Genomic DNA, 203,639 nt, shown 5'->3' with positions numbered 1-203,639 from the left:
GAATCGTTGAGCAACACGTTTATGTGTTTTTGTTGGTCCTTCAGTTTTGTTGTGAGCCAGAATTTGAACCAGAAACCTTCAAAAATGAAAACACAGACAGGAAAACGCAATGCTCCGGTGTCTCCATGGCAACAATAACTCCCAGACTGCCCACCTTTGTTGTCATGGATACCCTGCGCAGTCGCCATCTTGGCCCACCTGGCTGACACACTGAAGCCCAACCTTACAGGTCGTGTCCTTCTTAGATATCACAGTCTTCATCGCCATGGTTACTGTAATAGTAGATGACAGATGTTGTCATGGTTACAAAATAATTTAAACAAATCAACGAAACAACATTCCCTGTTATTTTGTGTGTGTGTGTTTGTATGTGAGCGACAAATTGTCCTTTTAAAGCTTCCAGTCTGTAATGTGACTGTCGGCCATCTTATTGTTTTTATTTATTTACTTTTTTTTAACCATATTCGGAGGAGAAGGTGGAGTCGACCTGCTCTGCTCTCTTTCCTGATTGGGTGATAAAGTCTGAGACAATACAACAAAGTAGAAGGAGTCACGTTTTCACATAGACTTCAATACAGCCAGTGTAGTCTAATCTCCAGATTAATTTTATAAAAAAAACAACAAAGTCAACTGTTATAAAGTTTAATTAGCAAAGCTGCTGATCATGAAATGAATTAAAGCAGTTTTCAGATCAGTTTATTATTTTGTTTATTCAAACTTTAAGAACTTTAAGAGGTTTCCACCATTTCATATAAAAAACCATCAAAGATGTTTTCCGGACATCGATCCATCGATTCAGACGCTGCAGGTCGGCATCTGTCCTGCAGCTTCTCCACCTTCAGCCCAAAGTTTTTGTCGAGAGCAGCCGAAGCCTCCGAGTCAAAGACTGAAGCTGGTCTCTGATGTCTCCGAAGCTATTAAACTGAAATACCTCTGAATGTACGCGTGACCGTCGTGTTCTTTGTGTCGCCAAATTTGTGACACCAAAGTCTCATCGAAGCTGTAAAGACCTGTTTGTTCCTGCTGTTCAGTCTCATTTTATTTTACTGGCCGAGCTCATCAAAGAGTGACCCAACTCAACCAAATACTGAGACACCGAGTTCACCCAGTTTACAAAACGAAAACCGATTTTATTTTTACTTCTGCGGGAGGAGAAATCGCAGCATGTTAAATGTTTTAAAGGCAGGAGGACCTTTTATTAGAGTCCAAGGCTGCCGCTGATGCTTTCTTTGACCTCTTCTGCTCTTTTGTCGTTAAATGATGATAAATCGAAATATTCTCATTTCCAAAAGCATGAATGTTGGTTTCATTCAATGCTTTTGTTTTATGATTCATTATAGAGCGACAGGCCATAACTGAGTCTACTAATTTATTACAACTCAAGTAAAAACAGCAAATTCTCACGTTTACGAAGCTGAAACCATGAAAAGTTCAAATTTGTCAATCAAACAGCGCAAAACCTGAAAACATTCAACAGATAAACTTTGGAATAGTTGAATCTGAAACTAAACCAGATTTCTGGGATCAGAGTCTGCTCTGAACTGTCGGGGTCAGAGGTCACAAAGGGGGACGTCTCTCTTTGTTTTGTTTAGTGTTTTTTCATATCAAAATGTAAATATCCAACACTCTGGTGTTTCACTTTTAGTTTTATAGCCAGCTGGTTTATAAAAAAACTCTTCTGATCCTGAAGCATCCTGAAATCGTAGTTAGCATCATTTAGCATCAGTTAGCATCATGGGGTTACAAAAATATCTGGTTTGACGGTAAAATTATTATTGTGTTGTCATTTCCATTTCAATATAAGGATTAAACTGTGTGAGTCTGTTAGGTTGTTGCATTTCAATGAAATTAAACTTTTTAAATTAATTTTTAACCAAGCCTCAATTTTTTTAATCTTCCACCCGCTGATGGGCCGATCCTCCTCTTTGTCAGTTTCCCACCTGGACGTTGAATTTATGACGATTTATATCTAACAACATAAACAACGACAAACTTCTCCATGTTAGTTTTCAGGTGACGTCAGCGTCCAGCTCCTCAGTGATGAACTCAGAAAGGACGTTTGTCTAAAAGATGATTTCACAGCATAGTGAGCTTGTGAACGGAAAATTAGTCAGTTTCACTCCCACACCTCTTTATTTTTTATTTTTCATTGTTGTTTTTATTTCAAAGTCTGATGAGCTTCCAGCAATTTTTAACCCTTTTAGTGTTTTTTGAGTTTTTTTATAAAGTCTGAATTTTTTTAAGTCTCCTCATATTCAGAGTCAGCTAATTGTTTGCTGTGATAGAAGCTCAGAAACTCTCCTGCTTTAAAGAATCATATCTTCTTTTTTTTTACACTCTTTGACCTTCTGACCTTCAGAAACTTCACTTCCACATCAGCAACTTTCAGTCTTTTAGCAGAGAAGATGAGATTTTTTTTTTGTTCCTTCTCTTAAGCGACTGATTTTTAGTCTGAGGTGATAAAATCAGACAATCAACCTCATGATTCATGGATTCAATTTAGTCTTCGTGCCGTCAACACCGAAGAACCAAACACGCCAAATGGCCCATTTAGTTTGACCACGAACGTCCTGTTCTCTGGAAGATGATGAGTGTGGATCATTTCGGAGGTGTCAGGTGGAGACGAGGATCCTGCCGAGTTTCATTTCAGGGCGATTCAACAGCAGTTGGATGAAATGAGCTGTAATTGGCTGATGGGATGGAGAGCCGTTTGCATTAACTGCCTGAGAACCAGATATTTAAAGCTCCTATGAACAGGCCTAAACTTCATCATCAAACGTCATCTCTTCTGTTTTTATTCTCCATCCACTTTCTCCTGATGATCAATAAGATCCAGCTGGTTCTTTTCAGCCTTCAGTTGTTCTTTCTTCTGATTTAAATAGATTTCCTTTAGCCCTGATTATTTCTGTTGTATAAGTTACAGAAGGTGTGATTTTAGAAGTGTGTAGGAACTGTCACCGTTATTGTCGACGTCACCGCCGCTGAGAAGATTGTTGGAGCCAAAATAATTAAAGGCACTGATTCTGCTGCAGTGTCACCAGAATCTGGTCTGAAGGTCGCGTTAATCACCCTGCTGCTCACCATGAGCTGTGGCTGAAGCTTCTTTACATTGGAAAAACTTATAAACTTATAACTGTTTTGGGGTGAAAATAAGAAAAATGATGTTTGGTTAGAGTCTGAAATCTGCTCGGTGTGAAGAAAGCCACAACAGAACATCAAGTTTGTTTTATACTGATGAAAGTTCATGAAAAACCTCCTTTTGTGATTCTGTACTTTATTGTGTTTGTGGAGAAAAGAGAAGCTGCTGGATGTTTGTAGTGGACGTCAACACAAAGACCTGCACTGTTTGTACAGTATTCATGAGTGTGTGTGCGTGTGTGTCACTTCAAGATCCGGCGTCACAAAGTCACACTTTCTCTGGCCCACACACACATTTGTCACCGTTGTGTCGCAGTGACGTGGTTTCTCCTTTTTCTCCTCAGGTCGGTTTCCCACGCTCAGATCCTCGATCCAGCTGCTGAAACCTGCGATCTGCTGGTCCAGACTGACTGCAGATCATGTGATACTGCCACACTGAATCAGAAAACACTGTGATATTTCATCAATTACAAAATGCCCGTGAGATAAACCACAAAAACAAAAGCCTGTGGAAAGAAATGAGCAGAACAAATGCACTTTTTAGGATTTTATAAACTACACTTTGTAACACAATGTAACACAACTGTATATAACCTCAGTAAGTTGTGTTTCGCGGCTCCAGATGAAGTAGAGTTGTCGGGCTGTGAACTCCTACAGGAGGCGCAGAGTCTCATCACGTCAGCTCAGAGAGCTTTCTGAGGAGTTTCCAGCCACAAATAGTTCAGAAACAACTCCATTTTTAGCTCTCGGGTCAGTCCAGACTCAGAAGTGTTACTACACCGCTTTCTAAACACCAACAGACACACAAATTACTGCTGGAAGACAAACTATTCCCACCAGAGCTCCGACACTGGATGTAGTCCAACGTGTGATTTGTGTGTTTTTAAAAAATGATATTGGTTGTAGTTGGTATAGTTATTGTGTGACAGCGAAGCCTCGAGGCAGCCGTGAAGATCCAGGAGGGCATCGTGACTCAGACTGTCCTCAGAGGAATTTCAACAGAAACTGCAGCTGACGTTCTGTTGATCAGCAGCGTTTAGTAAAACACCCCGACCCACTGACTGGACGGTTCGATTCCCAGCTCCTCTCACCAAGAGTTGGTTCAGAATGAACTCCATCCATCTCTGATCTGATTCTGAAGCCAATCCCAGCTCACTCTGGACAGACAGGAGTCCCCAGTGAACCCAAACATGACGTCTTTGGAGGCCCCGGGCCGGGAACCGGACCAGGACCTTCATAAAAAACCACTGTGGGACACAAATACACACTCCAACGACGAGTCAATGACAACGAGAGGCTTTTAATTTCCTCACATTAAACTGTTCTCAGCTCTTCTCATGTAATAGCTTTTTGTCTGTCCCTCGCTCCCGCAGCGAGCTGTTGTCATGGCGATGCCACCGTCGTGCCGCAGCAGGACGGATCACTGAAGTGTCCTCATCATCCAAAAACACTGATGGGCTCCCACTGAGGCCTGAGACGGAACAAAAACAACCTTTCCAGTACAACACACACACAGACAGACACACAACTGTCTCCTGCGAAAAGCATTATTGACACGAAAAACTGTGAAAGCTCAAACTGGCTTCATCCCTGTAAAGCCCCTTCACCTGGTCCAAGACTCCGGGTCAGGCATCGGACCTCCCGGACCACCGACAGAAAAACCAAGATGGCCGATGAACAAATCATCTTAGTTGCTTAATATTTGGTTTTTAATTTTAGTCTGCTAAAAAAACAAGAAAAACAATAAAATCCTCAGATTTGTGTCTGAATGAGCTGCATGTTGGTGAAAAAGGAGATTTGATGAGATGCACCGAAGAAACAGACGTCAGACAGACGACGGAGGCGTCACACTCAGGTGGTGCTGCAGAGGAAGGTTCCCTCTCCTCTCCCACTGATTTGAATTCAGCCTGCGACGGCGTTTGGAAGTCAAATCAGCTGGACTGAGGTGGGTGGAGTTTATGGAAAACAGATATCTGCTGCAGGAAAACAAACTGTGACTCAGACCAGTAGACCAATCCAAGATGGCCGCCGTCCCTGAAGGCCTCAGGTTGATCTTTACCTGACAGGATGTGAATATTTCATGTGCTGATCTGGTCTTCAGTAAAAACTGTTGTGGTCAGAAGGAAAACACAACAAAGACCAGACAGAAGCTTTGTTTTACTTCGGGAGCTTCATCCTGGTCCACAGAAATCTGCTCCTTTGCACCTTTTAGCTGAAGCATGTTCAAATCCAGTTTTTCATTCCAAAGATCCTCAGCTGTCTCTTCTGCTTTTCTTGAGTTTCTTCATGAAACATGAAATCAGTGTTTGTTTTTTTATTCACTCACTTTAATCTAAAATTGGAATATCCGGATTGTGCTTATGAGTCTGAATTCATCCTCAGTGATTCATAAAATCCAAATCCTCTGTCAGAATCGTCTGCTGCTGTTTTCAGGGATTATTTGACACAGCAGACTTCAGGTGAAGGCAGCAGGACTGAAATCCTCAGAGACCCGGGAAGGATCTGGGTTTTATTCACATATCAAATGTCTGTGGATATAATTAACAGGCAGGTTTTTAAAAAGCCTTTAAATCAGCAGAGACTCGGCTCTTTGGATCCGACCCATCGACGCAGCAGGACTTGGTGGGGAAGTTTGTTATCAACCAACTCTGCTTTTCCTGCAACACAACATGATGTCAGTTCTAAGAAACTGGACGCACACTGACATCCCCATCAGCCCCAGCTCCATGTGTTAGCATGTTTCTGTTAGCATTAAGCTAAAACTTCGCTGATGTAGATTCAAACAAACAACAAAACAAAATTCACAGTAAATATCATTTGTGTGCGTTTGTTGGATTTCTTTGTGTGAAATAAATTCAGCCCATCTATTAAAGGTTAGAGTTTGTGTTGTGATGACATGCAAAGACAATAAATGCATATTAATAATATATTTTTTATAGTATAAATATTTGGTTATCTATAATAACTTCATCATATACAAGCAGAAACACACACACACACACACACACACACACACATTATATAGCACATTTAATAGTTGCTGAGTATTTCTATGAATTTATTGAAGCTTCTGTTCATATAAAGGTAAATATATCCTTAATGCCCCCCCATCTGTAGTCCCATGGGGCGGGGCGGGGGGGCAGGGGGCGGAGCCTGACGTCAAGGTGAACCATAAACCTCCTTCAGTGTCTGAGACGAGACGCGGAAAGCAGCAGCAGAGACCCGGTCAGCGGGGACCGGACTCAGACGGGACTCAGACGGGACTCAGACGGGACTCGGACCGGATTCGGACCGGACTCGGACGGGAAGTGTTCCTGCCGTCATGTTTTTGTTTTTGTTGTTGTTGTTGATGATGGTTTTCTGGAGCTGAGTGCGTCATCTGAAGAATGAAAGGTGAGTTTCTGTCTGAACGTGTTGATGCTGCAGAGTCCGGCTCATTATCAGACCAGACACGAACCCCCGGGGCCCCTGATGGGGCTCCCAGACCGGGACTTTATTTTAAGGAGGAAACACGTGGCTGATAAATAATCAGGTTATTTTATCAGCTGCTGCTCCATCAGTCCAGGGCCGGAGCCACGTCAGGGGGGCCCAGGGGCCCCTTACCTGAACGTCCTCAGTCTTTTATTTTGAAGGGTTGAGCCCAGTGTCATTCTGCTGAGGAGACTCAATCTCCAGTTTGATGTGAGGCTGAAAACGTTTTTCATGCTAAATGGCTGATTAACATCAGCTCGTTGGAATTGCACTCAGTCTGTGTCGACTGGGCTGTCAGACCCTCTGTGATGTCTGTCAATTACACAGTAGCTCCTCCCTTAACCCCGCCCCTTTCCCTCTAAATGGAGCTTCATTTAAAAAAGGAACATCATGTTGTATTTCAGACTGAGACCATAAACTGAGGAGGAGGAGGGACGTTTTCCCATAGACTTCAGTACAGTCTGACTTCTCTCTACACAGTGGCCAGTGGCGTCGCCCCCTGATGGTCAGGAGATAGAATGAAGGTTTAAACACAGAAAAACCTAAATTTTAAAATGTTAATGCTAACAAGATGGCCGACTGCACCTGACGATTTCAGTCGTGACCTCAGAGGTCATGTGACCACGGGGCCGTTTGGTCATGCAGACGCTTTAATCTCAGTTTGACTGTCATTTCCACGTGAAAATGAAAGAAACATGAGTTTATGAATCATCTGGATCTGTCATAGATCGGTCCTGACTGAACCCCCACACGCACCCGATTTAGGAAACACGATGACTCGCTTCATCAATGAGGCTCATTGTTTCAACTCTCTGAATGAAAACTGGAGGAAGATCCGGAGTCACGTTCTTCTTCATGGTCATCATAACAGCGGTGGTGGTTTCTGATTGGCCGGTATCTTATCTGCACGCTTTTTATCCGGCGCTGACACCACCATCTGAGGTCCTGTATCTGAGCCTGGACCTGAACCTGAACCTGGACCTGAACCTGGACCTGAACCTGGACCTGAACCTGGACCTGAACCTGGACCTGAACCTGGACCTGAACCTGGACTTGAATGGGTGCATGCTTCCCATTTTGAGTTTTGTTTCCTGAGGAAATAATAATTTCTCCAGCAGCAGGACTTTTCAGAGTAAGGGCTGATTTCACCGGCCTTTCAGAATAAACCTGGCCGTTTCTGCTGAGCTCCTTTTTTCTTTTTTCTTTTTTTTATTGTGGCTGCTTTCATAATTTGCCCTCTCAGACTTTCTTGATGCCCTTCAGTCCTAATTCAGATCAACTATTGTTCAAGATAAAAGCGTAAAGATGAAAGAGCGGCGTGAATATGCGCGGTTGCTCACGCGTGGGTGTGGAGGTCCTGAACGCTCCTCTGTCGGAAGCTTGGGGCATCAACAAAAAGCTCTGTTTCACATGCACGCCTGTGCAACCTGATGAAGACCCTCCGCTGATGAATCACCGCTGCTGAACAATTTCAAATTACAGGGGTGTGATTCCCAAAAGGTGATGTGGAGGTGGAAGATGGAAAAAAATGACATGACACGAACACAGCAGCTATAAATGTAACTGTAATTCAGCGCAAGTGCCGATTCAGACACACAAACACGCCTGTCATCGCTCATCAGGCCTTTCATTTGAGAAATTACAGAGTTTGAGCTCAGCTCTGAAAGTCGGCGTCACCTCCCTCGGAGGATGAGCAGATTATTTCTGAGCCGTTGAAAAAGCTTGAAAAGTGTTTTCAGTTTGATCTCATGAGAAGCTGCTGATGAGTAACGACACAACACAGAAAATCTCCTCAGCGTTCGGCGGCAGGATCACTCCCTCCAAAAAAAACAAAACACGACCGCTGATGGAGAATTCAGACTGTTGGAGTCAAGGTGACGAAGAAATGAGCAGATCTGGAGGAAGTTTATACTGAAAGAGCCACAAGAAGTCGATCTCAAAACCTGTTTACAAAGGAAATGACTATCAACTTCCAGTTTGTCAAACAGGAAGTTGATAGTTATCTCTTTTCCAAAAAGAGATGCTGGCTTGTTAACTTCCTGGATTCAGAGAGAGTTTATTTGTTGTTTATTGTTTTTGTCTCACTGTGTCTCTCACTCCATCACTATCTCTGAAGCGGGAAACTGATCCTCGCCCTCCAGACGTCAGCTTCGTCTTCCTGCCTGATCTGATCTGTCTTCTCCCTGTGTGTCTTTGTAGAGCAGTGCAAGGCCGAGGAGTCCCGCCGGCATCTGAGAGGGAGGAATTCGGCGTCCTGGCAGCGTAGACGGACCCCCGACTCCGCCCCCCTTTCTCCTCGTCTCCTGGACCAAACTTCTGTCCTCAGAGTTCAGATGGCGATGGTGCCGCTGTAGTTTCCATCAGAAAGCAGCGTCAGCGCCGGAGCAGGTGGATTACTGCGGCGTCTGAGAAGGTGCAGCGTTCATCTGCACACTCCCATCGAAACGAGGAACATTTCGTTCCAACAGCATCACGATCGGATCTGTTAGATTTTATTGCAGGTTTCCTGATTTATTTTTTTTTAAACGTACAGAAATACAAAGACTGTGAATTTGTGAAACCTGTGGTGATTCACTGTCACTAATCTGTGAACCAGATGGCCAGAGCGAGCTGCTGCTGTTTCCACGGCAACAAACTGCATCATCAGCTGTCTGCATCCACGTCCTTCAGAAAAACATTCATTAATTTTTGTTCGATGAGTTTAATTGAGGATGTTTCTACAGCTCAGCGCTCAGTTTTACTGGATTTCCTGAACTCAGCAACTGTCCATGTGAGCTGCCTTTGAGTCAGTCGTGGTTTTTTTAAATTCCACCAGCTGCTCACAAGTCAGTCGAGCAGGAAAACTCTTGAATGTCTGCTTAAATCGGTGTGTTCTGACAGAGCTCTGACTGTTCGGATTATTTTCATAAATCTTCCTTTTTGTGAGACGAATCATCAGCTTGACACGTTTCACAGCATCACCCACAACCCACCTCTTCGAACCTCGAAGGGGGACAACTCGCCGCCCATCCCATCACTGGTTATGATGATGTCACAGACCTACACCTTCCTGGCCTGTTTCGCCGGCTTCTGGTTGGTCTGGGCGCTCATCGTCATGCTGTGCTGCTTCTGCAGCTTCCTGCAGCGCCGGCTGAAGCGCCGCCGCGAGGAGCGGCTCAGGGAACAGTGTCTACGGGCCGTCGAGATGGAGCCGCTCAGCTGTCACTCCGCAGGATACCCAGCTCCGCCTCCTCCGCCCCCGCCGCCTCCACAGCTGCCCAGGGAGCCGCCGCAGTTCAGCCCGCCTCACACGCTGTCACCGCCACTTCCTCTGCCGGTTCCTCATCCTCTGCCGCAGGCCACCTGGGTCACCATGCCAGGTAACAAAAAAGGTTCCGTCTGGTTTCTTTTCTCTTGTTTTAGTTGTAGATTTGTCTCTTCTTCGTTGTTCGCACTTTACCGTCTAACCGTCCCACAAACAGAGACAAAAAACCAAACAGGTTCATCATTTAAACGCTCCTCCTCCTCCTCATCATCATCATCATCGCCATCGTCGTCATCATCATCATCATTATCATCGTCATCATCATCATCATCATCATCATCATCATCATCGCCATCATCGCCATCGTCGTCATCATCATCATCATCATCATCGCCATCGTCGTCATCATCATCATCATTATCATCGTCATCATCGTCACATTCACCATCATCATCACCATCATCACCATCATCATCGCCATCATCATCATCATCACCATCATCATCATCATCATCATCGCCATCGTCATCATCATCGTCATCGTCATCATCATCACCGTCATCATCATCATCAACATCATCATCATCGCCATCATCATCATCATCATCATCATCATCATCATCATCATTATCATCATCATCATCATCATCTCTCCTCACTCTCCAGAATCTCAGACTTCACATCTGCAGGCCTTCGAGGAGAAAAACACTTTCTGTGGAAATAAATTCATGAGTTTAGTTTTTTAGCTGCCCTTCTCAGGAATTCAAGCTTCAACCTCCAAAAAAAAACAAACTCCTCCACAAACCTCTTGAATTTTAATGTGTTGTCTGAAATGAATTGAAGCTGCAATGAAAACCATTCTTGGCAGCATTAACTCAGATTAAAAGCATTTACTGCAGATCAAATCCAAACTTTGGGGATTTTCACATCCGTCCGTCTCCACTTTGTGTCGTTGAGGTTGTTGTGTCGACCATAAAGTGAAGACAGAACCTTTAAATGTGAAGGAAAACAGGGAATATTGGAGAGTTCAGGAGAAACCGGGGCGACGAAAAGAGCATCAGCTGCTGTCACAGAAGTTTAACGAGCAGAGACGGTAAAGGATGAAACAAAAGGTCGCTGGAGCCGCCGTCACAAAGCAGACTGATGAAGAGCCTCCGTCTCCAGGCAGCCGCAGAGCCAAACACAGGCAGGAGGGGAGCAGCTGAGCCCACACAGGACCAGGACCAGGACCAGGAGCAGGACCAGGACCAGGAGCAGGAGCAGGACCAGGAACAGGAACAGGACCAGGAGCAGGACCAGGAGCAGGAACAGGACCAAGAACAGGAGCAGGGCCAGGAGCAGGACCAGGACCAGGAGCAGGACCAGGAGCAGGAACAGGAGCAGGACGAGGAGCAGGACCAGGAGCAGGACCAGGAACAGGAACAGGAGCAGGACGAGGAGCAGGACCAGGAGAAGGACCAGGAGCAGGAACAGGACCAAGAACAGGAGCAGGACCAGGAGCAGGAGCAGGACCAGGAGCAGGAACAGGACCAAGAACAGGAGCAGGACCAGGAGCAGGAGCAGGACCAGGAGCAGGAGCAGGACCAGGAACAGGAACAGGAAGAACAAGAACAGGAGCAGGACCAGGACCAGGACCAGGAGCAGGACCAGGAGCAGGACCAGGACCAGGAGCAGGAACAGGAACGGGAACAGGACCAGGACCAGGAGCAGGACCAGGAACAGGAACAGGAGCAGGAAGAGGAGCAGGACCAGGACCAGGAGCAGGAGCAGGAACAGGACCAAGAACAGGAGCAGGACCAGGAGCAGGAACAGGACCAGGAGCAGGAGCAGGACCAGGAACAGGACCAGGAGCAGGAACAGGACCAAGAACAGGAGCAGGACCAGGAGCAGGAACAGGACCAGGAGCAGGAGCAGGACCAGGAACAGGAACAGGAACAAGAACAGGACCAGGACCAGGAGCAGGACCAGGAGCAGGAGCAGGACCAGGACCAGGAGCAGGACCAGGAGCAGGACCAGGACCAGGACCAGGAGCAGGACCAGGAGCAGGACCAGGAGCAGGAACAGGACCAGGACCAGGAGCAGGAGCAGGAACAGGACCATGGGCAGGGGCAGGACCAGGACCAGGAACAGGACCAGGACCAGGAGCAGGACCAGGCCCAGGAGCAGGAACAGGACCAGGACCAGGAGCAGGAGCAGGAGCAGGAGCAGGACCAGGACCAGGACCAGGAGAAGGAGCAGGACCAGGAGTTCGGAGCTTTTTGAAATAATCTCAACAGGTTATTTTTTGAAGTCAGAAAAAAGAAACTGAAGTGAAGATCAGATTTTTATTTTAATTTTCTCAGGTGTCAGATTTCAGATTTTCTGCAGAGAAAATGTGGCGCATAAAATTCATCAATATTCACACAAATCTGTTTTTGAAAAAGATATTTTCTTTGTTTGCAAACTTTCTTTTTCTTTGTTTCTGACCTGAAACTGTTTTCATCTCTGAAAAAAAAGTCAGCTGGAAGTTTGAGCTGGCCAGAAATTAATTTGTACTGACAACACAGTGAAATCTGTAGCTGACAGCAGAACAAATATAAGCTGAGACAGGAAGTGAGAGGTCAAGACACAGGAAATGATTTCTTCACAATAAGACTAATGCTTTTACTGTGAAGCTGCAGCATCAGGAAGTGCTTGAATAAATACTGAAGCATAAACCTATTTAAATGACTTTTATTTGACCTTTAACCTTTGTCTTTAACCCTTTAGACCTTCAGACCTTTAATGTGCTGGATCTAACTCCAGGTCTCCGTATTTGTTCCCAGATCCAGATTTATTTGGGAAGCCTCCCTGCTATGAGGAGGCGGTCCTGATGGAGGATCCTCCTCCGCCCTACAGCGAGGTCTTGGCCGACCCCCGGGGGGGCACCTATCTGAAACCTGCACCTCTCCGGGCAGCGCTGCCGCCTCTCAGGGAACATCACGATCCAGCTCCGGAGTTCACATCCGAGACAGGCAAGCCTCCTGCGGCGTTCCCAGATCGGGGCTACTCCTCCCTGATCCGCCTGCCTTCGTCCCAGCGCTGGGACTCCCTGGGCCACCTCCTGTCCAACACGGACATGAACCATAACAACGTCACCCCGCCGCAAGGCCAGCCCCTCCAGGCTGCCACCGCCATGGCGACCATGCCCCGGCAGGAGGCCAGGACTCACCACGAGGGACTCGGACTTAGAGGGGGAATACAGGGACTCCCGGGGGAGATACGAGGATTTCAAGGAGGGTTAAGAGGACTTCCTGTGGTTCACGGACTGAGGGGGCTGGAGCCTAGCTGTGGCCTACCAACAGCGTTCCCCCTGTTGGGGCGGAGCACCGCCGTCTAGATCTGGATGCTGTGAGGATCCTTGAGCCGGAGCAGCCCTTTAAAGGCATCCTTTCCTGCAGCAGACAAAGAGATTTTATTCCCCGGAGAGCTAAAAGTGGCTGAAAGTGCTGCGTTGGCGTCTACAGTTCAGTCCCCCCCCCACGGTGCAGCTCTGTGGGTGAAAAGGTGGCACTTTATTGAAAGAGGAAATCACACAGGTCTCTACGGAGCGTCGCGGAGCCGCTCAAGTGTCCCGGAGTCATATCGGAGTTAATCGAGTTACAGCAGAGGAGGAAAGACAGATGAAAGACAGAGGGAGCGAAGACGAAGAAGAAGAAGCTGCTTCTGGAGCTTTCACCCAAACTGCCTCTGCCTTCATTCCTCCTCTCCTCCCCATTGTACCAGTCTCCTGTTGCCATGGCTCCCAGGAGATGTCTGTTGCCCACGACGACCTCCCCTCTTCTAACTGCTCTGATTTCTGAAGACTCCATTCGCAGCTCGCCTCTTCATGAGGACTCGGCGCTCACAAAAGGACATGTGGCGTCCGCGACATCAGAGCCAGCAGTAGTGGCGGCTGCTCTGTCGCTGTCGGCGTCACTTTACCCGTCCGAGGTTTGGCTGCAGGAAAAACACATTTTTTACATAAAAGCTTTTCTCTCGTGAAATGAAAACGTCTTCAGCTGCCTAAAAAAATATAATAAAACAAACGAAACTCTGTTTTCTGTGTTCAAATTAATTCAAGTGTTTTAATAATCACCACAAATCCAACACGAGCAGTCAGACTGTATTGAGGTCGATGGGAAAATGTCCTGCCTGTCTCCTGCCTGATGAAACCAGTACATTTAAGGCAGGATGACATTACTGATCACCAGCAGGAAAATCTTTGTTGATATTTATGACAATTGTCTTTTGCAAAGATGGAGAAAGAGATTATCAGCAGGTTCCATCTCCCACCAGCTCCGTCACTGCATCTTGTGAATTTTTGTGATAATTAATTGATTAGAATGAATGTGGCCTCAGTTTGTTCCCGGCTTCCTTTTTCTTTTATTTCTAACCTCCATCTTTCTGCTCTTCTGACCCCTGAAGGGCTCAGATACATTATTCATCTGGTTACCTCTTCTCGTCTTTTTTCAGCCATTGATCTGAATCCAAGGCCTCCAAAGAAACTTTGGACTTTAGACTTTTTATTTGAATCAGTCTCAAACTTTTAGACTGCCATGGCTGCTTTGAGTGACGGGAATTGGAATCGTTTCCTTCCTCTGCGTGTCGAAGAAAACAAAATCTACCAACCTCTGTTACCATGGTTACCGTAATACGCATCGTGTCCCCAGAGCAGCAAACAGTGATATCTATTTGAAATTACTGAAATCAGTTTACAACCGAACTGATGGTTTAAATATAAAAAGAAAAAGAAATGTATGGAAGTAAATTATCTTAAAGATATTTGTCTGTTCAGAGCACGTCGACATTCACACCGGCTCTCAAAATGGACCAATGGGAGACGTTGTTTTGGTAAAATGCCAGACTCTCTTCTGCTACATCAAACCAATCCTTGATTTTTAAAATTGTACATTTCAGTTAAAGGACAAATGTAAATCTGAAAAAAGGCAGTTAGAGACAAAAACAAACACCTTCAGGGGAGGATTTCTGAAAGATATCCAGAATCTGAGCGTTGAAGAGGAAGAGATGATTCAGGTTCAGCGGTTACATAAAGACATCGGTCTCTGAAATAAGTTACGACTACTTCACTGCAAAGTTTGACTGTTTTAGTTCTTCGTGTGATCATCCAGCCAAACCTCCAATTTGAAGGCTGAGCGTTTTATATCTGAGGATATTTAACTGCTGTCTTTATATTCTGCATTTATACCAGTTTTGTGTCTGCTGAACATTTATTCAGGTTATTGTCTGCCTTCCAGACAACTCGGAAATTTCCGAGTTTGGACGTCAAAGCGTTCCAGGCAGGTTACGACTTCCGTTTGAGCGCAAGGAATTCTGGTATGTAGAGAAACCAACATGGCGGACACGGCGTCATTCCACGCGGTTCCTGCAGCTTAGCTTAGCAGAAGCTTTCACTTCACACTTTACGTGCATTGATTAATGACCACACACGATCAGTTTAATTGATTCATTCATATTTGATGCCTAATTTCGCCATGCTGAGTAATTGTACATCGTTGTAATTAGCACGATCGACTTTTTAACGTTAGCTAGCATTAGCTCTTTGTGGTCGGCGACATATTCGGGCTCCGTTTCGGACACACAACAGGTTAGAGTACGCAACCGTGTGAGTAATATTGTGAATTTCCTTCACATTGTTCTAACGTCTGTGTGCGGCACCACCATCCATGGAGGCTGCCATTTTGGTTCGGCAGCGGTGTGACGTCACAAGTCGTGAACTCGGAGCGATAGATCACTAAAGATGAGTCAGAGCGGTTTAATCAGACAGGTCGGAGGTGACACGCTGATCAGGACTGAAGCACAAACATGAACATTCAGATGGTCCAAACAGATCAGACCAGCTCAGCTGGTCCTGGTCCCGCTGGATCCTGCTGCGATCCAAACAGAACTAAGTAAGAGTGGACTCGGCAGCAGTGAGGGGACGTGTTGCCAGGCAACCTGCTCAGCCTTGTTTACATGTGATGAAGGGAGGGAGAACATCAGCCCGCCCCCCCCCCCCCCAATGCTTTGTCGCATCACCACGGCAACACCATTACATCACAGCTGGGAGTGAGTATTTATTTATTTATTTATTTTTCCCCACAAACCAACAGTGGAGGTTGTACGCCATCAGGAAACGTTTCCCGCCATGTCTTTTCTTTAGTGTGAATAACTTAACTGAGCTCTACTAAACAAATATAATAAACCATAAATACATCTTAACCATTCATTTGGAATAATTTCTAATGACAAATTTTCAAATGTGATATGTTTATGGGTAGATTTTGTTTTAATCACAATTGTTTTTAGCAATTCTTCTAATGAAGAATAAACTAATTTTGTTAAATTCGTTTTTTATTACAATCAAAACTATAAAAAATTAGGTTTTATATAAAAGTATATTATACATATGTTTGTGTAAATGAGAGCTGAGCTTAACCAATCAGGGTGTAAAATACATGATGTACTTAAGAATCTGACTAAAATTGTTTGAATAGAAACTGAGGAATGAGGACTCACTGTTGGGGTCCTCTGAATAATAAAGTTATTAAAGACAGCTCAGTTTTCAGATTTAAACAATGAGCCCATCTAGTGGTGGAGATGTGAACTCCAGGTAAACCAGCAGAGCCTCATTCAGCTGTAGATACCAAAGTCCTGATCCGGTCCTCTGAGAAGATGCAGAGTTATAATTCACAGCAGCTCCAAATAAAAACAAACAAATGCCGCTGACACTAAAAAAGTTCCTTCATCAGAAACAGCCGTTTGACTTTTACTCACCAGTTTAGGAGAAAAGTTGTTGCTGTTTCCAGTTGTTTCCTCCTCTTCAGCTAATGATGCTAACCAGCTAGCCTGAGTTGGCTCTTCTTTCTGATACCGAGTCACTGCATAGCCATTGTTTTGCCAACAATAGCTTTTTACATGAACACAAATAATCGGATTGAAGTCCTGACCAGAATAAAAAGGCTTCATGTAAACACGCCAATCGGAAGATTCTGACCCGATCACACACATTCAGATCTAAATTTCCTTCCGATCGAGATGGGTGGTTTATGCCAGTTATTGATCTGATAGGCCTGCATACAAACACTTATTCTGAAATTTGGGCAGAAATGATTTTACCTGCGTACGTCTGTTAGGTCAGCAGGAAGTCAATGTGACGTATTCCCACCTTTCCTACAGCTTGCTGGAGACATGACGGGAGTCAAACAGAACTGGCCTGTATCGGAAATATTGTGAAGACTTAAAATTGTTGAAGCAGCATCAAAAGTAAGCACAGCCTGACTTAGAACAGGAAGCGGTGTTTATCAGAAGTAGCTTCTTCTTCTACTCCTGCTTCCTAAATGTCAGACAATTCTGCAGATATCATTTACTCCCTTCAAACATGAGATGAAGGTAAACGGATGAGCTTTTTAGGGTCCATGTAAACAGCGAAGCTCCAATCCGGACTGTAATCAGACTGAAGACATTTTGTGTTTGTAAACAAAACTAGTGATGCCTGAAGTTTATTCTCATATTAGCTTAGTAACAATTACAGAAACCTCAAAACAAAAACTTCTGTTGGGATTCAATTTAGTGCTGCCAACAATTCTCCATTTTTTTTATTATTATATGGAAATGAAGTCAAAAATAGTGTTGCGTTGTGTTTTTATCTCGTTGGGACGGTCCGGACCAGCAGCCATTCAAATGATTATTAGTGGAAAGGAAGTGTGGGTGCCGCTTTTGGCAAATTAAGAGCATTTCAAAGCAGTCGTGGTGTGTGTTTTTTTTTTTTTTTGCCACCATCCTCTGCTGAAATATAAATATCTACTGTAATGTGACAGGAAGTAAAGAACTGCAGATGGAGAAAGAAATAATGCAAAAAAAAAAAAAAAAAAACAGATTTACAAGCCATTTAATCTTGAATTCAGTCTTAAAATCATACAAAAGGAGTGAAAAAGGTCAGAAGGAGCCACAGTTTGACTTGTTTCAGGGGTTTAGTCGAGAACAGATCATCTTAGTCGACGTCTTCTTTTTTTTTTCTTTTTCTTTTTTTTTTTTAAGAAGTTCAGATACATCAGAATAAATAAAACATTTCACCTTCTCTCCAGTGATGTGAGGGCTAAATACAAGATTAACTGACTTGCAGAGAGGTGAGTGTTTCTGGGAGGAAGGCAGAAGAAGGGAGGGATGTGAAAAAAGAGGTAAGAAAAGAATGAGAGTGAAGACAAACGTGAGCTGTAATGATCAGTGGTATTAGTTTTATAGGGTGTTATTAAAGCACTACAGACTACGTGTGGGCTTCCCGCCGCACACTCGGCTTCATTGTCTCTAATATGCAGCGGCGCGCTACGTTTATAACGTGTAATAAACCTTGTACATGAACAGAAGTCCCCCCCCACAGCTCCCAGCTATTACATCTGCATAGCAAAAAACAAGAAAAAAAAAATAAATAAAATAACAAACACAGAAGAAAAAGCCTCCAAACCGACACCTCAAACCCCATTTTTTTCCTTTTCTGTGGCTACTGTTCTCCTAAAAGATTATACAGAAGTAGTTTTGATGCAAGACTCATTATTACTTTTTTTTTTTTCCTTCATTTTGTGTTTTTGTTTTTTAGAAAAAAAAAAAAAGTCAGTTTCTTCATGAAGCGCACTTCCTACTCCGTGTTGGTCCGGTCGTGGGGGTCTCGGTTGCGGGTGTGGTGGTGGTGTCGCCCAATTGGCTGGTTAGTCGTCGTCCTCGTCGACCACGGGATCCGTGTCCCAGCACGTGATGTCAATCTCTGCAAACAGACAAGTTTATTAGATGTACGTGCAGCTGAGTTTGTTTGTAGGAGTCATATTGACTCATTTATTTGACATGGCTTCACAAACATTGAATATTGTTTAGAAATAAACAAAAATCATTTTGATTTTCAGGAATATGTCCTTCTCTGGTTGGATGTTTACAGTTCTGACTTACAGGCCTGGGGTCCGTTTCACAAAGCAGGTTCAACAAACTGAGTCTAACCCTGACCTCTGAGTTGATCTACTCCTGAGTTTTGAAACTCGTAACAACCCTACACAACTCCAAAAAGACATCGATCGAGCCCCGATTTGACAAGTCACCATGGCAATGGGGAAGAGATTTTCACGATAGAACTGGACATCTTAATGCGCTCATAAGGCGAGTTTGAACATGATTGAAAGAGAGGGAGACGGTTGCTGCTCGGGTCGATGCGTAAGTTTAAACTGTCCTTTGCAGTCACAATAATTTTACAGGGGAAAACTGCTTGAATGGTATCCTATTCATTTCGTTTAGGTACAATCCCGCAGAGGAGAGGCGCCCTTGGCAGTTCAAACAGGTAAAACCTCAGCATAATCTCATGGGGTACCTCATTTTGATCATCTGCCAGGTGGAGCCCCCTCACACAACAGACCTAACTGTAAGTAGGCAATTCTAAATATACTGAAACATATCACTCAGAGGATGAAGAGCTTGAAGGAAACGGTCAGCTGCCTTTACAGAGGGGGATCCACAAAGGCCTACAGAGGGAACATCTGGATATGTTCTGAGAGTGCTCTTCACATTCTTAACATTGGGTGACATTTAGCCGACACTGAAGTATTAACGCATTCTCATCCTCTCTAACAGGGAATGGCTGAGCAGCAGCAGGAGGGTCCTTCAACTTCCAGTGAGATGGATGTTCAAGTAAACATCAGAAGGTCATTCTGTGGAATTCATGTGCAACTCTATCGTGTAATGTCCTCCTTATGTGTTAGCAGTGAAAGAGATTAAAAAAAATCCAAAGAAATGCAGTACTGGGACAGCCAGATTGGGAGGGCAGATCTAGAAATTGAAATACTGGAGCATAAGTTAGAGGTGGGTGCAGGTCACCGGTGAATTGTGTTAACTACAGGAACATTAACTAAACTAGCTCTTGTATTTGTAGGAAATAAAGACGACCAAATGAAATGTGTATTATGTCTTTGACTGCTTTGGTGGTGGTGATGATGGTGACTTAACCTCTGAATTGATTATGGTCCTTAATCAAGTGCTTCTCAGAGAGAAACTCGAGGTTTCTTGAGAAAACCTGATCCCGACCAGGTCAGTTTCAGAATGAGTTTGTGAAACAGGCTCGAGTTACCTCCCTTTGCAAAACAGAAAAATCGGAGTTTCCACTAAACCTGCTTTGTGAAATGGACCTCTGATGACATTTAGGGAACTGCAGTTGAAATCATGCTGCCGTTTCTGACAGAAGTCAGATTGTATTGAAGTCTATGGGAAAGCATCCCTACATTTCACCTCATTGATTAGCTCAGTGAAAACAACAGCGGCGTAAACCAGTAGAGGGTTTAAAGAAAGACGTTATTTACCTGGTGGCTTGTTATAAAAGACCGGCGCTGGTTTAGCTGAGGACTCCTCTGATTGGCCGAATTCTTCCTCCTGTGATTGGCTGAAGTAGCCCTCGCTCGCCTGTGAAAAACAACAGGAAGGAGGAGATTGAACAATATCCAATGGAAAGGTGGGAAACCTGCATGAGAATGTGCAGTGTTACCGTCTCACCTGCGTCCCTTCCTTCAGCAGCGTCTCCCCATTGGTCATCAGCAGCTGTCCGTCATCCAGTTCCTGCCCCTCCCCAGATGCGTGCTGCAGTGCATGCTGATAACTGAGGGTCATCTGCTCAGAGCCTGTCACGTCCACAAGACTGGACGGGTCATCCTCGACGCCGGTGGCTGAGCAGAAAGTACCATCCATCATCTCGTCAAAGCTGAGGAGGGGCTGAGGCCGGCTGGCCGCGGTGGCAGCAGCGGCGGCGGCAGTAGCGCTACTGGGCCGGACATCAGTGTTGTCCTCCCAGTCCACCAGGTTGGAGGACTGGGAGGTCTGGGCAGGTTCTACTGGAGGGGCGGAGCTGCTGTCCCACAGGTTCACCAGGTTGTCTGTCCCAGAATCCCACGCAGAGAAGCCGGAGGAGTCTCGGGCCTGCGGGGCGACGCTCTGAACTGGTTTAGTGGATGTGGACTCCTGGGCCGGAGCTGTCTGCTCCAGCTTTGGCACCGAATCTGGTGTCAACGATACACACAGCACCTTAAATGGCAGCACAGTGCGGTTACTTATCTGATGTGGTCCCGTCCTCTTTTCTTTCTTACCCCACTCGTCTCTGACGTCTTCGTCCTCCCGGCTGAGGTCCTCTTTGATGGGCGTGGTGACTATTTTAGGGATGGGCGACACGGCGGCCATGTTGCGCTCTATGCTTGCTTCTTCAGCATCATCATCATCATCGTCGTCCCCTGGAGGGACAGAAGGACACAATGACCAAACACTCACCTCAGATGTGTCGAAGTGAGATAGAATGTGATGACCCTGTCTCACTTCAAACATCCGGTCCAGTCTGGTTCCAGACCTCTGAACCAGATCAGCATTCAAAGATCTGGGGATCTTCAAAGAACCAGCAGAGCCAATCAGGCGCTACAAGGTCGGCAAAGTCAAAACTGTTCATGAGGATCAGGATCATGAACTTCAGTCCCAGACAGTAACTCCAAATGAGTTTGACTTTTGGCCCGTGCACTTCCACATCTGAGTTGACAGTCGGGACATTTTCATCCAGATCTGAGTCTAGGACCAGGAATTTTTTCTTCGGCCCAAATCAGAATTGGATTTATTGTGTTCTCTGAACGACAATTCTACGAACCATCAGCACATGAGCCTCATGCCAACACGGTGGTCAAAGTGGCTCCCACTCTTCATGGGCCAGCGTTGTCTTCAAACTTTCTGCATAAACACTGTAAACCACTTTAAATTAGTCAATATATCATAACGTGCACTTATGGCGTTCGCTATCATCACTGCAGCAACTAGATGTCACCGATCAGCAAAACCCAAAGAATCCTGGTTATCTGCTGACAGACAACCTGTGGACTTTAGGCTGAGACAGAATTGAGTTTGCAAATTGAAACGCAGCGTTTGCCTTAAAAAGGTTACGTGCAACACATTTTAGCCACGTTGAGGAAGCGTCGCAAAATGTGACAAGTGAAACAACAGACTGTTCATACAAACAGCACACCACGTTTTAGTTCATTCGTTTGTTACACCGACACATTCAGAAAAACAGAAAACGTCACTTCTTTGCAGACGATGGATGAGTTCATGCTTGTTGGGTGACAGATGTCCCCTTTCGGAGGATTTCCCGGAGGACACAGACAGGAAACGGCACAAGATGGACGGACAAAGGCGTCACTTTAAATGGAGACAAACGTGGGTGGGTCGTCCTCCTCGTCTCAGGGTCAAAGGACGTCCGTCAGAGGAGGACGACGGCGTTAAGAAGCAACATTACTGATGATGGAAACCAAATTTTAATATAGTCAACACCCTTTCACGATAAAAGGCCCATTTAGAGAAGGGTCTTTATCAATAGAGACTTTCTCCACCCAGCCTGATGTTTGCATGATTCTGCCCATCAACTACACGTCTGCTGACCATTTTCCAGAAGCAACATCTGTTTTTAAAGAGAACTTGAACCCGATTTCTGCAGCTGACCCCTGATGGAACGGACCAGAGGACAGAATGTTCTACCGGCTCTTTGCAGCCTTCGATGCTTCATAAGTAAATAAGATGCAAGTTACTGATGCAGCAAGACTCTTAAAACTAAAACAATGAGCAAATAGAATACATGTATTTGAAAATGGAACTATTTGTTTGTCGTTGTGATCTGTGGAAACTGGCCAGCACTTATTTCAGCTGTGTGATGTAGTTTATGAGCCAAAAACGTAGAAAACCACCACGAGTGACGGCGACAGACGCCAAACAGCCAACGACCATATTCAGTCAAAAACAGGCCAACAAGCAGCGGTGACTACCGACCGGCGGCTCGACGGCGTCACCTTCAGACACTCACAGGGAGGTCAGCAGGTCAGAGGTCAACGGAACCCACAGTGTGTGTGTGTGTGTCCAGAAGCATGAGATTGAGGATCAGAAGTGAAAGAAAACCAGTCAGATTCTAGTTTCATCTCTTCATCCCTGAGAGAATGACAGTCATTATTTACTGCAAATTCAAGCCAATCAGAAAAGCAAAAACCAGAAACAAGACATTGACAAAAATAAGCGGACGTCAGCAGCTGACTGGACGACATCTAAAGGATGAAAACCACAAACTCGACACCAATGACACAAACCGACAAACAGCCTCGTAGTTTAGTTGGTTAGCAGGGAAGTGATGGTGTTAGTGAGAAATCAGCTCATTTAATCCTGCAAAATGTGTTTTAAAGCTTCGATATTGCACAATTCCCAGGGTTTGAGGTCAGTGAGCCAATCAGAAGAGAGAGTCTGAACAAACAGGAGAAATTTGTGCGTTTGTTGGGAGAAGAGTTGAATATTTAAGTGTTCAGATCTGAATTTGAAAAATATTATCACAGAATATTTTCATTTCCAGTGCTGTAAATGGTGAAATGAATCGGGGGGGTTGTGATTCAGTGTTGGGGGGCGGGGCTTAGAAGGGCGGGTGTGTGTTTGTGTGAGCTTCAGGGACTGGATGATGAAGATGAACCAATAGGAAGTGAGATGGTGAAAACAGACGTGGATGAGTCATTTGGACGTCACTACTTTTATTTTGGAGTCACATGCAGTTTCCTCCTCTGAATGTAATTTCCTGTGTCGACATGTGGGTGGGGGGTGGGGGGGGTGACAGGCAGGGGAGGGGCTCTGATGTCCGTCTGTCTTTCTTCTCGGTTTCTTCTTCTGCTGTTTATCGGTTCTGTGCTGTACCTACCCACTGCAGCGGCGGGCTGCGTCCGTGCATGTGGCGAGGTGCGGAGGGGGGACACGCCCCTGGGTAGGGGCGGTGGACTGGGGCTGCTGGGACTGTGCTGCTGCCTCAAGAACGGGCTGTCCAAACGGCCTGGCGGTCAGGACGACAAAGACGGCACACACAAACACACACGTACGACAGGACGGACAGGAAGCGGTGACCCAGGACAGACAGAAAGGGAGGGAGGGAGGACAGGAGAGGTCAAAAGGTCAGAGGTTTGGCCCAAGAGGAAACGAGGAAGACGTCAAAGATGAAGAGTGAACAAGGAGAAGAACAAAGATGGTGGACACAAGAGAATCCCAGAAAAAGAGAGAGAGAAAGAAAGAGAGAGAGAGAGAGTTAGTGTGTCTGTAGAAGGTCACAGAGAGACCTGGTCTTTGGAGTCCAGGTTCACACTGAACCGACTCTGCTGGTCCTGGATCCACGGCCCGAGTCTGACCCATACAAGAGTCCAGATCTCCTGCCGTATGTGGGCCAGACTGGGGCCGTGGGACCTTCAGAGTCCAGAGAACGTTTCCCATCGCTTTACTCCATCCACCAGATTTTTCGGACCGATCGTGCGGTCCAAAAGTAGAACTCGATCCAGCTTTTAACACCTAAAGCCACAACCTGCCAACTAGAAACTCATCCGACGACAAACCTCAAAACTCCGACAGATAAAGACGAGCTGTCTGCTGTTGGTTTGTTGTGAACTCAGTCTGGACTGAGTGTCTTCGCTCAAACTGACACCGACACACCGTACACAAACGACGCACAACAATTTAAACACAATCGCTGGTTTCTCTGGCTTGACTCATTCTTGGTTCTGCAGGATCATGTCGACCCCCCCAGTCTAAACCCAGCCACCCCCGCGAAGCTAAAACTGAGCTGAGAAGAAACAGGATGAACCAAGACTGTACTTTCACAATAAGACTTCCTGTGAAGCATTCAAACATTTTCTGTCCCTTTTTCAAACCTCTCTGAAAATCCCTGACAGGAAGATGAACTCCGTTGACGAGCACGAGGTCTCAGATGAAACCAGATATCTGAGACATCGGACAAATGAAGATGGACAAAAGAAAATTTTTAAGATCAGAAAAGAGAAAACAGGATTAGATAAAGTAAGAAATTCAAATTAGACGTAAAATGACAGGAAAGGATAAATAAAGGATAATAAATTAGGAGCTAAACTTCTGATCTGTGATCCGATCCTTTCTCGGACTGGACTTCTGGTTTCCCGGCTCCATGTGAACCGAGCCCAGAGTCTGTGTGAAGGTTTTTACCGGTCCTGTGGACGGAGACGGGCGAAGTGTCCACGCTGATGGTCATGGCTCTCTCCTTCTGTTTGAAGAACTCCCGCGGATTTCCTGACCGCTGCGCGATGATGGCCTTGGCCTCCTGGGAACACAAACACACAAAATGAGCCAGGACCGAACGACAACTGGAATCCAGTCAAGCTGCTTCCGGACTCACCTCCACCTCAGACTCCTTCTTGTCCAGGCTCAGGTCTTCGATGCTCGGCTCTGTTGCCTGTAGAGAAGATGACGAGTGAGTGAACCAGGAGGGGAAGAAACACCTCCAGAGTCCAGGACCATTCCACATCTTCACCAGCAGGAGGCGACAGAACCAGAGAGAACCTCTTTGGGTTTGAGCTTCAGGTTTCAGCTCCAGAACAACCCAAACACATTTGTCTTTATTCTGCTTTACAGTTTTTATCTACAAAATAAGGAAACATTGAATTTCTGTTTTTTTCTTTGGGCGGGTGGGGCCGAAGCTGCTCCTTCTCTCCTGGGAGGTTTTGGTTGTTCAGAGTGTTTGAGGTTATAATTCGTCCTACCAGGCAGCCAAGCTGTTGACAGCCTGCTGCTTTAAGCCTCATCTTTGTTCCTGCATTGGAAGAATCACCCAGAGTTCTTAGGGGGGCGAAACAAATGAGGGGCTTGAACGTGTTTAAGAAAATTAGCCAAATTATCGCAGCTGTGACTCGACTCGGCAGGAAGCCGATTACAAGACGTCCAAATGGTTTTATGTCTGCTCGTAAAAATACACAAACACACACACACATGGAATATGTGCCCACTGCCAGACTGGAAGTTCCACTCAAACCCACCGGCAGACAAATCGGTTTCATGTTGCAGCGTGACGAGAACCAATGGCGTCTTCATGCTTTTTGGGGGGGGGGGGTAAATCAAAGCTAAAGAAAACACAGAAACCCAAAGAGCACAAAAAGATGAAAGTGTGGAAAGACGTGGCTCCAACATTCAGCTGCCCCCAATAATGAAAAGGACTTTAATTACTCTTATCGATCTTTTCTACAGAGCCACCAGCAGGACATCAAGGGACGAGACAAGTAACAAGAAAATGACCTGACGAGGTGAAATACTGAGGACAAAACGTTCGATGAGTGACTTCCCCCCCTAATCACTGCAGCAGGAACGAGACACTTACGATGGTCATCTGGCTCCGCAACCGCTCTTTGGCCTCTTCCTCCTCCTGCAGCTTCTTCCTGTTTCACACACAAACACACAGAAATGAAACCCTAAAGAGGTCCTGAGTCCTCGCTAAGACCAGACCAGGGACCGGATCACATCACAGTCTACAGGTTTAAAGGTCCATGTGGTAAGACTACACTGAGATGGACAACCCTTCAAAATAAAAGTCAAAATATGGACCTTTGAAATACACTCGTGCACTTACAGCTTTCCTTCTTCATGATCTTTAAAGTTTAGAAGTCAGGTCTGTTGTTCTAACTTTCCAACACGAGATCTGTTATTTTAGTTTACTCTAAAATGCAGCACCTGTGTGTGTGTGTGTGTGTGTGTGTGTGTGTGTGTGTGTCTGTCAGATGAGCGCCACCAGCTGCATCTCATCCTGTAATCAAGACTTCTACAAATAACCAGCTCCTCCTCTTCCTCCTCCTTCCTGCAGCCTGAATGAGCTTCCAGCTGCTACAGTCCAAGTCCATTCCCGGTCCAGGTCCATTCCCGGTCCATGTCCATGTCCATGTCCAAGTCCAAGTCCATTCCAGGCCTGGTCCAGGTCCGGTCCAGTCCAGGTTCGAGGTCCAAGTCCGTTCCAGGTCGGGTCCGGTGCAGACCAGGTGCAATCTAGGTTCAGTCCAGTCCAGTCCAGTCCCAGTCAAGGTCTAGTCCCAGTCCAGTCTTCCTCCTCACCTGTGCTCCTCGATCTGCTGCTCCCTCTCGCGGTATCTCTTCTCGCGGTTCTCCTGCTCTTTCCTCTCCAGCTCCATTCGCTCCTCCTCGAAGCGCTGCCGCTCCTCCGCCGCCTTCCTCTTCTCCTCCTCCTTCCTCAGCTCCTCATCACGCTGGAGAACAAACGCACGGGATGATTTCAAATTGTTTTACTTTATGAAGCCCTCATTAAAAAAATCCACATATATAGTCTTACAGGTTTAGTTTAAAAGCACTGACAACACAAAAATACAACAACAACACAACACAACACAACCGTGTCCTTCATGAACTTAAAATTTATCCAGAGCTTTAGTTTTATTGTGGAGAGTCGGACTTCCTGGTTAGTTTAGCTGAAAACGGAGACTGAAAGCAGGAGGAAGCAGCTCTCCTCACCCCCTCCTCTCCCTCCCCCTCCTACCCTCTCCTTTCTCCTCCTCACCCCCTCCTCTCCCTCCTCACCCTCCTCCCCCATCCTCACCTTTATCCTCCTCCTCACCCCCCCCTCTCCTTTCTCCTTCTCCCCCCCTCCTCTCCCTTCTCCTTCTCCTCCTCACCTCCTCCTCCCCCTCCCTCCTCACCCCCTCCTCTACCTCCTCTCCTTTCTCCTCCACCCAGACTCTTCTTCTTGTTTTCCACATGTACCTTTGCCTGTTCCCAGAACTCCTCTCTGTTGATTTTCTTCATCTCCACCTCTGCGTTGGTTTTCTGGTAAACTGTTCCCTGAACCAGAGAGACAAACATGTTTCAGTGTTTCTACCAGAGTTCACTTCCTGTAATCTCCCGGATCTGCGACCTGGACCGGACGCTGGGACTACTTTCAGCGGTGGATGAATCCACATCTTGTACTTGGTGGTGTGACTCTCTTCGTACCACGTCTCCATGCTCCTCGTCTCGGGTTCTCAGGCGGCTCAGGACCGGACTCGCCACCGCCGCCGTCCCATTGGTCAGCCGCTGCCCGATGGCGGAAGGGTCGATGTCATCCAGACTGCTGGCGTTGATGGTGACCTCCACCCCCTGCAGAGACGGAGGGAAACCCCATCAATCACCTATTATTCAATCCGTACAGTCATTTTCTGAAGGATTTAATATGATCTGTTTGTGTGTTCAGGGTTGTGTGGGAGACACAACTGCCACTTAGAATAATGACACTTCAACACAAAACCACGTCATATCGGATTTAATCTCAAATCTTTTTATCTACTCGACAAATCCAAAAATACACAATGAGCCAGGTGTGGAGGTGTGAAAACAGACACACACAGGCAGAGCCGGTCGTCATTCAGCTCAGAGAGATTACTTTAAAAGTGTCGGTATTAGTCACGCTGTGTTACTGTAACACACACACACACTTTGATCCTCCTCCAGTTTTAATGTTTTATTCTGCAGACGAATATTCAAACATCCTGAATTTGTTTTACAAAACTGACGCACAGCCGACGTGGCTGTCCGCCATTTTGGTTTTACACTGGGGTCATGGCCCCCCAATGCAAACCCTAAAAAATGTTTAGAGCTAATACATTTTCCCATACACTTCAATACAATCTAATGGTTTCTACTGGGTTAAGAAAAGCCCAAGATGGCCGACGTGCTGATGTGATACATATACGAAACCCTGTGAGTTTGAGTCTGATTCTTCTTGGATCTATTTTTTTGGATTTTAATTTTAGATTTTTTTTTTTTTTTGGGGGGGGGGGGGGGTGATTGAAATGCCTTTTTTTAAAATGAATTCATTCATTTATTTTTGGAATTGGCCGACATTCTGACCTGGAAGAAGTCTGCGATGGTGGCGACGTGGCTGGCACATGCACACTTCCTGGCGTCTGGCACGTCCTCCCCGACCTGAGAGAGAGAGAGTTTGGGCCATTTTAATAAAAACTAAACACAACAAAAAAGGCAGAGAGTCCGGGGAGAGTTTCCCCCTCGTCTCGGCCTCATTAGGGCCTTTGTGTGGAGTTATGTGGTCATGAGGCGGTTGTGTTACGACGGGCTGGAAGTGATTCAGTAATCAGTGCACATTCAAACCAACACAATGCAAACACAGTGAGCAGCTATTTCACAGAAAGAGGCGGGAAAATGGGCCCAGCTCATCTGAATTCACAGCAATTTATCTCTCAATAACAAAATTTAACCACTTTGTCTGAATGCGTGTCCGCCGGAGAACGGCAGACACTGTGAATGTTTTCCCATTTATCCAGAGAAGATGTGGTTCGTTTGGAGAGTGTGTTTCTCTTTGTGCGCACACTTGGCACAGCCCGCCCTGGTTGGATCCGGTCCACCAGAGTCGGGTCTTTGGCGGCTGTGTAGTTACGTGATGGACTCGTGTTTATGTGGGGAATAAAAATCCACCTGACACGGTCACAACATGCAGAATGAAGTCTGATCCGACAGAAGAGCAGCTGGAGCTCAAACTGCTGAACAAGTTGATGTTTTTCTGTCATTGGAGAAATTCAACCAAAAACTGCTGACCCCCCCACAGAAGTTGCTCTGTGATTGGACGATGGAGGATGAACCTGGTCTAACACAGTTTGTCTTTGTGAAACAGTTTTCTAACGTCTCCACTCTCTGTTCATAACCTTGAGGACATTTCGGTGTGTGTGTGTTGCATCACTTCCTGCCCCCCCGCCCGGCGACTCACCCAGTTGATGAGGATGTATCGTGGCAGTGTGGCGGTCGGCTCCTTCAGGCTGCAGAAGCCGTACATCACCCTGCCGTTGTCAAAGGTCAGCGTGATCTCTGCCAGGCCGCCTCCTGCACAACAACACACTTTATTACTCCTGAAGCTCAGAACCAGCTACGTCTGCAGGGCCCGTCCTCTGCAGGGGACATCCTCTGCAGAGCCCGTCCTCTGCTGAGGACATCCTCTGCTGAGGACATCCTCTGCTGGGGACATCCTCTGCTGAGGACATCCTCTGCTGGGGACATCCTCTGCTGGGGACATCCTCTGCAGGGCCCGTCCTCTGCAGGGCCTGTCCTCTGCTGGGCCCGTCCTCTGCTGGGGACGTCCTCTGCTGGGGACGTCCTCTGCTGGGCCCGTCCTCTGCTGGGCCCTTCCTCTGCTGGGCCCGTCCTCTGCTGGGCCCGTCCTCTGCTGGGCCCTTCCTCTGCTGGGCCCGTCCTCTGCCCGTTCTCTGATTTTTAAAATCAACCTCATCTTCATCTTCCTCAGTTTAAATACAGACTCCAGCTATCCAGCAGTGGACAGTAACAAAGTATTTTTGGGGGTACTTTTACTTCACTACATTTTTATTGATGCTCTCGTTCGTCTCTACTTTTGCGCTGATCTAACATTTCTGTTGTTGTTTTTGTAACACTCCTCTGTGTGTGTTCCAGGTAAGAATACAGCCACGATGTATAATCCTCATCCTACCTGGATTATCTCTCCATAACGATCATCATACATTGTGGCCGTATTATTACCTGGAACGCACATTAGCTTGGATGTCTTCTATGGACATCACTTACAACTCACTAATTCTCATCTCCATTCTTGCCGTCATCCTGAATCTATGACAAGAAGTCCTATCATAAAAGGAGGCAGAGGAGGAACCAGACATGGAGCACAAAGGACAGTCTGTTAATCAAGGTGACTAGTAGAGACAGCAACACGAGGTAACACAGCACAACCAGCAGAGACTGGACCCCCCCAGTCCCCCCGGAGTTTGAGACTGTGCTTATTGTGTCCATAGAAAATATGTTTAGTACAGACGAGAGGCCGGACCGGACCCCTCCAGAGACCGGTTCTTGTGGGGCCTCTTTAACTGAAGGGATTTCTGAGCTATCAACGTGTCTGTAGCAGAATCACATCGCTGTGTTGTCACGACAATAAAGCTACTTTTACTTGTATTGGAGTAATATTTGACAGGGAGTGAAGTTGTGTACTCTGTCCAGCTCTGCCTGCTCAGTAGGAACCTCAGAGACGGGAAGTCAGACCGTATTAAGGGACGGACATGCTGTAAACAACAAGGAGAAAAACTGCTGGACGTCTCATTTTGGTTTGTGCTTGATGAGCCTGAGGAGCTGCTCTGTGAGTGTAATGTAATCATCAGAAACACTGAAGTGTCTCCATATCTGATGAAGAGTTCTCTCTCCTGACAAACGCCTGAATATTTCAGCAGCAACAGAAGAAGAAACACAGTTTGTTCATCTGCACCGTAAACCTCCAAGGACCCCCCCTCCCCGAATCACAACCAGGAAGCCTCCTCCCATTATTATCACATGATTCTGACATGAAACCACAAAGATGCAAACATCATGTTGTATTGAAGAGTCGATACAATCTGACTTCTATTAAAGCCGGTGGAGTCACGTAAACGTAAACTTTCCAAAGATCTTGTCCTCTTTAGAGCCTTATTTCTCAAAGATGGTTCAGTGATGCCACGGGGCCCCAGAAGATCAGGGGCCCCAGACCAATCAGTTAAACTCTGCTTTACACAGTTTTTATCAGGAAAATCAGGAAACTTTCACTGCGTGTTTTCAGTTTTCGTGGCCTCTATCCCTGATTACAGAGGACAGAGTGTTTATTCAGTCACAAATTAAAAGAACGTCAAATCTTTAATGTGAGTCTAAAGGGGATAAAACTTTGAGCAGCAGCTTCACTTTTATAGACAGTCTTCGATTTTTCACTGGAATTTCCTCAATGAAGCAAAATGTCTCTCATGTTTCACACTAATGGAACAAGTTTCTGGTAAGAATCTCTTCCCGCTCCAAAGCTGATGGGTCAGTCAGGACCGGGTCATGTGCTTCAACAGATCTGCTAATTCATCTGTTTAAAAACCATAAAACTGCGATGTGATTATTCTAAAGAAGAAGATGCTGCGGGTGAGTTCATGAGAGTGGAGGAGTCTCATTAGACTCTAATGATCATGCGGTGCGTCATTAGTCGGATTGTAATGAATGCGGCTCAGGAAAAACAGGTTGGGGTGCGCTGGGTTTTTATTTCCCAGCAGAACCTGCAGAGCTCATCAGTTCCAGCTGCAGGTTAAACTGACAATGAGTGTGATGTTGGTGTGTTGATGGGCAGCAGTGTTCATTAAAATGGGGGGGGGGGGGGGGGGTTATTAACAGGGGTAGAAAAGAAGGAACTCACCTCCTGATGCTGCCAGTGTCAGGTCATTAGTTTCATCTTCATATGTGTACAACGCCCTGAGAGAGAGAGAGAGTGTTACCATCAGCAACTTTAAACAGGGCCATGCTAACATTAGCATTTAGCTTCAGCCTAGTCCACGTGAGCAGGACTGAAGTGTTTTAAATCCAGAGCCAAATCTTCAGTTCATCCACAGACATCACACACCTTTACCCAAATGTTACCTGACCAGACCCGCTAAGGACTGAAAACCACTGGACCACAGAAATGCATTATGGGAAGGAGACCAGCTGGTTGTGCCTGCAGCACTGTGAAACTTTAACACTCCATCAAATCAGGAAAATCTGTGGAAGCTGAAGCAGCACGAGGAGACCACGATCAAGATGGATTTTCCTTCATATTAAATGCACGCTGGGATTGAGGTTAGAAGAAATTACCATTTAATCTATCAGGATTTAAACAGGAGATTATAAAACACTGTAGATTATTGAAGATTATTATTATTACAAAAAAAAACACAAACTCTCCACCAACACACACAGGAAACAGTCTGTCAATCACCCAGTAACCACGCCCCTAACCCCTCCCCTTTCACATTGTATTTCAGACTGAGACCAGAAACAAGAGGAGGAGGGACGTTTTCCCATAGACTTCAGTACAGACGCTGCTTCTAAAGATGGATGGTGGTGTCTTTAAAGGGCTCAGACCTTTAATATGAATTTCACTAATAAATTAGCTTTAGGATGTGGAGACCGCAAACAGCTGTTAGCCTGTTAGCCTGTTAGCCTCCATGTTGCTCCTCATTCCTGTGGAGACGCGTCGAAACGATTAAATCGTGTTGTTACTGATTTTTCTGTGTTTTGTTGAAATCACCTTCTCTCTGCTCCGCTTCATATCATAAATATATTGATGCACTTTGAGTTAATTGAAATATCATTTTATATTAAAGCTGCATGAGCTGGGGATTATGAGCTACGTTCAGTCTGGTTTCAGTCCGGCCTGTGTTTGACTCTCTGCTGACCTCACCTCCTCCCCCCCTCCCTCCTCTGTATTTCTGCAGAGTCACGCTCTGTTTCCAAAACGTCTCACCAGATGTCCGTCTTTGGTTTCATTCATCTAGATTTATCAGAGTTTGATGGAATTTGGATAAATAAAAGTTTTCAGTAAACGAAAATTCGCTGAGATCCTTTTCCTTCACTAAACCATAAAACAGACATGAAATCTGTGATTAAAGGTCCCCGTGGTGTAAAGGTAGAAGGATCAGAGCCTCCTCTCTCCTGACTGGCTGCTGTTAGATGAGTGAGACTACGCTGGGATGGATTTCGGTTCTTAAAACCACAAAAATGCTTTTATGAATCTCAGCCCTTCAAAATAAAAGCATGCAGAGGGATAAGCCACATCAACAAATTCCTCAAAAAAACATTTTCTGCTGGAAATAAATCATAAATAAATATAAGGTGATTGAGTCATCAGTGATATTGATTGCTATTACTACTGTGGTGACAGTATCAGCGTCACAACCGACCAATAGGAGAGCTGGATCCTGGAGGCGACATGCCTGTGTGTGGGGGGGTTAGAAGAAACGAAAACAAAAGTCAGGAAATAAAAGGATGAGAGATAATAAAAATGAGACAGCGTAAAGAGGATGGAAGGAAACGGAGGAAATGTTCGGGATAAAGAGGGAGAGCGAGAGCACGACTGAACCTCACTCGCTCACTCCAGGCGCTATAAATAATTCTCTTTAAAGCAGACAGCTGTTTATTATTCATATGAGGCCTTCATGACCCAGAAACAGCTGTGTGTGTGTGAGGGCGATGATGATGATGGTGATAGATGAAGACTCCGTCCAATCAGGATAGTTTACATTCATGATGTCCGTTCATCCGATCGATCAGTAAAAATAAATTCATCTTCATCCAGTTTTAAACTAAAAATAAACGATAAACTGAATTAAACACACACAATTATAACTTTATACTGTCTATAAAGATGGACGAAGACAAGAAAAGTGGAGTTTGTATTGAAGTCTATGGGAAAAAGTCCCTACTTCTGCCTTTATTTATTATCTCAGTAACCGAAGTCCACGCCGGCTCTGACCAAACTTCACCGCAGCTCCTGTTGTCGATACTTTGAAGCGTCAGATTAGATTACAGTTTAATGAGTCACATCTATAATTAGCTGAGGTTGAGCTGAGACATTTTTTATAAATACTGACTCCACAGAAGCTGATCAGACCACAGTCACAGATTCCCAGAAGCTTCTGGCCGACCTTTTATAGCAGATTAATAAACCGGATGTGGAAGGAGGAGCAGTTTAAGGCTGATTTTAAAATGTGAGCTCAGGAGAGCCAAACCTGCAGCTCTGAGCAGAAAATGATTCCAGAATAACAAAACACGCAGAGAGACCCTTTTCTGCTGTTTCAGTTATTTTGTCCGGCTCCTGTATGAGCGTGGCGCTGGCTTCGGCGCTGTTTCCAGGATAAGCCTCCTCCCCACACACACACACGCCCCATGGGGAAAGTCACCATGGCAACGGGCAGCATCCCCCACCGTTATCTCAGTAACAGCAGTTTGCGACCTGAGGGGAGCGACAGCATCGAGATAGTGGGAAGGAAGGAAGGAAGGAGGGGGGTGAAGGAGAGCTGAAGGATAAAACACACACAGACACACAATGAACAGTGTGTGTGTGCTTTGGGATAATCCATCTGGACTCACTTCACAACTTCAAAGTGACGTACAGCTCTGATGAGCTGAGGTGCAGCAAACAGCAGGAGAGGACGACAACAGCAATGGTGTCCTGTTTGACACACACACAAACGCACTAACACAACCTTCACAGCATCAACTGAACCTCGAGAAGCAGCGTTAAAACCTGCACGAACCACGTGACCCAACAGGAAGCTGGGTGGTGTCACATGACCTTTTATCCAAATAATCAAAAACCAGAGCTACCAAAACACAACGCTGTCCTCCTGCAACAGGATCCGACAGGTGGACCCAGACCGATGCATCCCATGATTCATTGCACACTGGTGATGAAATTTTACCGAATGGTCCGAATGTGACATGCTGGCAGCAGATAAACTGATTAGTGTGTTATTGCTCAGCAATTTGTGTGCTTTATTAAATTAGTTTTACATTCTGAGGATCAGAATGTGTACAAATTGCATCAGTTGCCGTGACAACCCCATTAAAATTGGTTTCGTTTACGAACATTGAGTGAGGACGCCGATGCGATGTGTCGAATCCGGCCAATTGTCTGCACCTTTGGCAGCTTATTCAGCTACTGCACGTGACGGCACTCTTTCTTTCAACTAAAATCCAACATTCATCCTGAAAGTCTGGGATTCTCAACGTCCACAGGGATGAAAGAAACGTGGTCAGACAGAGAGTGACTGTACATACAGACAAAGAGCGTGAAGGCAGAAACAGACAGAGAGCATTGTGGGACGGGACGGGGGGAACCGTGGGGGGATAATTAAGTACGTTGGCAACGGCTGTGATTCCCGTGGTCGGATAACATGGTGTGATTTAGTGAACACGAAACCGTCGTGGTGACTTAATGCCAGAGAAATGAGACGGCCGGGAAGATGGAGGATTATGGGAAATGAGAGGGAGCAAAGGTTTAGGAATGTACCAGTGAGCGGCGTGAACGATGAATAATCCACAGACGTTACACACACTCAGTGGAAACTGCTTCAACTGACAACAGACAATTCTTTCACACTGCTGTGCTTTCGTTTTTAAAAATATAGTCAGCAAACTCTGTTCGTTTCCTTCTTCTCCACAGAAAAGTTGCTCTCATGTGTTTGTGTTGTTTCTGCTCATTAATGATGAAATATCAGCTCCAAATATCTCATTGTCTTTATTCTGTCAGAATACAGGACTGATCCACAGACTCTCTGATTGGCTGTGACATCACCCAGCGGAGCCAATAGGAGCGTCCGATGTAGAGACGTGACCCTGGAGGTCACTATGAAAGATGGAGGATGAGAATGGACGGATAAAGCAGCAGAGCTCCAGTCAGAGTCAGACTTGGTGATAAATATTATAATGTTATATTGTCAAATTAAATATGGCGACTTCATAAAAGATGAAAAAGCAGAAAATGTGGCTGTAAAAGGATTACAAAAGTAACATGGACTGTGTCTGTGTGAGCTTCTGCTAAACTGTAATGATGTGGGTACTAATGGCCTCCCAGGAGAATCACATGGCTGCAGTGCAGAAGGAGCTGCTGATTTAGAGGCCGAAGGGGGAAACAATTCAGCAATAATCCAGAAGAGTGCGTGTCTGCAGAGGCGTCCAGACAAAATAACATCAAACACGCATCTATTCTGGGCAGCAGAAACACAAAGAAAACAACTAACTGGTCTCGTATTTGCTTGTAAATGGGTTTCTGTTGTTGTTAGAATATTTCATCAATAAAACTTCTCATTCATCATTTAACCAAAGAGGACAAACTTTCCCTCAAAACAAGCTAAAGATCGAATTATGATTTCAATCATGACGACGATATCATAAATAAAAAAATCCAAAAAATATTCACCAGCGATACAAAGGAAGGAGACACGATTATCCAAGGAGGAACACGTGAAGACACACAAACACAAAGCGACAAAACACAGAGACACAGAGAGGTTACACAACGATCAGATATCAAACACAATCAGTGTTAACAGTCTGACACACACAGACGGAGGCTCAGAGCAGGCCATTATACAGAACTAGGTTCTGCTCTGAAACCAGATGTGGTCCAGATGCTGAACCTTCCAGAGCGAACATGCATCATGAGGTTGTCCTGTTTTTGTGTGTCTGACTGTGTGTGCGTCTGTGTTGTATCCAGGGTTAGCTAACGGCTAACAGCTAATAATGGATTGACCAGATGGAAAACAAAATGATTTCTCCAAACCAGTTGCTGCTGATTCAGCAGATTTATGGAGGGAGAATTTTCCATCAATACTAAAGAATCGGATGAAGAAACTGAAGAAAGCAGCTCGTCCGACCGCCGGCGGTGGCGGCATTTGGCAGCCGCCTCTTTGTAGTGTGGCGTTTGGAGAAAAAGGCTGACTTGCATTTGATGTTTGGGGGGAAAACTGCTGGATCAGAAGCTGTTTTTGAAGAACGGCAGAGAAGTGTGTTTGTTATTAAAAGATTTAGATTTCTGAAAACAACCAGCTGAACCTGAAGATGTTCAGATGATGGCGATGATCTGAAACAGCACAAAGGAACAAAGGGAACTGGTTTCTAAACAAGACCAAAGCAGGAACCAGAACCCAGAGCTGAGCTAGACCCCATCAGGCCCATCAGGAGGACGGAGGGCGGAGGTCAGGACGACAGGAGGTCAGGAGGTCAGGAGGTCAGGAGGACGGGAGGACGGACGACAGGAGGTCAGGAGGACGGGAGGACGGGAGGACGGACGAATGGAGGACAGGAGGACAGGAGGATAGTCCAAACAGTCTCAGCTGTAGGTCACTCTGTCAGTGTGCCTTAGTCAGGATTTTTATTTTTAGGAAAGAGACACACACACACACACACACACACACACACACACACACACACACACCAGCTCCTTGTTCGTCCTCTCAGACTCCGTCTAATCAGTTTTCTGGAGACGAGACGAAGAGACTCCGGTTCAGTATTTTGGATTTGTGTCTGGTTGAATGCTGACTCAGCATCGAGGACTGACAGACTCGCACAACTACACAAAACACACACAGCTGACAGTCGCTGTGGCGATGTGACTTTATCTCGGAGTGTTCGTCCTCCACTGTCTCAGAATGTCCTGCAGGGCTGAGCGGGTACCGACGACCCGTTCAGAGGAAGAACCACGCAGCAGGGGAGGGGTTAGGGGGTGGGGCTACTGTGTGACTGACAGACTGTACCAGCCAATCAGGACAGAGTACAGAACTGGTCAGATCCACCTTGAGTCCTGGGAGGTCTCTGTCTGAATCCGTCACAATGAACTTCCTGTTTCTGCTCTGCACCAATCAGATCGGAGCGCCGACCAGCGCGGCGTCCAGGAGGGATGTTGCCATGTCGGCGGCAGACAAGTGTAAACAGGACAAACCTGGAAAATAGTGGACCAACATTTCCACTCATGGAAAACGAGGTCACATGCAGGGTTCTAAACGAACAACCGCCAAATGTGGGTTAAAGCTCATTTAGGCGGCGTTGATGAAAACTAGCCAGTTTGGCCGGCGACGCTGTTTGTTTTGGTCATTTGTACCCCTGGCAGTGAGTCCAACATTTCCAATCAATAACGTGCTGATGCTACGTAATGACGTTCAATACGCCATAATAATAATAATAATAATAATAATAATAATAATAATTGGTATTTCACGCTACAGTCTAGAGTGCAACCAGCGTGAGAAACAAACAGAGATAGATATTCTGAGGGAGGCAGATAAAAACAGTGGAGCTAAAGTTTAACGTCTAAAGGAAAACTAAATGTGGCGGTGGTTGAACTTTGGACTGAAGTTTGGGCGAGAAGAGAAAGAATGGATACCGATATCGGCGACAGAGAACACGAAAAAAACAAAATTTAACGTCAAATGGCTCGTGGAAATTCTGATTGGCTGGTAACTTTAGAGAGTCACCAGCCACACATGACCTGCTGCAGGTTGGATGGTTTCAATTCAGTTTTATCTTCATTGTCTGTCTGTTTTGCAACCGGTTTCCAAGTCACAGACATTTTCCCATTGACTTCAATACAAAAACAATGACGGTCAGTACAGAGGATCTTCGGCTCTGGCTTCACCTCTCTCATTTTGAAAAGTCTGCAGTCTGATTGGTCGGTCTGCTCTGTGTGAACAGAGACGACTGTGTGGTGCAGACTGGACCGAAAACAAAACCAGAGCATCGCACACAGACACACACAGACCCCTTGTGAGTCTCTGATGGTGAGTTGTGTGTGGGCTGTCAGCCAGCAAGGCCTTTCATCCTGAATCACTCCCTCCCATCGCTCTCTCGCTCTCTCTCTCTCTAATACACACCCAATGTCGCTCTACCTCCTTTTCTTTGTCTCTCTCTGTTTCAAACACACACTCCATTTTATTTTCCTGCCTCTCCACCTCCCGCTCCGTCCACCACCTCCACCCTCAGCCTCTCACTCTCCTCATCTAATTTCCGGTGTGAATGTGAGGACGGACGACAACATGCCAAACACACACACACACGCACGCACACACACACCACACACACAGTGTGTTGATGCTGGATGTGAAGTAGGTCAGATGACATGTGGCTGAGCATTCATACTCCGCAGCAGAAAAGCCAAATTAACATACATGTGAATTAACATTTAACGTTCCACAACTTTAACTCGAGCGAAAGGCTGCACACACACACACACACACACACACACACACACACATAAGGAAACACACTTTTTCTTCTTTTTCTGCTGCTGCTCAAAAACATGATTCTGCCGTGTGAATCCGGGGAGGATCACATGATCAGCAAAGAAGCAGAGCTAAACAGGAACTGTTCTCTCCTCCTCAGCGCCAAAGTTTTGTTCATATTCTTCATGTCCTTTGAAGGGGCGGAGCTAACTCTGGACTTCCTGTCCAGTTTGTTTTTTTATGTTTGTTCAGCAGTTTGTATCAGAGCCGAGTCATGACAGCTGCCATATTGGATCCAGTTGTGGTCGTCAGATGTTTGACATGATGCTTCAACACCCGGCGTCCTCCCACTGCCCCCCCCCCCCCCCACCCAGCCAGCTAAACCTCCCAGAGAAATGATGTCATGCTCCAGGGAGCCATTGAAACACACACACTATCAGATAATAGGGATTTGCAGAGTGCAAACACACACTTTCACACACTGTCTCTCTTTATTGCAGTGCTGATCTCACCCCCCCCCCCACCCACATCCCCCCCAGTCCACAGATTCACAGTCTAAATACGACTTTCTGGCCTCTTGTTCGCTGTGTCAGAGACTTTATTTTCTAAAAGTTGATCCTCTTGGCTGCCTGACAATTTCTGAAGGGCTATTACTATTATAAAAGCTGTGTGTGTGTGTGTGTGCCTGTGTGCGTGTGTGTGTGCATGTGTGCGTGTGTGTGTGCATGTGTGCGTGTGTGTGTGCATTCCTGCTGGACTGTTTGAGTTGTGTGATTTGTCCTATTTGCCGGAGTGAAATGTCTGGTATCCTGTGGGAAAACCTCCCCCCACGTTCACGGACTGACTGAGTGATTCATCCAGACAAACAGGCCTCACAAACACAAATGTCATAAATCTGCATATCTACAACTTCTATACATTCAATATATTTACAGTTCAAATGAAAGAGTGAGCTTAAAACTAAATAAAACTAAATAAAAAATCATAAAGCAGGAAAGCTTCGTGGAGAAGTAGGGACATTTTCCAATAAACTTCAATACAATCTGACTTCTTTAACAGCCATCTAGAGTCAAACAGTAAAGCCCACAAAAAAGATGTTACAGCATCTTTTTTATTCCACCTCTTCGTTTTATATTTGTAGCTACCTCCCACACACACACACACAGAGCAGCTGTATTTGTGCTGCAGACACACATGTGCAGTTTGATCTCTGAGCAACTTACACCAGAACAATGCTGTTTTATTAGCGTCCAGCTGCTGATGGTTTTTTTTAGAATGATGTCATGGTGATCATGTGATCTGCCTCGTGAGCTGAATGACTGATCATCTTTAAACTTCCCATTTTGGAACCTGGTTTAAATCAAATCAACAACTATTACACGAGCTTCACATCTACGTCAAGGCATCCTTCCACTTTATGACAGATGTCTCGTATAATTTGGTTTTAATATGTACGTACATAAATGGGTTCAAACCGCAGCCACAGGAAGTGCTTGTGGACAGATCAACCATACGAGTCTCAGAGCTGAGTCGCTGTGTTGACCTCGAACGGGGAAAAGCCGAAAGAGGACACAACATTTTTATTGTCATATACAGAACTTAACGCTGATCGAAGCTGTTCTTCTCCAGCAGTGACCAAAATGGCCGCCGTTAATCAACACTTCAACAACATCTCTGAGATGATCTGTTTATCTGCCTCTGCTCAGATCGGCACGTCGTGCCTCGGGGTTGTCGTCCCGCAGAGCTGTAATTAACGGCTGGAGGCCAACGGAGACCTGCCGACTTCCCGCCCACTCACACCGTCCGAGAGGTGGGAGGAGCTTCACTCCCTTTTCCAATTACCGAGCTCAGCTGGAGGCTCGGCAGCTCCAGGCATGAGTCCGACTTTGTGTGACTGAAGTTTTATAAAAAGAAAACCACAGAAGTGTGAGAGCTGGATTAGAACCTCCTCACTGTGTTCAAATACAATCAACAACTCTGATAAGAAACGTTTAAAAGTGTTCCAGCATGTGGGGCTATTTTCCCATAGACTTCAATACAGCCTGACTCCTATCAAATAGATACGTGTCTCATCAGAGCCAGCTGATGAACTGAAATTCTACGCGTTGATACGCGTGTGAAAGCAGCTAATGTGATAAAATAACAGTGTTCAGTCATAAAAACAGAAGCAGGATCATTCAGGAAGATCCAGGCCTGAAATAGACGCATCACTCTGCTGCTGACGGCGTCCTGGCAGCGCAGAGTCCGCTTCAGTAATGAGCCTGACATGAAAGCCATCGCTCACGAGGAGGAGTGACAGGCAGGCAGAGCTAAAAATGCCTTTTTCAAAAAGACATCATTCATGTTACATAAGTTTGGGAATAATTCATCGAGGGTTTCCTGCTGCATCAAAAAAAAAAAACAAAACCTGATGGTTTCAGGAGAACTCAGCTGGAAGATGGCCGACTGACCCCTCCAGGATCAGCTCATATTAAGACCTGCCTCACTTATCTCACTTATCTGTGTTCAACTGGAGGTCATCAGAAGGAGACGCCTGCTGGACACCAACCAGGTTAAAGTCTCACACATCTGTCAGGACGCTACTGCAGGAAATGGACGCCTTTGTTTCAGGGATTATGGGAAGAATGTAAGACAGCCATGAACAGGAACTGAGCCGAGCTGGCAGCATCATCAATCTCCTGGATTCAGGAAGATCTCAGACTGGAATGAGCTCATCTGATTAACCCTTCAGAGCCACATCAAGACTTTTCTGATTAAAAAACTCTCCTCATCTTCAGACTCTGTTCTCTGGAATCAGAAAACAAGAACTGACTGAAAACACTCTGATTGTTTCCTTCCTCTCATGTGTTTGGGTCGTTTCTGTCTTTCTGATCAGGAGTTCTGCTCATTCATGATGAAAAATCAGCTCCAGATATCTGATTGTCTTTTTTCTGTCAACACAATAAACTCACACCAACTTCTCCTCAGTCTAAACTAACTTGGTTCATCAGTTTAGATTGGACAGATCAGCTGATTCTGCAGTTTGAGGAGGAGAGCAGCTGGTGGAGGAGGCGTTTAACGGGGTTAACAACGTCCTGGGTCCGTTTATTTTGGTCTTTGAGTAGAAGTCAAATCATTATTTTGACAGCGGTTGAGTTTTGGTGCCTCCAGCTGCACTTTGCTGTGACTTTCAGCCTCTCATCGTCTTTGTCTGATCCTTTTTTTTATGTGTCTGCTGGGTGTTTTCCTGCAGACTGGACCATAAAGCTCCTCGTGACGTCTGCCTCCGGGTCGATGTGATGACCCGGCCGGTGTTAACGAACGGAGTGGAGACGGAGCTCAGGTGTGAAGGAAAGCAAACTGTGTCAAGGGAAACGCAGAGTTCAGAGGTCACTTGTGGCTCGCAGACATCCGAAAACCAATCGATCGCATCACAGAGAGAATGAGTTGAGAGTCCAACCTGGTGATGTCACCACGGCGACAGGAAGTACAAACACAGACTGAAGGACGAGCGCACTGAAGGAACAATAACAACTTCACTGTTGACTTCTGACTTTGTTTGACTGGTGTGCAAACTGAGAAGAACAGAAACAACAATTTTACTATTCAAGCTTCAGCATTTTTAGGTGAATAAAAACTGGAGTCAACATGTTCGTTTTAATTATCTGAGGCCCCCCAGGGTCAATGTCTGATACTAACCAAGAAGGTCAACCGCCGCCGGAGTCCGGTAACATCACCACAAACACCCATCAGCTGAGCTGTCGTCATGCTCTACCACGGCCCCAGAGGTCAAAGTTCACGCTGCTCTGAACCAGATATGGAGGCCTCGCTGGGCTCACAATGAGCTGAAGTTGTGTTTTAATGTTTTGTGTCACAGATCATCTCTGAACAATAACTGAAGTGGTAGATCGGTGGATGTTCTTCCTGATGAGTTATTCTCAGCAGGTTTGAGCAATTTCTCTGGGAAATCATTTTGAAATCTAAAAGTTTGTGTCGAAACATTTCAGTTATGTAACATCTGTCCACCTGAAAGCAGCCAGCTTCAAAGTACCGGAGATGTTTATCATGAGCCTCATCATCCCCGCTGACAGGAAATGAGCTTACCTGATTCAAGGAGAGCATCACAGGAAGGCAGCAGAGAGAAAAGGAAAAGGAAGTAGTCTCATTCTTCTGTCCCCAGCCTGGATCTCAGGGAGAAGCCAGTTCAGGATCAGTCAGCTGGATTAAGAGTGAAGGTCAGACCACTGATCCGCCATTAAAGCTGGACTTTAAGGCCGATTCATTCTCAGCAGCTCAACGAGGCGCCTTCAAATACAGCAGAGAAACACGTCTTTGTTTTTCTTGGCAATAGAAGCTCAAACAGGCGGTTCCATTCACGGCCCAACCTGTCCCACAAATCATTGCACACCAGAAACAAAACCAAAACACAAAACTCAAACAGAGCACCTGAGATTCGTGCTCTTAAATGTCAGAATCTCTTTCAGCTAAAGCTAGCTGTAAAAAGCAACGTTGGCACTGAAGGCCTCCTCGCCACCGCCTGCTCACTGAAGCATCTGGGCCTGAGTTCAGTCCGTCGATGAGCTTCAGTCCACAAAAACATGTTGTCTGGTCTTCATCAGTTCAGACAGATGAAGCAGCGACGGCTCGATGTCAGACCGAATCAATACGGCAGCGAGAGTCCATCTTTTTCAAAGCTTCATAAACTCAGCAGAGAAGCTTCTGCTGCCTCGTCACTCAGACGTTACACAGTTCCAGACAAATAATTCAGCCTCTACGGGTCACGATCCAAATCCCGTCTGTTAAAGACTCCGTCCACAAAATTTATAAGAATGAAATGTCAAGGGAGACGTGGGGACATTTTCCCATAGACGTCAATACAATGTGACAATACAGTGCAGTCATCCCCTGATGCACATTTAAGGCTCTCCACGTTCATGAGTACATGCTCAGACTGTCAGCTTGCACTGAAGTCTACAGGAAAATGACGCAACATCTCACCTGATTTATTGCAACCGCATTTCATTTCCCGTCAGTGTAATCAGAAAAATCTAGACAAACGCTGTTCGAGCACGAGAACCAGAAACCAGTCAGGAGCCCAAAGCTCGGGAGGGGACAACTGTGCCGGACACCGTCATCACAGAGACTAATTTTATTCTGACTTTGCTTTGTGCAGCAGCCAAGAAGCATTAGTGAGCACTTTAGAAATGAAGCAGCAGCTCACTGCTGAAGGAAAACTGGAAATAAGCTGCAGTGAATGTGGGTGGATCATTTAGCTCGAGAGCGGCCTGCTGAGGGGGAGGGACGCTCCAACATTACAATATCTGTCTTAAGTCAGCTTTTCTTCTGCTTATTCATCCGCCGTAAAAAGACATAGTGGGAGACCGTTAACCTGTTTTATCTCACAAACATCGACTTCTTACTCTGCGCACACAACAGAGCCTGAAGCAGATGTCGGTGTCACATCTGCTGAAGCATTCACTTCTGAAAAAATAAGTCATGAGAGTAAAAGAGTTTTAGTGTTCGCTTTGTGTTTCACATAAACTAAGGCCTAATGTTAATTTGGTAAATTGAATTTCCACAGCTGAGTCAGTAGGAATCATCCTCTGGGGACGACGAATATTTGGACTAACACGGTGAACTGTCTGACCCTAAACATCTTAAATATTACCATGTGAGCTGCAGCTGTATTAAACCACTTTTGGACCAACAGCATGTTAGCATCGTCAGTGTGAGCATGCTAGTGCATTGCTAGCTTGGCTGAACCAAACTGCAGTGGTTGGATACACCAAAGAGCTGGACTGAAATCAAATCAAATGTATTTATCAGAACAGACCAAAGTCTGCATGGAGCCGTTCAAGAGACAACAGATTTACATCCGAGATACAAACAGAACATCCAGAACACAACCTGCAGCCTCTAAATGCAGTGGAACTGTTGGAGCAGAGATGATTCACAGCCTGGACGACGGAGACAGGAAAGACAACGTTAGAGACAGGTGAGGGTGGGACGGACAGAGAGACAGAGAGAGGACAAAAGGCTCCATATCCCCGTTTAACTCCATTTTAGTGTGTTGACTTCCGTAATCTGCATCAAGTCTGGACCTTTGTGTTACTGTTGGGTCAGATGTGGAAGCAGCATCTGACAACTGACCTGAGGAACAAACAGAGGCCAGATCTATTTTCTGTTTTTATACAAATCAGCCGAAACGATCAGCTTTCCCAGCGTTCAGCCGGGCTGTGAAATATTAACAGCTGTGTGTGACAACAGTCCTCCTACATGTATGAACACACAGACCTGAGAGCTCCAGCTGTAATCCACCAGACTGTTTCCATTCACTCCTCCGAGCTGCCATATGAAGAGCGAACGCACCAAAACGGACGGACGCGAGCACCTGTCAGATCGTTGTGACATCACAATGCGTCAGAGACAAACATACAGCCGCCATTTTAGAATCCATCCCATCAAGCCAGGAGCTACCAGGTCAACAACGATGCGAGGAGCATGTTAGCGCTGTCGCTGTGAGCATGCTTTGCTCCTAGCTTAATTTTATCAGGCAGTTACTGTACTGATTTCAATCGAAGGCTGATGAATCTACAACAAAGCTATGATCATATTAGCATTATGACAGTGAGTGTGTTAGCATTCTAATAGCTTTACTCTAAACTGCTAATTCTGCTAAATGGTTACCAAATCAACAACAAATAAAGCCTGCATGTTAGCATTGCCCCTGTGGACATGCTAACGTGCTAACTTGAAAACAGTCAACCTGTGAGGAAGAAGGAACAAGCTCCTCCCACTTTACAGCTGATCCTGACTAGACAAAAGCTTCTTTAAGAGGAGGAAATGATTCTGAAGGAATGAGTCCCCGTCGAGGGAAGGAAAGCCCCGGTTATTCCCCCGGCGGTGCCGAGTGCAGCAGATTAGAGCAGAGAGAGTCGGTGACCGGAGGAGGGAAATGTGTGTCGAGGTGTTTTCAGCTGAGTGAGTCAGACAAAGCTCGGCCTGCTGGGATACGGCGCCTGCAGACACAGATACGAGGACGGAGGGAGGATTTAATCTTCTGCAGGCTGCGAGATGAACACCTGCAGCTCCGAGTGTTTCCCTCCATCACGCTCCGTCATTCCCGCCCCACATCTAATGGAAAAATAAGTATTTCTGTTGGACGGTAGATTAGAGATCTGTCATCAGACGGCGTGGCGGCACTCTGTGCCAGGACGCCACATGGGGTCCCAGCATGCTGTTTTTCCTGCAGACAGATGGACACTCTCTGGTCCTTCCACAGGACGGAGGGCCGCTGCCTGTTTGTTTTCTGTCTTTCACGTCTGTAATTGTTGACGGTGAAGACGAGGAAGAGCAGCTGCTGGCCGGACTCCAGCTGGACGAAATCTGCTGCAGCGCGAAAACCAGGACTCCGTGGCATCGTGACAACTCTTCTTTTCACAGCGACGTGTCGCCCAAGGGCTTCAGTTTCTGTACATTTCAATGACAGGATGCTTCAATTTTGAAAAGAATTGGCAGGAAAACTAGCTGGCTCGAACAGACACAGAATATCATTCGATTTTCAGCACTGATGCATTATATGTCCCATATTTTACAAATTCTCCAGCGTTTTGTTTTGAAATCTTAATCCATTATAAGATATATATGCAGTTGCAATAATTTTCCTTCTGCTCTCTGGACTCCAAGAACAGCAGGTCAGATCTGAGTGATCCAATGAAAATATAGCAGGTTTCAGGTCAAACACTCGGGTCAGGTGGGCGGGGCTTTGTTGTGATATCACAAATCTGACAAGTCTTGGCTGCTGTTTTGAAGGCTCCGAGACTGTGAACTTTTCTCTGTGGAGTGAGACCTTTGATTAGAAATCAGGTCTCGGTCCTTGTTAATACAGTGACAGCAACAAAGACCAGATGGAGGTCCACCCTTAGACCTGCTGATGGACTCTGAGAGGCCGACTGAGCTGATGCTGATTAGAAACCCATTAATGCTGATTTTAAAGAGTAGTGAAGAGACACTGCCAATCTGATGAAGTCTTTGTATAGAATTTAACTGACCACAAAGGAAGTCCTGCAGGAAGAGCGCTGAGTTCGACTGAGACTCAGATGTCAAACATCAAACAACGTTGGTCATCTGTGACCAAAGTTTACGGGAGAGAAACTTTCCATTCACTTCAACAACTCCATTTGTCTTAAACCATGAAAGAACAAACCGGTCTAACTCTGAGCATTAAAAGCACCTCTTGAGCAGATAAAAGTGCTTCTGGAGCTGCAGTGTTAACAGAACAGTTTGTTAAAGACGGTTATCCTGATTCAAAAAGAACATCATGACAATAAAAGAAATTCCTGCATCTGCAGTCATTCGAGAAGACGAGCAAAGTTATATAAAAGATCCTGTTTCCTCCAGAGAGGATGAACCAACCCATCCAAACGCACTACAGCAACAGCTGTTTCCCATCAGTTTCCTCCAAGCATCTGATGTAACTGCAGGAGAAATCAGGACGTGACAGTCAGGTGGGCATAGGTGAGCTCATCAGTGTAACAGAAGTTAGGAGGGAAGAACCGTTTTGTTCAGATTCCTCTGAGGAAAAGAGTTAAACGTCAAACAGATGGAGGACGAGGCTGAATGTTCAGAGTTTCATGTCATGTTCCCCCGCAGCTGATATTTTCACATCTGGACGGCATCAACAACTCAACGACAGCCGGATTAACAGAGTGCACTGCAGAGGAAATGTACATTCATCCGTCCGCACAGTTCATCACATAGTGCGTTACTCCAAAATAAGCTTTATTTGGATTTTCATGCTAAAACTTGCTAAAATCAAAGATTTTGCGCTCCATCAGGATGAAGACACGGCAGCTGACGGCGTATAAGACAGAATCATCAGCATAAAATTAGACATTTCAACAATCATTTGGAAGGTAAAGATATTTAGTTAATAGCAGGAGGCCAGTATCGCTAAAAATCCTTAAAACAAAGACTTTTTTACTTCCTAACAAAGATTGATGTTTCTAATTTATTCCTGCTGCAAGTTTTGATTTCCAGTCTGACTCAACGTCTGCACAAACACTGAAAGTCTTGTTCAATGTTTGTAAAAAAAAAAAAAGGGTTGATCTTGGAGGTCCGACAACAAAACTGTTATTCATTGTTGTTCAACATTCAAAAAGATGGCATCTGATATCAACGGAGCCAACAATGAAACTTCAACAAACAGACAAATATCAGCAGAGCGACTGTCGGATGGAGGCGGGCCGTCTATTCACAGCTGTCTGTGAACACGTCGGTCTCTAAGCCCAACAAAAACTCATTTGGTCTGTCAGATTTTTTTAACAAACTGCATATTTCTAGTGTTTGTGGGTCGTCTGGTGCTGAAAATAGTCCCGTCTTCCTCTCTCACACACGTTTCTGATTTGTTGTGTTTCCCGCTGTGCAGATGTGATTTCACTTTTAGCTGTTCTGTGTTGCAATGTAGACTTAATGACATTTGTTTTCAAATCCAAATGAGAATAAGTGAAGGTGTGAAGAACCTTCTGCAGGTCAGAGGTCGAAGGAAAAGGTTTCAGTTTTTTAAACTTTTTTAACTTTAACCTGTCTTGTCATTGTGACTGAGACCAGAAAGAGGCAGGGCCATTTTCCAATAGACTTCAATACAAACTGACTTCTTTAGGGCCCTTCGGTCAGCCAGCGTCGGGTCTAGGTTTAGAGTCAGAGCAGAGCGGCGGTGCCAGACCTCCGAGATCGACCCGACGTTGTGCTCCTCATCAGCAGGAGTCTGAGCTCGGAGAAACCCTGCAGCCTCTGAGAGGAGGACACAACACCGAAGGTTTATTTTTCCACATCTAAAGCAAAGCTGACGGGTCTAAACCATCCGAGACGATGTTCTTCAGCCATCTTCTCGCCAACAGATACACGAATGAGCCAGAGCTGCTTTGTTTCCACCAACTATTGAAAATCCCCACAGCGAGCACACACACCGTCCTGCAGTTTATTTTGGCTCTGTCCCACACACAGCGTCCTGCTGCCAGGACCAAACACCACAGCACCAAATGTGGACTAATACGCCGCTGAATATAGTCCCTCACCAACGCCCTATTTCCTGTTTGTTTGATTAAAAAAAAAAAAAACACACAAACCAGCTCAACCTTGCAGTCTGCCATTTTTCCCAAATGCTCTTCATTCCTCCCTGAAAATGTCCCCAACTAAAACAACACCTCCCCTCGCTGTTCCCATGGACAACGAGTCCAACGAGTCCAATGTCCACCCTCACTGACTCTCAGCACGTCGGACATCATGGCTGAAAAACAGCTGAGGTAATAAATCAGAGGGAAGTGGGGCCATTTTCCCATAGACTTCAATACAATGTGACATGCTCATTCACATTTAGAGAGAATGCAGATTTAAGGTCCTTCAGTCACTGATCGGTTTTATCTTTATTGTCATTAATGCCAAAGCGGTTTAATTCAACTTGTTTTAATACAAAATAGGATCGAAGCACAAAACTGATTCCAGAAAAGTGGAACATTTAACCTCTGCAGGCTGCAGCCCTCGCTCTCTCTCTCTCTCTCCTCCCGTCCTTCTCTCTGTCTACCTCGCTCTCCCATCAGGTCCGATCGATAACTTTCACCGAGCAGATTGTTATTAATCCCTGAGGCCCAAACTGGAGCCGTTACAGAATCAAATAAAGGATGGAGGTGAAACGATATTAAAGGGCAGCAGGGCAGCGGCGTTCGCCCTTCAAACAGGGATCAGCTGACGTGCCCTCGAGCAAGGCAGCAGCCCAGCAGCTGTTATCTCGCTCATGGAACACGAAGGTTACGTTTGCTGACTGGAAGAAAAACGGCACTTTCATAAAGTAACGAGCTGCCAGACGAGCGAGATTAACAAACATCTTCAGATCAGCTTCTGTCTGTTAATCCCTCCGATCTGCGATTCCACCGCCGTAATTCGATGAACGGGCCGACTGCAGACTGCCAGCCAGCAACGGCATTATTACGGGTCTAAAGGGCCAGTCCAGGTCCAGGTGCAGGTCTAAGTCCAGTTCTAAGTCCAGGTCCAGGTCCAGGTCTAAGTCCAGTTCTAAATCCAGGTCCAGGTCCAGGTCTAAGTCCAGTTCTAAGTCCAGGTCCAGGTCTGGGTCTAAGTCCAGTTCTAAGTCCAGGTCCAGGTCTGGGTCTAAGTCCAGGTCCAGGTCCACGTCTAAGTCCAGTTCTAAGTCCAGGTCTAAGTCCAGGTCCAGGTCCAGGAGGGAAATGTACTAAATGGGTGGAGGTGACTGCACAACTCAAGACGAGACACAAAAAAGAGCGTAAAAAAAAAACTGTCCTTTGGTGGAATGAAGGACAAAAGTAAATGTTTGATTTGTTCTGATCAAACTTCTGACTTTCAGTGTTTAATATTTTACTCCACAGGTGAATGTCAAGGAAACAAATTAGTTAGAGAAGTTATTTATTAGCAACGACACTCACACAGGCAGGACCTGGTCCAGAATCCAGACTGTGGATGACTCCATGTCCAGGACATAGACAGAGCCAGAAAAATGTCAAACTCATGTATAAAGTGCATTTATTTTCCGTTCCGTTGCGGCTTCGTCTTTAAAAGGAACCTGCTGCGTCGGTCTGCTGGTCTGACCTAAACCACAAACCACCAGAGATAAGGAGAACGGCCCAAAGGGCTCCTCCACCAATCAGAGCGGGCCATCAGCTCACCTGTCTGTCCGTTTTAATGACACAACCTGTCCGGCCGTTATTTTTGGCTGCAGTTCCAAAGACAAAGAACCTGAGATGTGATTTGTTTTTTGTTTTAATTTGCAGATGAGCAGCAGGCGTTGTGAATGGTTTCACCGGAGCTGCAGTAAAACCACCGACTCTATTCCCGAGATGTGTGAGTGGTTACGTAGGTGTGAAGATGTGTAGGAGCAGAGAGAAGAGGAACGAACGCCTCTGATCATCAGAGAGAGTCGAGCCGGGAGGTGCAGCAGGAGGGAATTAAAATGTTCAGGTGTTTCTGGGAAACGACAGTTGATCATCGTTTGGAAAAACTGGACTCCGAAAGAATCCGGGACGAGAAACGACCCCATTGAGGCCGATGAAGCTTCAGCCAACGACTTTTAAACTTCTCAACAACAACACGACTGATCATGTCAGTTACGGGAAGTGGGGTCATCTTCCCATAAACTTCAACGCTTCAGCTGGCCTCTAAATGGGTTGGATGGGTGGGCCACAGAGCCGTGACACGGAACGGCGTGTGTTCGATTCCCGGGTGAAAGCAGAAGCTGTTGTTTTCAGTCTATTTTTGTAACCATGACGACAAAGACGGGTTCATTGTTGAGGACTGAGTGTAACCCGAACCGCCATCATGAATACTGTAACCATGACAACCACGGTGCAGTGACTGCGCTGCTATTTCAGGAGACTCCTATTGGTCCAATCAGCTTGACTCCGCCTTTTATTCCATATAAAAAAAATGATTCTGCTCAGCTCGATGCTGAAGGTCGTGACGAGTCTGTCAGATTCAGTTTCACTCCACTCACAGACTAAACAGTGACTATGACCTTTAATGTGTGTGTCTGTGTGTGTGTGAGTTTTGTGTTGTTGCTTAAATTCAGGCACAAACTGTCCCTGAGTAAGCTTCATATTTTACATAATAGCATTTTGCTGTTACGCTGCAGCAGCGAGCTCTGCCAAGAAATAAAACCTAATCTGTCTGCGGCGGGAGTTTATTTAACGAGCCCAAAGGATGAAATCACCTTAAATGACACGACGGGAGGGGGCGGAGCCTGCGGGTCAACTTTCAGAGTCCATTAATCTGCTGACATTAAAGAGAACGAGCTGCCGGAGTGAGAAGATTAAATATCTGAAATAACAAATACGATGAAAACAAACGCACAAATAAAACTGTTGTGTATTTAAACCTTAAACCTGCATCAGGAGGCGACTCCTGGGAAGAAGTCAGATTGTGTTGAAGTCTAGGGGAAAATGTCCCTCCTCCTCAATGATTCATGGTAAGTCTCTCGTTCTCGTTCTAAACGGGTCCCAGACTACGTCAAGCTTGATAAATGTAGTTCGGTTTTATCTGGTCCAGAAAACGGATGCCACTGTTCAGCTGCAGGAAGTGGAGCTGCTGCTCAGATCCAATGATCTGATGAAGCTAAAAAACATTTTCAGCTTCAAACGAGCGTGAAAACGTTTCGCCGATACTTTATTGATCTGGTGTTTCCACGCTGCTGCAGAAAGTGACGAGAAAACCGACCTCGCCAGGAAAATGTTGTCTCCTCAGTCAGGGTGAGAAGTTGGTGTGAGTTTACTGTGTTTACAGAATAAAGTCAGTCAGATATTTGGAGCTGACTTTTCATAATTAGCAGAACTCCTGAATAAAGAAACGACCCAAACACATGAGAGGAACTTTTCTTTGGTTATTCTGCTTCACACTGTTTTTCTCTAGAAATAAGAAATCCAAACACTGAAATTTTGTTGTTTCAAAAGGAGAAAGTCTTTCCTGCTCATCGGTTACATCTTCCTTCTGGTCAGCTGTCTACGTGCCACTTCCTCCCCGGCAGCAGCGATGACGAGCGACGCCTGCGCCGAATCTCCAACAGGTCGTGGACCCACAGCGCTAAACGGACAGACGTGTGAGAGTCAGTGTGAGAGCTCACTCAGTCCGTCCTTCAGAGGACGGCGAGCTCAGTCCAGAAACTGGAACTTGGATCAAGTTCATCCCTGCAGGTTAAAGATCACTGAAATCAAAGTTGGACCTCAGATGAACAAACAGCCCTCTTTATTTATATGAACTTGTTTCATTGGGGTTGTTTGGTGGATTTTTGTTGTGAAGCCTCCAGTTTGGAATTCATTCGTCAGCCATCTTGGTTTTTATATTTGGAGAAGGAGGTGAAGAGTTTGTGTGTGTTGTTGAAGGGTCTTAAACTGCGGCAGAGTCTCAGGAGTCAGAGGGCATTTTTAGTTTTGAGATTAAAACCATAAATCACGGCGGGCGTGTCGATGCTGACAGGAGTCTGCAGTTTTTCAGTTTATCTGGAAAAATGTTTTGGGGAAGCTTCCCGAGAGAAAGGAAAGAAGAGGAAGAATGAGACGGAGGAAAAGTGCTGCACTGGTCGTATCCAGGCGGAGGGAAATACCCACAATGCCCCTGTGAACTCCCATTATCCCCCTCCCTAAGACAAAGCGCTTAACTCAGCAAACTGCTGCTGTCACTCCAGTTTCTGCTTCTCTGTCTGTTTCCAACAAAAGTTTGTTTACGGTGACGTCTGAAACACCATCTGCTGATATTTGTTAGATTCATCTTCAGAGACGCAGACTTAAGAAACTGGTGAAAAAATCTTTCTTCTCTTCAGGCTGGGTGTAAATATGAGTATTTATAGTTTATAGTATAGTAGTATTCAAATAAAAAAAACTCCTACAGCTGAATTCAATGATCTGAATTTTTTGGGTAATCAAAATGTTTTTTTGTTCTCTCAGAGATTCCTGATTCATTCACACATGGAACTTGTTGATTGACAAGGATAACTTTCACATCCCAAATAAAACATCAGCGACTTGATGACTTTTTTACTGAGACAAGAATTTAGCAGCCAAAAGATAGACTTCATTGAACCTGAGTTTGGATCTGATAAGATCCTGACTTCAGGAGGGGTTTGGTTTTTATTTAGTTTGGTAAACTCTGCTGGCTTGGATAGAAAGTCTAGGAACTTGAATCTTGACTGATTCAACCACAAGCCCAACACACAGTTTATTTACAGAATCTACACAATTGACCGAAGCAGCAAAAGAAACCCTCAAAGTTGCAGCTAATGTCGAACACCTGTTGTGGTTTTGTTGTTTTCCTGGCAGGACTTTCTGTTTCTTGCACAACAGTCCGTCAGTCAGATCAAATGTGCCATCAAACTTTTGGCCTGGCAGCAGTTTTACCAGCAGGAGCAGCAGAAGAAGAATGGAGCTGATTTATCAGACAAACCAGAGTAAAACAGAACCAGGTCTCTGAGGACGGGAAGATGAAACCGAGGTTTTCAAACCGAAGAATGAGCTGAGACAAACTCCCGACAGCAGGAGGCGTCGCGGCCGAACGGAGGTCAAAGACACCCATTACATCAGAAACACGCAGCTGTGTTCACAAAAGTTTCATTTGTATTCCTGCTCATATCTGAATTCATTACCACTGTATCTGGAAATGTTTGACAACCAGTAGAGCCAAACGCCTGAGCAGCCCGAATAAAAGTCCCGTTTCAGGCCTGTTTAATTATATATAACTGCACTCCATGTATTTATAATTCATTTAGCATAAAACTGGATGTAATAACTGAAGCGTTTAAGAACTTTACACTCTGATTTTATTATTGTGTTTTTAAGTATTGACAGGTGCTGCTGAAGGACTTTCAAGGTTTTGTGGCTCAGATTTGGATTTGTGGGTCCAGGTTTATATAAACCCAGAACCTGATTCTGATGTCTTGACCTGATGTGTCTTTGGTGTCTCTCCGAAAACAACCGGAGGGATTTTTTCATCTATGTGCTTTTTAGTTGAAGATTTTTTGCTGTCCTGTCTCTGTGAGGACGGAGAGCAGCTGGTCATCTGGTAAATAAATAAAGCCGCTCTCCGTCTCCGTCCTCCAGGGCTCAGAGCCGAAGCTTTCACCTCCCCCCCACCCCCACTGGGACTGGACGTGTGCAGCCAAATCCTGCACCGCAGACACACTCCTGCCATCCAAATCCCTGTTTAATACCAGGACATGGCAGACTAATGGAGACGGGTGAAGAAGAACCCCCCCAGACACAAACCCCCACTGAGCCTCAGCTCGTGGACTCTGAGACGTTTCTGCTCTATTTTGGGTCGATTATCAGAGCTTTTATTTTGGTGAGGACAGGTTCATTTCCTCCTCATTTATGTGACATCATCAACATTTAGTCCGCAGACGTTCTTGATTTCTGTAAAATGCATCAGTTTACATCTAAAGTAAAATCTCAGAGCTGAATCCAGTGAGAGAGAAACCGGAGCCTTCAAAGCTTCAACAGTGAAAGCAACCATCAAACGAACACAATGCACACACACACGTGAGCCTCCAGGTGTGTTTAAACTTGTGTAATTGTGTGTACATGACTTCACACACCGAGTGTGTCCGTCCAGCTGAGGCCTCAGAAAACCAGTTCGCTGCCCCGAAGGCACGAAATAACAAACAGAGGGATTTTTCTCAGCGTGAAATCAAACCTGAGGAATTTTTCACCCACACAGAAAAACGAGTGTCCCGTCAATCAGAGCCGAGCTGGGATCAGCTGTTTGGATGTACAAACGGGCCAAAAACAAATCGGGCCCGTGTCTCCTCTCCAAGAGACGGCATCAGCTAAATCACACAGTCGGTCCGGGGGCGAAGCAGCTCCGATTCCTTTTTCTAACCAGGAAAGGCTGAAAAGATTTCTACTTTTATACCCAAACACAAAGTACAGTAATCTGAAAAGCTCATTTCAAGAAAGTTGTTGCACAAAGATCATCACAAGCTCGTCAAGATCCTGATGAGAATCACAATAAAAAGCAGATGAATCTTTTTCAGCCTGAATTCTCGGAGTCTCTTCGAGTCAGACAGAAACCGGAGTGCTGAATCTTAATGGACGTCTGTCCGAGCTTGATAAGTCACGCTGCGCTCGGCTGCCAGAACGCCTGCAGGGGCTTATGGGATTGAAACGCACAGAGACAGCCGGCGAAGGAAAGAGAGAGAGTTCATGACTGCAGTCAAACATCTGAATATTCTCATCAATTAACTCTAATTTTTCAAGTTTTTGTGCCGACTGCGGAGGCGGAGTCGAGCCCTGGTCGGACTTATCCAAATAAAAGCACAACGATTTTAACCGCACAAAAATACACACAGGATTATTTTGGTTTCATTCATTTGACCGGTTCGTATCAGGTTTAACCCAGCAGGACGTGATTGTTTCTATGACCTCTGACCTCTGACCCCTGACCCCCGGCCCCGTGGTCCGGTGGTTTTCCTCCCAGTGTCCATTTTCCTGCTTCAAATCAACCACAGGACTAAAACGTTCACCTGCTGCCTGACAGGCCCCGCCCACTGACACTGACAGGTCGCCGCGGCAACCACTGGCTCACCGGTCGTGATAATTAGATAATAGATAATCAAATAAGATCGAAAAGACAGAAAAACAGCAGTTCAAACTCTCCCACTCTGCTCCAGTAAATCCTTCAGCCGCCGCCGTCATCCAGCCAACACGTGATACGACCAGGGAGGAGCTGAGTACGATCATTATAGAGCCGACGAGCGGAAACAAATGGAGGAAGGTGACGAGGAAGATGCAGATGGATAATGACGGGGATGAAGAGGCAGCTCAGAGGGGAACTGTTCTGACTGAGTTAAATAAAACCTCGTCATCACGTTTTGTTTTTCATTACTGCCGCCTGCAGGTGTCACTTTCACAGCTGCAGGAAACCGTGTGACCAGCTGTGATGCCACAGTCAACGCCTCCCCTCGCCATTCGACATGGCGTGATGCTGACGAGCGGCCACAGATACCGTCCAATGAGGTGCATGTCCCTCTGCTCAATCCTTAACTGGTCGAGGAAAAGCTTTTAAATCAGGACATCGATACTACAACTTCCAACTTCCGCTTCATTGTGACGTCACAAAGTTCTAGAACCTGATATTTGAAATCCTTTTTCTTTTTTTTAAGGGTCAAATTGAATGCAGCTATTTTCATTCCATGTCAAAAACATAATGCCTACATTACCCACAATGCAATGTGGCAGCCAACCTCTGAACAATGACGTTAAGGCGCAGAAATCATCAACGGAAGTGACCGCTGTTGTAATTTCCTGTCAATCTGCAGACGGCGTTGATACACACACCCGTAACAACGACACACAGACTCACACAGCTGCTGTTTCAGTCAACACAACGTGAAGACATCAGCAAACTGTGTGTGCGTCTGAGTTACCTCAGCTATACAAATATAAATATAAATACAAATGTGACAGACACAACAGCTGGTCTGTTGTACGACAACGATCACACACAGAAAACAGCTCTGCTGTAATTATTAACACACACAAACACACACTTCTGGGAACTAATCAGACTGTGATAGGTGCCGGGGGGGTTTCCAGGTCTGCTCTGAGGACCCGTCGCTCTGGATGATTCCTGATCATCACAGAATCACATTCTCAGTCAGCTTTTCCGATCGTTTGCTGATGATGGATGACATAATGAAGGTGAAGCTCTCTGGATTCCTCCTCTTCATGTCACTCCCATCATGCATTGGGTGGGTTTAGACTGCGGTCCTCCGAGGACAGTAAAACCTGATGACGCCTAACAGCTGGGACGAAGGTCAGACCAGGTCAGACCAGAAAAAGGAGGGGAGTCTTATCTTTTCCAGGTGGACAGTTAATATCAGAGCAGGATTTAGTCCTTCAGTCTGCGTCAGACTGCAGGAGAGACTCATATTTCAATAAATTCCCCAGAAGTCGTGTCCAGCTTCTGCAGACTGAGCGGTTTAGTCCGAGTCCCACAGGACAGAAAACTGAACATCCTGGAGACATGGTCTCAGAGCCAGACCAGAAAATCCCAGTCTAATCTTCACAGCCCGGGGTGAAAGGGTCCTGAAGATTTTCAGTCGGAACCTGGCAGAAAGATTAAACCCCCCCGACCAGAACACTCCGAGTTCCTCCTCAGGAAGAATATTAGAGAGGAGCCCGAACCAAGCCAGGATTTTCATCTTTCGCCTCAAACCCTCTGTGACGTCACATATGGACCTGTCAATCACACAGTAGCCCCGCCCCCTCTAAATGGAGCATCATTTAAAAAATAAACATGTTCTGTTTCAGACCATAAACTCATCAGGGAGCAGGAGGGACATTTTCCCATAGACTTCAACACAAGGGGAGTGTCCTGATCCACAATAGATAGAATGCAGATTTAGGATTTCACTTTTCAGCCTGAATATCTAAAAAAAAGTTCACATCATCTATCAGGTAGAATTCAGATTCAAAGACGATCTGAGATCAAAACGAAAACATTCAAACAGTAAAATCTACAAAAACCTCGTTAGCGTTTTTCTGAGAAAAGATAAAAACATTATTTGCTCTCTGTTTGATGAAACTCAGCAGTCTGTCAAGTTATTTAACAAGCTGCTTAAAAGGAAAACTAAAATCCAATGAATCTTTGGTCCTCACTAAGTCTAAGCTGAACTCCAGTATTTACACCTCTTTGGTTTCACTTTCTGTCCCTGAATAAATCTGCTCAGCTCTCACTGAACCTCCACTTCCTGTCTGCACTTCTGCTTTTACTTCTCCTCGGTCCGTTTCGTGTTTCTTGTTGGAATTCTTTTGTTTTTTGACCAGGACTGTTTCTGTAACTGTCAGGACGGAGCCTGAATTTGGTTTGTTTTTGAGACGAAGGTCCAGACAGGACGGGATACGCACACACACACACACACACACACACACACACACACACACACACACTTGTTAGTGCTTCTGTCATCGCACACACTCCCCCAAAAAACAGAACAATCACACACACAGATAATTGTGACATTTCTGTCTCCTCGTCTTCCCGCCTACAGTTCCAGGCAGTGTCGGTCGGTGTGACTCAGACATCCACTGAGGACAAACACTGGCCTCCGTCCCCCTCTGTTCCCCCTCCGTCCCCCTCCGTCCCTCCTCCGTCCCCCTCTGTTCCCCCTCCGTCCCCCTCCGTCCCTCCTCCATCCCCCTCTGTTCCTCCTCCATCCAACTTTGTCCCCCTCCGTCCCCCTCCGTCCCTCCTCTGTCCCCCTCTGTTCCTCCTCCGTCCCCCTCTGTCCCCCTCCGTCCCTCCTCTGTCCCCCTCTGTCCCCCTCTGTCCCCCTCTGTCCAGCTCCGTCCCTCCTCTGTCCCCCTCTGTTCCCCCTCTGTTCCTCCTCCGTCCCCCTCTGTCCCTCTCCGTCCCTCCTCCATCCCCCTCTGTTCCTCCTCCATCCAACTTTGTCCCACTCTGTCCCCCTCCGTCCCCCTCCGTCCCCCTCCATCCCTCCTCTGTCCCCCTCTGTCCCTCTCCGTCCCTCCTCCATCCCCCTCTGTTCCTCCTCCATCCAACTTTGTCCCCCTCTGTCCCACTCTGTCCCTCCTCCGTCCCCCTCTGTTCCTCCTCCGTCCCCCTCTGTCCCTCCTCCGTCCCCCGTCCATTGTTTACACAGAGAGAAGGAGCTCTGGTCTGGCTTGTTTTTGACTCGAGGGACGGGGTGTGGACGAATGGAGGACAGATGGAAGGTGAGGAGGCGTCAGACGATTGAAATCACAGGAAAACTGAGAAAGTGAGAAGAAACAGGAGTGATGAGGAGGATGAGGGGGAGGAGAAGCTGCTGCTACAGAATAAAAGCCGACACATCCTGATCAGCGGGTGTGATAAAAAAAAAGTTTTGTTTTTGGTTTTTCCCCAATAAGGTTTTTATTTTCCTCCCTCAGACTTCAGGTCCTGCTGAGGTCAGTTAAAGGTTAACTGGCTGAGGAAGCCCGTTAGGACAAAGGACCCGTCCCCCGAGACGGAGACCGAACTACATTGACTTCCAATCTGAATCCAGTCAGAGACTCAGCTTCCCGTCTGAAAGACGAGACGAGGAGTCACCAAAGTCTAAAAAAAGTCAAAGCAGTCGGTGGGAAAAATGACATCGAGCAGAAAGTCAGCTGATCTTCTGCCTTCAGGATCAGAAGGCCTGCAGAGTCCTGATCCTGGTCCTCCAGAGGCCGGACCTGGACTGACTGTGACCGGGATCACAAACATCACTGTCTCACTGCCCGACGCCAACATGTGGCAGCAAAAGATCAACATGGCAGTCACGCCGTCGGCCATTTCCAGCTCATTTCAGTCTTTTATTCGTTGGCAGTCTCCAGTCGAACACCCAGACTGATGTTACCTTGAATCACAAAAGACTCACACACACAGAACTATTCAGGAGTGTCAAACACTTGAGAATCAATTCAAGCAGCTCAAAGAATAAAAAAAAGGCTTGTAATCAACACTTTCATTCACCTCCCACAACCATCCCATAATTTTCTCTTCGCTCATTGTAGACCGACACAAACCGTCACATAAAGAGCACAAACGACCGACAACATGAAACACAACTTCTCTGCAGACACTTTCCAAATGCAGCAGAACCTTCTTATTGTTCTGAACACGACTGACTGAAGTGTGCAGCAGTGTGTATTTGGCCGACGTCTTGATTAGCTCAAACGGCCTGTTCGTTTTTATTTCTTTATTTTTGATGTCGGCCAGAAAAAGCAGCGACGGACTGAAGGGCAGCGTTAGCGTTAGCATGTTTGTAGGTCACGTTGAAATCAGATTTGATTCAGTGAAGTAAAAGTTGCAGATTAAATTGTTTTGATCACTAAAATGTGTTTATGAGGTCACACTGACCTTGATCTTTGACCTTAGATCATCAAAATCAGTTCATCCCTGAAGAAATACGAAGAAACAGCGAAAGGTTCAGAGCCCTACAGCTAACTGCTAACACGCGGTGATGCATAGTTCTGGATTTGGTCGCTTTCTTGTCAACATATTGTGCAAAAGTAGACGTTAAAGTCTGTTCTTAAAAGGAATAATCTTTTTTCACACGTGTGACAAGTTAAAATGAAGGCTTGGAATGACCTTTGACCTCCTTCATTCATCAGGGGGCTAATTTTAATCTGAGCTAAATTTGCCGCTTCATCTGATAAAATCTGAACGTCAACTGGCCGGTTTATGAAATAATTTTATCTCATTACATCAGATTTGTGCAGAAATGAAGCTCAGCGAGCTGATCGGCCGATTTAACTCCCTGTTGGCTTCTCCTCTTCGCTCCCTGCTGATGTGAGGCTGAGAGTGCGGAGACCAAGTGTTTCACTCAGGAGTAGAAAAATTCTGAAAAGCTTTGAGGTCACAGCGGCCGGCGCCGTCTTTCAGCGCCCAATCTTCTCGTTGAACTCGACACCTCCGAGAGCAGAGCGACAGAAAGGCTTCGTTTCCCTTCACTGACTTTTTTATCAAGCCGGCTGCTCGTTTAGCAAAACTTCCTCTTCAGGCTCAACTCAATAAAATAAAAATCGGATGGATGTGAAACAGCGTTTTTATCTGCAGCTATGGCACAGAGCTGTTAGCGTGCTGCTGTCGTTAGTAAACAGGAAGTGCTTTGAGCTAAAGGCTAATGTCCGAATGCTAACATGCAGCTATAATAACACTCACTTCATTTTAGAGGCTGAAAAATTGTTTCTCCATAAATGTTATTGATTATTGATCGATGAGTCGTCATCATTTCATTTCTTTTTTTTGTTTTCAGGCATGGAGTCTAAACTCCGCCCACAAAGCTCTGATTGGTCCCACCCAAAAAAAAAACAGAAAAGGCCCAGACCTGTTTGGATCTGGACGATCTGGTCTTGAGGCCGATCAGGATTTGATTCTGTGAATACATGAAACCTCCTCTCGGATCCAGTCCAGATCAGGACGGAGGCCCGGGGGGGGGTCTCGTGTTGTTTGGGGTCAGCGATGTTTGGACGTCTCTGCCTTTGTTCAAATCTCATCAAGTGTGAAAAACGGGGGCAGGCCTGAGGCCCCCCGAGCATCGTGGAGTCCCTGCTCCCCCAGGATCCAGAGACCAGAAACCACTTTACACTTCGACACACAGATTCATTTCCTGAACGAGCGACCTTCTGTTCTTCCTCCCTGGACACAAACAGGAACCGTGAAAAAACTGAAATTCTGCCACAAAGTTGAAAATAATAAAAGTGAAACAAAACAACAAACGGCCCAGAAATCTGCTGATTCCTCTCAGTGCTCAGATTAATGTGTGAATTCACAACAAATCATTTAGCCAGAACACTTTTAACCGATTTTCAATCTTGGATTTCAGCAAAACTTCCTTTTTTTTTTTTTACTTTAACACAATGTCGACGTGGTTGGACCAAAAAGAAAAATACAGAAAAACACACAAATATAATTATAAAATTATGTGTTCTTTAATGAAGCAAAACTACTTTTCCCCACAAATCAATACATTGAAATTCTATGACTTCCATCTGTGATCGAAGACCTCCAGCTGCAGCTCTGCTATAAACAGGAAATCAAACTGCGTCCAAACCGGAGACCAAACCTGGAACCAAAAGCAGGACGTCCCAGATAAACCGGATCAAAAAGCAGAACCGCTCTCAATGCATTCTGGGAGATCTGACCTCACCAAGACTAAAAACAGCAGATGGCCGAGGTTCACGTTTCACATCCAGGACCAGGACGCCTCTGGAAGTCAGCTGATCGAGATAACGACCTCAGATAACGAAGATTTGACCCCTCAGAGCATCAGGACGGGACACTTCCCAAAAATCACTACGGCGCCGACCTTCTCAGATCATCACCACATAAAGACAGAAACTTCAAATCAGCAACGAAAGAGAGGAATTTTCTGTGTTCAGCTTTTCTGTCACACAAAAGACGATGTTTTTAAGGTGGAAGGCCGCAGTTAGTGACCGTTTAACGTGCATCCTTAAGAGAGCATCCAATCCTCTCTCCTGATTGGCTGACTGTTTTTGAGTCAACCAATAAAAAGATAGAGGATTTCAGCTGAAAACCAAGGGAACCAAATCCTGAGAGGTTTTACATCATGGTCATGGTGGGCGGGGCTTAGGGGAGGGCAGTCACAGCATCGTTGTGACATCATAAAGTACCCAAAGTCCTGACGGCTGGTTTTAAGGATCAGTTACTGAATCCAGGCTGTAATCATCCCTCTGTGGATCGAGACCTTTGGGACTGGACCAGCGGAGAACCTCGATTTGATTCAGATCCAAAGACCACATGGAGGTCTAACTGTAGACCACATGAACCTGTAGACCTGTAGACCACATGGAGGTCTAACTGTAGACCACATGAACCTGTAGACCAGTAGACCACATGGAGTTCTCACTGTAGACCACATGGGGGTCTAACTGTAGACCACATGGAGGTCTCACTGTAGACCACTTGGAGGTCTAACTGTAGACCTGTAGACCACATGGAGGTCTCACTGTAGACCTGTAGACCACATGGAGGTCTCACTGTAGACCTGTAGACCACATGGAGGTCTCACTGTAGACCACATGGACCTGTAAACCTGTAGACCATGTGGATCCTTCCTGGTGTGGAATCCAGACTGTTGAACTCAGTCTGCACCGTTTTCGATGATGATGATGATGATGATGATGATGATGGACCCCCCCCCCCCCACACACACACACACACACACACCTCCCTCCCCCTCCCCCCGGCCTCGCCCCTCTCTCCGCCCTTGTGTCGGGGGATGCAGGAGCCGATCCGGATCTCTGGTCCAGGCCCTTCTGCCTTCTCATCGCATCATAAAAGAGGACCCGGTCCCGGCCCAGACCGGGGGGATGATGATGATGATGATGATGATGATGATGAAGGGGGACAAAGCTTTCAGCCTGCAGTTGTTTGTCCGGTGCGCACGTTGATCCGGACTCTGCAGTGCAGCTGAGTCCAGAATCCTGCAGCCACAGACCGGCAGGGTCCGGGTCCGGGTCCGGGTCCAACAAACAGCCCAACTCACTTTCAGCTCAGAGACCCCGCAGCAGACAGAGGTGTGTGTGTGTGTGTGTGTGTGTGTTTCTGTAGTTTAGTGACGAAGATGAGCATCATCCACACAGACAACAAAACGGAGGGGGTCCGGTCCGGTCCAGGCCGGGACTCACCAGTCGGTGTCGGAGGTCTCGTCGATGACGTCCTGGTAGGCGGTGAGCAGGGCCAGCCGGTTCTTACCGAGATTCACAGCCATGTCGAGTCCCTGCAGGCATCCAGACCGCTTCTGATGGAGACGGACTCGGAACGAGACCAGCAGCAGGAGGAGGAGCAGACAAAGGCCGGTCCGGAGCCCGCAGGTCCTAGTGCCGGCCGGTGCAGGTTCCTCTATTATATCAGCCTCACCAACAGCATTTACCTGATGATGAGTTAGAATAAACTCACTTTGTCACATTACACTGAATTCACATTCTCACTTTGGTCTTCAGAATATCAAGCTAATGTTTCAGCGTTTTATCTTCAAAGTTTGATCATCTTTTTCTTCAAATAAAATCCAGCCAACTAATGCTAGCTGATTCCTCACTCTATTGCTAAGTTAGCTAATTGTTAGCCTTTCATTTTAGCTTTAAATTAAAGTCCAGCTGACTGAAATGATCTTTTATTGGTCTGATGCTTCCAGCTGAAATGTCCATTATGGAGAGAATCCACTTAAAAGTTGTAATAAAAATATATGTGAGAGTCAATTCATGAAAAATGCATTTTTTATATGAACAAAACAACCAAAAGCTGTAAAAGCATATCTGTCTTCTGTCTTCTGTAACTGGTTGGTTCTGCTTTCATGGAAACACTCATTTCCTCTTCTTAAAAGTAACGTGATGTGTGAATGACATAAAAACCAAAGTCTTTAAATATGAAATATCCGACACCAACTCAAATTCAGACCTAAATCCTCCGATCTGGTTTTCATCCATTTGTGTTAAGAATGACTAAAGTGAATGAAATGGAAACATGAATGATCATCCTGCAGATGCTTTTTATTTTTATTGGAGAGATTTGTCTTGCTCACGTTGTACTGATTGTTCTGGAGGGAATGAGCCAGAAAAATATTCTAAATACATTCAAACGTTTTCTTGGTCTGCTCCGTTCAGAAGAGACTGAAAGTGTAAATCTGCTCCTTAAAGACGATTCAGGCCGCAGAGCGAACTGACGGAGCCTGTCAGGACTGAACGGGGGAGCTTACAGAAGAATAAATAACGCTGACGCTGACTTTTAATCCACTAAGTGCCCAAAAAGAGCCGATCTGACTGCTGGAATTGGGTCAGAGTTTCTGCTACAAATGAGAATTTTTTTTTTATTTGTGAAGAAACTTCAACTGAATGTTTAATCCTGTAGAGTTGATACAGGTGATATCATTAATATACCACATTATCCTTCATTATGATAGAAGAGTTCAAATAAAAACTGAAACAAAATGGAGGACACAGATTTATTGGACTTTGATTCTCTTTGGTGGACAGAAACAAAAGGCTCTGAGCTGCAGTCAGTCCTTCTGCTCCTCAGAGTTGGACGGTTATCGATTGATTTATTGATCAGCTTCTATACTGAGACAGGTGGACAGATGGAAAACAAAGAGACAGGAAGAAGAAAGGTCCATCAGCAGATCAAAGATTGGAGAACAGATGTGGGAGCTGCTCTTTGTTCTGCTTAGAGAAGAACAGATTAGAGAAATAAAAAATAAAAAACAAACGGAGGATTAACGTCAGCAGCTTCAGTTCAGTTTCTGGGATTCTGCTCTTCATACTTTATTCAGTTTGTTTGGTTATCTGTTTTTCCAAAGACTCTACTTGGATATTACAATCATGTTATTTAGATTTTGGGTTTTACCCTAACTCTAACCCTTTAACAAAAACATTATAAATATGATTTATGAATCTAAAATTACACATATTAAGTTATATAAAAGTAAAGAATTAACATTTGTGTGATAGTTTGTGCGTCTGTAGCTGTGAATCATTTTTACTGTTGAACTGGACTTAAAAAGAAAAATATTTATGAGTCTCAAAGGGTTAAAAGTCCGACTGTGCAGGAAAAATACAACTCACATACCAAAGCAGTGATGAGACGAAGCCCCACAGGGAGTCCTGTGATCCAGAAACCAGAACCGGAGTCCGAATGACACCACAAACTGAAAACAAACCAGATGAACAGTGTTCACAGCCAACACAATGAACCTGATGTGGACTGACAGACCTGGACCAGGTCCAGACCGATCCACATTAACCAGGTCACTTTGGTCCAACTCTGATGTGGGCTGAACAACACAACACAACACAAAGCAGAGCTGCACACTGATGTCATCAGTCTGCTAAAAAAAAGACGACAAACAAGTTTAACTGTTCTTCACTGCAAACACAACACACACAGACACACACCGTAGGTGACACAGTTCCTGCAGACTCAGGAATGTGTTCATTTCCTCTCTGGAGTCGATGTTTCCAAAACGAGCTGAAAGAAAACATGAACGTTTTTATATTCATGTTTTTACATTTTAATTGGTCTGAAAACGACCTTCATGTTGTTCCTAACGTCTCTATAGACAGACAGGTGTACCTCACTGATCAGCAGCTTATCAGACATACAAGCTACAAAACATAAAATATTTACAAGAACAAAATATGGAAGCTTTGCAGATAAAAATGGAGAAAAAATACGCAATTTCTGTGTACAAGTAAACACTAATAATAAAAACGAATTTAACTGTGAATAATAATTGTCTGAACTCACCAGATAAAAACAGCAGCAGCACTCCAGCCTACATTTCCCAAGATGCAACTGGATGGCATGTGGATTTTTTTTTTAAGGGGGGGGGGGGGGGGGTTCTCAGATTTGACAAAATCTCACAAGTTTGAAGTCAGTCTGAAGTGTCCCTCTGATCGGAGCTCTGCTGCCCTCACATGTTCAGTCTGAGGAGACACAGAAAGGCCAAAGCAGAAACCAGCTGCTCATGTTTCAACATCAAACATTAAATCATTTATGACCGACAACGTTCTGCTCCATGTTTCAGGAAAAACATCATTCAATGAATTCAATGAATGAAAATTAATGCTCATTCTCAATTTCATACATTTTAAATGATATAAACCAACCGAGACAAACACAAGTGAGGTATTATGAACAGATTATTTTATTATAAATATACAGTGTTAAAATGGAATGGTACCTGACACTGCCAGCCGTTTACCGCATATAGAAACACAAAAAAGGAACCTTACTCTGTGCTGAAGATCTGAAATAATCAAATCACACATGAAGGAGGTCAGACAGCGTTTGACCAGAGTCAAACCAGAAGAGTCCATTCTCTTCAGTCTGACAGGGTCCAAAAGTTCAGCACAGTTTGAAAAGAGAAGAGGAAGAAGCTCTGTGGCTCTGTGATGAAACTGATCTGAGTTCAGTTTTCATGGAAGAAATAATGACATGAAAAATGTGACTGAAACATTCATCGGTACGAAACATCCAGCAGCTCATAAAGGTGCCACATGCAACAACTTTAACACCAGACTACATTTCCCAGAAACCCCTCTGCTTCCTCCTCCATCTTTTTTCTTTTTTTTTTTTTTTTAAGAGGAGTGACATACAAGCTAAATCTGCTGCCACGTCCATAAAATCACTATCTCAACATTTGTATCAGATTCTGAAGTTTGGAAATATGATATTTTAAGTTTCATTACATTTTTATTTGAATTACAGTTGCAGATGATCCAGAATAATATTTTTTTTCCTCAGTTAAAGTAAAATTAAAAATATTAGCTCTGGTTTTAATGACGCCACATTCACTTTAAATGTGGACACATATTGTAAAAAATATAACATTGAATTTCCTTCTCACTGATAAAGAAAATCTGCTTATATTCAGATGGAACGAGTTGATCCAGAAGACACAATAATTCTTTTCAGTTCCATAAAAAAATAAACTAGTTTAAATCTTTGTCTTTGAAATATAACACTGAATATCTTTGGATTGCTGGTTAGAAAAAACAATCAAAACAACTTAAGATGTGCTAGAATTTTTCACATATTAGAATATTTTCTTGGTAAATCGCTAAGAAAAACCACAATGACCCCCCATTTCAATCTGCAACTAACAAATATATTCATCACATTTCATCCACAAAAACAAAATAAAATTATACAAGAATAATCTGCTGAATGGTTTTTGATCAGAAAAAAACAAAACACTTAAACTGTTTTCATAATTTTACTCGGTTTTGACATTTTCATAGACTAAAAGATTATTCAAGAATATAATTTGCAGATTAATTGTAATTAAAATATGACCCAGATTTCCCTCTAAAAATCCAGAGAAGAAGCTGAAGTACAGTTCTTACAGTAATAATTCACAGCTGTTAAAACGTCACATGTAGCACCTTTAATCTGATCATTGATCCGGATCGATCACTCCCTGCTGTCGAGTCCTTTAGGTCCAGTTCTGAGCAGATCTCCCCTCGTGTCCTCCAACACGCCACGTCACAACAGGAAGAAGCTCTTCAAGTCAATGGCGTGAAGACTAAACGAGCAACTTTCATTCGCTGACTCAAAATTTTACTTTGAAGGTTCAGGCACTTAATCTGAAGTCCGTTATGAAGCAGTGCCGTTGGAGACGATGCTGAAGTAGTGTGCAAAACACTGAATATAACAAATCTGTTTAACATGCATAACAAAATGTAAACATTTATATCTTTAACTTTATCAAACGGAGGAAAAAAGAAATGAAACCTAAAGAAACCTTTACAAACTAAAGCTTAAATAATCAAAATAAGAAAAAAAAAAAAAAAAACAAAACACCAACAATTATTAAATTCAACACGCTGCTCGTCTCTAACTAATCTTCTCCCCGCTCGGCCTCCCAGTCTGACGTACAAGACATGCAGGAAAATAAAAACCCAACCAGTCGGTCCAGGAGAGCTGGACAGGTGAGCTGAAGTGTTTGGGGGAGGGAGACCACCAAAATAAAACCCAAAACTAGCATTAAAGTGAGCGAAGAACTGCTGTGAACTTACGAAACAGAAAACCAGGACAATAACAGGACCAGGATCAGGACCAGCTGCACTGGTTCTGGAGAAATTTAAGGAAGACCTTCAGGACTCAGTTAGCTAGCCAAGCTGGGCCCCCCCATTCAGACTGAAGGGTGTCGGACTTCAGGTTCTCCCACCACCCTGTAGAACAGCCAAAAACTCTTCACCTTTGACCCCACTGGTGTGACCCAACATCAGGACTGAGCATGCTCAGAAATACCTTTCTCGAGACAGAACACGAAAGTTGTCGGCGTGTCCCTAAAGCGAAGAAGTTACCGTGGAAACAGGATTGGTATGACAACAGCATCCTGAAATACTGATGGATGGTCTGATGGCCGGTACAGGATCCGGCTCAAGACATCGACGCTCCAGTCTTCAGGAGGAAACGGCTGTTGCTGTCACAACCAGTTGTGGCATCTGTTTAGTTTGAAAGATTCTAAATAAGATGCTTTTCTCCTGGAGATCAGGTCTGAGGACTTGCTGAGATGAAAACAACACAAAACAACAACAACATGGCAACATCTACAGGACTAAGAATAAACAGCACCAGTTCATTTCAGGGTCAGAGTCGACACCGCTGCTCTGGCAAAATAAAACATTGGCGAGCAGAAGGAGAAAAAAAACAAAATGGCAGATATAAATATACAAAAACCAAATGATGGGTACAGTAGGTGTGCAAATCTGAACCGTCGTCTGCGGCGGGAAAACAGACGAGTGGTGGGAAAGGCTGCGTGACAGGATACCTTGATGTTCGAGTGTCCAGGAGTCCATGAGGAAGAGGAGGGCGAGCTGGGACAGGGAAGTTTGTGCCTGACTCATTTCACCTGGAGTTAAAACATCACCCCAAGACGACGGCCTCCGACTGGTCTTAGGCTCCGCCCTCTGACAGGTGTGGCCTCAGCTGATGGATACCTGAATATGAAGGCTCAGCCAGAGGACGGTTAGCCTAGCTTAGCATTAAAGCAGTCGGAAGCTGCATTTGAAGACGAAGTATCTGAGTGGGACTGGACCCTCTAAAGCTCTGAGTGGGGGGGCAGACGGGTCTTTGCTGACGGGGGGGGGGGGGGTCCACTTGTAGTGTAGCAGCATGAGAGTCTTCCTGTTTACAACTAACGTGTCTTCAGTGTGAACCAATGAGACGAGTCGAACTGGGCAGTTTTATTCTTTAACACCAGGTGAAAATGGCGTCTGAGTGTCTGAGTGCATTTATGGATGATTGGGATTGGCTCCGCCCACATAGGATGGGCCACACCCCCTTAAAAACAGCTGATGCAGGTGGCACGTTTGTTTTTTTTGAAGAACCTGAGGTAGTCTGAATATCTGGGCTACATGTTCATGTACAATCTCTTCAATAGCTCCTCCCCCTGCACTGATCTGGCTTCCCATTGGCTGAGCAGTGGTAGTGATGTGGTTGGCCACGGTGCCGCAGCCTCATGATGCCAACAGGAGGGCCGGGAATCGAACTGCGACGCCGAGCAGCCGTTCATATTTAAAATGCACAGAGAGCTTCAGCCTCTTTTCAGAAGTTTTGTTTCTGACGGCGCCGCAGACTTGAAGGCCGGCCCTGCTGAGGAGTGACGGAGCAGCTCCAACATCAAGGTATCTCTTCAAGTGAACAGAAGCCGGCGATGAGACTGATCGCAGGCCGTTTAAGGCACATACGTGTAGGAGTTTATATAATTCGAGCTGATGAGCAGGAACATAGAAAGGTTTCACTGGACGAGCTATAGCGTGAAGACGAAGGAGCTCCACGTCTCAACACTTTATCAGAAAATAACTATCTCTCTACAGAAGTAGAGTACAATTTAAAAAAGGAACTAGTGAGCTACAGTACACTCTAGATGCTAATAATGAAGTCTTGATGCATAGCATCACCCATACAAGTCATAATGATTTTAAACTATCATGGATCTTTCTCAATATTTGATCCTAACGTTTAACAGTGGAGTTAATAGTGTCATGGAGGGTTATGGCAGTGTTTGTTAAAGAGTCAGTCTCACTCCCCAGTTTCCTTTTGCCCCATAAAGAGGCCGGAACCCTCAGATGGAGCACAGAGACCGATCTGTGATTGTCACGAGTCTGTGTCGACTTCAATCAGCCACCTGACTGAAAACCACAGGAAATAAGAGAAGATGAGGAAAAGGAGAAAGGTCCCTGCTCCCTGTTCAGGATTTAACCTGAGCCCACATCCCAGACCAAGTACTGAGCACATCCCCTGGTTCCACAGTTTGAGGCTAAAAACAGTGTGTGTCGGTGTTTGAGGGCCCCGGGCTCTTCAGCTCGGCCAGCCCGGGCCCGGAGCAGAGGGCCGGACTGTTCTCCTCCTCCGCCTTCTGTACTCGCTCTAGGTCAACTCCGTCCTCCTGCTCCTGTTTAGCTTCCTTCTTTACGACCGCTCCCCCCTCCCCTCGCTCGGTCTCAGTCCTCTGGGTGTCGGACTCAGATTCTGAAGGAAGAAACTTCCCAAACCTGGTCCCGTTCAGATCCTCCTCCAGCTTCACCTGGAAGGGCGGCAGCCCGAGCAGGAAGGCCCTGATCCTGCTCGGGGAGCTCAGGTCTGCCGGCTCCTCCTGGTTCTTCACCTCTGTATCCTGCCCTCCTGCGCTCCCTCCAGAGTTGGACCGCCCCCCCGGGGTCAACTCGTCCGCCTGGTCCATGTTTCCAGATCTGGGTCGCTTGGCTGAGGGTTGACCTGCGTTTCCGTTGACCGCAGCCCGACTGGACTCCGGTCCGTCTGTGCTGGGCCTCTTAATTGGGAAACGTTTGCTGAGGTTGAGAGGCAGCGCCTGCTCAGGGGGGGGCGTGATGGGGGAGCAGGGGGGCTTGGGGTTCAGGTCCTGTGACAGAGCCTCGGACAGCCGGCGGGTGAAGGTTTGCAACTGAGACGAGTCCAGACGACGAGTCCTCATCAGCTGGCACACCTGAACACTGCAGTCCAGGTTCAGAGGCAGGACCCGGAGAGGGGGCAGCGGGGGCCGGCTCCTGGCGTCACGCCCCCCCCTCTGGGCGCCCTCGTCCACGGTGCAGCCTGAGCAGCGGTTCTGGTGCTGGTCACCGCTGGGATGAGGTGTATCCGGGCTTCCGCTCTTGGGCTGGAGGGGAGAGATGGTGGGATGGTGCTGGCTCGGGTCCTGGGGTGTCAGCGCCGGGCTCTCCGGGCCTCTCTGGAGGCTGATGCGGTTCCTGAAGACGTCCAGAGGACACACGCCTTTGATGGGGCTGAAGCCACCCAGAGATCCTCCCACAAAGTGGCGAGGCAGAGCGGAGAGCAGGACGCTTGGGGTGGGGGCCACAGACTCCCCCCTCTCCAACTTCACCTCCTTCGGTTTGGGCTGGAAGGGGAGGAAAGGGGAAGAAAGGGGGGAGAGGTCAGGGGTCAGCGGCATGTTGACGGGGAGGATCGCCGGCTGGACCAGCTGCAAGGAAGAAGGAGAAGACAGGAGTTGTGAATCTGGGGGGGCTCAGTCAGCTTCCAGTTCAGGTTTTCCTTTAAGTCTTCTTAAAGAATCGTTTAAAGCTAAACTGCTGAGCAGAAGACCTTAGTGACCAAACTAAAAGAAAAAAAACTTCAGGTCTTTAACTCAACGTGACTTGTCTCAGATTTAAAGGAGTTTTTTTGTTCGCCTTGAAGTCTGAGGCCACTTTCACTCACATGCTGCTGCAGCTGAGCAGCTAATTAAACTCATAAAGCCAACATGCAGAAGGACGGTTACTGGTTGTGTGTTCAGTGTGTGTCTGAGTTGTTACCCTGTGTGTGTCGCTGGATGTTGGGCCCCCTCTGCCTTTGGCTGGAAGCAGTGGACTCTGCTGAGGAGTCGGTGCTGCTGTTTTGGCTTTGGCCTGCTGCTGAGCCAGCAGCTTGGCCTGAGCGATCAGTGTGGCCTTGTTGCGCGTTCCTGGCGGTCGACCTCTTCCTCTTTTCACCCCAACGCCGCCATTCGTGCTCACGATCTGTAAAGTCAAATCACTTATTTCCGCAGGAAAAGAAAACAACATTCTAAAGCTGACATGATTGTTTCCAAAAGTTGGGCAAAGTTCTGCTGATCTGTTGCTTACAGGAGGAGGTGGAGGAGGAGGAGGTGGGGGGGGGAGGAGGAGGAGCAGGGGTTGTGATCTTCTTCTCCTTGGCTTTAGGTCCTGGCTTTCTGCCCCTGGGTAGTGGCTTCCTTCCTCTGATCCCTCTGGGTTTTGGAGGAGTGGGGGATTCTGGGATTTTAAATTCTGCTCCACCTGCTCTGAGGTGCTCTTCGTAAGGAAGCATCAGCCTGAGACAGAGTGACACAGAATCAGACTCCCTTCAGTCTAATAATTCATGTGGATTAGCGCGGGGGACTCAGCGGGCCGGTCTGACCTCTCGTAGTGTCTCCTGGTGCAGGTGGCGGCGCTGGTGCTGCCGGGGCATCCACCCAACTCGTTATAGACGACTTTCCAGAGCCGCTCGGCCGTCACCTGTAACACACAGACACACAACATGAGGACAAACATCAAACATTCAGTCCGTCCCATTTCAAAGGTCTCATTAAGGCCTTTCTGTGTGTCCAGTCCTTTTTGCTTTTTGTTTTGAAGTCATAATATCTTTTAAATTTTAAAAATGGAGAGCCCGGGATTCAAACCCAGAACCTTCTTGCTGTGTGGCAACAAGGCAGGCCGACCTTCGATGCTAACTTCAGTTATCCAGTCGGCAGTTTGCACCTTAGACAAGTGCTGGCTAATCTAAACATTGAAGTGACTCACCTTCTTGTAGCCTCCGAGCCGTTTAACCACAGAGTACATGAGGAAGAGGTCGACTGAGGACGGACAGTCAGCGACCCGGGCAGCACAGGAAGTGAAGAAACAAAGGAAATCAAGATACACATCAAAGATAAAGCACTCACAGTTTGACTAAACAAATGTGTCCTGATAAAACCAAGTTATTCTAATGTCTGGACTGTAAGGTCCAGAACAGTTTAAATTTGATGTTAATGACACATTTGAATCATATTCAATTAAATCTTCAGTGCAGGTGAAGCACAAGCACACACACACAAGCACAAGCACACAAGCACACACACACACACACAAGCACGCACACACACACACAAGCACGCACACACACACACAAGCACGCACACACACACACAAGCACGCACACACGCACACAAGCACGCACACAAGCACGCACACACGCACACACACGCACACACGCACACAAGCACACACACACGCACACGCACACACACACGCACACACACGCACACACACGCACACACACACACACACACACACACGCACACAAGCACACACACAAGCACACACACGCACACACGCAGCCTGTGAGACGGACTCACTCTTCTTGAAGCCCAGATTGGGGACTTTGTGGATGGGGGACCCGTGACGGTCCATGAAGGCATAGAGCTGGTCCAGGAACAGCTGCTCTTCAGGGTGAGGGAGCCAGCTGCCCTCACAGCCGACCTCCACACTGCCCATCACGTTCTCCTGAGACAGACACACACATTTCACACTATAAAACTGAAATAATCTGAAAATATTCACATTCCAGAAGATGAAAATACAGTTTTTCATTATTGATTATTAATCAGTTTTAGTTTTGATTGTTTTGGAGAAAATAGATTTCATAGCTGAACTGAGTCAGAAAACTTCACCACCATAGTGTCAGTGATGAAGAACACACCTTCATCCTCTCGATCCATGATTCTGATTGGCTGGAGTTTGGCGAGTCTTTGCCATCGCGGCCCCTCCTCTTGCGAGGTCGTCCTCGAAGACTGAGAGACGGACATCCTGCAGAAAAACCATCAAACATGAATAAAAAGTCACAAACTTAAGAAGAATTTGAGGGACATTAAGTTTTAAAAATGCTCAGTCACAACAACTGTGGCGAGACAAAGACACAAATTAACACAAAATCAACTGACCAATTAAAAAACTGAAATCAGGAAGTAGAGGTGAAACAAAGCCTCACTAATTAACTGCATATTTCACAGTTGTGTGAACAGAACCAGTCAGATGTTCTCATACCAGTTCATTCTCATTACCAAAACAGAAAAAACACTTCATTAAACTCGTCGGTCCTGTTCCTGTCGTCGTCTGTTTCCTCGTCAGCTTCCACCGAGGGGTCGAAACATTTCACTCTGCAGATATTTCAAACATGGTCTGATGATTTACTGTGTGAGAACTCGACCAATAAAAAGCAGCTGCAGCAAAGACGCTGCTGCTGATTGGACAGTGGGTGTCATAAATCAGAGGGCGGACTGAGTCTGTCTCAATGCTAAGTGCTAAAACACCAGCTGTTGTTCTGAAGCCTCCAGCTTGTAACTGGATCTGATCTGTACTGTTTCCTAATACTGTATGTCAATCATTTAAAAAAATGGACATCATGTTCTACTGAAGAATTGAAATTAAAGACTGAGACCATAAACTCATCAGGGAAACGTTGACTGAGCTGATAAATCAGGGAGGAAGGACGTTTTCCCATAGACTTCAATATTATCTGACTTCCTTACACAATATGATTTTCATGTTTACAGGTTATTACAGATTATATTCTTCTCCTATTCACTCCTATTCCTGCTTCTTAACGTGACATAAACACATTTGATTACAACAATTCACACACACACACACACACACACACACACACACCTGAGGGTTTGTGACTGAGTTCAGTCTGGCCTGATGTGAACCACTAAAGACCAGCAGGTGGCAGTGTTACACAAACAAAGGAAAGGGGATGCAGGCTGACGGTCTGAAGGAGATTTGTTGACTGGACCAGAGATACTCACTGAACTGCCAGGAGAAGTTGGTGTTGCTCTCCAGTGTCGGGTGGTTGAAGGTGTCCCTGCAGTACATCACCCGGGTGTTAGGCAGCGCTCTGACGGCCCCCAGGGCCAGCAGGTGGGGGTCCTGCAGCCCCGGCCCCCTCGCTCCATCCTGGAGCCGCCTTTGCAGCGAGCGGAAGCGGCAGTACTGCGGATAGCTGAGCACCTTGACACCTTGACGCTCCACCGGGCCGTCTGAAGAGAGGAGAACCATCCGTCAGTCTGGGGTCGTTCAGATGTTTCCTGATTCAACACTGACTAAACCCTGAAGACAGTAAAGTTGGTGTTTCTTACTCTCTGTTTTGGCTCTGAGCGGCTCACTGCTCTTGTCCGTTGTGTTGGTGGTGGTGTTTTTGTCGTTACTGTCGCTGCTCTGTGGTGGTTTGCGGAGGCCGTTCAGCTTCAGACTGCTACTCCAACCTGCCGGCTGTCCACATGACCATCTCACCAGGTCTTCCACCCGCACCACCATCTTTCTGGAGACCGCCAAAACTTCATCCTACATAAACCAACACACAACACAAACACATTAGGCGCTAGGCAGTCATTTTTGGATAAGCTGCACGTTAGGGGCGGAGCCAGGCAAAGCCAAGATGGCGACAGTGGCACAGCCCCCCCACGAACACACATACACAAGACTTCATTATGGAGGTGGAGAGATTCTGTTACTGATTTGCTCATCAGAAAAATTATGAACTTAAAGAGGAATTAATCAAAACCTGAATCAAAAAGATCTTTCATTGTTTGACGGCTCAACATTGAGATGACAGTGTGAGTCCTGCTCTGTTTGCCTTCCAGTGTGATTATATAACGTCTCACATACTAACTGCTGATTGAACGTTACAGCAGAAAGCCACCAGACAAGCTGCACCACTTTCTTTTCAAATAAATGGAAGTCTCTTTCCATCATTATTTATTATTTCTCTGGTATTTTGTCACATTACCACTTTCTTTGCATTTCCCATCTACCTGAAAACCGTTTTACTGCCTTTAATGTTGAATCCTTAAAAGATGTGCAGTTCTTTGTTCAGTACGATTCTTTAAAAAAAAAAAAAAAAAAAAAAAACACTTTCACGACTTTTTCAAACAAAAGTTGTTTTTTTTTCTATCCAACCAAAATTTCTGGAACATGACATTAAATGTCGCCGTTGATTTTGCCATTAGTTTTAAATGGTCCAGACTGTTTTCTCTATTTACCTGAAATCTGGAATCATTTCATTGGATCTGATTACAGCAGATTACATCGTCTCTTCTGGCTGACTGACCTGTCGTTCATAGCGCTGTTGATGTAAAATTAAACTGAGACCACAAATATATTTTCTAATGGAGTTCAAACCTTCAAAATACAGACTTGAGAGGTTTAACATACGACCTTTAATGTTTTAGGCTCAATTTGCTCAGCGATCATAATGAATAGCATGAAGCAGTATTTTTTGAAACAAAAGAGGAAGTATATATATATTAAAAAAAGGCCTAAAATGTTTTCCACACATCAGTGAATAAGTCCAGTTGTAATAGACTGGTTTCCTGTTTCTGTATTCAGAGTTTTCTTTGTTTCAAGTGTAACCTGATCTGAACTCTCAAACGAGTCAGAGGGGTTTCTCGACGCTCAGTCTTATTTAGCTTTGTCCTGACTTAACAGCAAGAATTTGGTGGCCATTTTATGAGGAACATCTGTTAATTAAATGTAATGCAATACAACAGCTCACTCGAGAAAGATAATTTTAAAAGGATCCAGTTAGAGTTGCTGATCTAAGTTTAAGTTCATTATATTGAGGCGTTTCTCCTGTTTTATTTACTTCATCTACAATATCAGACAACAGCACCACAAGCAACAAGCACAGTCATGAATATGTGTTAGAGCTGCTTTGTTAGAGTGGAAAGGTGTGCCTAAAGTGATCAGGCTGACTGACAGGTTGTTAGAGTTCCTGGGAGACCAAAAGAGGGTGGTTGATTTTTAGTTCTTAAAACCACAAATATACCTTCTTTGGGATTATCAGCATTTAAAATAAAAGGCTGGGATGTTGGCATGAGGACTTAACTCGTTACACATGTTGTCCCACACTGTGGTATTTCCACTTCTACTTCCTCCTCCACTGTTTGTTCTACTTCCCTTCGGCTGCTATGATACGTCATTTATTCATTTCTTTGATCCAAGTTCAAAATTAGTAATCAGTATTAAACTATAAAATCAACAACAATTAAAGACATTTTCTGGTCTTTGGCCATTTTATTCAGAAATGATTTGAAAAGGCTTCGGCCTGTAAATGTGAAGATTTTCGGACGATTAATGGAAGAAGCAGACAACTCTCACATTGTAAAAATGTGAACTGTTTGTGCTGACGGAAACTTAAATTAAAGACGTATATTTTAACGTCTCTAGTTTTTTATTTTGAAGGGGTGATCTCCATCAGAAGATATTTTTGTGGCTTTAACCAAAATCTATCTCAGTGTATTTTCCATCTCTTCTCTCAGAGGAACGAAAGGGCAGTGAGCCAATCAGAAGACAGGATCTGAGCCTCCCTTCCGATTGGCTGCTTGCTTTCTGAGCAATCCAATTGAAAATGGAGACAACAAGCCCCGCCCACCACCAGACTTGTAGACATTGACTGCTTTTAGACTTTTAAAGTCCACAGACCAACATTTGATCATTTTGTCTGATAAACAGCCAGAAATTTCAAAACCATTCAATATTCTATGATAGAAAACCAAAATAATGAGAAAATATTCCCCTTTAAATAGACAAGTTTCAGCCCAGAGCTGATGGAATTAAATACACAGTAAAAACAGAGTCTGCCTGTTACTGGTTATTATACATAAACACATCATATAATTATGTGTAAAGGGAATTTCTGCATCACTATAAGACTGAACCGATCCTAGAAATGTTTAAAAACAGAGACAAAGAAGAAGTTTTAGAAAGTCCTTAAAATGGGCAGCAATTCCAGGAGGCTGATTTTTTCTCCAGGAAAATGAAAACTTCTGTCAAGGCACTTCAACAGTGGAATATCTATGTTCAAAATGTGGAAAATTTGGTTTCAGAGTAGTCATGGGATTTACATTTGGGTAATACATTAGTCTTTATTCCCAAAGGGGGATTTTCATGCAGCCTGCATGTGAACTGTGTTAATCAAAAACACTCACATCTGACCCTCCTTTTCTTTCCCGGCTCACCTTCATTTCACTTTCTCAAAGAAGTGATGAATAATCAAACTGATAATTGACAAGACATGATGTTACTATTTGAGCTTGTATTTAACTCCATGAAGTCCGTTGAAGACTCTACACTCCCAATCTGGCTGGGAGCGGCTGGTCTTTAGAGCTTTTATTCCTCCTGATGGTTCTTCCTGTTTTATCTCCTTAAACGAAAGAATCAACTCTATTTAATAGCCCTCATTTCCTTCATCTTTGATAGTTACGGCTAAACTCTACATCAGACGCTCCTATTGGCTCCGGTGGGTGATGTCACAGCCAATCAGAGTCTGTGGATCGGTCCTGAATGTTTGTGAGTTTATTGTGTTGACAGAATAAAGACAATCAGATATTTGGAGCAGATTTTTCATCATTAATGAGCAGAACTCCTGATCAGATAAAGAGAGAAATGACCCAAACACATGAGAGGAACTTTTCTTTGGTTGTTCTGCTTCACACAGTTTTTTGAGCTACTCTCCCCTTTACAGTGACCAGAGTCAGTACTGAGACACAGACAGAATTAGCTGAGGTTGAACTGATTCTTTATGTGTGGAGACTGAAGGCTAACCTGTTTAGATTCTTGGCCAAAGATGATTGGATAAAAATGGAGGCAGTGTTCCTGTGACGAGGTTATTAATAGACGTTCTTAAAGCATTCCCCTGATTATATTAGGGAGACATTCACTCTCAGTTACAAAATGGTTCAGGACGGGGTTCAGTTTAAACCCACAAGCTTTTGTAAAAACTGGCAGTGAGTCATTGGGAAAAAGAAAAACAAAAAAACAGATCTTCCATCAGAAAATCAATCAGGAAGTTAATAATCAATTAACAACTCTGGCAAACATTTTTTTGTAAATGTTTCATAAATACTTTCAGTGGAGAAGGTATTTATGCATTTTCTGCTTGTATAAATACATAAATAAGGATCATCATATGAGCCAGTGAACAGAAAATAAATCAGCAAAGTTCAAACCAGTTATTTAATGTGTGCAATAAATTGTGGATTCATTGCCTTTGCATAATTAGTTTTTAAATAATTCATCAATCAGGTGAAGGACTGATCATAAATCCGAACCTTTTTCATAATCAATTAATAAAAATTCTGGTTTCAGCTTCTGAAAAGTCAATATTCTGGTTATCAGTTCTTTTTCAAAGTAAATTGAATATTTTTGCGTTTTCAGCTGTAATTGAAATGTAAATGTTCGATAGGCCGATGTTGAGGGAGGAGCCACCCACCTCTCCGTGCTCCCTGGTCCGGCCCTTAGGTGTGTCTTCAGGTAAGAAGTAAAGCCTGGTGCTGGCCAGCAGGTGGCGCTGTGTCTGGTCCTCCCACAGTAAGGTCACCTGAATATGAAGAGGAATAAAAGGGAAGTCATGTTGTGTTGAAGTCTATGGGAAAAGGTCCCTCATCCTCCCTGATTTATCAGCTCAGTAAATGTTTTTGTGAAGAGCTCAGTCTTAAATACAACATGAGGAAAACAGACCAGAAAGGAGGGGATGGATTAGGGAGCTTAGAGTGGACTTGGATTCAGGTTCTGACCTCGGCGATGCACACGGGATCCTGAGGTCCACAGCGGATGAAATAGAACTCCCCGAGCCTCCAGACCTGGACCGGCCCGTCGGGCTGAGCTCGGCTGCTCACCGACTTGTAGAAGGCGTAGCTGCCTCGCTGGCAGGAGGGAGCACCCAACCACTGAGGACGACAGCACAGGCAGGAGGATTCACACATTGTTTTAATAACATTCTACATCAATGTTCATTCACAAAATCAGCCATCACACTGGCAGAGATTATCAATGTGATGCTGAATAATCTGAGTTCAGACTTCCTGCTTTTCTTTGACATATTTCACCTTAAGCCAAAAACCAGAACCTGGTTCTTTCTGGACTAAAAGTGTGATTGGGCTTGAAAAAGTCTGATCTTAAAATGCACAGTCATCTGACCATCTTTCGGGTTTCAATTAATGCTTTAAATGCATCTACCCATTCAACCCTGTAAGATATATTTTTTCAATATTTAAAATCAAAGTTTATTTGTAAAGCACTTTTCATACACACATTTGATCACAGAGCAAGAGAGCAACAGAGCAAGTTGTGAGTAGATAATAAGAAAGTAAGACAGATACGAGACCACTGGAAGACAAAGATAAAGGTCAAGCAATAAAAGAATAAAACAGACGAGACGTTTCTAAATGAGTCAAACGAGCAATTAAAAGTAGAGATACAAAAATAAGCAGAAATATAATAACAGCATTGAAATTTGAACTGAAGGACACCAACAGGTGGGCCCGATGTTTTTCTGCATTAAAACTAATCAGTGGTGAAATTATCAATCTGCTCTCTCTGCATCCTCGGGCGTGTTCAGACCATAAATTCTGCAAGATCGACTTCATGCTTTGGTGCATCTCGCAGTGAAAGCAACAGTTTCACATGTATAAACAGCTCTGGGAGCAGAACACTAACAAAACTTTCAATACCTCAGAGAGGAAATGTTCAAAGTTAGCCCTTCGAGCTGCAGAGTCACATCCCTGATCTGAGCTTCATCACATGTACGTGTCAATCATCCTCAGCTGAAATTTGATTTTAAAGAAAAGCAGCTTGTTCCGTATCCTCCTGATAAGAGATTTAAAACGCTCAGTTTTTAAATTAATAAAGATGTCAGCAGCTAAAAGGGCAAATTAAGAAACATTATACTGTGTCTGACTTTTACTTTGGCCAAAAATGAGCAGCTGTGGTTAACCATTTAGAACCCAGCTTCCTGTTTCCTTTTGGGACCAAAACGCATCATCAAAGGCCAACTTCCTGCAGGTCCTTCAAAGTAAAAATTTTGTATTTGAAGTGTAAATAGTTTGCACACATTTTAGTGATAATTAGGACAGTGGTTATTCAAATTATTTGATTTTACAGTCTATGTACATAATTTAATGAACTGCAACTACTTCATGAAATATTCATCACTTATATCTTTAATCATTTTAGAGCCACATAAAGAATTTTCAGTTTTTTCTCATTAAAGTTATCACTTTTAAAATATGTCCAACTCTCTACATATCCAGAATCAGCTCAACCTCAACTAATTATGTTTGACTCAATGGAGACTCTGTTCTCTGTAATCAGGGATAGAAGCTCAGAAAACAAGAAAGAACTAAACTCTAAATAAACACAGTCCATCAGAATAACCAAAGCAAAGGTGAAGTTCCTTCAGACTGTATGGGATCTTTAAATATACAAATATTCAGATTTAGGATCCTTTTTCCTTTACTTACCTTCTTTAATGTCTCCATTCATAAACTGTTTTGTGCATAAAATGTCAAATAATATAAATAATATTCATCCATATTGTTATAAACCCAGGGGGAAAAAATGAAGCGTTCAGGTGCCTGAATGCCTGAATAATATGTTAAAGGTAGTCTGTTCGGGACTATTTTCAGCAGTGGATGAAACCACGTCATCCTCTGCAACAATGTGGCTCAGTTTTCAACAGCTTTTGGCCACAATGAAGTCCAGAGGGATCCGATTCATTCATCGTCAGTACGATGAAAAAGATCCACCCTCATCACCACCAACTGAATTACCAATCATGCGTCAGAAGATCAAGTCCACAAATCACACGCATGCAGTTTTATGTCCTACACCCCGATCCGGTCTGAAAAGGTTTCCCTGACACTGAATCCATCACAGCCTCTGCTCCATCTCTGATCCTGTTTTTTGAGCCAGAGGCGAGAAAAGACCAAATTACAGCCGAGCTTCACATGAAACACTATCTGCAGACACACAGCTGCAGCACTCGGGCTGCAAAGCGCCTGCAACGCTCAACAAAAACGTCTTCGAACAAACTGTCATTAACTCTGCTGCTTATCGATCGTCTGCAGGCGGCGGCCAATTAATGTCACCATTTAATAATCTGCCAATCAGATTTAGTGCGGTGACAACCATCAACTGTTTCTGGTTATATTCAGAAAATCACTCACATCCAAGGGAGCAGAAAGATGTTTCTTTCATTTATTAATTAACAGATAAAAAAAAGGAAATTGGCCATCACAGTTTCAGCTAAAGTGACATCTTCTGTCCGGCTCATTCAAATTTTATTCAGATATTTAATATCGAATGCTGCGGCTGCTGATCAATCCAGGAAGGACTTCGAAGTGATGCTGATTAACAACAGGTGGGGCTTGGGGGGAGTGGCTGAGGAGGTTGTGACTGCTTTGTTATGACATCACAAAGTTCCAGAAGTCTGGACAGCTGGTCATAGACTGGGGGCATTTGGTCTGTGTGGACCTTTAAAGTCCAAATCCACGGATCCACAGATTTTTTTTGTCTGATAAACAGCCCAAAAACATAACCATTCAATTTCCTATGACTGAAAACTGAAGTCAGTGTTTTCATTTACTGATCATGAATCAGAAGCTGATTTCAGTCCTTTTCCTGGTTCATTGACCTGAAAAAAGTGCTTTGAATTCACAGTTTGGTGTAAAATCAGGCAATGTTCTGTTCACTGACTGATCTCTAGGTCCCCATTTGTGGACACAGAAAAACTGGAAAAGTCAGAAAAGTAGACAAAAATGTTTGTGCAGAGTCGTTAAATGATAATTAAAACCAGTTCCTGATTGACTTTCTGACAGTTGTTAGAAAGAAACTCTTATTTTTTAAATGATGAAGAGCGACCAGGCATCTTTCAGTTTTCAGTGTGTGACAGATGAGCATGTGTCCTGTTAAATGAATTAAAATAAGGCAGGCAGAAGCTAGTTATCCATGGGAAATAAAAGGCCTGCTGTATAAGCTCAGGGTGTGGCCGCCTCTGCAGCTGCTCCACATTTAGTTATGATGGATGGCTCGTGAGATTGACTAAATAAAATGCATATATAGTGTTTCTTCCCCCTCCAGTCTGCAGGAGAGTCTCATCTCTGAAGCTCTAAAAAACGCCCCCCCTCCGCCATCTAAATGCAGAATATTCTCAAATTCTCGCTGCTGTGTTCAGCATCCACAACCCCCACCCCAAGCACAGCACAGAAAAATACCCATAACATACCACAGGAAGGCAGACAGGCGGACAGCCCCCCCCAAATATATCAGCTCTGCAGTAAAGTCCAGGATCAACTTTTGGACAGAAAATATAAATATCAGCAGCAAACTGCAGCAGTATCACTTTAAAGACAACATGTTTAATGATGTCACTGAGCAGTATCTTTCTCTCACACACACAAAAACATACAAACACTTTGTGGTCCTATGGGGGAACTACAGCATGACAAAACTACACACTAATGAGAAACAACACAACTGAGACGCTGAGCTCCAACAGGAACATGATATCAGTATTATAGTGAGACCTGAATGGAGAACAAGGCCATTGCTGAATGTCGCACACACTTCACATCCTGATATAGGAAGCGAAATTATTCCAGAATACCCCACAAAGAGCACAAAGAAAACAACACACACACACAGTGGAGCGGGGCACAGTCAAATCTGCCCCTACAGGGAGATTAGCACAGCACTACAGGATTAAATGATCATTAAACTGCCCCACAGGTACAGTTCAACACCATGTGGCCATATTAAAGACCCATTTTAGACAGCAAATAACACAAACACACAACACAGAAAGCTGTGGAGATGAGGTCACAAAAGACTATTATTGCAAAGATACAACATGAAAAAAGGGTTGATATTAAATAATATTTTGCTCCACAAACAGAAACACTGACCAGCAAGCTTTTAAAGGAATATTATTACAGGCAATTAAAATATCGCACTGTAAAGTACTTTGTATATATCAAACTGTTATTCATATGGAAAAAATTTATACACAACTGGCAGAAATAGACTAAATATTACCAATTTACTGGTGAATACAGTGACAACATTAAACATGTTCTAAAATAAAGTAGTCAATATGAATCATTTTAGGTTCATTTCAGCTGAATTACTGTCATTTATTTGGATAAAGAACAATATCACCAAACTTACATTGAAATGAAGACTGCAAATGCAGTATAAATATCTACAGGTTATTATTGTTACCATTAACAAAGACAACATGTGAGAGAGCATTTGCAGAGCACATTTGATAATAGTTAGATAAAGTCATTATGACAGTGTTATCAGCTACAGATACCATATAGTTTCATTTTAGTTTTTATCTGGATAAAAGGTCAATGTCACTGAAGATTTTAGATTGTATTTAAGGACTTTTATTCACATTTTGATACAATAAATAAGATGAAATAAAATATAGATTGGCAAAAGCATTATGGCAGAATATATCCAGTAAAGATTCATTTACTTGGATAAATTTAAGACTTTTGATCATATTTGACAAGTTTTCTCTTCAGTATGAAACATTAAGTGGCATTGTTTTCTTTGTTTTTATTCTTTATCTGTCTCTGTTGTCTGTCTTACAGCACCTATGCTTCGTACACAAGATAGAAAAGGATTCTGTCTGATCATGTTGTTATTGGGTGTTTATTTTATTCGAATATTTGTCATTAACCAAATGTAATTTTACATTAAGTGAATATTAAACAATATAAGCAGGAAGAGGAAAATAAAACAATGACTGGTGCTGCTCTGGAGCAATAATCAATCACCGTAGAGATATTTTAGAGTTTTACTTTAGAAATAAAGCCTCCACACATCAGCAGGAACTGCTCACAAAGCATTATGGGATTATTTCAGATGTGTTTACAGATTAGGCAGTTTGACATTAACTCAACAGAAATCACAATAAAGGATTAAACACGGTTTTACCCACAAAATGAATATTGTAAGAAGATTTATTTCAAGGTAAAATCTAGTGGTCCAAGAATATTGGCATTAGGTTTATATAATCCAGCAATAACTGTATGGATCCATAAATGTCCTCCAGGACATAATATTTTAGATGTTTAATCAATGTTATTATTGGAAGATTATTTACATGTAATGAGTGGGGAGAACAAAATATACACACAGAATAAAAATAGCTACTGCGCCCTGGAGGAACGCCACAAATACACTGATGTCAAGATGTCGTCAGTTTGTTAATTAATCAATTAAAGTTTGTGGGTGTTTCTTGATAACCAGGAAGCAAACATAAATTCATAAATTGATCACATTTAAGGCAGAAGATTTGACCAATTTTGCTTTAAAAGTATTAAACCAATGATCAAATCTGTTGCACACTGATTTTGTCCATCAATCTGAGTTTGAGTCATCAATACGTTTATGATCAGGGAGACTGAATAAATCAGTCATTAATTCACTTTTGAGAAGCTGGAATATGAAAAAAACTGTCAGAACTGTCGTCGATATATTTTCTGCCCATGAACAGATTGATTAATGATCATTTTTAGGTTTATGAACAGATAAATCAAAGACTAGGACCAAGACATTTGAGCACAACAACTAAATTAATCGAACTCTGTTTATTAATAATGAAAGAACGATTTGAGTTATTTATGGGTGCAATAAGAATAAGATAAAGAGAAATAGTTTCACTATCTAACAAACATTCATAAAGATATCAGCAGATGATTTAAATTGTTAACTTTAAACTTCATAATTGATTCAGATTTATCAACTAACTCTCAAAAAAAACTCTAAAAATCTATTAACCTTTGAAGCACCAGTTTCTTCAAACAAGGAAAAAACTATCAATGAGCACAATTACGAGCTCACGTGTAAGAAGCTGTAACCAGAGAACTCAGGCTGAAGACAACCAATCGATTGTTGAAGTACTGACAGTTTATGTTCTCACCAATAAATGTTTCAGTTTTGGATATAAAAATGTAGAAAAGCCATCAAAACATTACAACAAAGTTTAATTAATCCACATTTAACAAACTTTCATTACAAAAAAAAAAAAAAAAAGATCACTAAAGTCAACGCAGATTCATGATCTAACTCCAAACTAATCATTTAACCTTTTGAACACCAGTTAGACCAGAATAACAAGAGAAAAGACGATAACTGTGATGTTTAACTCCAATTTCAGAGTCCATAACCAGACAATTGGTTATTGAAGTGTTTCTAAATAATGTTTTGGACGACAATTAATCAATTTAATCCTTCAAGGTTTCAGGTATAAAAGCAAGAAAGGAAGTGAAAACAACAACAAAGCGAGATAAATAAGCTGTGCAGGCTCCAGACTGAGACTCACACACATATTTAACTTAATTACAGTGAGAATATTTGATAAACAGCACCACCGCGTCAGTATGGTGTGTAATAAACATACTATTATCTGCTATAGGAGTGTTATATGATTTTTACTTTTTTTGGCCCTGGGGGAGGACCAGCCGAAGCTGTGCTCCAACCTAGTGGTGGAAAGAAGGCAGGGCTGAGCAGGCAGGAAAATAAAAGCCACATAATATAATCTGAGGCGTGCACACACACGCACACACACACACAAGAATTTAAAATGGAAACCCTTAATCTGCACCCTGCCTACGTCAGTTCTCGTGATATTTCTGGGAATAATGCAGTGAGATATTTTTCAACAGTTTAACACAGGAAGGAACAAGAAGGGGGGGCATATATATAATGTAATGTCTTTATCTTATAATGTTTGTTATTTATATCTATTTTTTTATACACACACACAAATAGTAAAGTATCTGCTGCTTTTGGCTAACACAAATAATTAAATAGCTTTCAGTATTGACCTTGGTTATATCCTGTTATTCAAAAAAAAAAAAAGCTTACAAGTTCACCACTGGGAGAAAGCGACACACACACACACAGTCAATACTGCAATAAATGAATATTTAAACAGATTTAATAAAAATAGACAAGCACCACTGGAATATTAAACCCCCCTGAGCCACACATGGAGGATTTCTCTCCAAATAAAGGACTTTGTTGGCTTTTTTATTTCGCTTGTGTGTCTGTGTGTGTCTGTGTGTGTCCTCTGGATATTTCCTGGGTTTTAAGGCAGAACTAATCCTCCCTATTTCAAGTACAAAAAACTCCACATATACCCTTCAAACACACACACACACACACACACACAATATTAACATTCCTCCTTAAACTGGGGCAATTACGGCGGAGACAAAATGTCGGGGGGGTTGGGGTGGAGAGGAATAAGAAAAAAAGAGGGGGGTATTTGATAATAATATCAATATGCCTCCTATAAAAGCAACATTACTGCTGCTCCACCTAACTCATGTGGAAATCCATCCAGAGTACATTAAATCAACAATCACATTAAAAATATGTTAAATATGAATTTCATTAAATCCAGAAATGACAAAATGTCGATGTCGCCCCCCCGTATTTTTTATTTTTTTAGGAGGGGGGGTGAGGCTAACTAACTAACTAACTAACTAACCAACTAACTAACTAAACTAAGTTTCCTGGTATTTTGGAGGCAAACAGCCAGAAATGTGATTTTATTTTGGCCGTAATGTGGCTGCTGGCTGGCGGCGGGTGGGGGTTGGTAACCGGGGAGGAGAATCTGAGGAAGAACCGTCGACACGACACACAAAGAAAATTAATGATTAACAACAACCGACAATATCACAAATATCACACCGGAATTCAGCCACCGACGACGGAGGCGACGGCTCGGTGTCACCGCCGACCCCCCTCCTAAAAAATAAAAATAAAAATAACCCCCAACAACAACAACAACAACAACAACTGCAACAAAGGCAGAAAAATACGGAATATCTGCGGTTTCATGTCCGCAGAAAGGGAGGCGGACAGCGGCCGGAGGGAAAGTTGAGGCCGGGGGTCGATAAAAGTTGTGTCCGCAGTGGGAGCTAACTCTCCGGGCTTCGGGGCTTCGGTCGGTCCGGGGAGGCGGAGGAGGAGGGGGTAGGAAGGGGGGGCAATCAATACGACAACGGTCAAACTGGAATGAAACAACCCGCCGGAGTCCGGCTCCGGTTCGAGGCGGCACACGGTCGGAACATTCCCCCGTCAACAGGTCCCGCAGCCCGGCCGCCTCGGAGCGAAGGGACGCGGCGTGAGTGAGCGGCTTCACCGTGATTTACCTGGATCTCATTGTGCTCCATTGCGGTCCCTGCATTCCCTCTGTGAGGCCCCTCTCCGGTTACACCGCCGGGACTCTCCGACACACAAACGGACGGGCAGATAGGCTCAAACGGGCTGAAGCCGTCCTCCGGCCGTCGGAGCGGGCACCGGAGCGGGCACCGGAGCGGACACCGGAGCGGACACCGGACGGATCTAGGTGTGGCCAAAGTTTCCTCCTCAGTCCAACTTAACGAGAAAGTCACCGACAAACGGCAGTTGGAGCATCTTTAGCTCCGGGACGGTGACGTACTTCCGCCTCCGACGTAACACGAGGAGGGCGGGGCTTAGCCCGGAGCGAAGAAGAAAGTTTTATTGTTGGTTTGTGTGAACTCCGAACAATTTCAGCTCCGCTGCTTCTGTCCTGCAAACATCCAGGAAAGACTGGAGGTTCACGTACACAACGAGAAGAAACAAACACAGAAACGTTTCTGTCTGAATGTGTTTGTACCGCTTTAAATGTGAAGGTGGAGCTTAATGTGATTATTTTATAAACTGCTGACGCTCATTTTAACCTGATATGATGCAGAACATAAAAATGTGCTTTAATGATGAGTCTGAATCTGCAAAGTACCTGAAACATGCAGCTAAATAAACGGAAGTACGTGAAGAATGGAAACACTGAAAGGGACAAGTTGTACTTCAAAACTATGAAGAAGTGATGAAAAATATGAGCATGAATGAACTGCTTTGGATCGATCAAAACACAAAAGAAAAAGGTTTCTGAACAATGCATGATATTCTGAGATTGGTGCAACTTTAATATTGCAGCTAAATGTTGACTACTCTATATTGTAGTTGAATTCCATTCAAGTTTGTTTTATCCCACAAAATACTCATTTTCTGTGCATATTTTCTATGATCTTTATCGTTACGAAACCAAACAGAACTGAAACAACTTGTCTGAACGAATGTGGATGTGTGCAGAGTTTTAGAGTTTTTGTGCAGGTAGCTTGGTGCTGGCCGAAGAGTTCAGTTGTTTTACTCCAGTAAAAGTTGAAATAAGTTTGAGTTAGAGTTCATTTGACTCTGGGAATCATTCAAACATTTCCAAATCCCACGATAACATGTTATCATTTATTTATTCACATTTTCTACACTTAAAAGGAGCAGAAACTGGAAATCTGGACCTGAAAAAGGACAGTACTAGTTAGTTCCTATCATAGATAATATGGCCTTTATGGCCCCCATGAAGGAAAATTATACCTGATCCTTTTAAGTCAATTAAGACAAAGAGAAGTGAGCCAAGCTCATTTTGCTTTAAATGTGATGTATTCGCAGGAGAACTGATATATTTGTGGGACAGATGTTTTCCAGAAACAGGAATCTGGCTTTGAAAACATATTTTTCACATCACTGTAATCACTGAATGATTAATGTTAGCAGCAGAGAAGGAAACCACCTCAAGATTTTCTGTTATTGTCTGTTATTGTAAATTACCAGGATGCTGAAAGTTTATTTTTATGTTAATCAAACACAAACAAAATTATGTGTAATTTATAAAATTCATATAGAACACAACACATTAGAAAGTTGAATTTTCAATTCAAGAAGTAAAAAACAAAGTTTTATCTTAAAGTCTAAAAGTGTAAATTAGTCAGCTGAGTGTACTTTTAGTTTAGTCCAATAACTGATGATTCAGTCAGTTTAACTCAGTATTTTCAACAAAACTGAAAAATAATTTGTTTCAATTCCAGATTTTTGTCATATTTAGTGGATATGTGTTTTTTTATGAACATGATGGTGATCACACTTTGTGTTTGAAGATCAGGAGCTCACTTAGTCTCCATGTTTGTCCCAACAGAAGAACCCACCTGAGCAGCGACTACACAATCAGAGATTATGTGAGTTCATGTCAAACACAAAGAGTTCTATTGTCACAACCTGCCACACAACTGAGTTGTGACACGAACTGGCGGTTGATGCAACGATAAGATCCAATTTATTCGATTTATGAAAAACTGAATTGAATAATAAAGAATTAGAACTGAACAACAACAGTCAGCACAACCAGCAGACAGAATCGAATTAGACCCACAACAAACAAGCAAACATAAAAAATGCTTTCAGTTTCTTTTTGCTCGTCAAAGTTGCTCACCGAGAAATGTCAGCTGAAAAAGGAAATGGTGGTGTGTGATCTGATGACATCACCTGATCTCTTTTTCTGATTGGTCGAGCTAACATCTCTACATCACTCCTCGGTTTCTGCTTTTGAATATTACACAAAAAAGAAAAGAGAGATTTTAGGCTCCAAATCAGCTGGACCCTTCGTGAAACCTTTATAGATATTTGGTCGAGTCTGGACCTGGACCACCATCATAACATTCAGTCCTGGTCTGGAGTCTCTCTTCCCAATAAAAACACACAACAGTAATTCTACTTAATATAATAACTCCTCATTGCAAAGCAAACAAGGAATTTCAAATTCAGAAATAAATGAGTGTAATTTTCAGTGCACTTTAAAATCACTTCATGACAGCGAGACGTTCTGGATACAGTTCATAATGAAATGAACAATTTTAGCGACATCAAATGGAAAAGTACATCAGAGTGAATCATGTTTTGACATCACAAACGAATTCTTTCTGTCTGTGCTGATTCCAAGTTCCATCAACAGTTTCTATATTTAAGCAGCGGTGGGAACAAGGAAACAGTTTTACCCAGAAGGGTCTGATGTGACCTCTGATATCTCATTAGATCTTAACGCTGGCTCATTTTGTAGTTTCTCTGCAGTGTTGATGCTGAAAAACTCACAACACAGAGTCTCAAACTTCGAGCTGAGACGATGTTTGAAAGTCAGCAGGTTTTAATATCTGACTTCTTTAAGATGTCGTCCATCCTCTTTTGTGACAGCAAAAGTCTGATTTTAGAGGAAGTGTTCATGTTTTTGAGTTTCAGCTTCTTTCTAAAACAACCAAAATTTAGTGTCGAAACAGTTGAAGTCAATCCGTCATGTCAACTTTGTCAGCGATGAATAAAAAGTCCCAGTCAGTGTTTGTAGACTGACTCATCAGAAGATCTGATATTTTTATAAAAACTAGAAAAAGGGAAGCAGACAACTGAGTCCAAAAGTTTTAAAATGATTTTCTGATGGGTTCTCAGTTTTCTCATGTTAACTATAACAATTAGACTCAGAAGAAACATCACACAGGAAGAACCTGGAGCACACCGAGGCCACAGATGCTGGTGTGTGTGAGGATGTTTGTGATGAGCGAGCTGCATCAGTGAGACTGACGGGCAGAAGGTGCTGTTTCCACTTTTCTCCGGTGGGGGAGGAACATCCACGAAGTTGAACTGAGCTCCCTCCCTCCCTCCACGAGGCTCCAGCATGTCATTCATGTAGAGGCAGGCCTCGGCTCAGAGAGTCCCCCGAAATGAGTCCAGACTCGTGTGATCTCTTTGTTTCACGGCTCAGGTCTGTTTTGATTGTGTGAACTGTGAAGGTCAGAATAAACAGATTGGTGGGAAACAGAGCGAGTGCCGTCAGCTGGTCTGAAGGTGGAGCTCCGGCTGACCGAGGGAAAAGATGATAAGATTCATGAACTTCTGCAGCAGCTCCTGTTTGATGCAGGATAATTATTCACTTTATTAAATTATAATAGAGTTTTTCATTCTACCTTTAATCATCAGAACTCAGTGAGTCAGACATTAAACACCATCTGTGAAATAAATTAAACTACTCAAAGCAAAACTTCTTCTTCTGGTAGATCATTTGTGCTGAGTCATCAAACATGCTTTCACAATAAAAGCCTTTAAGGGGAAGCAAAGGATCTTTAACCACTTTTAATGTGAAACAAATGGAGGAAGTGTTGAGATTCAGCGACGGCAACTTGACACAATGAATGAATTAGAAATAAAGATCTGGGTCTTTTATCTGAGTGAGCTGGAGAGAATTAAAATATTTATTATGCCCAAAATAAGTTTTTATGTCAGGAATTCATCATGGAGGATCAGAAGCTCTCTTCTGATTGGCTGACTGAAGTTTCTTTCATATGGAAACAACCCTCTGTGGTGCAGCATCCAGAGAGAAGGTCACTCCATCCAGGACCTTTACGGGTCCAGAGTCAGGAGCCAGGCTGCTCAGACAAAAGGCCAACGGACAGCTTCATGGTTTACACATTCATTCCCATAAAACTATTTCTGTTTCTGATTCTTCTGTTCTTTAAAATAAAATGAGCCTTTTTTCTCCCACACCTTAAAGATTTGGGACGAACTTCAACACTCCAAAGAGATTTTGGATTATGAAGCTCAAAGCTCATCAGTCATTTGTGAGCTTAATTGTTCAAACGCAGAGGACGGACTGCAGCGTGATTCTGATATCTGCCAGGACTGTGCACAGACCTCCCTTCTCCATCTTCTTATTTCTGTCCAATCCCGTCGCAGCTCAGCACCAATGAGCGAGCAGCATGGAGGCGTGAAAAAGGAGAGACTGCAGTGAAGAAACCGTCCAATCAGGGGGCCTATGTCCCTCCTCCTCCCCTATATTGAAGTCTATGGGAAAACACGCCTGTTCACTTTTTAGGTGATGCTCCATTTAGAACTTGAGCCTCAGAAATGTTGTCTGACATACCGATCAGTGACATCACTGATTATTGATCAGTGATGAGAGTTTTATGATGCGTTCATGTCCTGCTGGGGAATCTTTGCTTCATTTAATTAAACTCTGTCATCTGCGTTTCTGAAAATCTGAAAAATGTTCACTTCAGCTACGATGTATGTTCATCTGAGGCTACGAATCATGTGAGCAAGGTAAGGCAAGGTAATCAGAAAAAGGAATTACAGTATTTCATCAGTGGTGGGAAAAATATTCAGAGCTACGACTTCAATATTCAATCTAAAGACTTTGGTGACATCTTGTGGTGAGTTTGGTGAAATTGCAACCAGATAAAATCACCCACTCCTGAATCTACAGAAGCTTTCTAGTTATCTTTTGTCCTTTCTGGGCTCCTGTAGAAATATGGGTTGGTGGGGGAGGGGTCCTAATGTCTGCACACTGGCCCTTTAAGTAAAACTAGATCAAGTACACTGCCAATAAAGTTTGACGTTCAAAGTGTGACATATGAAATAAAACATGTTGATAAAATATTAATTTTATTTCAGGCAAATGTCTGAATTTATTATAAATATATAACAGATCAGAAAACTTCAGTGAACTGAAAGTACACAACTTTAAAAGCAACAATCTACTAAACCCAATTAAAATTATTTTAATTCAGATTAATGTATAAAACACAATAAAGCATCATTAACTGCAATCCAATAATATGTCTTTTCTCTGAGTGTCATCCTGTTTGTAATTGATCCGTTTTATGAGTTAAAGTTCAATTGAATTGAAGTACTGATTGATGCAGTTGGCAGAATTTTAATGTTGGTTAAGATTCATATTAATTGTGGATACTTTCTGTCTTAATGTTTAATTTCATTAAAAACTTGACTTACAAAGTGAACGTGGCTTTTGAATAAAGTGTTAAAACAGTTTAAAAAACAGAATGTGAGCATTAACAGTCGTATCCGTATGAAAATACTCCAACTTTAAAAATAAAATGTTTCAAACTTTCTAGATCTTCTTCTCTCATTTATCATCGTCCTCGTCCTCCACCTCCTCGTCCTCACCGTCACTGTCCTCCAGCAGCCTGGACTGGAGAGCCAGGCGCTGGGCCACAGCCGTTACCATGGCAGCACCCTTCCCGCTTCCGTCCTCTGACACCAGGAAGTTGATGGTGCACTTTGGGGCGAGGAGACGGACGGTGTCCTGGAGCTCCTGACTGAAACTGCAGGAGGACAGAGAGACGGACAGGAAACAGAAATGTTAGATATGAGATGTGTTTGATTGACAGCAGCTCGAAGGGGCGTGTCTAGGTTTGACTGACAGCAGTCTGTTTCAAAAACAAAATCCCGTCTGATGAATTGAAGCAGAAACGGTCATTAAATCTGTCTGCCTTGGTTTCAGGGAGAGAAGTGCTGGGCTTTAATTGTCTCAGCAGGCCGCTCTCCTCACAAAGGCAGGAAGTGTGTTAATGTGTTGAACCCAGTGCCATCTCGGCTGATATGATTTCATTCTGCCTCAAATGTACTTTAAAAACAAATAAATCCTCCGATCTGCCGCTCAAAGACGCTTTGGCTTTTTTCAGTGCTGATAAATGTGCGAAGGTCAAACTGATTAAACACATTAAACTCCCTGTCGCTCCCTCGTACTTGGGGTGTTTTCTGTAGACGGTCCCGTCCACCCCCACGGTGGTCTTCAGATGGTCCAGCCCACGGTTGATGCGGATTCGGTTGGCGATGGTTTTCAGGGCAGCGGCGCAGAGGCGGGCAGAGCGTGAGGAGATGGTGTCGCAGACCAGACGGACGATACGGACGTCATTCAAGTCCCATTTCAGGCCCAATGCAGTCAGAATGTTCTTACCGTTCTCCAGACCGGCGTCCCCCCTGAGACAAACAGGAAGTGATGAAATGAAGGACCAGTCAGGGCTGAAAGAGCCTCAGCAGGTGTTACTGAAGTCTACAGAACCAGAATTCACCGATAAAAGCTCAGCTGAAGATACAGACCTTCAAAAACCTGAACTCAGTGTGTTCAGTTTTTAAAGCCTGAATGACACCACAGCTTCACACTCACTCTTCAATCTCAGAGATGAACTTTGTCTCGAAACTTCCCTCCGTCTTCAGAGCGTCGGACAACTGCCCGCCAAACAGCAGCTTGTCCTCCGCCATCCTCACCAGCAGCAAGCGAACGATTTCTCCCAAGTACATGCCGCTGATCATCTTCTCGAAGCTGCAGGAGAAACCGAGAGCGAGGAAGACCGGACGGACGTCGAACGTCAACATGCAGACATGAGGCCAAATTCATAAACGTATAGAAATAAAATATGAATCATTTGTATGAGAACTGCGGACTGATGGACTTACGTGTGGACGCCGGGGTTGATGGACAGCTTGTCCACGATGAGGTCAAACTCTGTCTGGATGTCCTTCAAGGAGCCGTCGTCTCCGAAGCCCCCCCACTCAGTGTTGATGCACATCCTCCCGTCTTCGCCCTCCACCCGCTTCACGTTCTTCATCTCCTCCATGTAGCACGCGTTGGTTCCTGTTCCTGAGGAGGAGGAGGAGGAGACCAAGGTCACCACGTCTACCTGACTGGGCGTGGCCAGATGATTTAACAGTGACGAGTCATTTTATTTAAAGTTAATGAGACTTTAATGACCAGATTGTTGATTTTTTTGTGGTCCTGCCTAAAGGTGATGGTTGTGTGTCTTTTCTCACCGATGATCATCCCGATCTCACAGCTCTGGTCTCTGTATCCACAGCTCATCATCGTGCCCACCGTGTCATTCACCATGGCAACGGAGCCGATGTCATAGTCCTGTGGGGGGTTAATTCATATTATTAATATTACATTTTCTATTTCTGATTTCTATTCCAGAAGTGCTGCCTGACTTTATCTTTATTCACCTTCGTTTATTTGTTTTAATTCACCGAATAGTTCAGTTTGTAACTGCAGCACAGTTAATCTCCCGAGGATTAACCTGTTCTGGTCCTGTTCTGGTTCTGTTCTGGTTCTGTTCTGGTTCTGTTCTGGTTCTGTTCTGGTCCTGTTCTGGTCCTGTTCTGGTTCTGTTCTGGTACTGTTCTGGTACTGTTCTGGTCCTGTTCTGGATCTGTTCTGGTTCTGTTCTGGTCCTGTTCTGGTTCTGTTCTGGTTCTGTTCTGGTCCTGTTCTGGTCCTGTTCTGGTTCTGTTCTGGTCCTGTTCTGGTTCTGTTCTGGTTCTGTTCTGGTCCTGTTCTGGTCCTGTTCTGGATCTGTTCTGGTTCTGTTCTGGTTCTGTTCTGGTCCTGTTCTGGTTCTGTTCTGGATCTGTTCTGGTTCTGTTCTGGTCCTGTTCTGGTCCTGTTCTGGTCCTGTTCTGGTTCTGTTCTGGTTCTGTTCTGGTCTGTCACAGCTTTTCTAAAATCCCGGCTGAATATTTATTCGGTTTATAATCAAACTTATAGTTCTGACGAATCACCAAATCTTTTAGTCTTTAAAATGTCAGAGCCGTGGTTCTGCCGGTTTATTGCTGATTGGATGATTATTGATCCAGACTGACCCCCCTCCGATGGATGGCCTCCTTCAGCAGCTGCACCACGTCTCTTCCCTCCACTCCGGAGCAGTTGAAGCCTTTAGTCCAACGGATCAGGATGCTCTGAGGGACGAGACGTCGCACAACAGAGATGCTTCATTCACAACTGAGCAGAGCGGGAGTGTGTTTGTGTGTCTGTGTGTGTGTGTGTGTGTCACCTTGTCGATCTCTATCTGTTCACAGGGGAAGGAGAAGGTGAAGCCCAGAGGAAGTGTCTGTCCCTTCAGCTCCTGAGACTCCAGGAAGTCACTCAAACAGGCGGCGATGTGGTCGAACAGCTGGACAGACACACACACACACACACACAGATGTTTTAACCCCTCACATCTGGAGCTCGATAGTAAGGAAAAGACCAGAATCAGAACTCAACAACTTTTGGAATAATCTGTCAGCTCAATGTTCCTGGACAAAGTGATTTAGAAAAAACACGACAAAATAAACTGAAACAATTGAAGTCTTTGCGTTGAATGATGTCACAGCGAGGTCACGGTGATGATTCAAGAGGCCATTTTGGTGGTTTTTCTCGGCACTTCCTGTCTCACCTGCTCTCCGGTCCCCACCATGATGTCCTGAGGGATGGCGCAGATCTGACTGTCCATCTTCAGGACACGCTGCTCCTCCTCCACCACTCGCACGTGAAGAACGCGGAAGTTTGTCCCGCCCAGATCCAACGCCAGGAAGTCACCTTTCTCTGTGAACGGAGCAGAGAACGCATCAGCTCATCCAGGAGTGTCAGAGTCAGATAAAAGGAAGAAGAAGAAGACAAAAAGCTACAAGTCGTTGTCCGCTGTTCAAGGACAATAAAGCTTTGAATTGAATAAACCCACGACAGGAAGGTCCTTACCCGTCCCATCCGGCGTGGCCCTGACGAAGGTGGGCAGCATCTTGACGGCGGCGCGGTGATGTGAGTGCTTCCCCAAACCTCGGATCAGATCCCTCCTGAGCCGGGCCGAGATGTCCTGCAGCTTCTCCACAGACAGACGGAAGGGCTGCAGGTACGCCTGCACCTGCACAGACACACACCTGAGTCTGACATCACCGACACACAGCTGCAGATTAATATTGTTGTCATGTCTTTGTCGCATTTTCTGGATCCACAACAGAAACAGCTCAGTGAGATGCAGCGATGATGTAAATTATATGAGCCAATAGGAAGAGAGCATCAGAGTGAGGCGGAGCAGGATGCTGGCGTTGCCTGTTATGAGCCTCTGGAGATGGAAGCAACTATTCACCTCCCACTTCCTGTTTCCTGCTTCCTCCAGAGCTGGAAAATGCCTGTACGGTTTCCGAACCTCTGTATCCACAGGTGTGTGTGTCTGTGTGTGTTCAGGTTCTAAAGTCTTCCCTTTTTGTGTTTTTGTGTGTTCATGGTTCTGGTTCTGGTTTAGGCATTAAAACCAAGAAGACCACCTGAGACCACCACAGCTTGACTTGGTGCCTCGATGCTGCGGGGGGGGGGGGGGGGGGGGGGGGGCACATCCTTTAAGCTTTTTACTGCGCTGAACTCATTTTAAATGACGTTTACTGCGTCCAGAGTGAGGCCACGCCCCCTCATGCCCTAAAGACCTGAAAGAAACGCCAAACATCTTCAGACTGATGTGGAACAACACGGCTGCCAGGACTCCACTGTTATCACTGTAATTACCACTGTTATGAATAATCACTAAAATATTTTCATCACTTAATAACTCCTTTGACTTAAAGAATGATCCTGATCCTGGATCAGTGCAGAAACAAACGCTGCCAGCTCTTTGTCTTCCTCCTCCTCTTCTTCTGTTCTTTCAGGAGTTGCAGTAATTTTCCACAGATGTGTTAGCTCTTCTTTATTCCCTCTCTTTCCCTGCGAGTCCTGTCTGCACACGCTCAGTCCTGCTCTGGCGTCGGGGGGTGTGGCCGGCTTCATTCCTGCATCATGAGTCTGATCTGCTAAAGGGCTGATTCGGGCTCAGTGTGGGCCGGTCTGCACACAGGAAGTCCCTCAGAAACTGTTCTCCGAGCTGCAGCTGATCGTTTCCATCTCGTCGGTTTGACACCTCCAGCTCGCAGCATTGTTTTGACAGTCAGAGGCAGTGGCTCCACCCCCACGTGACCTCCTGAGGCTTCCGTAGTTAAACTTGATGAACTTTAAACGGGACTGAAAACTGAAAGTTTCCTCTTTGGTGAAATTAAGGAAACGAAATTGTGATACATCTGCATGAAAACTGTCTGTGATTTCTTAATCTGAGAAACCTTGGAAGGACTTCCTGTCATGCCCCCCCGCCAAGACTGAAATCACAGACAGAAGGTTACAAAAGCACGGGATGGAATTCCAAATATTTCCAAATGACCGATTTGATCATCAAACTCCAGAAAGACGAGAATTTAAAGTGACTCTGTGTTTAAATGTCCGATAACGCTGATGAACGTCAGCAGGCGACTCGTACCTGACTGAGCGTGTGCAGTGGGATGCCGTTCGTGTGCAGGTTTTCCGTCTCGCCGCTCATCTTCCGTTTCTTGCAGACCTGAGTCACGTCGTCGCCGTGCACCTCGTTGTTGCTCATCTGGGCAGAGTTCAAAGGTCAAAGGTCAATTGGAGCAAATGACTCAACGCAGTCAAATGTTCAGAGAACAGAAACAACATGGCTCCAATTTATGGATAAAAAATTCCTGGTCTCTATTTTTACAGCACTTTTCTCACAAAATGCTGTGAAATGAGTAAAAATGATGAGTCTGTTAAAAATGATTTTGTATGCTGAGAAAATTTTGAATCATAAAGTTTCATCCTGTGGAGAACTTCAGCAATACATCACAATTTAGCGAGAGCTGAATCTGTGAAAAAAACATATTAATGCCTAAAATAAACAGGAACAGAGAAAACATTGTCTTCGTTGGTCTGACTCAGATACGGATCTGGATTACTTTGACTTAAACATTAATCCAGATTTAGCCTCCGCAGCTCATATTGATTTAAGGTGAGTCCTCAGGAGAGTCAACAGATGGAACAGGTCTCAGTCTGGACGCTTCAAACCAGGAACATTTACTGTTAATTAATGTTAAATAAATATTTCACTGATATTTGTTCACTCAGAATGAGCCGGTGGTGGTTGGGGGGGTTACCTTTGATCTTGGCTTGAACCTTCGCCCGTGAAAAGTGTGTGCGCGGCCCTGGAGTAGAAAATGTCCAAAGAATCCGAAAACTTTGATCCACTGACTTCACCAGATGCTTGAAGTGTCTGAAAGGAGAGTTAAAGTTAAAGTTCGGACTTCCTGCTTGACTTCACTGGAGTCTTTTCAGTTGACGGTTGCAACAACTGAACCCCCCCCAGATATGACAACACTCAGGGATCATGTTTTTGGGTGGAGTGTCACATCACGTTACAGGAAGCGATCAGAAAGACGAGTCACACAATCAGAGCCAGGACCTGAGACCTGGTCCTGGTCCAGGTCTGATCTGCCTGAAGGTGACAGAAAACACATCAGACCAGCCGGTTCACACCTGAAGCCCCCAAACACACACACAGTGAGGGGTCCCTGAAGGCAGCAGGGGCCACCTGGGGCCCTGAAAGAGGCCGCAGCGGGTCCAGAAGATGAGCAACAGCTTCATCTGCTCCGAAGGAAAACCTCAGTCCGCCTCAGGTTTCCTCCTCCAACAGCTGAGCGCCGAAAAACAACAAAAAACTCACAACCGCAAAAAACCAACAAAAACAAACACAAACAAACAAACAGAAAAGGTCCGTTTCTCACCTTCCCGTCCGGAGCTGCTGGAATGGACCGAACTTCCTGAGAGTCAGACACCGACTGATCACTCCCTCCACATCAGGGCGCAGGATTAATGTCGCAACATGTGGAGCCGCTTCTGCCGCTTCTGCCGCTGCTGCCGCTGCTGCGGAAAACACCGCGTGGCAGGAGCGGCAGATCCAAACGGCTGATTGGACCAAATTAAAACCCAACTTTATTTAAACTGGTCACGTGTATGGATTTACCGCCAACATCCCAATTTCACCTTCAACGTCACAATTAATACCACGTTCCCAAAGCATGCTGGGAAATTAATACGTGATTTTATCGTAAATAAAATGTTGGTGGTTTAACTCATGAATTCGTTGCTGAAACTTTTTTAATTGCAGAATTTTCCTAAAACTTGCCTGTGTTTATTTATTGTTATTATACCAGTTTGCTCTGTTTGAGAAAAAAGTCTCTCTTTAGTTATGAATGAATTATAATGGACGTTTTCTTGTATGTGTGCTTTTCATTAGTATATTTTTTAATCAGCACAAACATGATTAAATTCAGCAGAAATCCAAATATGTCTTCAGTTATTTAATGTCAGATCAGCTGATGGTATTGTGTCCTTTACTATCATGTATGAGATAGAGAAGAGATGAAAATCTAATTATGTTTAAACCTGAAATTATAAAAGCGAAGAAAAAAATGGATGGAATGGACAGATTTGTTTTATTTCAGACTGACTGAAGAAGCTCAGTCTCTAAATGTCCAAATACTGACGGCCAGCAGCAGAAGATCCTGCTCAGAGTTTTTCTGGTGAAACTCGACGTTGTGACAGAATCTTACCAAACACACAGGAAACACAAACCTCAGGTGGTTATGAAACGACGCAGCACGTTGGACAAACTGTCTTAGAAAAGAAGACAACACAATGCAGCAACGTTTGCCCTCAGGGACTTTGAGTCTGAAGTGCTGACAGACAAGAAGAAACAGCCTGAGGGACATTTTTTCTATTTATGCTTTTAAATGGTCCACAATGAAAACACACCTGAAAGAAATCACCTCCAGTGGCACAAAACTAAAACCTCACAGATGACGAAGGGAAACTTAGAACTTCCTTCTGCTTACTGCTGAAGAGGAGGAGGAGGATGAAGAGCAGATGGCTGATGAATCTAAATTAGGTTTTAATTCCTGTTTTTATGAAACAAGATTAAAAATATTTTCAACACAAAATTTTGAATTTGATTTTCTCTTCCAGAGAAACTCAAATCGGTAGAAAAATGGTTTCTTCATCTCCATAAATATTTCAGATTTTTCTTGAACAAACTTCTTGAAAAACAAACTTCGGTGTTACTTGTTGTCAGTTCACACAAGTGAAAATCTTCCTCTTTTTTGTTGTCTGGATTTAAAGACAGATCTGAAATCATTGGGAAATGATGAACTGATGATGGAAATAACTCTACAGTTGTTACAGTCTTTGACTTGATTTGAGTTTTAAGAGGCTGAAGTTGTTTTATTTCTGCCTCTAAGGTAAATAAAGCTTCTGCTCTCTTCAAGCTGATCAACAACCTGCTGGTCATTAGATCAATGATCACATCTGAGAATCTGAAGAAATTTGTCCTTAATGTTTAAAAGATGAGGAAAATGACTGTAATGATACCGGTGTTGTGTTATGAACCGTTTATATTCTGACGTTAAATGATAAATTAGCACAGCAGCTTGTCGATGTTTGTATTTGGTCACTAATGTTTAGCATTTAGCATTAGCAAGCTAACACATAGCAGGCATGCTAATGTTCGGCACGTTGGGTTGCAGCTCGGTTATTTTATTTCAGAGCTGAGTCCTTCCTGAGGGGGCGGAGTCAGGAGGGTTCCTCCTCTGGGGATCATGAACCATCATCTGGACTCCAGGGTCTGAGGCTCAGTTCACTTTGTGTCTGTTCACCTGAGGAGGGCGTGGTTTCTGGCTGTGATGTCACTTCCTCCTCATCTTCGCCGCTGACTCGGCCTTTTGACTCGTTGCTGCCTCTTGAAGTCGATCAGACAGTCGGTGGCCTCAGAGATCGGCGTGAAGGATCTGATGGGGGAGTTACTGATGCTGAACGCCAGGCCGCCAACATCACCGCCCTCTCCTTCATCATCGCCATCGTCATCCCGCAGGTCAATGACCTCACTACAAACAGACAGCAGCACTTCAGTGGAGTATCTGATACTCTGGGTATCTTTCAGATTAAGAGTTTCCTGAATTACAGTCTTCTAATTTAGTTCAGTGAACCTGAACCTTCTTTCCTCTTCCTCTTTCCCATCAATCAGCTGACGACCCCCTCAGAGACTTCCTGTTTGTGTCATCGGGGGGAATCAGCTGCTCTGACTCACCACATTTATCTGGCCATGAGTTTTAGCACCGATCAATGTGTTTTATTCTGAAGCAATCTTTTTCACAGCTGATGGTAAAATGAAGAGACGAAGGGAAAGGTCATGACCTCATCGCTGAAGGACTCTGGGTCAGAGAATGCTGCAGGAGAAGCCCTTTTCTTACTCTGGCTGGAGTTTGGATCCAGACGGTCCGGCCTCTGAGGACAAAGAACAAGAACAACAAAATGTCAGCAGAGGTTTCAGTCAGACAGTATTTTATTTTGAAAGCTGAACCACAGTTGAAACCGTATTCAGAAGAGAAGGTGGATCTGCTCTGCTTTGTATTCTGTCCTGATTGGGTGGTACAGTCTGTCAATCACACAGTAGCCCCGCCCCCTGACCCCTCCTCTGTTTCATGGTCTATTTTCCTGAATGTGGGAGCGTCATTTAAAATGATGACTCACCTGAGTCTCTGTTCTCATTCCTCTCCAGCGCCGACAGAAGGTTTCCTCTCTGGAACGTTACAACAAGCGCAAAGTTAAAGTGGAACGTTCACTTCCTGTATGAAGGCTTTTCAGAATGAAAGCCGACTGGTGGGCTTACAGCTTCAGTCCTGGGCGCCCGGCGTCGGATGCAGAGCTCGGTGTGCCGGTTGTAATCTCTGAGAGGAAAGAATCTCTGACAGATGTAACATTTCTCCTGGAACCTGTGGGACAGACGAGACAAGAGTCAAACTTCCTGTTGGGAAACACCTGAGCAGCTTCAGGTAGAAGGGTCGCCGCCTCTTACTGGTCAGAGCTGGAGGAATGGTTCATCCCGCTGGCCGTCACCTCACCTCTCCTCGTCCTCTTCCTGCAAGGCTTCAGCGATGTACCTGATCAAGATCCAGTTTTTGTCTTATTTTGTTATGTGTTTCATTTGATGTGAAGTTTCATCTAATGATCAAAAAATTCACTAATACAGCGAATTCAGGACTTGGACTGAGACAGAACGTCTCTGATCTTCGTCCAGTTTAGACATTCACACAGTTTGCATCACCTGGCTTGAGAAAATAAAGCCGTCTCACCATGGTTGTCCTCGGTCCTCCTCTGGTCCAGGACGGCCACCTCTCCGTCACAGTATGCTGCGTGGACCTCGATTCTCGTTGCGGGGAAGGACCCCTGACAGATGGGACAGTCCACCGTGGGCTCAGGATTTGGGGGAGTGGCCGAGTCCAGGTCTGGAGACGGCGGCCCCTGTGGCCTTCTGTCCTTCACATTCTGGACGTCTGGATCTGTTAACTCGTCTGTCGAGACGTTTCCCTCCGTCGGAGCTGAAAACAGTCGGAGTCAGACGTTCGGCCACCAAACTAGTTTCTTTCTGTTGTGTTGGTTCAGTGTGTGGCCTTACCCCGCCCAGCGCCGTCCTGCTCCCCCTCCACCTCCATCTTCTCTTCCGGTGGCTCCGCCCCTGCTGGGGAGGCGTCTCTGGGGATCCTCTCCACCTCAGGGGGATCTGGACTTCCAGGTTGAAGCTGTGGAAGAATGATTTTTTCAACACTTAAATCTAAACTCGCACTCTTCTGGTCCCTGAACGCCTCGTGGTTTTCCTGTTTCCTGTGGCTCAGGTGAATCCTGAAGGTCCTGGTTCAGTCTTTTGTCTTGGATCATATCTATCTATGAAATTTTATTTAATACTTCTGTCCACTTTCCCCTGAAAAAATTAAGAGATAAAATGTCCCACAGACAATAATAACACATCAGCGCCCCCTGGCGGACAAACACTCCAAATGTTTCCCTCTCCAAAGAAAAGTTCCTCTCATGTGTTTGGCTTGTTTCTGTCTTTATCTGATCAGGAGTTCTGCTCATTAACGATGAAAAATCTGCTTTATTCTGTCAACACAATAAACTCAGAAACATTCAGGGCTGATCCAGAGACTCTGGATATACAGATAGATTCTTCAGGAGTATTTCTCAAAAACACATGAACTCACCTCGGCTGCAGTGTCGGTCACAAAGGTCAGATCTTGCGTGTTGTCGTCATCATTGTCCAGCTGTGTTTCTGTTGTTTCAAAGCAGAGCGACACATTTAAAGTTCTTCGTCTGTTTGAGCCTGAAGGCTTCAGTTCGACCACAGAAGGCGAGGAGGAGCTTCAGTACCTGGACAAACCTCGCAGTCGTCAGCGGCCGTCATTCTGCCATCATTCTTTTCCGCCGCCTCCTCTCCGTCCTTCCCATCTTCCTCCTCCTCTTCCTCAGCTGGAGAGGCACCGGCTTCTTCTCTCAGTTTGTTTCTTCGTAGCCTGAGACCTCGACTGACGTGTGACGACATTAAAAGTAAGATCAGACTTTGTGATGATGACGAGGGTCATCTCAAAACAAACACTCTGTTTCTCTAACTGAAGTGAAGAAGAAGAAGAAAATGAGTTTCACCTTTGAGTGATGTGATGTTGAGGCGAATCCTCAATCTGCTCAGGTGAAGCGGACTTCTGGGAAGAAAAATGACCTTATTGAGTGATGATTAATTCGAACATCAGGTCCGGCAGCTTCACCGATTATTGTTCATCATCCTTTTCTTTTTCCTGTGAATCACTTAGTGACACTGTTCAGGATGGTGCTTTATAATAAAGTTTATTTTATTTTTATTGTTCTTGCCTCGGGCTGTGGCAGGATGGGCTCCCCCCACTGAGCCTTCCTCAGCAGACGCCTCTGAGCCTCTTTCAGACTCCTGTCATAGACCTGCATCTGTGTCAGGATCACCTGAGGGAGGGGCAGAGGATTAGAGTCCAGGTCCTGGGTCTGATCGGACTCATGATCAGACAGATCACCTGCGTGTAGGAGTCTGGGTCCAGGCCTCGTGGACAGAAGGGAACTCCCCAGTAGTAGTGAACCGTTGGCTTGCCCACAGGCTGGAGTTCTTCTGTGGTGGAGTGCTGCTGCAAGATGCTCTGATCCTTCAACGTGCTGAGACTCCGGTCTGAGGCGAACCTGAGGACGGAAGAACAGGAAGTCCATCGGCCGGAGGGACTCACACACTAACAGACAATAAATACAGATGATGGTACCGACCTGCCGTTGGACCTGGCTCTCCCTGGAGACGCTGCAGCCATGCGGTTCACAGACGGAGCCTGATGAACTGGTCTCTCCTCGGGGAAGACCGGACTGGGAGAGCTGATCGGCTTCAGCAGAGGGAGGAAGAGTTAAGAGGTTTTTTTATCTTTGTAAATAAAATCAGTACAGAGTGGATTTCCTGTAGAACCAAAATACTGACAGGAAACAACAAAGAGCTCCTTTGATTTCAGACATTTCCATCAGCCACACTGTGATTTCTGTCATTGTTGGATTGAATTGAATTGTGCAGCTCTAATGTTGACTTTAGAATGAATGTAAACTGAGATGTCAGAAACGAAAACAGAAAATGATGAGACTGTTCGTTTTTATTGTTTTTAAGTTCTTAAGGAACCAAAAACGTTCTCTAAACGTCTCTTAATTCTGGTCTCATCTTGTGTAAAAAACTAACATCTATCAAAGATCAGCCTGCTTTTCTGAACTTACTGTTGTCACTGTTAAATGTTTCGTTGGTAAGTCTGTTACCGTGATGTCCTCGTCTGACCACAACAGCGTCATGTCACTGGCCAGCTCTGTCTCCGGTGACTTCCTATCTTTATATCCATCATTCAGCTCCGGAGCATCAACTGAAACCAGTAAAGAGCAGAGGGATGTCAGAAACATAACCGTGACCTCTGACCCCCAACTGGACAAAGATGCCTCGACTTTTGTACCTGAGCCGGTCCTGATGTCTGGCTCGGGTTCGGTCCTGCTGTCCTGAAGCAGAAAGATCACAAATTTAAAAAGTGTGCGGATGTTCAAGTGTGAGAGAAGGTGAGGGACATATTTTATACATTTATATTCACACAATTTAAAAACACGAAATGAACCTAAAAAAGTGGAGTCACATGATGTGCTCCTGTTTTATCTCTGACTTCCTGTCAGATACAGAACTGACAGGAAAATATTGGAAACAAAGATTAACAGTGTGAGCCTGATAAAGAAATATAAAATGGAATTAAGAAAATAAAATCAATGGATGACTTCAATCTAGGTATTAAATGTCACTATAAAACCTATTTTGATATAGTGTTGTCTGGGTCTGAGGGAGGAGGGATTTGAACCCACCTGCTTTGGACTCTGAGGATCCCTGATCTGCTCTGAGGGAGGTTGGTCCTTGGACTTCCTCTGCAGGTGGAGGCGAGATCTGCGTCGTGATCCGGTCCAGCCCAACACTGGACTTCTGGAGGGCCCAGGATTCTGGTCCACTGGTCCTCTGCTGGTCTCAGGGAATGTGGGGCTTGCTGGACTGGGTTTCTTAGGAAGATCTGGACTTTTTGGGAACACCGGGCTCAGAGGCCGACAGGAAGTGGATGTCACAGATGGGGTCAAACTTCCTTGAGAGGAAAACGTGAACCCTGAGTTTTGACAGGTTGGCTTTGGTTTGTAGGCACTTGAAATCCCTTCACGCTGAGTCATCCTGCCAAATACTGGACTTTTAAGATACTCAGAATTCAGGTCTGTCTCTCCTGCGTCTCCCAGTTCGGTCTCTGAGAAGACAGGACTTTTAGGACAGGAACCAAGGTCAATACAGAGATTGGGGCTTTTGGGAAACGTGGGGCTCTTAGGTGGAGCAGGGAGAGACACTTGGGTGGAGATCCAGCTGTTCTGAGAGCACAACACAAACCCTGAGAACCTGCAGGTGTCCAGCAGGTCTTGGCTCAGCCGGGGGACTTGAACCTCAGCCCTGCAGCCGGTGGAGGGGAAGACTGGGGATTTAAGGAGCTGACAGTCCTCGATCTGGGTTGAATCTGAGCTCTGGTTCAGAGGGAGGAGCAAACAAATATTATCTTGGTTGTTTTTCAGAAACACTTTGTTGATCATCAGAGAGAAAATCTCAGACCTGCGGTGAGTCCAGACGCAGAGATAAAGACTCTGAGCTGCAGGGTGAGTCCAACTTCTGAGTCTGAGACAAGTCCGGCATCTCCAGCAGAGGACTTCCCTCTTTCCTTTTACGCTTCTTATTTCTGCTGCTACTTTCATCTCCTCTTCCTTTGGCTCCTGGAATCAAAACAGCACATTTTAACCCTCTTCTTCTGCAGAGTGTAAATGCTTACAATCATCAGCAAGTCTTTAGCGCTCAGATGTTCTCTTACAGCTTTATAATAACTTTATAAGGAAAACAAGATATTTAAATTGATGGAGTTGAGTTTCAGTTTGTTCAAATGCTAAATCATTTATTTCCCTGAAAGCATCTAATGTGTTCTTCCTCCGGTGACTCACTTCGATTCAGGTCTGTCTCAGATGTGCCGGCGTCCAGTGATGCTCCCTGGTCGGTGTATAGAAGTTTCCGTCGAGAGCGCAGTGATCGCGAGGCATTAGTGAGGAGACTTTGGGAATCAGAACCTTCTTGTGTCTGGCCAACCATCTATGAGAGAAGGAGAATGGTGAGATGAGGGACGAGGCCCACATCAGGGAGTGAGAGTGAGTTGAGCTGAACCTGCACTTTCCTAAATATAGATGCAGGACCTGAGGGGCTGATCCAGAACAGAAGCTCTGGACCCGTCCACCCTCTAGAGATCCAAATCCACTTGAACTCACACTCTCCTCAATGGCTTTCATCACGGCCTCCTCTTCCTGCTGCACTCTGAGCGCCGTCTTTGTGGCTTCCTGTTCACTGAGGCGAAGAGCCAGGTCCATCATCTCCTCCTCTGTCATCTCTGAGACATACAGGAGAAACAAATACACTCATCATCTTCATCAGGGCCAAGAACAGAATAGATATGTCTGATCAGTCAAAGGCGGAAACAACAAACACAATTTAAAACATATTACATCTCACTGGACACTTCAATTTGATTGTATCTTTTGATTCTGCAGCAAAAATAATAAACATCCACGAGCGTTTTGTGTCCTCAGACATTCCCTGTGGTTGTGTCACGCACCATTTTCTTTGGGTTTGTATTTACTCTCTCGTCTGTGTTTGTGTCTTGCTGATGATGATGACGATAGAAGTGATGAAGAAAAGTTGTCCTGCAGGAACAGATCAGAGGGGAAACTGTCTTGTAACTCAGTATATTCAGCTCAGTCCATTGTATTCTGATGACTTCTACCTGGTCATCGCCATCAGCGTCGTGCTCTTCAGTGTTTTCAGAGGGAACGTCACTCACATCCTTCACAGGTTGTTTCCTCAGAGGCATTCTGGTGTTTGATGCAACAGACACACAAAGACTCACAACAGTCTCACGTTTGAACACACGATGAAGATTAAATGCAGAGATGAGTCTGACATTTCGGAGAGTAAATCAGTGGAATGGCCCATTTTTAGTTTTTAGTTTTTATTTAAGGAAATAAAGCTGTAACATATAAAAATGACAGACATTAAAAGAAGCAATAGAAGTATGAAATAAGTAAATATGGAAAAAAGAGTATGTTTTAGTGGATTCGTTGTCGACAGCAGTTACCTGTTATGTTGGAGATGATGATGATGAAGTTTGTCCTCCTCTTCCTCTCAGGAACTAAAAACAAAGTCAGCTCTGTTTTAAAAGCAGAAAAAGACATAAAAGTGACCGAATGTGGATTAAATCAAACTCTGACTTTCTTTAGTTTCAGTGAAAAATGAATGAAAATAGCGCGATAACAAACTGAGCCAGACACCAAAAACTACAAATAACTTCCGTGTTTCCGCTCTCCGTTCCGGAAAACGAACGAACTAAACGAAACGCGACCTGTGAGTTCGTTTCTTTGGCTGATTTCTTTTTCTGAAAACGTCAATTAATCGATCAGTTTTTAGTTTAAAAACACTCACGGTGGAGTTTCGCTCAATTTCGCGGCGCCATGTTTGTTTCTGTTGACGCAGTCACGTGACGATGACGTAGTCCCCATAGCTTCAGGGCCGTCGGTTAAAGTCGGTTCCGGTGGTGCCTTCAGGGACACGACAGGCGGAGAAACTGCCCACGATGTGAACGGAGGAGTTATACGAAATAAAAGCGTTAAAAATAAAAAATAAAAACGTAAAAACAAAAACACTAACAAACAGACTATTTTAATACTCAGATATCTCCTATAATTCTCACTTCCTCGTTAGTATAGTGGACAGTATCTCCGCCTGTCACGCGGAAGACCGGGGTTCGATTCCCCGACGGGGAGTTCAACGACCTTTTAGTAACCATCAGTCACAGTTAGGTGGCGCCAAAGTTTCTTTATTTTTTTTTACGTCTGCGAAATAAAAACTGCTGATTGTTAATGTGACCAGCGGCAGACTCAGACAGACACACCCGGAGTGCACACACAACAAATACACCATCAACAACAACAACAAAATAAATAATAAACATAACAATAAAATAAACAACAAAACATAAAAAGTCAAAGAAATCAAACAGCATCACACAGCGGCTCTTTCATTGGTTTACGCTTTATTGCGTCATGTGACGTGATGGTTACTAAAAGGTAGTTGAACTCCCCGTCGGGGAATCGAACCCCGGTCTTCCGCGTGACAGGCGGAGATACTGTCCACTATACTAACGAGGAGGACGAGCTACCAGCCGACATCATGACATTAAGTGGATGTCAGGGGTTCGATTCCAGCAGGGGGCGCCCCCCCCCCCCCCCGTTTATTTACTTCCTGTTTACAAAGACATGATTCTTCTTTCAGCGTGTTTCTCATTAAAAGCTGATTAATGAAGTTAAAGTCAGCATCTGTTACCTTTATGAATCAATAAGTGATTATAGAGTCTGTTTGTCTTCGGGTCTTTATTGGTCGATGGAATGAGTTTTAAAGTTTTACATACATGTGTTGAACTCTCTCCTGCTTGAACAGACAAAATGGCAGACCAACAGCAGAACGTCATCATTAACCCGCCGTGGTGTGAAAAACTCACTGATAGTAACAACAATGACAACAACACTGATGATGACACAACAGAAGCAGATGGCTGCAACATGAGCGACCTCGGACTCTGATGCATGCAGGTTTAAAAATACACCGCCATGAAACCAGAGCAGAAAACCTCTAAAAAAGTCCTACATTCATGTAACACAAATATAATTAAAGCTTAAAATGTTATTATATATTATTCCTTTGAAAGTAATAAAATAACAGAATACCAAATAAATCATTTACTTAATGGAACAAGAAAAAAATATCAAGTGTTGGGACAAAGGAAACTGACAACTCAACAAATAATGTTAAATTTCTATGTTTAATACAAAGATCTGTCTGAGAATCTCTTGTAAATAAAAACACTTAAATTAGATTGAAGGCTTTTTCAGCAGGCTTCTTTATCTAAAACAAAGAAAAAAACAACAGTCAGGACAGATACATGAAGCTGGGAGGAAACAGGAGTATTTCTCAGTCCAGAGAAATACTGAGCCTGTATTCAGAAAGTGAGCCTTAAAGCCAGCCGTCAGGACTTTTGATGTCATAACGAAGATCATAACAGAAGATCAGCGCTAACTACTCTGTCAGACTCAGCGTGCTGCCCCTGGGATCTGAAAATACCGTTAAAAACCACAGAGTGTTTTTCCAGCCCATTGTCTGAACCTCCATTTTCATGCAACTGACCTGACAGGTGTGTGATGTTACAAAGAAAACACGTTTACAATGATGGTTGTGTTCGATGAGGAAGCAAAGAAAACCAAACAAAAAAACCCAACAGGTTTGTGTCATGCAGACAATCTCTGTTTATCAGAGATACTGTTGCTTCTTTTTTCCTCCTGTTGCTACCCTAGTTTGGAGAAAACCTGCTGCTTCACATGCGTCAGTAACAATAGATTAGAGGGAATGATGCAGAGGACGCTCTCTAAAAAGGAGCTCAGTATTTCCATCCATCTTCTCCTCTGATCTGTTTCTGGATCACAGGCGGTTCTGGATCCAATCCCAGCTCACCCTGGACAGACAGAGACCAACAACCACCCAGACCTACGGACAGTTCAGAGTCACAGATGAACCCAAACACCTTCAGACCTTCAGAGAGAACCGCTGTGACACCGTGCTGCCCGAGCTCAGTATTTCCTGCCCTCGTTCATTCGTACATGTACAGTTTGTTATAGACAGCGTCAGTCCAAAGAGAAACCCTCTGAGCCTTAAAACCCACAGTCAGGACTTCTGGGACTTTGTGATGTCACAAGAACACATTATCTTAAAACTACAAACATATTGTTCTTAATTGATCCATGCCAAGTGACTGAGTGTCAGAATCACAGAACAGATCGTCACTGTGATGTCAAGTATGTTCATATATATACAGTTTGTTAGTTTATAAAAAAGTGGCTGGGTCGACAACGTGGTACAAAAGTTACACTTGTCTTTGTTCAGTGGAGGGACGTGGGAGTCGAGTTGTCTGCAGGCAGTATTGTCTTCAGTGAACACGAAGTGTGTGTGTGTGTGTGTGTGTGTGAGAGGTCACGCCTTAACGGAGCCGTCGACACATTTTGGTGAAGCCCTCCTGTCATGGTCTCCAAAGTCAAGTCAGACTCAGGTGGAAACTCATCATCAGCATCAAACAGCCACCTGTTTGTATCTTCGCACTTAGCGTTATCTAGCAGCTGTTCTCCCTCTGAGACTCCATCAGGCCTGACGTGTGAAAGTTAGAGTTAGTGATAACATTTCCATTTTCAGCAGGAGGACTGTGGTAAAAGTTTGTCTTCATGTTTTCACTCTGTCTTTTGTGACAGTGTGAGTTCATTTGCATTCCCACTGACTTCCTGTGCTCCTTCTCGTGGCCATGGTCCCCAGAGGTTAAACTGGGTAACCTTTGTCTTTTATTTTATGCTTTCTTTATCCATTGTGTTTTTACTGTTGTTTATTGTTGTTCTTATTGTTGTTATTCTCATATTACTTTCCGCCTTGTTGTAAAGTGCTGTATAAGTTAAGAGAGAATTGGCTTGATTAATCTCTTCAATCTCATCATGTGATTTTCATTTAGTCGAGTCAAAATTCTCAAATTCACTTTGACCAGTTTATCAATAAATAAACCAACGATAGATAAAATAAAAATGAACAGTTCTGTCTCTGCTTTCTTGGTTTTTGATTGTTGGATTAAATTTGACTTGTTTCTACACTAACTACAACAACTCTCAGTCCAACTCTGAAGATCATGAGCTCAGCACCAGGCACAGGAAGTGGATGTTGATTATTTAGACAGTTTGAGGACACGTTTTAAATTGAAGAGGGCTGTCGATGTTTCCATACTTTGCATCTTGAACACTTCTGAATCTGACTGAACAAAGAGTCACAGGAAGAGCAGCTTTACAAAGTAAAAGCCAAACCTGGAAGTGACTGCAGAGCTTCACATACTGTTGAACGAAATACATCTGGATCTGTGATAAACGAGGCCCAATCTTGTTCTTTAGGATTTGGTTTGGTTCAGGGTTCCCAATCAGAGCGAGGGATTTTAGGACGTTTCAGCCCAAAACCATCAACTGTGACTTCTGACTTTCCTGCCGAGAGTCATGTTGTGATGTTTCCCCAAATAAACAAAAATGGACTTGAAATGTTTTGAGAAAGTTTCCAAAGAAAAGAAAGTTGGAAACTACAGACACTGATATTTCATTTGTGATTCATAATTTTAGGATTTTTTTCACAAGAAGCAATTCTTCAAGTTTATTAAAATTTAGACCAGGAAGACTTTGATGAAAACAAAAAGAAAAAAATAAAAACTCAATAAAGAGTTCAATCTGGATTAATAATAAAAGTTGGAAGCCGACCAGAACGTGTCTGGCAGTAAAGTTATAATCACACAGCTTTTGGTTATCAGGCTAAAACGTCCAGAAATAGTGGCGTGGCCCTTTAAGGGTGGAGGTCAGGGTCCATGGATGAAATTGATTCTCAAAAGTGTGTTAACAGCAGGCACGTCTATCAGCTGGTTGTGTGTGTGCGTGTGTTTTCATGCGTGTTGTGTGTGAGCTGCCCTGCTCCTCTCAGTCAGTGCTGGGGGGACCTCCAGGGCTCTGGGTGCAGTTCAGCTTGAGAAAGCCAGGCAGTGTGACACGTCCACGGGTGAAGATGTCGCGGTCGGAGCCCTGGTTCATCCGTTTGACCAGGTTCTTCTCGTACAGCAGCGGGTGGTAGGCGCCGAGTGTGCAGGCGGCGTCGTAGAAACGCTGGTAGTAGTGGCAGAGCTCCGTCTTCCTCCGGGACGGCAGGAACTCGTAGACATGCACCACCTCGCACAGCGACATCATGAGGACGGTGCCTGGACACAAACGAGTCATCGTCACACTTTCAAGCTCCTGCAGTTTTTACTGAACGGATTCACTCCCTGTCAGGGAATCGAACCGTGATCGAGATACCGTCCACTATACTAATGAGGAAGCTGTGTAGTTGTGAGAGGAGAAGAGAGATCAGCTTATTTTGGACTATTTAATTATTGAATTTCGTTATTTTCTGTTACGCCCCCCCAGGAAGGAGAATATACCCCCCCCCCCCCACTCTCCGCCGTCATTTGTCTATAAAATTGTTATCAGTACACCTCTGCATAGCATTGTATTCTTATCACTACAGAAATCACAAAAGATCACACTTTATTCTAGTACGTCACACACTGAACTAGACAACCAGCAGGACTAGCTGCTGGAAAAACCAGTTCCTTTATTGATGAGGTGGACAGTGTGAGATGTTTTCTGTCATTTCAGTTTCACCTCACATAAAGATTGCAACAGCTTCGTGGTCGCTGTTTGATATCTGGTAGACTAAATGAAATTATCAAACACGTCACTTATTTTTATCACACATATTTTACAATTCCTAACTGTTTCAGTCTTGCTCCAGTATCTGCCCTCCAGTCGATGTGACGGACGCTCAGTCACAGCAAAAGAAAAAAAACAAAGCATCATGTGTGCACCATAGACAGTGATGCTACCGCTGCTGCTTCACATACCGAGGAAGCCAGAGGAGGGTGGGTTCCTCTGGATGGGTTCAGCCATGTTGTCTTGTATTCTCTGCCAGACCTGCCACTCGAAGCGAGGATGTAGGATGTAGAACGGCTGCAGAGGATGGAGCCTCCTGTATCGCTGGTACTGGACGAAGATGGGATAGTCTGTCCGGTTGTACCACTGTAAGTGGAGGAGGGAGGAATTAGTCTGGTTAATCAGGTTCAGCAGCGAATCCCTTTAAAACAACAACTGATCGTGGCCCGGCCGCATGTGAAGATCACCTGAGTGAGGTCAGAGGAGAAGGGGGCGGGGTCCCAGGCCACCAGAGCCCCGGAGCTGTACAGAGAGCTGGACAGGAAACGATGTTCATCAGACGCCATCACCTGTAGACACATGAACCGGCCGCATCATAACGGCTTCAAAGCATTCAAAGTCTGTGGCGCTGACAGCATGTATAGTTGTGTTTTCTTTTGGTTTTGGTAAACTGCTCAGACCTGTATCTGCCCTCAAACATGCCTAACTATAGGCATGTCTGAATATAATCGAACCGCTTTGTTTGACTGTTGGTGATGAGATAATAATCCTCTCCTGTTCGGGTTCATCGTCATGTTTTACTGATGAATTGTGTTTCCGCAGGTTACCTGTGAGTTGATGAGGCGGATTGTGGTTTTAGACCCGACATCCTTCTCGTAGCCGGCAGTGGGAGCAGCGTTGAAGCGCAGCACAGCATCATGGGAGTCTATAATACCACAGATACAGACGCATTTGAAACCTGAGCTACTGACCCATTTTAATTGCTGTTTCTCTTTCTATAATAAACGTGTCGAGAAAAAGAGGAACACAGTCCAGATGTTGAGTTCTGATCTGCTGCAGAAGCCTTGAATTAAACTGAGATTTCAGAACTTCAATCATTTTTGTGAAAGTGTCCTTTATAAAACCAGAATAAATAGTCTGAGTGCTGTTAGGAGTTGTGAAATTCAGACTCACTAAATGGAAAAGGTCAGCTGTGACAACCACACTGTGAGCTGCAGATGTCCATTTTTACCAGGAGGTAACAAGTCAAACAGGGCCACGACAGCAGCAGCGGATCGACTCCACAGAGCTGAGCTGACTTTGGAAGTGACTCATTTGTGGTAAATTAATGACAGACCCAAGTAACTCAACACCTACTCAATGAGTCAATGAGATCACAGCCCAGAGAAAAACACAACACAACAAAACACAACCCAGTGTAGCAAAGTACAGCAAGTATAAACTGTTCAACTGAACTCTTCACAGACTGCTTCCTGGTTCAAAATTAAAGTGTCACTTGTGCAGCGTGTCGCTGTGTTTTCTTTAAGGTCTGTCAAAGGTTCACGGTCTAAAAGGTAGACCTTCATGTGGACTCTGGTTCTGAATCAGGTCCAGGTTCTATATTGATCCAATGAATCTTTCAAGGGCCTCAGCCCTCAGAGAACTGCTCACAGCCTGCATTCAGACAGTGAACCTTAAAACCAGCCGACGGGACGTCTGGGCCTTTGTGATGTCACAACCAAACAGTCACCACACTCAACCACGGCCCAGAGCCCCGCCCACTATTCAATCTTGTATGTTTTGAGAGAATCAAATATAAATGCAGGTACAGCAAGGAAGTACTGCAGGTGCAAAGAGTGTAAAATACTGACACTGGACCATTAAAACTTCATGAGACAGAAAGAAATAATAGAACTAGCATGAGGTGTCGTGTTCAGTAACGCTTCTTTTGTAATAATAGTCTGTGGGGAGTGCACATGGCTGCTGGGGATTTCCTCATTAGATTATAAATAGATGCTTCTGGGACCAGACAAGACACGGCGTCCTGCCGTCCACAGTTTATTCTGAGCATGAACCAGAGCAGAAGTCCATCACACTGTGAATGACTAGAGAAACAAACGCTTCAAGCTAACTGACCATGGAGGCATCCCGACTACCAATGGAGCTGAAACATGGAGGGTGAGAACCACCTCGGTTCTTCTCCTCAATCTTGCTGTATCTCACCTATCTCTTTGCCAAGTCCGGAGTAGCGGAGCGACCCAGCCGACGACACTACGGCACAGCTCTTGTACGGCCCGAGTTCGACGGACAGCGGCTTCGATGGCAGCTGGGTGGCCCAGGGCAGTGACGAGAAGGGCTGGAGGTCAGGGGTTAATGTTGTGACCTCTACCTTGTCTTTCAGCTGACAGAGGAGCTCAGGGCCGCTCAGCTTCGGCCTGCTGGACACACCACCGGGACCAGAAACCTCGACTCCGTATTTATTCATGGCCTGGACAAGAACAGAAAACCGACCAACAGTTTACACAAAACTATGAAAATCCAGAGCATCTGAAATTGATGGTTTGGTCTGAAGGCTCTGGAGCCTCAGAGCACCCTAAACTGAGACCAGTCTGACCCTTTGCACTGTAATGTAGTCATTGTGTTAATATTCACATTATTGACATATTAACACTCACCTGATAATTTTGCACCACCTTCCTCAGTCTGTTTCCCAGCATGCTACTGGACATCTCATCATCCCACACCTTTCCGAGCAGCCCATTAGGTCCGAAGAACTCTGCTTCCCTCCCTCTACCGCTCAGCTCCCCCCGCCGCCGGCCTCCAAACAGGGTCTCCAGGGCACGGGTGAAGGGACGTGGCAGCAGGTGGGTGAAAAACCCAGAGGGCTCCCGCTCTCTGGACTTCCTCTTTGACGGAGAGTCTCCGGCCTCATGGGTGTGGTTTGGAGAGGAGAGCACTGGGATTGGACGATGAGGGTCACCTGGGACGACGCCTGGGAGCTTCTGAGGGTCAACGTACATGGGTTTGGCTCCTCCTCGCAATACCTGAGAAAGTGAGTCTACGCTGACAAGACCTGAAATTTTCCCTTTCAGAGTCAGAGTGAAAAGCATTGTGGGAAACCGGCAGCAGCCGGCATGAAAGCCAACAGACCTTGATGACAGAGTGTGCTCGAGGCTGAGCTCGGGTCCGTGCCCGCACCCCGAAGATGGCGTCGGTGACTGGCACGCTGTTCTCAGCACACAGAGCATAGAGCAGAGCCATGGAGATGCAGAAGAAGGCCATGCAGAGTGCTCCACGGCGAGCACGCCGCCTCAGACGCCACAGCAAGCTGACTCTGTCCATGGCTGCTCCGGGGATCTGCAAGGGAAACAGCAATCTTCAGACTTCAGATAAATGCTGCGCTTTTGGTGAATAGTTTTAAAAGTCCGATGTTCCTTACAGATTAAAAGCACTTTCCATATTTTTCCATGTTTGAGAGTTAGTATTTTGGAACTTTACTGACTTTACTCCATAAAAACTAAATATAATAATTCAGTATAATATATACTGAATTATAATAATATATATAATATATAATAATTCAGATTTAATTCACTGACGGCAAACAAAAGCTTGACAGCTGCAGCTTTAGAAGTCATTTCTGGCTGTTCCTTTTTGTTTGCCTGAGGAATTGCCCTTCCCCATTCAAGATGGTCCAGGGTCCGGAAGAGGAAGTGCTGATGCCCTCATTATGCTTTTCAGGGAACTCAACAAATGCTTGCCATGGGTGACATTTGGATGACCTCCTCATCCAAAGATAAAATAAAAGATCCAGGGGATTTGGCCTGGGGTCAATTTGGGCATTGTGTATCTGCTTCAATAAGCAAAATTGGAACCTTTTTGTGGTGGTTCTGGACTCATAGCTTTACTCTGAAAAACTGGAGTTCCTTTTCCTGTCTGTGCTGTGTGTGGGTGGCTTACCTTTCCCCAGAGGCTGCACCTATCCCCCACCCGTGGCTCTGAGGCTGATTGCACCCACCTGTTGCCAATCAACATCTCCAGGCCTATAAGACAGGTGTGGACTTCAGCCTCAGTGCCGGAGTATTCTCACCTCTACGCAGTGGTACACGGCTCCTCGCTTCATTCGAGTATTTTGGAAAGAGAAACTTGACGCTAATCTACCTATCCTCTGTTTTTTTTCCAGTGTCTCCCACTGTGCCTCACACCAGCTCCCAGACCAGCACTCTCACCTTTTTGTTCCATCCTGGACTCCACCCTACCTTTGTTCCAACACTTTGTGTTACAATAAAACCTGTTTTACCATTCCACCTGTCTGGCAGCTTTTGGGTTCTTAATCTCCATCGCTCCACAGAATACACTGGCCAAACATGGACCCAGCGGAACCAGACCCCATCAGAAGAGAAGTCGTCAATGAAGCAATCCGATTAGGACAACACCAGGACATGCTGCAGGCACTCATGGACTCACTTCAAAAGCTCAGTACACAAGTCACTCACCTTTCAGATCAACTCACCTCAACCCTCTGAATCTGCCCCTGCTGCTAACCTGGCTCCCACTCCATCTTCCCCCTCCGTCAAGGAGCCCTATGTTCCTCCTCCAGAACTATACGCGGGAGAGATAGGCAGTTGCAGGGGATTTCTGTTACGATGTACGTCAGTTTTTGATCAGTTACCCTTCTGACCGTTCTAAGATAGCTTATGTGATCAACCTGTTACGAGGCAAAGCTGCTAGGTGGGCTACAGCTATTTGGGACCAACAATCCCCAACATTAGACTTGTTCCCTAGTTTCGTGGAAGAGCACCGCCGAGTTTTTGATCACCCGGTTCAGGGCCAGGAGGCGGCTATATGTTTTTCTCTCTCCCAGGGTTCCCCGTCAGCTGCCGATTTTTTTCTTTTGAGTTCTGCATTGCAGCCTCAGAGAGCGGGTGGGGGGGAACAGGAGCTAAAAAGGGTTTTTGTTAGGAGTTTATCAGAGCAACTCAAAGATGGAGTGTGCATCTCCACCCCCTCCTGTCTCCTCTGGAAGAAGGATTCCCTTCCTCTCCAAACCTTCATTGATTCTGGTTCCAACGATAACTTCATTTACACCGACCTGGCCGAACAACTTCACCTCGCTCTAGAGCCCCTTCCATCTCCAAAGAAGGTCATGGCGTTAGACGGCTGTCTAATAACCACCATTGCACTGCTCCCTTAACTCATCTCTGGAAACCACTGTGAAGACATCCAGCTGTTTGTCATCCCCTCTCCACACTCCCCTATCGTGCTTGGACTGCCCTGGTTGCAACTTCATAACCCCCACATTAACTGGCAAACCTCATCCATCATCAATTGGAGTGTTCACTGCCTCCTCTCCGCCCACCCTTTTTACAACCGCAAGCAGGCAGCACCAGACCAACCATCCCCTGTCCAATGCCCCTTCTGACTATCATGACCTCGCAATCAGTAAGCAACAGGCACGTTCCCTTCCTCCACATCGCCCCTACGATTGTGCCATCGACCTTCTCCCGCCCCCCTTCCCAGTCGCAGACTTTACAACCTGTCCTGTCCTGAGAGGGAAGCTATGGAGACATATATTCAGGACTCCCTGGCATCAGGTCTCATCCAGCCCTCCTCCTCCCCTCTCGTAGCAGGTTTCTTTTTTTGTCAAAAAGGACTCCTCACTGTGTTCATGCATAGATTACACAGGTCTCAAAGACACAGTAAAAAACAAGTACCCCCTGCCTCTCGTCGATCCCTCATTCGAGCCTCGGTGCAGTGCTAGGATTTTCTCCAAGCTGGACCTCCAGAATGCATATCACCTGGTCCGTATAAAAGAGGGACATGAATGGAAGATGGCGTTTACTCCCCTCGGCCACTTCGAGTATCTGGTGATGCCGTTTGGGCTTACCAAAGCCCCAGCCATCTTCCAAAGCCTCATGAACGATGTCCTCCGGGATATGCTGAACAGGTTTCTATTTGCTTACTTGGATGATATACTCATCTTCTCCCGCAGCCTGGAGGAGCACAAGCAACATGTGTCTGGTCCTACAGAGACTCCTAGAGAATCACCTATTTGTCAAACCATAGAAGTGCGAATTCCATGTGACCTCTGTACATTTCTTTGGGTACTTCATTGCCCAAGGAGAACTTCAATCAGACCCGGAAAATACCAAGCAGTCTGAGACTGGCCAGTTCCCTCCTCCCGTAAGGACCTCCAGAGATTCCTCGGCTTCACCAACTTCTACAGCTGATTTATCAGAGATAACAGTAAGGTAGCAGCCCCCCTCACACAACTCACTTCTGTAAAGGTCCCATTCCACTGGTCCCCTGAAGCCGCGTCCACATTCGCAGGTTAAAGTCCCTGCTTACCTCAGCCCCTGTGCTGAAACACCCCAATCCCTCCCTACAGTTCATAGTCGAGTTGGACGCCTCGGACTCCAGAGCTGTGCTGTCCCAGAGGGACCCGGATTCCAAGAAACTGCATCCATGCGCATTCTTCTCCTATTGCCTGTCCCCAGCTGAGAAAAACTACGACGTAGGGAATAGAGAGTTGCTGGCTGTGGTGTGGGCACTTCAAGAGTGGAGGCAGTGGCTGGAGGGAGCCCATCGTTCCCATCGTTAAAATCATTAAATCCCTCTGCAGTCAAGCTCAATCTCCCGGATTCCTTCAAGATTCACCCGACCTTCCATGTCTCCCTCCTGAAACCTGTTTCCTGCTGTGACCAAAGCCGTCACCCCCCCCGATCACTGATAACCATCCGGCCTTCTCGGTTTCCAGGATCCTGGATGTGCAGCCTTGGGGTCGCTGTTTCAGTACCTGGTCAACTGGAAAGGTTATGGACCTGAGGAACGCCTAGACAACACGCTGCTGAAAGATTTTTTTTACACTGCTCACCTGAACAAGCCTGGTAGGACACCAGGAGGTGTCTGTGGGGTGGGTGGTTCTGGACTCATGGCTTTACTCTGAAAAACTGGAGTTCCTTTTCCTGTCTGTGCTGTGTGTGGGTGGCTTACCTTTCCCCAGAGGCTGCACCTATCCCCCACCCGTGGCTCTGAGGCTGATTGCACCCACCTGTTGCCAATCAACATCTCCAGGCCTATAAGACAGCTGTGGACTTCAGCCTCAGTGCCGGAGTATTCTCACCTCTGTGCAGTGGTACACGGCTCCTCGCTTCATTCGAGTATTTTGGAAAGAAACTTGTTGTGTTGACTTACCTTGGCGCTAATCTACCTATCCTCTGTTTTTTTTCCAGTGTCTCCCACTGTGCCTCACACCAGCTCCCAGACCAGCACTCTCACCTTTTTGTTCCACCCCTTATGTTACAATAAAACCTGTTATTGTTTTACCTGTCTTGTTTTACCTACCACTTATTATTGTACTGTCTTATTTCTCTTCTATCAACACAGATCAGATTATTTAAACTGCAGGTAAATCAACACTTAATCCTCTGGAACATTTAAATGCCTAGTTGTGTTAAAGATGTTTTACCTCACCAATGTTTGTTACCTTTTTTTCCAACATGATTCTACATGATTTACTCATATTGGACCCCAAAAACATGCAGAATTTTAGGCAGACATTCAGAGCTCATGACATCACATCCTCAGGTTGCAAAGTAACATGAAAAGGTAAAATTGATACAAAGTCAAATAACAAATTACAAGAAACAACAAAGGTATAAATGCTCCTGACTTTTCCCGCTGATGATTTTTAATGTCAAATTTAACTGGATTGTTTCATCGATGAACATCAGCAACTTCTTGAACTTTGTTACATGCTCCTAAATGACTGAAACAAGTTCATAGTATTAAACTTATGAAGAAGGGGATGAAAATGAGCCTTGTTGTTTTTGTTGGAAGAATAAAGAAATACAGACAACAATGGAAAGATGTGATGAGTGATTTTGTTTGCATCACTTCGCTGAAGAGGACTCTTCAGTCCGAAGTGACATCCTCAGGCTGTTAAACAATTATGCAACAGCACTTCATATCAGACTGGAACCTACAAATCTGCAGATATTTACATTAAACTGCTTTTCATCAGTGATTTCTTTCTACGTGTATGTTTCTTTTTGTCTGGAGTTTGTTAAATTGCATAATGAGAAATTCCAGTTTCTGATACTGTAAAACACTGAGTGAAACAACAAGGAAGAAAGAATAAGGGCGCAGGAGTGTGCCATCACTGCCCCGGGTTATGGGTGAAATCAGGGAGAAAGAGTGAGGAGGAGGAGGATGGCTCGATTCACTGGAGAACAGGTCAGATAGGAAGAGAGTGAGAGAGGCTGAAAGACAATGACAGAAAGAAAGAGCGAGACAGAGAGAAGCAGAGGGGGGATGTGCATTAGAGAAGCTGAAGCCATGATGGCATCTGTGGCCGACAACCAAGAGCCAATGAATCCAAGGGAACAAAATGAGGCTGATGAAGAGGGAGGCACATCTGGGGAAATAATAACAATAACCCTGAAGGATGAGAGAAAAGACCGAACGAGTGGACCACAGGAAGTTGTGCTAACATCTGGTAGTGAGCATAAATGGAAAATAATTGTTTTTGCTTCAATTCTGCTGGAAATAAATTGTTGTCAAATTCCCTTATTTCTAAGGTTTTAATGATGTTCGGAGCAGTTTTGAGCTTCAAAGTTCTTGCCTTCCGTTAAGCAAAACGTATTTTCCCACTTAGGTGGATTATTAGAGCAGCACAGTGGCATACAGGCTCGTGCTGTTTCCCCCCAACAAGGAGGTCCTGGTCTGGTTCCTGGCCTGAGGCCTCCAAAGGCATCATGTTTGGGTTCATTGGTGACTCTAAACTGTCCGTAGGTCTGTCTGTCTCTGTGATGGACTGCAGACCTGTCCAGGTGACCCCGCCACTCGCCCACAGTGGCTCCAGCAGCACCCCTCCCAAAGAGGATAAGCAGTGAAAGATGAATGAATGAATGAGAGGTTGAGTATTAAAGCTAAAGATGAACTCTGGCTCCGGTGGTCAGTTTACACAGTTTCCCTGCTGTAACACAACATGACTGACCAGACTGAAAAAGAATCGATTAGATCCATATCAGGCCTTATACAGCGCAAACTGGAGCTGCATGTGACTTAAACAATCAATATACTTCTGCCGCTGTTCCTTTACATTCACAGCTGGTTGGTACAGAGCCAGAGGCAGACTGAAAACACAACAGCACTTTGATTTAAAGTGGCACCCACAAAGACCACTACAGGATCTACAAGGCAAAAACGAAAACAACGCCATGACCAGCCATCCTTCTCAGTTCAAAGAAAAAACAAAACAAGAAACAGGACACGTTTCTGCCAACCACTAAAATTACCGGAAATATTTTCTGTGACCTCCAAACTCTAACTCGTGAATCTTAAAGTGACTATTTGAGCCACTTGGAGTGAATTCCTGACACATCTCATTCCTCTGTAAAGGAGGATGCAGATGTCCCTTCTGAAACTGGGTCCCCCTCAGAAAAAACAAGAACACATCCTCCCTGTCGGGAATCGAACCTTAGTCTTCCACGTAACAGGCAGAGAGACTGTCCACTATGCTAACAAAGACAGACATGAAGACGCCGTCACCACATTAACACACTCAGGACAAACTTAACACTACTCATCTAGATGGTGCTTACAAGTTTCACAAAAAACACAACAAAAGCTGGTTGGTATGGTCATTTTCCCATAGACTTCAACGAGCACAAACACATTCATTGCCTGCCTGGGGTCCTCTCTTCAGCTGTGCACCTCTGGGACGACTGCAGCGGCCTCTGAATGAGCGAATGAATGACTGTATGATTGCATCACTGCAGAGTTTCAGACAGATGGTGGTGTCGCCTGATATCTGCTTAAAGATGTCACTGTAAATCCTCCTCACACACACACACACACACACAGGCAGAGGTGTGTGTGTGTGTGTGTACATCAATAAACCACTCAAGATTAAAAGGTAGGAGTGTGTGTTAATCTGGCCGTGCAGACTGAGAGGGAGTTACATAGCTCTGAATCCAGCTGCACAGTTTAACATCTTCCATCTTTACGTCCGGAAGTGATAAATTCTGAAAATCGAACTTCATATCTGTATTGGTTCACATTCAGACGAAGTCATTAGGATCAATCTTCTGGGGAAAATAAATGTCTGGACCAGGTTTCATTGACCAACATAAACAAGTTCTCCAAATAAATTCTGAGATCTTTTAGATTTAAGGTGATTTGGACCGACCTTTCATTATGAGACGAAATGTCACAATAACGTGCGGTGACTGAATCTCCTGATACTACTGCTGAAGGTTTCCTGTGTGGGGTGATGACGGTACCTTGTAGCCCATGGTGTGTGGTTCTGCACGCTGTGTTGCTTAGAAACGGACTGCTGCCTTCAGGTTCTCCCTCATCGCCTCTGTGCTTGGAGAAATATAAATATACACACTGTCAGATTTCTGCATGTGCTCAGACGCACACAGATTAAAACATGGACTCATTCATCAAACTCCCAGAAGTGGAAGATCAAAAACAGGCAGCAGGAGCAGAAGCTGTAGTGTGAACAACATTGTTCGAGTTCATTTGCATCTGAATTTACCGTGTAAGTGTCTTTACTTTGCCGTCACGGCTGGCGCCTTCTCAAAGGTCAAGTTTATTTTGATGATAAAGACTCCGTCAGTAATTTTACATCAGACTGTTTCTTTCTTAGTTTCAACGTTGACAGAAAACTGAGGGATTCTTCAGATTCTCTTAAAATTAGTCGTTGTTATAACTATTATAACAACAAGTATTTTAAAATCTACAGGTGGAGCTGAAGACAGGCAGCCGTTGAGGCTTCAGGGAAATCTTAAATAAGCATTTACATTTCATTAGGATCCCAAGATTAGATTATTAAATCAAATGACTATCTCCAAATTTAGTTCATCAGACACCAGCTGGAGTTTGTCACATCAGTAAGATTGTTTCTATCAATGACAAAATGTGCGGCTGCGGCGCAGCACAGTTCCTTTGGTCTCTGCTTTGAATTTAAATCGTACGTTTGAATTCCATGAAGTTTATCTGACTTCTCCTGAGATTAGATTAAAACAAACTGTTTTTGAATAACAGGCAAAACATTTTGGTCATTTTTAACGTCCGTGGGCTCTGAAAGTGTGCATGTGTAGTAGAAATGAGCTGTTGTGGTCCAGACGTCAGCAGGAGTATCTGATCGGTCTGACAAACGTCCCCACAGGCGCTCACATGAATAATACAACTGATCAATAAGGCATTAATGACTGATAAACTGTGGTTCCTCCGCTCAGAAAGGAAATCTGTGTTAATGTATCACAGCATTTAATTTGGAGGCCGTTAACTCAGAATCAGTCAGAGACAGACTGATATATATACAGATCGATCGATCAATCGATTGATTGATTGATTGATTGATTGCACAGTGACGGCTCGGGCTTCCTCCTGCTTATATAATGTGATGTGTTTGATTCCCGGACCTGTGTGCCGTGATGCTCCTCCGTTTGCAGCCTCGGTCTCGGTTCTACGGTGTCCTCGGTTCGGGGCCGGTCGTTGTTCCCGGTGCCGCCATGTGTCCGTCCCTCCGTCCGTCAGCTCCGAGGCCGCAGTCGGTGTCCGGTGGCATCTGGAGAAGTGCGGACCGGAGCTGCGTTACTCTGCTCAGCGGCCGCACAAGCTGCGGCGACGGCCGGCCAAGTTACCGGAGAGGAACCGGAGAGGAGGCGCCGCGTTTCCGGTGCGCTTTCAAAATAAGACGAAATGAGGCTTCAGGTGATGAGCAGCTGGGTAAATAGAGACTTTGTTGATTTACAAGAGAAATTCACACATTTACAGCAGCTTGACAAGGAAAAGAACAGTGTAATTAAGAGACATGCAAGGTGCTAAACTATAGAATAAAGAGAGAAAAAAGTACAAACTAAAATAAACTAACAGCCATGGAATCCGCTTAGACGGTTGAATGACAAAATATTTGCATTTTGGTTGGTAACAGTTGGTTTCAGATCGATGTCTGTTTGTTTCAGCCCTCCTCTCTGTGGTTACATTAAATTAAAAAAAGAAAAGATGCTGACATTTGCATGGTTTCTGTTTCAGTCTCAGACAATTGGCAGAACCAAAACTGAAATGTGACATATTTCAAAGGACAAAAGATGTGCTGTGATTTCTGGAATTACTCACTCCAGATCCAGAACATGCTGGAGGGGATGACCAGGAAGGGCAGGAGAAGGCTGATGGGGAGAACTTAGTCTGATTTGCTGCCGCCATCCCGACCCGGCCCCGGATAGGCGGCTGAAGATGGACGGATGGATGCTGCCACCATGAAGCAAACTGGGAACAAAAGAAAACATTTATCGATGAATGTCTCTCTTAAACAGCGTGTGCTAATTATTGTGAGGAGCATTCATTAGTTGTTTAGTTTACCAACCAAGAGCGTAACTCCATCAGCCAGTCCTGGACTGTTGTGCTTCAGAGGCAGCCATTGTTTGTGTCTTATTTTGAAGGGGTAGGACAAACACCAGGGCTGAATTACTGCATGTTGACCGATTTCTCTGCAGCATCCAAGACACGCAGTCTCTCTGCAGAGAAGGAGGCAAGATGAAGCTGCAAAAGACAAACAGAGACCAGAGGGCACCTCGACTTTCAGCAGCAATGACAGCTTTTACCGCTGTAATATTAACACAATAACACATGACCATACAAAATGTGCACTTCCCGTGTGTTAAATTCGACATACTTGTTTTTTTTGAAAGGTGTTTCATAATAAGACTGATACTAAAAATACTGATTTTACACTGCGTTCTAGATTCAAGATTCAAACTGTTAACTGTCATACGTACAGTAAAGAAACACGTTTCCCCGGAAAATGAAATCCTTTTTGCTGTCCACAGTGAAGGCCAAACGCAGATAAAATAGATAAATAGAACAAAAAATAGGGCAATCTCAAAACAGCGATAGAAATAGACTAAACAGAAAGGGCTGACATAGAAGCTATCAGTGTAACGAGCTGCTGACTGCTGATAGTTATGAAGTCAGTCTGAAGTGTGCTAACAGTAACCTTTAACCCTAACCCTAACCTTTAACCTTTAACCCTTAACCCTAACCCTAACCATTAACCTTTAACCCTTAACCCTTAACCCTAACCCTAACCATTAACCTTTAACCCTTAACCCTTAAACCTAAATATTAACCATAACCCTAACCACTAACCCTTAACCCTAACCTTTAACCTTTAAACCTTAACCCTAACCTTAACCCTTAACCCTAAATATTAACCCTAACCCTAACCACTAACCCTTAACCCTAACCTTTAACCTTTAAACCTTAACCCTAACCTTAACCCTTAACCCTAAATATTAACCCTAACCCTAACCACTAACCCTTAACCCTAACCTTTAACCTTTAACCCTTAACCCTAACTCTAACCCCTAAATATTAACCCTTAACCCTAACCTTTAACCTTTAACCCTTAAACCTAAATATTAACCCTAACCTTAACCACTAACCCTTAACCCTAACCTTTAACCTTTAACCCTTAGCCCTAACTCTAACCCCTAAATATTAACCCTTAACCCTAACCTTTAACCTTTAACCCTTAACCCTTAACCCTAACCTTTAACCTTTAACCCTTAACCCTAACTCTAACCCCTAAATATTAACCCTTAAACCTAACCTTTAACCCCTAACTTTTAAGGGTGCGGGTCAGAATCCCCAAAAATAAGCATGCTTAAAGAGGCAAAGCAGTTCAGAACAAAAGGGAGTTCCCTGACCGGGAATCGAACCCGGGCCGCGGCGGTGAGAGCGCCGAATCCTAACCACTAGACCACCAGGGACAGATACTGTGCAGAGAGCGGCAATGAATAAATACAAAACCTGAACTACAGCTAACCTTAATCACTTTATATTACTATCTACGACACTTGATAACGTTAATAACCCCAAAAAACAAAAGTATCCCGGCTGCTGAACTGAAATTTGTTTTCTGTCTGGCTAATGTTAATAACAGCTAACGCTAACTGATTGTGCAGCCGGTTAGCTGCTGAGCTAACGAACAGAACAGCATGTTAGCATTAGCATGTGGCCCTTTTTCGCCGCTCCCGTTTTTGTAATTTGTTGATTAACGATGGAAACTTTTGTACTGATGACAATAAAATAAATAATATGAATAAATAAAAAAGATAAATAATATATTTATATCCATCCACCTGTCGGTTGTCGGACCTCGTGGCGCAACGGTAGCGCGTCTGACTCCAGATCAGAAGGTTGCGTGTTCAAATCACGTCGGGGTCAAAGTTTTTTCCACTTTTTTTAAACTTCACTTTTTCTTTTACTGCATTAGTTCATTTATCGAACTGTTTATATATAATTAGAACTGTCCTGCTCCGGTATTATCGTTCAGATCCTGTGAAGTTCAAAAAGAAAAGCTGTGTTCGAAGGTTTGTGTGTGTGTTGGTTTGAAAATGTGTCCTTATTTATCAGGCCTCAGGTAAAATCTTTCTGTCCAGGTTCTTGACATCGATGCTTTTTAAAGAAAGACCTAATTTCTCTTTGTTACACGTTCCTCTGTTGAAGAACATCCGTTTAAGGACCTGATCGACTTTCTACTGTAAAAGAAACAGTTACTGCTGTTTATCTGTAAATTTAGAACTCCAGGTAGGAGGCAGAGCTATTAATCATCCCAAAGCAAATAACTTCCAGACTGGAATCCCCTAAATGTTCATATGACTCAGCAGACAAATCAATAAAGAAAATAAGTCTCAGAAGTTACAGCCTCAGAGAGCAATTAATCACAAATAATCACAATTAATCACAAATAATGTAGAGAGAAAACATTTTGCTTTATTAATAGATGAACTTCTCAAGCAAATAAATTAAAAAGCAAAAGAAAAGAAAAGAAAAGAAACACTCTACAAGTTGAATTCTTGGAAATACATGTCACCTTTCAGAAATAACGAACATTGTGATCAGCTAACAACACTGGACAAGTACAGGTAAAGTTAAACTGCTGGCTTTTGTTAATGAGAAGTAAACATTTTGTCCCTTTAACTCAGTTTAATTTGTGACTTGACCGCCACTAAAATAGTCCTCAATATAATTCTCATTTTTTATTATTATTGGTTTAGCCTTTCAATTGAAAGTGAATTAAACTGAAGTGTATTTATTCTACAGGACTTGTGTTGTGTGCTTCTGGTCCGGAGTACAAATTTTGTTTCATGTGTAAGCATGCAAATGACAATAAAGAAACTGAACTGTGGCCCTTGAATAAATCCAGCCTTACTCTTTTAAGTCGCCATTAAATAACCATCCACAGGTATCAGTGATAAACTGTGTGAAATGAAATGTGCTGCAGGTTGCTCTCAGACTAGCTGTTGGCTCCAGAGCCAGACTTGTGGATGCTGACTTTCTTGCGGGTGATGTCGGTGCAGCGCTCCAGGATGAGCTCAGCGCTCGGCCGAGGCGGGATGGTCGGAGCCTCCCTCTTCGCCTCGCCCTCCGAGCTGGAGCCCGACACCCAGGGGATGTTGTCTGTGGGTCAGAGAAGTCAGAGTGTTTCAGCTCAGGATGGTGAAATGATGTTTATTCCCCACAGATGAGCAGCTTTCATTACCCTGGTTCTTCCTCTCCCTCAGCGGCGACTTGGTGGCGAGCTTGGCGTCCCTGCGGTTGCCCTTCTGCTCCAGGTAGCGGCGGCTGTTCCTGCGGTAGACGTCCTGGCTGAGCCGCCGGCGGGACCTGTTGTGGATACTCTTGGCGTTTCTGATGGTGGATCTGCAGGTGAGTCCAGAATATTAAGACTGATCAGAGTCCTCAGGATCTTCAAAACTATGTTTCATTTGTGATACACTTTCCTCCCTGTCCAAAAATGTGGCTTTGTTCTGATAAAGTGTCCCTCGTCTTCCTGACCAGTCCTGATCAGCAGGTTGGTCCTTCTGTGTTGGACCAGGTGTTTGATGTTCAGGTCATTCATTCCTCACTATTTTAGACTCAGACACAAAAAGTTGTTTTCTGGCTGTGAGGAGTTTCGTCAAAAAGAAACGAAACCACAAGCTGTGGTGCAAGAAAGTGCAAGACAACTGACTTCCTCTTTTTCCGAGCTAACACAATATGAGGACATCTTTGGGTATCACAGTCACTCATTACTGACAACAACTAACTAAAACGGAAACATGCGCCTTAACTGTCTGTAGAATTTATTTGAGTGACTCTTATCTTATCTGTTCATCATTTTAAAGATGTGAAACTTTCAAAACTCTATTTTCATCTATATTATTGAATGTGACAAAAACAGATGAAGCTTTTGTTTGAAGGCCGACAGACCTGCGAGGTGGAGGTTTCTGTCCCTGCAGGTTAATCCTGCCCGGCCCGTTCGTCTCTTTCTTCCCAGATTTCTGCAGGTACATGGAGGGAAAATGTCCAGTGTCCTCCCCTTTCCTGTACGAGGCAGCATTCAGAAGATTAACTGAATATCTAGGAACCCGTCAGCAGCAGAACTTTGACCAGGACTGGGATCAGGTAGAAACACAACCGTTCTGAACTGGGCTTCAGGTCACATGGTTGCGGGGTTGATCGACCTACCGGATGACCCACCAGCCGTCCAGAAGCTTGTGAATGACCTCGATGGTTTCGCCTAACTCCAGAGAGATCTCGTCGTCCTGCTCTGCCTTGTAGGCGTTGACGGTGACGTACAGCTCTCCTGCAGGGAAACACGCCGCCGTTAAAAAGAGGAAGAAGAAACTGTTTCATCAAGAAAACAACATGGGCCATCTTACCTTCATAGTCCGGTTCACCTTCCTCATCTTCCTCCGGCTTGTCCAGCGGCTCCAGGTAGGATGCAGGAACCCATCCTCGTCTGGACTCGCACTGGCAGAACCACCAACCTGAAGAGAAGACCAGGACCACAGCAGCTCAGAACACAGTGCAGTAACTAAAGACTTAATCCATAAGAGGCCGGGTAAAGATGATGATTGAATTTATTGCCTAGCTCAAGAACATCTACCTTTAAACTGGATGGACTTAAATTAGATAAGAAGCTAGAGCCTGCTCTTTAGTGTAGATTAGCGTCTTCTCTCACCGTTCGGATTTTTCTCAACAATTTCCACCTGATCATCAATGTGCAGATTGATCTCGTGTTTGGACGTCTTGGTGAAGTCTGCGATCACTCTGTAGGTGTCCAGGATGATGGGCCCAGAAATCTCTGATAGGGGAAACAAAACCATCTCTCTGAATTTCAAGAACAGATGCCAACATTTTGAAACATACAAATAAAGATTAATATGGCTCTCACCAGCCACATTTCCTTGGGCCAACCCTTTCTCTGCGGACGCCTTGTTTCTTTTCAGACTGGAGAGGAAACAAACAGATGAGATCAGATGTGAAGAGACACCCTCTCAAAGAATCACTCAGTAATGGAAGCAGATGAGTGTGTGCCGTACTGACATGTTCAGGGCACTTGGGTTTTCGTCCTCGGGCCGAACCTTGAAGAAGATGGTGAGTTGTTTGCAGCGGGAGATGTGAGGTGGCAGGTTGATGAGGGAGTGGCAGTAGTCAGACAAAGTGCTCTGTCTGGTTACTGTCGACTTCTCACTGTCGACCCACCGCGGAGCTGAAGACACAAGCAGGAGAGTCCAGTCAGAGCTGAGAAAAATACAATAACCAGAACACAGGATTGGCAGGAAGAAAAGTAGGGCTGGGGGCGTGGCTTCTTTGGTTGTGACATCACAAAGTCCCAGGAGTCTTGATGGCCCATTTTCTGACCCCAGGCAGTGAACATTCCTCTGTAGGCTGCGACTGCTGGTACTTTTCCTGGATTAATGTAAAACCTGGACCTGATTTAGAAAAACCTATTGGAATAATTCAGTTCAATAATTAACTAATAGGCAACAATTCTTACTCATATTACAAACAAAAGTAAATTATAGTGTGTATGACTGTCTTATATGTGTCTTCAGAGGTCTGGCTGCTTCGTCCTCGTGTTGCTACATGTGTTTTGTAATTAAAATTTCACTATGAAGGTGTAAAAAGTGTTTTGACAGTTCTGCTTTCATGAAAACGGGAGCTGAACAGGAACAGAAAACAGCTGTGACACCTGGCTGTCTTAAAAAAGAGAAAGAACTGAGAGGAAACCGCACGTTTCACTGTTGCAGGGTAAAAAAATAAAAAATCGAAATTATAATGAATTAAAAACAAAAGCTTGAGACAATTCATTTTGGAAGAGCAAAGGTCAACATATCCAACGCCTGCAGGATTCATCTTTATGGCTCATTAAACACTTCACTGATATCTGCAGCTCATAAAGCGATCTGAAACTGCCAAATCTGCAGACTTTGAATCGTGCCAACCATCACCCATCTGCCTGTGAGCTACAGTTTAATGTTTTCTGTTGGCCATCCATTTTTTAAACCACAGTAAATCAATGTGGATTGGACCTGCCCCACTCCCATAGACTTCAATATAAGGGCGGAGGAGGGACATTTCCCCATAGACTTCAATACCATCTGACTGCTTTCTCCAGCCTCCATCCCCCCTGAAGTTGGATTGGAGTTTAATTATTGACTCCCATCAGTGAGAGTCCTTCGAACTTTGAACTGCAGAAAGAAGAGTGAGTTTACCAGGTAACTTGGGGATGATTCGGTCCTTTTTCTCTATCTGACCGGACTCGATGGGAAACATTTCCTTCAGTGATTTCTGTTCGAAACACAAAAACACAAAAGCAGAACCTGCATTTTATCCGCCGACATGAACGGAACCCGAACCCTTATTGTGAAGGGCGGAGGGACTCACGTGGAGGGTGTGGATTTCCGGGTAGGTTCTGTAGATCAGCTTCTCCGACAGGTCGCTCCATTTCACCATCAGCAGGTACACCTGCACACAGAGACGGGACAGGATCAGAGTCGGACCGGGACCACACACCTGGCCCAGGGGGCGTGGCGGCTCTTACGTAGTGCTGAGTCGGAACCTCGCGCTTCTCAAAGCCCAGCAGCTCCACGTGCCGGACGTAGATCTGCTCCATGATCCGGTTCAAAGTGAAGCCACGGCCAGCACACCAGGCTTAAATACTGTGTTTATCACAGGAGTTACTTCCTCTTTGGTTAGTGTCAGAAAAAAGAGGAAGTACAATGATTGTTCTTATTAGAATAACAAAGACACATGATCATAATCGTAATATTAAAAAAAGGAACATTATCTATCTATAAATGAAGAGTTTGCCCAATTTATTATTTTCATCATTATTATGTCCAACTTTTACTTGATCGTTCAACAAGCTTAATATGTTCATTAAATGTTGACAGGACAAATAAACTCGATCTATCCAGAAAACAGGCACAAAATCAAATTTCAGCTCATAACAGTAACCGACACTGACATCAGTCAACGTTGTGATCAGTTGTTCTTCTTTCGATTATCGGAGTAGTTTTCTAGGAGCTTGTCTTTTCTGCTGCTGCTTCCACTTTCCTGGAAGTAAATGGAAATACCAATTAACGGTCAAAGCTGAGGAAACATTGCAAGTGAAGAATTTCCCTCCGTCCTGTTTCTCAACTGACCATGAGGGGAATCGCCTCCATGACACCAACCAACCTGACACACAACTGTTTGAATTCCTCTAATGGCTGATTTTATTTTCACATGTGCTCATTTCAGAGGGGCTTTCACACTGACTTGTAATTTCCTAAAACTTGCAACAGGGAACAAATAATAAATAAAAATAAAAAATAAAATAAAAAATAACCTCAGACAGGGAGGATTTATTTATTACAAATCAAATCTAAATTCTGATATAATGAGTCACCTTTATTAAAAATATCTGATTAAAACTAGATCAAATTACTGGCAGTATGGTTTATGTTTTGGGAGTGAGGGTGATTTTATTTTTGGAGAAAACAGATGGCTTCCTAATGACTCAGCTTTAACTTTTCAATGCACATATGATGTCTGGTGTGTGTTTGTGTGTGTCTGTCTTAGTTTTTTTCACATGTATTTCTCTGGTAGGAGATTCAGGGCGCTGAAGTCTCGAACAAACAGACTCAGCAGTAACCGATGCAAACACGTGTGCATTTTTTCACCGTGGTATTATTTATATTTATTTATTGTGTGAAAGTAATTAAAGTTGTGTTGCAGTTTAGTGCCTTTAATGCGTGTGTGTGTGTTTATGGTTGGTATAAAAGCGCTGTCGTGTGTTTCCGTAGTGTAGTGGTTATCACGTTCGCCTCACACGCGAAAGGTCCCCGGTTCGAAACCGGGCGGAAACAGTTTGTTTTCATCAAACGGTGTGATGACGCAGTCCGGACCCGGCACCTCCGAGCTTCCGTCGTCCTCCTCGTTAGTATAGTGGACAGTATCTCCGCCTGTCACGCGGAAGACCGGGGTTCGATTCCCCGACGGGGAGTTCAACAACCTTTTCTCTGTTTGTTCGGTTCACAATCCGACTTTTGTCGTTCCGGTTCACAGTTTGAAATTAGAAATTTATATTTATGCCTGTGTGTGTTTATTTTAATTAGACTATGAGGTGAGGTTCTATGTGTCCGAACCGAACTCTGACCCGGATGTAATTTAGCGGCCCTTGTTCTGGATTTTTTTATTTATTCATTTATTTGGATTCTACTTGCTGGTCGATTGCGGCAAACTAATTAGTGACGTGAAACAAAACATAAAGAGTTGTTTCCGCCCGGTTTCGAACCGGGGACCTTTCGCGTGTGAGGCGAACGTGATAACCACTACACTACGGAAACACACGAACGCTGGGAGAGGTCCGGCCTTATTAAACGTGCTTCCGTTGTTAATGCTCAGTGATGTGTGAGTGTTGGAGGCTTCCGGACGGACACACACTCAGATAACATGTCATTTAGGACACGTCTGGATTAATTCTGTTCTTATTTTTTTTTTTACCTGAACATATTTGGTGCTCTTTATAGTCTTCATCTCATATTAGCTGCTTTATCTTCTTCACAGTATTCGGATTATATTCTTTTATTCCCTGGACGCCCCTCGTGTGTTTCCGTAGTGTAGTGGTTATCACGTTCGCCTAACACGCGAAAGGTCCCCGGTTCGAAACCGGGCGGAAACAGCTTTTACTGCATTTTATTTCACTTTATTTTATTTTACTTTGTTTCATGTTATTGATGATAAACAATACTTAGAAAAAGACAACTTAGAGCAAACTGCAAACCTTTCTCTGCTTCACTGTATTTGTATATTTTACTGACCTCTAGTGTTACTAACAGGGTTCATCATACAATCACTTTAGAAAACATTTTTTAAATACAAAATGGCAATTAAAACAAAAACAAAATAAATGTGTTGATTTATGAACTTTAATCATCAAAACCTCGTTGGAAGGAAAACATCAAAAGGGAGACAAAGTTAATATCAGCACACGATTGAGTGATTTTATTATTTATTTATTGATGATCGCTTTTTTGTGGTTTTGTGTAAAGATGTGTTTCTCTTTGATTATGTTTCTAAAAAAAAAAAAAAAGTTTCCGGTGTTCCGCCCTCTTCCGGTTGTGGAGGTGACCCACCTGGGCGGAGTCAGGTGTCGCTTTGTGTACCTGCCTCTCCGTCAGAGCTCAGGTAGTTCGGCTGGTCCGAAGCATCCGTGTCGGACTTCTGAAGGCTGTGGGACGTTTTTGTTGTTTTCACTTTCTGGGACTTAATTTTTATGATTGTCGTCAGAAAAACAAAAACACAAAGCGACACGATGCGAGATGTTCACCTGGACAATGAGACGTGTAGCAACGGTGAGAAGAATCTACAGCACCTGAACATAACAACACTACAGTGTTCTGTTACAACAAAACAAATGAATGTCAACACTGAAATGCTCGTTCATTTGATATTTGTCTTTAATATTTGTCTTACATTTATGAACCTGAACATCAGGGGCGGGTGGAGACAGTGGCACATTGACAGAAGATGTAAAAACAATGAGCCCCATTTTATATAAAGGCATTGTGTGTCAGAGTATCTGTGGCATGGAGACGAGCTGAGGTGGTTTAATATATCCGGGGAATACAACGGACCTGCTCTGTTGGTCCAGTCAGAGTAACCTCTGGGTCACAGTCCGCTGCTCCCCCAGGCCACGGTAGACTGAGGGGTTGAAGTCTTTTTGGACTCCCTGTTCACAGTTAGATAATCAGATAATGAGGCTTCAGTCGTAGTTCACAGTGAATGAACATGTTCACTTTCCTCCTGATAATTATTACAGGAATTACCAATATTTCATGACTGATGAGTCACATTCTTCTTTATTCATTTTGGTGTAGCTGGATATTTATCTGAAGACAAATTTCAGTTTTTTTAACGTAAACCAGACATATTTATCATCGGCTGTCAGGAATAGAAGGCTGGTTATGATCTAACGATTTGGAAACATGGCTTGTTTGTGGTTGAGGGCGGAGACTGCTTGGCTGTGACATCATAAAGTCCCAGAAGTCCCGGCGGCTGGTTTTAAAGCTCAGTTTCTGAATCCAGACTGTGAGGGTTTCTCTGCAGACTGAGACCTTTGACACTTTCACTGGATTAAGACAGAACCTGGACCACATGGAGGTCTACCTGTTGGTCCTGAGGACCTCTGGGCTCTTGGATCTTCTGCAGGTCACATGACCCCTTTTGGAGGTTCTCCGTCTGGTTCCATGTGAACCTTTTGCTTTTTGTTGGGAGGATCCAAACTGCAGTGTCAGCTGAGGCCTCGGTGTTTACAGTGCAAATATTGAACCGCTGTGGTCAAACTTGTACGACACCGCGTCGCAACAGTGACACAGTTCAAATGTTCAGCTTGGGTCACGTTGGCATGTTTGAATCTCTGAAGTTCCCAAACAGGAAACAGGTCGTGGGACAAACTGTCCTGCTGCTTTGTCTCTGCAGTGTCTGTGGTGAGGTTGTTATGTGGCTCCCAGTCGGCTTTGTGTTCGGTCACCGGAGATCACACGCTGTCGCACACTCACCTGAGCAACAGCACACAACAGTCAACAGGTATGCCTACACAGATTATCATTATTCTCATTTGACATGGAGATGTAGATTTATTCATTACTTCATTATTCTCCAAATTAAAGCAGAGAAGATAAATTAAATAAATTAAATAACGTGGAAATAAAAGGAGCCAAATCCACGAAGACAGTCAAAACCAAATTGTTATTGTTTCCTTCCTTTTACGTCAGATTTCATGAATTAAAGTCAGTAAACTGGAGTGACCATGTGAGCTGATGGAGGACTCGGGTCGCGCCCTCCTGAACACACACAGTTGTTTGTTTGTCCTCAGATGGCGGTGACACCTACAACCTTTGTCTTGGCCTCAGCCTGGCGCTGCTCTCTGCCGTCCTGATTGGCGGGAGCGTTATTCTCAAGAAGAAAGCTCTGCTCCGATTGGCCGGCACCGGTCACACCAGAGCAGGTGAGGTCAGAACTCCTCTGATGTCTTTAGGACGAGTTTTCACTTCTTCAGTTTCACAGAATCTTCTGGTCTGATAGATGAAGATCAGGATGAGTTCAGCTGGTGTCCTTTAATAGTAAAGTAATGAATGAAGCAGGCCGTTTTAAACTGCAGAATCTTCTTGTGGATCAGATCTAAACCAGATCTGGACTCTGAGAGCAGAAACAAGAGGCAGGTCGGTTCATGTTCTGTTATCAGGTCAGATCACCTGAGGACACATTTGAATTTCAATGTGTGTGTGTGTGTGTGTGTGTGTGTGTGTGTGTGTGTGTGTGTGTGTGTGTGTGTGTGTGTGTGTGTGTGTGTGTGTGTGTGTGTGTGTGTGCAGGGGATGGAGGTCATGGTTACCTGAAGGACTGGCTGTGGTGGGGCGGCCTGTTCACCAGTAAGGATCGGTTACTTTTTAAACCGCAGAGAGAAAATAGCTACCGATACGTTTCATTACTGTAGATCTTTGTGTGTGTCCTGGTTGTGTGTCCTTCACAGTGGGGGCAGGAGAGGTCTGTAACTTTGTCGCCTACATGTTTGCTCCAGCGACGCTGGTGACTCCGCTGGGCGCTCTGAGTGTCCTCATCAGGTAGGTCAAACTTTCCCGGTCAAATCCCAGCTCATGTGCACGTTAAGGTAATGTGTGTGTGTGTGTGTGTGTGTGTGTTTTAGTGCGGTCCTGTCCTCCTACCTGTTGGGGGAGGGGCTGAATGTGGTGGGGAAACTTGGCTGTATGCTGTGTGTGCTGGGAAGCATCCTGCTGGTCCTTCACGCCCCCGAGGAACAGGAAGTGACATCACTACAGGACATGACCAATAAGCTGCTGGAGCCTGGTATGTCGAGGGGGGGCTCCTGGTCTGGCCAGATTTGTGGTTTAGCATCCAACTGAAATTGTCACAACACACTTTTGTTTTGTCCATCAGTAGTTGGGTGTTTATGCTAAGCTGCGCTAAGCTACCAGCTGCCGGGCCTCAGTGATGTAGATCACAAAATGGTGGTCTGCTCCTTTAAGAGGAACCTGAGATGAAGCTGCCGTCACACAAACAGAGTGAAACTCGATCATCAGCCCTGAGAAACCCTCTGACTGTGTGTGTCTGTGAGTGCGTAGGCTTCCTGGTGTATGTGTGCACAGTGTTGGTGTTGTGCGCCGGCCTCGTGTTGTACGCCTCCCCTCGGTTCGGTCGATCCAACATCCTCGTCTACATCAGCATCTGCTCGCTGCTCGGCGCCTTCACCGTCTCCTCCGTCAAAGGCCTCGCCATCGTCATCAACACAGGTGACACTAACACACACACACACACACACACACACGTCATTTGATGGACAGTTTATAAACCTGCTGTTTTCTTCTGTGTTCAGTCTTTTATGATATCTTAGTGCTCACCAGCCCTCTGACCTGGATCCTGCTGGTCACTCTCATCATCTCCATAGTAACACAGGTAAGATGGAACGTCCTTTCACTGCATTAATGTAGAACCTGATGGACTCACCTGTCCGTCTGTGTGTCCGTCTCTAGGTGAATTACCTGAACAAGTCTCTGGACACCTTCAACACGCTGCTGGTCTACCCGATCTACTACGTCCTCTTCACCTCCGTCGTTCTGTCCACCTCCATCATTCTCTTCCAGGAATGGAGGAGCATGGCGACCGTCGATGTCGTCACGACGCTGGGATCCTTTTTGGTCATTGTGGTGGGCGTGGCCATGCTCCACCTCTTCAAAGAGCTGCAGGTTGTTGCCCCGCCCCTCCTCCTCGCCAGACAAAACGTTTTATCCAATCTTTTTTTAAGACGGGATGAAAGAATAAACTGCTTGCCTTTTTTTTTTTTTTTTTTTTTTTTTCAGTTGACAGTGAAGCAGCTGACCAATCAGCTGTCTCAGCCGAGGGAGAGGGAGGAGCTTCCAGTGGAGTCACCAACCAATAGAAGAGGAGACTGTGAACAGAGGAATAAAAAAGAGGATAAATATGGACTGATGGACAACATGATGATAGAGAGTCTTCCTCCGATGAGAGAGGACGGACCGAGAGTCTTTATCATCAGCTGAGACGTCCCTGCACTTTAAAGACAAACGGCTCAAACATACATCCACCTGAAGAACCGTCACATCCACCTGAAGAACCGGTCACATCCACCTGAAGAACCGGTCACATCCACCTGAAGAACCGGTCACATCCACCTGAAGAACCGTCACATCCACCTGAAGAACCGTCACATCCACCTGAAGAACCGGTCACATCCAGCTGAAGAACCGTCACATCCACCTGAAGAACCGTCACATCCACCTGAAGAACCGTCACATCCACCTGAAGAACCGTCACATCCACCTGAAGAACCGGTCACATCCACCTGAAGAACCGGTCACATCCACCTGAAGAACCGTCACATCCACCTGAAGAACCGGTCACATCCACCTGAAGAACCGGTCACATCCAGCTGAAGAACCGTCACATCCACCTGAAGAACCGTCACATCCACCTGAAGAACCGGTCACATCCACCTGAAGAACCGTCACATCCACCTGAAGAACCGTCACATCCACCTGAAGAACCGGTCACATCCAGCTGAAGAACCGTCACATCCACCTGAAGAACCGGTCACATCCAGCTGAAGAACCGTCACATCCACCTGAAGAACCGGTCACATCCACCTGAAGAAATTAACAAATGACTGGTACACAATGGCCAGAGAGACACAACACAACCACAGACAGGCATAAAGAGACACAAAACAACAACAAAGAGATGCACGTTTAAATGCATCCAGCAAAACAACCACAAACAGACACACAAAGCTTGTTTCCGAAGCACTTTACTGACTTTGTTAAAGATCAGAACAAATTTTTTCCCTCCAGAGAGAACTCCCAGTTTCCTCTGCTGATGCTGGAGTCCATGAAGCAGCATGCACGCACACACACACACACATCTCAGCTTCCTGTTTATGTTGATAATATATGTATTTGTGTGTCCATTTTCTTTTGACCACTTTATTAAGACATGAAACACACAAATAAAGTTTGAGTTTCATGTCACTTTGTGTGTGTGCTGCTGAAGACTCTGGTGATGAAGCTCAGAGGAACACACTAATTAAATGTCTATGTGTTTGCACAGACGCACAACATCCTGAGAACACAAGCTGTATTAAAGGGACATTTCACATCTATGTTCACCACAGCAGTGTTTGTCTCCTCAAATCATTTCAACTAAATTTAATAAAGGTCAGTTGATCTTTCTTTTATTGCTTTTATCATTTTCCACTGTTTGTGTTTAAATGCATTAATTAAAGATGAATAAATGTTTTTTCTCATTAAAGTTTGCATTAAATATGGAAATGTCAATTTCATTCAAATGGAGAAAAAAGAGAGAAAGAATAAATACAAAAAGACTGTAAATGACCAGAATATTAAAAATATTAAACCAATAAAATAGAAACATAAATAACATGAGACAAAAATATCTGCGTGAGAGGAAACATGATTATTGAATTTATCAATTATTTATTATTTATTGTTGAAAAAGAACGTGTGTTGTTCTCCAGCTGACCAGCAGGGGTCACTGTGACATCATTACACACACACACACAGCTGTCTGTGATGATAGTTTTTTTTTCTCCTCTCCTCTCCTCTCCTCCTCTCCTCCTCTCCTCTCCTCCTCTCCTCTCCTCCTCTCCTCCTCTCCTCCTCTTCTCTCCTCTCCTCACCTCCTCTCCTCTCCTCTCCTCCTCTCTCCTCCTCTCCTCTCCTCACCTCCTCTCCTCTTCCTCTCTCCTCTCCTCTCCTCCTCTCCTCTCCTCTCCTCCTCTCCTCCTCTCTCCTCTCCTCTCCTCCTCTCCTCCTCTCCTCTCTCCTCCTCTCCTCCTCTCTCCTCTCCTCTCCTCCTCTCCTCTCCTCACCTCCTCTCCTCCTCTCCACTCTCCTCCTCTCCTCCTCCTCTCCTCTCCTCACCTCCTCTCCTCACCTCTCCTCTCTTCACCTCCTCACCTCTCCTCACCTCCTCTCCTCACATCTCCTCTCTTCACCTCCTCACCTCTCCTCACCTCTCCTCACCTCCTCTCCTCCTCCTCTCCTCCTCTCCTCTCCTCCTCTCCTCCTCTCTCCTCCTCCTCTCCTCCTCTGCTCTCCTCCTCTCCTCCTCCTCACCTCCTCTCCTCTCCTCTCCTCTCCTCATCTCCTCTCCTCCTCCTCTCTCCTCTCCTCTCCTCCTCTCCTCTCCTCCTCCTCTCCTCTCCTCTCCTCCTCTCCTCTCCTCCTCCTCTCCTCTCCTCACCTCCTCTCCTCTTCTCCTCTCCTCCTCCTCTCTCCTCTCCTCTCCTCCTCCTCTCCTCCTCCTCTCCTCTCCTCACCTCCTCTCCTCCTCTCCTCTCCTCCTCCTCTCCTCCTCCTCTCCTCTCCTCACCTCCTCTCCTCCTCCTCTCTCCTCTCCTCTCCTCCTCCTCTCTCCTCTCCTCCTCCTCTCCTCCTCCTCTCCTCCTCCTCTCCTCCTCCTCACCTCCTCTCCTCTCCTCTCCTCTCCTCATCTCCTCTCCTCCTCCTCTCTCCTCTCCTCTCCTCCTCCTCTCTCCTCTCCTCCTCCTCTCCTCTCCTCACCTCCTCTCCTCCTCTCCTCTCCTCCTCTCCTCCTCCTCACCTCCTCTCCTCTCCTCTCCTCCTCTCCTCCTCTCCTCCTCTCCTCCTCTCCTCTCCTCCTCCTCACCTCCTCTCCTCTCCTCATCTCCTCTCCTCCTCTCTCCTCTCCTCCTCCTCTCCTCCTCCTCTCTCCTCTCCTCTCTCCTCTCTCCTCTCCTCTCCTCTCCTCACCTCCTCTCCTCCTCTCCTCTCCTCCTCTCCTCCTCTCCTCCTCTCCTCTCCTCCTCCTCTCCTCCTCCTCTCTCCTCCTGTTATATAAATCTTCTTATGGAGGTGTCTTATATAAGCACTGAAGCTTAATTCCTTTATATTAGGAGGACAAACCCCTTTCCTTCCTTTCCTTCCTTTCCTTCCTTTCCTTCCTTTCTTTTCGTTTCCTCTCCGTTCCTCATCACCTTCCTCTCCTGGTTTTCCTCCTTCCTTCCTCTTCCTCTTCCTCTCTCAGGGTTGAAGGTATCAAACAGGTGAAGGGGGCGGGGCCAAACAAAAGCTGTGAGAAGATGTCTAAAGTTTTGTTTTTCAATTCTTTGGATTGATCCAGAATCCTGACGTGGACCAAATTCAACACACACGTTTCACCGATCAGCGTTTTTCTGCCCCACATTCAGAGGAAATGCTCCGAGGCTTTCCGCACACACACACACACACACACACACACACACACCACCTGTCTCCAATTCCCTAAATCTTAATCTGCCCAAGTCATCTGGAGTCACAGCTAAATGTGCTACAGGCTCGGTTAAATGGACGGATGAAGGGATGGAGAGATGATGGAGGACGCAGGATGTTCAGACTGGTAGAGTCTCATTGGTTGAGTTCAACATCAGTAGGCGGAGCCTCTGGTCCAAATATGGGCAATATAAATTATACATTAATCATAGCAGAGACCCAAACAAACAAACGAGAAACTTTCCTGAATAAAACTGAAGATAGCTCCGCCCACTGGAGGTCGACTCAGCCAATGAGAGCGGTTTTTATGAAAATGGATGTCCAAGTTAATGAGAACATGAGATGGAAAGAAAAGGTAAAGCTGTGTGAAGGATTGATGCAGCTGTTGTGTGTGTGTGTGTTCTCCAGGGTTTTGTTGTTGTGTTGTGTTGGCTGCTAAAGAGCTTAGTGAGCATGAAGCAGCTGGACAGACGTGATAACTGACCAAGAACCTTCAAAGCACACACAGATTTGTTGTACATATATACACTGACACAAATTTGTGAACATCATGTTGTATTTCAGACTGAGACCATAAACTCATCAGGAGCGACATGTTCCCATAGACTTCAGTATGCTCTGACTTCTGACCGCAGCTGCTGCAGCCATTACAGAGTTGTCTGATTGTGTGACTGTCGCACAATCAGACCGTCAGACACATTTCTCCAGACTCACTTTAATCTCCTCCATCGCCTTTATTTCTGTCTTTGGGCGCCGACCTGAATCAGACAGTCCCGTCGTCCACAGGTTAGCTGAGGGCCAATCAGTGGATTCGTCGCGACTGCCGGGAGGACGGAGACACGGAGACGCTGCTTATCTGAGTCCTGAGGGAAAAGGCTCGTCTTCAGCAGAGAGATAAACGGATGGGAATGTTTTCTTATTGGCTGCCTCAGATCATCAGGACCACGTTGTTTCTTGGCGCCTTCGAACACGACAGTTACAAAAATAACTCACTAAGGTCTCCATCTGAAGAGCTGCTGTTTGTCTGTTAACCTTTAATCTGCTAAAAATAAAAGAAAGGAAAGGAAATAAATTAAAGGTTCTGTTATCGTCGCCCGTCTTTTATTTTGAAGGAATGACATTCAGAAGAAGTTATTTTTTAACAACCAAAAACCATCTCAGTGGTTGGTCCTTCAGACCTTCAGGCCTTCAGGCCTTCAGGCCGTATTGTTTTTCTTTCAAAATATTTCAGACATTCATCAAATTGGTTCAAAGTTATCCTCGTCTTCTCGTGAATACCAATTCAGGAGGTCCTGGACTGAACCAGAAAGTGGAGGTCAGAGGTCATCACGCTTCTTATTTCACAGCTGCACAGCCGCAGGCGGCGAGGAGGAGGAGGAGGATGGAGATATGGAGGTTCAGAAAACTGAAAGAGATGGAAAGAGTAACTGGCCTCCCGGCTCTGATCGAACACACTGAACGCAAACGAGCAGGGACTTGTGGGTAATTTGACGTGATGGTGTGGACAAGACGAAGAAGGAGGACAAATGTTTGGGACACGATGTCTCAGGGAGGGAGAGATTATTCAAAAAGGAAAAGCAGAGTGAATGTTTTGATTATTCATTTTCCCTCCAGGCTGATCTTAATCTGTCTCAAATATTTTTTCAAAGGAGGCGAAAGGAATAACTCGTGTTGATTAAACACCTCAGTCTGAGTTTATTCGTGTGTTTGTGTGGTCACTTCTGGTTTCATGTTCGTGGCCCCAGCTAACGAATTAACCAATGAGAGTGTTGATCAGTGCACTTTAAAGGCGACTTGGTGGGTTTTCTGTGGACTCATTTCATGCTAAGCTAAGTTAGCCTGAGGAGTCTCCTTCACACTCAAACTGTGATTTCTCAGAAAAATCAGCTCAGTGTGACGCCTGATCCTTCCTGTCACTCAGAGCTCTCTGCAGCCTCCACAGTCGGGCGGTCGGCTCTTTCTGGAAATGTTGGTTTAGTTGTGGTTGTTTTTTGTGCCAAAGATTTGTGATGACTCATCTTTATCCTGTTTGTCAGTACAGCTGGTCGCTCTTTCCATTTTCCAACCAGCGAGCAGACGACACGACTGTAACAGAAATCCTTTTTCATTTCTGTCTCAGTTTGACTCAAACTCGCAGTGCGTTCTGCTCGTTAATCGGCTCTGAGCTTCATCACAGAGAATAAAGAAACAGGAAGTCTCACTCTGTTTTATCACCTTACACTCACAAATGTTTGCTTGCTGAATTCTCTCACATCATTGATGTGATTTTCAGCCAAATAGCGACTGACTGACTGGAGCACAGCGTTTTGTAGACATTCATGGTTCCCAGAAGATGAATCCTGATCAGGTCATATTTTAATTTGTCCTCTTTCTGCCCATCAGCCTTCTATGTTCTTTGTTTTCAATGCTAATTAGCACCAGTACATGATAAATGGTATCTTATCACTTTAATTGGTGTTATGTGTGCGTTAATGTGTGTCTTCTTGTCAGTATGAGGACAAACAGTTACCTCCCGTCGCCACGCTGGGCCGCTGGCGTGTGATCCCGTCTCCCAGCTGATGTAATACAACTTCCCCATGAAGCGTCCTTTTGATATTGATTCTTCAAAGGCAAAGTCTTTTTACAAGCAAGAGAGCGAGAACCACCTGCAGGGCTCGCTCGCTCCGACAACAGAGTGAGTTCAGAAATGTGTCTGACGCAAAGTGTGTGTGTGTGTGGTAGAAACTCGAAGCTCCTCATCTCTGACATTTCCAGGTCATTCAGTTATGAAATGGCTTCTGTGCCTCCCGCCCCCTCGCTCTCCTCCCCCTCTGCTTTTCTGATTCCACTGAATGAGATTAAGAGGCAGAAGAAGAGAGTTGGTGCATCAGAGCCATCACAGGACGTTTTGGTGCGTTGACACACGAAGACAGACACCTGAAGCTCCACCTTCATCCACCTCTTCCATTGGCTGACCCTAAACTGTGAACGTGATCATTATGCTGACTATTAAACAACGAGCCTGGATGTAACCAAGGTAACCTGGTAACCACGGTAACGGTGAATGAATGATTCGATAGCATGTTTATCGATAAAGATGTTTAGAATGAACGACCGGACGAAGCCAACAGGAAAACGGCTGCCAGAGAGGAAGTGAGCAACTCGAGCTGCTCTCGACGTCTGAAGTTCCACTTTATTATTCTGAGTCCGGGAGAGCGGCTGATATAAATACAGCCAGAACATCACGACACTGACAGGTGGAGGGAAGAGCACTGATTACCTGGTTACCATGGCACCTGTCAGTGGGTGGGATAGATCGAGTTACCATGGATACCTGTCAGTGGGTGGGACAGATCAGGCAGCAGGTGAACATTTAGTCCTGAAGTTGCTGTTGAAGCAGAAAAATGCAGCTCTGAAGAGATCAGGGAGGAAAACCACTGGACCACAGGGTCAGGGGTCAAGGCTGGTCCTGGTCCTGGTCCTGCTGGGAAGCCATCAGGTCCAGGCTGAGGAATAAGATCCAGATCTGAGTCCAGTCCAGATCCACAGAGGCTCCACCTCACTTCCAGGATTTTAAGGCTCTGAAGTCTCGGGCCAGATCTCAGAGCTCAGCAGAATCTCCAAATCTCCAAAACTTACAGTTAATTCCAACTTTAACTTCACTAACTTTGGTTTTATTGTTGTAATAACATCAGCAACTTAATATATAAAACATGTGTGATGCTCAGTCCCATTCAGAGGGGACAGATATTACAGGGGGAGGTGGGGAATTAAATATTAACCGAGCTCCCCGGAAATTGGACTCATCAATTCAGGAAGCATTTTAACCACGGGGAAATTACAGGACATAATAGAAATGGGCTTTCATCAGGACGAAGCCTAAAGAGGAGGTCAAAGTCCTCCCCGCGTGGACGAAGAGACAACAGTTCCATTAAAACACAATAAATCCACAACAACACGTAGTGTTTTTAAAGGTTACCTTTTATAGCTCAGCAGGAAAACATTTACTGAGCTGATGAAGCAGGGACAAAGAGGAGCATTTTCCCATAGGCTTCAACACAATCTGACTTCTTTTTACAGCCAGTGGATTCTCCCCCTGACGGTCAGCAGATAGAATGAAGGTTTAAGGCTCTTCGCCGCCCGCTTCACTTTACAGAATCGAACTGGAATAGATTCAGTTTCTTTTGTGAGTGAGGCTGCAGAGATCATTTCAACAGGCTGATTTAAACGATCAACAACAACAACAACCGTCTGATTCCTGCAAGATTTCACCACATTTGTTTTTTCATTCAGTCCGGTGACGGCTGATGTTTGGAGGCTTTGTGGTGCATAAACAGATCAGGATGTTTATTGGTGATCATTTTATAATAACATTAAACGTCACTTCTCTGACAGAAGCTCCGTTGTAAATACAAACACAACCTTTTGTTTTTCTGCCGTTCCTGCTTCAAAGGTGTGAAGACTTTGTTTTCAACAGCCGACATCTGCTGCTGCTGAAGCAAAGTTTAAAGTAGGCCAGTTAAAAGGCAGAACAAAGCCGGAGAGCGCCTGCGTAACTTTTCCTTTAAAAATACATGAGGCAGCGCCTATCAAACATTAAGGAGCAGCAACACACACACTCCAGTATACACCTGAGAGAATCACATCGCAGTAATCCACACACACACACACACACACACACATCTATGCAAATGTATACAGAACAATTAAGAACCACACACACACACACAATGGACCGCAGAGACATACTCAGTGTGGAGCTGCCGTTCCTGCCTGTTAGCTGCTTAATCGTCACTAAACAGACCCAACAGGCTGAGCTGTGTCACTGTGAGCAGAGGTTAATCCCATATTTGTCTGTAGAGTCAACTGAGTTATTCAAATCCAATCTCAAGAAATTCATCGTCACATTCCGACTGGAAAAGTGCAGAAACACAAACATCTGTAAGTGACGAGCTTTATGGGCTCTGTCATCTATCAGTTTCTCTGCTTTCACAAAACAACCACATTTCACATGCAGCAGAAATAATAACGCAGGAGATGGAAAGAAAATTACAGCGAGGAGCTGCGTAATTAGGTATCGATTAAAGGAGACAGGCTGGAGTCCGGCACTCTTTTGTGGATCTTTTGTTTGACAACGGAAGGCGAGCAGCTGCAGAGAGCGTTTTATTGTCTGTTAGTCTGCGGAGGCAGAAACGTAAAGTTTGTCTGGAGGCGAGAAAAAAAGCCGTTTTCAATAAAACATGCATCATAAATAACTAAGTAGTTGGATTTTAAATGTTTTCCCCTTTAACTAATCACATTGTCTTTCCAAGAAACTGCCTGAAATTATTGAGCATTAAAGTCTATGGGAAAATGTTCTCAAAAATTCAGTTTGTAAAATGTTTAAAGGTCCATCCAGTCTGAAGGAGACCAGCACTTGGTCCTGGTTCTGTAATAATCCAGTCTGGATTCAGAAACTGAACCTTAAAACCAGCCGTCAGGACTTCTGGGACTTTGTGATGTCATACGAAAGCTGTCAAAGTAAGCCCCGCCCACCTGGACTGACCACTTCCCTTTGCTGGATTTGGTTTCCCCGAATTATTCTGTATTTCTATTGACTGACTCAGAATTCAGCAGCCCAAAATAAAAGACAGAAGAAGGCCTTCTGACTTCAGAGCTGATGTGACGCTGAGCCCTCGGACGGGCCGCAGTGAAAACATGGAGGTCAGCAGGACTGTGAGCGGCGCCGCTCAGAGACGATGAGCTGTGTCAGTCATCCATAATACAGAAAACCCCAGGCATCAGCTGAAACACACACAAAGGACCACACTCAGCTGGGGGAGTGTGTGTCTGTGTGAGCACTTTTCTCTGGACGTGTGTGTGATTTATTTATGAGTGTTTTTCTAATGTGTTTGCTTTCTTGTGATTAATGTGGAATAAATAATTCACCTGTACACGTGCACATGCAGTAATACGTGTTCTGTCTGTGTTCATTTTTCTGTTCATAACTTTGTGCCAAATGTGAATTATTCAAGTCCAAACACCTTCACGTTATTGTCTGAAGTGTGTGCGATCCATTCAACGTTGTTATGGATTAATGATCGGGAACGTGAGTCCTGAAATCTGAAAACAGGGATGTTGCTCTTTGGTTTATTGCCTGTAAGGTCAGAAACGGGAGCTTTTGTTGAGGTGAAAGATCTCGTTGAAGCTGGATTAGTCATCAGGACAGAGAAGAACTGTTGGTCCGTTAATCAGCATTAAAAATCAGCCTGCTCGTTAGAAAGAGCAGATTCTGTCATTTAAGGGAGAATCTGATTCTTAATGAGAAATGTTCTCAGACACTTAAACCTGTTTAGCTGTTGGAAGTTGAGCTTAATTAAACCGGTAAAACATGAACAGTAAGCACGTAGATGGCCTGAGCTGCCCCCCGGCCCCCCGTGGCTCTTCTTATTATAGCTGGATAGGAGACTCACCGGAGCAGTAAGACTCTGTTATGAGGACACGAAAACCTTTGAAGATGCTCCGAGCTTCGTTATGAACTTCCTGTCGTCTGATATCAAAACAAACGTGGAGCAGTTTCATGTTCGACGTTACGGCGTTTAACCTCTGGAGTCTCATTTAGACGCTTGTTAGTTTTGGGACTCCGTCGCTGAAGCGTCGCCATGACGACCTCTTTTCTTTTAACACAACTGTTATTCCTCTAAAAGCCAAAGAAGTGGAGATGCGTCCAAAACCACGTTTTTATCTACAAGACGAGGAAATATTCAGCGTGTGCGTTCAGTTCTTGTGTCGTGAACCAAAAAAGGACAAACTGTGCCGGCCTGATTGTGACGAGGGAACACCTGCGTCTGGACTTCTGGTGGAGTTTAGCAGATAAACGTGCATTTCATTTACTGATGAATTGAAATCTATGGGGAAATTTGCTCAGTCTGGAATCAACACGCTTTAGATTCAGGCTTTAAAACTCGTCTGAACATGAAGCTGAAATCAAATTAAATTCAGAGAGAAGAAATAAACCAACTCCTGTAATTGGACAGGTGTCTTTAACAAACAGGAGATAAATATTTCATCACCGTCTTCTCTGCAGAGCATTCATCCAACTCTGAGCCCTCAGGAGTCAGCTGACGGCTGAAACTGCCTCGCTGTTTACCTGTCACCTGCCTGTGTGTGTGTGTGTGTGTGTGTGTGTGTTACAGCTGTGATGGCAGGAATGTGCAGAGGAAGCAGCTGTTAATGGGAGCAGAAATCTTCTCAAGCACAATGTTTTTGCTGATTTCAGCATCTCAGCTTTAAGCAGAACAACAAATTGTGTATTCTCCTCCTGTAACTGCTGCTTTGCCTGACAAACACTGTGCCAGTGTGTGTGTGTGTGTGTGTGTGTGTGTGTGTGTGTGTGTGTAGTAGGAGTAGCTTTACAAACAAAATGCATCATCTCATCTCTTTTACTTCCTTAGTTTGCTCACAGCAGTTTTTCTCGTTCTTCTGTTTCCAGCTCAAAGACTCTTCAGGACATTTATTCTGGACTGTTTCACCACTTCCTGTTTTATTTTGTTAAGTCTGCCTGAGCTGTGATCAACCCTGTAATCAGGTCAGTTTTCTGTTTCGTCCTGTTGGTTTCTTCTGACTGTCCTCGGCTGCCGTTTGGTGAGTTGCTCTCCATAAGCGGATGAATGTTGGCATAAAGTTGGCCTTCATCGGACTCACAGGTGAGCAGGCCTGATGTTCTGTTCTGCTTCAGGCGTCGATCTGTCAGATGGAAATTAAAGTCAGGGATCAGCCCGAGGACGCTGCCGTCACTGTAAGTCAGGTGTGTTGTGTGTTGGCTGAGGATTTCATTAGACTGAAGGAGAAAACTTCTTTGCTGTGAACATTTTAAAGACACAGCTGAGAAACGTTCCTCCTGACGTGACTCTTCACGGATGGTTCAGAGGGTTCTGTATTTTGTAGACACATGCGGGCCGGTCACCGTCCTGTGCTGTAGACCCCCCCAGCATTTAATAAAGACTCACTGAATGACAGGGCTCTGATTTAAACCGAGACAGAACAGCTGACTCGAAGCTGAACAGCCTCCTGATCATCACAACCTCAAAACAACGCACACAAAATAATGAAAAACATCACACTCTCATTTAGAGGATAATACACTGTAAAACAGGGGATGGATTAGGGGGTGTGGCTCCTGTGTGACTGACAGGCCGCACCACCCAATCCTCTGGTTAAAGAAAAATGGCCGACAGACTAATTACAAACTGCAGGCCTCGGCTCAAACACCATTTGGTGTCACAGCGGGCTGACATTCACAGAAATCAAGAAACTGTGTGTGTTGCAGGCGATGTGTAATTAACTGTAGTTGTGCATTATCTGCAGTTATCCAGGCGTCAGCTGTCGGCACGCACACACACACACACACACACACTGCTGTCCTCCTCTGCTTCTCCTCCTATAATTATTGGTAAGTGTTCAGTCGTTTTTGTTGGCAGCCGGTTGACAGCTACATTTGGACACCTGGCTACACACACAGACACACACAGACACACACGGACACACACCACTGCACCACTGTGCTAACTGAGGGTATGAAACAGCTTAATGTGTAGTTTGTGTTTTGTACTTTGTTTTGAGTTTGGAAACAGATGCTTGAACTTCCTGTTTACAGACCATGTGTGACTTTAACAAGCTCCAGTTTCATTTTTATGGACTGATTTCATGAACCTTCGATGTTCTGGATGCCCATTAATAGATTCATCGTTCCACAGTCCGTCGCTGAGTCTCCCTGAGCCACCACAAAATAAAGTTTACTCATCGTGTCCCCCATGGTGAGTTCTGGTGTGTGTCATTTTGGATGCCTGTTGCCATGGTTACAGCTGCAGTTGCTGTAGAGGGAACCCTGCTGGTGTCTCTGTTACAGATGTTCACATCTGGAGCTCGTTGGTTGTTTGCTTTTTTGGTTGACGTGAGTGTGTTGTGTATCAGACTTCACCTACAACACCTACGCTGCAGTTGTGGACTTTGAATTTGTTGCCATGGTTACAACAATCACACGTCAGGTCTGGCTCAGCTTCAGGAAAAGATTCTGGTTAGAACTGGTAATTATGGTCACTTTGTTACCTGGCAACAAAACTCGTTTCCTCCCTGAAGACCATCTCTGAGCTTTTTTCTAGTTTCCTTCATTTCCTCTTTAACTGCACATTATGAGTTCAGTCAATTTAGAAATAAACACGGAAAGATGCCAAGAGGAAGAAAATTCCCCTGAATGAGATTTTTTCATCTACATGCAAATGGAAAACTGTGAATTAGCATTAGCAGGTAGTTGGCGGATTAGACAGACTGGACAGCCGAGCTGAGCTGAAGCACTTCCTGTTTCATTATGGCAGAAAAGATGCCTGTGATCCTACTTCCATTTCTGTCATGTCCTCTGAGCTGATGCCATTAACTGATTGTGTTGAAGTCTATGGGAAAATGTCCCTCCTCCTCAGTAAATGTTTTCCTGATGAAATACAACATGTCAGAGCAGGTCAGATTCACCTTCTCCCTTAAATCCGGTTTCTTCTTGTCTCAAAAAAACCAAAATGACCGACAGAGAAATGGGAACTCGGAGGCTTCTTAATCAGTGTGTTCTCCGTCAGGTGACCAGATTAACAGTTTGAGTAGCGCAGCGTGTTGACACATCCAGAGGATTATCCTTCTGTTCACATGAACCATTTCCATCTTAATCCAGTTACAGCCTCTGTATGTAAACTCACCTCATCGCTGATCTCCTCCTCCTCCTCCTCCTCCTGTAGCGACAGTCAAACAGCAGCTATATTAAGAACCTTTCAGGAGCGCTGACTTTTCCATTATTGTTCAGCGGGTAATAACAGCTGTCATCTGTGAGGACACAGCAGCAGGAAACGTTAAAATCCCTCCATGGCTGTCAGCTCCACTGTTAACCTGCAGCAACGAGAAAGGAGCCGAAGGAAACGGAGAGGTGGAGGAAGGAATCAGGAAGAGTTGTTGATCTGATTTCATCTCAGCAGGAAACCTGCTTTTATTTTTCAGATTAACAGATTCAAAATAAATTATGAAGAAACCAGGTTTTTATCTGCCTGACGAATTTCCCTCCACCTACTAAAAATAATCTCTTCTTCTATATTTGACTCATAAACTGGTCTCTTCTTCTTCTTCTGAAAAAACATTCACTTTACGTTTGCTGGGCTATTAAATGAAGTGAGAAAGAGGGACATTTTCCCATAGACTTCAGGACGATCTGGCTTCTCAGGCTCTTCTGCTTTATGTTCATTCAGGTTTCTAACTGTCCAGTTTTTAGTCATCCAGAATTATCTGCAGTGACTGATAATCAGCTAAAGACACTTTAAATTCAGTTTTAATTAATTTTTAATTTAGCTTAAATTCCATTTTAATTAGTTTTTATTAAAATTTTAATTCAGCTTTAATTCGGTTTTAATTCGGTTTTTCACCCTTTGTGTCTCCAGCAGCCTGAAGGCCGATGAATATTTTATTTGAGAAGTCGTGATTTCAGGAAGAAGCTGCAGCTGATCTGTTTGTTCTTCTGGGGGGGACTCTTTCTAACTCTTAGGCCACCTTTCCACAGCTGTCCTGCTTTAAATGAGACAACGATGAAGTTGGAGGACATTTGATGTCTCCTGCTTTCAGACCTTCTGTTGTCTCTCTTTAAACAGGCCCCGATGATGCAGACGGATTCTGGCCTCATGTTTCCTCCCGTCACCTCATTATCACGAGCCTTCCTCCTCCTCCATCACCTCCGTCAGCAGTAATTAGCTCCCTCTCTGTCACTAATGAAGTGTTTGATGGTTCTGCCTTTTTCTGACCACAGAGCTGTAAACGCCTGCTGGAATAAGTCTTATAGCTCCGAGTGAATCGGCTTAAATGCTGTGAATCCCCCCCAGAGGGAATTCCCCGACTCACCCAAACAGAACCCTGAAAAATCCCCCCTGAGTGTCTTTGAATGGAAATGTAAAACTTTGGGGCGTTTCATACATATGCAGCAGTTTTCAGCCTGGAAGCGTTCCTTTGGATTCTTTTTGGAAAAAGATTATTCGGTGTCCAAACCTTCCTCCGGTACCAAAGCTGCTCTTCACGGTGGTTTGTAAATAAATTTCATTTCATTTCATAACATCGTGCTGATTGAATACATTTAAGCGCTGTTTCCTCGAAGGCAGGGTGCTCATGGTGCTGCTCTCTGATTGGTCAGCATTTCAGAGCTGTTGATGACATCAGACACGGCACTTGCTGTCTCCTCTCTGAGTCACCACATGGGCCTAATAATCTCTGAAGCACTTCTGGACTAAATGCCAGAGTCAAGTAGAACCGGACCGACGTGACTCGAAACTTGTTTGATTCCACGTGTACGTTCTTCATTTTCTCAGACTGCCTGCCGACCTGGACTTGTCTCAGAAGAAGAGAGAGTTTATTTGGACCCGTGTTTCTTAAAAATGACTCCAGACTTCAGCTGGACCTTAAATTTTAATGATTTGCATCAAACAGCTGGACTTGTAACTTTATTAACGTCAGTTAAAGTTAGAGGTAGAACAGAGCACAGCCAAATGTGTAACTGCACGACAAACAGAAATAAGAGCCAACACCTGGACATTCATTATCGCCTCCTGAGGTCTTACCTGTTTTACTCTAACTAATTCATTATGTGTCACAGAGATAAATGTGAGCTGTGTATCCGACGGACCTGAAACTGCTTCAGGCTTTCATATTCTAATTTATTTTCCTCATAACTTTCCAATTGAATTAAGTCTAATAAGTAGGTGAAAACACCATTATTTGCAGGGTTGCTTCATCATTGTGACATAATGTGCTGTACGTAGTTTCTCTGGGAGGACGAGGAAATTGCCACTAAACAGTTTAGAGAGCCGACAGAGCAGCAGACCTGACTGTGGTCATTTTTTATTTCCTCTCTTCAGCTCTGTTTGAATATGTCTGAATTCTTCTTTCTCATCTGCTTTATGACAAAACTCCAAATTATGCTCTGGCTGAAAAACATCACAGCTCCGGCCGAGCTCCTCCGATGGGGAAAACCTCAGCAACTGTTCAGGAGTGAACTATTCCACTTCCTGTCGCACAACCAGCAACAACACAATGGCACAATGGCAAGAATGAACTCAGTTCACAGATTAAATAAAAAGTTTTCTGGATGACAAAAGACAGAAAGAGAGGAAACAAGGACAGAGGAAAGGAGATACTCCTGAAGTCACTAATTGGAAGACACACACACACACACACACACACACACACACACACTTCTCTGAAAACAACCTGCAACATCAGCAGAAAACACAATAGCCTATTAAATGGGCTGGCTTTCTGTCCGTCCTCCTTCCAGCTCTCGTCCCTTCTATCTCTCCATCTGTGTATTGAGGTTTTCCAGTTTTTCTTCTCGAATTCTATTCTATGCAAATGAAGTTATTGTGCGTGTTGGAGCAGGAATCCATAGCTGTTGTCTACGTCCAGTATTTGTCATCCAATACACTGCTCTCCCACACACCTCATTGTAATCAGATTAGACCGTACAGAGTCCTTGTGGGTGCACGTGGCCCACATTACGTCTCCAGCAGCTCAGCTTTCATCTTTGCTCTTCTCATTTAAGGGCCCGAATCTCGTGGTTTTTTTCTTCCTGGTTTCGGCAGGCGGGACCAGAACCGAACCTGAGACTGTGAATGTTTACTGAGGAGGAGGGAGGGCATTTTCCCATAGACTTCAACATACAGGAGGAGGAGGGACAGTTTCCCATAGACTTCAATATAAGGGTCCTCCCTTATATTGAAGTCTGTCCCAAAGACAGCTCTTCAGTTGTGTTGGAGTTGTGTAGAAAAAGGTGTGTCGTCGTACGTCATGTTGATCAGGAAGTCGCCACACAATCATTATTTATTCAGCAGGAACATTAGCATCCTGACAGGTGTGTGTGTGTGTGTGTGTGTGTGTGTGTGTGTGTGTGTGAGGAATGCTGACACTGCTGCTCAAGGTAAGAGCATCACCTGGCTGAAATGAATGTTTTTCAGAGATGGGCTGCCAACTGGAGCCAAACTGAGACTCCTGTAACACACTCCACTGTGTGTGTGTGTGTCTGTGTGTGACCAGAGTTCCCCTGGACTGAGCATCATGGGAGCTGGAGGAACTCTGACATGCCCTCAGGCCATGTAATCTGGAATAAACTCATCTCATTGGCTCACATTTGAAAAAGAGCGCCTACAAGTTTTGCGATATGCTCCCTGAGTTGCCATGACAACCAACAAAGAGCAGCCTCCTCCCCTTCATCCCTCCGTCCTAAACACACAGTCCGTCCATCGTCTGTTTTCTGGACCGTCCCCTCCATTCCACTAAAGTCTGACGAATTCGTTGTAAAGGCAGCCGTGTAATGGAGCGTTTCATCGGCCTACAGACGGATAGATGGGTGTCTGGAAGCTGACATCAGCTCCATGATTGGCCCAGGGCTGAGCAGAAGTGTCCCCCAGATGTGGGGCCCTCAGGCTGAGCAGCTGACAACAAGCCCCCCGACTGCTGCCCTCCTCCGCCTTCATGATTTGGGTTGGACCAGTTGAGATGCTGCGGAGCGTCACATGATGGACTTCTCAGTAAAATCGCTTTAGAAGTTAATCCTTCGCCTCATCACCTTTGAACCTGCTTCCTGCTGCGGTCGGCGTCACTGACCTTTGACCTTTGCTTGAGAGAATCAGAAGGAAGAGGATCTTAAAGCATGTGATCAACTGCTGTGTGTGTGTGTGTGTGTGGCGGTGATCGTCCTCATTCCTTCCATGTACTTCTGAACATGCTAAGGATCAGCAGAGCATTAATGGAAAAACATGCTTACACGCTACATTACACTCTGCCATCACAGCAACACACATGAAGCCGTGGATAAATAATCCATGACTAATCACACACAGAAAGACAGCATTACTTCTTAGATATCCATAGGTCTGTGAGTTGTGTGTCTGTCCACAAAGCGTGAAAATCTGCTGTATGTGAGTGTGTTTGAATTTGTGGCGTCTTTGTGCGACCATCCGGAGCTGCATGAGGTGAAGTTGTAATGTGGTGAAAATGAAGTCCTAGCTAGCTGAGCCACAAACCTCAGCTAACTAAGACTTGCTGATTAGTTTGTCGTCTCAGTTGAATGACATCCAGAAATGATAATATTTCTGTGGTTTGTTGGGTCTCAATGCTTTTCTGGGTTTGAAGCTGTAAGCTGTTGGAATGAGCATGAAGGTTAGCTGACAAAAAGGAAAATGAACTGCAGTCGTCCTCTGGGAACATTTACATGGATTTTATCTGTATTTATATTTGTGTTAAACAGGAGAGGGTTCATCCTCATGGAGCAGGACCGCAGTGAGGCCGTCCCCGTTAACCTGAATCCACCAGCATTAATCTGCAGTCTGACATCCTCAAAATTCTGCAACACTTCAAGTCCCTTTATTAAGAATTCATGAATTCACACTATCAGTGCAGCTGTAGAGCAGTTTTGACTCTTATTGGGCCGTCGATGTACAGAATCTATCAACGCTGCCTCCCTGACAGAGACCTGCTGATCCACTGGAACCTGAACTGTTCGTCCGTGTCGACTCTGATCTATCATCAGCAGATCGCCTGGCTGTTAACGGCACAGGGACGGAGTGTGTGTCCCACAGGAAGGAAAGGTGCTGCTGTCAGCTGCACCCTGGGTAATGGATTTGACCTGTGTGTGTGTGTGTGTGTGTGTAGCTAAAAGCGAATTCACACCACCTTGATATGATCTGAGGTGTGAAAGTGGAAACATTCGTACGACATGATGACCACAACAACAGCTGCTGGGGAAACATTTCTCCTCCACGTGACAAAAATAAGAAGCCATCACGATCGTTTTTTATTTCTGCTTGACACTTTGTGTGTATTCTTTTGTTGGTGTTGTCTTTTTCCTCACGCCGCCACAACACAAAGAAGTGCTTTTTCTTTTTGTAGCTCAGCAGCATCAGCAGGGAGCAGAATCTGACTCACACAAACAGGAAAGCAATTACATTAATGATCCTCCCTAAAACAATAAGGTGCTGTACAGAGCTGGAAACACCTCCAAGGACGATGACTTCATGAAATAATTCCCAGATGAAACTGTTGAAACATCAAGATAAAATTACATTTTCAGGTTGGTCTCCATCTTCTTTGACTTTAATAAAAGGTGTTTTAGACAAACTGCTGTCAGACCGTTCTGCGCTGATGAGTTCTGACTGCCATTTTGCAGCAGGAGGTGTTTAAATGTTCATTTCAGAAAAGAAACTTTATTAAACTTCATTCTAATGTTGGTGGGCGGAGCCTCCATTCGACGATAGATTTGTAGGTTTAGCGTTCTTCTCTTTGGAGCTCAGTCAGCCAATCAGAGGAGATTATTATTCTGAATATAAACTTTATAAAGAGAAATCCTCATCCTAACACACTTGTGTTATCTGAGTCTGAAGTCTTAAAACTGTTAGTGTGTTATGTAACAGATTCAGTGTAGGCTTGTAAAATTGCGTGTGTGTGTGTGTGTGTTTGTGCGCAGGTCTGAGTCTCCCCAGTGTGTCTGTAAATGGGACAATTACCTCGGCCTGTTACTGTACCGCTGGATACACACAACAGAAGAACTGAGCATCAAAGAAAGTGTGTGTTAGTGTGTGTACGGGTATGTGTATGTGTGTTTGCCAAAATGTTGTGTGACTGTTTCTTTCTCTGTTATTGAATTTCTTGGCAGCCTTTTGTGTGTGTGTGTGGCAGAGACCAGATGGGGGATTAGTCCATCAGCTGTTTATTATGCCGACTCCTCAGTTTTCATAACGAGTAGACCTGAAGCACACACACAGATGCCATCACACTCCACACTCCAAACTTGTGTTTCCCTTCACAGTTTTCAACTTGTCGCCTCCCAAAATAAAACGTCTGGATCTATTTTAACCGAAGTGCGGCTCTTTAATCAGGGTGAGAACAAAACCATTAAACAGAACAACAATCTTCAGCAGCTGAAGGTTCTCATTTCTAAATTCAGCCCGACTTCAAAGACACTTTTTGCTAAAATGAGACAAAGTGGAAGCAGCAGCTGAATTTTCCAGTTTCCTCTGTCAGACCGTCTCCTGAGTGTCCCGGACCGAAGTCGTCCGTCTATCATTCCGGATCAGAGGCTTCATTTTCTGTCTGAGTGGTGGCGTTCCCAGAGATAACTAATCCCGAGGTTTGGGTTATCGTCATGTTCTTTAAAGGTTTAATAAGCAGCATTTCCTTCATCCATCCCTGATATGGTGCACTATTTAAAGTTTTCAATCTTTAACGTCTGTGTTATTAAAAAGTGAATTTGTTGGTGACCATAACTGCTGCAGCGTCTTCAGAGATGTGGCTTCGCGTTGGTGTTTGTTTTATTGAACATTAAAAACCAGAAGGATCAATTCAAGTGAACTCATGACCTTAGTGATGAGAATAAAAGATCATCTACAGATAAAAGTTATGTGTGTAAATTACAGTATCATCCACATACAGATAGATATTCTGATTTTATCAGTTATGTAAAAAATAGCGGGCCGCCCAGAGAAGCCTGCCGTAATGCATTTGTGTTTGTTTCCTTCACAAAAAGGGGAAGGCGGTTCCACTCAGCGGAGAGAAATATTTTCCATCTCTTGTTTGTCAGAAGCACATTTCCTGATAATTAACTGACAAAGTTAAACGAGCTCAGGTCCTTCAGCTGAGCATGTGTGCCCTTGAGGAATTATTTTTGAAGGTGGAATGGTGTGAGGACGTTAAATACTAAAAATGCTAAAGGGGAATAATGGCGCCCTGGATCGACGTGGGAGAGAGACAAGGAGGAAGAGCAACAGAAAATGAAGATGAAGTTTAAAGTGAGATGAAAAGCAGTTTATGTGAAAGATATTCAAAGACGGCAACGAGAGGAGGACGGGGCACTGAGGGTTGTATTTATTTAAGATCCAAGTCTTCAGACTAAATAAGACAGTCCAAACAAAAAGAGAGGAGGTAGACAGATGGGTGGATGAAGCACAAACAGAAAAACAAAACTCCAGGAACAAAGAACGAGTCGGAGGAAAGAGCATAAAGTGAGCAGCAGAGCGGAGGAAGGCGGCAGCAGACAGTTTGAAGCAGGTTAATGAGCCGACATGAAACAGAATGACAGAGCGAGGACGGTAATTAACACCCATACAGACTGACCTGAGAGCAGCAGGTAGAGCCAGGACACCGCCAACACAAGAGTTCGCTTCCTCACCGTCCACATAATGATGAAAACTTGTTTGTTCAGGTTGGAGTTCCACATGTTTTATTCACAAAAGTACCAACAAACTCTGTCAGCGCAAACAAACCAGAAGTTCACAATCTTTGTTCACTCCGATCACCGCGGGGTCGTCATGTGGAACATCCACTTTCCTCCGTCATGTTGATTTCAGATTATTTAAATTAATGCTGCATGAAAGGAAGCCAATGTCATCATTTTACTTGTCGCGTAAAGAACCTTTTTAATTTAGTTTCCATCCAAAATAAAAAAGTGAAGTGGCTTTCAGTGTTTTCCTGATTGTCCTCCATCCATCATTGTCAGGATGACCTCTGACCTCTGCTGTGTCTGTGATTTTCAGAAATGAGATGATTTTGAATAATGATGCAAATCTTCATATTCAGCTTTATATTTGTCAGTGAAAGACTGAACAAACACAAACACTCTTTAAAATACATTTCAGATGGATCACACCCAGACTTCATCAGCACCAGATCCAGACCCATTAGGGGGTCCAGTTAAAACCAAACTGGTCTCAGTTTGTTTCCTCCTTCAGCTCTTTGGAAAAAAAGCTCAGCGCTGCCATATTAGTTGACGGGCTGTAAATTATTAATCACATTATTGGATAATTTACTGATGTGCTGCCCTCATGCGCCTGGTTTTGTTGCCCATACCAAAGACCAGCAGGGACCTGAACCTGGTCTGAATCTCAGAAAAGGTTTATTCTGTCATCCGGGAACTTCAGCTGTTCTCTGAGCTAAATGCTAATTTACACATGTTAGCATGCTAATTGACTGAATGTTTATTTTTCGCTCTTCTGTGTCCATTTGTGAAAGTTTGAGTTCTGTAACCATGTTGTGTTGTTTAGTCTCGATTGTTTGTTTTGTTGTTAACACAGAGGATTTGGTCTGCGGCCGTCGGGCCTCTGGGTTTGTGCCACTTTGGTCAAATCCCTGTTGCCTCCCTCTGACCTGGAAATGCCCCCAGGGGGTCTTTGTTGGTAGAAGGTGCGTCTCTGTGGAAATGCCTCTTGAACATGTGGAGGCCTCGCGTGGGCCGATGGCGGGGGGGCCTCACGGCTGATTGAGCTTCCTGAGCGTGCAGAGCTTTGCTCTCTGGCTCCGTCCATTAAGCACCGAGGAGTTAATCAGGCGTGGCCTTCGCCGCTCCGCTCACCTCGCATTAAAACAACACTGGACACCAACAAACCTCATGAATATGCAGCGTCGCTCGGCCTGCTGTTCAAAATCATCAGGACGTCTTCGGGCGACTCAGGAGTCGTTTCCTGTCGTGATGGCGGTTCGAAGAAGGAAAGGTCTCCTGTTTTATTACAGCGTGAAGCTGTACCAGAATCTGAATGCAGCTTTTCTTCCACATGAAGGAGGTTTTTATTTCAGGATCTCTATTTGTGAAGCATTTTTCCGACAGTGTGAGACAAAATCCTTCTCAAGGTAAAAGTGACAGAAAACCGCACACAAACATCCCCATTTACACACAACAACACAACTACAACTGAGGAAACACTGTTATGAATCTGATGATTTTGCTCCAATGAAACAAAAAGGAGTTTAAACTGATAAAAACGAGTCAATAAAGAAAATAAAAATACGATTTTAAAAATCTAAAAGATTTCTAGAAGATAAAGATGAAAAAATAAAAAGGAAGAGAATAAAACCAAAAACACAAAGTTGTAACACAAAGTACAAATATAAATAACAAAGGAAGGTTTTAAACAGAAAACAATCAGAAACTGAACCACGATGGCCATTAAACGACTGAAGCTCCTTCTCATCACCCGACTGATCTGCTGCAGAAGGATTTTCTCTGGACCTGGATCCAGTCCGACAGGGAGAAGCTGCTAAAAGCTGCTCCTCCGTCAGCTGAACTCATCGTCAGGGCGAGTCAGCGAAGAGCTTCGGGTGGAAAATAGTACCAGAAAGTTTCTTCAGAATCTTTAATCTGCCAGGAAACTCTGGGCTGTCGGAGTCGTAGTCGGGGTTTGGCTGCTCCGTGCGCTTCTTTGTTCTCTACACAGGCCTGAACTAAACTAAAACAAAGAAGGAAGTGCTATTAAAAAGGCTGCGAGGCTCAAAGGCCAAGTCAGAGAAAGCGAGAGCGTCAGAAAAATAACAAGTCTTTGATTCACTTCAACGGGACTGAACGCAGCGTGGAGACAGGCTGGAAGTTCTTCACCTTCTACACAACCAACAGAGCAGTGGAGCCCCGCCCCCTGACCCCGAACCCCTCCCCTGAACATCATGGCCTTCCACTTGGCTCATTCTGAAGCCCTGAGTTCTTAACGAAGACCAGGTCGCTGAACCGTCATGTTTACCTGAGTTTGTTCTCCATTTGCATGCTTCACATTTGATCTCGGATCTCTGGGCGATGTCAGATTTGCCTCTTTGTGAGAGGAAAATCTTTTGTCTGTCAGCTTCCCCTTGTTTCCAGCATCGCCTCTTGATTTGCATGGCTTTAATCCTCCCCCATTTTGGGCTGTAATTCAATCTGTCAAGCAGCAGCGTTTTGTACAAAGTGCACGGTTGTGAATTCCTTCCAGCTTTTTTCTTGTTCTCCAATCCAATTTGATGTCGTAATGATCCCCCCATTTCCTCCCTGAACACTGACTGCTGTTGTTCTGTTTGATTGTATTTGGTACCAAATCGCTCGGCTCTGTGTTCTGCTGTTGGCACTGACTCCTAAATGAGTTCAGTTTGAGCTGCTGTTATTTTCCTTTTGATGCCGAGTTCAATCATCGGGCAAAAGAGTTGGATAAGACGGCTCCTTCTGATGAAGTTAGTTAACTCAGCTTAAAAGCTGCGTCCACGTCATGTTTTCATGTTTTCATTGTCTGAGTCCTCTCTGTCCTGAACTGTCAGCATTATAAAGATGAAATAATGAAACATTTAGACAGCCCCTTTGATTAAAGTGAAATGATGATAAAATAATATCTGGTCCAGGAGAAGTGTGATACAACCAGGTTTGTTCTTGAAGCAGAAATTTGTGCGGCTGAAAATCTGTTTGTTGTCAGAAACTTTAACTTCAGCAGCGAGAATTGACTGAAAAAGACTCGACAGTGAAAATCAGAAAGAACAAAAATCAGTTTTCATCTGGAGGAGTAACGGCTCGTAAAGATGAGTGCTGCTGGTTCATCTTGTGTTTTTGTTTATTAAGATCAGGTTGAATCAATAAACAGTCAGTTGACAGTTTGTGTTGTGAAGTTGTGCGTCCAGCAGAGTCGGCCTGGATCATACCTCATGTCATGAGACCTAAAAACAACATCATGTTCTGTTCAGATCCTGGCGTGCGATGGACACACACACTCAGTGCAGTGTGATGCAGTCTAAAGTGCTGATGGTGCGTTGTTGTCGCTGCAGGTTAGACCTGAGACCTTTGACGAGCAGCAGGGATTCACGTCCAATAAGCCCCTCCGGTCCGTCTTTGGCTGTGAGGAGACGTGTGGACATAAACACAAACATCGGCACAATTAAACTTCCTAAGCCTCTGCAGTGATGCTGAGTCTGTTAAATTAAATTTGGGAAACAAAAAAACTACAACTTAAAGCACATTGATATGTACTTAGGCCCCGCCCACATGTTTGAATGGTTAGCATAGTTAGTTTTCTTCTCTCAGCTAACTCGTTCTTTAGCACGATCAGTCGGTGACCTGTTAGCGTTTTATTTGGCGCCTACAGCTTCACTTCCTGACTCCAAGGCTACGCTGCACCTGACTGGAGGTGTCGCTCATGAGCACAGCGTCAGTCTACACCACATCCTGGTGTTGTGTCGGGATTAAACCTTTGACCTTTGGCTGCTGGTCTGTCTGCTCCCCGTAGACCTCCAGATCTGAGGATTAAAACAGACCCTGCCAGCTCTGAACAACCGCCATCCCAGCATGAGTGTGTGTGTGTGTGTGTTGTTGGCTAAGTCACTGCACCCCTCTCTGCGTTTATTTGTGGCCCAGTAAATGTGCAAATCATCAACACACACACACACACACACACACACACACACACACACAGTAGTAGAAGCCCTGAAGGGGCTGAAAACCATCAAATGGCTTCAAAGAGTGGCGCGGTTGCCATGACAACTGGCATAAAAAGCAATTAGAAAAGTGACTTAAAAGCTGATTAGCTGCTAATCGTTTGACAAGAGAGAACAGAAAACATCTGCTTCACCTCCTGACCGATCAGTCTGTCCATCTTCAGCTGCGGCTTAAACATCTTTTGGTTTTTGTAATTCCTGAATCACTTTTTCTCGACTCCTCTTGTTTTTTTTTTTTTTTTTTTTAATGTCTCTCCCTCTCTTTTATTTTGACGGCTCTCTCAGCAGAGGTTGTTTCCCCCACCAGGGAAAATCAGGCCTTCTCTCTTCCTCCTCCTCTGAAGGCCGAGCTGGTGAAGTTTTGGGTCGTTAGTGGAGGTTACGGGGGCAGAAGAAATGGAGAGCTGCTCAAAATTTGAGACAGAAGAAAGAGAATGGAGGGAAGGAAGGAGAGGAGGAAGTGTTTCCTTCTTGAATACACTCAGATTTTCCTGCAGAGAAATCACACAAACTCATTTTTCCATAATGTGACTTCTTGTTTCACTGCAAAGTGCTTTTTGACTTAAGTGGTTTTGTTGAAAGTGCCTCCGTAAACAGTTCGGCCGAGCGGGAGCAGGCAGGAGCTGAACCAGGACTCGGGGAACAAGCAGCATGGCGGCCGGCTGATGTTGCCTGACAGCTGTAACGCACAGAAGTCATAAATAAAAGAGTCGACGCTGCGCCGCTGTCGACTGAAGGTTTCCTGGCTGAGGTGTTTGGCCGCACAGCTAAAGGAACAAAAGCTGTTTTATTCATCTCATCGCTCATAAAGAACCAACGTGGACTCTATTCAGACTGTTTTCAGCTAAACTTTGAACTCGTTTTCAAATTGAAGTATCAGTACTAGAGTTTATCTGACTCTACTGACAGTTTGTCCGTCAGTCTGGTCACCTCATGATGGAGTTTGATTTTTCATTTTGACTTCAGGATTATTTCCCGTTGATTTTGAAGGAACTTTCATTGTGTGCAGATTAAAACACTAAAACAAGAAAACATCATACATTAGATAGAGAAGATGGACCTCCTACAGTAGGTGACCTATAATGGATTAGTTCAGGTCCAGAGGAGAAGGTGGATCTGAGCTGTTCTGTGCTCTCTCCTGATTGGGTCACACAGTAGCCCCGCCCCCCTAACCTGTCCTTCTAAACGGAGCACCTGATGGTCAGCAGAGAGGATCTCTGGTCCAGAAAGGAGCCATTTTGTCTCCGGTCGGTTTGATGTTCCCTTCAAACGTCGTCACGGTTGCAGCTCAGTTGTGTCATCGGCAGTCAGAAGCACTGTTGGATTCTGGGACTAAAGCCCCAGGTGCAGCGTCCCTGTGGGGTTTTTAGCCTGAATGCTCACTAACCCAGGCTCCTCATGGACGGACGCTGTTTCTGACTGCTTAGCTGGGTTGTGTTGTGTTGCTGATATAACTGGACTTCAGATGACACAGTTTAAGGTCACCAATGTTTCCCACACTTTGACCAAAGTCGGCCATTTTCTCTATCTGTCCTGACAAACGTCCTGAGCTGTAAACGTTAAACTGTCACATCTATAATGTATTCGGCTGTCACAGTCCTGCATGTAAAAAAACAATGAATTTCCTACCTGATGAGTTTATTTGTCCACGTGTCTACAGTTTCCCACGTCTGATCTGTTTCTGGGTCAGATTAAAATGTTTTAGGGAGAGAGCTGCAGTGGGATATTTGTACTGCAGAACAAAAATTAGCAGGAAATATTTTGTGCTGAAACAGGAAAGTAAAAATAAAATCCTGTTTGTTGGGGGAGCTTTGAACTGGTTCCAGTCAGAATCAGCCATCTTTGTTTTTTGAGGACAAGAAAAAAATCAAATGTCCAAATGAAGACAGCAGTTTCAGGGTCCCAGGTAGACGTTTCAGTTCCTCCAGTCGATCTGTGTTTTTGTTGAAACCGTCCCGCTGACCGCCTGATGAGCTCATGGACACGTGGCGGTCACATGTTCTGGACAGGTGGGAGACACCCAGAACAGCGGAGCCACAACAGGAGCAGCGCTGGAACATTTCCCTCCCCCATCTCTGATTTACACGGACCGGAGGTGAAAATAAGCGCTGAGCTGTTACACACCACACAAATATTCCTGTGTGTGCAAACGGCCGCCATCATTAATTCATCTCCCGTCATCCTTCATGGAAAACATTAAAACTACGCTCCTTCAGGAGCCTGCTGGCTGTTTGAGGTGATCGAATGTGTTTATTGTTTCAGCTTCAGACTCAGATTCATTTGAATGAAGGTCACAGTGGAGGAGACAACAAAACACACGACAGGAAGAGGAAGTGAAACACATCGGATTTTAGACTTCCTGGTTTGTTGCGTGAAAAAGGGCGTTTAAAAACCAAACTGACTTAATAACAGAATAATTTATGAGTGAGAAGGAAGCGTCTTCCTGCGAGTCACCAGAAGTTTCGTTTCGGTGTTTCCACCTACGCTGCCGTTAGCCTGTTTTTTGGCTGCAGATAAATTAATTAGGAAAGGATGTGGATGAAAGAGGCCGATCATTTTCCTCTCTCTCTTTGTTTTGTCTCAGTAAATTGGCTGGCTATAAGTGAATAGAAGCGGATTACCGGTGTCCCCGTTATTCTGTGTGTAGGAGGACGGACATGTTGAGATTAGAAACTGTAGAACTTGAAACACTGAGCTTTGTCTCCTTCGGTCCTGACAACAAAAGACTGTGAGAAGAAATTATAAATAAACATTCACCAACTGATGGAATAATGAAAGAGAGGAAAGATTTATATATCTGTAAACCTTTTGGATGGATCTGAATGAAGTTGAGGTTTCAGTTTCGTGGTCTGTGATGTGAAAACGTAGCTGCTTCCTTCAAACTCGCTCAGTAAATTTTAGGACGCCCAACTGGCCGACCCGGAGGTCTCCAGGCTGCCCATCGGGGCCCTTAAGGGCCGGCTGAAGGCCCCCACAGACCCCAGAACAGTCTTATTTTACAGCAGCTGGTGTCCAACCTGAGGCTCCAGGTCCACCAGGAGGTCAGCAGAGCAGTAATGTTCATGTTCCTGCCTACACCTGTTTGAATATCCCCTCTCCGAACCCCAACCCTGCACTGCCCCCCATCCCTCTCTCTCCTTCTCTCTCTCTCTCTCTCTCTCTCTCTCCCTCTCGCTCTTCTCTCTCTCTCTCTCACCCTGTCTCCCCGCTCTCCCTCTCCTCTCTCTCTTCCCTCTATCTCCCTCTCCCTCTCTCTCCCCTCCTCTCTCTCTTCCTCCCCTCCTCCCTCTCTCTCCCTCTCCCTCTCCCTCTCTCTCTCTCCCTCCTCTCTCTCTCCCTCTCCCCGTCTCTCTCTCTCCTCTCTCTCTCCCCTCATCTCTCTCCCTCTCTCTCTCTCTCTCTCTCTCTCTCTCCAACCGGTAGAGGCCGCCCCCCCCAGCCTGGTTCTGCTCGAGGTTTCTGCCTCTTAAAGGAAGTTTTTCCTGCTCATCGGGGGATCTGTTGGTCTCTTTAAATAGTTTTGGTCCAGACCTGCTCTGTATGTAAAGTGTTTGATGTGACTTTGTGATTCGGCGCTTTACAAATAAATCTGATTTGATGTGATTGAAATACTGTGGAAGTGTCTGTTTGTGTCATCAGTCTAATTGTGTTAGTTTCTATTCTCCGTGTTCTGTGAAGACACAACAGGCTGCTGTTTCACATCCACTGAAGCTCATTTCAACTGGGGAGGGGGGGGGGGGGGGGAGAGAGGGAGAGGAAGAGGAGGAGAGAGAGGGAGAGGGAGGGAGAGAGAGAGAGGGAGAGAGAGAGAGGGAGAGAGAGAGAGGGAGCGAGAGAGGAGAGAGGGAGAGAGGGAGAGGAGGGAGGGAGAGGGGGAGAGGGAGGGAGGGACTGAGGGGGGAGGAGGGAGAGAGATAGAGAGAGGGAGAGGAGAGGGGGAGGAGGGAAGAGAGGTAGAGAGGGAGAGAGAGAGAGGGAGGAAAGGGAGGGAAGGAAAGGCGAAGGAGATGGTAGAGAGGGAGAGTGGGAGGAAGAGAGAGAGAGGGAGAGGGAGTGAGAGGGAGGAGATGAGAGAGGGAGATCGAAGGGAGAGAGAGAGAGGGAGAGGGGAGGGGGGAGGAGGGGGAGGAGGGGAGGAGCCCTGAACAAACACTCAGACAGCCTGAGCCGTCGCGGCAGCAGAGCGGCTCCATGACTGTCCGTCTGCCGGGCTGACTGAAGCAGAGAGCCGCTGGATGTGTGGGTCGGTCCCGGCCCGGTGTGGATGGGATTACGCCGGTTGTTCCGTGTCTCCCGTCGGTGCTGCTGCTGGAGGAACCATGCGGCTGCGGAGCTCCCCGGTCCCCCCCGGTCCTCCTCCTGCTGCCGCTGCTGCTCATCCGGCCTCTGCGGCGGCACAAGTTTTCCAAGTAACATCAACATAGGTGAGTGATCCAGCCGGGGCCCTGCGGGGCCCTGCGGGGCCCTCCGGGGCCCTCCGGGGTTCTTATGATCGGTGGAGGTCCGAGCAGAACTCCGTCCACATCATGCCGCACTGCACGGTTCACATTCAGATGACGGTGACTTCGTCTTTTTCTGTCTGAGGCACTTTAATGTACCCAGAAAACTGAAGCACAGCAACAGAATACTGAGAAATGGAATAAAAAACAGAAACACACATCATGACTGCTCCTCCAGCCACGATGTGTGTTTCTGTTTTGATTTTAGAATAAATTTTAACAAACATCATTTACAGTTATTTTTCGTAATTGATGTAAAAAACGTCTAAATGATGATTTAAAGGTGAGCTGAGCTGCTTGTTTTGTTGGCTGAGATTTTAAAATTGCTGTTGTGTAATAATGAAAATCAGGGTATCTGAAGAACGGACTAAAATGATGAATACATGAATAATCTGTTTATGTGTTTCCATCCACCTGCATTATTCTGTCGTTTGCATTTTGGACTTTCTTTGTGCCACGACGGTGAGCAGAACGTCTGTATGTGATCTGTAGTATTGTGTATCATGGTTCCTACAATATCTCCTCTGGGATCTTCCAGCCTGTAGCTTCCATCCAGTTGTATGTCTTCGGAACAACTGATGCACTGTTCCACTTGCTGTTTGGGGTTGGTTATCTGATTGTGTTACACGAGCCGCTGAAAGGAGAATAAATTCATCTGTATCATCAGCAAATCCCAACAAACACATGAATGCCCTCTGACTGAGTGGGAAAAGTTTTTTACTCCACTACAGGTCCAACTTTAATCTTCCATCTTCCATCGATGGGGATCTTAAGGTGCTGTGGTTTTGCTGGAGCCAAAGGTAAGTGCAGTGACCTGAAGTGAGTCATATCTGAAAATGCTGCATTGCTGTTTTAAGGATGAGAGGAAATCCTGAGAAAGTGAACAGAGCTGTGATGTAGAAATATCTCATAATGAGAAAAGTCCTTTCAGCAATTTTGAGCCTTCAGTTTTGAATGATACACGACGCTCCTTTATAAAGTCCTCCATCAGCTGCTTTGGCCCCTTTGAACCCAGTCTGGTGTGCCCACATTGGCTCCGGATTCCTAAAATATTATCATATGATTGGAGATGCAGGTCCAGATTCTCGCTGCCAGTTCCCTCTGTGTATTTTTTGCTGATGTTGGATTAACCTGCGTTTCCTCAGAATAAACTGTCCAAGCAGGAGAATCAGCTGCAAAGTTCAGTAAGATGGCTTTTCTCTGGATGTTTTCACGGCCGTCTGTTGGAGCAGATGGACTGCTTCCAGCCTTTACGAGTCTGATGATTAAATCACATCCTGTTCTAATAGTTTCCATTTTAGAGCCCCACATCTCATTAAGATATCCAAATGAAGCTCCATCTGCAGGTCTGCTGCAGCGAAGCGGCTTTAAAATGACTTTGGATTCGTCCAATATTGACGGTAAACTGGTCTTTTTGGAGTTTTATTTATTTTTATGTTAGTTTTATAGGATTTATTTTTATTATTTTGAAGGCTATTTTGAAGACGTTCCGAGTTCAGTGACGTTCCAAAACCGTCGCTTCCGGTTCGAAAGGTACATTTAACCGCAGGTTGGAACAAAGAGGAAGTCCAGGCCGGTTTGGACCGGATCGAGATGAGAAAAAGGTTCAGGTGTGTGTCGACGGTCCGGACTGTGTGTAACCTGTTTAAGCCGAACATTTCACTGATTGTTGTGTTGTTCTTTTTGTCTCAGGTTGATGTGTCCCTTCTGGACAGTCAGTGACCCCCCCTGTGTCTCTGTGTTTGGACAGGAGGCCTGTTCCCCACGGCTCCCATGAGTACGAGGTGTTTCGGTTCGCCCCTGGCCCAGCACCAGGACGTCCCCAAGCTGGTCCCACAGGTGGACATGGTGGACACCGGCAGCAGCTTCGCCATGACCTACGCATGTGAGTACAGAGAGACGGTCAGGACAGACTTCAACCACTGAGGGGGTTCTCATAGAGCTGGTGATTTTAGAAATGCCTCCTGGTTCTGGTTCTGGTTCTGCAGCCATCAGCTGATCTGGATCAGTCCGACTCTCTCTCTGTGTTTATCCGTCCATTCTCATCCTCCAGCTTTCATAGTGACGTCCTGGAGTCCGTCTCTACGTCGGACGCTCCTATTGGCTCCAGTGGGTGATGTCACAGCCAATCAGAGTCAGCCCACCAGAGGTTTGGAGCCACAGATTGTGTTTCATAAAGCTCAGAACGGGTTGAAAGTTTGTGTCAAAGCTGCAGAGGTGTCGTTGTTGTTGTTGTCGTCGCCCCGTGTGTGACGGTGTGGCTTTGGCCTGCTGTTCCACCATCACAGGTCGGTGCGAGGCCCAGACTTGGGATTTGAGGAAAAATGGAGGTAAAGAGGGCTGTAAAAGAGCCGACAGCTGCAGTTAATGGCGGCGGACCGAAGGGAGCTCTGTGGCTCCGGGGAGAATTCAGGACAGTAAAGCAGCTGCACAGAACAAAGTGCTGACCCGGTTTTTGTTCTGCGGATTTTACCGTGTTCAAAATCTGCAGCTGTTATGACCTTTGCCTCAGCGGCCGAGCGGCACGTGGCGGCATGCCGTTACTCAAAGTCTCGCCTTGACCGAAAAGACGGCCTCTGAAATGTGTTAATTATTTAGTTTTCTTTCATATTTCCTGCAAGAATGCATAAAAACGTGAGTCATTCTGTAATTCATCTGGTTTATTCAGATAAATTACACCGACACCTAAAACTTAGCGACCCCCGTTTAACAGATTATGGTTTATGCCAAACAATAAGGCTCAGCGTAGTTTTTTTCCTCTCAGGTTTCTCTCTGGAGCTCCAGGACAGCTGCGCCAATCAGCCAATCAGAGGAGAGCAGGCATCTGATTGGCTGATGGTGGGTCCAAGTGGGTGGGGCTTTGACTGCTTCGCTGTGACATCACAAAGTCTCAGAAATCTCTGAGAATTTCTCTGTGGAGGTTTTTTTTTTGCTGGACTGAATGAATGATTTACAAAATTTTCAAAGATGATGTAAATCATAACATGACCACGGAACTGAATTTGTGATATAATTAGGAATAAATGTCATGGATGGAAGGCATTGATTTTAAAAAAGGGTTGAATTGAACATGAAGTACTGTTGATGCAGTCTGGACCTGAATCCTGCTGGTCTGAGTCTTTAAATTCTGCATCCTAAAATCCAAAGCTGTAGTCGGAGGAGTGGATTAGAAACTCCTTCGCGTCAAAGGGGAAACTACATCCTGCCGCCTCGCTGAGGTTTTAGTGGCGTTCTGAGCTCCGACCTACCTGACGATTTGTTTTCGGGCCCAGCAGAGCTGGAGAGTCCCAGAATGAGCTGCCAGCTCCTCGTTGATGTTTTCAAACGCTACAGTTCCCCGTTCTATCTGTCGTGTTTTCATTAATCAACAATGTGCAAGAACTAAGTACCTGAGCTTCTGCTGAGAGGAGGAGCGGAAGCGGAACAAGTGAAGAGGACGGAAGAGGAACAAGGTGAAGACCGGCACAAGGGTGAAGAGGACCAAAGGTGAAAGAGGCGGAAGGTTTGAAGAGGCACAAGGTGAAGAGGACACAAGGAGGAAGAGGAACAGGTGATGAAGGGGAGGAGGAAGAGGAACGAAGGGAAGGCGGAACAAGGAAGGAAGAAGGAACAAGGTGAAGAGGAACAAGGTGAAGAGGAGGAAGAGGAACAAGGTGAAGAGGAACAAGGTGAAGAGGAACAAGGTGAAGAGGAACAAGGTGAAGAGGAACAAGGAGGAAGAGGAACAAGGTGAAGAGGAACAAGGAGGAAGAGGAACAAGGTGAAGAGGAGGAAGTGGAGTTCATCTTCATCCAATCTGACAGACTCTCGGGTTAAATCTGGTTGGAGGAGGATTAATGAGGTCGATGCTGATATTTTAAAATGAGCAGCCTGTTTTCTTGTTTATGAATCTTGTTCCTGATATGTTTTGAAAAGGTTTCATATTTCTCTGTCAACATTTGAAATAATCATTTGTAAACAGAGTCAGACAGGATATGACACGTATTGTCTGGCGCTCTGGTCCTTATCAGCCCACCGAGCTGTTTCTCCTGGAGGAAGATGAGATTGGCTGATGTTGTTGTTGAGTGGCAGGTTTTCCCTCCGGACGGTGTTCTGACGGGAATCAAACATCAGACTGCTCTGAATGTTTTTAAATGCTCGCTCATTTACAGTGTAGAGGGGGTGGGGCTAAAAGATCCCATAACGACAACCTTCACATCAGAAAATCTGACTTTAGATGACGTCAGATGTGATGTGATGGCGCTCGTGGATTCTGTCTCCTGTCAGGATGGACTGACTGGATGTGGATCTGATGAGGGACGTTGAGGACATTGACGTCGGGGGAGTTGACTGCTGCTTGTGTTGACAGTTGTTGTGGTCACTTGAGGCCACGTGGGTCAGTCCAGGACGGTCTGGATGAAGACGTGTCATCTGTCTTTGGGTCAGACTGAGTCCTGAGGCTTGGAGGATTCTCACATTTATTTGTTTTCAGCTCAGTTCCAGCCGAGCTGCTCCGACTGTGGAGGGAGTCTCAGGAGGCAGAACTCAGTCTGTTTTACATTTCACACAACAACAGGCTGGGGAGGAGGAGGAAGAGTCGTAGTTAGAGGCAGGTTGTAGAGGAAAAAAAAATACTGAATACTGTGAATGTGTCAGTTCAAATCAGTGTCTCACACATTTTATGGTGTCCTCTAACCCCTCCCCTCATGTGTAAGCCCCGCCCTTCACCACCTCATTGAAGTCCCTTAAAGGCTGTCTTATTTTCAGGAACCAGAACTCAGGTCCAGTTCCAGTTGGCCAAAGCTCATCCGGATTTTGTGAATGGCTGTTGATTGTGTTGCTGTTGCACGCTGATGCACAATTCGTAAGGGGGTGGGGGCAGCTGAGCATCTTGGGGGATTTGTTCATCTGGAGCTCATATGAATGAATGAATGTGTGAGTTTCACGGACAATCCTGCAGCTGTGGCTGAACATCTGCGGAGGGAACGTGGAGGGGCTGGTGTTCACGTGAATACAACGGTGACCAAACACAACGAAGCAACAACATGCGCAGTCCTCAACAGACGACACTTCCTGAAAAATATTTTATATTTCTGTCCTTCCTTTTTGAAGAAAACAAAAATGCCCTGATGATGAAACGCCTTTAATCAGATTGTTGCTGTTTTCTCTTTCTGAGGTTTAAAGTGATAACAGCTGATTTTTCATCATTTCTGCTCCAAAGAATGAGCAGAACTCCTGATCAGATAAAGATAGAAACAACCCAAACACAAGAGAGGAACTTTCTGTGTTCAACTTTTTCTGCATCAGCTCTCTGAAAAAGTGTCTCATGAACAATGTTAGCGTAGCTGCTAACCTGCTAACCGTAAAAGATGATTTTATTGTAAATATTTACAGTCTGACAGATGGCGGCTTCAGACTCTTTCTCCCAAAGCCAGAACAGTCGACGTGATCTTGCTGTGACAGCCTGACTGTTTGTGTCATCGTCATTATTGTGAGTGACACACAGGAAGAACGTGGAGGCAGCAGACACACACTCTGTCAGTCGGTGACTAACCTGTGATGTCTCAGACTGTCGGAGGCCTGAGCGCTCAGAGGACTCCTCAGCCTTGACGCTTTCAACTGTCTCGTTTGTTCGTCTTTATCAGCCGCTCCGCTTTGCTTACGTCTTCGTTTGGCCGCCTGATTATTCACATTTGCATATATTTCATGCTTTTCTTTTTATTGCTTTGTGTGTTGTTGCTTGGTTTTCCTTTGGCTCTGCTAATATTCTGCAGACACATGCTGTTTATTCTTTCTGCTTTATCTGTGCAGGTTTAGTAGCGGCGCTGTTTTTACTCTGTTAATTATCTAACATTCTTTTGTGCTCTTATGACAGACTTTTTTGCAGCCGAGGTTTTAATTGCGAGAGTTTTGGCGTCAGAGATGCAACATCTGACTTGTGTGTATGCAGATTGAGGATGGAGGTCAAGAGCTGTGAAGCTGCTGTGGACCACCAGAGGAGAGGGAGGAGAGGCTGTGAATCTTTAATGACTGTTCTTCAATAATAAACACATCCTATTATGAAGGGACCCAAATGGAGCGAGGCGCTTTGGCAATTCAACACAACACCGCATTCATGCCAGCAAATCAGACCAAGCTGAATGGAAGCGCGCTGAATAGGAGGGAAATTGGGAGAGATGGCGAGGCAGAGTGAGCATCTCAGTCTAATAGAGCATGTAAAGAGGTTTTGAATGGAGCTCTAACCTGAGTGTGACCCCATGTTAACAGACTCACACTCTGTATGTGGCTTCATGAGCTCCCAGCCTGGTGTGCATTCAAAAAAACAGGATGGACCTTTTATCTCCAGCGTGAAGTAGTTTCGGTTTGGGCAGAAAATCCCTCCGTCAACAAAGATGGATGAAGGAGCAAAGTTCTCAGAGTGGAAAGTTTTTCTTGAACGTAGTTTTTTCAGGATGAGAAGTTAAACAGCGTCCTTTTCTTCAACCCTCTGATACGACCAATCACCAGCCTGCTGTGACCCTCACTTTGTCAGCTGCGATTTTGAAAACGTCAGCCCCGCCCCCTAACCCCTCCCCTTCCCCTCTAAATGAACATCAGGTTGTATTTCAGACTGAGACCGTTTTCCCATAGACTTCAATCCAATCTGACTTCTGACTACAGCTGGTAGAATTGCCTCCTGATGGTCAGCAGATAGAATGAAGGTTTGTTTTCAGCATTATTGAATATCAGCGTAAAAACAACCTAAAAAAAAAGTACGAGCTGAGGGGCAAATCCGAATTCATATAAATGTTATTGTGACGTACGTAGATACAGTTCATGGCTTTAATCACCTCCGGCACACATTCATGCAAAAAAATCCAACAGACTTGTTTCTGTTTCTGACGGTTGCTCTGAAAGAACCGTCATCGCAGACGTTCTGACGAGGAGGAGAGGACATTAATGGGGTTGTCCTCTTCCTCGCTGCCAGGGTTCCTTATCAGGACGCTTCAGATTGAGACAACAGAGGGACGAGACACGACGGCTCGTCTCCCTGTGGTTTGTGTTTTTATTGTTTATTGGTGTAAGAAAAAAAGAATGCCTGGTGCTGGAGACGGTTTAGACAGGACAGGGGGGGCTGGGGGGGCTGGAGACGGTTAGACAGGACAGAGGGGGGTGGGGGGTGCTGGAGATGGTTAGACAGGACAGAGGGGGGGTGCTGGAGACGGTTAGACAGGACAGAGGGGGGTGGGGGGGGGCTGGAGACAGTTAGACAGGACAGAGGGGGGTGGGGGGGGCTGGAGACGGTTAGACAGGACAGAGGGGGGTGGGGGGTGCTGGAGACGGTTAGACAGGACAGAGGGGGGTGGGGGGGGCTGGAGACGGTTCGCCCTTGAGGACTCAATCATAGTTTCATGCTCAGTTGAACACTTCAAATGTGAAATGAGGATAAAGTGCAGCGTTTAAAAAAGAAAGAAAAGGGCGTTGCACGTGTTGCCTGGAAAGACGTTTATCTTCAGCAGCACAATCTGGCAAATAATTAGGAAAAGGAAGAGCCGGTGTTTAGATACAAAGACCGGCAGCAGAGAGAAAGGGATTATCTTTAATTAATAATCTTAATCTTTAGTTTCATGTCAGACAAACAGCAGCTGTATCAGCTGGCAGGAGGGCGAAGGCACAGAACAAAACTGAAGATAACAGAAGAACAGAGAGGAAATAAACTGCAGGGTCCCCCGAGGAACAGCAGCAGGAAACCAATCACTGCTGCTCATTAAAACACATTAAATGCACACTAATTGTTTACAACCCCAAGGTCAAAGGTCACCACCCAGGCTTGTTCCTCAGTGGCCCGCCAATTAAAAACTGAGTTTCCAGGTTGTCAACGCCATTAAAGACCTGATTCACTCACACACTATCAGTGTGTTGGATGAACTTACAAACAGCAGCTGAGTTTCCTTCAGTCTGCTTCAGGCTCAACTGGAAACTGCCGACAAATTAGAAGTAAAAACATATAAAAAAAAAAAAAACAACTTGAAATTTCACAATAAAATGTCTAAAACCTTCCAGAAAGTCTTAGATACACTGTTCATTACTTCATTACTGACAAATGCATGATTCAAATGATTTTTATTTTATTATTGACAGAAGGATTATTAATATAACTTTAGTATTTTCAGTGTTGTGAGGCTCAGTGTTTTGAATGCACAGAGACTTTTCTAAACGTCCAGTTTCACAGAAAATAAAAGCGCCATCGTGTCGTCCTGGTTTTTGCTCCTGACATGCAGCTGAACTGTCAGCCTGATGAGCCTTTTTGTCCACGAGGGGACCGGTAGTGTTGGTGGCATTCACGGTGAAGTCACTTTGTCTTTTCGGCTCAGCAGCAGACTGAAGACAGTTTCACCCCTTTCTGCCTTTACGATGCACTTGCGAAACCGACACTCAGCCTGCTTGTGTAGTTGTTTAGTTGTGTAGCTGGTAGCTACTCACACAATTGGTTTTCGGCTCTGGTGTGAAATGTGTGAGTCTCTGTGGACAACTGAAATGTAAATGTAGACGTGGAAGCAACAGACAGGTGGGATTTAAAACCACGACTGTTGGAGGAGCCTCCATATCTGTGTGTGTCTCAGAGTTTCAATTCTCAGCAGGAGATTATTGCATTGATGCCTCGGAGGCAGCAGTTGCCTAAATTACTTTGGATGTGATGTGTGTGTGTGTGTGAATCACGATGTGGATGTGTATACTGTATCACCCTGAGGAAGGCAGCCATTTAATCTATTATTCAGCATCTCTGCTAAACACATTAATTAGAGCCGGAGGTTGAGGCGGGTGCTCGCTGCCATCCTGCTCTCTGTTGGGATCTGGTGTGTGTTTGTCTGAAGATGTGACCTTCGACCTCTCAGGCCTTTGACCCAGGAAGGAAAGCGAGAAACCTGGTGTTTAGGTTGTTGTTCTTTTGCTGGTTGTGTGTGTCTACAGCTCTGAAAGTGTTAATTATCTGTGTCTATGATAACAAATGTCCGACTTCAACACCTTCAACAATTCTTTATCTTTATTCATGTACAGATTATTCTTTGAATTCATGAATTTATCTGTGAAACAACAGAAACATAATCAGTTTCTAAATTACACCACCAAAAACCATCAACCCACAGCATACTGGACTGTAGGAGAAGGAGGGCCATTTTCCCATAGCCTTCAATACAGTCTGACCTCTGTTTAGAACTGCTGAAGTCACTTTCACACATGAGGAATCTGAGCTGATTCTCTAGTTTAAGGAGGAAAAACCGCTCAAAGCCTCACAGAGCGGCTCATCTTCCTCCAGAAACAGGACGAATCATCTGGACCGTTGACTGATTCACTCTGAGACGAAGAGGCCTGGAGAACCAGGACCGGCTCACATTCAGTGTCGCCTCAGATGAAAGCGTCTGGTGCTGGATTGTAGATGCTGCTGGTTCTGGCCTGACCTGGAGTTGGTCGGCGAGCTGATGGGAATGCCTAACGACAGAGTGGAATACTGACCCGATCGCAGGATGTTTCCGGGCTGTCCTGTCTCCTCAGCTGAGGATGGTGAGCTGCGGGTCGTCATGAACGGATGATGATGATGCTGATGACGACGGATGCCTCTACTTGATGGACGTCCTCTGAATCACCTGCCATTATCCCCCGCCCCGTCCAAACGTGGGTCGCGGTGTTTGTCAGAGACGGACAGATGGACGGATGTGTCAGCAGGATGAGCAGCTCTGTGGGGAGACATGGTCTCAGCTGTGGGCCCCGTGGCGCCTGTCGTCGTCTCTGGCTGTGTTTAAATAAAGCTCTGTCTAAAAGCCTCAGGTGGTGAGGAGGGAGATGTCTGACTGGAGGACCGTCCGTGGCTACGAGGCGAAGGTCAGCCCGGTCTTTGCGCCGCCGCCACGACTGTCCTTGTGGTTAAAGAGCTGGTTGGTGTCCGTCAGCTGATTTAATTAGTGCTGATCATTCCACGCAGGTACGGCGCCTGCACAGGGACAAAAACATCAGTCCGGCCTGAATGAGCTAACCAGCCTTTGACTGCGTCACATGATCTTCCTCCACAGGAAGTCCTGAGTCTGAGAGGTTTCTGTGCAGCGCTGGTCCTTCAGTGTCAGCTTGGTGTTTGTTCGAAGCTTTGTTACTGTTCCTCTCTTTACCTTCTGCCCCAAAGACGAGCTCTGTCCAGTCACGTCCTCACGTTAGTCCAGGCTGATGATAGGACACAGTATCATTTCAGTCTGTTGTAGTTTCTGTTATAACTGTGTTGTTTATAAGAACCTTGACTGGTTCATCCCGTAGTTAGACCATCTGGACCCACATCCGGGCCCTGAAGTCATGTAAGCACAAAGCGTCCCAGGACTCTCAGCATCTGTGGACTCGGCTGCCGACTGTCTTTGATGAAGGAGGTCTGACGTCCCAGTGGGACAACAGCGCTAATGCTAAGAGACAGACACCTCGTTAGCATGATAGCGTCCGCCTGAGGACAAACATCTATTGTTAGCATGATAGCGTAGCCCTGGAGGGGAGAGTTATTTCCAGAGCTAGCCTGCTCTGAGGGACCTCACTTGTTGTTATTGTGTTTGTGCGTGAGCGCTGGCCACGGGGACGTGAAGATGCAACAAGGACACACACTGAGGCCGAGGAGGACGCCTGCCAGCACATCTGCTGCACATTTAACATCAGGTCTGAATAGGTTTGACAGAGACACGATGGATCAGTTATTATAAACTTACTAATTGTATTTATTTCTTGATTAAAGTGAAGAAGTGAAAGAAAACCAAAATAACAGAAAACAGCCATCCAACCTGGTCAGACTGAACAAAACCAAACTACATGAAGTGAACTTTCCTGTTGGAAACAGGAGAGGTCATCACTTCCTGTCCAGACTGTGTGTTGTTGCCTCAGCCTGGTAGAGAAATTGACAGTCAGCGTATCTGCAGGTTTTAAAGCCTGGAAGTCCGTCTGCAGACAATCGGCCTTAGATAACAGAAGCAGGTCTTAAGTTTTGTCCAAAGCTCTCAGATTGTGCTGCCACGACAGAATTGTTACCTCTGAGTGTTTTGGGCGTCTTTATGACCTCAGTCTGTGTCGTCCTTCAGCTGTGGAGGCTGAACCCTTTAAAGTTTGGTCACTTCTGTCGGCTCAGTGCTTCATACATGTATCACACTCTCCCCTTCTTCCTCACATTTTCTATGGAAGTCCTTGAAGGCGACTTAAAAAAGAAAATGACTTGTATGATTTCAGTTGTTTTCATTGGCTGTAAGGGTGAGTGCAAAAAAAACATTTTAATGAAATTGTGACATTACTTTCATATTTTACATCATCAAAGACTGACTGAAATTTAAAGCTCATTCCTTCTGATTGTCGGTTGCCATGTTTATTAGCTGCAGTCGCAGATCCTTTGGTCTGGGGGTATTTGTTGCTGCCTGCCTCTCTGCTCCGACCTGTTTAATGAGCCCAAAATGCCAAAAGGAAAAGACTCAGATTTCTGATAAAATAATGGCCTCTCTGGTCCCCACAGGGCGCTGTTAGTCCGGATTTGTACTTTTTAACAAGTTAGTTCCGTTGACTTGATTGTGCCCTGTACGTTTACTCTCACGATTATTTATACTTTTGAACATCTGAACAGAAACACGTAATGAGCCTCGGACCTTGAAGGTCCATACTTCAGATTAAAAGCCCATATTTTATACTAAGTAACGTGTTTTATTTTGAAGTGTGGACTGCTAGAAGATATGTTTGTGGTTTTAAGTAAAGTCCTTGGCCACGCCCCCTCGCCCACCTGGACCCTCCAGCCTCACAGGATTTATTCCACTGTATGGACCTTTCTGTTGATGACACAGATGCTACAGACACGTTTTCATACAATCTGAATCCAATTGTTCCCAGAAGACCATAAAATGAGACACTAATTCAGAGAATGTCTGGTGGTACCTCAGCAGCGAATATTATTTTGTCTTAAGACTTAATCCCTGACTGTGAAGGAGCGCTGCATGAAAGAGTAATTTGATTACAGCCACAGTGTGTGCAGGGATTTACCACGTGGAAGCCTTTTGTGTGGGACAGGAAACTGCACTTTATCATCCACACAGCAGCAGAAATGATGTTTGTCTACCGTGACGATAAGACTTTTATCTCTGGGCTGTTCTATATGTGAACACAGATTAAACGGGAAAAAAACGAGCAGGAAATGTTTTAACAAATGACTGAATCCTGCCGACCGAGCACACGGGCAAATATGTGTATCCAAACCCTTCTCTCGTTTGTTTGGAGCCCTGTCGGGTGGCCCCGCCCTCACCCAGAGTGAGCTGGGATTGGAAGATGAGTGAATGAATGAATTAAAATGTGTCTTTTTTTTAACACTTCCCCCTTTTGGCTTTCCTTTCTGTCCCAGTCTGCTCCCAGTTTTCCAAAGGCGTGTACGCCATCATGGGCCTGTACGACCGCCGGACCGTCAACATGCTGATGTCCTTCTGCGGCTCGCTGCACGTCTGCTTCGTCACGCCGTCCTTCCCCGTCCAGACAAACAACCAATTCGTCCTGCAGCTGCGGCCCCAGCTGCAGGAGCCCCTCATGGGCCTGCTGGAGCACTTTGACTGGACCAGGTTCGTCTACATGTACAGCTCCAACTCAGGTGAGGACAACAGTGTGTCCAGGATCAACAACCTGACCATTTTTTACTGATTATTTTTACAGCAGTACTTCGGACTGTATTCTACACACACACACACACACACACAGAACTTATTGACCCTGACTCATCTCATGATTATCACCCCGTCTCGTTGCCATGGATACAGCCCTGCAGGCAAGGCTGTTCTTTGTACTTACAGCCGCTACAGTGAAATACAGTGAAATGTTGTTATCTCAATCACATAACTCCTCCTCTTCCTCCTCCTCATCTTCTTAGCCATACTAGCTGTGTGTCTATTTCCTTTGTCATAATTTCAGACATGAAAATAAATCAAGTGATAACAAGGTAAAGGGAAAACACAACTAATCTGCACAACAACATCCTGAATTACAAAAACGAAACACAATAACAGGACAATCTGATGTAAAATTCAGACCTGTAACTTCTGCCCGTTCTCACCAACTCGCTGTTAGTGTGATGAGGACAATACACATTAATGTACACACAACAACATGCAGCTTTTAGCCGGAGTTGCACTTAAAATTTCTTTTGTGTGGCTGTGTTTAATAAATAATGATGACCGTTCTTTTTCATCCACGCAACTTGTTCTTCAATTTAGTTTTCAAACTGATGCACCAACAGAACAGAAGAAACCACAATGTCACTGTAAAGTTCCTCAGCAGAAATGATTGTACTTGTAGTTAAAGGCCTCACATTTCCGAGCAGCTGATATATAATTTATAAATAGAAGAAACAAAGGACGCCCTAAAATAGAGCCCTGTGGCTCACATCACGCACATTATTACATTACAATGATTTAATTTGGACAATTTTGGCCATCCACTTTAATCAAATGTAAAATATTTGTTTGACATGAAGATGTCCCTAATCTCCTAAATTACTGTGACACGACATCACACAGGTCTAAATGGATTAAGGCTTCGTCTGATTCATGTTTGGTTCTAATATTTTTCATTAATGGGCCAATAATTCATATTAAAGGTCCATAATTTATATTTGCGGTCCACCTTCTGACTCATTCGAGACAGATCTGGCCAAGATGGTGGAGTGACAACAGAACTTGACCCAGTAAAAGTAAATGTGCACCATCTTACTCATTATTCTCTCACTCTGTTCTCTAATTATCCTCCTCTTCTCCTCGTCCTCGTCCGTTCAATGAATCGTCCAGAGGACTGAGAAAGCTTTTACTTGTTTCTCTCTGTCTTCATCTGCAGTCGTTGTCTTCTTGCTGTAAAAGTGTCATTGAGCAAAGCATCCAGTCCTGAGTTGTGGACGAGGCGGCTGAACTGGACTCCATCAATGTTTTCTTTAATTAGAAAACAAAAGGAGGCCTCGGACAGACAGCAGCTGCTGAGGACAGAAACCAGAGACCATGTGTAATTGGACATGAGGTCCTCATAACTGCTGCTGCATCAGTAGGCTAATGTGTCGCTAACACACCGTTTGACAAACAGCGCGCACACAGTTTGCTGCACATTCACGCACCGACACACACGTAAGCTGTGTAAAGAGCGAGATGTTCGGAGGGAGAGGCAGTTTGTTTCAGGCTGAGCAAACAAAGAGAAAGTGATGTCTGCGTGTTTGTTTGATGTTTTTAGGATTTTAACTTCAACTAACTCGACTTCCCTCAAAGCAAAAAGTCTGAACGCTGAGAAAACACACATTCTGTAACGACGAGTGAAAACAGCCGTCCTGACGGGAAGAGTCTGTGGACCAGGTCCGATGATCCAGAACCTCGTGACTGTGACCAGGACCGATGATCCAGAACCTTGTGACTGTGAGCAGGTCCGATGATCCAGAACCTCATGACCAGGACCAGGACCGATGATCCAGAACCTTGTGACTGTGAGCAGGTCCGATGATCCAGAACCTCATGACCAGGACCAGGACTGATGATCCAGAACCTTGTGACTGTGAGCAGGACCAGTGATCCAGAACCTCATGACCAGGACCAGGACCGATGATCCAGAACCTCATGACCAGGACCAGGACTGTTGATCCAGAACCTCATGACCAGGACCAGGACTGATGATCCAGAACCTTGTGACTGTGAGCAGGACCGATGATCCAGAACCTCATGACCAGGACCAGGACTGATGATCCAGAACCTTGTGACTGTGAGCAGGACCGATGATCCAGAACCTCATGACCAGGACCAGGACTGTTGATCCAGAACCTCATGACCAGGACCAGGACCGATGATCCAGAACCTTGTGACTGTGAGCAGGTCCGATGATCCAGAACCTCATGACCAGGACCAGGACTGATGATCCAGAACCTTGTGACTGTGAGCAGGTCCGATGATCTAGAGGACCTAAACTTTCTCTGAGACTCTTCTGTTTTTCTGCCTTTTCCCTAAACCCCCCCCCATGTGTTTGGTCACTTGTGGGGGGGGTGTGTGTGGGGGGGCCCTCAGTCGGCCCTCAGCCCCCCCCATCAGTACGTTCATAGTAGATGTCATGCATACAGAATGTTTATGGAGATGGGATGTCTGTGTTCACCTCCTGTTATTGTTTTTTCGCCTCCCATCTCTCCCCTCGGTGACTGACAGTGTGTCTGTCGGTGTGGGTGTGTTGTTCTGTTGTTATCGTTAGCACACCTGACTCTGCTCAGATAGTGCGTGTTGCTGCAGCTGTAAACGCTGACAGGAAGCTAACGAGCCGTCAGACCACGCCCACATTCGGTCCGGTCTCAGGACACACCTGTAAAGGTTAAAGACAGCAGTGGAGAGAACAACTCAGGCTGAGGTGTGCGTTAAACCGACAGTCTCTTCTTCAACACGTGTCTCCGGTCTCTGAAGTCGAGCTGAATTTTGCTGAATTGTCACTTTTGAACGTGTGTATTTTTGTGTGTTTGCTGGAAAATGCTGATGTGATTACTGTGTGTGTTGACTCAGGATTTTAAACACAAGAGAACCTGAAAAACATCTGAGGAGCTGCTTATTGACAGTTTGTGCTGATGTTCTGGATGTGTCTGGTCTGCTTTCTCTGCCGTAGATACAGGATTAAAGTCCAGGAGGACTAACCACCATCATCAGTATTTATTTATTTCTCATCAAATCAGATCGTTTAATCCAAAATAGCACCATGGACTGTCTGCGGCATCTCAGTGTGAAGCAGGTTATTCCTTCAAAAAGGCGGAAAAATCCAGCTTGACATTCCACTTGAGACGCTGCCGCCTCCTCGGATCTTCTCCCAGTATCTCACCTGAGAACATCAGGAAGTGGAATTTGTCAGTCAGAAAATTAGAACGTGTCTCCTATTAAAGACGAAATGCAAACAAGCATCGGTGAGTCTTGTGGCTTTAGTTTGGTGTTCGTCTGGAGACTCACGTTGCGTTTTCCCTCACAGGTCTGTCGGTGCTGCAGAGGATCCTGGACACAGCGGCAGAGCGGGAATGGCAGGTCACCTCCGTTAACCTGGACACTCTGACGGAGTCGGCCTTCGTGAAGCTGCTGGCCGACCTGGACTACAAGAAGGACTATCAGATCATCATCGACTGCGAGCTGGACCGACTCAACTCCATCCTGAACTTGGTAAAACGTCCCCTCATCTTCACCATCATCTGACCGCTTAATATAAACACATGTAGATCTGGTTCTTTATTTCATATCTGACTTCATTATTTCAGACAAACGGCTGAAAGACACATAACAAACAAAAACAGGAATGAGAGAGAGAGAGTCAGGATAGTGCAGCTCTGATCAGCTGACGAAGATCATATAAATAAAATACGGTTTAATATTCAGGATGATGAGGATGTAATAAGCTGCTGACAGACTGGGATTAATTAAACCTCATGAATTAAATGCAGTGATAATTTTAGCATATTGAAGCGATAACGAGCTTTAAAGGAGCTGAAGCTAACCAGCAGAACCAGCAGAAACAGGAACCAGATGAGTCCAGAGAACCCGCCAAGGCACCTGGGAATCAAACCCAGAACCACAGGAGAAACACGTTTGTCTGTGGCGCAGTGGAACAGCGTGCCGTGACCTCACAGTGTTTGGTTCCCAGGCCTGAGGTCTTCAGATGTCCTGGAGGTGTGACTGTGGTTGTTGGTTTGATGCCCGGCTCCTGCTCCTCGTCATCATTTGGTCCCTAAACGGTCCCCGCCGAGAGGAGCCGTGATGAATGAATGAATGAATGAATGAATGAATGAATGTGGTCTTTCAGTTGTATTCTTCAGAGCAGCAGCAGATGTTGCTGAATGTTGTCGCCTTTCAGCCGTAGCTGTTTCACATTTTAAACTTTAATCTTCACACAATTAACCGGCAGGAGAGAGAACTGACGGAGGGGAACGGTTCAGGAGCATGTTTCTGCAGTGAAGAATATATTCTGGATTATTATGGGATGTGTTTTGGTAGGAGGCCATAAATCAGCCCGGCTCCTCTTCCTGCCTGACGGATCAGCTGCTGCTTTGGATCCGTGATGTGAAGTTTTTGGCTGCAGCTGCATTTATTCTGAAATCATCAGGTGGCGTTCGGCCGGGCTCCCGTTGAAACTGGTCCGAGGTATCAGGTGGAGCTTCCTGTCTGCTGGGTGCTGATGATGAGTGGAGCTGACAGGTTAATTATTCTAAAGGGTCAGAAAACGACCAACGATGGCGATAATGAAGCCAGCAGTACACCCCGAGCTGAACCGCAGAGGGTGACGGTCAGAAGCTGAAACCTGGTGATGGATCACATGACCACCCATTGGAAGCAAGGAGGAAAAGGATGTGAGGAAGGAGAGGAAGAGGAGGGAGGAATAAAGGAGGACCGGCTGATGCTCATTAAAGACTTGGACCTCAGAGGAAAACTGCTGCTTCCTCCTCCTCCTTTTTATAACCTCTCTTCTCTGCACCCTCCTTCCTCTCCTTCCTCCTCCTCCTCCTCCCTGGCCTGAGCAGACCCTCTCTCTTTCTCTGATGGTGCAGATGAGCAATTAATTCTTCAAAGAGGAACCGAGTCGTCCAATTAGCAGCTGTTTGAGGACACACACACACACAGAGGAGGCTGTAATGGATGCTTTGTATCGTCATTAGAAACTGTAAAAACGAGAAGTGTAGTCATCATGTGTTCGATTCTGACTTTCTCTGGCTCAGATCGGCGCTCAGAGGAGGAACTTGAAGAACTACCACTACATCCTGGCCAATCTGGTGAGTCCGACTGTTCACACACACGTTCAGGAGGACTTCAAGTCAAAAACTGTGTGTGTGTGTGTGTGTGGCAGGGCTTCATGGATCTGAACGTCACAGAGTTTCAGAAACTGGGGCCCAACGTGACGGGCTTCCAGCTGGTGAACCGGTCCGATCCGACCGTGATGAAGATCAACCAGGACTGGCTGAACTTCGACAGTAAAGACCTGAAACTGGCCCGCAGGAGGCTCAGGGTAAGGACACACACTGAAGGCCGCTTCCTGTTTCTCCTTTAAGAACACATCTATACTGAGGAAACAGTGAGACAGCAGAATTACTGCATCCATATTTAAATATTTACAGCGTATTAACATTATTTTCCATATTCCTCCTGGTATTTTAGGTCAAAATGGAGCTAATTTGTCTTTTTATGTTCACAGAGGAAAAAGAAATATAGGTTGATGATTTCTCCTCATTAGTTTGTCCTTCTCATCAATTACATTTTTATCGGCTGTTTCTGGGAATATTCAGAAAATCATTTTGTTGTTTGATTGTTTGATTGATTGATTGATTGGCTGTTCATCTGCAGCTTGTTAACTGACAGAGTCCAGAACTGGAAAGATCCTGATCAGGTTTGAGTGTTTCTAATCTGCTGGGCCTCAGTACACAGGAGCTCTGACATATGACGGTGTCACGGTCATGGCGACGGCGTTCCAGAACCTGCGGCGGCAGCGGATTGACATTTCTCGCCGCGGCAACGCAGGCGAATGTCTGGCCAACCCCCCCGCTCCCTGGGGCCAAGGCATCGACATCCAGAGAGCCCTGCAGCAGGTACAGGAAGGCACACAATCATTCTGAGTGTTTCCTGTTTACAGGATGTTCCTCAGCGGCGACACACCACCGACGTTTGTTCTGTCTGTCAGCCTGAGCCGACCTCAGCAGGAGGCCCCAAATCGACATCTGCCACCGATTCATGCTGCTGTGTGTGTGTGTGTGCGTGCAGGTGCGTCTGGAGGGGCTGACGGGTCACATTCAGTTCGACGAGCGAGGCCATCGGACCAACTACACCCTGACTGTGATGGAGCTCAGCCACACCGGCCCCAGGAAGGTGCTGTTTCCTGCTTCTGTTGAACGGTTTCATTTCCTGCGGCGGTCGTTCTCGGGAGTCGGCAGGTTTTTGCTGCGTCAGCTCGTTTCGGTAACGAGCTGCTCTCTGATGAGAGGTGTGATAATCGGTAGATCGGCTGTCGCAGCACTTGTTCAGTGTGGAAAACCTGCAGACTCAGCTCAGATAAAGCTACTCTGTAGATTATGAGATGTCACGCAGAGGTCGGAGCTTCAGATGGACGTGGGTCGGAGTTTGATGGCGTCTTTACTGACATGCTGATCAAACCTAAATCCTTTCAGTCCTCCATCAGGCTTATCTCTGTGAAGTTCAGATCTGTGAGACTCCTTTCTGAAGGTCGCACATTTGATTTTAGTCTGATATTTTGAAAGGTTGCTCTCCATCAGAACACATATTTGTGAGTGTAAGAACTAAAAACCACCTCAGTGGTCTTCTCTCACTCCTCTTTCAGACTCCTCTTTAAAATGCAGGGCAGCTCCTGCGTCCGATCAGAAAATTGGACTCAGGACTTTGAGCGAGAGAATTCAAAGCTGTTAAACTCTAAACCACCATCAGCCGGTCTTTGTGATGGTTTGATCTGTTTTTTCTCCTTCAACTGGAGAATCAGCCGGATTTGTCCGTTCTGTGAGGCTTTGGAGCTGATTTTTCATCATTACTGAGCAGAACTCCTGATCACATAAAGATAAAAACACCCCAAACACATTTCTTTGGAGAAGGAAACATTCAGTGTGATGTCACAGTGCTGCTCTGTGTTCAGATTGGCTACTGGAACGAGAGGCGGGGCTACGTGAACACGGCGGTGTACCGGCCGGTGGTGGAGGAGTTCTACGGGCTGCAGAACAGAACCTACATCGTTACCACCATCCTGGTGAGACTGTCTGTTTTCAGACTCCTGTCGTGTCGGGAGTTTTGGCTGCTGTTTATTTTATAACTCCTGATTTTGAGCGGCAGTTTGTATCAAAACATACATGAGGAAAAACTACCTCTTAATCTTCTCCACAGATTTTTAGGATTTAACAATTTGGACAGTTGTCAGAGAATAATCTTTAGAATGGCACAAGTGTTTTTTTATTTACTTATCACTAAATGCCACAGTCTGATCTACGGAGGATTTTCACTGCATCACCAGCTGTTCCCTCATCGTAGTGTCGTCTTATTTTAATAGTTCCATTTCCATTGTCACCTTGATGAATCACAATCCTGAGAACGTTTCTCTGGCTGATATAAAAATGACGGCTGTATTGGCAGCTCTTATTGAGCCTGAATGTTTCAGGTCTGCCCGTCTGTCTCGTACAGGAAGCTCCCTACATGATGCTGAAGAAGAACCATGAGCAGTTTGAAGGGAACGAAAAGTACGAGGGTTACTGTGCCGAGCTGGCCTCCGAGATCGCCAAACACGTGGGCTTCACCTACCGCCTGGAGCTGGTGGGCGACGGCAAGTACGGCGCCCGAGACGCCGAGACAAAGATGTGGAACGGCATGGTGGGAGAACTGGTCTACGGGGTGAGTGTCCCGTTTCTGACTGTGGGGCGTCTACGTCAGAGCTGATGAGTGAACCCAGCTGCAAAAAGTCCAGTAGGGCAAGAGCTTTTAATCCAAACGGAGGCAGGGGTCATACACAAACAGGCCGGCAGGACCAGGCAGACAAAACAGCCAAAGAGTCGGCAGGAGAATCAAACATCCAAAAACAGTCCGTCATACACTGGGAGCAAACGACTGGGAACATGAGAGAGCCGAGCACACGGGAGCTAACACGGGGAATGGGGCGGGGTTTAAATACACAGGAACCAACAGGAGTCTAATTAGGAGTCAACTCAGGGCGGCAAGAAGAACAAAGAGGGGAAGTAAACAGCAACATGGAACACAAGATTTTCAAAATAAAGCAGGAAGAGTCTGACAGTCTAAAGGCCTTCTGTTAGTTTAAATCTGGAGGACTATTTCCAGCAGCAGACCGATCCTTCATCAAACTGATGAACATAAATCTGCTGAGGATCGGATCACTGAACTCCTGAGAGAAGATGTAAAACTACACGGAGATGATTTCTGGTTCTTCTAATGGATACTAACTCTCCAAAATAAAAGACCCGTAGAATTCAAATATTAATTTAAAATATAAAATATGGAACTTTTTATATGGAATATATAGATTTTTAACACGCTTTAAGGAGACACCTCAACAATAGAAACTGAAATCCAAAGTGTTACCTCCTCCTGGGGGGTCAACACAACAGTGAACACACAAATAAACAGAGCGGTGCAGGTGTGTGTTCTTACACCAGACGTGTTTCCTTTGACCCCCCCACAGAAAGCTGACGTGGCCGTCGCCCCCCTCACCATCACTCTGGTACGTGAGCAGGTGATCGACTTCACCAAACCCTTCATGTCTCTGGGGATCTCCATCATGATCAAGAAGCCCACCAAGTCCAAGCCGGGGGTCTTCTCCTTCCTGGACCCGCTGGCCTACGAGATCTGGATGTGCATCGTCTTTGCCTACATTGGCGTCAGCGTGGTGCTCTTCCTGGTGAGGGGTGTGTGTGTGTGTGTGTGTGTGTGTGTGTAGATGTGATAAATCAGCGCTCGTTGTGTGTCTGTCTCAGGTGAGCCGGTTTAGTCCTTACGAGTGGCAGGGCGACGACTCTGATGATGAAGATGAAACTCTGGCCTCCTCTGCCTCTCGACGAGCTCTGCCCACGTCGTCCTCTGAGCTCGCCGCCTCTCCAGGTATCTCATCGTCATCACAGTCAGCGGCTGTCAGGCTGCTGCTGGCACTCTAACAGGACCTCGTGTGTTCTTCAGGGTACTCCCAGTCTCAGAACCAGAACCAGCAGAAGGAAAAGGAGACTCCAGAACACACCAACGACTTCGGGATCTTTAATTCTCTCTGGTTCTCGCTCGGCGCCTTCATGCAGCAGGGCTGTGATATCTCCCCCAGGTAGGACACGCTGAGCTCAGCTCAGGGATTCATCCCGTTAATGAAACGTGGAAACATTTTTAAAATTCAGCTGAATTTATATCAGTTCAGTAAAAATGACATTCATTCACTGGAGAGAAAGCGGAGCTGCACAATTAATTAAATATAACCGAAATGTAAAATGACCCAGAGCAACATCCCGATCACAGAAACTGCAGTTTGGATGAAAGTAAAATGTTGTCGGCAGCACGAGGGACCTGACCGCTGCAGAGACAGTCTGCAGATCAGATGAATGGATGAATGGATGAATAAATGAAGTAAGCCAGTATATATTTATCTATTAAAGACCAGCGTAGACCGGTGTATGACTCGGTCTCTGGATCCAGATCCTTCAGGTTCCTGTATGTAAGGCCAGAACCAGACCATCTTTAGGCCGTAGACCCCCACAGACCCCAAAGTGTTTCAACCCATCAGCCGAACCGTCACACCCTGTCGGGGTGTGGGTGAAGGATGGACCCTCGGGAACCTGCTCAGGACCCCCTGGGGGCCACAAGCCCTACTTTGAGAAGAATGGATCTTGTGTGATACACAACGGCACGATCAGAGATGGAAAGTGTGTATTAATGTCGACATACAATATCATACAAACATGAAACAATCCTGTGTGACGTGCTGCCCGGACTGTTAGATGTTCCTCTTTCAGGCCTGAGGGGCTTCTATTCTGGATGTACTGTACTGTGTGTGTTTGTGTGTGTGTGTTCATGAATGTTTCAGTAATTGTTTTCCTCATGACCTCATTACAGCGATGTCCGTGTCCATGTTGTCCTCTGGCTTTAGGATGCAGCTTTTGTGTTTGTAGGAACGAGATAATCCACAACCTCCGTCCTGTTTCCACTCTGATTTTATTGTGAAAGTCTCGTTCTTCACCCATGATGCTGTAGTCGGTTTACCAATGACATCACAAACTCACCGAAGCTGTAGACCAGATCCAGGACCGCCCTGATCCGGACTGCTGGATCAAACGTTGGTCTGTTGGTCCAGCTGACGGTGGACTGTGAGGCGGGGTCACCTTCAGACGAGCCTGTACTGAATGTGTCCCCTGACTCAGATCACATCAGCTGTGGTCTCAGTCCTCTGGGGGTCTGAAGGATAAAACATTCATAGAAATAAACTTTACGTTTAAAAAAAAAAAAGAGCTGAAGATGCTCACACAGCTCAATGAATCCATTTCCCTTTATTTCCTCAGAGTGTCTTGAAGTCTATGAGAAAATGCCCCTCCTTCTCCCTGATTTTCTGATTAGCTCTGGAAATGTTCTTCTGATGACTTTTTGGTCTCTTTTCTGCTGTTTCTGTTCATCATGTTTTAATGACTCAGATCATTTTGCACTTCCTTAAAAATGCTGCTGATGGTAAACAAAGCCTCATTAACACAGCAGCCGTGTTTATTTCAGGGGTTTTTCTGTCTTGGATGTTTTCACAGATTAGCCTTTGCTGACTTCCTGTTTCTGAACATAAATATTTGTTTCCTCCTTCCACCTGAGCATGTTTCATGACTCTGATGTCTGATCTGATGGAGATGCTGCGTTGGTTCCCGGCTTTACATTTGTGTGGGGCGATATGTGGTTGTGTTGATGTCACTGTGACAGCCAGTCCATGCTGTGTGGGACCTAAAAGAAGTAGGAGTCAGAAAAGGATGCTGGTGATGTGACTGTGGACGCGAATTATGGTCCGACTGACTCAAACACCTGTTGTCTGAATGATCAGACACGAAAATTCATCACAACCGATTTGTCATTTGGGGAGAAACAGGTTAGAGAGAGGCACTTGAATGAGTGAATCTCACATCTGGAGCAGAGGTGTCCAGCTCCGGTCCTGGAGAGCTGCTGTCCTGCATGTTGTAGATGTTTCCTGCTCCAAATGAGTGACTCCTGATCAGACCTCAGCAGAGCTGGATGACGGGCTGATCATTTGACTCAGGTGTGTTGGAGCAGGAAACAGGAGCTGGACACCTGCTCTGGAGGTTTGTTGTTTCAGAACACCCTTAAATCCAGCGTCCCCGGTGGAGCCCTGAGGGTCGGCCTGCTGGTGACTGCTGGGTGAAGAAAGGTTTTAACAGAAGCTCCTCTTTATCCTCTCCAGGTCTCTCTCCGGTCGCATTGTTGGAGGAGTTTGGTGGTTTTTCACCCTCATCATCATCTCCTCCTACACAGCCAACCTGGCGGCCTTCCTCACTGTAGAGAGGATGGTCTCCCCCATAGAGAGCGCCGAGGACCTGGCCAAGCAAACGGAGATCGCCTACGGTACTTTGGACGGTGGCTCCACCAAAGAGTTCTTCAGGGTGAGGACCGCTGCTTTTCTTGGGAGAAACAAACGTTGTCAACATGGTTTCTGCCTTTGGAAATCTTTTTCTTTTGGCTGTTTCTGGGAAGTTCTGTTTAAAAAGTGCTCTAAATTCATATAAACTTTAACAAGTTTTAAGCTTTGTAATGGCTGTCGAAGGTAAACCCCGAGAGTCTGCTGGATGTTCTTCTTGCCCTGTTTACCTTCAGAGGTCCAAGATTGCAGTTTTTGAGAAGATGTGGTCATATATGCGGAGCGCCGACCCGTCAGTGTTCGTCAAGAACACCAACGAAGGCGTGCTCCGAGTCAGGAAGTCGAAGGGGAAGTACGCCTACCTGCTGGAGTCCTCCATGAACGAGTACATCGAGCAGAGGAAACCCTGCGACACCATGAAAGTGGGAGGAAACCTGGACTCTAAAGGCTACGGGGTGGCCACGCCCAAAGGATCGCCCCTCAGGTACAATCTGAATCAGTGGCTGGTGTTGGTGTCATGTTCTGTCTGTTTCTGTGGGAAAACCTGACAACTGATCCACTTTATAGCTGCAGTTCAGACTCCTGACTCAATGTAACTGAGAGAGAAGTTCTAACTTTGGATTTTCAACAGATGAGATGCACTGAGGCTGAATGTCTCTTTGGTGGAAATTATCATCAGGGATTACATCTCAAAAAAGATCATTCAAGTATTTAGTATAAAGTAGCATAAAATTAGAGTGTGGACTGTGATGCTTTAGTGTCGCAGCACAGCTATTTCAGATAAATGACTTCAGCTTCAGGGACCTGCTCTGTGATGACGGACCGGACACACAGAGCTGGTATCAGAGCGCCACCAGCTTCACGTATTTTCTCCTCCGTCAGAGTCCAAAGCAGTCTAAGTGACTCTCACAGAGCAGTCTCGGGTTTTAAGCTTGTTTCCTGTCTGTCTGTCTGTCTGTCTGTCTGTCTGTGTGTCCATCTGTTAAACTGTCTCTCTGTCTGTCTTGTCTCTTTCTCTCTCTCTGTTTGTCTTTGTTGATATATGTCTTTCTGTCTGCCTGTTCCCGCCCTGTCTGCCTGTTTACCTGTCTGACTGCCTACCTGCCTGTCTCTCTGCCTACAACCACCAGAACATCCACCAGGCCACTAACACCCCCCCTTACATCTGTGTGACTGTCACTGCTGTCAGGTAAAACCTCGACACCTTAGCACCCACCTGGATACACAACACAGACGCCATGTTGTCTTCACACAGTAATGAAGTCCACTGGGTTTCATTTTTGGTTTGAAGATTTCAATATTGGCGCTTTCCTGTTGAAAAATAAAACGAACCTCACCTTTACCTGACGGCAGCTCTTGATGATTTGTCCACGTCCTCATCAGATGTTCTGTCTGCTCCACATCAGCAGTTTGCAGCCAGCCCAGAGTCAGTCAGTAATTCGTTCAGTCCATGTGTGTGTCCGACAAAACTGGAGCGAACAGAGCTGACTTGACATTCTGCCTTTTTAGGTAAATGCTTTAATTCGACCAATTTCAAAAAGAGATCAGCTGTGTTTCTGATTCCACGCTGAGCACATTGTGTGACAGCAGCTCTGTCTCTGGGTTGACTGGCTCTAACACACAAACTAACTTCGTTCATCATCCCCCATTAACCAGCAGCTTCCCACTCGTGTCGCTGTCGTCTGACTCATGACTGTGCTGCTGTTCTAAGTGGATTATTTGGAAAGTATTGTTCCGAAAGGACATTGTTATAATTCCCGTCTTTTTGAAGGATTTAATTGGTAGATTTAACAAATCATTTCCAAACAGGAAATTGGGACTGTTTGAATCAGTGTAGTCGTGGATGTTGATTGGCAGCAAACATCAAGTCAAGTGTGTTTTATTTAAGAGTCTAAAATCACTAATTTGCCTGAAAAGAGGAGTAAATTTTTTTTAACGCTCTGCTGCTGAAATGACTGTTTGGAGATTAAGATAATATATTTTCGAATTTGATTTCTGGGAATGAAACCTCAGCTGGAGGAGTTAATGCTTTTACTACGTGCCTTCATTTCATAACAATAACAACAGTGACGTTCTTGAGTCTTCTGAGATTACATTTGCATCTTGATATTTCATCAAACTAATGACTTTTTCTTTTCTTCTCGTCTTATTGTTTCTTTATTGTATATTTTTCAAAATTTAATGCACTTTAGAACAAAACTCTTCTGTTGCTGTCATTACATTCGTTATTGTTACCATCCCCTCTGATGGCTGATTCATGACATCATTAAAACATTAAAGCTTCCTCTGGTATGTAAAGGGGAACAACAGTAACCTCCTGGAAATATAAGACGGCAGGAAATATTTCTCCAAATGAATTCTGACCTGAATGTTTTTTATTCTCATGTTCCACCTGATGTTTGTGTCTAAACATGACTGTTGTTTCTCCTTTATTTATCAGGTGAGGAATGGAAATGAATTCCAGTCCAGGTTTGCTCACAGCAGTCAGTGGGAGGATTTATTAGCTGTTTTCAGCCCTGACCACGTTAAGATGTGTTCCTTCAGCTATAACTCATCGTCCTTGTTTGGCTTGTAGTTAACTAATTAAACCAGCTACTAGATGCTGCGTTCACAGGCGAACAGAAGTAATGGACCATTTTTGTAGGTGCCGTCTTCACTGTGGCCTTCAGTTGGACGCAGACATCATGTGTCTGCCAGCTGTAGACTCCAGACGATGTCCTTTAAAGCCCAGTGGAAGGATGGCGGTCATGTAGGTGACCGGAGGACTTCCTGTAGGACCAGAGACTTTTTGTAGTTCCTAGAATGACGCACAAATGTACAGAATTTTGTGGTTCCAGAGTTGTGTAACAGTAGGTGGCACTGCTGAGTTGTTTTGTCAGCCCTGTGTGTGAATTCTTCACCAGTTTTTGATGATGAAAGTCACGAGAAAAGGTAATGTCTATCGGGTCGCTGTCCTGTGTAAGGAAGGAACTGAAGCTGTGTGGAACAACATTTTAACAAGGTCTGGGCTGAAGAGCAGCAATCTGGCCCTTTGATATTTATGACCACACTAACAACATGGCTGCCAGAAGTAGAAACAACTAATGATGTGACTCTTGATTATGGCGCTCTGCTCATTAACACTTAGTTCCCTTTTATCCTCTATTGTTACTGTCCCTGTAGAAACCCTGTTAACTTGGCAGTGTTAAAACTGAACGAGCAGGGACTGTTGGACAAATTGAAAAACAGATGGTGGTATGACAAGGGAGAGTGCGGCACCGGGGGAGGGGACTCCAAGGTCAGATCACCGTAACCCTGACGGGTAACGACAGGCAAAGGTGCACCGGGGTAACCGGCAACAACCCGCAACGTTAGCACGAAGCATTAAACACTCCGGATGAAACCACCTGATGTTTGGTGTCTTTCACGGTTCCAGTTCCAGTTAGAGTTGGAGGTGATGAAGCCAAAGAAACAAGCTTTTCTCACCTTCAGATCTGGGGGGGTATTTTACAGTCAGATATTTGTCTTATTTAATCTTGAACTGCTCAAAGGGAAATGGCTAATTTAATCCAGCTTTACACAACTACTGAGCACAACTGCTTTGAAACGGATTTTCAATCAGTCAATCAGGAACTTTGGCACTTTTAACACAATCGTAGATCTTTCTGGAGTTAAGTTTTCATATCTGTAGTTTGTGAATGGCACGTAACTCGGCCATTGTCATCCTGGCTAAGAAAACCTTTTGGTTTGTAGGTTGAAGACCTACAAAACAATTTGTCCGGCAGTGTGATGTTAGTGTTAGCCAAGTAAAATACCCCCTCCGGTCATCCTCACTCTTCAACCCACTCAATCCAGCTTGCGTGATTTGTTGTTCATGAACAGCAGATTGTGTCTTCATGATGCAGCGCTGCTGAGTAAAGCCAAAGACCTCAGAGTGTTTTCAGCTCTTGCCGGTTACCCAAAGTGATATAGTAATACACATCTCGCACGTAGGGAGTCAGGCCAAACCAAGCTAGATGGAGTATTAATGCATATCACTTTAACACTGACATTTTCCAAAGCAGTTTGTGTGATTGTGCCAGTTTTTTTGTCTGTTTTTGTTTTCCTTTCTGTTGTTGTTGAGGTGTTCTCTTTAGCCAACCACAGCGTCTGTACTGCTAATGGCACTATTGCTAAAGCCGTTGCTGCTGCCGCCGCCGCCGCCGCAGCCCTGCTGCAGTGGAGCTGAACAATAACATAATATAACATGGAGGTGCATAATGTTATTTATGTTATTTCCACCCCCTCCCCCCTTCCTCCCTTCCTCCCATGGTTCTTTGAAGAATCCCAGTAAACCTAGCAGTACTGAAGCTCAATGAACAAGCCGTCTTAGACAAGTTGAAAAACAAGTGGTGGTATGACAAGGGGGAGTGTGGACACAAGGACTCCGGCAGAAAGGTCAGTTCTTGAGGTCGCTCAGGCCTGGTCCCAAGGTCATGTGTTGGTTTACCCCTCCCCCACCCCCTTTACCCCCATTAGACCCACAACCCAAAAACTCAGACCTCAGCAGGTACACTCTGAAAAGGAAGAAGTTTTTGCAGATATTTATTTTTCAGCTCTATTTGGTTACTTCTCTTCTCTCAGCTGGATATCACTTTGAATATCACGTTTCTACCAATCTGAGCCTCATCAGAGTTAAAACAGTTTGTCCACCAGGTTTCAGTTTGACTAATTTAAAAAAAATATCAATTTTCCAAGAGTTTGATGACCAGATGGAGGTCAGTCGTGTTCTTTAAATATGGAATTTTGGAGTTATAGCTAGCAGCTGGTTAGTTTTTCTTAGCATAAAAACTCCTGAAGGAAGCAGTCAGTCCGGCTCCAAAGTGTTTTCAACAGTTTAGCTGTTTCCAGTCTTTGTGCTAAGCTAAGCTAAGCTAAGCTGAGCGGTATCAATGTTTTCATCCAACTCTTGGGAATAAAACTCTCCCCTTACAGTCAGAAAAGTTTTGATTTTCTTGAGGAACTTTTTTGTTTTCAGAGTGTCACGCTGCTGCTCAGCTGATCGCTCTGAAGGGCTGGAGGTTGAATCTGACAAAAAGGAGATGGAAGTTTTTCTGGTGGTAAATGAACCCCCCCATGACTCCAATATTCTGGGTGTGTTTTATGAACTTTCTTTAAATTGATGAGGAAATGAGCCGTTTTGGAGATAAGGGGTTTTCATGGCTCCAGATCAGTAGAAATCCATCAGATTCCTTCAGAGACTTTTCTCTGCTCAGCCCTCCTTCTGTTCTCCAGAAAAATCCTGCGGTCAGCACAGTTCACTGGAAGCAGCTGCAGACAGACAGACAGATGAGGGACTTTTTACTTTTAATCGGAAATCCTGCCTGCCTGTGGCTGCTGCGTTAACATTTACATTTTTAGTCCTCGTGGTGTTGGTGCAGTTTCCTGGAGTTTGGAGAAAGACTCTTTCTCCAGATAAACTGTTACTTTGCGACAACTTGACAAATCTGGCCTGGAGGAGAAGCTCCACAATCAAAGCCTGATTTTTCTTTTTCCTCTTTTAAACTGGTCAGATTTTTAAATGTTTAAGTATATCTTCCTCTTTCTCTGTCACTCTGTCTCTTTCCCTTCCTCTCTCTATCTGTTTATGGCTGCTAACCAAGACAAATTGAAGCCCCTGACCACAGCGTCACCCCCTCCCTTTAATTCCCTTCACACACAAACGCTGATGTTTTTGTCTCCAATCTGTCACGTACATCCTGTTTCCTCTGAGCTCGCTGTTTAACAGACCATCACAAACAAATGGTGGGGAAATGTTCATCAGTCTGCCATTGGCAAGGCGAAAGACACGACGGTAACGTTGGACTGAAAAACTGCCCTGATGCCCTGAAAGGTGGAAACACCGGGTCAGTCCACCCTGACGCTAATTCATTTAGAAAAATTCCCCTTTATTCATCCAGAAAGAGTCACACAGGAAACAGAAACACATCAGAATATTCCTGCTCCTGCTGTTAACGGGCCGATGACTTTAAAGAATTTATTTAAGGTTTTTTTTTTTTTACTCTTTCCTGTTTCATAACTATCCAAGAAACATGACTGACGTGTGTTTGCTTTTGCTTGAACAGATGAAGCTACGATTAGCAATAGCCTTTGATATCTGTCCAGGTCAAAGGTCAGCCCTGTTATGTAGGCATTCTACTTCATTAGTCTATAGTTGACATTCGAACTCATGAATTTATTTGGATGCATCTGAATTAATTTCTGAAAAGAAAAAATTTCTCAAGGAAATGTTTTCATTTTAAAAGCTTTAGCCTTTAGCATTAGCAGCTTAAATTAGCATCTTATATTGATGCAACAACATAAAACTCATAATTATCACAACTTTCTAATAAAATGTAACTCTTTTTTACATCATTAAAAACTGAGACATGCCCCTTTAAATAAAATCAGGCTTAACTTTATTTCAGTCTGACTTGAAATCGTCTTTTATGACATTTTCCCAGAAGCTGATTGGCTCAGGCCGACATGACAGTTTGGAGAGGAAAGCTCTCTGATAGGCTGCCCAACCTTAAAGCGCCTCGCTCTCCATGAGCTCCGATCCTCCTGTTCAGTTTTCGACTTTGATAGGTTGCATGCTGTTGGATGAGAAGGTCGTGTCACCGCTCAAAGACCGAGTGCTGCATGTGACAAATGAACGCGCAAACACTGAAACAGGAGCTTGTTGTCTTCAGGATAACGTTCTCAGTAGATGAAATAAAAAATTAGCATAAAGCTGAGCGTAGAAAACCTGAAACAGCGAAACAGAAATGTGAAGTTAATGAAATGAAACATCATTAGAGAGTTTTATTTTTATTTTCTGTGCATGAAGCTGCATGTGACACACAAATCTGGTTTTTCAAAGGCTGTGATTTCAGGCAACGAGAAGATTTTACCTTCAGGAGGGAAAGAAGTAATAATGATGGGTGATATCCGAGTTCTCATTTCCCGCAGGACGTCTGTTATTTCCCCGTTCGGCCCTCAAATTTAACAGACCTGGAGCCCAACATGATGCAGGAGTTCTGCTCCTTCATGGAATGCAGCAGTTTCTTCCTGTTTTAGCCAGTAAATCAGTCTTGTTGCCTCGGCATCACCGCCTTCGAAGGAAGACTGAATGACGTGTTTGAAGATTTTCATGCTTTTCCTGTTCACACAAAGCGGTTTAGCCTTAGCTGAAGCAGAATTCAAAGTGCAGTGATGTGAAAACTGCTCCGTGATTGGTTGTGCCTGACTCCGCCTCTGTGCTGACAGGACAAGACGAGCGCGCTCAGTCTGAGCAACGTGGCTGGAGTGTTTTATATTCTGATTGGCGGGCTGGGCCTCGCCATGTTGGTGGCTCTGGTGGAGTTCTGCTACAAGTCCCGGATCGAGTCCAGGAGGATGAAGGTGAGTCAACTTGAAGCCTGATCCTTCAGTCCCAGGTTAATTATCGAGGCAGATGTTTAGTACAGAAACGTCACAGATAGTCGTCAGTTACTGTTTGTTTCCTAATTAACACCAGAATCAGCCGACAGTCAGCAGCTGGAGGATCAGCAGGTTCAGGTTCATCCTCAGGAGACATAATGACTTTTTTAAAGGTGGAATTATTTCTGCTCCACCTAAAAAAAACAAACCAAACAAACCTCTGAGTCAATAAAACGTGAATATCGTCAGTGGTCGTCTGCTTTAACGTGGATGTTTATGGGGCGGATAACCAGCAGCAGCTGAGGTCTGAGCTCAAACTGCGTCTGCAGCCGCCTCGTTGCACACTGTGGCGGTTTGATGGGCCTCTCCAGAAGAACAAACAGCAGAGGCAGCAGCCTGTCTCCCTGCTGGACTTTTGTTATTCGAGGCAGCGGTGACGGCTGGATTTCATCAGTCAGAGCAGATGGTGGCGCGTGCAGAGCTGGTTTTGTTTATGTGGACCATCTGACGGCAACAACACACTCTCTCCTCTGATTGGCTGACAGTTTGATGTGAATTTGGACGGCTCTCTCTAGACCTGGACCTGGACTCCATCTATCTAATGACAGGAGGCGGGGCTATTTTGTGATTGACAGGCTGTACCATCCAATCAGGACAGAGTAGAAAGTAAGTCAGAGCCACCTTCTCCAAAGACAGTTTCTACTACTGTCAAAAAAGCAAGATGGCTGACAGGAAGTGTGTAAGGGTGCAGCTAAATGCTAATGCCTGCATAGTAACGTTGTTGTGGAGATGCTAACATGCTAATCTGGTCGTAGATGCTAAAACCAGGATCAACCTTGTTTCCGGCTGTTAGAATCAAAACTTCATTGTGTGAGCTAATTTTCGCTTCTCTGTGTCTTGCAGGAGCTCATCGATGCTGCCATGATGAGCTCAAGTCTTGGCGTGATGGCGGGAGGAGGAGGTGGTGGTGGCGGCGGCGTGGCGGTGGTGGGGAGTTTAGGAGGAGGGGCTTCAGGACTCGGAGGTGAGAACGGCCGAGTGGTGGCACATGACTTCCCCAAAGCTGGAGCTCAGAGTTTACCCTGCATGAGCAAGGCAGCCGGCCTGGGACTCTCCTCCGCAGGCATGTGACCAAAACCGAAGCTCCTGATTGGACAATCTGTCCGTCTGTCTGTCTGTCTGTCTGTCTGTAAGGAAAGAAATGAGGATTCGAGAGAAAGATAAAGAGAATGAAATAAATGGATGTTGGAAAGACAGGAATGATGAAGGACGAGAAGGAAGGGAAAACAAATTAGGAAGAGTTGAAGGGAGAAGAGGAAGGACGCAAGGAAAGGAAAGATGAGAGTGAAAGAATAAACATGAGGCAGGAATGACAGGACAAGAAGAAATTAGAGGAGGAAGAAGGCGAGTTAGACAGAGAGGAGACGAGGTAAGAAGGAAAGGAAAGAAGGCTGGACTAGAGATGCAGATAGAAAAACATGAGGAATTAAAGAAAGGAAAAGAGGAGGGAGGCAGTAATGATGTGAGGATAGAAGAGGAAATGTCCGACAGACCGACAGAAGGACGAGTGTTCACCTTCACACCGACTGAGGAACAGAGAGCACTGAACACTGAGCTGACATCGGACAGGCGGCGGGGAATAACGAACCCTCACACCTTTTCTACGAGCTGTCTTACAGGAAACTCCTCCTCCGCAATAACACAACCTGAGGGGGAGGAAACAGGTCACGTTCACAGAGAGTCTGAGCATGTTGAAACCTTTTTAGAAAAAACACAACACAGCTGGAGCGTGACGACACCACACACCCAATTTAACCTGCGCACAATTACAGCTGCTTTTTTGTTTGTAGCAGATTTTGCCGTTTAGTGATGTTCCAACAAAAGCGGGCTGCTAACAATCACACACAGATGGATTTTACACGCAGCTCCTCCATTCGATGCTGTTGCTGCTCAGATTTCCACGTTGTCATTCATTCATTCATTCCTGTTCATGTTAATTAGATCTGATGACAGTCGGTGACAGACTGATGATGAAGGCGATCATTTAGCTGCAATGTGTTTGTTCGTTTTAGGAAACAATTAAATTTAGAAATTAGACAGTGTCCCTTCCCCCGCCCCTTACCCTCATTGACTCCGCCCCTTGGCCCGCCACACCTTTATCAGAACCAAGCGACTGTAATCACCGGCTGCCACATTCAGTGGAAAGAAAAGCACCAAGACACACAACAAACACACAGCGTTTTGTTTGTTTGCTTTGGTTTCCTGTTTGTGTTGTAAACACAATCGTTACACTGTGTTTCCAGACGTCGTCATGGTGACGTCATCTGTTTACAGCCAATCACAACCTGCAGGAAAAAAAAAGAAACTGTAAAGTGAGATGAAGGGATGAAATCTGCTCCGCTGATCTCGTCTCAAACATCCAACCAGCTGCCTCTGCAGAACTTTTTATACTGACCAAATATCAGGAATCAAAACGTCCATATTTGTATGATATTAATGAAACGTGCCGAGCTACACCTGCACAGACAATTCTTTTTAATTATCAGTTTATAATCTTTTGATTTTGTTGCTTACATTCAGATCAGTATCTCTATTTAATAAAAACTCGAACATCATCTTGACTTAAGTATTTCTTTTAATTAGTGACTTAAGTCTAATGTGTGTCTTCTGTGGGGGGTAAAAGAGAAGGTTAATGATATGGATAGAATTGTAGAGAAAATGGATTCAAATAAGAAATAGCTTGCATTTTATTGGAAAGTTCTGAAAAAACTGATTTGTTGTAAAATGCAGAAAGTTGGAGACGATCCGGAGGCTTCTGTTAATGATCAGCTTCACAGTGTGAAGTTCAATAAAAGGAACTTTGCCTCTGGATCAGACTTCACCTTTTTTTAGGTCTTTGCTTCATTGATCCTTCTCTTGGTCCATTGTCTTCATTTCTCTCTCCTTTGTCTTTATTGGACTCCCTCGTCTTTCTCCCTGTCGATTTGGTCTTTTCATCCTGGTTCAGCTCCATTAGCTCCCGCTCTTTGCGGCGCTCCCAGGACCTTTCATCGAATGGTTCGTCCTGAGGGGGGACATCATATCACGA

At 45.0% G+C, this 203,639-nt stretch overlaps 9 protein-coding genes and 8 non-coding genes across 29 annotated transcripts; 8 read left to right on the top strand and 9 right to left on the bottom strand.

The window, feature by feature from the left end:
• The first annotated feature begins 6,455 nt into the window (after window positions 1-6,455).
• Window positions 6,456-13,868, top strand: prr7 (proline rich 7 (synaptic)). Of its 2 annotated transcripts, none has more exons than XM_029519929.1 (3): window positions 6,456-6,531; window positions 8,809-9,968; window positions 12,658-13,868. In XM_029519929.1, the coding sequence occupies exons 2-3, from the start codon at window positions 9,632-9,634 to the stop codon at window positions 13,209-13,211; spliced, it is 891 nt and encodes a 296-aa protein (XP_029375789.1). In that variant the 5' UTR covers window positions 6,456-6,531; window positions 8,809-9,631; the 3' UTR covers window positions 13,212-13,868. The 2 variants fall into 2 exon arrangements, with proteins under 2 accessions (XP_029375789.1, XP_029375790.1); XM_029519930.1 differs by having other exon boundaries at window positions 8,809-9,980; window positions 12,664-13,868.
• A 3,718-nt stretch (window positions 13,869-17,586) lies between these two features.
• dbn1 (drebrin 1) lies at window positions 17,587-66,060 on the bottom strand. Its single transcript, XM_029519998.1, has 15 exons — window positions 65,815-66,060; window positions 63,882-64,126; window positions 31,875-31,930; window positions 29,424-29,533; window positions 28,553-28,627; window positions 27,659-27,802; window positions 27,431-27,508; window positions 26,768-26,919; window positions 26,043-26,100; window positions 25,068-25,124; window positions 24,878-24,992; window positions 20,962-21,102; window positions 20,375-20,874; window positions 20,185-20,284; window positions 17,587-18,611 (listed from the first exon to the last, which is right to left on the bottom strand). The coding sequence occupies exons 2-15, from the start codon at window positions 63,962-63,964 to the stop codon at window positions 18,556-18,558; spliced, it is 1,725 nt and encodes a 574-aa protein (XP_029375858.1). The 5' UTR covers window positions 63,965-64,126; window positions 65,815-66,060; the 3' UTR covers window positions 17,587-18,555.
• Window positions 66,061-71,686: 5,626 nt separating this feature from the next.
• Window positions 71,687-89,008, bottom strand: LOC115054688 (AT-rich interactive domain-containing protein 5B). 2 transcript variants are annotated; one of them, XM_029520010.1, is made up of 12 exons: window positions 88,766-89,008; window positions 80,327-80,479; window positions 80,023-80,130; window positions 75,890-76,094; window positions 75,560-75,790; window positions 74,452-74,558; window positions 74,108-74,255; window positions 73,515-73,567; window positions 73,132-73,229; window positions 72,837-73,045; window positions 72,528-72,731; window positions 71,687-72,112 (listed from the first exon to the last, which is right to left on the bottom strand). In XM_029520010.1, the coding sequence occupies exons 1-12, from the start codon at window positions 88,784-88,786 to the stop codon at window positions 71,832-71,834; spliced, it is 1,818 nt and encodes a 605-aa protein (XP_029375870.1). In that variant the 5' UTR covers window positions 88,787-89,008; the 3' UTR covers window positions 71,687-71,831. The 2 variants fall into 2 exon arrangements, with proteins under 2 accessions (XP_029375870.1, XP_029375871.1); XM_029520011.1 differs by having other exon boundaries at window positions 71,999-72,196.
• Window positions 89,009-94,144: 5,136 nt separating this feature from the next.
• On the bottom strand, window positions 94,145-100,744 carry LOC115054057 (hexokinase-2-like). Its single transcript, XM_029519062.1, has 12 exons — window positions 100,644-100,744; window positions 100,017-100,132; window positions 99,344-99,460; window positions 97,765-97,927; window positions 97,463-97,611; window positions 97,079-97,198; window positions 96,888-96,983; window positions 96,063-96,162; window positions 95,709-95,892; window positions 95,419-95,574; window positions 94,998-95,231; window positions 94,145-94,573 (listed from the first exon to the last, which is right to left on the bottom strand). The coding sequence occupies exons 3-12, from the start codon at window positions 99,458-99,460 to the stop codon at window positions 94,375-94,377; spliced, it is 1,518 nt and encodes a 505-aa protein (XP_029374922.1). The 5' UTR covers window positions 100,017-100,132; window positions 100,644-100,744; the 3' UTR covers window positions 94,145-94,374.
• A 482-nt stretch (window positions 100,745-101,226) lies between these two features.
• Window positions 101,227-109,919, bottom strand: uimc1 (ubiquitin interaction motif containing 1). Of its 4 annotated transcripts, none has more exons than XM_029520189.1 (23): window positions 109,814-109,919; window positions 109,470-109,523; window positions 109,119-109,206; window positions 108,951-109,038; window positions 108,607-108,725; window positions 108,289-108,433; window positions 107,909-108,066; window positions 107,134-107,823; window positions 106,740-106,782; window positions 106,513-106,652; window positions 106,027-106,136; window positions 105,786-105,945; window positions 105,613-105,717; window positions 105,391-105,443; window positions 105,118-105,272; window positions 104,952-105,019; window positions 104,369-104,492; window positions 104,046-104,291; window positions 103,769-103,853; window positions 103,583-103,685; window positions 103,444-103,492; window positions 103,164-103,197; window positions 101,227-102,797 (listed from the first exon to the last, which is right to left on the bottom strand). In XM_029520189.1, exons 3-23 carry the CDS (start codon window positions 109,203-109,205, stop codon window positions 102,611-102,613), a joined length of 2,949 nt encoding a protein of 982 aa, XP_029376049.1. In that variant the 5' UTR covers window position 109,206; window positions 109,470-109,523; window positions 109,814-109,919; the 3' UTR covers window positions 101,227-102,610. The 4 variants fall into 4 exon arrangements, 3 of the variants coding, with proteins under 3 accessions (XP_029376049.1, XP_029376048.1, XP_029376050.1); XM_029520188.1 differs by having other exon boundaries at window positions 101,228-102,797; window positions 105,391-105,446; window positions 109,814-109,918; XM_029520190.1 differs by having other exon boundaries at window positions 101,228-102,797; window positions 105,391-105,446; window positions 106,552-106,652; window positions 109,814-109,917.
• Window positions 109,920-110,082: 163 nt separating this feature from the next.
• On the top strand, window positions 110,083-110,154 carry trnad-guc (transfer RNA aspartic acid (anticodon GUC)). The gene has a single exon. It is a non-coding gene; the product is annotated as a tRNA-Asp (tRNA).
• A 312-nt stretch (window positions 110,155-110,466) lies between these two features.
• Window positions 110,467-110,538, bottom strand: trnad-guc (transfer RNA aspartic acid (anticodon GUC)). The gene has a single exon. It is a non-coding gene; the product is annotated as a tRNA-Asp (tRNA).
• Window positions 110,539-110,756: 218 nt separating this feature from the next.
• Window positions 110,757-126,316, bottom strand: st6gal1 (ST6 beta-galactosamide alpha-2,6-sialyltranferase 1). Of its 4 annotated transcripts, none has more exons than XM_029519967.1 (9): window positions 126,111-126,316; window positions 124,962-125,046; window positions 117,826-118,032; window positions 117,351-117,719; window positions 116,899-117,163; window positions 115,524-115,621; window positions 115,164-115,265; window positions 114,888-115,062; window positions 110,757-114,203 (listed from the first exon to the last, which is right to left on the bottom strand). In XM_029519967.1, exons 2-9 carry the CDS (start codon window positions 124,971-124,973, stop codon window positions 113,929-113,931), a joined length of 1,503 nt encoding a protein of 500 aa, XP_029375827.1. In that variant the 5' UTR covers window positions 124,974-125,046; window positions 126,111-126,316; the 3' UTR covers window positions 110,757-113,928. The 4 variants fall into 4 exon arrangements, with proteins under 4 accessions (XP_029375827.1, XP_029375826.1, XP_029375830.1 ...); XM_029519966.1 differs by having other exon boundaries at window positions 124,962-125,041; XM_029519970.1 differs by lacking the exons at window positions 116,899-117,163; window positions 117,351-117,719; window positions 117,826-118,032.
• Window positions 126,317-128,387: 2,071 nt separating this feature from the next.
• On the bottom strand, window positions 128,388-128,459 carry trnae-cuc (transfer RNA glutamic acid (anticodon CUC)). The gene has a single exon. It is a non-coding gene; the product is annotated as a tRNA-Glu (tRNA).
• A 385-nt stretch (window positions 128,460-128,844) lies between these two features.
• On the top strand, window positions 128,845-128,916 carry trnaw-cca (transfer RNA tryptophan (anticodon CCA)). Its single transcript has one exon. It is a non-coding gene; the product is annotated as a tRNA-Trp (tRNA).
• Window positions 128,917-129,445: 529 nt separating this feature from the next.
• ncf1 (neutrophil cytosolic factor 1) lies at window positions 129,446-133,698 on the bottom strand. Its single transcript, XM_029519202.1, has 11 exons — window positions 133,565-133,698; window positions 133,408-133,488; window positions 133,236-133,311; window positions 132,064-132,229; window positions 131,912-131,967; window positions 131,699-131,821; window positions 131,397-131,504; window positions 131,203-131,320; window positions 130,945-131,058; window positions 130,235-130,395; window positions 129,446-130,152 (listed from the first exon to the last, which is right to left on the bottom strand). Exons 1-11 carry the CDS (start codon window positions 133,634-133,636, stop codon window positions 129,989-129,991), a joined length of 1,239 nt encoding a protein of 412 aa, XP_029375062.1. The 5' UTR covers window positions 133,637-133,698; the 3' UTR covers window positions 129,446-129,988.
• Window positions 133,699-134,800: 1,102 nt separating this feature from the next.
• On the top strand, window positions 134,801-134,873 carry trnav-cac (transfer RNA valine (anticodon CAC)). Its single transcript has one exon. It is a non-coding gene; the product is annotated as a tRNA-Val (tRNA).
• Window positions 134,874-134,938: 65 nt separating this feature from the next.
• On the top strand, window positions 134,939-135,010 carry trnad-guc (transfer RNA aspartic acid (anticodon GUC)). Its single transcript has one exon. It is a non-coding gene; the product is annotated as a tRNA-Asp (tRNA).
• A 270-nt stretch (window positions 135,011-135,280) lies between these two features.
• Window positions 135,281-135,353, bottom strand: trnav-cac (transfer RNA valine (anticodon CAC)). The gene has a single exon. It is a non-coding gene; the product is annotated as a tRNA-Val (tRNA).
• A 262-nt stretch (window positions 135,354-135,615) lies between these two features.
• On the top strand, window positions 135,616-135,688 carry trnav-aac (transfer RNA valine (anticodon AAC)). Its single transcript has one exon. It is a non-coding gene; the product is annotated as a tRNA-Val (tRNA).
• Window positions 135,689-136,190: 502 nt separating this feature from the next.
• nipal4 (NIPA like domain containing 4) lies at window positions 136,191-141,362 on the top strand. Its single transcript, XM_029519067.1, has 10 exons — window positions 136,191-136,361; window positions 137,488-137,595; window positions 137,885-138,016; window positions 138,384-138,440; window positions 138,542-138,632; window positions 138,716-138,876; window positions 139,152-139,319; window positions 139,403-139,482; window positions 139,560-139,772; window positions 139,887-141,362. The coding sequence occupies exons 1-10, from the start codon at window positions 136,283-136,285 to the stop codon at window positions 140,085-140,087; spliced, it is 1,290 nt and encodes a 429-aa protein (XP_029374927.1). The 5' UTR covers window positions 136,191-136,282; the 3' UTR covers window positions 140,088-141,362.
• Window positions 141,363-170,827: 29,465 nt separating this feature from the next.
• Window positions 170,828-203,328, top strand: LOC115054705 (glutamate receptor 1-like). Of its 5 annotated transcripts, XM_029520041.1 has the most exons (17): window positions 170,828-170,954; window positions 181,428-181,667; window positions 185,039-185,223; window positions 186,771-186,824; window positions 186,899-187,057; window positions 187,467-187,634; window positions 187,807-187,911; window positions 188,687-188,797; window positions 189,226-189,432; window positions 190,235-190,450; window positions 190,527-190,589; window positions 190,770-190,861; window positions 192,980-193,178; window positions 193,390-193,637; window positions 197,455-197,569; window positions 200,399-200,533; window positions 201,455-203,328. In XM_029520041.1, exons 1-17 carry the CDS (start codon window positions 170,843-170,845, stop codon window positions 201,680-201,682), a joined length of 2,637 nt encoding a protein of 878 aa, XP_029375901.1. In that variant the 5' UTR covers window positions 170,828-170,842; the 3' UTR covers window positions 201,683-203,328. The 5 variants fall into 5 exon arrangements, 3 of the variants coding, with proteins under 3 accessions (XP_029375901.1, XP_029375900.1, XP_029375899.1); XR_003841623.1 differs by lacking the exons at window positions 170,828-170,954; window positions 197,455-197,569 and having other exon boundaries at window positions 181,446-181,667; window positions 190,527-190,650; window positions 190,726-190,861; window positions 201,455-201,570; XR_003841622.1 differs by lacking the exons at window positions 170,828-170,954; window positions 201,455-203,328 and having other exon boundaries at window positions 181,446-181,667; window positions 190,527-190,650; window positions 190,726-190,861; window positions 197,463-197,569; window positions 200,399-200,523.
• The last annotated feature ends 311 nt before the right edge of the window (window positions 203,329-203,639 follow it).

Source organism: Echeneis naucrates, chromosome 14 (assembly GCF_900963305.1).
Source record: "Echeneis naucrates chromosome 14, fEcheNa1.1, whole genome shotgun sequence".
NCBI classification, from domain to species: domain Eukaryota; kingdom Metazoa; phylum Chordata; class Actinopteri; order Carangiformes; family Echeneidae; genus Echeneis; species Echeneis naucrates.
This window is presented reverse-complemented; position numbering and strand designations above follow the sequence as displayed.

Excerpts from the sequence above, each read along its gene's own strand:
- prr7 (XM_029519930.1), top strand. The coding sequence starts at position 9,632 with ATGATGATGTCACAGACCTACACCTTCCTGGCCTGTTTCGCCGGCTTC. Across the intron at positions 9,981-12,663 it reads CATGCCAGGTAACAAAAAAG|ATTTATTTGGGAAGCCTCCC; the intron begins GTTCCGTCTGGT and ends TCCCAGATCCAG.
- dbn1 (XM_029519998.1), bottom strand. The coding sequence starts at position 63,964 with ATGGCTGTGAATCTCGGTAAGAACCGGCTGGCCCTGCTCACCGCCTAC. Across the intron at positions 20,875-20,961 it reads AGACGTCAGAGACGAGTGGG|ATTCGGTGCCAAAGCTGGAG; the intron begins GTAAGAAAGAAA and ends CGTTGACACCAG. Across the intron at positions 20,285-20,374 it reads TGCTGAAGGAAGGGACGCAG|GCGAGCGAGGGCTACTTCAG; the intron begins GTGAGACGGTAA and ends TGTTTTTCACAG.
- LOC115054688 (XM_029520010.1), bottom strand. The coding sequence starts at position 88,786 with ATGGAGCACAATGAGATCCAG. Across the intron at positions 80,480-88,765 it reads TGGAGCACAATGAGATCCAG|TGGTTGGGTGCTCCCTCCTG; the intron begins GTAAATCACGGT and ends TGTCGTCCTCAG. Across the intron at positions 72,732-72,836 it reads CTCCTCCTCCACCTCCTCCT|ATCGTGAGCACGAATGGCGG; the intron begins GTAAGCAACAGA and ends TTGACTTTACAG.
- LOC115054057 (XM_029519062.1), bottom strand. The coding sequence starts at position 99,460 with ATGAGCAACAACGAGGTGCACGGCGACGACGTGACTCAGGTCTGCAAG. Across the intron at positions 96,163-96,887 it reads AGGCCATCCATCGGAGGGGG|GACTATGACATCGGCTCCGT; the intron begins GTCAGTCTGGAT and ends AACCCCCCACAG. Across the intron at positions 95,893-96,062 it reads TGAGATCGGGATGATCATCG|GAACAGGAACCAACGCGTGC; the intron begins GTGAGAAAAGAC and ends CCTCCTCCTCAG.
- uimc1 (XM_029520188.1), bottom strand. The coding sequence starts at position 109,205 with ATGCCTCTGAGGAAACAACCTGTGAAGGATGTGAGTGACGTTCCCTCT. Across the intron at positions 104,493-104,951 it reads TGACCGACACTGCAGCCGAG|CTTCAACCTGGAAGTCCAGA; the intron begins GTGAGTTCATGT and ends ATTCTTCCACAG. Across the intron at positions 103,686-103,768 it reads CATTCCTCCAGCTCTGACCA|GTTCCAGGAGAAATGTTACA; the intron begins GTAAGAGGCGGC and ends TCTGTCCCACAG.
- st6gal1 (XM_029519967.1), bottom strand. Across the intron at positions 117,720-117,825 it reads GAGCACACTCTGTCATCAAG|GTATTGCGAGGAGGAGCCAA; the intron begins GTCTGTTGGCTT and ends TCACTTTCTCAG. Across the intron at positions 115,266-115,523 it reads TCCGCCTCATCAACTCACAG|GTGATGGCGTCTGATGAACA; the intron begins GTAACCTGCGGA and ends ATGTGTCTACAG.
- ncf1 (XM_029519202.1), bottom strand. The coding sequence starts at position 133,636 with ATGGAGCAGATCTACGTCCGGCACGTGGAGCTGCTGGGCTTTGAGAAG. Across the intron at positions 133,489-133,564 it reads AGGTTCCGACTCAGCACTAC|GTGTACCTGCTGATGGTGAA; the intron begins GTAAGAGCCGCC and ends CTCTGTGTGCAG. Across the intron at positions 131,321-131,396 it reads AGGTGAACCGGACTATGAAG|GAGAGCTGTACGTCACCGTC; the intron begins GTAAGATGGCCC and ends GTTTCCCTGCAG.
- nipal4 (XM_029519067.1), top strand. The coding sequence starts at position 136,283 with ATGATTGTCGTCAGAAAAACAAAAACACAAAGCGACACGATGCGAGAT. Across the intron at positions 136,362-137,487 it reads CAATGAGACGTGTAGCAACG|TGTCTGTGGTGAGGTTGTTA; the intron begins GTGAGAAGAATC and ends TTGTCTCTGCAG. Across the intron at positions 138,441-138,541 it reads GTGGGGCGGCCTGTTCACCA|TGGGGGCAGGAGAGGTCTGT; the intron begins GTAAGGATCGGT and ends TGTCCTTCACAG.
- LOC115054705 (XM_029520041.1), top strand. The coding sequence starts at position 170,843 with ATGAGTACGAGGTGTTTCGGTTCGCCCCTGGCCCAGCACCAGGACGTC. Across the intron at positions 181,668-185,038 it reads CATGTACAGCTCCAACTCAG|GTCTGTCGGTGCTGCAGAGG; the intron begins GTGAGGACAACA and ends TTTCCCTCACAG. Across the intron at positions 187,058-187,466 it reads TGGCCCGCAGGAGGCTCAGG|TACACAGGAGCTCTGACATA; the intron begins GTAAGGACACAC and ends GCTGGGCCTCAG.